Source organism: Leptodactylus fuscus, chromosome 2 (assembly GCF_031893055.1).
Source record: "Leptodactylus fuscus isolate aLepFus1 chromosome 2, aLepFus1.hap2, whole genome shotgun sequence".
Lineage (NCBI taxonomy): Eukaryota > Metazoa > Chordata > Amphibia > Anura > Leptodactylidae > Leptodactylus > Leptodactylus fuscus.
In genome coordinates, this window is record NC_134266.1 from 252,696,363 (window position 1) to 252,979,322 (window position 282,960).

General features: G+C 44.4%; 5 protein-coding genes across 5 annotated transcripts; 3 read left to right on the forward strand and 2 right to left on the reverse strand.

The window, feature by feature from the left end:
• Nucleotides 1–7,477: 7,477 nt before the first annotated feature.
• Nucleotides 7,478–90,545, forward strand: XPO4 (exportin 4). Its single transcript, XM_075266039.1, has 23 exons — nucleotides 7,478–7,559; nucleotides 28,908–29,013; nucleotides 29,705–29,846; nucleotides 34,398–34,536; nucleotides 52,688–52,804; nucleotides 57,559–57,712; nucleotides 63,335–63,447; nucleotides 71,826–71,983; nucleotides 72,103–72,277; nucleotides 75,653–75,829; nucleotides 78,912–79,054; nucleotides 79,445–79,590; nucleotides 81,297–81,474; nucleotides 81,685–81,844; nucleotides 81,949–82,118; nucleotides 83,834–84,008; nucleotides 84,162–84,455; nucleotides 85,829–86,009; nucleotides 86,892–87,010; nucleotides 87,300–87,430; nucleotides 87,747–87,864; nucleotides 87,957–88,049; nucleotides 89,909–90,545. Exons 1-23 carry the CDS (start codon nucleotides 7,494–7,496, stop codon nucleotides 90,104–90,106), a joined length of 3,453 nt encoding a protein of 1,150 aa, XP_075122140.1. The 5' UTR covers nucleotides 7,478–7,493; the 3' UTR covers nucleotides 90,107–90,545.
• A 5,518-nt stretch (nucleotides 90,546–96,063) lies between these two features.
• EEF1AKMT1 (EEF1A lysine methyltransferase 1) lies at nucleotides 96,064–99,757 on the forward strand. Its single transcript, XM_075262969.1, has 5 exons — nucleotides 96,064–96,115; nucleotides 97,938–98,108; nucleotides 98,511–98,593; nucleotides 98,991–99,271; nucleotides 99,384–99,757. The coding sequence occupies exons 2-5, from the start codon at nucleotides 97,953–97,955 to the stop codon at nucleotides 99,518–99,520; spliced, it is 657 nt and encodes a 218-aa protein (XP_075119070.1). The 5' UTR covers nucleotides 96,064–96,115; nucleotides 97,938–97,952; the 3' UTR covers nucleotides 99,521–99,757.
• Nucleotides 99,758–102,196: 2,439 nt separating this feature from the next.
• Nucleotides 102,197–118,447, reverse strand: IL17D (interleukin 17D). The gene is made up of 3 exons (XM_075262970.1): nucleotides 118,254–118,447; nucleotides 104,677–104,984; nucleotides 102,197–102,988 (listed from the first exon to the last, which is right to left on the reverse strand). Exons 1-3 carry the CDS (start codon nucleotides 118,269–118,271, stop codon nucleotides 102,664–102,666), a joined length of 651 nt encoding a protein of 216 aa, XP_075119071.1. The 5' UTR covers nucleotides 118,272–118,447; the 3' UTR covers nucleotides 102,197–102,663.
• A 6,557-nt stretch (nucleotides 118,448–125,004) lies between these two features.
• Nucleotides 125,005–186,566, reverse strand: IFT88 (intraflagellar transport 88). The gene is made up of 26 exons (XM_075266061.1): nucleotides 186,462–186,566; nucleotides 181,412–181,526; nucleotides 179,757–179,819; nucleotides 179,405–179,461; nucleotides 178,018–178,071; nucleotides 176,799–176,862; nucleotides 176,643–176,712; nucleotides 167,949–168,039; nucleotides 167,671–167,775; nucleotides 167,180–167,282; nucleotides 164,030–164,144; nucleotides 163,328–163,559; nucleotides 161,723–161,793; nucleotides 161,082–161,168; nucleotides 146,247–146,346; nucleotides 143,542–143,628; nucleotides 141,493–141,679; nucleotides 141,007–141,115; nucleotides 140,665–140,815; nucleotides 138,782–138,897; nucleotides 137,199–137,251; nucleotides 135,797–135,862; nucleotides 134,966–135,072; nucleotides 130,725–130,794; nucleotides 127,024–127,134; nucleotides 125,005–125,360 (listed from the first exon to the last, which is right to left on the reverse strand). The coding sequence occupies exons 2-26, from the start codon at nucleotides 181,496–181,498 to the stop codon at nucleotides 125,239–125,241; spliced, it is 2,478 nt and encodes an 825-aa protein (XP_075122162.1). The 5' UTR covers nucleotides 181,499–181,526; nucleotides 186,462–186,566; the 3' UTR covers nucleotides 125,005–125,238.
• Nucleotides 186,567–197,820: 11,254 nt separating this feature from the next.
• CRYL1 (crystallin lambda 1) lies at nucleotides 197,821–227,256 on the forward strand. The gene is made up of 8 exons (XM_075266072.1): nucleotides 197,821–197,951; nucleotides 208,317–208,424; nucleotides 210,506–210,632; nucleotides 220,570–220,731; nucleotides 221,711–221,905; nucleotides 223,992–224,097; nucleotides 225,375–225,481; nucleotides 226,939–227,256. Exons 1-8 carry the CDS (start codon nucleotides 197,911–197,913, stop codon nucleotides 227,050–227,052), a joined length of 960 nt encoding a protein of 319 aa, XP_075122173.1. The 5' UTR covers nucleotides 197,821–197,910; the 3' UTR covers nucleotides 227,053–227,256.
• The last annotated feature ends 55,704 nt before the right edge of the window (nucleotides 227,257–282,960 follow it).

Consider the following 282,960-nt stretch of genomic DNA (forward strand, 5'->3'; position numbering starts at 1 on the left):
CACACACACTAATGAGCCTCATTTTGACATGTTTTAAAGGGGTTGTCCCATCACAAGGATCCTATCTATACTGCTAGTTTATGTGGATTTAAGACTTTTCCTAAATGCATTGCTTTATTTGGCCGCTATCTTAATTTATTCACTTTATTGTTTACACTCTGTTCCTATGGCCCTTGGGATTATCTGCTCATTTGTCAAGTGAAGTAGCTGCCTGTGCTGGGGAGGGGCTGGGAGCAGCTCTGAGCTGTTTGTGTCTGATAAGTAGCTTCTCAGATAGGGGAGGTGAGAGCTCTGTGATTTCTGAGCTCTTATCAGTCGGTTTAATTGAATTTGGCTGATAAGGGCTAAGATAGGGAGTCGTTACCTCTGTATGTAATGCAAACTGACTCAAATCCAGCTCTGCTACATCAGCTTCACACTGTGGTAATTAACCGGTTAAGGACCGCCGTACGTAAATTTACGGCCTGCGGTCCAGGTACCTAAAGACCGGACTATTGTCAAAATACATCCTGTCTTTAGGTACCTTCTTGGCGGGGGGATGGGTGCGGGGAGGACGGGGGTTAGGTGTTACTAACACCTAACCCCTTCCTCAATAACGTCCAGTCGGAACTGAGTCCGACTGGACGTTTTAACCCTTTCGATCGCGCCGTGAAACATCACGGCGCGATCGAAAGGCATCCGCCAGCAATTGAATCAGATCGGCACCCCCCGCGGCGAGATCGGAGGGTGCCGATAGCAGTAAAAGGTAGTCTGGGGTCTGGCCAGTGACCCCAGACTGCCCGGAGCCCCCACATACCTGGTGATCCTGCCAGGACCTTCTGATGTCAGGCTGTGCGTCTACACAGCCTGACATCCTGCTACGGAATGCCATGTGGGACACCTGCAGGCTGTGTCTCACATGGCATTCTATATCAGCACAGTATTGCTGATTGAAGTGTCCTAAATGGACACATGAAAAAGTAAAAAAAAATAAAAAAAAAATAAAATGAAGTGTATGAAAAAAATTAATAAAGTAATAAAGCCCAAAAATCCCTTTTTCTCTATAGAAAATGAATTATATAAAAAAAGAACTAAAAAGTAATAAAAACAATGCATATTTGGTATTGTCGCGTCCGTAACAATCTGTACAATAAAACTGAAATAATATTTAATGTACACGGCGAACGCCGGAAAAAAACCCCGGAAAAAACTCGCCGGAAGTAATGATTTTTCGCCGTCTCACCTTACAAAATATACTATAAAAAGTGATCAAAAAGTCATATGCATCCGATAACAGTACCAATAAAAAGCGCAGGTTGTCCCGCAAAAAATAAGCCCTCAACCAACACTGTCAACCGAAAAATAAAAATGTTACGCCTCTCAGAAGATGCTATGCAAAAAACATTGATTTATGTCCCCAAATGTGTTTTTCCTCTGCAGAACTAGTAACACATAAAAAAATAACATAAATGAGGTATCGCCGTAACCGTACCGACCCGCAGAATAAAGGACACATGTTACTTATACTGTACGCTGCATGGCGCAAAACTAAAAAAGTAAAACTCAATGCCAGGATTGATTTTTTTTTTTTAAATCCAGCAAAAAAGGGTTAATAAAATGTATTCAATAAGATGTAGACACCCAAAAACGGTGTCATTACGAAATGCATCTCATCCCGCAAAAAACAAGTCCTTATATGGCCGCGTCACCAGAAAAATAAAGAAAATATAGCATCTAATAATGTGAAGACAAAAGTCCGCAAAAATCACCAAATTATTAGAACACAACTGGCTGCGGCAGGAAGAGAATATATAAGCTGTGCGAGCGGATATCAGGGGACACCCCATATTTACAGCTTATGAGGGAACGGACACCAGAAGTGACCCCTAAAGTGACCCCCAGAGTGACTCCCCCAATCATAGGAGCTACTGGGACATAGTACAGAATTTGGTGTCCCCAATGTCCTCCGCACCGCTTATATATTCCCTCTTCGCCATCCGCTGTGCAGTCACATCTGGCATACTAATCCTCACTACACCCCCTGATACATTCTTTGAGGGGTGCAGTTTTCAAAATGGGGTCACTCCTTTGGGGAATCCACTTTTCTGGTACCTTACAGGCTCTACAAACATGACATGGCGTCCAGATACCAAACATCTGAATCTGTGCTCCAAACGCCGCATCGCGCTCCTTCCCTTCTGCGCCCTGCTGTGCGCCCAAACTGCAGTTTATGACACATGTATGACACTGGTGTACCCGTTCTATCGGACGTAATGTCATATGTGGGTATAAACTGATATTGGGGCACAGCCGGACACAGAAGGGAAGAAGGGTTATTGGGTTTTTGGAGCGCAGACGGTTTGGTTTTTGGATGCCATGACACTTTTGCAGAGCTGAAACGCCAGTAACGTGGAATCCCCTGATATGAGATGTTATTTTGGAAACTACACCCCTGAAGGATTTATCCAGGGGTACAGAGAGCATTTTTAACCCCCAAGTGTTGCTATAACTTATTATCCATAAATGAATACGAAACTGATTGTGAAAGGTGAAAATGACCATTTTTCCAGGAATACGTCCTTTCAGTGCGTAATATGTTATGCCCGACTTGTATCAGAGATGAACGCTCTGAAAGCTGTTGTGCCCAGGATACCCGCTTAACAGTTTTTGGAGTGTCTCTGCTGACATAAGTCGGGCACAACATGTTGCACACTGAAATGGCAAATCAGTAAAATTTTCATTTTTAACTTCTCTATCAGTTGCGATTTCATTTCTGGAAACTAAATAAATGCAACACTCAAGGGTTAAAAAAATCTCGCTACACCACTTGATAAATCCCATCAGTGGGCTAGTGTCCAAAATGGGGTGACATGTCTGCAGATTCCACTTTATTGGCAATTCAGGGGCTTTGCAAAAGTGGAATGGTGTGCTCCAAAAACCAATATAGCGCTCCTTTCCTTCTGTCCCCAGCTGTGCCCAAACAGCCATTTATACCCACATATGGCATTAAGTCCGTTATCCGGGGTACACCAGTGTCATACATGTGGGCATACACTGCTATTTGGGTACCCAGCAGGGCGCAGATGTGAAGGAGCAATATGTGCTTTTGGAGTGCAGATTTAGATTCTTCGTTTTTGGACACCATGTCACATTTGCAGAGACCCTAAAATTGCCCCTACAAAATGGGGTCACTTCTTGGTGAATTCCAGTTTACTGGCACCTCCAGGGCTCTGCAAAAACAACATGGTGCCCAGAGGGTCCCTCTAAATCTCTACCCCAAAAGCTAAAACGCACAGTGGTCCTTCCCTTCTGAGCCCTGCTGTGTACCCAAGCAGCAGTTTACACCCACATATATAATTTTTTGCCCCTCGGGATGGCCCCTTAATAGTTTTAGGAGTGTAGGTCTCTGACAACACAAAGTGGGTGCAACGTATTGGGCACCGAAATGGCATATTTTTAAAAATTTCAATTTTCATTTTGTACATTAATTTTTGGGAAGCATTTTAGGCTCAAAATGATAATACCCCTTGATACATTCCTTGACAGGTGTAGTTTCTAAAATGGGGTCACTTTTGAGGGGTTTCCACTGTATTGGTACTTTAGGGGCTCAGCAAATGCGACATGGCACCTGAAAACTATTCCAGCAACATCTGCCCTCCAAAATCCAAATAGCGCTCTTTCCATTCTGAGCCCCAACATGTACCCATACAGCAGATTATGGCCACATATGGGGTATTGCCGTGTTCAGAAGAAATTGTGTAACAAACTTTGGGGGGATTTTAATTCTTAAACTATTTGCAAAATTAAAAATATGGCGCTAAATGGACGATTCATTGGGAAAAAAAGTAATATTTCATTTTCACGTCCCAATGTTAATAAAATCTGTGAAACACCTGTGAGGCCAAAATACTCACTCTACCCCTAGATAAATTCTATGAGGGGTGTAGTTTCCAAAATGGGGTCACTTTTAGGGGGTTTCCACTGTATTGATACTTTAGGGGCTCTGCAAATGCGACATGGGATCTGAAAAATATTCCAGCAAAATCTGCCCTTCAAAAGCCAAATAGCCCTCTTTCCATTCTGAGCCCCGCCATGTTCCCATACAGCAGATTATGGCCACATATGGGGCATTTCTGTGTTCAGGAGAAATTGTGTAACGAACTTTATGGAGCTTTTTCTCCTTTATCCTCTTGTGAAAATTAAAAATTTGGGGCTAAATTGACAGTTTGTTGGAAAAAAAGTAATTTTTCATTTTCAAGGCCCAATGTTAATAAAATCTGTGAAACAGCTGTAGGGTCAAAATGCTCACTCTACCCTTTGATATGTTCTGTGGGGGGTGTAGTTTCCAAAATGGGGTCACTTTTAGGGGGTTTCCACTGTATTGGTACTCTAGGGGCTCTGCAAATGAGACATGGCACCTAAAATTATTCCAGTAAAATCTGCCATCCAAAAGCCAAATAGCGCTCCTTCCATTCCAAGCCCCGCCATATTCCCATACAGCATACTATGGCCACATATGGGGTATTGCCGTGTTCAGGAGAAATTGTTTAACAAACTGTGGGGGGCTTTTACTCCTTTAACCCCTTGTGAAAATGAAAACTTTGGAGATAAAGTGACATTTTAGTAATTTTTCATTTACACATCCCAATGTTAGTAAAATCTGTGAAACAACTGTAGGGTCTAAATGCTGACTATACCCCTTGATGAATTCTGTGAGGGGTGTGGATTCTAAAATGGGGTCACTTTTGGGGGATTTCCATTGTTTTGGTACTCTAGGGTCTCTGCAAATAAGGCATGGCGCCTGAAAATTATTCCAGCAAAATCTGCTGTTCAAACACCCAGTGTCGCTCCTTCCCTTCCATGCACTGTCGTGTGCCCAAAAGTCAGTTTATACCCACATGTGGGGTATTTCTGTGCACAGGAGAAATTGCACAATAAACTATCAGATGCATTTTCTCCTTTAACCCTTTGTGAATGTGTTAATTTTAGGTCTAAATGAATGTATTAGTGAAAAAAAATGAAATGTCTAAATTTCACTGCCATATTATTTTTATTCTTATGAAATGCTTAAAGGGTTAACAAACATCCCAAATGCTGTTTTGAATAATTTGAGGGGTGCAGTTTTGAAAATGGGGTAATTTATGGGGGTTTCTATTATACAGGCCTTTATAATTACTTTCAGAACTGAAGTGGTCCCTAAAAAATTGGTTTGGAGAATTTTCTTGTAAATCTGGAAAATCGCTGTTACACTTTTAAGCCTTGTGACGTCCAAAATAAATTAAAAGACAATCAAAAGATGATGCCGATATAAAGCAGAGATATGGGAGATAATATTTATTCATGTATTTGGATGGTATGACTATCTGCTTGAAAAGTAGAGAATTTCACATTTTGAAAATTGCAATTTTTTTTCAAATTTCCATCAAATTTCCTAGTTTTTTTTATAAATAAATGCAAAAATATTGATTAGTGTTTACCACTAACATGAAGTATAATGTGTTACGAAAAAAACAATCTCAAAATCATTTTTGTAAGTTAAAGCGTCTCAAAGTTATTGCCATTTAAAGTGACACATGTCAGTTTTGAAAAAAGAGGCCTGGTCTTTAACATACTTTTGGGCCTGGTCCTTAACCGGTTAATTTACAACCAATCCCGTGCAAGTGAAACCCCGCCCACCTATGTGCCAAGAGAAGCAAGAAGTGAATAGAGCACAACAGCCTGCAGGTTAGTGAACAAGCGTCATGGGAATACCCCTTTAAGGACATTACATCATAGTTGGATCGGCCTATAGTGTGTTTTTCCACTTTAAAGTTGGAGGTGACTCCAAAGCCAGGCCTCCATTGGTTAATAAATTTGATTTCCATTGATGATTTTTGTGTGATTTTGTTGTCATCACATTCAACTTTGTACAGAACAAAGAATATTTCATTCATTCAGATCTAGGAGGTGTTTTTTGAGTGATCCCTTTATTTTTTTTTAGCAGATTAGATAGCTTTCTAGGAGCCCTAAGAGTCTTCTACACCATGTTGTGCGCCAAGTGAGGTTCATACTAAGATTTTCAAACCAAACCACCTAAACCTGAAACAGTTATAACCCAGATTACACCTAACAAAACTACACAAAATAATTCTTTAACTAGAGGGGGGATCCTCTCCTTGAAGTTTTAATCTTCTCTCCATGGTTGATGTCACTGAAATCCAGTGGTGCTTGACAGAGGTGAAATGAGAAGTTCCTGGGTCCCAATGTAAAATCTATAACAGGGCCCCTACCTACCTAGTGGTATATTTTATGGGGCAGAGGAACATTTGGTACCCCCTCAGGGTCTAGGGCTGGTAGCCACTGTTACCTCTGAGCCCTCTATAGCAGTGATGGCGAACCTTTTAGAGACCAAGTGCCCAAACTGCAACCCAAAACCCACTAATTTATCACAAAATGCCAATATGGCAATTTAACCTTAATAACGTGCAGGTCCACAATTGCAGATTTGCTAATATGGTCATACGAATGGGGCTTTATAGAAATTTCTGCTCCACTGTGACGCCCACACAGTCCAATCTGCTTCAGGGCCCCTTCACACGGCGTAAGCGCTCGGCTCATTCCGAACCGTACACGCAAGCGCTTCTAAACACTTTCCATTCACTTCAATGGGGCGCTCGTAAAGCCGGTTTTACGCGCGCTCCCATTGAAGTGAATGGGAAGTGTTTAGAAGCGCTCGCGTGTACGGTTCGGAATGAGCTGAGCGCTTACGCCGTGTGAAGGGGCCCTCACACAGTACAATTTGCTCCACTGTGACCCTCACACAGTCCAATCTGCTCCACTGTGACCCTCACACAGTCCAATCTGCTCCACAGTGGCCCCCACACAGTACAATCTGCTCCACAGTGGCCCCCACACAGTACAATTTGATCCATTGTGACCCTCACACATACAATCTGCTCCACAGTGGCCCCCACACAGTACAATCTGCTCCACGGACGGGCGCCCAAAGAGAGGGCTCTGAGTGCCACCTCTGGTACCCGTGCCATAGGTTCGCCATCACAGCTCTGTAGCTTTGACACCGGTGCGCGACCTTTTTGTGACTAGAAGTTGTATTGTCGCACCCTTGGACTCTCCATTCGCTTACATTGATGAAGTAATCTCAGGGTGACATGGCCATCTTTGCTGGCAGGACAGAAGTGGCAGCCATAGTCACCATGTGGACTTAGCCTTTGAGGGTCCCCTCAGGGTTTTGACTTATCTAACTGACTAGTCTAAACATGGCCCCTATAGTCTTTTCTGACGACTTTCCCCCTCATGACTCGATGTGGTCGCTCGTGTGGTGCCCAGCTCCGCCATACTGCCAGCTCGTCTCCACAAAACTTCTGGTCCCTTCTCCCTAAACTCTTCCTCCCCTCCGTGCGAGTCCGAGGACCCTCCTCTCACCCCTCTCCCCTCCCCTCCCCCAGGGCCGCCATTGGCTCTGCTCCCCGCTTTATCCCACACTGCACTGCGTGGCGCGTCATTGAACAGAGCCCATGATGGCGGCGCTGGGTGCGAGTGAAGTGATCGCCCAGCTGGAGAGCGCTGCCAAAGTTTTAATGGTGAGCATGGTCCGGCCGAGGAAGGAGAAGTGGCGGGAGGGCTGAGGCGGGCTGTCCCGGGCTGTGTGTGTGACTGGCACCTGAGGGCTATGCTGGGCATCGTGTGCGAGGGGCAGGTGCCCACACCGTGCTGGGGCAAGGGCTGCTGTCCGGTCCCTTCCTGTCTATCCCATCTGCTTCTTTCCCCTTGTGCTTATTGCAATGTCTTATACTCTGGATCACAGGATCTACACATGAGATCCCTCCATCTCCTCTCCAGATCCAGTTCTGTCCATACGTACAGGTGCTGGCACTGCCCAGCTGGTGTTGCCCCTAGCACTGGTTACCCCTGGAGGGGTATTTGGCTTTGCCTCGGTCACTATAATAATCTGGGTGTGATCGGCATTGTAGCTGCCCCACAATATGGTGATTGGTTCATCTATTGGGGGGTCCGATCCTTTGAGACCCCCACGATGGTGCTGAAACATGTTCCCAAATCATCTCCATGAAGTGATGTGACCCCCCCCCCCCTCCACTACAGATAGCAACGGACCTTTGCGTGTGTCGGTGGCTTTGACAAGTGGGGTGAGCCCCAATTTTGTTGGGGGATGCAATTATGCCCCCACTGACCCCTTCATTAGAAATGGATTTTGGGACTGATGTGATGAACGGGATAAATAGTGGGCATGCTTTATTGGCGTACGTCCGTACAGAATTGACTCTGGATTTTCCATCTCTGCATATTAATCCAAAATTTGCGCTGCCGAATTTTGCATCTTTTTTGTTGCGGATTTTACCTTATATGTTTGCAAAGAGTGAAATCCGTCTAATCCACCGCATTGACATGCTGGAGCTTTCGGGTCCCGCACCAAATGTAGTTGATTTCTGCTGCATTTTTTTTTTTTTTTGAAGTTTAGCAAAATCTCGTTAACTTTACCATTACTGTAAATGCTGAGGGTTTTCCGCTTGCATTTCTAGTACGGAAGATCTATGTCCCTATTCACAGACCTTGAGGCTTCATTGACATGACTGTGATGTAAATCGGTGAAATTACTTGTATTTCGCAGCCTGTTGGTAATTGTGGGACAGTCATTGTTACCGATCCCTCATAGACTGGAGTCTGTTCAGGGATTTGTGAAAATGGACAAAAGCAGGACCTGTCCTATTATGTAATGGACCATTCCCGCAGTCTAGTAAGAATACAGCAAAGCCCCGAGTCTCTTAAAGGGGTTGTCCAGGGACTGTTAATTTACCTGTCCCAGGTTATTGTAGCTGGTGGAGGAGGGGTGAAGCAGACTTGGAGACTGAAGGCCACCATCGATCACATGACTCCGGGATCGGATCGTGACATGGCCGGAACCCCCTGGGTCCATCAGCTTCAATATTCCACTAGAGATGAGCGAGTACTGTTCGGATCAGCCGATCCGAACAGCACGCTCCATAGAAATGAATAGATGCACCTGGTACTTCCGCTTTGACGGCGGCCGGCCGCTTAACCCCCTGCGTGCCGGCTACGTCCATTCATTTCTATGCGAGCGTGCTGTTCGGATCGGCTGATCCGAACAGTACTCGCTCATCTCTATATTCCACTACTGGTAAATGTGTAAATAAGGTCTCGGGGTCCATTTATGTGTTCACAATATGATACATTTTTCTTAACTGATTCGGCCCAAAAATTTGTGTATATTTCGATGACCTTCACCATTAAGAAAGGCTATTCGTCTCCTACCTTTAGATGTCTTCTCCAGGCCACCGCTCACTTAATATACTGTTTTTTTGCCGGTATGCAAATGAGTTCTCTCGCAGCAATAGGGGCGGGCCCCAGCACTCAAACAGCACTGGGGGGGGGGGGGGGGGCTTCCCTAATGCTGCCAGAGAACTCTCCAGCGCTGCCTCCATCTTCGTCAGGAACGTCATCTTCCTGTGTCTTCTTTCGGCGCAGGCTTTGAAACTTGTAGGCCTTGTGCAGAGCCGTCTGCGCATGCCCACAGGCCACAAGGAAATGGCCGCTTACTTACTGTGTAAGTGGCCATTTTTCTCGTGGCTGCAGGCATGTGCAGTAGGTTCTGCCCGAGGCCCAAAGCCGACAGGTTTCAAAGCCTGCGCCAGAAGAAGACACAGGAAGATGATGTTCCTGACGAAGATGGAGGCAGCGCTGGAGAGTTCTCTGGCAGCTTTGAGGATGCCTCCAGTGCTGTTTGAGTGCTGTGGCCCGCCTCCAATGCTGCGAGAGGACTCATTTGCATACCGTCGAAAACCGGTATTTCAACCGAACGGCGGCCTGGAGAAGACATCTAAAGGTTGGAGATGAATAGCCTTTCTTAAGGCTATTCCAATGTGGTTGGGAGAAAAAAATGTGTTTAAATGATAGAATCCCTTTAAGGCTGGGTGCACTTCTGTGCCGGAGACTCTGTTGCAGTGAGTGCCACAATTTTTTTTATTTTTTTTTGCTTTTTCCAGTGGTCTCAGATTAAAAAAAAGGACACCCAATGGATCCCCGTTATTGTCAATGGTGTCCATCGGATACCATTGGTGTCTTCTGTTTTAGCAGTCCGTTGTTCTGGTCCTTGTCATGTCGAAAGTTACTTCTGCAACAGAAGTGTTTTCCTATAGCAATCTGACACGTGTGAGCGAGGAGTGTCCCCTATTCCAGATATTCTAGGATTAGATTGAAGGCACTATACATCAAGTAAAGTTAGCCAAAGTGGTCAGTTTTGGCAGGAATGGATGAGAGACCCCCACAATGAATGTTCTGAAAAGTGGTGTGAACAGAGGCTTAGATTTGTAGCAGCTTCTTTTCTTATTGAAGTAAACGTGCACTGCACATGTTTATGGACAGTTTGAAGAGATACAATGGCGGCTAAAAAACCCCGCACCATTTCACAAAATGTAATGATTGATGTCTTGTCTTTTTCTATTTCTATCCTCTTGTCTACTGGATGACGAGTATTTGACAATTTTGTACATTTTTCAGTCGATTTTGTGGTAGGAGGTATACGTACCATCTGCAGGGACTCCATTTATACGTATCACATACATTTGACAAAATCCACTGGTGGTGCATTTTTTTGGCTGCCACTGTAGGTGTTGCCTGAACGGATATCTGGCTGGTCGGCCTGACATGTCAATAGTAGACGTTGTTACAGGAAAGCCATTGAGCCCGACGCTTTGTATACCATGTGACCACAATATTGCCCTGGACTAGCGGGAACACGGTGGCTCAGTGGTTAGCACTGTAGCCTTGCAGCGCTGAAGTCCTGGGTTCAAATCCCACCAGGTACAACATCTGCAAGGAGTTTGTATGTTCTCCCTGTGTTTGTGTGGGTTTTCTCCCATTCTACAAAGACATACTGATAGGGAAAAAAAAGTACATTGTGATCCCTATATGGGGCTGACAATCTACATTTAATAAATAAATAAATAAATAAATTATATATTGCCCTGGACCAAACTGTGGGTATACCTCTGCAAATGATGCTTCAAATTTTGTCTTCTGGAGAACAAGCAGGATGTCCTTCATTACACCACCAATTTGGACGTGTCCTTTCCTCTCTGCTTTTATACACAAAGGTATTTTGCTATGATGGAAAGTTTGTACATGAGGAATCATTATTGTTGAAAGGGAAAGAAAAAAAATATATTCTCCGCAGGAAGGAGGACTCTATCAAGAATATTGTCCAAGTGATGGGTCAGAACATTCATGTCAAGGTTGCCAGCTGGCTTCTGGGTATGGGCGTCTTGGATCCTGTAAGTCTTCATGTGCTCTTTACTCAGAGGCCCATGGCTGGAGTTGGTGCATATAAAGATGCCGTGTGGTGTGCTTGATAATAGCAGTGTCTGACCTAGTGCCCCTTACCCCTTGATTTGTCTTGCCAGGTAAGGGTAAGTCTAGCAGAGCTTTCTAGGTGAAAGGCCACACAGGTCACAGTGGACTTGCCTGCAACAAAAAGCAGCTGAAAAGCTAGTTTTTGCTGCGGCTGGGCTGGTTTTCAACCTCTGCATTGCAAAAGTGTAAAAAAAAAAAAAAAAAAAAAAAAGTGACCTTTTAACCTTTCTAATGTGCTTTTCTGTAAAACTCTTTGAAAAAAGTAAAAATAAATAAATACTGGCCTAACGTGGGCCAGGAGGGCATTCATTTTGGCCTTTGTCAAATGAGTGGAGTCCTACAAATGTCTCCTAGGTGTATATTTTAGACTTTGTTCACACATCAGTGAGTTCTGTCTGTGTTTTCCACATGGATCCTTTAAAGGGATTCTACCATTAAAAAAACTTTTTTTTTTCTGTGGCTAACTCGTCGGAATAGCCTTTAGAAAGGCTATTCGTCTCCTACCTTTAGATGGGATCTCCGCCGCGCCGTTCCTTAGTAATACCGTTTTTTACCGGTATGTAAATTAATTCTCTGGCAGCGATGGGGACGGGCCCCAGCGCTGAAAATGCGATGAGGGCGTCCCCACCGCTGCCCGAGAACAGGATCCTGCGCCGCCTCTATCTTCTGCTGGATCCTCCCCTTCTTCCTTCAGCAGCGTCACCTCTGTCGGCTCGTACACTAGTAGAGCCGACTGCGCATGCGCGGCCATAGTTCCGACCCTGCAATTGCGAGCATGTGCAGTCTGCTCTACTACTGTATGATCCGACAGAGGTGACTCTGCTGAAGAAATAAGCGGAGGATCCAGCAGAAGACAGAGGCGGTGCAGGATCCTGTTCTCGGGCAGCGGTGGGGACGCCCTCATCGCATTTTCAGCGCGGGGGCCCGCCCCCATCGCTGCCAGAGAACTAATTTACATACCGGTAAAAACCGGTATTACTAAGGAACGGCGCGACGGAGATCACAGCTAAAGGTAAGAGACGAATAGCCTTTCTAAAGGCTATTCCGACGTGTTAGCCACAGAAAAAAGATTTTTAATGGTAGAATCCCTTTAACTTCTACGGGTGGAAATTTATCAAGAGAAGAATTTTTAAAATCCGATCCATTTTACTGGAGTCTGCTTTGGTGTAAGTTGCAACAAACTTCTGAAAAGTCGCATGACATTTGGCGCATTTATAAGTCTTAACTCCACTGTCTGTTCTGCTCCCTCATTGGGGTGAGATTGTGACAACTTTTGTGACTTTTTAAAAAGTTGCATTTGGTAAATCCGGAGTACAGGCGGGTTCATTCAAGTCAGTGGGTCCTTGATATTCATGGACAGTACACAGGTATGGCGTCTGGTGTTTTTTGTGGACACGTGTTTGGAGTTCGTGTGGCCCTTTGGATGGATAACGTAAAGTTGTAAAGCGGTAGATAGAAAATAAAACGTACGTGTGAATAATGTCTGGAACTTCTATCTTCAAAACGGTCTGTCGAGAGGTTTTTTTTTTTTTTTTTAGATTAATTTCTATACTATAGTTGCCTCTAATTTTGGCCTTAGGTTGGGGTTGAGTCGATGATCATATGGTCTAGGGATGGGAAAGCTGCCATAAATTTTACTAGCTAAGCATCTCCGATCGTAATGGAAAATAGCCCAAAAACTTCTGGGCCTGCTGTATGTGTACATAAGTGGCTCTGGACTAGCCCTGAATCTGCACAGTTATTCTTTCCCACTGACCGGCAGGTACTTTTTTGTGTACTTTGAGCCCTTTTAGGCTGATTGTGACTACCTAAAGGAAGAAATTTTCTGCTTTTTGGATAATTTTACAGCGACGATACTGGATTTACGCGTTAGTGTTTCTTGTAACCCGTACCTTAGGGTTTCTCGGTTGGCTCTGACCCTGGGTCACATGGTCTGGACCAACATCTGGCCCTCGGTTTGCTTCTCTTTACTATTGTCTGCCAACCCTATAGCATGGGTAACTACCTCTGGACATGGGGAAAGGGAGGGAGGAGGCGTAGCCAGGTGCTGATTTCGATCACAAGACCCCAAGGTAAAAACCCTGGAGGACCCTTTTAAGCCTGGGACCGCACTGGTTCTACTTGAATGAGATTCGCATCCACTTGCTGCAATGTACAGTAGCGGCACAGTGAATGGGATTTCAGCTCTTCAGGAAATACAACACAGTGTGAGTGCTATTGCTATGCGATTAGGACTTGAATCAATATCTCGATTAGTTAAACACTTTACCTAGATTATGATGAATTAACGGTTGATCCTTTTTAGGGTATACAGCAAAAATCGAAATAATGGGGGCACTCACCCAAGGAGTCATTAAAACTTTTCAGGCTTTATTCCACTTCATTAACAACAAGAACTAGAGAGAGGCATGCAGAGATGGAAAAACAGCGACGATCGTTTTGCACTTCTCAGGTGCTTTTTCAAGCTTAGTATGAACCCTTCTTTAGGGTATGTTCACACGGCGGAAAATGGATTCCACGTGTGAACATACCACGCGGCTAGCCGCGACACAATGCCGATGCAGTGCACCAGCACCCCGTCACGGCATTCTGCTCCGGATTAGGCCCGAATGAATGGACTTAATCTGGAGGGAGTCTCGTGCCATGGCTGAGTCAGCCGCGGAATCCGCGGCAAGATATGGCATGTCGCTTCATTTATCCACTACTAGCTAGCGAAAAAAGTAGCGCGTGGCTCACGTCAAGTCAATGGGAGTTGTTTTTGGCAGCAGATTTTGAGACGGATTCCGCAAACTCTGTGTGAAGTAGCCCTTACATACCATGCTTCCTATTTCCGTGATATGTCATGCCACTAAATTTCGGTTCCAATTATTCACCTGGATAGTGTACAATGAGTGACATATCCTTTAGCCAATGACTGTGTGTGACAGTACGCCATGAATACACAATAGTTGGTGCGAGCATGGACATAATGGTTCACTGAGGTGATTTTTGATTATATTTCGATTAATTGCTCAGCCCCAGTATGCGCCTTGTCCGACCCCAGTCCTGGCGTCCCAGTGGTTAGTTATGTGACAGCCATACACTAATTCAATTTCGGAAACCCTACACAGTCCCCTGCAGCAGTCGCTTCATTACATTAGTTCCACCTGAAGATTAGTTCCAGATAGCAGGCAGCGATTACGGATAGCTGCGAATAAATCTCTTCAGGTCATGTACACGCAGCCGTTATCGCAATGTGATCAAATCCCGTGAATCATAGTGTAAAAACCCAGCCTACAGGTAAAAGCTTACCGATCTGACTGACTTTGTATACTTTGTGTGCTGTACACTTTAGTCCCAGTTTTCCTATTGACTATATATTACAAGTTCATATACAAACCTGATTTAAATTTTTATTATTTTCTATAATTTTTAGTGAATTTTTAATTTTTTTTTCTCTGCGTGGGTTTCCGTGTGGCATCGTAACACCTGTAGGTTTTATGTTCGGTGGTCATAGAAGTATGCAAATAAGCGTGGCCTTTCTTGTGTAGGCGCGGGTGACATGGCCCATTATACGGTTAGCAATGCTGGAACTGTAATGGCAGGCATCTGGAGAATTTGCTGTAACTGCACATCTGCAGGAGCTATGCTATATAACAAGGGCGAACATTATATACTGAAGGACACAGCTGTCAGTTGCTGTCATTTTTAGAAAAAAAAAACTTCTTTATACAGTTTGCAGATTTAATATTGATTTTTTTTTTTTTTTTTTTTTTTTTTTAGTATAAAGTCATTTCTGTCCGTTCCTTGGGTTTCCGGTGTAAATTTTTGACGGAGCCTCTCCATGGCCGAACCATATAAATACCCTTTTTGTTCTCTCTGTAGAGTCCAATGACTAGATAGGCACGGGCTCAGCCCATATTAAATATGCCTGTACAAGAAGGGGAGAAGGGTCCTCTGTAGTTCACCAAACAGAACAAGTGCACAGATGACATCACTTGCCCCAGCTGCCCTCCTACTCCGTTATCCCCCCCCCCCCAATACCTGTTACCCTCTCTGTGACTTTTTTTTGTTGTTGTCCCGTCAGACATATATGAAGAAGTCTGAGTCGGTGGTCTGGCCCATCGAATAGTTTCAGACCAGTTGTCCAGAACAAGCCCAGCCATTTCATAACACGTTGGCTTCACAGCAGTAGCAAACGGTTTTTAACCCCAAATAAGTAAATCAACCTGCGCCAAGTTGTAGAATTCTACGAGTCTCCAATATAATACACAGCAATACTAACACATTGCAATGTATTTTAACTATTGGCATAAACCCATACAGTCATCCTATTGGGTGCTGAAGTAGCACAATACTGTCACTACACAGTGTACAGAGCCATCTACTTCCTACTTTTTGCACTGTGCTGGTTTTAGTTGCAAAGTTTCTGCAGAAACTTTTTTTTCATGCTTCGTATACCAGGAAACTTGTGTATAGGGCATAACAACTCTGCCCTAGAGATCAGTAGGGTTGCAGCTCTTGCTGTGCCTTCTCGTTGCTGTTTGATGGGCCCGTGGTGCTATAGATCATCAGTATTCTAAACTTGGAAGCCTCCTTTAGGCTCCATGCACACGCCAATGGTTTCCGTTCGTAATTGTGAATGAAGGTACGGGGTTAAGGCAGGACACTTAATTGAAAAATTACCAAAACCAAACGTCCATCCAGATAACTGGTGCGGTTCAGTTATTACATACTATATATATATATATATATATATATATATATATATATATATATATATATATATATATATATATTTTAAAGTGTAGATTGTGAGCCCCCATATATAGGGTTCACAATGTACATTTTTATTTTCCCTTTCTCCTATCAGTATTTCTTTGTAGAATGGGAGGAAATCCACACAAACACGGAGAGAAAATACAAACTCCTTGCAGATGTTGTTCCTGGCAGGATTTGAACCGAGGACTCCAGCGCTGCAAGGCTGCATTGCTAACCAACCGAGCCACCGTGTTGCCCCGGTTATTTCAATATTTGTGAGGTTCCACCTGCAGTTTTAAACATGTCTCAACCAAAGCTGCTATTATACTCTGGTGTCTCTTCAGATTCCAGATTATAATAAGTGGAAGCCCAGGGGAGACTGACAAAAAATGTTACTCGCCTCTCCTGGCCTCAATGATTGGGTCTCAATGATCATGTGGCGCAACCGCTGGGCGAACCTTGAGGGATGAATCTCCAAGTGCATACTCTTATCACAGAGTACTCTTACAGAATTGCAAACATTTTCCCTATAGATTTAATAAGGGAACAAAAATCGGCAAAAACCTCAATGAAAAAAAGGCAGAAAAAAACTAATGCATTTTTAGTAGAGGCGAACGAATAGTAGTCGAAACTATAGTTTCGAATACCTCGCTCCCATAGGAATGCATGGAGGCGGCCAAACACTAAGGGGTTAAGCGCCGGTTGCTAACATGCATTCCTATGGAGCGAGGTATTCGAATCAACTCTAGTTTTTAGCTTTTTTTTTTTTTCCTGCGGGTTTTTTTTCTTTTTTTTTTTTTGCTATGTGGGGCCACAAAAACCATTGGGGTGCCCTGTAACACTAACAATCCAAGTCTTGGTTTTGAGTGATCTATGCATTCATTGCTAAGCGCGGTAAGGATTGCGCAAGATGTTCACACTTGGACTTGTGCCATAGCCTTATGTGTAGTTGTAGATCATGTAAGTCTCGTGATGTGTTTTACCTCAGATTGACATTAGATAGTATGTGACTTGAGTTGTCTGTCTGGAAATCTTCTATAGTGCATCTGTAATTCTAATATACAAACTGGACCAAAATATTACCGTGGTCTGTGAATGCCAAGGCATGCTGGGTACAACTGAATATAAGATTTGGAATACATCTTGGTAAAGAAAAATGCCACTGTCTATCTTTCTTAGGCTGAGCTTGTAACATAGAAGTCTACTGTGAGGTAGGAGGAGACCGCTGGGAAAGACTTACCGATAACGACAGCTGTTCACCTCTGATTCATGTGGTAATGATGATGGCTCCTTAGAGACTACTATATCCAATAAGATAATGGTCCACCGGAATGAAGCAATACATCAATGAACTGTGTAGCAAACTCCTTCTGCCCCTCCCCTCTCTATAGACTTCTGTGTGCAAGCCTGGATGCTGAAATACTGCTGCTATTAGAGGAAAGAATCTGAATGAAGGAGAAACGTCTTGAGAAGGACACCTTATTCTTCCACAAGAGATCTTACCTAGTTTCTTATATTCCTCTTTATTATTTATCAAATAATCCTTCTGGACAATACATTTATTTTTGTATTGAAAATATAACATTATCATTTTAAATTTTTTTTAATTTTTTTTTAATTTTTTGATGGGGTGATAAACAGACACTTACCACCTCAGCAATCTCGATGAGCTATTCTATAACGTCCCCACCTCTTCTGTGCCCTCACACATGGCCAGCCTTGGTTCCTGCCTTCCTTTGGATGCCGTACTCTGGTGCACTGTCAGCAGAATATATTGGAACATTCCAGAGGTGCAGACGCTTCTTCTGCTGTATAAAGAGCCCTGCCTGAGGAATGAAGGAAACATCCGTTTGCTTGAACAAGTTGACATTCACAAAGAGGTGCTTAAAAAGAATTTTTTTTCTACGTACAGCCGCGCTCGAAGCTTTGAACTTTTAGACTAAGGCCCCCACATTGCCGAAACGCAGCAAAAATACAAAAATGCTGCATGTTACAGTACCAGAAAAGCGAATGAGACTCCGGCTTTTCCCATCCGCACATTGCGGAAAAACACTGTAGAAAAGCGTGTCGGTTTCATCGTGCTGTCACGTCAACAAGTATTGTTTTTTCTGGTTTTCGCAACATGGGGCTTTAGCCTTAAGACTTTTCTGACGTCTATTATTTCAACTTTTAGTTTTTTTTCTGCATAAATCACAAGGAATTCCAAAACTGACACATTGTCACGTATGGTGGGGCGGCAAAGATCACAGGCGGATCCTAGGATGTCACAGATCTGCATGAGGATTAGTCCCTCTGCTATTTTTTTGGAGATAGTAATCCTTGGCTTTTCTATGTTCAATCCATAGGAAATAAATTCCATACTGCTTTCCCTTCATTACAATAACAGGCCTGTGGAAACCCCATTCACATGCATGAGATGGATTGTTTTTGCGGTTGAATTGGATTCCACTTGGACCCGGTGTAAAAATCATATTTGTGATGCTCCTGTAAGAGAAGACCCCTAGACCCCACTCAGCTAATTTGCTTGTGAATAAAATCCTGTTTTACACGAAAATGGAGCTGCAAAGTGGAATAAGAAAGACATCTTTGGAAAATGTAGAAGCCTCCGCGTTACTGTCATGAGCTGGAAATGGATTCTCCTGCTGGCAGACTCCCTTTACGCACTGTCTAAAAGATTGGACTTCAGCCTGTGAGCTGCCCCTTTGGAGCCAAGTGTATAGCGTTATTAGGGATATGGCCAATCACCAATTTGTACAGACTTATAATGGACAGCACGCATAAGAAAAATAGGATATTTGTTCGTGTTGCGTTCTGTATGAATTGTGCCATGTATTCTCAAATCCCACGCCACGCAGAGCACCATATGATGATTGCATTTCTTTCCTGGTAACTGCCGCACACCCATATTACATGTGAATGTGTAATACCGTATATACTCGAGTATAAGCCGACCCGAATATAAGCCGACCACAAAAAACTGGGAAAACTTATTCACTGGAGTATAAGCCGAGGGGGGGAAATGCAGCAGCTACTGGAAAATGTCAGTGATTCCGTGAGGCCGTCCCAGACACTTGTATTGGTCCATATGCAGGGTATAGGTACAATACATTGAGGAAAATATTCAGGCTTCACATTTTGATATGAATAAACAAAAAAAAATACCAATCAAATTAGCATCAATTTAATACCAATAATGAGAATGTAAAACAGAATTTTAGAAAACTTTCAAAATATTACAGAGGAAAATCTCCAATTTTGCATAGATAGAAGTGTACAGAGCCTTTTCTATGGCATTTATACTTGAGCTCTTTGGGCCTCCTATTTTGTCTTGACCATCTGAGGTCCGGATCACATCTGCGTTCTGGGATTCCATTCCCCTCTCCGCGTGAAAAATGCGGAGAGGAAACTCCTGCAAGCAGTACTGTTCTCTCAGATTTTTCTTGCAGAAACCACACGGACCTTGTTATAATCTTATAAGGCAGGGGTAGGCAACCTTTGGCTCTCCAGCTGTTCTAAAACTACAACTCCCAGCATGCATACTTGCTCTGCTGTTCTTGATAATCCCATGGAAGCAAATGGAGCATGTTGGGAGTTGTAGTTTCACAGCAGCTGGAGAGCCGAAGGTTGCTGACCCCTGATCTAAGGGATCCGAGCCATAAGATGAAAGAACTGCTTGTAGCGCTCAGACAGGATTGTGTGGAGGTGAGAGAAAAGATTCTGTTGCACTGAAAATCCTCAAAAGCACAATGGCCTCCATAGTTCTTACATGGAGGGAGTGTAGAACAGCCAGAACTGACTTCTCTGCCGAATTATGTAATTGGGAGAGAAGGGTCTTGGCAAAAGAGGTGACCAAGGACCCAATGGTCACTCTGGCTGAGCTCTGAAGATCCTGTGTGCCCATGTTGTGGTGGTATTTTTCAGTGGCTTGGGTGAGGAGACTGTTCAGGGTTGAGGGAAAGCTAAATTGAGTAAAATGGAGAGATTCCTATAATGAAAACCTAATCCAGAGGGTTTTGGATGTCAGACTGGACTGGACTTCTCCAACACAGGAGAAGACCGGCTTGGGGACAATTCTTACATGAACCCAATCAAACCTTTCTGGAGAGACCTGAAAATGACTGCCCACTGACTGTCCGCACCCAACCTGACAGAGCTTAAAAAGATCGACAGAAATCCAAATGCCTAATCCAGTTGTGCAAAATTTATGGCATCATACCCAAGACGACCAGAGGTTGTAATCCCTGCCCAGGGTCTGAATACTTATGGCAATGCAAGGTTTTAGTTTTTCCTTTCAATAAATTAGCTAAAATTTCTAACATTGTGTCTTCACTCTCAGCATGGGGTACTGAGTGAAGAACGGGGAGGAAGGATTCTCTTTTATTAAATTATTTTAGCCCCAAGTAAAAGGGTCTAAAGACGTCCCAAATGCAGCGTACATAGGACAATATGAAGACTGTTACTTGTAATGTGCGGTGCCCGTCCTACAGACGTGATTTACCTGCTGGCGGACGTAGACAGAAGATGGAACTGCAGAAACAAAGCAGATCTTATGTTGTACAATGTGTAATAGCAAAATCTCCAGCAGCATCTCAAAGGGTAGAGAAGACGAAGAGCAACACTATTGTTTAGTTTGACATTTTGAGGCCAAAAAATGAGCTGTAAAGTGGGTGGACATCTGCAGACCCGGGATTTCAGTCAGGAGGCATTGTTCTGGAGGCAGATCCCCGGCATGTCTTGTCTTTGTGCCGGGCTCTCTACATGGCAAATTACAGGTATTCATCCTGAGCAATGGAGACGTAGCTGTGGCTTGCGGGGTGTATTTGTAGACCTGACATGGACAAGCACTGTTCCCTGTGACACTTGTTCTAGTAGTTTTCCCAGCATGTTCGGTTGGTAGTATTCCACTAACTGATCCCACCACCGATGTTTTGGTACAATTTGCCTTCTATAATTGTATAATTCAGTGTTGTATCCACCCTGTATTTATAAGGTTAGGTAATTGGGTTATGGATTGGCGGTATTGGCATGTGTTTAAAGTGTGTGCTACAAAATGTCTATAGTCTGTATTGTTGTATATCTGTTTGAACCCCCACCCCCCCAAAAAAAAAAACTTTATGAAGCCACAGTCACATGGCAGTGAATCTGTCTGTCTGTTTGCCAAATTTACTAACCTGACTATCCTGCCAGAAGAGGCATTACTAGCCTTATAGTTACCTATGCTGCTAGAAGTCCCTGCCCCTACACTACATGCTGGCCTATAGTGCTTATAGTACAGGACATTGTCACTGGTAGGCAGGAACTCCTAGCAGCATAGGTAACTATAATGCTAAGAGCCCCTCTCCTGGAATGATGTTCGAGCTGCTAAGTCTGGTAAGCACATGGACAAAGTTTCACTTGGGATATGACTACAGTGTAATAGGTCCATATTAAAGGGATTCAATCATTAAAATGCTAATTTTTTGTCCCTAACACGTAGGAATAGCCTTAAGAAAGGCTATTCTTCTCCTACCTTTAGAAGTCTTCTCCGTGCCGCTGTTCGGTAGAAACCACGGTTTTCTCTGTATGCATAGGAGTTGTCTTGCAGCACTGGGGGCGTCCCCAATGCTGCGAGAGAACTCTCCAGCGCCGCCTCTGTTTTCGCCTGGAATGGCCTCTCCCTGCATCTTCTTTCAGCGCTGGCTTCAAACTTCTAGGCATGCGCAGTCGGCTCTGCTGTCGGGCTGAGCTGACTGTACATGCCCACGGAAATTTTCCTGTGGCCGCTTACACAGTAAACTAATGTAAGCGACCATTTTCACAGTAAGCTGGGGTAAGCGGCCACAAGAAAATGGCGACGGTCATGCGCAGTCTGCTCTGCCCGAGGCCCGACAGCAGAGCCTATAAGTTTGGAACCAGCACTGAAAGAAGACTCAGGAGAGTCCGTTCCAGGCGAAAATAGAGGCGGTGCTTGAGAGTTCTCTTGCAGCATTGGGGACGCCCCCAGTGCTGCAAGAGAACTAATTTGCATACAGAGAAAACCGGGATTTCTACCTAACAGCGGCGCGGAGAAGACTTCTAAAGGTAGGAGGAGAAGAATAGCCTTTCTTAAGGCTATTCCTACGTGTTAGGGACGAAAAAAATAGCATTTTAATGATTGAATCACTTTAAAGGTTTCCTCCACTTGTCTTTGGGTCTGTTCAGATGGTGGCATATAAAGAGGAATTGAGGCTGCCTTCCGGCTCAGGTTTCTCTTCATTTTCCAGCAGTCAAGCTCCTTATGGCTAAAGCCGATGTAGAGCGTTGGATTTCCGCCACAACTTTCACTCATTGATTAGTCCGAGCTGAATGAGTTGGATAAGCGGAGTGTCTTGTACTGCGGCCGTGTCCCTGCTTCAACCTGTCTCCCATTGAAAACAGGAGCTGTGCTTTTCTTCTCGCTGTGTACAGTGTACTGGCTTGGGTAGGGGAGGATCCCTTTACAAGGGTGTATATCAGACATGTTTGTGGTGGTGTATAGAAGAAGCGATACTTGTGTACAACCGCGGCTGCTACTGATCTCAACGGTGTCTTCAACCAGTGATATCTCTGGACATAATAGAGATAGTACTGCATATGGAAGATGAGCATCTCCTCCTTCATATGACACCAGGAGCAAGTTTCTACGTTTTGTCATTCCAGAGATAGAAGTGACCCTTCCCCAGCCTTATTTTCTCTGCTTTACCCCCACTAGCAAGGGCACAGCTCTAAATATAAAGCAAGGGAAAGAGTGAAAAAAATCACAGAAGGAAGCCAAAATTTGTTAAGAAAGTAAATTACGAAATATATGAATGACACAAATACTGGCAGAACATCAAATGTTGGAAAGTTTGGTTACTCTGAACCAGGTCCTCTGCAGTTTCTTGCCCAGCTGGGTGGCCGGAGTGATACTTGTAGTACATGTGAGTATATGACAAGTCGTATACGTAGTTCGCTGAGGTCTTCCCTGTCGTCCAGTTCTGTTCCCCTTTCCTCCTGTAACACTTGTGGCTTTGGCCTTCGAGGTATTATCTGTTTGTTTTTCTTTGCGGTCAAGAGACTGTCTGCTTGTTGGACTTGCATTCCTTGTAGCGTGAGGTTTCTAAGATAGAACCTGTTAGTTTAGGAAATTCTGTGTATTTCCCCTATGTAGGCTAAGGCTCCATGGGACGTCATTAGAGATGAGCGAACAGTGTTCTATCGAACACATGTTCGATCGGATATCAGGGTGTTTGCCATGTTCGAATCGAACACCACGTGGTAAAGTGCGCCAAAATTCGATTCCCCTCCCACCTTCCCTGGCGCCTTTTTTGCACCAATAACAGCGCAGGGGAGGTGGGACAGGAACTACGACACTGGGGGCATTGAAAAAAATTGGAAAAAGTCATTGGCTGCCGAAATCAGGTGACCTCCATTTTAGACGAATAGTGGATTTCAAATCCGGGTCATATGAGAATGTGAACTTTGTGACTATGAGACAGGGATAGCTGTACAGGCAGGGATAGCTAGGGATAACCTTTATTTAGGGGGGAATGTTATTAAAAATAACTTTTTGGGGCTCTATCGGGTGTGTAATTGTGATTTTTGTGAGATAAACTTTTTCCCATAGGGATGCATTGGCCAGCGCTGATTGGCCGAATTCCGTACTCTGGCCAATCAGTGCTGGCCAATGCATTCTATTAGCTTGATGAAGCAGAGTGTGCACAAGGGTTCAAGCGCACCCTCGGCTCTGATGTAGCAGAGCCGAGGCTGCACAAGGGTTCAAGCGCACCCTCGGCTCTGATGTAGGAGAGCCGAGGGTGCACTTGAACCCTTGTGCACCCTCAGCTCTGCTACATCAGAGCCGAGGGTGCGCTTGAACCCTTGTGCACACTCTGCTTCATCAAGCTAATAGAATGCATTGGCCAGCGCTGATTGGCCAATGTATTCTATTAGCCTGATGAAGTAGAGCTGAATGTGTGTGCTAAGCACACACATTCAGCTCTACTTCATCGGGCTAATAGAATGCATTGGCCAGCGCTGATTGGCCAGAGTACGGAACTCGACCAATCAGCGCTGGCTCTGCTGGAGGAGGCGGAGTCTAAGATCGCTCCACACCAGTCTCCATTCAGGTCCGACCTTAGACTCCGCCTCCTCCGGCAGAGCCAGCGCTGATTGGCCGAAGGCTGGCCAATGCATTCCTATGCGAATGCAGAGACTTAGCAGCGCTGAGTCAGTTTTGCTCAACTACACATCTGATGCACACTCGGCACTGCTACATCAGATGTAGCAATCTGATGTAGCAGAGCCGAGGGTGCACTAGAACCCCTGTGCAAACTCAGTTCACGCTAATAGAATGCATTGGCCAGCGCTGATTGGCCAATGCATTCTATTAGCCCGATGAAGTAGAGCTGAATGTGTGTGCTAAGCACACACATTCAGCACTGCTTCATCACGCCAATACAATGCATTAGCCAGTGCTGATTGGCCAGAGTACGGAATTCGGCCAATCAGCGCTGGCTCTGCTGGAGGAGGCGGAGTCTAAGGTCGGACCTGAATGGAGACTGGTGTGGAGCGATCTTAGACTCCGCCTCCTCCAGCAGAGCCAGCGCTGATTGGTCGAGTTCCGTACTCTGGCCAATCAGCGCTGGCCAATGCATTCTATTAGCCCGATGAAGTAGAGCTGAATGTGTGTGCTTAGCACACACATTCAGCTCTACTTCATCAGGCTAATAGAATACATTGGCCAATCAGCGCTGGCCAATGCATTCTATTAGCTTGATGAAGCAGAGTGTGCACAAGGGTTCAAGCGCACCCTCGGCTCTGATGTAGCAGAGCTGAGGGTGCACAAGGGTTCAAGTGCACCCTCGGCTCTCCTACATCAGAGCCGAGGGTGCGCTTGAACCCTTGTGCAGCCTCGGCTCTGCTACATCAGAGCCGAGGGTGCGCTTGAACCCTTGTGCACACTCTGCTTCATCAAGCTAATAGAATGCATTGGCCAGCACTGATTGGCCAGAGTACGGAATTCGGCCAATCAGCGCTGGCCAATGCATTCTATTAGCCCGATGAAGTAGAGCTGAATGTGTGTGCTAAGCACACACATTCAGCACTGCTTCATCACGCCAATACAATGCATTAGCCAGTGCTGATTGGCCAGAGTACGGAATTCGGCCAATCAGCGCTGGCTCTGCTGGAGGAGGCGGAGTCTAAGATCGCTCCACACCAGTCTCCATTCAGGTCCGACCTTAGACTCCGCCTCCTCCAGCAGAGCCAGCGCTGATTGGCCGAATTCCGTACTCTGGCCAATCAGCACTGGCTAATGCATTGTATTGGCGTGATGAAGCAGTGCTGAATGTGTGTGCTTAGCACACACATTCAGCTCTACTTCATCGGGCTAATAGAATGCATTGGCCAATCAGCGCTGGCCAATGCATTCTATTAGCGTGAACTGAGTTTGCACAGGGGTTCTAGTGCACCCTCGGCTCTGCTACATCAGATTGCTACATCTGATGTAGCAGTGCCGAGTGTGCATCAGATGTGTAGTTGAGCAAAACTGACTCAGCACTGCTAAGTCTGCATTCGCATAGGAATGCATTGGCCAGCCTTCGGCCAATCAGCGCTGGCTCTGCCGGAGGAGGCGGAGTCTAAGGTCGGACCTGAATGGAGACTGGTGTGGAGCGATCTTAGACTCCGCCTCCTCCAGCAGAGCCAGCGCTGATTGGTCGAGTTCCGTACTCTGGCCAATCAGCACTGGCCAATGCATTTCTATGGGGAAAAGTTAGCTTGCGAAAATCGCAAACTGACAGGGATTTCCATGAAATAAAGTGACTTTTATGCCCCCAGACATGCTTCCCCTGCTGTCCCAGTGTCATTCCAGGGTGTTGGTATCATTTCCTGGGGTGTCATAGTGGACTTGGTGACCCTCCAGACACGAATTTGGGTTTCCCCCTTAACGAGTTTATGTTCCCCATAGACTATAATGGGGTTCGAAACCCATTCGAACACTCGAACAGTGAGCGGCTGTTCGAATCGAATTTCGAACCTCGAACATTTTAGTGTTCGCTCATCTCTAGACGTCATGCAATAAAAAAACGCTGCCATAAAAGACCGTGGCGGCAACACATCGCGGTTCTTCCTGCAACGCTTTAGACAGACATAAGGTTTGCAGAGTTTTCCTCCGGACTTTGTTACAATTATACCTATGGGGAAACCACCCGCATTTCCGTAGGTATTATTGACATGCTGCGATCTCCAAAACCACGTCGCTCTGCGGTTTTCACTGCAAAGTGGGCTTAGGATTTGCTAGAATCCCGTCCACTTGCCCTTACTGTGAAACACCGCAATGTTTCCTGCAAGCGCTTGGAAGTCCCTCCTGTTAATCGCACTCCTACCTATGGCTCACAACAACACAGCAGAATCGGCAATCCAAAGCTTTTTGCAACGAGTGGTCTTAGCCTATATTCACATGATTTTTCTTTTTCCCACTGCTCCTGACTATGGCTGTCAGCCATTTATAAAGGCATCAGAGATGAGCGAACACTATTCGGAACAGCCGTTCCAAATAGCACGCTCCCATAGAAATGAATGCAAGCGGCCGGCATGCAGACTTTTGCCGGAGGTCGTTCACTTAACCCCCCGTGTGCCGGCTACGTCCATTCATTTCTATGGGAGCGTGCTATTCGGAACGGCTGTTCCGAACAGGGTTCGCTCATCTCTGAAAGGCATCAGAGCAGGAGTTGGTTAAGCTGTAAGGAAAAGCAATAATAATAATGGAGTGGGAGGTTTGGCCTACTTACTGTACATACCTGCTATATACATCCGGGGGGTTCATCCCAGGGACATTTTCTGACAATCCGGTGACTTTAAGTTTCGCCGCTTACGAAACGTTGCCAGTTCTTTTAGTTTATCCTTTAAAATTAAAAAGTAACACGAGGAAGAGGGGAAGACTTTTAAGTGCAAATATGAAAAAAAAGGCCTTTGTGTCATGGAATATATGATAATAAAATAATTTTTAACCCAAAAGAAAAAGTTATAGCCCTCAAAATCTCATGTATTCATGGAGGGGGACAGGACTGAAATGTGTCCTGTCCTGAACCTGGGAAAATAGACTAGCTGATCGCTCCACTATGAAGTCTAGCTGCAATAAGAAGCGACTCCCAACGTCTCAGATCACTGTTGCAAAAAGTCCTGTCTGCTGACAACGTTCAGATTGGGAAAATGGTTTATGTACTTCCCTGTGTGCATGGGGCCTTATACTGCTGGTGTTGGTTTAGTTATAGTTTGGTGTAATGACAGTATATGTCCTCAAGATGGCGCTCAATACATTGTTATAATAGGCTGGGATTAGAAGATATCCTACTTTATTATGGCTGTGTTAAAGGGTTTCTAATATTGATTGAGTGACCTAAGTATAAGCGATGTCAGATCTGTAGGTGCAACACTCGGGTCCCCCGCAGATCACCTGTACAGAGACACATCGCGGCTCTCCTTAATATTTACTCTATAGAACAGCGCTGCACACCCTATAGGACAGTATACAGTACCTACACTCGCCACTACAGCTGGTATGGTGAATGAGAAGCACAAATCACGGTCATCTGCGCGGTTCCAAATGTTCTGGGTCTCGTAAAATCTAATATTGATTACCTATCCTAAACTTTTGGGCTAATATATTTACAACTAGCTATACCCGCGACTTCGTCCGTGGCCCCCTCACCCCTTGCGTGCCCCACCTGCAGTGCCGCTCCGCCCCCCCCTCCCTGCCTTTGCCTTGTGAATGCAGCGGGCCCATCCAACACCAGTGCGCCCATGGACCTGCACCTTGCGCCCCGCCAGCCCACTTCCCCTCCTCTCACCTCAGGCCCCCCACTGTTTTTCTCTACCCGCTCCCCCATTCCCTCCTTCCTTCCCCAACCCCTGACCTCGGGCTCCTACCCCCCCTTCCCACCCTGTGCCCCATTTTTGCCCTCCAGAAACCAACCCCCCCACTCAAACCTGCAACCCCGGGCTCCCCATGTGCTGAGGTTACAGGGGTGCATAGGGTTGGCAGACTGTGCAGCTGCTGTGGCCATGCACGGTGCGCAGCGCAGGTAGACGGTGGTTTGCGGGAGCTTGGCACAGTTCAGTTTACCCCTTCTGACCCCTGGGGCCTCGGCGTACTTACCAGTCCACACCACGCTCCAGTGATGCCGGCATGTGTGGCTCTCGGCTGCCGGCATGCACGACCCATTTTCTTCATGTGAGTGTGTGGCTGGATTGTGGCTCTACAGCTCCGCCCCTGCAGTGGCCTGCTCCATTCGGAGCCCCGCTCCTGACGTAGTGACATCATCTCCGGTCTTTCAGCCTACACAGACCATGAATTCTGTGCTCGCAGACAGCAACCCGGCAATATACGGGGATTGTGAGGCGCTTATGTTCTTTTCTGGGTGCCATTCTAGGTATGTGCAAAATTTCATTGAAATCCGTTTGGGTGTGATAGCGGAACAAACATCCAAACACACAGACTTTCACATTTATAATATTAGTAAAGATGACTGACCGTTTAATGCCCGTAATCTTGCCGTAACCGGGGGTTTATTGACTTGCACTAGCAGCACCCTAGGGATAGCTTATGCTGCTGGTTCAGGTTACTGGACCTCCGCTTGGGATGGGTTTTGCAGCCGTAATACAGGCTGTATAACTGATACAATGGAGATTGTCTGACTCAGGCCCAAGATTTGCTTCTTTTCTCAAAAAATTTTGTACCATCAAGGAAGCAAATCCTCCAGGAAACAGAAGACGACATACTTGGACTTCTTGCCTGATGTGATGTTTCTTTTCTGCTCTTGCAGGCCCCGCCATCCATGGTCAACAATGAACAACGGCAGCATGCAGAACACATATTCCTCTCCTTTAGAAAATCAAAGTCCCCCTTTGCTATATGCAAACATATATTAGGTGAGTATGGATTGCATTAGTGGCGGATGTGATGGGTTTGCTGTCTTTTCTGGGGCATCAGTCTGATAGTTTTCCCTAGAGCCTTTAAGTTAAAGGGGTTTTGCAGGTAGTCTGTATAGTCTTACCTTCTCTGGATCTGGCTTTACTACAGTCTCACTAGTCCAAGTCGCTACCCAGGAGAGGAGGCAGAAGGTGTTGGGGGATTTGGGTTAGTGGTGATCACATGACCTGGGGTTTGGTACCAACCTGAAAATGATGCCGCAGATTTTGTGGCAGAATCACTACAGAAACCATGGCACAATACCTCATGCTTGAGCTCAATGGGATACAGGGCTAAACACGAGCAAAAGCCAAGGCTCAGCCCCGCTATCTGCATACTTTGCACCCTTGGGAACCTCATTGCACATTCTGTCAAAAGTAGCAGAAAAAATGGCACCATTTATATGACCGAAACCTGACCGATTCCAGTATAGTCGGCTGGTGCGATTATTATTAGACACGTGAAGGAGTTGGCGGTTTTATTGTTCCTAAACAGAACTGAAGCACCAAAATGCCAGCGCAGATATTAACCGTGCCGAACGCCGAAACTATAACTGGATGTTTTATACTGGGTACCTGCGGTCATTATTTTATCGACCGCCAACCTATCCGTTATAGCAACACTAACCCGTCTTTTTTTTACCCCTCACAGAAACTAGTAAAGTGGACTATGTACTTTTTCAAGCTGCCACGGCGATAATGGAAGCTGTCGTAAGAGAATGGATCCTGCTGGAGAAAAGTAGCATAGAGTCACTCCGAACATTCCTATTAACTTATGTCTTACAAAGGCCCAAGTAAGTGCCCCTTTACCAGTCTGCAGAGGCGGCTCGAAATCCGTAGATGCACACTTTTACTGTGTACCACTAGGGGGCGTTCAGTGCATTGGGTTTCACGGTTTTAGCAAACTTGTAAGAACATGTTGGTCACCGGAGGTGTGGACAGTAGGTAGAATTTCGGGTCAGAGAGCGATTTAGTTTCAAAGGTATTTATTGAATTACAGCACCAGAAGAAGCGTAGAAAATAACATGTCATACAGGGTAAGAGGTAAATTATCAAAGAGGAGGCATCAAATAACAAACAATATCTTACATCAAATGGTAGCTTACAAATGAAATAAGGGACAAGTAAGAGAAGAAAAATCAAGAGTCAAGGAAGAAAGAGAACAAGGGCAAGGGTAGCCAAAGTGTCAACTAAGAATCCTCGAGGGGGGGGCGTTAAATATGGAGGCTTGAACTGGGTAGGACAATCCAAAAAGCCATTGCGCAATCATGTGTGGTGGTCATGCCCAATGCCATTGGTTGACCATCCATAGAAGAGTAGTTCCCAAAGCATTACGACCCTGAAAGCAAAAGGGCAAAAGTGTAGGAAAAAATTGGTGGAGTCTACAGGGAACCACAAATGTCCTGTGTAGAACTTTTACAGAGGACTCCATGAGTGTGACCTGGCCACTGCCTTTGCTAATAGATGTGCAGCAATCGACCCATTGGGCTTAGGTCAGGGTAATTGTGAGGGCTCGCTCCCAGGCCACCATAAAGTCGAGCTTACTGTCAGGGGGGAGCAATGAGCAATCCATAGGTATAGGTAAGGGAACCCCTATCAGCTGCTCTAAACAAACATAACCTCTCGAAGCTAGTGTGAGACATCTCTGGGTTTAGTGGGATGAAGGAACGTAGAAGTCCGAAAGGTCCTCTGAAGGAAGCGGAGAATACGTGCTAGTAAATAGTCTTTGGTGAAGACCCACCAGTTACAGAGAATGTCGACTAATCCGTGCATATCTCCCACCAAATAAACACCCCGAGAGAGAGGACAGGGGGAAAGAGGGGGTTATAAAAGATTGGGATTAGAGGTGAAATTGGATTTTGCAATCCATACTGAAAAAGAACCGTCCGCTACAACTGCAACATAAGTCAGACACCTTTGCGCCAATCGGAAGGGTGCAGGCCTTAGACTGAGAGGCCCATAGAGGGGCCTGCAGGTAGGTTGGAGCCACCAGTGCATCTTCTGTTACCCAGTGGGGGCGGCCGTGGTCACTGTACATAGCAATAAGATGGGAAAGGCAGACGACTACATAATATCTGTAAAGGTGGAGAACCGATAGTCCACCCAGTCTCGTATGATAAAACATAACACTGCGACTTATAAGCAATCTTTTATAGGCCCAAATAAAATTTAAACAAAAAAAAATATAGAATGGGGGAGTAAGGTAACCATTATGACACGTCTAATCTAAGAAAGGGTGGGGCTTTTTAGTGACACCATTTTGGGGAATTGCTATTGCTTGGATCACTTGGTATTCAAATTTTTAGTAGAGGCAACACAGTGGGGGAAAAAGAAATGCACTTTGCTTTTTTTTTTTTTTTTTTTTTTTGTTGTAAATTTCCTCACTACGGCGTTTACCGTACAGGATAAAGACTTTTATAGATTTGTATACCAGGCGTTTTCGGACACAGAGATACCTAATGTATATGTGTTTCACAGTATTCAAGTACTTTTATGTGTTATAGGGAAAGGGGGAGAGTTTCATTTTTAATTTTATTTTCTTTTTTTTAAATCAGACCCCTAGGGGTCTTGAACCTCAGGGGGGGGGGGTCTGATCACTAATGCAATGCATTACAATGCTAATGCACTGCAAAAATCCAGCAGTTCTATTGCAGGTTACATAGAGTATCCTGTAATAAAACGTATTGAATGACAGGCCTGGGAGCCTTCACAAGGCTCCCAGCTATCATAACAACGGGATGCAGGCCCCGTAGCTTGCTCCAGGTGCCGGGGATCCCCGTGAAAATGACATCACCGGTAAAATGGCGCCTCGGTCAAAGCTGACCAAGGCGCCAGAGGGGTTAATGCTTGCGATTGGTGTGGGCATTAACGTTAGGTATCTGCTGTATATAACGGCAAACACCCTGCACTTATGGCGGCTGCCAGGCTCTCGAGCGATCACCATCTTTAAACACCCAGCATCCGTCATGTTAATACTGCATATGTCGGGAAGGGGTTAAGGAGTTTTGGTATTGATATGATGTAATTCCATTTAAAGTGTTCATCTAAGGTGTTACAGAGGTTAACGTCTAAATAAGGAAGAGATTTGACTAGTTTGAAAGCCAAAGATCAGGGAGATTAATGTAGGAGTAGCAGGTGGGTCCTTGCAGCGCACGGTCACTGACTTGGTTGTATTAAGCCTAAGGCCTGATAGTTTCCCAGTTTATTAAACTATGTTAATTAAATTTGAGAGAGAGACTTGAGGGTTAGTGATAATGAACAGCATATGGTCAGCGAAGAGGTTGGATTTATATTCACAATCTCCGATTCACACACACACAGTCAAGGGAGACTCCTTCAGTCGCCAGTTATGGCGTGTGGTAGTGGACGGCTGAAACGCAATGTCGATTGTAACCAAGTTATGGCCTGACCAGGCACAAGGGACATGGCTTGCTTAGGTGAGGGCAGAGAAGTGGAGATGTGCGAGCTACAGAACCTTTTCTTCATGGCAGGCCTTCCAGTCACTTCAGTCCCATGATATGATAGCTGTATTCCCTATGACAAAGCTAGACCGCCATAGCATGTGACAGGAACAGTTATCATAGGGACACTGGATCAGAGGCGCTTTAGATCTGAAATGTCAGTCAGTAATAGTCAGTAATAATGACTGGATCCATCTTGTCATACTTGCAGTTCTCCCTTATCTCTTCCAACCATGGGTCTGTTCACACATTGGAATTTGAAGTTGTTTTTTTTTTTTTTTTCCCTGCATGACCAAATTCCACATCAAATTTTGCCCCTGCCAGGCGGTATTTTTTGAGTCTCCCATTTACTTTAGGTGGATTCGGCCTAATAAATCCAACTGAAGAGCGATACCTTACATGTATCCAGCGTTTGCTAGTACCAGTGATCCCCTGTTTCTATATTAGGCTTATACTTACCTGCTACATGTTGGTTAGAGACCCTAGCACTAATTATCGGCCCAGGGGGATTTCTACCAACATTTTGATATTGGTTATCTAGCATATTTACTCCAGTATAAGCCGACCCGAATATAAGCCGACCCCCCCCCCTAATTTTACCACAAAAAACTGGGAAAACGTATTGACTCGAGTATAAGCCGAGGGGGGAAATGCAGCAGCTACTGGAAAATTTCAAAAATTAAAATGGTTGGAGTTTTTGGGTGCAGTAGATGCTGGGGAAGGGGAGGGGATGTTTTGGTTGTCTGTCTGCCCCTTCCCTGAGGACTGGTTTTTTTTCCCCCACTTGGAATTCAGCCTGGCTGAATATAGAGTATCTGCAGTGCTCCTATTAACCCCTTCCTGATGGAACAGGAGCACTGCAGATCCCCTATATTCAGTAGACCGGGCACTGTCAGACACAGGGATACCGAATGTGTTTGTGTCTCAGTCTCTACTTTTATATGTATTCTAGGGAAAGGAGGGATTTACAACTTTTTTTTTTTTAAACTTTCTTTTTTTCCTCACTATTTTATGGGAGATTCTATAGTATTAGTATAGTATTCTATGGTCATAGACACCCCCAACCCCCCGGAAAAAAAAAAAATATTTTTTTTTTTTCTCTCTACTCGAGTATAAGCCGAGGGGGGCTTCTTCAGCACAAAAACTGTGCTGAAAAATTCGCCTTATATTCGAGTATATACGGTAATTTGCCAGTGCAGCATGTTTTAGCTGTGTTTATCCGTTTATTGGGATCTATTTACAGCATGCTTGTGGTGCGGACCCCATTGACACTTATTGTTGCCACAGTATATACTTAATACTTCAGACTAGTTATCTCTCTGAAGATAAAATAAATTGAGGTATACTGGATTGCCTTTTTCACACGGCATTTTGAAGAGGTGTTCGTTTTAGTCCACACCTTTATCATGAAGTATCAACATATACATTTATATCTCTGTCCTGTGTAAGGTTCGGAGACTACTTCAGGGATTGTACTACATTGACCATCCCCCACACTGATCTCAGTGGGTCTCCTCTACACACAGACTTGATTTGGACTCGCTATTCACTAATAGGTCGATTTTTTTTTTTTTTTTTTTTTTTTTTTTTTTTTTTTTCCAGTGTCTAATTTAAGTTACGTTTTAATTGCTCACACAGTGATACACAACTGAAGAGTGAGCATGACTTTTATATCTCTTTCCTGCTAGCAGAAAAAAATAAAAAATTTGCGTTTGCCTCCCATTGAAATCAATAGGGGCTGGTTTAGAGGGAAGTTGCTGATTTTGAGGCCAAACTCTGCCATGTGAACATTACCCTATGACTTTTATATTTTTGATTTTTTTGTGTGTGTAAGTTTCTGAAACTAATTTTATTTACTTATATTTTTTCTTCTTCTGTTTTTAGCCTTCAGAAATACGTACGAGAACAGATCCTGCTGGCAGTAGCGGTCATAGTAAAGAGAGGATCTTTAGACAAATCCATTGACTGTAAAAGCATTTTCCACGAAGTCAACCAACTGATCAGCAGTGGTAACCCCACAGTGGTAAGTGACGGCTGACATCAGGAACTTTTTATGTGTAATTTTATCAAAAAATATATTAATCCATTTTGGACTTGGACTCGTCCTTATGTACCGTCGCCACATTGTGTAGGTCTATTTTATGTGTTCACGACATGGCACACACTCAGCACCCACACTCAGTTCCCCTTACCTTGTGTCTACAGTCATGGCCAAAAGTTTTGAGAATGACACAAATCTTATATTCTCACATGATCTGCTCCCTCTGGTTTTTCTGTGTGTTTGTCAGATGATTTTATCACATACAGAAATAGAATTGCAATCATATTCTGAGTAACAAAAGCTTATATTGACAGTTAGAATGAGTTAATGCAGCGTTGCAATATTTGCAGTGTTGACCCTTCTTCTTCAGGACCTCTGCAATTCTCCCTGGCATGCTCTCAATCAACTTCTGGACCAAATCCTGACTGATAGCCGTCCATTCTTGCACAATCAATGCTTGCATTTTGTCAGAATTTGTAGATTTTTGTTTGTCCACCCATCTCTTGATGCTTGACCACAAGTTCTCAATGGGATTAAGATCTGGGGAGTTTCCAGGCCATGGTCCCAAAATCTCTGTTTTGTTCCCTGAGCCATTTAGTTATCACCTTTGCTTTATGGCAAGGTGCTCCATCATGCTGGAAAAGGCATTGTTGATCGCCAAACTGCTCTTGGACGGTTGGGAGAAGTTGACCTTGGAGGACATTCTGGTACCATTCTTTATTCATGGCTGTGTTTTTAGGCAAAACTGTGAGAGAGCCGATTCCCTTGGCTGAGAAGCAACCCCACACATGAATGGTTTCAGGATGCTTTACAGTTGGCATGAGACAAGACTGGTGGTAGCGCTCACCTCGTCTTCTCCGAATAAGCTGTTTTCCAGATGTCCCAAACAATCAAAAAGGGGAATCATCAGAGAAAATGACTTTACCCCAGTCCTCAGCAGTCCACTCCCTGTACCTTTTGCAGAATATCAGTCTGTCCCTGATGTTTTTTTCTGGAGAGAAGTGGCTTCTTTGCTGCCCTCCTTGAGACCAGGCCTTGCTCCAAGAGTCTCTTACTTAATTAGTTACTTAATCATGACAGATTGATCTCCAGCCCTGTCCTCATCAACACCCACACCTGTGTTAATGGAGCAATCACTAAAACGATGTTAGCTGGTCCTTTCAAGGCAGGGCTGCAATGATGTTGAAATGTGTTTTGGGGGATAAAGTTCATTTTATAGGCAAATATTGACTTTGCAAGTAATTGCTGTTAACGCTGGGTTCACACCTGCGTCTGGGGTCTCCGTACTATGGTTTCCGTCTTCTGCATGGCAGAAGACGGAAACCATAGATCGGGTCCGGCCGTGCGCGGCGGTGAGCGTTTTAGGCTCTCCGCCGCAAAACCGGATTTTTTTATCCGGACACAGAGTACTGCATGTCCGACTCTGTGTCCGGATTATAAAACCCGGTTTCGCGGCGGAGAGCGCAAAACGCTCACTGCCGCGCACGGCCGGACAGCTTTCTCACCCATTCAAATGAATGGGTGAGAGAGTCTCCTGCAGGCTTCCGTCTCCTGCATCTGTTTTATGCAGGAAACGGAAACCTGCAATAAGGACCGACGACGCAGATGTGAACGAGCACTTAGCTGATCACTCTTTATAACATTCTGGAGTATATGCAAATTGCCATTAGGAAAACTGAAGCAGTAGACTTTGTAAAAATTAATATTTGTATCATCCTCTAAACTTTTGGCCATGACTGTATATACCCTAGGTGTCTTATTGGTAAAGCTCTGAATGGGATTCCCCAAGTCCATATAGAGAGGGTTGAAGGGGAGAAGGACATGGTCAAAACAATTCTTGTGACTTAAAATAAGTGACTGACCACAGTATAGTCCTGTAAGGTAAGTGAATATTTTTCCAGGCCATACACATGATTCCTATTCTCCAATGTGTAGTAATAGGCTGTGGTTCTTGTTTCCACCCCTCCAGCAGATTCTGGCTCTCGTTGGTCTCCCCAGTCCTCCATATTGTAGGGTAACGCTGTGTAATGTTTTGCTGGTGTCGTATAAGTGGCTCCTTCCAGGATCTGGCTTGTTTAAGGTCAGGCTTCATTACAGAGAGGTCAGGGAATAGGTTATGTCATCCCTGGTATGTACGTGGTTGAGGGGATTATTAACCCCGGGTGCCCTGTACTGTCTTTACAACCGACCAAGACTGCTGATCATCTTCAGAGTGGAATGCCTAGTTTGCAGCATTTTGGGATTTGTGACTTTTTCTTACATGGTTTCTTTACTATAGACTTAGTACGATTGTGCTGACAGTAATGCCAGGTGTCCGTGCAGCAGTTTATAGTATAGTAACTATTACTGCAGATTTTAGCGAAGGGTTTTCCCTTGTTCATAAATTTTTCAGGGGATTGGGAAAACTTTGACGGGAAAATCTGCAATGTGGTTCTGCCACGGTTCTTCCTGCAGTGCTTTTTAGCTGTGGCTAGCTACATGGGGCCAAAGCATCAAGGTGTATTCTGGGATTTACTTATTGATAACTTATCCTTAAGATTGGTTACTAATATGTGAAGGCTCGACACCTGGGACCTCTGCTAATCGGCAGCTCGAGTGTTGCGGTGTCTTCCCTGCGCCGTTCTGTCAGTCACATGGTGCAACAGCTGCTCAGGCTCGGTTCACATCTGCGTTCGGCAGTTCTGGTCTCTCCATTTACAAATCGATGACCTGTACTAAAGATGGGTTGATTGCTGTATAATTGCTGGAGCACCCCTTTAATTGAAATCTATAGAATTGATCATTTCTATGTTCTTTCCACATCACCCATAAGCTTAAAGGGACTCTCCTGTAGACAACCCCTGTCTGTATGCCTTGGTAGTAAGTAGTAACATCATTCGCCCTTCTTAAACCTTCTGCTACAGTAGCTACACCCATGATGGGTCTTGGGCTTTGCTTTTACTCTATATATGGGAGTTATTTGTTTTTTAGTATATATTAAGGTTATGTTACTGCCTTATTACCTGAATAAACCCTAAAGGAGTAGATGACAAACGGGAAGGAGAAATGGATAAGTAACATAATGTGACTCGTCGTAACAGCAGATCATACAAGGTGATTGAGGTGTTTGCACCCAATATAGACATGCTGCCTTTCTATGCAAAGGTAAATTCTGGGGTGACCACACTTAGGATGCAGATAGGGATTAAATATCTGATGGCGGGGGTCTGACCTCTGGGACCCCACAGTGATCGCAAGAATGTTGGTCAGACTTTTGCTATGATAGTAGGGTATACAGTATATACAGGGGTTCTAAAGTGGCTTCATAGTCTTCATGTTGTATTAGCCAAGGTGGTCTTGTGTCGTGAGTGAATCCATCTCTGGACTGAGAAGTGATGACATTGTCTCGTGACCATCAGAATGTCGCCACGAGGACTGACTAATGAATAAATTATGTCATGTCGGTCACATGTACATTCTGCAGGGCCTTGGTTTGTAGGGGTGGTTGCATTTATATGTTTATATATATATATTTATATGCGTAGAGTGTTCATTTCCAGCACATTGGAAGCTTTCATTGGTATAAGGCTCATATTTTAGGCGTGTCGTATGACCCCAGCATGCAATCCACATTCTTTCCGGTTGACATGCAAATACTATTCAAATAGTCCCCGAACAGGTTGAGAAGCCAGAATGATGATGTACAGAGCCAAGGATGTCACGGACTGAGGGCTGTGATAAAACTGCCATTTGTACTGGCAGCTGGGAACATCTGCACGGCCCCAGACACTGCGTCATCCTGCTCCAGCAGCTGGACCCAGGACGCCTCCTGGACATTGGGTTCCTCAATTTCATATATGGGGTTATGACTTGTTTGGCTGTTTCTGCAGCTCCCACAGACTTGAATGGTGTCAGCGCTGCACCTTCAGGACTACCTTACTATATACTAGGTATGACTGCAGCTGCTGCCTCACCCTGCAGACCCCCAGGGCTCCAGAGACAACTTTTTCCCTATAGATGGGGGTCCCAGCGATGGGATGGCACCTTATCCAGATTGTAAAAAATTAAAACCAAATACCAGTCCTGATGTTTGGTGCCATCTAGACCTCAATCAGCATAAAGGTGTATTCCTATTTTGGTTGTTTATGGCGTATTCACAGCGTATGTCATAAATAACGATGGACAACAGGGATTAGGATGATGGGGGCTGAAAGTCCCCCTAAGACCTCCCTATGAATGGAGTGCCAGTGCACGTGCGTGACCGGCGCTCTCTTCATTGCTATGGGGCTGCGGGCGCTCCCAGAGATTACAGTCCTGGCCGCCCCATAGAAGTGAATGGCGTGCTGACCACACAAACACACTGGCGCTCCATTCATAGGGGGCCTTTAGGTTCCCCGCTGTCCTGATCACTTGCGGAGCCGACGATCAGACATTGATTCCCGTTCTTTGAATTGGGGACAAGTGTCCATAACCCCTTTCACTGCATATTCTTTACAGTGAATGTCTAAAGCCTTATTCACACACGTCTTTCACAGCCCTGGGTCTGGCAATCTATTGGTATGACAAGCCTATTAAGGGGTTAATGATATTTCCTCAAATGGCTCGTGTTTTCTAATCCTCATATATGTAAGAGCCCGACCACAGCTCCGTGTGTAGAGACGCTGATGTGTGTGGGCAGCAATCTATCTCTTGTGTACGTAGTGATTGATGGCTCCCCTCTCGCTGATCTGTCCCTATACCGGAGCAGCTGAGCCGCCTTTGTTAGCGCTAACCTTTTGTGAAGTTTATTTTGGGGTATAATGCTACTGGGCTCGTGCCAGGAGATTATAGAAGACAATCCGTCCCGAGAACAAGAGGAGGCTGCCGAGCCGGAGAATGCGGCTATTGTAAGAGGTGCTTACATGGGTAAGATCTTCACTCCGCACACGAGAACCAATGGGGCTCTGATCACATCACATTTCAGTCTTCTGTCGGAGAAGGATTTCCTGACGTTTACCTTTTGCTGACATGTGCTACTGAAAGTATACAAGAGGAAATAAAAGGAACTTTTTTTTTTTTAATATAAAGCAAGATACACGCCAGCTCTCTTCTCAGGCACTTAGATTTATGCCATAGATTCGGCACATGAACCATCGAGTCAGAGGTGGTCGCATCTGAAAAAATACCTCATTATTTAGGGTCTGACTGCTGAGACCCCCACTGATCTGGAGAACAGGGAGTGTTCCCAGACTAAATGTTGGTGTGACCATGCAGGACCAGAGGCATCCACATTCCCAATCGCTTCAATGGGAGACATCCACTTTCCCCATTCTCCGGATCACTGGGGTCACCAATGTGCGGATCCCACCGAACAGCAATGTATCCTCTATGCTATGGGGTAGCCATACAGCCAGTGGTGAGCTCTTTGCCCTATGGGGATATCGTCAGTGGTCAGACCCCTACCCATCAGCTATTTATCCTATGGATAGAGTTGTGACATAAGACTGGGGTGCTGTACGTCAGTCTTGCCCAGCTGCTGCATTGGCATTAGGCGCAATGTTTCTTTAAAGGCACAGGTTACTCAGGCCTTATTCACACAAACATGACCTGTATACACACGCTTATGTGCATACACATTATTATATTAGATATTGATCTGTATACACGCACAGTGTATATATTGTTCATGGCATCAATTCGTACCTTTTAGATGCAGATGTTACTCCTGTCATTTTATGCCTCCTTAGTTTGTCACCTATTCCAGCCGCCAATGTTCTCCTAAATTGTCATTGAATTGACTCCTAACAATCTAGTCTGCAGCAATGCAGTGTTTTCGGCCTTGCCGGCGGCTAATCCTCCTCTGTCATAGTCCCTAATACCTCTTTAATGAGGGTACAAGCGCCCGCTGCATCTGCCGTGTGTGTTTGTTATCCCATTGACCTTTCATCCCATAACCCTAATGCTGTTCTTGTTTCACTTGCACTGTTGCCCGCTCCGGCTCCCCCGCTGATCTCTACATAGCCGCCTGTATAGAGGCAGCTGCTCCTTCGCTGTCCAGATTCTCCTCATTTAAAGTGAGTCCCTCTTAAGAGTTACAAGCATTTCTATGAAGTGACTTGTTCTTGGTGAATGAGCAGCAATGATGAAAGATCACTCAGTTGTGTTGGCGAAACATGTGTTAGCTACTGTAGGCTTGCTAGGGGACGGGGGGCTACCAAAGGGGCAAAAAGAATAAAAAAAATAAATGTAGACCACTCACATACTGACCATTTAAACAATCTCTATAGAAAAATATGTGGAAACTTCTGATTTAAGGCTGGGGGTGCACATGACTTGGTCGATAACCTGCTGCGGCATCAATCTGCAGGCTCCAAACTGCTGCAGGGGTTAAACACACAGTGAAAACCAGTTTGTTTTTACTGCAGACCGGTCTGCTGCGGGATGTCCCGCATGGGTGGCCGCTGTAACCTGCAATGCATGAGGCCCCACAGGCCAGCGGCCATTGGTGTCATCAAAGGAGTGACAGACCCAGAACTCAATGCAGCCTATGTCTTGCTATTAGGTGGGTGCGCTCTCATCCTATTCCTCCTGACTCCCCCATACGTGTATGATCCATTTGGCCAAGCGTACATTTGTTGAAAGTGGGGGGGGGGGGGGGGGAATGTTTTTGGGACACAACCCTGACCTCAGGTTATATACCCCTAAAATCCTACCCCTCCAATATTTTAACTGATAATTCTTGGGAGGGTCCCCATACATAGAAGGTAAAGGGCAGGCACCTCCAGGATCAACAGGTTTGGGTAACTTTTGTCTACATAGGCTGAGGCCCCACATTGCGGAAATGCAGCTTTTTTGTAGCAGATTTTGCAGCGGTTTTTAGCCAAAGCCAGGAGTGGATTGAGCAGGAGGAAGAAGTATAAGAACTTCCTATATATTCTCCATTCCTTCTGTAGTCTCTATTGGGCTTGGCTCAAAAGAATGCGCCGTGGGTTTGGGACACGTCAATTTCCGCAGCGGGTTTTAACCCTTTCAAAGCTTGAAAAACACTTTTGCCACCCACAGCAAAAGCAAACTTGTCTGCCATGGACATATTCACTGCAGGATATCTCACAGCTGGTCGCCACTTGTGGCCGTAGCCTAAGGCCCCGTTCCCACAGAGTAACGCGCCGCTCATTTAGACACGTGAACACGTATCAGAGTGAGGCGCTTCAAAACAGATCCCATTGACTTCAATGGTTTTCAGCTTACGCGCGCTACACATTGAAATCAATGGGTCACAAAGCCTCCCATTGATTTCAATGTGTAGCACGCGCAAGCGGGCACCCATTGAAGTCAATGGGATCTGTTTTGAAGTGCCTCACTCTGATACGTGTTCACGTGTCAGAATGAGCGGCGCGTTACTCCGTGGAAATGGAACCTAATGGTGAAAACTCCCAATTTGTCTCATTTTCCTTCTGCCTATTGAGCAATCTTTCTCCATAACTAGTAAGGCTACGTTCACATCTGTGCACAGCGCCTGCCTAAAAATTTGTAGAGAGAGAAAAAGTACTGCATAGAAGACTTTCCTCCACCAGTTTCGGTTTTAAAATTACGGACACGGACGAACCCCATTAGTCATTTTGTTCCACTATTTGACGCCTAGTTCACACTAGTGCCGGGCTCTGTCATTTGGGTTTGTGTGGGAACTCAAACGACACAGAGCCGGACCGGTACAACCGTTACCGCCGTTACACATGGAGATTGGCGGACCTCTCTATGCTACAGTGGTTCCTCAGGATAACCCGGGAGGAGTAGGGATTAAAGGGGCTCTATCAGCAAAATCCTGCAGATAGAGCCCTACATATGCGTGCATAGCCTTTAAAAAGGCTATTCAGGCACTGTAAAAGTTATATTAAACTACCCCCCCGTTTTAAAATAATAACTTAAAAAAGAATGTGCTCTACTTACGGAACGTGCACCCTGGGCGGGCATTCAGGGTGTGTCTTCATCTTCTTCCCCGCCTCTTCTTCCTCTGACGTCTTCGGGTCCCGTCCTCCTCCGGCGCTTGCTCGCGGACACTGATTAAAAAAAAATAGCCCGGGCGCATGCGCAGTAGCCGTAGTAGAAGCCGCGTGCTACTGCGCATGCGCCCGGGCTATTTTTTTTTTTTATCAGTGTCCGCGAGCAAGCGCCGGAGGAGGACGGGACCCGAAGACGTCAGAAGAAGAAGAGGCGGGAAAGAAGAAGACGGCGCACCCTGAATGCCCGCCCAGGGTGCAAGTTCCGTAAGTAGAGAACATTCTTTTTTAAGTTATTTTAAAACGGGGGGGGGGGGGGGGTAGTTTAATTTAACTTTTACAGTGCCTGAATAGCCTTTTTAAAGGCTATGCACGCATATGTAGGGCTCTATCTGCAGGATTTTGCTGATAGAGCCCCTTTAAGTGAGCACACCTAGAATTATCAACAGTTTATTAGACACGACGCGTTTAAGGCAAACACCCTTTCTCAAGTGCAATACAAACTGTATGACAGCTAATCCGATTGTGGCGGACCCCTCTGTCATTCATGCAGAACCTTTTTTTTCCCCCCTCCAATTTTTGCAGGTTTCTGTAGCAGAGTCTTCGATGCAGATGTGCACCCAGCCTTAGTGGTCCTCCGACGGACCAGAACAACGGAGAGGCAAGGCTAGATTCAGATGCTTACAAAATAGCGTCTTGCAACCATAATTCAGAGCCAAAAACTGGATCAGATTCCGTGATGAGCTTCTCTATAGGACTTGAGAAACCTCCGAAAAACACAGAGAGCGTGAGCGTAAACCTGTGACCCCCTCCCCCATTCTATCCCCCATGCATTGTAACACCCTGTGAAGTGCCCTTACGCTTGTAAATGTATTTCGTGCTTATTTGGAGGCCATGCTTTCAAGACGTTCTTTATGGGGTGGTGACAGAGCGGACACTTGACCCTGACTTGTCAGCTCTGAGAGCCGCAGGTAATTAGTGCCGTCATGTATCAGACACAATGCGCGCCCTGTTATCCCGCTTTCCCTCCCTGCACCGCAGCTTCTGCTGTTTACAGTTATTAACCTCTGAAAAGGTTGGCATAGCTGCCATTGTTGTGGACGGGCATTGTCGCTGCTACACACTCATACCATTCAAGTCTGATCTGTTTAGGTATTGGCCGGCCACAGGGATTAGGCCCGGCGCGTGCTAGCTAAGATAACAAGCGCCTGTAAGGTCAAGGTACTGACATGAGAGGCATTTATGTATAGGGATGCGCCAGTTGGTGGCACTGGGGCTTGACTCGCAGCTGTCGTATGAGCCTGCATAAATAGTATCAGTGCATCTTTAATCTTTGGCTGTGGGGAGGTATTGGATAGAGTTCTGTCTATTGACTTTGTACAAGCAGCGGCCCTTGGGGGATTTGTGCAACATTTCCTTGTGGACCTACAGACTTAATTCCTCCATAGTTAACTCGTCATTTTTTCCTTTGTGTTCAGTCCTACATATGTCTGTCACCGTGAAGGGATCTAGCACATGGGATAACTGGCTGATCCGTGTAGGACTGACTGCTGGGACCCCTGCCGATTACTGGGGTGATTTGCACCCAGAAGGTCAGAAATGCCCGTTGTCACTCTGTTCATTTCTCTGAGAATCGCCATCAGGTGTCAGGGCGTTGTACCTTGGCGATCTCTGGCGGTTCCTATTGAAATGAATGTGTTTATCAACTTGCCACTTCGTTCAGACTGGAGTAGATCACCTGACTATGGAGGTCCGACTGCTGGGACCCCCACCATGTCATTTCCTATCCTGAAGGTAATGAGTAACTATTTGTGATCGGAATACTACTGTAATTGAATAACTCAATCAAATAATGGGGTGATTTGTTTATTGACAGTTTTCTGCCATACGAGGCATTAATAGATAGGTAAAATATATTTTATTTTAATTTTTTTTTTCAATGCCAAACAAACATGGGGGGGTCTCACGCCTAACCAATTCACTTTCCTGTGATATCTGGCAGCCAAAGGTATAGATTTAAGCTCCTGGACCCCAGTGCTGAATCTGTAATGGGGTCCTCATCTACCTTGAGACATTTAGAATAATGGTATTCATGGCAGAGGGACCTTATGGGCCTCCTCTCGCTCCAGATCTGAGTAGTGGCTGCTACTTCTGCTCCCTTTTATAGCTATTCCCCACTAGAAGAGAATGGTGCAGTGTTCACATGTCACCACTGCTCCATACACTTCACTGGAAACCCCATAGCAGAGAATGGTGCAGTGTTCACACATGTCACCACTGCTCCATACACTTCACTGGAAGCTCCATACACTTCACTGGAAACCCCATAGCAGAAAATGGTGCAGTGGCAACACAGCCAAGTGCTCCAGTCCAGCCAAACCTCCATACACTTCTATGCTACTGTGATCTCTGGAAACCACAAAGAAGAGAATGTTGCAGTGGCCACATGTCACTACTGCTCCAGCCCGGCCAAAGCTCTATACACTTCTATTCAATGGCCAATACTGTGATATCTAGGAACCCCATAGAGATGGTGCAGTGTTCACACGTCACCACTACTCCATACACTTCTCACTCAAAACCCCATAGCAGAGAATGGTGCAGTGGCAACACAGCCCAGTTGCTCCAGCCCAGCCAAAGCTCCATACACTTCTATGCGACTGTGATCTGTGGAAACCCCATAGAAAAGAATGTTGCAGTGGCCACATGTCACTACTGCTCCAGCCCAGCCAAAGCTCCATACACTTCTATTCAACGCAAACACTGTGATATATTGGAACCCCATAGAAGAGGATGGTACAGTGTCCACACATGGCCTTCCTGGTGAGCACACAGGCTAACTTACTGGCCCTCATTCTCCTAATTGTTTGGGGTTCTAGCTGTCTGGAACCACAGTGATCAGAATCTTATGAATAGGGGACGTGTCTCATAAATCTCAGCTCCTGCCACCGAAAGGGCCACAGCAGACTCTACCTGCTCAGGGGGCTGAGGGCCTTCGGAGTCTGGGGGCCACTTCTTAGGGCCTTCTTCAACTCTGTGGTTGCTTCAGCCATCTTTTTCGGTGTGGCCTGCTGGGGAAGCAGTATATCAACCAGAGACAGAAATAGACTTGACAGGCTGATCAGGAGGGCCAGCTCTGTCCTGGGGAGCCCCCTGGACCCAGTACAGGTGGTGGGTGACAGAAGGACACTGTCTGTGGTGACCTCCATGCGGGAGAACAAATCCCACCCCATGTATGAGACCTTGATGGGACTTGGCAGCACTGTAAGTGACCGTCTGCTTCACCCCAAGTGTGAGAAGGAGCGCTATCGCAAGTCCTTCCTTCCAACCGCGACCAGACTGTATAATCTACATCAGACCAAGCGAAGATCACTCCGCACAGAGAACTAATGATTATGACGATGACCATGAGGTCTTCCTCTTTCTCTTCTTCTCTTCCTTAGCTGCCATGGACTCCTAGTATATCTTCTCTTCTCAGCTTATGTGTGTCTACGTCTGTAATATATGACTGTGTATTATCCTGTATCTGTATTACTATGCTGCTGTAACACGCTGAAATTTCCCCAATGTGGGACTATTAAAGGATTATCTTATCTTATCTTTTAGTGTTTGTGTCTCCTTTAATGCAATATCATGGTGACCTGGCTCTTTAGGCTGAAAAGTCACTTGCAAAATATCCTATAAAATGTGGTCTGAAAAAAGCCTAAAATAAATGTATAGCTGTCTGTGTAGGAGTTGTGCAGTAGTTTGGTGCAGTGCCCCCCTTGCATAGGGCTCTGGCTGTCAGAACACACACAGAGCTCTGCTGTACAGTAGCAGTGTGTGCCAACACTGTGCCAGGCGCTAATGACCCTGCCCGACGGCTCGCTTACACAGAGATTTATTGTTCAGGATTCCTCTGGAGGAGCGTGCTACTTCTGATAATGTGTAAATAAGAGAATTGCCCCATTATTCACCTTCCCACGGACATCTCTGCTAGAAATCACCACAAATCTGTCTCCGGTTTTACGCAATTACTTCTTCTGCCTGAAACCGCCAATTATTGGCCTTTATCTTGTATCGGCTCATTTATGGTTATTCTTGATTTATCTTTTATATTAAACCACCTACAAATCACGGCGGGGCCCCAGTAGTGTTATACAGTGTCTTATAGTCAATAGTTTTAATGGGTACTTTGTTTTATGGCCAATATATTTTTACAATTTACCATAAAGAACAATGTCCCAGTCTCTTGTATAAGAAGAAGAAGCCTCTGAACAATTGGCCGTCATGGCTGGTTGGTAAGGAACGCCCCCTCTGACAGTATAGCGCTACCCCCCCGGGCACATAACAGGAAAGCCGCTGAATTAAGCGCACTGTCGGCTTTCTAGCGGTATATAAAACCACAGGTGCCCGAGGACATGAAAGGTCTTCAAGTATAACTACTGTCTTCTTATCTGAATGACCGTACTCCATACACAAGCAGATTAGTTTACAATGATGGCTATGGAGAGGGGAGTAGGAGAGACGGAAATATGAGGACATCTATAGGATTAAATGAGGCATTTCTGAAAGGAGTAGGCTGGATAGTAACACCGGATAACCCAGCGACATTGTGGGGAAAAAAAATCTCTGTAGTGTAAAGGTCTCTCTGCTTTGAGAAGCTCTTCACTTCCTCCACCTCCCCTCTCCTTAGATTTCTATTGTATGAGCTGATCAGTGGTAGGAGACAAAAGCTGAAGCAGAGCTTTTATAGAATATAAAAATAGAACATAAAAAATAAAATATAATGTAATAAAGTACAATGAAACCTTTCCAGAAGACCACCTCCTTACCCAGACCACATCTTCTCTGACTGTTCCAGTTCTCCATACACACCATCTTCTTTACCTAACTCTAGATAACCACGGTTTCATTATTATTTTTTTGTTTATGGTCATTGTCACGGAGCGAAGGTATACGTCTTCCTCCGGATGGTCTTTTGAATCAACAGGGACGCAAGAGGTCGGGAGACAACAGCAATTTATTGTAATCCACAAAGTTAGTAGCCGGCGGCGGTCACATCAACCGTAACAACAATAAGTCCACAGAAGTCACAATCCAATGATAACTTTGGTTCCTTGGTCCTGTAACTAAATCCTGGCTCTCTACAGAGCTGTGCACAGGCCGGCTAACACATACTAACTGCTAGCTATATCTATATACTAAACTGTTACTTCCTATATCTGGGGGTGGGAAGGGCTGAGTCACAGATCCTTCCCCCCTCACCTATACCAAGGAGAGCAGACTCCCTGTCTACTATGGACAATGCACAGTCCAACATCTTCTTGGAGACACTGATCAGATTATCTCCACCCATTGTCCTCACTAGTTAGAGGTATTTGCATACAATGTGCTAACACACTAGACCCGAATCAGCCAACTACACACTGATGTTTACAACAGGTTAGAGAATACATTCCACATGAAATATATATTACACATTGCCTATAGTATAGACTCTAACCATCCCGTGACAGTCATTTTGAGTTTTCCCTGTTTACTGTATATACTCGAGTATAAGCCGACTTGAATATAAGCCGAGGCCCCTAATTTTACCACAGAAAACTGGGAAAACTTATTGACTCGAGTATAAGCCGAGGGGGGGGAAATGCAGCAGCTACTGGAAAATTTCAAAAATTAAAATGGTCGGAGTTTTTGGGTGCAGTAGTTGCTGGGGAAGGGGAGGGGGTGTTTTGGTTGTCTGTCTGCCCCTTCCCTGAGCTTGAGGACTGTTTTTTTTCTTCCCCCACTTGGAATTCAGCCTGGCTGAATATAGGGGATCTGCAGTATTAACCCCTTCCCGACGGAACAGGAGCACTGCAGATCCTATATTCATTAGCCTGTGCATTTTTAGACACAGGGATACCGAATGTGTTTGTGTGTCACAGTCATTTCCTACTTTTACTGTATTTTTCGGACTATAAGACGCACCTAGGTTTTAGAGGAGGAAAATAGGGAAAAAAAATTTTGAAGCAAAAACTGGTAAAATATTTAATATATGGGAGTTGTAGTTTTGCAACAGGTGCAAGGCCACATTGACAGGTGACCCTGCAGCTGTACGGGGATGCATAGAGTGTTTTTTTTTTTTGCGGGGCCAGAAGTACTGAACTACTGGAACTGAGGGGAGATTTAATAGCAGTCTACAAATATCTGAAAGGTAGTCACAGTGCAGAGGGATCTCCCCTATTCTCATTAGCACAAGGAAGTACAAGACGTAATGGGATGAAACTAAAGGGAAAGAGATACAGATTAGACATTAGGAAAAACTTTCTGACAGTGAGGGTAGTGAGAGAGTGGAATAGGCTGCCACGGGAGGTGGTGGGCGCTCCATCAATGGAAATCTTCAAGCGGAATCTGGATAAACATATAGCTGGGATGATTTAGGAAAACCTGCACTCGCAGGGGGTTGGACCCGATGGCCCTTGAGGTCCCTTCCAACTCTACTATAAGAATATAGTATGTTACTTTTTAGTTATACCATTTTGGGGAATATCTATTTCTTAGATCACCTTTTATTGAAAAAAAACCCCCGGTGGTTTATGATATATGATTTTCTACTTTTATATATATATATATTCTAGGGACAGGAGGTGATTTAGAACTTTTATTTATTTAATATTTTTATTATATATTTTTAAAGCTTATCCGGCATCCGCTGTACTAGAGAGGCGGATGCCGGGGAGGGATAGACGCCGGGGCCTGAGACATCGCTGCCCTGCCCTGCATGAAGCCAGCGGTGGGGGGGACGGAGGAGCGGAATAGCATCACTCCTCCCGCCGCTGCTGGCTTCATGCAGGGCAGAGGAGCGCAGCGATGTCGCAGGCCCCGGCACCTGTAATGGCGTCTATCACTTGCCGGCTTCCGCCTCTCTATTACAGCGGATGCCAGGCGCCACATTCGGCCTATAAGACGCACCCTTCTTTTTCCCCCCCAAATTTGGGGGAAAAAAAGTGCGTCTTATAGTCCGAAAAATACTATATGTATTCTAGGGAAAGGAGGGATTTACAACTTTTATTTATTTTATTTTTTTTATTATATTTTTTTAAAACTTTTTTTTTTTTTTTTCACTATGACATGGGAGATTCTGCACATTACTATTGCGGCTGGTCATAGACCCCCCCCCCCAAAAAAAATAAAAAATAAAAAATAAAAATAAATATATATATATATATATATATATATATATATATATATATATATATATATATATATATATATTAGCTTTTACCCGCGACTTCGTCTGCGGTGATTTGAGAATTGGGCGGACACAGACGTGTGAAATTTTAAAAGTGCTTTAAAAAGTTTGGTGGGATAGCAAATGTGTATGTAGTGATACAGACAATGTGATGTGTTATACAGCCTGTGTACAGGAGTATATATGTATCAGGTACTGTATATAGCAGTGATAGGTAATACATGTAATATATAGTATATACAGCCTGTGTACAGGAGTATATATGTATCAGGTACTGTATATAGCAGTGATAGGTAATACATGTAATATATAGTATATACAGCCTGTGTACAGGAGTATATATGTATCAGGTACTGTATATAGCAGTGATAGGTAATACATGTAATTATATAGCATATACAGCCTGTGTACAGGAGTATATATGTATCAGGTACTGTATATAGCAGTGATAGGAGATGCATGTAATTATATAGTATATACAGCCTGTATACAGGAGTATATATGTATCAGGCACTGTATATAGCAGTGATAGGAGATGCATGTAATTATATAGTATATACAGCCTGTGTACAGGAGTATATATGTATCAGGTACTGTATATAGCAGTGATAGGAGATACATGTAATTTATATAGTATATACAGCCTGTGTACAGGAGTATATATGTATCAGGTACTGTATATAGCAGTGATAGGTAATACATGTAATTATATAGCATATACAGCCTGTGTACAGGAGTATATATGTATCAGGTACTGTATATAGCAGTGATAGGAGATACATGTAATTATATAGTATATACAGCCTGTGTACAGGAGTATATATGTATCAGGCACTGTATATAGCAGTGATAGGAGATACATGTAATTATATAGTATATACAGCCTGTGTACAGGAGTATATAAGTATCAGGCACTGTATATAGCAGTGATAGGTAATACATGTAATATATAGTATATACGGCCTGTGTACAGGAGTATATATGTATCAGGTACTGTATATAGCAGTGATAGGTAATACATGTAATTATATAGCATATACAGCCTGTGTACAGGAGTATATATGTATCAGGTACTGTATATAGCAGTGATAGGAGATACATGTAATTATATAGTATATACAGCCTGTGTACAGGAGTATATATGTATCAGGTACTGTATATAGCAGTGATAGGTAATACATGTAATTATATAGCATATACAGCCTGTGTACAGGAGTATATATGTATCAGGTACTGTATATAGCAGTGATAGGAGATACATGTAATATATAGTATATACAGCCTGTGTACAGGAGTATATATGTATCAGGCACTGTATATAGCAGTGATAGGAGATACATGTAATTATATAGTATATACAGCCTGTGTACAGGAGTATATATGTATCAGGTACTGTATATAGCAGTGATAGGAGATGCATGTAATTATATAGTATATACAGCCTGTGTACAGGAGTATATATGTATCAGGCACTGTATATAGCAGTGATAGGAGATGCATGTAATTATATAGTATATACAGCCTGTGTACAGGAGTATATATGTATCAGGTACTGTATATAGCAGTGATAGGAGATACATGTAATTACAATGTGATGTGTTGTATTGTGTATGTAGTGATACAGACAATGTGATGTGTTATGTGAGTGAGTAGAGTGAGGGCTACTCCTGAGGTGACAGTAAGGAGTGTGCAGGCAGGTTGAGGCAGGAAATGCCAGGCAGTGTGTGTGAGTCTATAGCTGGGGCTAGGAGTCCTGCTTTTGTGAGTCTCCTGCTAGGAAGCCATGTTGTTTAGTGGCACCAAAAGTAGCCTGTGACTCAATCCTAAGGGAAAACTATGTTTGTGGAAAATTGCACGCAAATCCGTCCAGGCGTTTTAGCGTGATTGAGGAACAAACATCCAAACTCACAAACTTTCACATTTATAATATTAGTAGGATATATATATATATATATATATATATATATATATATATATATATATATATATATATATATATATATATATATATATATACATACACACACACACACACACACATATATATACATGCATGCATGCCGAGGGGGCTTTTTCAGCACAAAAACTGTGCTGAAAAATTCGGCTTATGATCGAGTATATACGGTACATTACAGTGTTTGTTCCCTTCACCTGCACTATGTATCAATGGGGGAAAATAAACTACCCATTATTGCGGCACCATGTCTTCAGCTCCAAGACAGGAGTCGCACAACTTCTCACGTAACACAAACCTAAGAATCAGAGGTATTGAGAAGAGAAAGTGAAACATTTCTCGTTTGACAGGTGCTCGTACAACGTAAAGATCGGAACGTTTTATATCCTATCGTGTGTGTTGCGACATGCAGCATAACGCGACTGCAACAAAGCTATTGCCACATCTTTATGCACCGGTTTCTCCGCACAGGTTTTTACCATCACAGTCTGCAGTGTGAGCGGTCTGGGATCTGGTTAGGTTTGACAGCCAAGTCACAACTCTAATATAATTATCTAGAACAGACAAATTGCTCCTTTTTTTTCTTGTGCGACTTGTTTGAGACTTGATGCCACATGACCAAAGTCGCCCTGAACGCCAATCTATTAAATTGGGTGGTTGCCTCTTAATCCTTGTGAAAATCGTGGATGGCAACGCTGTTTCCTTGCAAATTCCCATATCTTCTCACTGTGCGTATAGATAAGGATATTATCTATCTCTGTGCATAATCCTGTTTCACGCATGGTGAAGTATACTTGTGTGAACATGCTTCTAATGTGACCTTCTCATTCTAATTAATGAGCTGGACTGATTGGGTTTTGCAGCCCCATAAAACAGCTGCGAGCCTTGTATTGAATGTGTGTGTGTGTGTGTGTATCCTAAATTTCCAGCTATAAAGAATTAGTCTGTGAGTTTAACATATGCAGAGATGTTGGGAAACTTTCTGATATCTTATCTGTTTCTTTGCAGCAAACGTTGGCCTGCTCCATATTAACAGCGTTACTTATAGAATTCTCAAGCTCCAGCAAAACCAGCAACATCGGCCTCAGTATGGAATTTCACGGGAACTGTAAAAGGATATTTCAGGTAAGTGTCAAGGATCAGAAATATATAAATGAGATATACACTCACCGGCCACTTTATTAGGTACACCTGTCCAACTGCTCGTTAACACTTAATTTCAAATCAACCAATCACATGGCGGCAACTCAGTGCATTTAGGCATGTAGACATGGTCAAGACAATCTCCTGCAGTTCAAACCGAGCATCAGTATGGGGAAGAAAGGTGATTTGAGTGCCTTTGAACGTGGCATGGTTGTTGGTGCCAGAAGGGCTGGTCTGAGTATTTCAGAAACTGCTGATCTACTGGGATTTTCACGCACAACCATCTCTAGGGTTTACAGAGAATGGTCCGAAAAAGAAAAAACATCCAGTGAGCGGCAGTTCTGTGGGCGGAAATGCGTTGTTGATGCCAGAGGACAGAGGAGAATGGCCAGACTGGTTCGAGCTGATAGAAAGGCAACAGTGACTCAAATAGCCACCCGTTACAACCAAGGTAGCCAGAAGAGCATCTCTGAACGCACAGTACGTCGAACTTTGAGGCAGATGGGCTACAGCAGCAGAAGACCACACCGGGTGCCACTCCTTTCAGCTAAGAACAGGAAACTGAGGCTACAATTTGCACAAGCTCATCGAAATTGGACAATTGAAGATTGGAAAAACGTTGCCTGGTCTGATGAGTCTCGATTTCTGCTGCGACATTCGGATGGTAGGGTCAGAATTTGGCGTCAACAACATGAAAGCATGGATCCATCCTGCCTTGTATCAACCGTTCAGGCTGGTGGTGGTGGTGTCATGGTGTGGGGAATATTTTCTTGGCACTCTTTGGGCCCCTTGGTACCAATTGAGCATCGTTGCAACGCCAAAGCCTACCTGAGTATTGTTGCTGACCATGTCCATCCCTTTATGACCACAATGTACCCAACATCTGATGGCTACTTTCAGCAGGATAATGCACCATGTCATAAAGCTGGAATCATCTCAGACTGGTTTCTTGAACATGACAATGAGTTCACTGTACTCCAATGGCCTCCACAGTCACCAGATCTCAATCCAATAGAGCATCTTTGGGATGTGGTGGAACGGGAGATTCGCATCATGGATGTGCAGCCGACAAATCTGCGGCAACTGTGTGATGCCATCATGTCAATATGGACCAAAATCTCTGAGGAATGCTTCCAGCACCTTGTTGAATCTATGATACGAAGAATTGAGGCAGTTCTGAAGGCAAAAGGGGGTCCAACCTGTTACTAGCATGGTGTACCTAATAAAGTGGCCGGTGAGTGTATATACACATACACACACTCCTCCTCATCTGCCCTTGTTGTATGAGTGCTATTCGCTTCTGTGTATTCTATGAACCCATATATGAACATGACCTTAGTGTACTCGTGTATTAGTAGTAGATGTTGCGCAGTACCCCGGTGCCACCACTATACAATGGAACCTATTGAATAGGAGCAGACTCTATCTGCTCCCCATCCTCGGCCAGGCAGATCCGTGTGGGCTTCAGTATCTGATTTGTGGGAATCCGACACCCAATGACCTTTCCTTTAGGATAAGTCATCAGGATGGTCCGGAAAACCCCTTTGTAAAGGAGTTGTCTGAAAACTGCTCTGAAGGCTGTGAGGTAGCCGTGCTATTGGAGCTTATGTTCTATTCAAGTCATCCTTTTATATGGCATCTGTAGGCAATCAGCAATCTCCTAATATTGGTTAGGTTACCATTGTGCCACCAGAACAGCTGTGTCCTCCAATGGTGTCCTATGGGGTCTGACACAAAGATGAGCACATCCAGTGTGTCCTTTGTTATGCAGTGGGATCTCTGTGGATCATACTTGGGGGCAATCACACTTGCGCCCATGTCCGCCCACCGGGTCTCCGTCCTCTTCTCCAGAGAAACTGCATAGGAGACGGCTTCCCAGTGGTCAGTTTTAAAATCTGTTCATTTGATTGGGTTTTAAAAGCAAACCATCGGTGTCCATGTGCAGCCTCTCCGCAGGGGAACCATGCAGGGGCACAAAGTCCTGCATGTCCGATTGGGTTTTAAAACTGACCACATGGAAGCCTTCCCCTATGCAGTTTATTTGAGAAATAGGTTGGAGACCCGGCAGACGGACACAGGCACAAGTTTGAACGCCCCCTTATTTTTGTAGAACACGCACCCTGGTGTCCACATGGACTAGAAATTGTAATGTGAAATGTGACGTATCAGGCCAAACCATATTTTTACCATAGTCCAGTTTTTATGCTCGGGTACCCGTTGTGGGCCCTTGGAGCAGTAGACTCTTCCGGTATGGGCACTTGGCTCTGCAGCTATGTAATCCCATATGTTCTGACTCCTTTCTATCATTGCCAGAATTTTTTATTTTTTGTAGTAATTTGTGCTACAATAGTGGTCATGTGATTTGACAACATGGTCTAGACTCTGCTTCCCCCATGCATCACTGCGCCTCAGGCGTCGGTCATCAGTTTTTGCAGAGGAATTCCAACTCAAGGCCGAGGCCCCACGGGCCGGAAACGCCACGATTTGCCCACGGCGGAGATGCTGCAGAAAAAATCGCGGCGTTGTACAGTACTTGCAAAGTGGATGGTATTCATGCGAATCCCATCCCCACTTTGCGGAAGAAATTGCAGCGCGGACACGCTGCGATTTCCAAAACCGTTGCGGTTTTGAAAATCGCTGCATGTCAGTTATATCTACGGAAACGCTGGTGGCTTCCCCGTAGATATAATGGTGAGAGAAAGTCCGTGGAGGAAAACTCTGTGAACTTTCTCTTCAAAGCACTGCGGGAAGAACCGCAATGCATTCACGCAACGTTTTAGCGCTGCGTTTATGGCCTGTGGGGCCTTAGCCTAAGGGTAAGCACCCATGATGTTGCCGGTGCTGCGCCCAAAGCCCTGTCCACACACGGTGACCATTGACTACATGCTATTGCCTGCTGTGGTTGGGCAGGGCTTTATGCGACATCATCTATGCTCACCCTAATACCCATTATAGGGGGCATTGTCACAAGATGGGTCCCTTCGCCTGGTTTTAATGCTATGGCAGATTGTTGGATTAGCTCTGAATTCTAAGAAATGTGTCAGACTTTGTAGAATATTGTCGTCTTTTACACGGCACTTGCTGTTTGTTGTCAGGAGGCAGTTTTCATTGGTGTGATACTACTCCGCTACACACAGGACTAACACAATCTGTGTAACAATGACTGCCCTAAAATAACTTTGGCCATTGTCCAAAGTAATCTTTTTTCCCCTCTCTCCGGCGCGCAGATGGCCCGCTTGTCTCATATTCTGCTCCGCACTTGAAGCGCTTCACACCATAAAACTGTCTTTGTAGAACAAGGAGCTTTATGTGGGTCGAAATGCAAAAAATGCCATTGTTGTTAAAGGGATAGAGACGACAACCCGTGGAAGGAAGGTTATATATACGGGTCAGATATTAAACAGCCCATAAATTACATCTTATTACAATTGATGTTCCCATATAGTAGTGGTGGTTTTCTGGGTTTCATCAGGCTGGCTGTAGTGGAGGGAGAGAAACCCAAAATGTCTGGTAAAAAGGAAAACCTTAATGTTTGACTACTGGTGTTGGCAGTTTAGTCCATAGGGGGCAGTATTACAGGACTGCAATATGGAGCCCATAGCTTATAAACATTGTCTACCCCGGACATCATATTTGTTGCACAAGGGGAGAATATTCAGTATTAAGTGTATTCGCCGGCAGGACGAATGGACTGAAGTCTATGATCACTCGAAGTTGGCGCAGATTTTAGGCATCCTTTACGCCGGTAAACTTTTTAAGAAAGAAAAGCGTGTGGTGTGAGAGAGGTTGCTAAAATTTTCCTTCTTATTCTTCATTTGCCAGAAACTGGTGTAAAATGCATAAAAAAATGTGCCCCCTCTATAACGTGTTTTTTTTTTTTTTGTTTGTTTTTTTAAATATTGCAGAAATTTTTATTAAAAAAAAAAAGCACTTTTTATTTACTTTAAAGTAGGAAAACAAACATGTGAAACATCATACTTTTTATATAGCCTCAGTCATTGCGTTTGGATACGTACAATAAAGTTTATTCTCCATTTTGATGAATGCAAAAATTAAAAAATTGTGAGGTTTTTTTTTGTAAGAAAATAAAATAAAATTGTACTGCAATAAAGTTACACAAAAAATAAATGAAATGCATACATACACACAAATATACACGTGTGTGTGTGTGTATACACACACACACACACACACTGTAGCTATCTATGGGTATCTATGAGCAGCCGCAATAGTAATGTATAGAATCTCCCATAAAATAGTGAAATTTTGTGCTAAAAAAGCCCCCCTCAGCTTATACTCGAGTCAAGCAAAAAAAAAAACAAAAAAACAAACAAACTTACTCTTACCTCTTTCTCCCCATTCTCTAATATAGACCTTACCTGTGGCTGTAATAAGAATGAATAAATGAAATGAAAAGCAAAAAAACAAATCCCTTCTGAATGAGTGTATTATGATGACGGTGGGCTAGAAACTTGCTTGCCCTCGGACTCTGAGCATTCCTGGCATAGTCCTTTATCTCACCCCATGGTCCTGGTGTTTGGAGATACTGACAATATGTCTTTTTATGGTAGAGATTTGGTTGTAGGAGATGTTGTGTAGTGCCTCGATGACAGACTGACACGGGATCACTTTTATGAAGACAACCCCATAGATCCCCAGAGAGTCTCTCTTCCCATCATGCCTTGCAGTGGTTGGTGTGTTTTCTGGCTCTGTAATGCGTACTCTTCTCTTTTTAGGAAGAGGATTTACGGCGAATCTTCATGTTAACAATAGAAGTTCTGCAGGAGTTCAGCAGACGGGAGAACCTCAACGCTCAGATGTCTTCAGTTTTCCAACGCTATCTTGCACTAGCCAATCAGGTTTTAAGCTGGAACTTTTTGCCTCCAAACTATATCCTTTTATTGTAAGGTGGGAATGGTTTACTATCTCGTGGGTTTGAATCCAACCAGGGGATAGAACTGCATGAAGATTGTATTGCAGCAACTTTTTTTTTTGTTTTGTTTTATGTCTTGGTGAAATATTCTCGTGCCCTGAAAAATTATATTGGTAAGTTACTTGGTGTTGGTGTGTGATATGGGCGTTAGATTGTGAGTCTATTGGGAATAGGGATTGATGTAAGTGTAAGCAGTGCTGCACCGTACGCTGCTATTTAAATGGAAACGCAAAAACATTACATGTTACTTTGTGTCATGGATAAAAAAAAATAAAATGGAGGTAATGTAAAAAAAAAAAAAAAAAAAAAAAAGTACATCGGAGTTGGGACTGATTTTACAGCAGGTGATCTGAGCGACATCCAAGTGTGTTCTGCTATATGTTTACCTCTGTTGAGGTATCCAATCCGTTTCCATCAAACCTAGCAGGATAGGACCTGCTTCATTGTCCCCCGGAGTGGACCCTCAGACATCCCCTCGGATGGCACACTCAGGCCTTAGGCTACACAACTTGAAACTGCGTGAGATAACATGGCAATGTTCTTCTACTACATGTGAACTTGTTGCAACCTGGACGTATGGTGTAGTTCCGTGAATAGGTCAGTAAAAAGTATGGATGGCACAAAGAGGCCAATGTGTGTGCCATCTGGTCCATATTTATCCAAATCTGCTTTATTGTAGAGTAACCACACTTCTTATCATTAGTTACCATTTTAGTAGTGCGACATTGTACTGTAATATCCGCGCGGCCACAAGTCGTATAGCCCTAGCCAAAGGACTCCTGTCCGTAATATGCGTCTTGTAGGATGACGTCACCCATGCCCAGCTTCATCTATAATACCTGAATCTAACATTTGTTGCAAATGGGCTTTAAATAGGGAACAATCCCTTCAATAATTTACTTAAAGGAGTTATCCATTGAGCCGACCCTTCTGGCAGTGTATTCGCTGTACTAGAAGGTGAACTTACTAACGCTGCCTCTTTATTGTGCAAGTTTGGGGCTTTTAATAGGGCTGAGGTTTGGAAGTCTGATAGGTTGGCTCCTCCAACTCTAGATAATAGGACCAGCCCAGGTCTACTCTAAGGACAAGTAGGAGGAGTAAAGCCGTGTTTACCATGTCTAGAGTCAGAAGAGCTGAACTATAAGACGTCAGCCCTCCAAGCAGCTCTACACGGAGCACCGAATCGTCACCATATCTATATCGGTAAGTGTCACCTTCTGCTGCGGTGAAGAGACTACCAAAACGTTTGGTTCCCTGGATAACCCCTTTAAGTCAATATGACCCGATTGCTAACTATGTAGATGAATTGTCTTGTAAACCTGTTTTTCCCAATATGGTGGCATCGAGGGGGGGAGGTAGAAGAGGACGTGCTGTGAGAGTTGGTGATATTGGGTGGGGGGGGTCTCGGTGTAGAGGATAAAGGCTAGTTATCTCCTTCCAGATCTGTGACAGATGAGTGAGGGGATACATAACGGAGCAGGTTTCCGTAATCGATATGGGAAGGAATGAGGACCTGCCTTATTGTTCCGGCCATGTTATTACATAGAGCTGGCTTGCTCTGATGTTCCGTGTTTATAAGAGCCGTGACTTTCATACCTCCAGTATAAATAAGCCAGGGGTATTGGATTACCTTTGTCTCTCCAAAGCCCTTATGATATTATTGTGTTTCAACATCCTTTGGAGTCCTTTGGCAGACCTCATTGTAGTTGAGCAAAGTACAATGCACTATAGGAATTTTGCAGCCCGCAGATCGCTCCTTATAAAGTGAAGGTTGGTACATGTACATTACAGGGGCATTGTTACTGAGGAAGTGTCAGTCATTACACAGAGCTTCTCACCCACCACCTGCCCCAGAGCTTCACCAGAGGTCAGGAGAGACATCGGAGGAACAGAACAATAGGCAGTGTCAACTGGAAAGCCAATAGTGTGGAGCCAATGAAGATAGAGAAATCTATTTAGCACTAAATATGTATAATATCTTATATACAATATATATCTTGGTACATGAATTTTTTAAAGTTTTTTTTTTTTTTTTTTGATTGTGTGTATGTGTATACATATATATTGCTCACATTAGTCTTCACAGCCCCTCCACCGGCATAGGGGGTGCTGCTCACACCTCTCACCAGCACTCTCCACTGGTTTGTATGCTTGGGAAGGGGTGAAATGTATGTATGACTTGCCACATCCTTTACACCAGATTTCTGGTGCAAATTAGACTAGATTCGAACACCCTGCTCCATAGGAGTGCATGTTAGTGGCCGACGCTTAACCCCTTGGTGTTCGGCCGCTTCCATGCATTCCTATGGGAGCAAGGTATTCGAAACTATAGTTTCGAAAGCTATTTGATCATCTCTAGTGCAAATGATAAATCTGGTGCAGCCATTGGCCCCGCCCCTTGCCTGTCCTCACCACGCCCCCTTTTCACAGTAGTGAAGGCAGCATGGAAGCAAAAAAAAAAATAAAAATTAGATTATATATATATATCCTTTAATATTATAAATGTGAAAGTTTGTGAGTTTGTGTGTTTGGATGTTCGGATGTTTGTTCCTCAATCACGCAAAACCCGCTCCACCGATTTGGCTGAAAGTTTCCACAAACATAGTTAATACACCCGATTGTGCAATAGGCTACTTATCGTCACAATAGCGCACATACGTTTGTGCCAGGACCCCCACAAAACCCAAACTCACACCACCATCTCTGCAATCTCACACACTTTGGACCATAGCAAGCCACAAAATTCATATTGCCCTCTACAGCCTCGCCCCTAACCCCACACAATCTCAAATACATATACTTTACCTCTTTGCCCCTCACCTTAACGATACTCCAGGAGGCTCTCTTTAACACTCCGGAGCAGCCATGTTTGCCGACCCCCACCGCTCTGACAATCCGCGACACTGCCCACCCATGTCAATACCCCTAGGCGGTCTAATAAATGCAAAAACCAAAACAAAAAAAAATACAAAATAAAAAATATTACAAATTCAAATCCCCCCCCCCCCCCTTTCCCTAGAACACATATAAAAGTAGTTAAATACTGTGAAACATATACATGTTAGGTATCCCCGCATCCGAAATCGCCCGCTCTACAAAGCTACACAAATATTTTGCCTGGACGCTTAATGCTGTAGCCGCAAACATACTGAAAAGTCCAAAACCGCTGTTTTTTCACTATTTTCATTATCATACAAATATCAATCAAAAGTGATCAAACCAATAACATTTCCCTGAAAATGCAACAACTACAAACTACACCCGGCCCCGCAAAAAAACACATCCCCCGACACAGACAAATAAAAGTGACTGCTGTCAGAATATGGAAACACACTACTGGCAGAAAATAACAAAGCATACAATTTCGTATATCGAGGTATATTACCTTCAATTAACTCTGTCCCAAAGTCACTATGTACAGTTTCTCACAACACCGTATATCAGCTGAAATACAAATTACATTCAACACAAAAGTCTCACGTATTCTCAGAATTACAGCAAAAACAAGATACAAAGTTACATTTCATATCCCATACCTTATACACAGTACGAAAACCTTACCCGCGCCTGTATATACCCACTTCTACAATCACCGCAGACGAAGTCGCGGGTACCAGCTAGTGTGTGTGTGTGTGTGTGTGTGTGTGTGTGTGTGTGTATATATATATATAATATTTAAACATTTTTTCCGTTTTTTTTATGCTTTGTACATCAGAAAACTGGCATAATAAATATTCTCTGGGCTGTGTGTCTGCGGGAAGATGTACACCAGCACCAAAATTGTACCTCTTGTTGTGCCTTGTTTTCTACTGTACAAGGCATATGATCTGGAACACTGTGTGTGTAAGGCTATGATCGCACGTAGTTTCTGGCAGTTTTTGATGTATTTTTCAGAGACTAAGCTGGCAGTGGATACAAGTGTGAAGAATTGACAGTCTTTCTTTAATGCTTTTTTTTCCCCCCTCCTCGTAGCTTTGTCTTTATAAAACTGCACCAGAGAGTAGCCACAAACATTGCCGGTGTGATACCAGTCTGTGGTGTATGATTGCAGTTTTTATACTTCTTGATCTTCTGTTGTTTAGAACAGCAGCCGGCTGTTTAAAAGGTAAAAGCAAGGGGATAAAAAGAGAGGATACTACACTATATACACACTCCATAATATGTATTATATGCTATTTATTTAGAATGGCACTAGGTTCACACTAGCATTAGAGGATCTGAAAGATGAGCCTGTCCGCTTAAAAAGCGGTATCTGTGGACCCCAGACTGTAATGGGGGGGGCTCTGCTTGTTCTCCTCCGGTTTTATATGGAATCTGGGGGAGAGTATATTCCTCCTTGCAGGACTTTTCTCTCGGACGATTTTAGGCTGACTCTACGCAGGATCCTCCAGTCTTCATGTGAATCCACCCTGTGTGGCGGAGTTAACCCGAACGTCTGCAGTCTGATATTTTGTCACCGGAGACAACGAAACCCAATGAAGCCCCGGGCCCCTCGGGTCGGAAATTCCGCGATCTTCCCACAACAGAAACGCCACAAGAAAAATCGCTCTGTTTTACCGGCACTGCATAGTGGATGGGATTCTTGTGGACCCCATGCTCACTTTGCAGTAAAAACTGTAGCGTGGACACGCTGCGATTTCCAAAACAGCGCGGCTTTGGAAATTGTAGCATGTCAATTATATCTACGGAAACGCCAGCGGCTTTCCTGTAGATATAATTGTAACAGAGTTAGCACCATGGTTTTTGCTGCAGGTCATCCCGCAGGGCCTTAGCTGAAATGTCATCAGAGAAACTTTGTTTTTAATGACACTTTTTTTTTTGTTTTGTTTTTTATTTTGTGACCCAATTTCAGGCTGCAGTTTAATTGCAGAAGTTGGCGTTAACTTGCATCTATCTATCTGTATATCGTCTATCTATCTATCTATCTATCTATCTATCTATCTATCGTGTGTGTGTGTGTGTGTGTATTTATTTATTAGTTAATGCACAGATTTGTGTTGTCTTGGCGTTTTCCATCCGTATACATACCCTGGCTGTCATCCCCTTGTTACCACCACGGCTATAAATACACAAGTATAACTTCCTTTCTTATCATCCTTGCTCCATTGTCCTTCAGGACACAGTGACCCCATCCCCCCCTCTATACTCTCTGATATACTCTATAATATACTCTAATACACTTGTTTTCCTGATTGGAGATGAAGAGTAAAGTAATGGAGAGTGGATAAACCTCAGCAGTTTTGCCTGACCTGTCACCTGTCACGTGCGGGTGCTGCTCGCCCCCTGTCACATTAGCCCCCTGCTTATTACAGTGATTGCACCCTGGTGGCATTCGGCACGATAATGATCAATGTGTTATCTCGCATTCCTCCAGCTTTCCTTTAGATCACGGCCTAATACCTTTTATTCCTTGGCCTCATGCATGAATTATGCAGCGTATGTGAAGAGGCTTAAAGCCTGTTTCCATTGCATTCTTGTCTGCTGGATGCTGCTGGGCTGCAGACTCCTGGCTTTTTTTTTCTTCTTCCCGTCTTTAAAGGCTTGCAGGAATGTTATTGTTGACCTTGACACCAGATAACTGGGCAGACATTATATAGCGATGTTTGAGTCCTCCCAAAATGTGATGCTGAAGCCGACAGAGTCCTGGCGAGAAACCCTCCTGGACAGCAGAGTTATGGAGCTTTTCTTCACAGTAAGTTCTGGCTTTCATTGCTTTCTTTTCTTTCGTGAAATATTTATCACTTTTTTTTATTATTTTTTATTGCTCCTTTTTAATTGTTTTGTATCTTTTACTTTTTTGTGATGAAAATGCATTTGGCGATACCCTACAAAACAAGCTTTTTATTTATTTTTTACACTATTGTAGTGTTGCTTATAAGTTGGTGTACTAGTCTATACTAAAAGATTCAATGACGTTGAAATAAAAAAAGACAAAATGGCCTTTTCAATATAATAATCTTATTACAAATTGAAAATGTCTTTTATTTATATATATATATATATATATATATATATATATATATATATATATATATATATATGTATGTGTATGCATTTCTCTACATGTACTAATTGGTCGCTTCTGGGGGGGTTTTGTATGTGCTTTTGTAACTTTTATATACTATACATTACATCAATTTTGGATTGTCAAGTCGCTTAATGTGTCTACACATTTGGTCACTTATGGTGGTTTAAGTTTTTTTTTTTTTTTTTTTTTTTTTTAGTGTTAGACTATATTCACACTTTTTGAAAGTTTTTTTTTTTATCAATAATTTATTAATAATAAATATATTTTATTATTTAAATGTATTTATTTTTTGTGGGTGATGGTTACAATAGTTTGAAGCCCCTAGTGCAGCATAATATACACCAAAAGTATAACTGATTATTCTTTTTTTTCCCCATAAATGCCAATATAGTGTTTCCAATATGCCAAGATACAGGTATGAAATAGAACTAAATAAATTATAATAAAAAGCTACAGAAAACAGATAAATGTTATTTATTATTATTAAGATTTCAGTGTTTTTTGTGGCTTTTTATTATAATTTATTTAGTTCTATTTCGTACCTGTATCTTGGCATATTGGAAACTCTATAGTGGCATTTATGAGGAAAAAAAAACTAGTTATACTTTTGGTGTATATTATACTGCGCTAGGGGCTTCAAACTATTGTAACCACCACCCACAAAAAAAATAAAAATTAATATAATTTTATTATTATTATTATTATTATTATTATTATTATTATTATTATGTTATTTATACATTTTAAAACACCAGATAATAAGACTGTGTGAAAATGTCTTCGTTGTGATCTGTTGAGGAAATATACCTTTGGCTAGAAAGTTGTTGTTATTCTACTATCCAATATCCAAAGTCTTTTTTTTTTTTTTTTCTAGTGTTTTTAGTAATGTTCATTTTTTGTTTCGCTAGAGTCTTACTTGCAGGTGTCTGTGTGTGCTGGGTTGTTACGGAGCTTGAGCCTTTCAGGCAGAGGATTTGGAGCGTTATGCGTTGTTTTGCGTTGATCCTTACAGACATGGGTAGGCTAGAAGATCTCTCGATCCCTTATGTTACATCACAGATGGGAAGTAGATTGAGAGGCAAATGAGAAATCGGCTCTGGACAGATAGCCAGCATACTAGCCATCTCTACCTCCCTTCCTTGTACACGGTCTTTGTTCCTAGATACTTCTGTCGTCTACTGGAAACTCCATCATTTTAATGAATTGGGTAGTTGTATGTTTGGTTTTTGTTCATTTCTTAATCTCGCAGATATTGGTACCATACAATGTAATCTTCAACCTTATCTGTAAGCAGCTGAGTGTGGGATCACGTCCTAAATTTTAGGGGATTCAAGAAAACACAATGTTGGCAGACAGATGACTCAAGCAGCCATTTTTTTTTTTCTTTTCTTTTGACATAGCCAATTTTTTTTTTTTTTTTTTTTTTTTTTTTTTTTGTAGTAGTAGTACCGCATCTCCTGGCACATTAGCTCTCTGGCTCGTAGTATTTCTGCAGCCATATTGTAAGACTTACTTTAAAGAAGCGACGGCGACTTGGACAAGATTTGCTGTTTCACCAAAAGGAAATACCCGACTCTGTTCAATCTGTTTATTGTATGTTCATCGTACGGGGCAATAGGACAACTGCCTGGAACAGAGAAAGCCGTATGTTGTGTCTATGAGCTGCACAGCTTGGCTGCCGAGACTCACTAACCCAGTGTTTCTGGTCTGATGAGGTGTAAACCTCCATAGAAGAACAGTAACAGGCACCCCGAACAGCTGTCCGCTAGACTTCTAAACAACTGCTGCCGTCAGCTGCGACCACCTCCTGCAAATATCCCCGGGCTCAGCCGTTTAACCCTTCGTGTCCTCTCGTTGTTTTTTCGATTCCATGGCTCCTTTATAGGTCTCCATGGTGAATGAGTCGGAATATAAACACCTCGTAACCGTGCACCATATATTATCTATCTAATCGGAGATTTGCCTCAGCCACCGAGGAGCGTGTCCTCTTTATTGCCAGCTGGATTGACTTTGTCTTAATCCATCATCTTGTTTGATAGGGGAACTTTGATCATGGTTTCGGTGAGACACGGCGTAATTATTCCTCTGTTTATCTAACACCCGTCCTTTTTATATCCTCGTACTATTGTATTACAAAAAAAATAACATTCTGCCATGTACAGCCTTATGGGGTTACTCTACCTTTTTCAGCTGTCAGCCCCGTGAATGGATCAAAATTTTTGGGTCGAACCATAATTAAGATGTCAGTTTTGAAGTGGCTGGATTTATCGCCATGTCGTAAGGCGTGTAGCTTTTCATATGGATTGGTGCACACAGGACTCCGTCGTCAGTATGCCAAACTTCCCACTCTGATTCCAATTCCTCTATATTTCCACAATTCTGCTCTAACATTGACTCCTTAAGTGGTATTAAAAATAAATTTAAATTAAAATAAAATTCTACATTTTAAAGGGGCTCTATCAGTAGATGTTCCGTTTTTTAGATAAACCTATGCCTGAATAGCCTTTAAAAAGGCTATTCTGGTGCTGCTAATCGTTTTTGAAAACCCCCTCCCCGTTTATTTTCTAAATTACCATAAAAATGTATATGTAAATCAGTCCTACCATGCACCCACCGTGCACCCCCTGTGTCATAGCTTGTTCACGCCCTCCTCTCTTCTTTGACGTCCTCCTCCTTGCGATTCACCACCTCCAGCCCAGCGATTACACAAAAATGACAGCTACCGATGTTCTCTTCACAAAAATGACACGGGGGTGCTTCGCCCTGATGACAGACTTCACCGCCAGACTTGGCTACTGTGGAACATGTTCAATTACTCCTCAGATTTTCGTGCCCTTTTTCCCTCCTCACCCTTGTGAGCCTACCTACTTTATACATTCTTTCCTGCTACCCGCTTTTCTGGTTCTCGTATAGTTTTAACTAGTGCTTTAATATTGAAGATCACTGCTTTTTCTGTTTTGCTATTACAATTTGTTATGGCTTTTGTTACCCTTACTTCTTCAGTTACCTGATTAACTGTATTGCATTGTTCATTGTAACTCTGCTGCGTCAGAGTCCGCCTCCCCCTCTCCCTGTTCCTTTTCCCTGTTCCCCTATATATTTTTTCCCTTTTTCCTTCCCATTGTTTCCCCGACTTTTCCCTCCCTCTCCTCCCTCCCCTTCCCTTTTGTTCAACCCTTGGAAAAATCTTTAATAAAAATTTAATGTTAAAAATAAAAAAAAAATGGCACGGGGGAGGGAGTGCTACTGCACATGCGTGAGATTTCGATCGAAACCGCCGGGCTGGAGGCGGTGAATGGCAAACGGCTCCCAGAAAAAAAAGAAGGGACATGCTCATTCTTTCAGGCGGATTCGCCTCGAGACATCCGCCTGAAGACATACCCTCCTGACTAGGCCCATTCAATTGGGCCTAATCTGGAGCGGAGTGCGCGACTGGATGCCGGTGCAGTGCATCGGCATCCAGTTGCAGCTACCCGTGTTTTGATCCGAAACCTGAGGTGACCTCTGATCAGATTCCGGACCAAAAAATCCTGTGTGAACTTACCCTATGAGTTCCTAACAACCAACTCCACCCCAAACCGCCTCTGAGTCCACAGTCCTGGGTTCACACAGTTGCTGCCATGATATGGATCCATCTATTTTGGATATTGTGGCTGTATTTGTTTTTATGAAGACTATAAAATAGTTTTACCCAATAGTCACACTCCTCTCGTCCTGAATCGGGAAGTGATCTACCTTGTTGAAATTTGTGGGCATAAATAGTAACTACCATATAATGGCTTGTTCCATGAATAATTTCTTTAACTTTAGTTACCTTTTTTTGACAAGGCTGTGGAATCAGAAAAAAGTTAGACTCTGACTCTGGCTTCAAAATAATTTTAAATTTTTTTTTTTTTTGCAAAGTAGAGGAACTTTTACAGATTGACTAAGGCTGTCCACTATTTACGAAGAAGTTGGAGGATGAGTTATGGAAAAATGGAGCTGACGTTGGTGCCTTTGGCCTACGGATCCACTAGATCTCTGTTTTTAGAGAGGACTTTTAGGCCCCTTGCAGACGACCGTGGTGTGGGTCAGTGTGCTATCCATGTATTTCACAGCACACTAACCCATTCTTTTTTATGGGCCCGTACACAAAATCGAGAATTTCAAAGTACTGTGTGTGGGCTGACAGTCTTGGTGGCAAAATATAGAACAGGTCCTATTTTGCAGCCCGTGCATCCATGGCTCCTATTTAATGGGAATGTCCCCTGTGTGCCGCCCATGTTTTTAATTCCCAGCAGGCTGGTTGTATTACGGTCATCTGCAGCCAGCCTTAGACTGACCCTATAGAGCCATGAATACCACTGATAAGACTACACATCATTGTATCTCATATCATTGACTTGAGGCTCTCAGTAGATATAACCCTACCCGTCATGACTGAGATTCATTGTACTGAAGTATTGGGCCGGGCATTTTCACACCTTATTAGCCTGCGCCCCCCTGACTACTGACCAACAAGTGGTCAATAATTGTTTTGCATTGCAGTCACATCGGGGCAGAAGATTTCTGCTATAGTAAGCTGCTCCTCAGCCAGAGAGAAAGTTCATGGCAACTGAGGGGATGGGAAAATAGACTCTCCTAAAATACATATAACAGTGTATGGTGACAATGTTGATCATTACAATGATTACTCAGAAGCCTATATATCGTAAAAAAATAAAAATAAAAAATAAATTGCTAAATGTCTCCCAGTCTTTGTGACCCAGACAATAATGACGCCATCCTCTTTGTAACCTAATGTTGATGCCTCCTTAGTGCCCCTATAAAGTTTAATGCCTACTTATTGAACCTCATATAGTATAATGTCTTTGTGCCACCACATAGCATGATACCACACTTGTGCCCCCCATACACTCTATATGATGACATTTTGGTGCCCCCCACACAATTCCCCTATAATGCCTACATAGTACAAAGCTGGGCTGTATATAATGGCTCAGCTGTATAGGAAAGCCCGAAAAACACAGCAAAATCTGCAACAAAAAGCACAGCTTTTCCACAACGTGTAGGCCATAGGAAGCGAGTATACCATACAATACGCAATTGTTACTACCTGGCCGGTGGACAATGTGTTCTCCTATGTACTTAGTAGCATAGACCGATCCTTGTATCAGAGGTATACGTCAGGAAATCTTTACTGACGGCTCGAATGCAACGTGAACAGAGCTTTAAAAGCATGAAGAAACTGCGCTGCATCTGTCTAATGCTTGGCTCCTATAGTGAATCTGAGATGCAATACCATTCATAACCTGTCAACTGGTGTGGTGCTGTTTCTGGAATGTTTTTCTAACCCTTGAAAACCTTTTAAGGTCCTACTAATTCTTCTATAATCTTTACGTATACTTGGCAACCTATATCCAATGTCTTCAAGCAGCAAATTGATATACAAGTTGGGTAACAAACATATTGTTTCCAAAACTAATCCCTGGAGTGTCCTAGTCCCAGGTAGTGGCGGCCAAACACCACGCGTGTGTTAGTAATGGCGTGTCCTGCAGGTGTTGGTCATTTGTTGTGGTTTAGTCTAACAGACAGACCAGACTGTGAAGTTGTGATACTTGTAGAATTACACCGTGACGACGGCTCCCTCTGATAAATGGGCACAAGGGACACCGGGGTGTGTTGTAGCTCCTTGTCTTGTGGCGCTTTTTGTTTTCCCAATAACGCTGACCTTCTTGAAATCCGAGTAATTGTGAATTCGATGGTAACTTTCTCCGACGGCTGTGTGTGTCCAGCTGCATTCCACAGGACATAATACACATTGTGAGAACAGATCAGGTTTCTGCAGTATTTTCATTAGGTGAAAATTCTTGACTCTTCGTTCTCATTAGGAATGGAGAACTTGAGGAAGTCCATTGTGTGTAGACCATGGTGGTATACCGGAGCGTGTACTGATCCTGTAACTAGTATAATATATAGATAGTATAGACCTGTACAAAGGGGACTCTCTCCTCTCCCCGTTTCACACTTAAAGCATTGGCCACCCAATGGACTCCGCTATAGTCTATAAGGCCTGTCGGAATCCGTGTTTTACCACCATGCTAATCCGCCTCTCCGTTGTTCTAATCCCCTGGACCAGAACAGTGAAGGTGCAACACTAGTGTCAACCTTGCGTCAGTCATACACAGTGGACATTGCTTAAAGGGATCCGAAACCAACGACATGTCCTTATGATGTTTGGCTTTAGAGCCCCGAACTTAGTAAGGGAGGGGTTCACACCTGCGCTCGTCGTCCAGTTTGTGCAATCCGGACGGTTTCAGTCTTCTACCCCGCGAAACTGGACAGGAGACGGAAACCCGGAGGTCAGTTTTGAAACACATTAACTTGAATGGGTTTGTAGAGGTGACCGCCCGTGTGCGTCTTCTGCCATAGGGCATATGGAGTCAGCAGGCCAAAACTGAATCCTTTTTTTTTTTTTTTTTTTTATATTTTCAGAACCAGACTCCAATTCCTTCGTAAATAGCTGACGGCTATGATCTAACTCTAAAGTTCTCTACTTTCCCGGGGATTAACTTTTTCCTGAATGAAATGTGTATCAAACTATATATTACATTATACAATATTTACTTATTTTATTTTAAACTTATTTTATTTTGAAGCCAGAGTCAGTTGAACTTGTTTCTTGCACTGTGCCTGTGATTGTTCCAGCATCTCAGCACCCTGCTGAAACATCATATAATGAGCGGGTTGTTGGTGTTGATGATCCGCCTGCTCCAGCGTTTCTGCAGCTGTCAAGCTGGGATGCTGCTGAATGCGTTCCTCGCGCTGTGCCCGTGATTGTTCCAGCAACTCGCTGGGATGCCATATAATGCATATGTTGTTGGTGTCGATGATCCTCCTCAGCTGCGCTTGAGGAGAACTGTGTGACTTCTGGCTCCTTCATAGCTGTCGTTTGTGACAAATTAGATTCTCTCTTTCTAGGCATATTGAAAATTGGCAAATAGCCAATTTAGATTAAAGGTGTTTGCCCATGTCAGTGTGTCAGCACTGCCTGGAGCAGATCAGATAATATGCAAGTGCATGTACACTGAGGGTTAGTGTGTGTTTACACAGAGATAACAGCCCTGGCTCTCTCAGAAGGTGAGATAAGAGCAGTGTAATATAGTATGTGAACAAAAATTCAGTCATGGATCTGTGTCATCTACCAGGATAAAAAGTAGCCTATATCGAGGTTACAATCTATCTATGTGCCAAATTTCATTCAAATCCGTGCAAGGATTGGTGAAACGTGGCTGCTGAGGCGAGGCGCTCTCCCTTTTGGCCAGCCGAAAATTTCAAGCATCTAAATTTACTTGAAAAGCTCCTCTTGTTCTAAAAAGGGAAAAACCCTAAAAGCTTAAATTTTATTTTAATTTTATTTATTCATTTATCTGGAGAAAATTCCTCTAGGGACCGAGAACCGAAGGGTTTATGGTAGCCCTGTTTACTTGTCCTTATGTCTTGCAACCACATGGGGGCGCTATAAATCAGGAGTGTACAGTGGAAGTGGTTAATAAGGAGACGTGACAATGCCGTTGGCTAGGAGCTGGCCGTCGCTGGCAGCGCTGGTAACTCCGAGCCTTTCATATTAAGTGTTGTGAATGATTGACTGTTGTGTGAGTGGAAGGCACGGCCTGGGCTCGGACCCCTGATTAACCCCCTGTGGTGTTTACCTCCATCAAAGCTACGTCCGTATACACTTGATTTGAAACTGTCATCTAAGTTTAGCCAGACGCAGTAGCTCCGGCATAGCTGGCATAACCCAGATAACTGTCATGACTGCTGTTTTTAGAAGGAGCAGTGAGTCTCGGGCTGGCATCTGTTTTAGCTCGGCCTTCAAGATGAAGGTAGCACCCAGGAACTTTTTAGCTATTTTAAATTATGAGTGCAAGACCGGTGGAAAAGGGGACTGCTGCCGAACTTAGCGTCGATCAGATCCCTGCCCCTCGTTGTCCTGCCCCGCAGTCTAGTGAGACTTTTTACAAAGTGGCGTGCCTCTTGTGACCCTGCAGTTTTCCCTACAGGTTCATCGGAAAATCAGGGAAGACTCGGACATGGCCCAAGACTCTCTTCAGTGCTTGGCACAGCTGGCATCTCTCCACGGACCCATCTTTCCCGATGAGAGGTCGCAAGTAGATTACTTGGCACATTTCATTGAAGGATTACTGAATACGATTAATGGGTGCGTATGGTTCCTATTCGGAGACCTGCGGTTATTTCTAGCCCACGCTCTCATCCCGTGTGACATGTTCCGACGTTCTCTATATTCTCTCATCTTAATCTTGTTTCTTTTCTGTTCAGGATAGAAATAGAAGATTCGGAAGCGGTGGGAATTTCCAATATAATCAGTAACTTAATAACGGTTTTTCCACGCAATATTCTGACTGCCATTCCTAATGACCTGTTCTCGTCTTTCGTGAACTGCCTCACTCACCTTACATGTTCCTTTGGAAGAAGTGCCGCCCTGGAGGAAGTAGTAAGTAATGGCACCTTGGTTGGGGGGGCGAACCTTTTGCTGTGACTGTAAATCAGAGCTGTGTACATGGGGTATTACGGTGTGGGGGATGTGAAGGGTTAAGAGGACCATTTCTAATCCCAGTTATGGGAACACTGACCGTTTACATAAAATATTCCAAAGACGTAACATTGAGGTGGTAGTTTTTGTATTTGTTTATAACCAGCCCTCGAAGCTGACCCTTGTCACACGTATTGGTTAGTATATTGGGGCTAGGGTTAGCACTGTAGCCTGGCAGCGCTGAAGTCCTGGGTTCAAATCCCGCCAGGAACAACATCTGCAAGGAGCTTGTATGTTTTCCCCGTGTTTGTGTCGATTTCCTCCCATTCTACAAAAAAAAGACATACTGATAGGGAAAAAAAAGTACATTGTGATCCCTATATGGGGCTCACAATCTACATTTAAAAAAAATATATATATAATATATATAATATTGGATAGTGTATTGTGGCAATGATGGATTGGGCATGTTGGCTTTACCTCCCGTTTATTTTCCATATATTGTACAAGACTTGGAGATGATGATGATATAAATAATAATAGGAATAATGTTCTAAATAAAAAAATATTTATAATATTTGTAATAAGATTATTTATATTAAAAATAGAATTATATTTTAATACAAATTTTTATTCTGATTATTTTGTGTGAATATGATTTATTATATTTTAATAAAAATAATTTAAAATCCTGTATTTTTCTAGGTTTGCGTGTAGCTTATGGTTTAGTAGTCATGTAATACCCCTGCTATTGAGGCCTCCTCTAGCTTGTCCGGCCTGTGCCCGTTCTGGTGAGAAGGTGTTAGAGTGCTAAAGATCGGCGGCATTGACCAAGGTCCAAAAATAATTTTAGCGGCTCAGTGAGATGTCAGGGTGGTGCAATATTTTTATTTTTTTGCCGTCTCACTTTCCTTATTTACACGAGGTTGTTGCAGCGTTCGTTTTGTCAAGACCTTTTTTATTGTACGGTAACTTTACTCGCTATGCTTGTGGCAATCCTTGTTCTGTGTATATATAAGAACCTGGCTGGAGTCATTGGCTGTCCTCTGGGCATCTGCTGCCACGTCTCTTATTAATATTAGTACATCCCTTTAAAGGGATTGTACTGTTAAAATCAATTTTTCTGACTAACACGTAGGAATAGCCTTAAGAAAGGTTATTCTTCTCCTACCTTTAGATGTCTTCTCTGCGCCACCGTTCAGTAGAAATGCTGGTTTTCGTCTGTATGCAAATGAGTTTTCTCGCAGCACTGGGGGCGGTCCTCAGCGCTGAAACAGCACTAGGGGCGTCTCCAATGCTGCAAGAGAATTCTCCAGTGCCGCCTCTTCTTCAGGAACGGCCTCTTCACGTGTCTTCTTCCGGCGCTGGTGGTAAAACTTTTTGGCCTCGGGCAGAGACGACTGTCCGTGCCCACAGGCCACAAGAAAATGGCTGCTTACTATAATGGGAGAATCCCTTTGACTATTACAATATAACACGGTACATTATAGTACTTGTGCTTGTCACTTCTGAATTATCCGTTCCTAGCAAAACCACAGTAAGCCTAAGGCCACACGGCACGATACGCAGTCCTAAAGCGCTGCAGGAAATACCGTAACATGAACGCATCGTGGTTCTTCCCATAGCGCTTTGAAGAGAAAGCTCACAGAGTTTTCCTCTGCGGACTTTCCGTTACCATTATATCTATGGGGAAGCTGCTGGCGTCTCCGTTAGATATAATTGACATGCTGCAATTTCCAAAACCGCACTGGTTTCAGAAATCGCAGTGTGTCCACGCTGCGTTTTTACATGCAAAGTGGGAATGGGATTTGCATGAATCCTATCCACTTTGCAGTTACTGTTAAACACCACGATTTTCCCCACAAATTGCGGCGTTTCTGGCCACTTTACATCTTGGATTTCCTCGCTGCACCCCTGAAAAAAAGCAACAAGTCCTAAGGATGCAGATAATGTTGCATGACAGCAAGCAGTCCTCTTCCCAACCTGAGTATCGAGGCACCCTAGCAGGTTTCCAAGGCGCCCCTGGGTGCCTCCTCATCACTCCTGTTGGGAATTGCTGGGTTATGTGAGCAATATCTGGTTGGGTCCCTACCCCCAGCATCCCCACTAATCTGTTGTCTGAAGAGACTGTAGTGTTTACATGAGTGACGCGGCCTCTTCATTGCTTACCAAGCATAGCGCAGTACATAACATAGTGGCTATTCTTGGTATTGCAGTGCAGCCCCATTCAAAAAGGCCATGCGACTGATGATATGACATCACATGGCCTGAGAATCGGTGATGAATGGGGTGAGTACCTAATCTGTGGGGGTCCTGAGTGTCTGACCCTCCCCCCCCCCCCCATTTACTATTGATGACCTGTCCCAAGTATCTCATCCATATTTTATTCCCTGTTAAAGTTGGCGACTCTCCTGTAATAAAATGGACCCCTTTAATTTCTGTTCAGTAGACGGGTGACTATCTGTGTGCATGTAATTAGTATCCGTCTCTCTTCTGCCCAGCGACAAGGGCTATGTAATGGAGAGTTTCAGCTTGACATTTTCGGTGTCTGTAGTCCCCGGCCTTTGCTGCGACTCCCCATAGGGCTTTCATAGTTGTTTATGAAGCGCTCGGGCTCTGCCAGTCCTCTCCAGCTGCCGGCTCTCCAGCAATCCTGCTATATGATATGTTGACCGAGTCACAGCAGCTTTGAACTGCGGAGTCTAGACTGTGGAGATTATACGGCAAGCATAAAGGATTTAGAGGCTATGATACGACACCCGTATGTTTATATACACAGTCCACTATGTAAGGTTGCCGCAGCTTAGCAGGAGGGTATTCTCGTTTCTTTAGGTCTCCCCATTGATCCTGGATTGACCTGACCCGGGCTACGGTAACCTATAGTCCTCACATAAGGTTGCAGTGTCATGCTACTACATTGTACCTATTGACAGCGAATGCGGTCGTGTTGCAACCGGACAGTTGGCAAAAATCCAACCATATTGGATTTGCTGTATGACTGCATTCACTATCTTTAGTCGTGACTGACAGCAGGACACGTGTGATGGGGATGTCACACAGCCACAAGTAGCTAGGTTTTCTTAGAATTAGATCGTACCCCGTGCTGCGGATAACTTATTATAAAACTCGTCTCTTCTAAGCACTCGGTGATTCGCAAGGGTCCCAATAATGTGCTTGGTAATATCCCGTACAGGTGCAAGGCTATGCTCACATTGCATTTAGAGCATTGATGATTTTGCTTACGTATATGGCGCCATTATATTCTGCAGTGCTTTACAAACCTTGACAGTCAATGATCACATGACAGACCTTCATTGCGTGTTCTTTTGCTTGCAGCTTGACAAAGATGACATGGTATACATGGAAGCTTATGATAAGCTGCTTGAATCCTGGCTCACATTGGTGCAAGATGATAAACATTTCCATAAAGGCTTCTTTACCCAGCATGCCGTCCAGGTGTTCAACTCGTACATCCAGTGCCATCTAGCTGCTCCAGACGGCACACGGAATTTGGTAAGATTTAGACTGTTTTTGGTAGAGTATTTTGTTTTGTTACAGAAATTTCAGTTGCCAGCTGCTTACGGTTTGCAGAAATCTACATGCTTGCCATAAATAAATGGAGGAATAAAAATCTCAGATCCAACAAATTCGAGGACCTAAGTGGATTAGGGTTGTAGAAAGGGTAATATGTTACTGCAGTACAGTTGTATTCGCCATACTTGGTGCCGTAAAGCTGAGTTCACGCAGAGTTTTTTTTTACTGGATTTTGACGCGGATGCCGCCTCAGAATCCGTCTCCAAGAAAACGCTTCCCACGGCTAACCGAAACCTGATGCGGGTGCAGTCGTGGCACTCCGCTCCGGCTTAGGCCCAAGTGAATGGGCCTAGTCGGGAGGGAGTCTCGCACCGCGGCGGATTCAGCCGCGAAATCTGCATCAGGATAGTGCGGCTCGCTTCTTTTTTCCATGAGCGGTAAAAAGTGAACAGCTCTCATTGAAGTCAGTGGGAGGCGTTTTTTGGAGCCAGATTCTGCGTCAAAATCCGGTCCAAAAAACTCTGTGTGAACTCAACTGAAAAATGTCCCCATGTATGAGTATTCTCACTATATACACTTATCCACATGATAGGAGATAATTGTCATAGACCACCAATAAGTTTGCAGGTGCATGGATTCACGTTCAGTCCACACCCATTCATTTCAATGGAACTTCCAGGATGCCTGTCTTCAGCAGTCCCATAGAAATGAATGGAGCCCTATCTGTAAGTTGTATCCCTCCACCCCCCAGTTATCCTTCTGGTTGTGTATTCCTTTGAAGCCATTTTTTGTACTTTGCATGACATAATTTAGCTTTGTGGTGCTTCTGCAGCATCTATGTAACACACTACATTGCAGTCTGCGATCCAATAACAAATTCATCAGATTGCCTGATACCTCGTTTTCAAAACAGATCAGAAAATCTCTTCCAAGCTGTTTTTCTGACCAGTTCAAAGTCAGGCGAGATCACCAAGGTGGCCGATATTCTGCTAGATTCGCTATTGTATGGCCCTCTGCAGCTTGCAGTGTTGTGTATGACATGGCAATGGCAGAATCCATACAAGGCAACACGTTTTTCTATTAAAAACCTAGAACTAAATCTTTGCAGCCCAATTGTCTCCAGAAGTGGAGTCTGATTCTATTTAATATAACTGACATCGGTGTGTTCCGAGCGAATATCTCTTATTACTATGTCAGCCATTGCTTTATTGTGACGGGTGCACGGTGTCCTCTGATTCCTTTTCAACTATTCACCCCGACAGTAAAGCGGCTAATCTTCTGAAAACGCCGTACTTTGTTAGAGGCATGTAGCCTGGTTAATCCACATATATAGGATGCTAAGGGCAAAATGCTAATGCAATTGGAGTAACAAGTGTCCTGTATATGAAGGCGGGGAGCCCTCTATCAAATAAGTTATTTAGCTCAAAGTAACAAATTAAAGCACAGCTGACATTCCGCAGCGCGACTTGGTTTCAAAGCGGTAGTCAGGGCTTACAAATGGATAGGAAGCTCTCTGTAGTCGGCAGCTGCAGCTTTGAAGTCACCAAAAGAGATGTGTTTGGTGGTTTAGATTAAGGAGAGACAGGAATCCGGGAAGTGTGCGGCGAGAAGTGCTGAAGTGTGTAGCGGCTTTTCTCCAGGATGCCCGGCTAATTCTCCGCACCCACTTTAATTTTCGTATGCGCATAACCTAATACGCTCATTAATGATGGCTCATCGGCCTCGCCAGGAGACATGGGGATGGAATATCCTGACCTAAACTGGAAGGACGGCTGCATACCTGCTCCCTGTGTCATTTAATGTGCTGCCATCTTTGCGTGGCTCTTAAGCCATATAATAGCATTTATAATGTGACTGGCAACTGTGTTTGCTTTCTGTACCCATTAGAAAACACTTGAGAAGATTGTCGGCTGGACATAGTGTTTTATGGCTGAACCCAGCTGTCAGGGACTCGTCACTGTAGTGCCACCACAGGAGATGGCGAGCATTACGTGATGAGATCAATGGGATGCCCATGTAATGCCCACCTTGAGAATTTAATACGGGGACTTGAAACGTTAAAATGGACAGCTCCTTTGTAATGAGACGCCGGCGCATTGGGATTGTCAGCCACATTGGCAGAGGCAGTATATAGAAGCGGCTGCTAAAGGAAATGGACCGAATTAATGATTTCGGAAAGGGGTCACCTTTGTCATCTGTGTGTCCTGGTGTAACATGAAGACTATCCCTTTAAATGTGGGACTTCATATATAGATAACCTATCCTATGGATAGGTCATTAAAATTTATCAGTGGGGTTCTGACGCATAGGACCCTTGCTGATCAGCTGCTGGAATGGACCACATTGACATAATGTCAGCAGAGAGAACAGGCCATGATACTCATAAGCAATGAGTCACTTGGTAGTAGCTCAGCCCCATTTGCAATACTGTAAAGATACCACAATGCTCACTCAAATGCTGCAGTCTCTTCAGATTAGCTGATCCATGAGGTCCCCGGCAATCTGATATTGACCTAGCCTAAGGATAGTTCATTGATATTTTAGTCCCAAAAAAACACAATCCCATTTTAATAATTTCTCATTCAATAGACTTTTAATAGTACTTGCTTCATGATTGGATATTGTATTGTAAACACGCACTGTAGTGTGATCTACAGGCAAATAAGACACCTTTGTATATCATAAAAAAAAAAAAAATGTTTCCTTTTCCACTTTTCAGACTGGGTTACTGTCTACATATTAATCTACCAAGAGGAGAGAAGAGGCTGCTAGAAAAGACACTCAAATAATTGCTGCTGCTATGCTGTGTTTTAACACTGCAAAGTTGTAAATAAGAGGCTATCAGTGCAGAGTGAGCCAATGAATCAATCAATTAACCAGCAGTAGCCGCATCCACTCCACCCTTCTCCATAGTGTGTGGGGCTGGATACGGAATCTAATCTAATGTTAACAAGCAGTCATATGGAAGAGGAGGAGCAGGACAGCTGTTTTCATGTGTGTGAAATATTTACCTTTTGTTAGTTTCTTATGTATTTTTTTCCCCCCTTCTCTTTCTACCCAGACTGCTAATGGTGTTGCCTCCCGGGAGGAGGAAGAAATCAATGAAATTCAGGAAGATGACCGCGACTTATTCTCTGATCAGCTGGCCAGTGTGGGGATGCTGGGCAGGATAGCGGCGGACCACTGCATACCTCTGCTGACCAGGTACAAGAGCTTTTTATTAGCAGTGTTTCTTTCTAGATCATGTCTGTCATTGGTTAAAATTATCGCTTGATATTATGTGTTTCACCCAACACGTTTACTGTTGAAATTCTTTCATCCCTTTTAGTCATGTATGTATGTATGTATGTATGTATAGACCACACAGAGGACATCTATATGGAGTGTGTATGATCTCCTCGTGTTTTCATGGCACCTCCGAGTTGTCCTCAACATCAGATCAGTGCAGATCCATTAACCAGCACCCCCACCGATCTGCTGTATACAGCAGCCACCAGTGCTGTAACCGCACAGTGGATGGCGCTAAAGAGAGGTCCTCCGTCTATAAAGGATGGACAACCCCTTTAAATCAGGTTTGTAATTTGTGTCTTTCAGCTTGTTAGAGGATCGAGTGACGAGACTTCATGGGCAGCTACAAAGGCACCAGCAGCAGTTATTGGCCTCTCCGGGGACAGGGTCAATAGATAATAAAGTACTGGATGACCTGTATGAGGACATTCACTGGCTCATTTTAGTTACAGGTAAGTCATGCTTTCTCGTGTACTTGTGTGTTATCACACGTATACAGAGTAGGGTTCCTATTTCTTTGGGAGGGTTTTTTTTTTACAATTGTTAAATCGGGATGAAACTGTGGAATATTCCCTAAAATCTCTTAATGTCTTGCAAGAAGTAAACCTACAGTATGGGCCTGGATGGACTTGGAGTAGGGCTTGTGAGACATGTAGGGGAGTCACTGCAAACATTATTCTTGGGTGTTAAAATGTAGAAACCTGTTTTTGATGCTGTATGAAAGCGGAGATTCTCTTCTTTCATATGACACTAAGGCTGCCGTGCTATCTATTATTTCCAGAGATGTATTTGAACCCTACAAATTGTACTGTGCTGCGGAATATGTTGGCACAATAAAAATAAAATTCATTCATTCATTCATTCATTCATTCACTAGTTTAAAACAGATGGGATTAGGATATTTATATGCATTTGTGTAATATATATGATAGTAGAATTGATCATGACAAGAGATGAGTGAACACTATTCGGAACAGCCGTTTCGAATAGCACGCGGCCATTCATTTCTACGGGAGCGTGCTATTCGAAATGGCTGTTTCGAATAGTGTTCACTCATCTCTAATCATGACGAAAAAGGAGACATATGACACCAAAAACTGGGTTCTCTGTTTTATAACTCTTTGTAATGACCCTCCCCCTTCCCTCATTTCCTCTACTAGACAGCCCGTACTCCATACACTAACACTCAATGAGGCAGAAACTGCTCTCAATAGTGAAGGATGGAAAAAAATGCAGGATTTCACAGAAAGGAGGCAATAAAAGTATATTCCAAAATCTATCAAAGAGACAAATACTGCCAGAAAATCAAAAATTATACTTTCCGACAAAGACAAGACCTAGTTAAGACAGGGCTATTTTGGACACTAAACCACCGATCTATAAGGGACCTGTAGGTGGTTTAGTGTCCCAGATAGAGCGGACAGGTTCCCTTAAAGCCCTGGGGTTTCATCTGATCTATACTGCTATCTTAGGGTCCATTCACACAGAGTAACGTGCCGCGTGACCTGGCACGTATACGGCTGCAAAATAACGCGGCGTACACGACCCAGGCTCCCATTGAAATCAATGGGAGCTTTTATGGTGCTCAAAATCTCACACGGCGTATATGTGCCAGGTCACACGGCACGTTACTCTGTGAATGGACCCTCAAGGCTGCATGCTTTAAAAATAAAATAAAATTGGATCTGATCCAGTTGTGTAAAAGTATAGGAACCCTTCCTGGGTTTTTGGCACTAAATATGCAGCGCTAATACTAGGTAGTAGCATGGAGTGGTGACTAAGTCCTAGCATGACTTTGTTGAGCGTGCTCACATTCAAGGCTGTCCCAGATTAATCTGTGTGTTGCAATTGGCGCCCGCCCCTGGGGTCAATGGAGGTTGCAGGCAAGGTCAGTCTGGGATCTTCTAAGAAGAGTTCACGACTAAGGTCAGGTTAGTTTACTCCAGCTCTCCTTACATTACGAGAAGTGTCACTGCAGCAGTCTTGGTCTGCAGGTCTATAAAACACAGATCACACTTGTCGTGTGTAACCACAAGCCTTCATTCCTTGATTTAGCAATCACTTATCATGTATAATAGACAATTGGGAGTTACAGCTGAGATGGAGCGTGGTATAAAGTGCACGTATCCTTAACCTTGCCTTATATTTGCCATTGCAGGCTACCTCTTGGCTGATGATGCTCAGGGTGAGACTCCATTAATACCTCCAGAAGTAATGGAATATTCAATTAAACAATCAACCGAGGTAGATATCAATACAACACTGCAGATCCTGGGATCTCCTGGGGAGAAGGCGTCCTCCATACCTGGGTGTAACAGGACCGATTCCGTTATCAGGTCAGTATGGCAGATCATTAGTCACGCTGGTCTTATCAAATAAATGAGGTTTAGGGGCATGTACAAGTACCCCAAACACATACATATTTTCTTTAGAAGTTTTCTGTTCAAAACCAAGCCTGATCCTTATGATCCATCCATATAAGATATCAGCAGAGACCCCGTTATTATCAGACCTGTCACTGTATTCTCTCTATCTCTCCATTGCAGGTTACTCTCTGCGGTACTAAGAGCTTCAGAAGTAGAGTCTCGAGCCACAAGAGCAGATCTAACCCATCTTCTAAGCCCCCAGATGGGGAAAGACATTGTCTGGTTTCTCAAAAGGTGGGCGAAGACTTATCTCCTAGTGGATGAGAAATTGTATGACCAGGTTAGTATGAGAAGCCATCCGCTATGTCAGACCTACTACGGAACTCTTTGACTTGTGTTTGCAGCCATGAACGGTCTTGGTAAACTCCGGTCTGTCTCTTGCAGATCAGCTTGCCGTTAAATACAGCATTTGGTGCGGACACGGAAGGATCCCAGTGGATCATTGGTTATCTTCTAGAAAAAGTGATCAGCAACCTGTCTGTGTGGAGCTCTGAGCAGGAGCTGGCGAATGACACTGTACAACTACTAGTAGCCCTGGTGGAAAGGAGAGAGAGGTAAGAACCGGCGGCCATCACACAAGATCCTGTTTAGAGGATCTCTCAACTCTCTTGGCATGTCAGTAAAAGCTTGTAGTTCCCTAGAAATAAATCAATCTGGCACCCTGTGTTATGCTATCCATCTGTTTCTCCTGCAAAACAATGGATAAATTGACGTCTGGGCGTTGGCATTCCCCATGTCAATAGGGTGTCTCTACACTCGGTACTGATCGGACTGATCTGACTATGTAGAGAAATTTACATTCATATGCTTTCAGGAGGAATAACAGAGGAATAGCACAATGTAAATTTTTATATATTTATTGATGATGATGATTATTATTAAAATTATTTAATTTATACATTTTTTGTAATTTTTTTTTTTTTTATTACATCCTATTTATTAAAAATGTGTGTGGTTTAGTGTCCCTGAATAGATCTGACTGGTTCCCATGGGCTGTGACCCCACGTTGTGGAAATGCCAAAAATTGCTACAAAAGTAACGGGAAATACATACCGAGTTTCCCCGAAAATAAGACAGTGTCTTTTATATTAAATTGCCGTCCTAAATATAGGACCTGTGTTATTTTCGGGGGGACGTCTTATTACAACCAGCAGTCATGCCAGCACTTCCTTAGTGGAGCACCGGTATGACTGCCAGTTGGGTGTAGGGGAGGGGGGGAAGGTATCCTACTTACCTTTCCCACCTTCATAGTAGCGCTGGTGCTGCTGTTCGTGCCGGCAGTGGTGGGCGGGACTTAGCGAGCCTTTGGGGGGCTTAGCGGGCCTTTCGTGGGCGGGGCTTAGCGATCCTCACTTCACTGACACAGCAGCCGGCTGGATGCTGTACTCTGTGCCCTGTGTGCACAGGAAAGCCGGCTGCTGCCTCTTCTGTATGCCGGCTGCTGCCTCTTCTGTATGCCGGCTGCTGCCTCTTCTGTATGCCGGCTGCTGCCTCTTCTGTATGCCGGCTGCTGCCTCTTCTGTATGCCGGCTGCTGCCTCTTCTGTATGCCGGCTGCTGCCTCTTCTGTATGCCGGCTGCTGCCTCTTCTGTATGCCGGCTGCTGCCTCTTCTGTATGCCGGCTGCTGCCTCTTCTGTATGCCGGCTGCTGCCTCTGGGATGAGCTGGGAGAGCTCATCCTACAGCAGCAGGGACAGTGGACAGCAGAGGCAGCAGCCGGATTTCCTTTGCACACCGAGCACGTCACACAGTGTTCAGTCAGCTGCAAAGATTTTTAGGCATGCCTTATTTTCGGGGGATGCCTTATATTAGGCAATTCAACAGAAACCCCTTGCATGCCTTACTTTCGGGGGTGTCCTACTTTCGGGGAAACACGGTAGGAAGCTTCTCATACTTTTACTTTCTGCTCAATCCACTCCTGAATTTGGCTCAAACAAACGCAGAGAAATCTGCAACAAAAAAAAGCTTGCATTTCCGCAACGTGGGGCCTCAGCCTTGAAGTCCCATCTCTGATATTTTTTTTGACCTATCTAGAGGCTATACCTACTGATGGGAACAAACAGCCATTTATAGAACTTAAGCTTCTTAACTTCATCTTGCCGTATCCAGTTTTGCAAATGCGGTTTTCTTAAGTTTGGAACGTCCCCTGATCTGGAGATATGTGCGGCTCCTATAGATGGACCCGGCAGTAGATCGAGGAGTATTCTCATCTTTTATGCCTTAAGTGTTGTCACCCATCTTGGATTCTGATGCTGATCCTGTTTTCTAGGGCCAATTTAGTAATACAGTGTGAGAACTGGTGGAATCTTGCCAAACAATTTGCACGGAGGAGTCCTCCCCTAAACTACCTATCTAGTTCTGTACAGAGGACGCTCATGAAGGCTCTGGTGCTAGGAGGATTTGCTCACATGGACTCTGAAACAAAGCAGCAATACTGGACTGAGGTGAGATACCATCTGAGGTTCTTTTTTTGGACTGATTCGATCACATGTTGTCTAAGTTAACGTTTCCCGTCTCATGGATTTGCTTTATGTAATAGAATTAGCTTTGTCTATATCTTGTGCCTCCGCCTGACTTACTATCTGTCTATATTACAGGTTTTGCAGCCTCTACAACAAAGATTCTTGAATGTGATAAATCAAGAAAACTTCCAGCAAATTTGCCAAGAGGAGGAGGTGAAGCAGGAGATCACAGCCACGCTAGAAGCCTTGTGCGGGATTGCAGAAGCCACGCAGATAGACAACGTGGCCATCCTCTTCAACTTCCTTATGGACTTTTTAACTAACTGCATTGGGTTAATGGAAGTCTATAAAAATACTCCTGAGACTGTGAACCTTATCATAGAAGTTTTTGTAGAAGTTGCACATAAACAGATTTGTTACCTTGGAGAGGTAAGTACCGGCGCTGAGTAATGTGTGAACAAGCTGGTGGTGCGTCGTAGGTTGGCACATCACAATATGGTGGACTATGTTGTAAATGGTCATTGGGATATTCGTGTTCTCCTTAACCTTTTGGGAAAGGTGAATTCGTTAATCCTAACCTATTCTATTGACATGTTATGAAGCGGTGACCTAACCCACCAGGAAGCTATAGACCAGGGCTCAAGCTGTTGTCGTACTACAACTTCCAGCATGCTCTTGGAGCTCACACAGAAGTGAATGGAGCATGCTGGGAGTTGTAGTTTTACAGCAGCTGGAGAGCCATAGGTTGCGCACAGCGGCTGTAATCTGGTTTGTGTAAGTTGTAGCATGACGGGCCATGAATTCATTGCATTGACTGATGTGGCGCCATCTAATGGAGGGCAGCTCCCTATAAGTACATGTCTGACTTGCAAAAATAACAAAAAATTAATCTTGGCACTTGACTTGAAATGCGAGCCAAACCAGTAGTCAAGGAAAATACACAGTAGTCGGTGCAGAGCAGGGTACTGGTTGGCTCTCACATCAGTGCCCTCTCATCTCACCAATCTGTACCCCCTACTCAGCACTGGTAAGAGGGGAAAAAAGACCCTACAAAACAGTCTGAGGGGCAACTTTTTACCTTTTGGAAAAGACTTGGCGCTCTGACTTGGGCTACGTTTACTCTTACACTTGGCTGCTAAAACAGCAGTTACCTGTGGACCCCCACGGACCACAGAGACTATAATAAGGGCTGTTGGGTTTTCTGACATATACTGAAATCAACAGAGAAAAGTTCTTCGTGCAGGAATTTTCCCTCTGACAATTCTAAGGTGGGGATGTGAATGTAGCCTTGTAGGTTAGACATTTATATATAGGGTGCTACCTCCCTGTAGGTGGCGCTAGAGGTGTACATTTTCTTTCCCACCAAGGAGAAGGAGCTTGCGTTCCTTTTTGTTACTGCACAGTTGAGAAGGTTAAATGGGCCTTGGTAGCGCAAGCAACTACTCTACTCCATTCAATAGGAGCTGAGATGGCTGAGACCTGTACTTTGGCCAGCCCCAGTGGTTCCCATTGCAATGAATGGAGTGGGGGCATGCACCTCTGACTAGCCATTCCATTCAAACTGGGGTGCACAACACCTCCATTGTGACTGGTGGGGGGCCTGGTGGTTGAAGCCCCACTGATCAGAAATTCTGCCCTATCCTATGTGTATTCACAACTCCTAAATGATAAGGTTTAGAGTCCTGTCTATGGTATAGGCTGCGCTGGTGAATGATGTAACCCTTTGCTATACTGACGCGCAGGTTTAAGCCTACGATGACTTGAATGCTTGTTCTTAAAGTCTTCTCTCATTTTATTTCCAGTCTAAAGCCATGAATCTATATGAAGCCTGCCTAACCCTGCTTCAGGTCTATTCCAAAAACAACCTGGGAAGGAAACGTATAGACGTAACGGCAGAGGAGGATCAGTACCAGGACCTCCTGCTCATCATGGAGCTTCTCACAAATCTGCTCTCCAAGGAGTTCATCGACTTCAGTGACACAGGTATGACCCTCCAGACAGGGGGCGCTCTTCTTTTGAATTACCGGTAATCCACATTGATGGAAATGCCTCTCATTGCCCTGTATAAGCATTATACTGATGTCAGAATCTCAGGGTTTTACATAGATAAGCGGCACTTCATAGGCACCGCTTATCTCTCCCTGCAGAAAATATCTTTTTGCACAGTGCTGATCACTGTAGTCATGTGCATGTCACAGACCCCATTAATAGAAGAGACAATCCCGAGCCGGAAAAAATGGACAGGGGTAGGGCCTGCTCAAGGACCGCACAAGAATACAGTCATAAGCATGAGACTTAAGAGGTTTTTCAGAATTGTTTGCTTTCTCCATAAACTCTGCCACACTGGTTAAGGCTTGTGTTTGGTATTACAGCTCAGCTCTCTTGAAGAGAATAATCCTGAGCTTGCAGTACCACACATGACCTGTGGGCAGTTGTGGTGCTGTTGCTAGAAAAAAGCATCCATGTTTTCTAATCGCATACAACCCCTATAACAGACTTGTGTAGCTTCCTCTTTGAAGCTATACAAAGGTTCTTCAGGGGTTGCTGGAGAACATCTTACAGGCCTCAGATGCTGCAGCGCTTCTTTTTGAAAATAAGGGTGTGTCGAAAGCAGACACAAGTCTTATCTACTTCAAAGAAGTTCTGCAGCAGCTAGTGCATGTATTATAGGAAGTAATGTAGTCAATACTACAAAATTATGTTGCATTTGCTGTCGAGGGTCACGGTACATAGTTACACAGTAGATGAGGTTGGATGAAGACATCAGTCCATCATGTCCAACCTATAACCCTACAATCCCTACAGTGTTGATCCAGGGGAAGGCAAGAAAACCCTTTTTGTGAAACTCTTCCTTTATTATTTCAGATGAAGTTTTTCGCCCCCATGAGCAAGGACAAGCGACGAATAGGCCGGTGTCTGCGGCAGATGTGGTTTTATATGGTGTTAATATTGTGCTGCCGTTAATGTCACAAGACTTGCTAAAGGTTTGCATTTCCTATTTTTCACATTATTTTTACTTTTAATGTAGATTGTGAGCCCCATATAGGGATCACAATGTACATTTTTACATCAGTATGTCTTTGTATAATGGGAGGAAATCCATGCAAACACGGGGAGAACATACAAACTCCTTGCAGATGTTGTTCCTGGCGGGATTAAAACCCAGGACTCCAGTGCTAACCACTGAGCCACCGTGTTGCCCCTACATTATTTTTCCTTGTGATGCCCTCCTGAGGTCCGTGGTGTACATGATGCCTTTCTTGTCTCCCGCAGTTCCCATCATTATGTAACCAGTACTACAAGCTCATCACTTTTATATGTGAAATTTTCCCTGAGAAGATTCCGCAGCTCCCAGAAGATTTGTTCAAGAGCCTCATGTACTCGCTAGAATTGGGGATGACCTCGTATCCTTTCTGTAAAATATGTGAACCAATAATTGGGCAATTAATAGGAGGAGAGACCTGCCTATGTGGCCACAAAGCAATGCAGAGAGAATCCTCCTCTTTTTATGGTTATGCAAATCAGCCTTCAAGTGCATTAGGGGCGGGGCCTGATTTTACCAGATTTATCTACAGATAGCTGCAAGTGCTCTGACTCCGTATCCCACAAACCTGTGGGTTTGGTACAGTAACCATCGGGCCATTCAGGACCTGGTGCCCTGTATATCTAGTGTATATTCAATGTCCAGTGTGACTTGGGTTTCCTTAACTTGACTGTAAGTATGAGCTCTGAGGTTTCCCAGCTCTGTCTAGAAGCTTTAACCCCCCTAGCCGAGCAGTGTGCGAAAGCCCAGGACACGGACTCCCCTCTGCTGGCTGCAACAAGGCACTTTCTAAAGGTAGGTACTCGCCAATCCTTAGTAACGTGGGGACTGTCTTAAGTGATCAGTGATGGCTTCATGGCTTCTTGTATACCGTTTCTACCCCGCAGCTGGTCTTTGACATGCTTGTTTTACAAAAACACAACACGGAAATGACGACGGCCGCGGGTGAAGCATTTTACACGTTGGTCTGCTTAAACCAGGTGAGATCCTGATGTGTCTCGTGTGCAATACAGCCCCATGTTTAACCACTTGGTGACAGGGGTGGGTGTATAGTGCAGGCGCTAGAGCAAAAAACAAACTTATCAACCTATAGTATCTGGTGTAAACTAAATAATACAGCGTAATGAGCCCGGTGCGTACATCTATTATTGATGCCACCAGCCATGACTAAGCCTTTTCCCGATCCAGCAGTCATGTGATCTACTAGGTGCCAAGAACCGCTGGAGCTGCCAGGTCCTAGTGTGATCCAGATTAGCTCTAAAGTAAGTGTAAGGGAGCCTTCACACGGAGTAACCGCGCGTGTATTTTTGTCAAAATACACGTGTAATAATAAGACTCCCATTGACTTCAATGATATTTTTTACACGTATAAAAATAAGCCTGTAAAATGTCATTGAAGTCAATGGGAGTCTTATTTTTACACGTGTACTTTGCAAAAATACACGCGCGTTTACTCCGTGTGAAGGCTCCCTTAGGAGGCTGTATTCTTCTTGTAAGGGCTAGTTCACACTGAGTTTTTTTGGAGCCGATTTTGACGTGGAATCTGCCTCAAAAACAGCTTCCATTGACTTCAATGGGAGACGCTCGCTAGTAGCAGAAAAAAAGAAGTGAGCTGCCGTATCTTGCTGTGGATTCCGCAGCTGACTCCGCCATGGCCCGAGGCTCCCTCCCGATTAGGCCCATTTTTCGGGCCTAATTCGGAGCAGAATGCCATGACTGGATGCCCGTGCACTTCACCGGAATCCCGTCGCGGCTAGCTGCGCGGAAGTGTTCAGACGCACATCGCAAATTCTGCTGTGTGAACATACCCTAACTGGGGCTGATATATTCTACCCAGTTAGGATATGTTCATATAGTTTGGTTTCTTTTTTTAGGTAGATTTTGAGGTAGAATCTGCCAAAAAACAATTAAAAAAAGCTCTTGACTCAATCATTGGGCTTTGAGAGGCAGAATCTGCCTAAAGATTAGAGATGAGCGAACACTGTTCGGATCAGCCGATCCAAACAGCACGCTCCCATAGAAATGAATGGAAGCGGCCGGCACTGGGGGGGTGGGGGGGCTTAAGCGACCGGCCGCCGGCAAAGTGTACGTGCCAGGTGCTTCCATTCATTTCTATGGGAGCGTGCTGTTCACTCATCTCTACTAAAGATAGGCATCAAATTTTTTTTTTTTTGTGCCTTCTATCTGGAAAAAAAAAAAAATAGAGGAAAATAAAATCTGCCTAGCCCTGAGTCCTATTGAAGTAAATGGAAGACTTCTGCCTCAAGAACCTGTCTGCAAAATACTGTGAATGCACGCCCCAACAGGGGAAATCTGCCCCCCCCCCCAAAAAAAAAAATGTTAAAATTGCACCAAAGGTCTATATATGAGAACATTAGTGTCACAGGGAAAACTAGATTTAAAAATATTAGTATTTAATATATTTAGTATCACTCTATTAAAAAGGAAAAATGAGTTAATATGGGCGTTTCCTTATTTTGAAGAGGGTCTTTCACGTCCTCGGGCACATGGGGTTGTATATACTGCTAGAAAGCGGATGGTGCACTCAATTCCGCGCCCTGTCGGCTTTCCTGTTATGTAGCCCCGGGGCCGGAGACAATGGTAATGGTGCAGATGTCCAGCCCCGGGGCCACATAACGGATAAGCTGACAGGGCGCTGGATTCAGTGCGGTATATAACACGGAAATAACATAAAAATAAAGCCCTACATTCCCTATACACACATGTTATTTGAATAACCCGAAATTGGAAAAAAAAAAAAGTTGTCCAGTCATGAACCAGGGCAACGGCCTTGTCACGAAGTGGTTAAATGATGTCTTCTGGCGTTCTTCCATTCTAGGCAGAGTATGCAGAGTTGGTGGAGACCCTTCTATCCAGTCAACAAGACCCTCTCATTTACCAGCGTTTAGCAGATGCCTTCAACAAACTGACGGCGAGCAGCACACCCCCCACCCTGGACCGCAAGCAGAAAATGTCCTTCCTAAAAAGTCTGGAAGAATTCATGGCCAATGTCGGAGGGCTCCTCTGCGTTAAATGAGAGGCCAAAGGTCTAGGGACCCTCTCTGCAAAATGCACTGAAGCTGCTGATGGCTGTCTAACCTGTCCCCACCTCCTGCTCCCAGGCTTACACGTCGCATCTCTGGGCGCTTTTAAAGAACCTTTATTTAAGTTTAAAGAAAAGGGGGTCAGTAACACACATCAGCGGTCTGACTATTCACAGAGCACCGCGCCGTGCTTTTACGGATGAATGGGTAAAGGTATTTTTTTAAGATATTTCCATATGCCTGCAAACAGATGATGGGGCACGCCTGTTCTGTGCAGTGCCTTCCCCCTCCTTGTCGCAAGCGTGAAATGCCTAATGAATGGAATTTTTTTTTTTTTTATTCTATAGAATATTTTTTTGTTTAAGAATCTTAGACCGGATGTGCAAGAGACACGACTATGTAGAGGTGTCTACCCACAAATCAACTGTGCGTCCCCCCTCCCCCCACTATCCTCCTGAAGGATGTCTGTACACCAAATGATTTTTTTTTTTCTTCTGAAACACACACACAAAAATTTAGCGGGTTTATTTTTGAGTACGTGAACCATGGTTTTATGTTTTTTGATATATTTTCGTTGCCTTGCCCTACACGATGATCGGCCTAGAAGTATAAAAAAAAAAGAAAAGAAATATATATGAATATTTTTTTCTAATAGATTGAATTTGTCACCATTTCATTGCCTTACAAAAATATATTGTGTATATTTAATATGTATATGGGTTTGTCCGACCCTACGAGAATAGATTTTAGAAGTCCTCGAGCACCTACACAGGGCATGTAGCCCATAAGCCCACACTATGGTCTGGGGTCATCTGGATGAAAGCTTCATATGTGTGTATGTGGAAATGATTTGCACACCCAGGCTCTTGGTTTTTTTTTTTGTTTGTTTTTTTTGCCTTTTCTTTGTCTTTTTGCTTTTTTTGTTCCTCCCCCTCTTTTTATATCATTTTTATTCCCACCGGACTGTTAGTTTCAGCAATACAGATGAAAAGGGTGTAAGCTGGCCATGTCTACACGCTTTTTTAAGTTGGGGCATTAGGTGATGCAAATTATGCTGTTTTTGGTCAAATGTTTCCAGTGTGTGTCTTTTTATTTTTTTCCCTTTTCTTTTTTTAAATTTGTATAAAATGTACAGTATAAACCTTTCTGATTCTGCGGTGTGGTTTGTATCCTACAAGCAAAACCAGATCTCCGTCTATTCAACATATACAATATGGGGCAACACAGTGGCTCAGTGGTTATCACTGCAGCCTTGCAGCGCTGAAGTCCTGAGTTCGAATCCCGCCAGGAGCAACATCTGCAAGGAGTTTGTATGTTCTCCCCGTGTTTGTGTGGATTTCCTCCCATTCTACAAAGACATGCTAGGGAATAAAATGTACATTGATCCTTATATGGGGCACACAATCTACAAGGAAAAATATATATATATATATACAATACACTACACTAGAGGTCACAACTTTCAGCTCCAGCTGCTGTGAAACTACAACTCCCAGCATGCTCCATTCACTTCGATGGGAGGTCCAAGAGCAGCAAAGCAAGTATGGATGCTGGGAGTTGTGGTATGTGTATCACCTAAGAGCAAATAGTGAAAAAAATTTTTTTTTTATACACTAAAATATAACTTTTGTCTATTAAAAGAACCAATAGTAACAAACCGAACACAAAGTGTCAAAAAATAATAAACCCTCCCTAAGTGAGTGGGTGTGGGTGACATTAACTAGGAGCGGCAAGGAAGTCTGTCCATAGCAGGCAAACAACCTATTACCCCCCATCCGCAGAGGTGTCACTGATTGTAACTCCCTATGCTGTAGGTATACGGTCACTAAACCAGGTGAGGCACTAGCACAACCCCAATAATGCATATGGAGCTGCAGTGCAAATAAGGCTCATAGTAAATAGGTAGATGCGGAAGGAGGAAACCTGGTGAAAAATGCAGAATACAAGTTATATATTGGCCAGAGATAGTGTGTACATGTGGAGTATCCTGAAGTGTCCCCAGATCCAGGTATTGTGATAAGAATAGTTATGGGATGTTTTTCTTCTATATGACCCCTCTTTTGTTCTCATGAAGGGCAGCAGATATTACCTGACTGGGTCACTTTAACATGGGCACAAAATACTGAGCAAAACAAGACCTTATTCCGCCTCCACGGAGATACACGCTAGCTCTATAAATCCGCATGCAGCTAGCGCCACCTAGTGCTGACTGCATGCATCATGAAGGTTTTATCACATCAGGAGGAGACATCGCACGAATATGTTGTATAGCAGATGATGGGGACTGAATATTTGTAATAGACCTGCAATGAAATCGTCAGACATAAAAAACAAAATCCAACTTGCAGCGAGTTTGTCGCGTGTAGTCTCATATTAAGTTCCACCCTATGGACCTATATGTTAAGGTTTTTTTTTTTAGTGTTTTTTTTTTTTTTTTAGTAAATTTGCTCCACTGTTTATGTGCAATGTGGTTTATGTGCAAAGTGTCCAAGACGCAGAAAAAATTACCAGGCCAGGAGATTTTATTTTTTTGTGACGTTCCAAGAGAGTTGGTGACATGGTTCTTCTGTCTTGCACACTACTGTCTCGTGGCTGTCGTATGAAAATCCATCAGATGTGTTGGAGTGTATTCAGATGGTGCAGTCTGGCATGGTTTTGCGTTTAGAAGTGGTGCTAGTTTCATATGCAGGCTGGCTTTCCATTCTAGTACATCGGGGACCAGCACAAGGGATAGGCGGAGAACATTCACTGATGGAACCCGACAGACCGACCCTATTACCGATGATGGGATCTGTCAGGTGTTTGTGCTTTAAAACTGAAGCCGTACCACTCAGCTTTCCAAGGCCAGAAAGAGGGATAGAGTATACACCATGACAAATATACGGTAGCCCCACCAATGTCCGTTCTGCCCATTCCATTTCCCTTTGTGCGCCCCCCCCCCCATTAAAGTCTGGTGTCTCTACAATCGCCCTAACATGATATGCCCCCACATTATAATGTCCTGCTCCAACTGCCCCCAAAGTATAATTTTGCCCATCCAGCTCCTACAGTTTACTTTGCCCCCATTTGTCTATGCAGAGCCTTCAAGGATCTGCCGATGCAATGTAAGGGCTCGTTCACATCTGAGCCTGGTTTCATGGCTTTGAAAGATGTCTGGCCGTGTGCGCCAGTGAGCGTTTTATGGTCTCCGCCGCGAAACCAGTTTTTTTTAAATCAGACTCTGTGTCCGGTTTAAAAAGCTGGTTTCGTGGAAGAGAGCATAAAACGCTCACTGGCGCACACGGCCGGACCTGTTCTGACAGATTTCTGTCTTCTGCATGCAGAAGACGGAAACCACAGAACGGACTGCTGAATGCTAGTGTGAACCTAGCGTAAGAGATGAGGTTATAATGTTCTGTCACTCGGTTCTGTACATTTAGGTGCTCAGACAAGGTATCTCACCGCCATAGCAAAATAGAAAAGAATTCCTGGCGCTCTTAGTTATTTGTGAAGAATTGTGCTTTATTTGCATTTAAATAATAAACGTTTTGGTCTAGAATGACCTTCATCAGAAGAACTACAAATAAAATAATAAATCTAAATAATAGTCCATAAAAAGAAGAATAAATACAGCGTGTACATCGTCATGAAAGACAATAGACAAACAACAAGAATCATACGTCGAGGACATTAGGGGGAGTCTGTGTATACATTGTCGGAATTTTAAATAGGAGGGCATAGGAGTCGGAAGTACCTAGAACAGACTGGTATAGCTATCTATGGGACAGGAATAGCAGATATCAAAAACTATCCGACTTCGTGTCCGGTTAAAAAAAAATAAAAAATGCGGAGAGCCCCAAACACTCATAGCCGGACACTTTTCAAACCCATTCATTTAAATGGGTTTGAAAAATGCCTGCAGGTTTCCGTTTCCAGTCCAGTTTCAGGCAGGAAACTGAAACCTGCATAACGGAGAGCCCGGGCTCAGATGTGAACGAGCTCTTACTAATACAGCATGTAATGAGACTATAGACAATAATAACACAATCTTACCGCATGCATAGTGGTGCATTGGCGTCACTTCCGGTCTGACGGTTTCTTGGCGCCAAACACCTCCATATAACCCCCACCCATTCCTTATGGTGGTAGGGTGAGGAACACAAGAAAGGAAGGTGGTAGGTACATGAGGAATGTGTGGGGGTTATATGGAGGTGTTTGGCGCCAAGAAACCGTCAGACCGGAAGTGACGCCAATGCACCACCATGCATCCGGTAAGATTGTGCAGGTTATTATTGTCTATAGTCTCATTACATGCTGTATTTGTAAGCTGGGCACCAACCCTCTAGCCTTCAAGTCTGCAGAAGATGGAAACCTGAGAACGGAGACCGACCGCTGGTGTGAGCCCGGCTTAAGCTGGGCACCAACCCTCTATAGCAGGGGTAGGGAACGTACGGCTCTCCAGCTGTTGCAAAACTACAACTCCCAGCATGCATACTGGCTCTGCTGTTCTGGGAACTCCCATGGAAGTGAATGGAGCATGCTGGGAGTTGTAGTGTCACAGCAGCTGGAGAGATGAAGGTTCCCTACCCTTGCCCTATAGCCTTCAAGTGGTTATGTCGCATTTCTGTAATTTTGTCTCATTTTACACAGTGTGTGATATTATTCCTGTCCCATAGATAGCTATACCACTCTGTTTATTCTAGCTACTTCCGACTCTCATGCCCTCCTATTTAAAATTGCGTCAATGTATACACAGACTCCCTAATGTCCTCCACTTATTACGATTATTGTTGTTTGTCTGTTGTCTTTCATTACGATGTACACTCTGAAGAAAGGGCAGCTTAAAGGGATTCTACCATTAAAGAACTTTTTTCTGTGGCTAACACGTCGGAATAGCCTTTAGAAAGGCTATTCGTCTCCTACCTTTAGATGGGATCTCCGCCGCGCCGTTCCTTAGTAATACCGGTTTTACCGGTATGTAAATTAGTTCTCTGGCAGCGATGGGGGCGGGCCCCAGCGCTGAAAATGCGATGAGGGCGTCCCCACCGCTGCCTGAGAACAGGATACTGCGACGCCTCTATCTTCTGCTGGATCCCCCCCCTTCTTTCTTCGGCGGCTTCACCTCTGTCGGCTGTGACACTAGTAGAGCCGACTGCGCATGCGCGGCCATAGTTCCGAGGCCGCAATTGTGTGCATGCACAGTCAACTCTACTAGTGTCTCAGTGGCAGAGCCAACTGCGCAGGCGTCAGAAGAAAGACGAAGAAAGAAGGGGAGGATCCAGCAGAAGATAGAGGCGGCGCAGGATCCTGTTCTCGGGCAGCGGTGGGGACGCCCTTATCGCATTTTCAGCGCTGGGGCCCGCCCCCATCGCTGCCAGAGAACTAATTTACATACCGGTAGAAACCGGTATTACTAAGGAACGGTGCGGCGGAGATCCCATCTAAAGGTAGGAGACGAATAGCTATTCTAAAGGCTATTCCGACGTGTTAGCCACAGAAAAAAGATTTTTAATGGTAGAATCTAGAGATGAGCGAACACTGTTTGGATCAGCCGCTCCGAACAGCACGCTCTCATAGAAAGTCAGCGTCACAGCTTCTTCCATTCGTTTCTATGGGAGCGTGCTGTTCGGATCGGCTGATCCAAACAGTGTTCGCTCATCTCTAGTAGAATCCCTTTAAGAACTCTCTTTATATTTTCGTTCCTTTTCTAGCCATACTTGTCTTTGGCTTAAAAAACCGCAGCAAAATCCACAACAATTAAAAGCTGAGTTTCCGCAAAATAACTGCAAATGGCGGAGCACTTTGGATGCAGTTACCCAAGTACTACGTGTGAATAGACACCAATGTGCAGTGCTACATGCCCAGCGCCCCCTGGTGCCACACTCTGCAATCACAGCCGACTTTAAATAGAGCCGCAATGTATGCTGGGCCAGTGGGCGGGGCGCCGGAAGAGCAAAGCATGACGGGAAGTGTAGTTTTCTACTAGCCCTGTAGGATTTGATCGCCGGGCTGCAGTGTGTCAGGTGAGAGGTGGGTTGGTCGGTCGCTGATCGGTTGCCTGAGTTTATACAGATGATTACATGCTGGTAATATCTAGCAAGTTATCGGCTGAGCCTACAGCGGGGTGTGATGACGTCATCAGCATGCGGCCAGCAGCGGGCACACGTGTGTGAGACACCTGGGGTCTGGCTGAAGGTTCTGGTCCGACCCAGCAGCTGTTACCATGGTGCCCTGGCCTGTACTGAGTACTTAGCATAGAGGGCGCTCTAGGGCAGTGTTCACACGGCTGCTACATAAAGTATAACCCTAGAGACAAACACCCAGTAATCTGATGTAAAGCCTGGAGAGAAGGTGTCAAGGGCTCTGATACGAGTAGAACAACAGCAAAAACAGCGCCACTCTTGCCTTATGGGTTGTGTCTGGTATTACAATTTAGTGGAAGTGAATTGGTCTGACCTGCAGTACCACACACAACCTGCAGACAAGTGTGGTGCTGCATTGGTAGAAAGCAACCTTTTGTCAGCCCTTTAGGGCTAGTTCACACGTGAAAACCGCCTAGCTTATTTGTGCGAGGTTAAAAACCTCGAGTTTTTTCGACGTGTTTTTTTGCATTCCGCACGGTTTTTGACGCGGTTTTCGCTAGCAGTTTTCGCTAGTTTTTTTTTTTTTCCCTATATGTGCTATAGAAACCGCGGGCGAAAACCGTGCGGTTTTTTGCAAAAAACCGCGCGGTTTTGTGTGCAAAAAAACGCGCAGTTTTTTACCGCGCGGTTTTCGCCTCCCATTCACTTCTATGCATTTCTTCAGGCGTTTTCCGCCTGAACAAAGGTCATGTCGCTTCTTTTTTCCACTAGCGGTGATAAACCGCTAGGAGGAAAAAAAAAGCTAGTGGTCTACATAGACCACCATGTTAAAGGGGCGGTTTTTGAAGCGAATTCCGCTGTCAAAATCCGCCCCTTTGCCCACGTGTGAATTAGCCCTTAAAGTGGATTTCCAAGAGTCAAATATTCTTGATTTGTTCACATTTGTGCCGCAGTGTCCGTTGTTCTGGTCCATTGGTGAACTACAATGGGATCCGTCAGATGATGCGTGCCATGGGGATCTGTCCTAGTATCCGTCACTCTGATTGGAAGAATATCACTGCGTGCGCCACTGATGTGAACAGAGCCTTAGGCTGGTCTTACACAGCGGTAATGTAAGTCCGCAATTGAGGGTTTTCAATTGCGGACACTTATACTCAGTGCGGCCTCTTATACCACCGGATATTTTATCCGTGGTGTGCCGGGCCGCAACCGTGGTCCGCATTTTATAGAGCATGTCTGTAATGCCTGTGAATTGCGGCACTGCACGGACTCGCCCATAGAACTCTATGGGCGAGTGCGGCAAGACACGGACATCTGCGGAGTCTATGTTACCGATCAGCAACATGCAGACCGTAGAATCATTACAGTCGTGTAAGACCAGCCTTATAGCGGTGGCCTTTACGTCTATAAGAATGTATACACACAGTGCAGTTAGGGCCCCTTCACACGGAGTTTACTCTCCGTCTATTCTGTACATTTTACACGTGTAAAATGTAGTTAGCCATTGAGTTCAATGGCATGTTCGTATAACGTTCGTCTTTTGTCCAGTCCTGTTAAGTTGTTAAAAGTTCTGTCCAGTCTTTTGGTTTTTTTGTTGTTGTATCTATGTCTGGGAAAGCTGGGTGCCTGACAATACGCCACCATTAAAGTCTGTGACAACCACTGTAATAGCTGCAGTAGTGGCCATATTAGTTGTCAGCCAGCTTTTTCCTAAGCAGATAATGTCTGTGGACTACATTGACGTGATATTTGCACCTTCCAGACCATTGTCTGAGAGATGGAGATCAGTGATGATGATGACGACGTTCCTCAGCTCTCGGCGCACACGTTGGCAGCGTTGCAGGAGTTCTACACGGAGCAGGAGCAGCAGGAATCTCTGAAGTCAGGACCGAGCTATGATAAGTTTACAGTTGGAGCTGTAGAAGAAGACTGGGTAAGCGTGTTTTCATCCATGCGTGCGTTGGTTTCGTCCATTCTTCTGGTCCATCATAGGACTAAATAATAAAACCGATCCCAGAGACCCCATTGACTATAATAGAGTCCGTCAGGTATGTGTTGTTTGTCATGCTTGTAGGATTTTGTTAGAACCTCTGACGCTGATGTGAACAAACCCTGAGAGCAGTGGCGTAACTAGGAATGACGGTGCCCCGTGGCAACCTTTTGACACTCAGATACCCCCTGAGCTCTGCCCTCATGGGACATATGAGTGATAATTGACATCTGTCAGTAATGATATATTCTCATAGTGAAATATAAAGCTGTGTTTCTCATCCTTGGCCTCTAGGGGGTGCCCTTGCAGTGTAATAATATATATTTACCTACTTTTTGTTACCAGCAATTGAGCCAGTTTTGGTACAGCGATGAAACGGCGCTGAGCCTCGCTAAAGAAGCGATAGAGGCATCGGGGAAAAACGGAAGGTAAGTCCATCGCCTGCGGATGATCTCCCCGTGTCTGCCATTTAGATTTTGGGATGTAAATTTCAACCCCTTTAGGACATGATGAGTTGGTTTTTTTTTAATTTCATGCAATATAACTGTATGAGGGCTTGTTTTTTGAGGGATGAGTTATGTATTTCACTTACAACATTTTGGGGTACTTATACAGTAGTAAAGGGGTTATCCAGCTTAAAATAGATGTGCTATCCATAGCGCCTCGTGCAGAAGGCATGTCATGTGACGGGGTCACTTTAATGTGTATATACGTCTTAATGAGGGGAGGGATTTAATGTTGGCTCTATAAGCACATCCATGAACATACTCTGGGGCATTGATATGGTATTGTCTGACTTCAGCCCATTTTTGTGTCTCTCTCCAGGATTGCCTGTGTCAGCGCCCCCAGTGTCTATCAGAAGCTTAAAGGACTGGTCGGAGATGATGTGACGGTGTACTTGCTGGAATATGACAAGCGGTTTTCGGTGTACAGAGATGAATTTGTCTTCTATGACTATAATAACCCGGTAGATCTGCCAGAGAGGCTGCAGGAACATAGCTTTGATATGGTATTAGCGGACCCTCCATACCTGTCTGAAGAATGTCTGCAGAAAACAGCCAAGACCATTCAGTATTTGACCAAGGGGAAAATCCTGCTGTGCACAGGTATGTAATAATCCGGTCTGTATCCGCTGAATATACATAATATAGGCCGCACTGTCTGGTCCTGTCCTTACAGGGGTCATTTCACTCCACTTTCTATATTCTTCTGTTCCAGGTGCGGTGATGGAAGATTTAGCGACCCAGATACTCGGACTGAAGATGTGTAAATTTATTCCAAAGCACAACCGTTCACTTGCCAATGAGTTTAGATGTTTTGCCAACTATGAAATTGGTCTTGATGCTGCATCCTAAATACCGGACACCTCCGAGCTGGTTATCTTCCTTCAGAACTGGGACTGGTCTTGTGCCCACAGATCTAGAACAGCAGTAACACCTATGTCCAGGGTCCACAATGAGGGCTAGATGTCTTCTCTATAAGTGATGGTCTATACAGGCCGCAGGGATCAGTATGGCTGAGTATGTAAAGGTCAACTAGTTCCAAGCCAGGAAAGGGGGTGTATCCTCTGGATAGAGGGTATATTGCTGATCGGTGACGGTCTGACCACTGATCTGAGAATGCAGAGGGGCTTCGTGTCCATTGAGAATGTAGCCATGGTGGACTCACAAGCGCCCTCGTTCCATTCTTTTCAGTGCGGGCATCAGAAAAAGCCAAACGACAACTCTTGGCTATATTTGGCGCTCACATTGCACTCAATAGAGTGACAGCTTATCTGCATTCACCATGACTACATTCTCTATGTGAGTAACCCCTCCCCATTCTCAGGATCAGTGGACATCTCAGTGTTCGGACCCCCATGATCAGCAATCTATGTATAGAGGATACGTCTGTATGGCACCACCCCTTTAAGAATAGTCTTTGCCTCTATGTAGGTACGTTAAGCATGGCTGAGATACATCCCAATGGAGCTGACATATGCAACCCACTGCATTAGACTGCTGGAAACTGAATCCTGCTCTAGATATACAGTGAATATTTAACAACTAACTTCTGCTCCATCTGTCCTGTATGTTATTATGGATTAATAAAGTCTCATATACTTCTGATCTGTTTCTCCTTCCTTCACAGGTTTTATGAGATGAGAACATTTTTCCATAGGTCGTGTTTGGTGTTGCAGCTCAGCTTCATCCAAATGACTATGACTGTGTGCAGTACCAGACACATCCTATGAGTGGCGCTGTTTCTGGATTTAAAAATAAGACGTATTTATTAGCTCATACAATTAATGTTAGCTGTGCACATGTCTTATCCCTGTACTCATCTGTATGGGTTCACACCTGGCTGTTCTGCTACGCTCTTCCATAATCCACATAATATAGGTGCGACGTGATGATATAATAATAATAATAAAATAATTTTACAGTAAAAGTAATACATTTTAATGCTGGTGATTAATATGTAAATTAATGTCTTTTGACCAATAAAAATGTCTCCTTTATAACACAAAAACCTCACATTTATTCGGCCGAGTATGCATGTGTTTTCAATAAAGAGAAGGGAGTTGTTGGCTGCCAGATACTTGTCCACAAGGATACTCAGCATGCCCAATCCTTCTTTCCACTGACATAGGCCCCCATACACGTTAGATCCACGGTAGGGAACCTTCGGCTCTCCGGCTGCTGTGAAACTACAACTCCCAGCATGCTCCATTCACTTCCATGAGAGTTCCAAGAACAGCGGAGCGAGTATGCATGCTGGGAGTTGTAGTTTTGCAACAGCTGGAGAGCCGTACGTTCCCTACCCCTGCGTTAGATAGTCGTCTGGTCGTGCCAAAATTGGTGGGTGCAACTGAGTTTTCTGTAACGTGTTCAGGTATCCCAAGACCTTGTGCACACTGTAGAGCTTCATGCACCAAGGCGTCATGGTGTCTCTCCTGCTGTCCACAGTTCATGTATGGATGTGAGATGTACGGTACATCCCCACAAATATTTAAAGGTAATGTCCAGCTAAATAAAATGTTCTTTGGTTGTTCCAATGTAAATGAAAACATATTTCACTGTCGACCCAATTTCAGTCCCAGAAACTCCATTTCTGCTTTTCTTCCAACTTATGGCCAAGACCTAATAATTCCCCCTTCCTACATCATGTGACGTGATGTACAAATCGATAGTAGAAGCAAATATAATAAACTGTCTAATATATTGTATCAGAGAAAAATGCTCTTTTCCCCACTTGTCTTTACTTCCACCTCCAGCTACACTGACATTCACTCTGATATCTTTGCTGAACCTGAGGATGACAGAGATGTCAGATAACAGCTGACGATAGAGACTGAACCAATAACTCCAGTATACAGGTAATAAATGTAGATATGGAAAGATCATTCCCAAACCCCATCACATTATAACATATAAAGAAACCTTTCCCTTGGAGAATATCTATCAGAAGTGCCGACCACATGAACCCCATTAAGGCAGGTGATTATTATAATAAAGGCAGATAAATTGATCACAAAAAGTTGGGCTGTAACTCTTAGTGACCAGTAGGTGTCACTGTTCTCTCCTAACAATGGCCCCATGTAGTCAGCCATCTTCTGAGGTAAAGCAGCAGAACCAAAGCTGTAGCAAATGGCCAAATACAGATAAAATACTGGTAAACTGGACTTGGCCAAGGTTTTGGACTTGAAAGAGTCTCTATGGGGTCTGTGGGTAACTGCTATTTTTTTTGCGGATTGTCCATCTTTCAGGTCCCCAGATGAACATTAGGTCTGGTTCACATCTGCGTTCGGCATCCCGCTCAGGCACTCCACTTGGGGATACCGAACGCCTTGACAAGCGATGAGCAATGAAAGCACACAGACCCCATAGACTATAATGGGGTCCGTGTGTTTTCCGAGTCATACGGAGAGGAAACTAGTTCATGAAGTACTTTTATCTCTGCGTGTTGTGTGTGGAGAACACACAGACCCCATTATAGTCTATGGGGTCCATGTGTTTTCATAAGCTCACCGCTTGTCAATGCGTTCGGTATTCCATATTCCCCATACGGACTCCCTGAACGGAATACCAAACACAGATGTGAACCATAGCCTAAAATCTGCAACAATCCCCGCTCCATCTGCAGAGGTGACTGCCGTATTTGTTGGTTGTGGAGTTTATAGGTGTTTGTTACCAGTGATGTGGTGAATGGTTCCTTCATTACATTGAACCCAGACTGGACTACAGGGATGTATAGGTGACGTCACAGATGTTACCTATGGACACTTTCCATAGATCCCTGACTGGTCACTGAATACCGCGGTCCTTACAATGCTATGAGTAGACTGACATAATATTAATATACATTTCCTCTATATCCCTGCTTTACAGTGCATCGTAACTCTGGGCCCTCCTCGCCCATCAAGTGCTAATATTTCCTCTAGGACGTCCTACCCTACCTCCATTGTACCTGTAGAGCAATGATGAAGACCAACAGTGTCCACGCACAACTCCGCGGCTCAGTTGGACGAAGGTTTCTCACTTTTATTTATAGAAACTTTGAACTTTTCTTTCTCTAGACTCGAATTCGCACTGTCTGGTTCTGACTCCTTCTCCTGGTTTGGTACACAAGTGCAGCCCACTGGGATAGTGATGTAGTCCTCAACATAGACAGAGCGACCACCGGCACAGGAAGATGTACGACGGAGGATGACGGTAGGCATGTAGACTGGGGTAGAGCGAAAGTTCAGGTTCTCCTCTCCATAGGCTCCAGTCAGGCAACCCTTGCAGAGACAATAGGCTTCTGGGATATACTTGGGATACCTCATAGGGTTATATGTTATCCTAGAAGAAAGTCGGTACAGTGAGTCCAGTATGTGTGAACGTATCCTGGTACATTGGTAATTTATTCCTACACTTGACGTAAACACCTTTGAAAACATTTTGTAAATTGCTTAAAACTTCTATGATGATTTCTTAATATATCTATAGAATGGTTAGCGCTTTGCTTTCCTGATATTGAGCTCCAAATCTCCTGCACAGATGAATGTAAAAGATTACACACTACCTGCAGCCACCACTAGGGGGAGCTTAGGAACTTACTGCATACTGTTGTGTATAACATCAATTGATAGGACAGTATGCTCACAGGCTCCCTCTAGTGGTGACTGAAGGTAGTCAATTATCTTAAAAATGTTTTCATGAAAGCGATTTCATGAAAGTGGAGCCCTCGTGTTGTGAACAAGAAACCTGGACTACAGACTGGAACTATATCATATGTAATCCTGATTCTGTTTGGGATCCGACCACAGTTGGGTTGAGTGTAGAGGCCTCACGGTGAGCGCTTCAATGAGACACATTGCCGCAACTGCTGGTGCGATGATCTGGAGAACCATCACATACGACAGTCACTCCTAATAGTGATATGTGTCTTATATACAAGCGCTGAGTATACATCATGCCGTGTACGTATGACATGTCCGCTAAGGATTATATTATTCATTGGAGGGAGGAAGCCCAGACGAACTTCTTGCACAGGGGCCCTTTGCTATCAGTGTCTCCCCCTGTGCAAGATCTACAGGCCCAGCTACATCTGTGGGCCAGCGTCCTGCAGGATACTATACTGAAGCTGTACGGCAGCTCCCTGACCTCAGCAATCCTGAGATAGTGATAGGAGAGTCTTCACTCTCAAATACAACTTGGCACGAAATAAGGAGGATCCAGGTGACTGCTCAGTCTCATCTATTAAGATTTATGATATCTGGAAAATGTGTTGCAACATTTCTCTCCTTCCCGCTGAGTGCGGTTCGATAATAGCAGACGATATAACAGTACTTGGAAGGGATTCAGCTGATAAAGCCTCAGATATAGGCGAGAATTCATCTAATATTATCCTAAGTCACAGACATCCATGGTGAGATGCGGAGGACTCTTTTCAAGATTTGTTATGGAGGGCTGGGAATGTTATTGCCATATTCGGACCTTTAACGCTTATGGTGTATTTATAAGGTTTGTATGTGGGATCACAACCTATTGGGAGAATAGGGGTTCCATGACATAGCCATGTTCCTAAACTAAAAGTCTGATGGTGGTCAAGAAAGAGAGTCAAGACTGAGCTTTTATGAGAATAGTCAAGGCACCATGCTTGGCTGTTTCCGTAATTCATCAGTCGTCGTGCCCAATCTACCCAACTTTGCCTGCATTACGTACAACACCAGGGGTCACAGGACCCTCATCTCCGACCTGATGATGTTGCATAGGTACACCATAAATGTCAATGGTTGAGATACCCTTTAAGCATTCCCACAGTAAGATGCCCACCAGCCTAGGCCTGTGTATGGAGTCATCTTCCAACCACACAGGCTATAAGCAAAGCTTCCCATACAGATATTGTTCTTATAGGAGAACCCACTGGTTTGCATAACAATTCACCTAATCTAGTGTATTGTATGTTGGGCATCAAAATGTGGTAACATAGTGAGGGGCTCCATTATGACAAAAGATCACGATAATAAAAGCATTTTCATAGTCACCTGTATGCCCATGGCGATATGCTGTGGATATTGACTGGTAGCCGCTGCTTACCATCCACCGGCGCTCTACCTCGGGTGCCGGCTGGGCAGCTGATGTTCTCCTTTTCCAGCGGCTGAAGCTGCAATGTGTGGTGATAGGCGCTGAGCATGCCGGCGGCCAGGTGGCCATACATCTGCTCTAACACCTCTTCTTGCCGGTCCGCACAACCCTTGGCTTTTTGTGGTGCCCGCTTTATAGGTTTAGAGCCCTCGGAGTTGACAATAAGTAGTCCAAGGAACAACATCAAAATGGCTTGTGCCAAAATGACCTGCAGACAGACGTAATGTTATTAATGGGGTTTCATATAATGGTGTGCAGGGAAGTAGCCCCTATGCTTTGCCCTGACGATGCCTCCAAAATACGGACAGCAATGGTCATAAGTAGTGCATTGATGATATTATCTTAAGTATATGATGTATACACGAAAACAGCCTGCCTAAGGTAGTGTAGGCCCATTTAAGCCGATCTGACCCAATGTGGAATAGATTCAACAAGGCCTCTAAAAACGTCTGATGGTATCTGGTACCAAGATGTTACCAGAAGATCCTTTAAAGAGAACCTTGGATGTCTTCATCGATGTACAGTATTATATACCACTGCCGACTTACCTGGAAGAGTACAGTCGGGGTGTACAGCATTGACGTGGAGCTTTAAGGCTCTGCCCTTCTGACAGTGGGGAGATATTGGTGCTGAAATGAATGGCTCTGATATCTCCAGCATCGGGGCTTAAGTCCTATAAGTTGTAAAATGTGACCTCCATGGATGAGACTTGCTTTTCAGCACATCCCACAGACCCACAATTGAACTGAGATTTGGGAACTTTGCAAGGTAAGTCAACAATACCTTGAACTTTTTGTCATGTTCCTCAATCCATTCCTGAACAATTTTTGCATCTTGGTAGGGCCATTGTTATTAGAGCACACCACTGCTATGAAGGGTGTGCCAGTGTGTGGTAAGTGGATCCCAAAGTATATACAACAATCTGCACTGTGTGTTCTTACCCCTATTGTTTTTAGCAGTATCTCGTCTGTGGGATCGGACCGGACAGGGTAGCCTTTGCTCCTCACACATATCATTGTTCACTGGGCACCCATGGCACTCTCACGATTCACTGGTTGTCCTTGGATGACGTTCAGTAGGTCCTAACCGCTGCACACCCGACCATTGGAGAGGCTCTGGCCCAGTTGTCTCACATCACAATCTGGCCCCTGTCACGGTTTCTCAGGTCCTTACATTTTCTAACGTCCTTGCTTCTAATGCATCTTCTTTAAGTACGGACTATTCACATGCTGACTATATATCCCACCCCTTGATGGGTGTCCTTGTCACACTATTCACTTTTATTGTAACGGCCGAGCAGTGTGTACAGTATACAGGGATATTGTAGATGTTGTGTAGCTGTACTCTTATAAGAATTGTACACAATTAGCATTAGGTCAGATGGAAGTGTCTGAGACTCCCATTAATCTATATGGGGCTTTTAGGACAGCTGCACATGGCTTTGAGGGTCAAGATATTGGTCGTATCTTCTCAGACTGCTCTATGTCCAGCACTCCAGACTCATAGTATGATGTTGTGCGTCACTGCCTCACCGTGAGACAGAGACTAACAGCATCATAGCTAAAACCATACTATGAGTCTGGGGTCTACAGACGGAGCGCAGTCCAGGAGCTATGGACGATATATGGACTGTATTTTCATACTGTGAGTCTGGGGTCTACAGATGGAGCACAATCCAGGAGTTACAGCCAATACATGGACTGTATTTTCATACTGTTAGTCTGGGATCTACAGTCGGAGCACAGTCCAGGAGTTACAGCCAATACATGGACTGTATTTTCATGCTGTGAGTCTGGGGTCTACAGTCGGAGCGCAGTCCAGGAGTTACACCCAATACATGGACTGTATTTTCATACTGTGAGTCTGGGGTCTACAGTCGGAGCGCAGTCCAGGGGTTGCAGCCAATACATGGACTGTATTTTCATACTATGAGTCTGGGGTCTACAGACGGAGCACAGTCCAGGAGTTACAGCCAATACATGCACTGTATTTTCATACTGTGAGTCTGGGGTCTACAGTCGAAGCGCAGTCCAGGGGTTACAGCCAATACATGGACTGTATTTTCATACTGTGAGTCTGGGATCTACAGACGGAGCGCAGTCCAGGAGTTACAGCCAATACATGGACTGTATTTTCATACTGTGAGTCTGGGGTGTACAGACGGAGTGCAGTCCATAAGTTACGGCCAATACATGGACTGTATTTTCATAGTGTGAGTCTGGGGTCTACAGACGGAGCACAATCCAGGAGTTACAGCCAATACATGGACTGTATTTTCATACTGTGAGTCTGGGGTCTACAGTCGGAGAGCAGTCCAGGAGTTACAGCCAATACATGGACTGTATTTTCATACTGTGAGTCTGGGGTCTACAGATGGAGTGCAGTCCAGGAGTTACAGCCAATACATGGACTGTATTTTCATACTGTGAGTCTGGGGTCTACAGATGGAGTGTAGTCCAGGAGTTACAGCCAATACATGGACTGTATTTTCATACTGTGAGTCTGGGGTCTACAGACGGAGCGCAGTCCAGGGGTTGCAGCCAATACATGGACTGTATTTTCATACTATGAGTCTGGGGTCTACAGACGGAGCACAGTCCAGGAGTTACAGCCAATACATACACTGTATTTTCATACTGTGAGTCTGGGGTCTACAGTCGGAGCGCAGTCCAGGAGTTACACCCAATACATTGACTGTATTTTCATACTATGAGTCTGGGGTCTACAGACGGAGCACAGTCCAGGAGTTACAGCCAATACATGGACTGTATTTTCATACTGTGAGTCTGGGGTCTACAGTCGGAGCGCAGTCCAGGGGTTGCAGCCAATACATGGACTGTATTTTCATACTATGAGTCTGGGGTCTACAGACGGAGCACAGTCCAGGAGTTACAGCCAATACATGCACTGTATTTTCATACTGTGAGTCTGGGGTCTACAGACGGAGTGCAGTCCATAAGTTACGGCCAATACATGGACTGTATTTTCATACTGTGAGTCTGGGATCTACAGACGGAGCGCAGTACATAAGTTACAGCCAATAGATGGACTGTATTTTCATACTGTGAGTCCGGGATCTACAGACGGAGCACAGTCCAGCAGTTACAGCCAATACATGGACTGTATTTTCATACTGTGAGTCTGGGGTCTACAGACGGAGTGCAGTCCATAAGTTACGGCCAATACATGGACTGTATTTTCATACTGTGAGTCTGGGGTCTACAGACGGAGCGCAGTCCAGGAGTTACAGCCAATACATGGACTGTATTTTCATACTGTGAGTCTGGGGTGTACAGATGGAGCACAGTCCAGGAGTTACAGCCAATACATAGACTGTATTTTCATACTGTGAGTCTGGGGTCTACAGATGGAGCGCAGTCCAGGAGTTACAGCCAATACATGGACTGTATTTTCATACTGTGAGTCTGGGGTCTACAGACAGAGCGCAGTCCATAAGTTACAGCCAATACATGGACTGTATTTTCATACTGTAAGTCTGGGGTCTACAGACGGAGCACAGTCCAGAAGTTACGGCCAATACATGGACTGTATTTTCATACTGTGAGTCTGGGGTCTACAGACGGAGAGCAGTCCAGGAGTTACAGCCAATACATGGACTGTATTTTCATACTGTGAGTCTGGGGTCTACAGATGGAACGCAGTCCAGGAGTTACAGCCAATACATGGACTGTATTTTCATACTGTGAGTCTGGGGTCTACAGATGGAGCACAGTCCAGGAGTTACAGCCAATACATGGACTGTATTTTCATACTGTGAGTCTGGGGTCTACAGACAGAGCGCAGTCCATAAGTTACAGCCAATACATGGACTGTATTTTCATACTGTAAGTCTGGGGTCTACAGACGGAGCACAGTCCAGAAGTTATGGCCAATACATGGACTGTATTTTCATACTGTAAGTCTGGGGTCTACAGACGGAGCACAGTCCAGAAGTTACGGCCAATACATGGACTGTATTTTCATACTGTGAGTCTGGGGTCTACAGTCGGAGCGCAGTCCAGGAGTTACAGCCAATACATTGACTGTATTTTCATACTGTGAGTCTGGGGTCTACAGTCGGAGCGCAGTCCAGGAGTTACAGCCAATACATGGACTGTATTTTCATACTGTGAGTCTGGGGTCTACGGTCGGAGCGCAGTCCAGGAGTTACAGCAAATACATGGACTGTATTTTCATACTGTGAGTCTGGGGTCTACGGTAGGAGCGCAGTCCATAAGTTATGGCCAATACATGGACTGTATTTTCATACTGTGAGTCTGGGGTCTACAGTCGGAGTGCAGTCCAGGAGTTACAGCAAATACATGGACTGTATTTTCATACTGTGAGTCTGGGGTCTACAGACGGAGTGCAGTCCAGGAGTTACAGCCAATACATGGACTGTATTTTCATACTGTGAGTCTGGGGTCTACAGTTGGAGCGCAGTCCAGGAGTTACAGCCAATACATGGACTGTATTTTCATACTGTGAGTCTGGGGTCTACAGATGGAGTGCAGTCCAGGAGTTACAGCCAATACATGGACTGTATTTTCATACTGTGAGTCTGGGGTCTACAGTCGGAGCGCAGTCCAGGGGTTGCAGCCAATACATGGACTGTATTTTCATACTATGAGTCTGGGGTCTACAGACGGAGCACAGTCCAGGAGTTACAGCCAATACATGCACTGTATTTTCATACTGTGAGTCTGGGGTCTACAGTCAGAGTGCAGTCCAGGGGTTACAGCCAATACATGGACTGTATTTTCATACTGTGAGTCCGGGGTCTACAGACGGAGCGCAGTACATAAGTTACAGCCAATAGTTGGACTGTATTTTCATACTGTGAGTCCGGGGTCTACAGACGGAGCGCAGTCCAGCAGTTACAGCCAATACATGGACTGTATTTTCATACTGTGAGTCTGGGGTCTACAGACGGAGCGCAGTCCAGGAGTTACAGCCAATACATGGACTGTATTTTCATACTGTGAGTCCGGGGTCTACAGACGGAGCGCAGTACATAAGTTACAGCCAATAGTTGGACTGTATTTTCATACTGTGAGTCCGGGGTCTACAGACGGAGCGCAGTCCAGCAGTTACAGCCAATACATGGACTGTATTTTCATACTGTGAGTCTGGGGTCTACAGACGGAGCGCAGTCCAGGAGTTACAGCCAATACATGGACTGTATTTTCATACTGTGAGTCCGGGGTCTACAGACGGAGCGCAGTCCATAAGTTACGGCCAATACATGGACTGTATTTTCATACTGTGAGTCTGGGGTCTACAGACGGAGCGCAGTCCAGGAGTTACAGTCAATACATGGACTGTATTTTCATACTGTGAGTCTGGGGTCTACAGATGGAGCGCAGTCCAGGAGTTACAGCCAATACATGGACTGTATTTTCATACTGTGAGTCTGGGGTCTACAGATGGAGCGCAGTCCATAAGTTACAGCCAATACATGGACTGTATTTTCATACTGTAAGTCTGGGGTCTACAGACGGAGCACAGTCCAGAAGTTATGGCCAATACATGGACTGTATTTTCATACTGTAAGTCTGGGGTCCACAGACGGAGCACAGTCCAGAAGTTACGGCCAATACATGGACTGTATTTTCATACTGTGAGTCTGGGGTCTACAGTCGGAGCGCAGTCCAGGAGTTACAGCCAATACATGGACTGTATTTTCATACTGTGAGTCTGGGGTCTACAGACGGAGTGCAGTCCATAAGTTACGGCCAATACATGGACTGTATTTTCATACTGTGAGTCTGGGATCTACAGACGGAGCGCAGTACATAAGTTACAGCCAATAGATGGACTGTATTTTCATACTGTGAGTCCGGGATCTACAGACGGAGCACAGTCCAGCAGTTACAGCCAATACATGGACTGTATTTTCATACTGTGAGTCTGGGGTCTACAGACGGAGTGCAGTCCATAAGTTACGGCCAATACATGGACTGTATTTTCATACTGTGAGTCTGGGGTGTACAGATGGAGCACAGTCCAGGAGTTACAGCCAATACATAGACTGTATTTTCATACTGTGAGTCTGGGGTCTACAGATGGAGCGCAGTCCAGGAGTTACAGCCAATACATGGACTGTATTTTCATACTGTGAGTCTGGGGTCTACAGACAGAGCGCAGTCCATAAGTTACAGCCAATACATGGACTGTATTTTCATACTGTAAGTCTGGGGTCTACAGACGGAGCACAGTCCAGAAGTTACGGCCAATACATGGACTGTATTTTCATACTGTGAGTCTGGGGTCTACAGACGGAGAGCAGTCCAGGAGTTACAGCCAATACATGGACTGTATTTTCATACTGTGAGTCTGGGGTCTACAGATGGAACGCAGTCCAGGAGTTACAGCCAATACATGGACTGTATTTTCATACTGTGAGTCTGGGGTCTACAGATGGAGCACAGTCCAGGAGTTACAGCCAATACATGGACTGTATTTTCATACTGTGAGTCTGGGGTCTACAGACAGAGCGCAGTCCATAAGTTACAGCCAATACATGGACTGTATTTTCATACTGTAAGTCTGGGGTCTACAGACGGAGCACAGTCCAGAAGTTATGGCCAACACATGGACTGTATTTTCATACTGTAAGTCTGGGGTCTACAGACGGAGCGCAGTCCAGGAGTTACAGCCAATATATTGACTGTATTTTCATACTGTGAGTCTGGGGTCTACAGTCGGAGCGCAGTCCAGGAGTTACAGCCAATACATGGACTGTATTTTCATACTGTGAGTCCGGGGTCTACAGACGGAGCGCAGTACATAAGTTACAGCCAATAGTTGGACTGTATTTTCATACTGTGAGTCCGGGGTCTACAGACGGAGCGCAGTCCAGCAGTTACAGCCAATACATGGACTGTATTTTCATACTGTGAGTCTGGGGTCTACAGACGGAGCGCAGTCCAGGAGTTACAGCCAATACATGGACTGTATTTTCATACTGTGAGTCCGGGGTCTACAGACGGAGCGCAGTCCATAAGTTACGGCCAATACATGGACTGTATTTTCATACTGTGAGTCTGGGGTCTACAGATGGAGCGCAGTCCAGGAGTTACAGCCAATACATGGACTGTATTTTCATACTGTGAGTCTGGGGTCTACAGATGGAGCGCAGTCCAGGAGTTACAGCCAATACATGGACTGTATTTTCATACTGTGAGTCTGGGGTCTACAGATGGAGCGCAGTCCAGGAGTTACAGCCAATACATGGACTGTATTTTCATACTGTGAGTCTGGGGTCTACAGACAGAGCGCAGTCCATAAGTTACAGCCAATACATGGACTGTATTTTCATACTGTAAGTCTGGGGTCTACAGACGGAGCACAGTCCAGAAGTTATGGCCAATACATGGACTGTATTTTCATACTGTAAGTCTGGGGTCTACAGACGGAGCACAGTCCAGAAGTTACGGCCAATACATGGACTGTATTTTCATACTGTGAGTCTGGGGTCTACAGTCGGAGCGCAGTCCAGGAGTTACAGCCAATACATGGACTGTATTTTCATACTGTGAGTCTGGGGTCTACAGTCGGAGCGCAGTCCAGGAGTTACAGCCAATACATGGACTGTATTTTCATACTGTGAGTCTGGGGTCTACGGTCGGAGCGCAGTCCAGGAGTTACAGCAAATACATGGACTGTATTTTCATACTGTGAGTCTGGGGTCTACGGTAGGAGCGCAGTCCATAAGTTATGGCCAATACATGGACTGTATTTTCATACTGTGAGTCTGGGGTCTACAGTCGGAGTGCAGTCCAGGAGTTACAGCAAATACATGGACTGTATTTTCATACTGTGAGTCTGGGGTCTACAGACGGAGCGCAGTCCAGGAGTTACAGCCAATACATGGACTGTATTTTCATACTGTGAGTCTGGGGTCTACAGTCGGAGCGCAGTCCAGGAGTTACAGCCAATACATGGACTGTATTTTCATACTGTGAGTCTGGGGTCTACAGATGGAGTGCAGTCCAGGAGTTACAGCCAATACATGGACTGTATTTTCATACTGTGAGTCTGGGGTCTACAGTCGGAGCGCAGTCCAGGGGTTGCAGCCAATACATGGACTGTATTTTCATACTATGAGTCTGGGATCTACAGACGGAGCACAGTCCAGGAGTTACAGCCAATACATGCACTGTATTTTCATACTGTGAGTCTGGGGTCTACAGTCAGAGCGCAGTCCAGGGGTTACAGCCAATACATGGACTGTATTTTCATACTGTGAGTCCGGGGTCTACAGACGGAGCGCAGTACATAAGTTACAGCCAATAGTTGGACTGTATTTTCATACTGTGAGTCCGGGGTCTACAGACGGAGCGCAGTCCAGCAGTTACAGCCAATACATGGACTGTATTTTCATACTGTGAGTCTGGGGTCTACAGACGGAGCGCAGTCCAGGAGTTACAGCCAATACATGGACTGTATTTTCATACTGTGAGTCCGGGGTCTACAGACGGAGCGCAGTACATAAGTTACAGCCAATAGTTGGACTGTATTTTCATACTGTGAGTCCGGGGTCTACAGACGGAGCGCAGTCCAGCAGTTACAGCCAATACATGGACTGTATTTTCATACTGTGAGTCTGGGGTCTACAGACGGAGCGCAGTCCAGGAGTTACAGCCAATACATGAACTGTATTTTCATACTGTGAGTCCGGGGTCTACAGACGGAGCGCAGTCCATAAGTTACGGCCAATACATGGACTGTATTTTCATACTGTGAGTCTGGGGTCTACAGACGGAGCGCAGTCCAGGAGTTACAGCCAATACATGGACTGTATTTTCATACTGTGAGTCTGGGGTGTACAGATGGAGCACAGTCCAGGAGTTACAGCCAATACATGGACTGTATTTTCATACTGTGAGTCTGGGGTCTACAGATGGAGCGCAGTCCAGGAGTTACAGCCAATACATGGACTGTATTTTCATACTGTGAGTCTGGGGTCTACAGACGGAGCGCAGTCCATAATTTACAGCCAATACATGGACTGTATTTTCATACTGTGAGTCTGGGGTCTACAGTCGGAGCGCAGTCCAGGAGTTACAGCCAATACATGGACTGTATTTTCATACTGTGAGTCTGGGGTCTACAGACGGAGCGCAGTCCAGGAGTTACAGCCAATATATGGACTGTATTTTCATACTGTGAGTCTGGGGTCTACAGTCGGAGCGCAGTCCAGGAGTTACAGCCAATACATGGACTGTATTTTCATACTGTGAGTCTGGGGTCTACAGACGGAGTGCAGTCCAGGAGTTACAGCCAATACATGGACTGTATTTTCATACTGTGAGTCTGGGGTGTACAGATGGAGCACAGTCCAGCAGTTACAGCCAATACATGGACTGTATTTTCATACTGTGAGTCTGGGGTCTACAGATGGAGCGCAGTCCAGGAGTTACAGCCAATACATGGACTGTATTTTCATACTGTGAGTCTGGGGTCTACAGACGGAGCGCAGTCCATAAGTTACAGCCAATACATGGACTGTATTTTCATACTGTGAGTCTGGGGTCTACAGTCGGAGCGCAGTCCAGGAGTTACAGCCAATACATGGACTGTATTTTCATACTGTGAGTCTGGGGTCTACAGACGGAGCGCAGTCCAGGAGTTACAGCCAATATATGGACTGTATTTTCATACTGTGAGTCTGGGGTCTACAGTCGGAGCGCAGTCCAGGAGTTACAGCCAATACATGGACTGTATTTTCATACTGTGAGTCTGGTGTCTACAGACGGAGTGCAGTCCAGGAGTTACAGCCAATACATGGACTGTATTTTCATACTGTGAGTCTGGGGTCTACAGTCGGAGCGCAGTCCAGGAGTTACAGCCAATACATGGACTGTATTTTCATACTGTGAGTCTGGGGTCTACAGTCGGAGTGCAGTCCAGGAGTTACAGCCAATACATGGACTGTATTTTCATACTGTGAGTCTGGGGTCTACAGATGGAGTGCAGTCCATGAGTTACAACCAATACATGGACTGTATTTTCATACTGTGAGTCTGGGGTCTACAGATGGAGTGCAGTCCAGGAGTTACAGCCAATACATGGACTGTATTTTCATACTGTGAGTCTGGGGTCTACAACGGAGCGCAGTCCAGGAGTTACAGCCAATACATGGACTGTATTTTCATACTGTGAGTCTGGGGTCTACAACGGAGTGCAGTCCAGGAGTTACAGCCAATACATGGACTGTATTTTCATACTGTGAGTCTGGGGTCTACAACGGAGTGCAGTCCAGGAGTTACAACCAATACATGGACTGTATTTTCATACTGTGAGTCTGGGGTCTACAGTCGGAGCGCAGTCCAGGAGTTACAGCCAATACATGGACTGTATTTTCATACTGTGAGTCTGGGGTCTACAGATGGAGTGCAGTCCAGGAGTTACAGCCAATACATGGACTGTATTTTCATACTGTGAGTCTGGGGTCTACAGTCGGAGCGCAGTCCAGGGGTTGCAGCCAATACATGGACTGTATTTTCATACTATGAGTCTGGGGTCTACAGACGGAGCACAGTCCAGGAATTACAGCCAATACATGCACTGTATTTTCATACTGTGAGTCTGGGGTCTACAGTCAGAGCGCAGTCCAGGGGTTACAGCCAATACATGGACTGTATTTTCATACTGTGAGTCCGGGGTCTACAGACGGAGCGCAGTACATAAGTTACAGCCAATAGTTGGACTGTATTTTCATACTGTGAGTCCGGGGTCTACAGACGGAGCGCAGTCCAGCAGTTACAGCCAATACATGGACTGTATTTTCATACTGTGAGTCTGGGGTCTACAGACGGAGCGCAGTCCAGGAGTTACAGCCAATACATGGACTGTATTTTCATACTGTGAGTCCGGGGTCTACAGACGGAGCGCAGTACATAAGTTACAGCCAATAGTTGGACTGTATTTTCATACTGTGAGTCCGGGGTCTACAGACGGAGCGCAGTCCATAAGTTACGGCCAATACATGGACTGTATTTTCATACTGTGAGTCTGGGGTCTACAGACGGAGCGCAGTCCAGGAGTTACAGCCAATACATGGACTGTATTTTCATACTGTGAGTCTGGGGTGTACAGATGGAGCACAGTCCAGGAGTTACAGCCAATACATGGACTGTATTTTCATACTGTGAGTCTGGGGTCTACAGATGGAGCGCAGTCCAGGAGTTACAGCCAATACATGGACTGTATTTTCATACTGTGAGTCTGGGGTCTACAGACGGAGCGCAGTCCATAAGTTACAGCCAATACATGGACTGTATTTTCATACTGTGAGTCTGGGGTCTACAGTCGGAGCGCAGTCCAGGAGTTACAGCCAATACATGGACTGTATTTTCATACTGTGAGTCTGGGGTCTACAGACGGAGCGCAGTCCAGGAGTTACAGCCAATATATGGACTGTATTTTCATACTGTGAGTCTGGGGTCTACAGTCGGAGCGCAGTCCAGGAGTTACAGCCAATACATGGACTATATTTTCATACTGTGAGTCTGGGGTCTACAGACGGAGTGCAGTCCAGGAGTTACAGCCAATACATGGACTGTATTTTCATACTGTGAGTCTGGGGTGTACAGATGGAGCACAGTCCAGGAGTTACAGCCAATACATGGACTGTATTTTCATACTGTGAGTCTGGGGTCTACAGACGGAGCGCAGTCCATAAGTTACAGCCAATACATGGACTGTATTTTCATACTGTGAGTCTGGGGTCTACAGTCGGAGCGCAGTCCAGGAGTTACAGCCAATACATGGACTGTATTTTCATACTGTGAGTCTGGGGTCTACAGACGGAGCGCAGTCCAGGAGTTACAGCCAATATATGGACTGTATTTTCATACTGTGAGTCTGGGGTCTACAGTTGGAGCGCAGTCCAGGAGTTACAGCCAATACATGGACTATATTTTCATACTGTGAGTCTGGGGTCTACAGACGGAGTGCAGTCCAGGAGTTACAGCCAATACATGGACTGTATTTTCATACTGTGAGTCTGGGGTCTACAGATGGAGCGCAGTCCAGGAGTTACAGCCAATACATGGACTGTATTTTCATACTGTGAGTCTGGGGTCTACAGACGGAGCGCAGTCCATAAGTTACAGCCAATACATGGACTGTATTTTCATACTGTGAGTCTGGGGTCTACAGTCGGAGCGCAGTCCAGGAGTTACAGCCAATACATGGACTGTATTTTCATACTGTGAGTCTGGGGTCTACAGACGGAGCGCAGTCCAGGAGTTACAGCCAATATATGGACTGTATTTTCATACTGTGAGTCTGGGGTCTACAGTCGGAGCGCAGTCCAGGAGTTACAGCCAATACATGGACTGTATTTTCATACTGTGAGTCTGGGGTCTACAGACGGAGTGCAGTCCAGGAGTTACAGCCAATACATGGACTGTATTTTCATACTGTGAGTCTGGGGTCTACAGTCGGAGCGCAGTCCAGGAGTTACAGCCAATACATGGACTGTATTTTCATACTGTGAGTCTGGGGTCTACAGTCGGAGTGCAGTCCAGGAGTTACAGCCAATACATGGACTGTATTTTCATACTGTGAGTCTGGGGTCTACAGATGGAGTGCAGTCCATGAGTTACAACCAATACATGGACTGTATTTTCATACTGTGAGTCTGGGGTCTACAGATGGAGTGCAGTCCAGGAGTTACAGCCAATACATGGACTGTATTTTCATACTGTGAGTCTGGGGTCTACAACGGAGCGCAGTCCAGGAGTTACAGCCAATACATGGACTGTATTTTCATACTGTGAGTCTGGGGTCTACAACGGAGTGCAGTCCAGGAGTTACAACCAATACATGGACTGTATTTTCATACTGTGAGTCTGGGGTCTACAACGGAGTGCAGTCCAGGAGTTACAGCCAATACATGGACTGTATTTTCATACTGTGAGTCTGGGGTCTACAACGGAGTGCAGTCCAGGAGTTACAACCAATACATGGACTGTATTTTCATACTGTGAGTCTGGGGTCTACAACGGAGCGCAGTCCAGGAGTTACAGCCAATACATGGACTGTATTTTCCCTACATAAAAATCCAGAATACAGCCGACCCTAGATATCCGCTGCATGTGAATACAGTCTTATTGTCTATGGGCCAGGCACGTGATGCAACCAACTCGGTCTAAACAACCTTTCTAGAATACTGAAACGTTCTGAAATAAAATAAATAAATAAATAATCGCACCTCCCTACACTTTAAAACATATGTACACAAGTACTCTTAAACCCCCCCACCAAAATACAGGCATGAATGTTCTCCCTGTGACCAATTCGTCGTCATCACGAAGTACAAAGCAGCCCACTGTCTCCGGACAGACCCTCCTGCTTCATTAACCCCTTCACTCCTGACCGTACAATGAATAGGGGTACAGACCCTGCCCCCTCCTTCCCTTACTCTCACACCCCCATCTCCTCCTGCGCCCACCCCTCTCCTTACCTGGTTCCTTGGCTGCATCTTGAAGATCTGAAAACTCAGGTCTGAGGATAACAGAGGATACCAAAGAGGAGGAGGCAAGGTAGGGGGTGTAAGGGGGAATAATATGTTACTCGGTTGGACTGAGGTGAGGGAGGGGGAGACCGAATTCAGCTAGAGGGATATGAGGTTGTACAGAATGAGACAGCAGATGTGGGAGGGAGAAAACAAGTTATGCAATATAATGTATAATCGGGGGGGGGGGGGGGGGGTTAGAGATCCAGGGAGTGCAGGTTGGAGATGATGGGTGTAGAGGGGTTGCTATGGGCAGGGGGGGGAACAGCTGCAACTGGCAGCAGATGGACCCCGCAGATCTTCCACCCACTCCTGGCCTCACACTCTCACTGGAATAGGGCTGGAAAGATGCCCCAGACTACAGGCTACTTACACAAACACACAGGCGGGAGACTGGGACTGGTTCACACTCTGCTGGGGAGTCAGGCGTTCCAGGCAGCACGTTTCATCGCTACTCATAGCCCTTTTTCCCACTGAGTAGGGGACTGATCGGGAATAGACGTTCCTAGGATGCCAGCTGACCACCACTCATTCATCCCATACAGTTTGCATTAGTTACCAGCACATCTCTTGTTTAGGCAGTGCAGTGTCAACAAACTCCTGTGGTGGCGCTGTAGGCAAGTTGAAGACTTTCTGCTAGATTACAGCTGTTCAGCGAGGGTCCAAATAGTGGGGCATCCTATGATCAACTTGTCATTTGTGGACCCTTCCAATGTAAGAGGCAATATCCAAAGGACACATCCTTAGGAAAGGTCATTACAGTGAGAATAGAGGGGGTCTGACACCTGGCACCCTCGCTGATCAGTTTCTGCATTGTATACAGATCTTGAATGGAAGCTGAGCTGCAATAATATGGCATGTGTTCCCAAGGATTACCATTTTATAGGGTAATTTCATTCAATAAAAAATGGTAGTCACTAGAGATGAGCGAGTAGTGAAATATTCGAGATTCGATATTCGTTTCGCGTAGAGCCTCAATATTTGACTACTCGATCGAATATCGAATCCCATTATAGTCTATGGAAAAAAATGCTCATTTCAGGGGAAACCACTATTCGACTAAAGGAGAGTCACCAAATCCACGAGTAGGAGGAGCGCTGTGCAGTTAAAGTGCACGGACCCCATAGACTATAACGGGTCCGCGTGCTTGCAGCACACCTCCCACACGAATGATTTCTTTGAGGACAGGGTACAATTACATTTTTGCCGGAATTCAGACCCAAAGTCCCTTCATTGGCAAATCTAAATCAGTTTATATCTTTGCCAGTCTTGTTGCCTGTTCTCTCCTCACCTGAGGAGGTAAGTCTTGATTCATTTGATGTGGGTAGGTGCTTGCGCACCTACCTAGTATGCACGGAAGCTTTCAGGAGATCTGACAATCTCCTGATTAATTTAGCAGGGTAATCGAGGGGCCTGAAGGCTTCTAAATCTTCGATTTTGTGATGGGTCAGAGAGGCCATCAGGTTGGCTCTCTCATCCTAAGGTCTTTCTCCTCCAGGTTATCTAAGAGCTCACTCCACGAGGGCTGTCGCAACTACATGGGCGGAGAAGAAGGCAGTACCTCTGGAACAGATTTGCTCGGCAGCTTCATGGTCATCTCATAACACCTTCGTGAAGCACTATAGGCTGAGCTCACGTGCTTCGGACACGACGGCCTTTGGCTGTTCTGTCCTGAGCTCTGTAAGTTAAGTTGAGGAAACCCTCCCTAAGGGGATTACTTGACATCTCCCCACATTGTGCTGCTGTAGGACGACAAGGAATGGTGGTTTATGTAGATAATCTGTTTTCCTTTCTCTATTATTCATCTTATACTCTTGTATTAACATGTGAGAGGGAGGTCTCTGTGTCCTCTTGTAGGGCCTAGTCATGCATATTTAAATTAATTGCTGATTAAAATATTCCATCTGTCCTACCAGCACGCAGGGGCAGAAATACACCACATTGTGCTGCTGTTAGGACTAAGGGAAAACAGTTTATCTACATAAACCACCATTATTTCATATACTGGTTATGAACAGGAACTCCCAGCCAGCGCCGCACGTCCCATGAGGCCCTGGGGAGGGCGGCATTTTTGCTGACCTAAGCCAGTCCAAGACAAGCTGTCCTGGACTGGCTTAGGCTCACCGTCACTGAGCGGTGGATTGGGGAAGCCGCTGGAGCAGTGCTGCTCCAGCGGCCACCTCTCACGCTCAGGCAGAGAGCAGGTCCTCTCCCTGCCTGCTAAAGACGCTCACTCCGCTCAGCCCCGCCCCCTCCGCTCAGCCCCGCCCCATCTGTGCGGCCTCACCCCTTTCCTCTCTGCCCCATCCCCTCCTCCGGGGGGAGGGGGGGCGGCTTTCTTACGTCTGCCTCAGGCGGCAGAAACCCATGGTTCACCCCTGCTCCCAGCTATGTTTTAAAGAGAGGAGTGAAAAGAATTATCTGAAGAGTTGTCCAAGAGCGAAGGAGCACTTGTGGAGGGTGACGGAAATCCCTGGAATCAGCAGGTAGAAAACAATAAGTAATGCCCTCACCCTCCATGGCCGGTAGGCTCGCTCACCACACAAGACTCCAGTGCTGAACAAAAAGTATGTTCAAGACAAGGGAGGATATAGTCTGGTTATTTGAAACCAAAACTGAACTCTGGATGCCATTATACACGGAGTTTAGAGGTCAAAAGGCACGGCCTGTCATCCCAAAAAACACCAGGCCAACAGTGCCGTTTGGAGGTGGAAACATCATGGCGTGGGGCAGTTCTTCAGCACATGGCATCGGCAAACGTCATGTGACTGAAGGATGAATGGACAAATGTACTGAAACATTTTTGATAAAAATCTGCAGCAACTACCAGGATGATGAAGATGAAAGGAGGGCGGACATTTCAGCAAGACGATGATCCCAAACACACAGCCAAGGAGGAAAGGAGATAAAGCTGCTGGAACGGCCGTGCCAATCACCTGACATAAATCCAATGGAAGGAGACAACCAAATCTTCAGGATAAGAAGAACGGGACAAAATCACACCTGAACAACGCAAGACACTTCCCCACACAGGAGACGTCTTGAGGCTTCAACACCAACAAAGACTTCTGTACGTTTCAGTAATACTTCTCCCTGTTATTTCTCATTATTTCACATCATTCATGGACATCTTTGATTTATTTCTTTGCCTGCGTGGATTAGACGGGTTGTTACCAACATCTGGTGAGAATTTCATGTCAGTAGCACCGAAGCAGCAAGTGTTCAATTTCTCTGCAGCGCCTCCACAGGGAAAATGAAGCATTACATGTTGCCAACTGAAAAGCATGAAGATATGGAGTCCTCCAGCAAGAAACCCCCTTTATAGTCACTCTTCACTGCAGTTAATGGACAGGAGTCCTATACACAGCGGTCTGCTGTCTGTTTTAACAAATTACAATCATCTGGATTTCTAATACGTCCAAGATAACAAAAAATTCTATTCGCTTTAATAAACACGAATCGTGAGGCCGGGTGGTCGTGGTTTATAACCGTGATGTGAATAGAAATAAGCAGGTGTATAATGTCAGGATTTGGCTGTTTACACGACATGACCACATTTTATATTAGGGGAGGGGGTGTCCACTTTCCATATACTGCCGGCACTCGCAGAGTTTCCATTACATTTACAAGCATATGTAAAGCATTACCAAGCTGTAAACTGAAAACAGCGCGTGGTAAATTAATAGAAAGTTCTGGGTGTAATCCTCAGCCATGGAAAAGGTAAAAAATAACCCAATAAATTCCAGCCGGTAACTAATCATTTCCTGTACATAACGTTTCACAAGTAGGGTTTAACATTTATGGTGCACGTGGGGAGATGGATAGGATCCATTCAGGGGTACTTAAGATATAAGGCAACGCTTTGGGTGTCTTCTCGGAGGTTTTAGCTCTCCAAGTGGACTTTTCCCAGTAACTTTTATTCAGACTTCATTCCTGAATAGGACGGTAGAAATGAACCAGGACTGGTCAGTATAGACAGGAGATCACTTCTGAGTAGGGTTGAGCCGGTCTTGACTTTTCAGGATCGATTTTAAAATCCGACTTCCGATCATTTTTCATTCGAACCCGATCTCGATCCCAATGCAAGTCAATATGATTTTCTTATTAATCGGAGATCGGATTTTAAAAGCAATCCTATTCACTATACAGCATGGAATCTAACAAGTGAACGCTTTAATTGTTAGAATCCACGCTGTGTAGTGAATCACTAAGTAGCCAGAGGATTTTTTCTTTTTAATCCTCTGGCTACTTAGTCCCCCCTGGTGTCCACTTACCTGCAGAGATGGCTGCTCCGGTGTTCTTCTTTGCCTCACTGCCGCTCCACGCTGCTCTTCTCGCCTCGCTGCCCCCTGCCTCCCAGATTAGGAGAGAGTGGGCGGGTACTGAGTGGGGAGACGTCACATCTCACCGCCCTGTACCCGCCCACACTCTCCTAAGCCACAAGCCCCGCCTTTCTAGCTCTTTAAACATTAACCTGGGAGGCGGGGGCAGCGAGACGAGAAGAGCAGCGTGGAGCGGCAGCGAGGCGAAGAAGAAGGAGAACACCAGGCACCGGACCAGCCATCTCTGGAGGTAAGTAGCTACTAGAGATGTTAGTTTAGTCTCCCATTAGAATGAATGGAGGCAGCCGGCACGCAGGGGTTAAGGCTGTGTGCCGGCTGCTTCCATTCATTCCTATGGAACCGCAGCGGAGCCTTCACATTGAGTATACACTCCACTCCGAATGAGCGGAGCGTATACTCAGTGTGAAGGCTAAGCAAAGCATTGTGGGAAATAGTACTGATCTCGATCCCACCTAAAAAGATCGTGTTCGGAATTCTGATCGCGAAATTTTCTCGATCGCCGATCGGAATCCGATCTTTTCAGAACACGATCGCTCAACCCTACCTCTGAGGTCAAATGAAGAAGTTCACCCACCAAGTCTAACCTTCACTCTCTACCTACGTTTTTTAGGAAGGTCTCTCCTATACCCTTCCCGCAACAACCTGCCTGAGAACCTGTATAAAGAACGACCCAATCGATCTATAAGGACTAGAAATTCTTTATCCAGATTCCCAAGTGCAGCAAAACACAACACTGCCTAAATAAAAGAAGACATTATGGGGACAGGTGAGACTTTGGCGCATGCCGGTATACATATCATTGGTTTCCCATATAGTATATAACAACGATTTGGAGTCGGAGACAATTTTGGGTGGAGTCAGAAAGAAAATAAAAAAATAATTTGAAATGAGATGATACAATTATGAATATTGTATATTAATTACAAGTATAATTTGTTAGATTTTTTATCTTCATAGGAATCACTGGCTTTTTAATGCAATAGAAGATCTTTATTGTTTCTTACTGCCCCTGGCTGTAATCTATAAAGGAGTCAGAGTCAGGCTGTGCAAAGGTGGTTTGGCCTACCGACTCCACAGACCTGTTATATAATATATACACATACATACATTGCTTGGCCATAAATATATACACAGTCCTGTCACATTACTGTGACCACCTGTCAAAATCCAGAATAACCCCCTTTGGCAGAGCGGACCGCTGCGAGACGTGCAGGAAGAGAGGGGATGTTGTGATGATGACACTGGGATGTTGAGCCATGCCGACTCCAGTGCCGTGGCCAGCTGCGCTAGGTTATGTGGTTGAGCATCCATTGGATCGTGGTGGTCCCACAGATTCTCAATTGGGTTCAAGTCCAAGGAATTTGCTGGCCAAGGGAGTACGGTAAACTCATCCTGGTGCTCCTCCAACCACGCACATACAATGTGAGCTTTATAACACATCGCATTGTCCTGCTGGTAGATGCCACCATCATCCTGAGGAATAAACAATTCACATGTAGGGGTGAACATGGTCCGCAAGGATAGATGCATACTTGTTGATCCATCGTGCCTCCCACAATGATGAGTGCACCCAGATGGCTGATGACACGTGCCTTCTGCCATTGGTTATTTAACGTTGACGTCAAAAGTAGGCGGTGGTGACATTAATATGACTGGACGGTGTAGATACCTGGCCATTACACGGTATTAGGTTGTTGGACATCTAGGTACCCTTTACTCGCTATAACTAACTGCATTCTTCTGTGAAGACTTAGAATAGTAAGGCCCGACACTGATGTTGGATGAGAAGACATGGCTCACAAACACCTCTACAATTTATCCCAAAGATTTTGGATAGGGTTGAAGTTAGAGCTTTGGGCAGGCCACTCGAGTTCCTCCATATGAAACTCATTAAAAGTTGGACATCATTGTCCTTATGAAGGTAACCCTGCTTGGTAGAGCTGAATGAGTTTGGACACTGCCCGGTAACGTTCCCCATAGTTGGAGAAGACCTTGGTGGACTGACCTAGTCCGGTAACCTGATAATACAACAGTAGTCCTGGTATCATACACTGCTGACCTTGTACTTGAGGACCAGCAGATGATGTATCGTTGACCAAAAGCCGAGTCCGTTACTTCTCACCCTGCCAGGCATCACAAAATGGTGTTTAGTTTCCGCCTTCAGACCATGTAGCAGTATGTGCACCTCAGCCTCACAGACACTTCCATAAATCATTACATCATACATGAGGTGATGGAAATCTCAGCATTGCCATGAAAAGTGGACAGCTTACAAGTAGCTTACTGTCTCCTCTATGGAGGGACTACGGAAAGTGTTAGTGTTTCACACTTGTATACATGCACTGTGTATGGTCTTACTTTGTACATTATATGAACCCCTCACCCAACCCAAAAATGAATGTGTTTACCATAATGAGATGTTACTCCCTCCATGACCTAATCCTTTATACCATGAAATCATCAGCAGTCCTTACTCCATAGAAATATACTTTATGTATAAAACCTGTTCTGTAGATACAATGCGTCTATAGTCTTAGTCCACAATTACACACACGACACATAAATAACACAATGGAAATGGTTATAGTCTGTTATTCGGGGAGAAGGTCGTCCCCCAATTCTTCATCTGCAAATTCTTCCTCTTCCACTCTCTTCTTAGCTGCAGTTTTCGGTCTTTCCATCTGTGGACCAAGAGGGTCTACGTAGGAGACATCTGCATGACAAAGCATGAAAGATCACCGTCAGGGGCAGAGCTTTAGGAGGGGTGGGGGAAGAAGTCACACCTGGGCTCTGGGTCCCATAACCCTCCGTCACATAAGAAGACATCAGAACTATATATGTGGCTGTTTACGTGAAAAGGGCCCAGATCGTCGATACTAATTATAGAGAAAATAGTCCAAAACATATTTGGGTAAAAAAATCACAATTTTGTTTTATGCAAAAATTTTATTTAAAAATATGTCAAGTTTACAAATTTGTTGAGACTTTTAAGAATTTGTACACTGTTACACCATAACCGTTACAATGATACCAAGAACTCCATATCGACGTGTGGGCCCTTTTCACATAAACAGCCACATATGGTAGGTGGGGGGCCCTGTTACAGATTCTGCACTAGGACCCAGGAGCTTCACGTTACACCTGTGATTATTGTCTACTAAAATACAGGCTCAGAGGGGTTAAATGCTGCATTGGAAGAATCTATGAGGTTAGAAAAATTTAAAAAACGCAATTTTTAAAGTGATTCTACCATTAAAAATCTATTTTTTCTCGTTAAGACGTCGGAATAGCCTTAAGAAAGGCTATTCGTCTCCTACCTTTAAAAGTCGTCTCTGGACCGTCGTTCGATAGGAATACCGTTTTTTACCGGTATGCAAATTAGTTCTCTCACAGCACTGGGGACAGGCCCAAGCGCTCAAACAGCACTGGGGGCGTCCCCAATGCTGCCAGAGAACTCTCTCCAGCGACGCCTCTATCTTCAACAGCAACCACCTCTTCTGTCGATTTCTCAGTCTCAGTCACACTCAGTCGCCTGCACAGTCGGCTCTGCCATCGAGACGCAAGTAGAGCCAAGTGCGAATGCCGGCCGGCGGCCATTTTTTGGAGGCCGCTCTTGCGCGCATGCGCAGTAGGCTCCTGTAGTTCTACAGAGAGCTACAGGAGCGTACTGCGCATGCGTCGGAGTGTGACCCCCCAGCCGGAAGAAGATGACAGAAAAGGCGGTTGCTGTTGAAGATAGAGACGGCACTGGAGAGTTCTCTCGCAGCATTGGAGTCGCCCCCAGTGCTGTTTGAGCACAGGGGCCCGCCCCCAGTGCTGCGAGAGAACTCATTTGCATCCCAGTAAAAAACGGTATTTTTACCGAACGGCAGGCCGGAGACGACGTCTAAAGGTAAGAGACGAATAGCCTTTCTTAAGTCTATTCCGACATCAACAAGAAAAAAATGATTTTTAATGGTAGAATCCCTTTAAAATCTTGCAGGTTTCACACTGGCCAATGAGCCTAATAGTAGACTGACACTTCCTGTCCTGTAGAGATGACTTCATCACCATCTTCTTATTATAATCACAGACAATATTACAATGACAGATAACGCTGGATCACACCATTCCCTGTCGCTGATGTCCAATGACCCCTGCACAGGTCACAGAGCATGCCCACAACACTCAGAGAAGTCAATGGAATCACCTCCTGTCTATTGTATCCTATGGTCCATGTGACTGCTGTGAAGCTTCTCCCCTAGAGTTATTAAGAGCAGCTCAGACAAAATGTTTGCCCCCATAAACATGATCATTGGGGCCGCATGCACATGAATGAATTTCCCATGTGTCTACTGTAAGACCTCATGAATCCTTTATGGCTGGAAATGTCTCACCGATTTCTTGGTTGGGACTGGTATCATAAGGATCATTAGCTGTAGGGAGTGATCTTAGTTTCGCGCTAAGACGTTCTCCTTTAGCGCTGGTGCTGCTGCTCTGCCCGCTGTCTGGAATAACAGAAAACAGACCAAGCATGAGTATGGATGGCGCCGGATCTAACACCGCATGGACCTGGAGTTTCCATATAATCCACATGTCAGGGCGGGCTTCTTTCTAGGATTTCTACAGGTCCACAGAAGTCACACCAGCAGACAAAAGCAGAAAATTATGTTTCATTGTTTTACAGAAATATTGGCATTTTTCTGTTTTGATATGGTGGACATTTTTGCATAAGAAACAACAAGAAGTACATCCATATTGGCGGTGATCTTTCAATACTCTTCCTTGCAAGTAACAGCAATGGCTGTAGCTTTGGTTGTCTTATAGTGACATAGGATCACAACCCCAAACGACACGGTCCGATTAGTAGGTCCCAGTATTGGACACATGGCCCGCAGTGACAACACCCCAGATACACTATACATGTATAGAATACATGGAGCCAAAATCACCAGGGGCTTAACTATCCCTACTCCGGTCCACAACTGCATCCGCTTAGGGCTCCAGGGGGCGCCGCATATTACATCTAGGACATCGAGTCAGGATGTAATATGCAGGGCCACATAAAGGCCTAAGCGGAGGCGGCCATGGACAGGAGCAGGGATAGTAATCCAGTAGGTAGCAGCCTAGAGCACTATATTTTGAGAGGGCCCTTCCTGTAATGTAGATAGTTAGAGATGAGCAAACAGTGAAATATTCGAGATTCAATATTTGTTTCGAGTAGAGCCTCAATATTCGAATACTCGAGTGAATATCGAATACCATTATAGTCTATGGGAAAAAATGCTCGTTTCAGGAGAAACCACTATTCGACTAAAGGAGAGTCACCAAGTTCACGAGTAGCAGGAGGAGAGGGTTTAAGGAGGAGTGCTGTGCAGTTAAAGCGCATGGACCCCATTATAGTCTATGGGGTCCATGCGCTTTAACTGCACAGCGCTTGCAGTTGCACTGATAAAAAGTAAGCTCCCTTGTAACAGCAAGCTGCCAGCTCTCCCGACTAGCAATGACGAGCCTTCTGCAGAACCAGTGTTGATTTGCCGCAGGCTCGTCCTTGCTAGTCGGGAGAGCTGGCAGCTTGCTGTTACGAGGGAGCTTACTTTTTCTCATAGGAATGAATTGACTAGCGTTGATTGGCCAGTGTATAGCATTTGGCCAATCAACGCTGGTTCTGCCAGAGGTTCGTCTGTGAGGAGGCGGAGTCTGAGATCGGACCACAATGGAGACTGCTGTGGTCTGATCTTAGACTCCGCCTCTTCACAGATGAGCCTCCGGCAGAATCAGCGTTGATTCGCCGAATGCTGCACACTGGCCAATCAACGCTGGTCAATGCATTCCAATGAGAAAAAGTAAGCTACCTCGTAACAGCAAGCTGCCAGCTCTCTCGACTAGCAAAGACGAGCCTGCTGCAGAACCAATGTTGATTTGCCGAATGCTATACAGTGTATAGCATTCGGCCAATCAAAGCTGGCTCTGAATCGAATATTTACTGCGAATAGGAGTAGTATTCGATCGAGTACAAGTATTTCGAATACTGTAGAATTCTATCGAATACTACTTGTTCATCTCTATAGATGGTATAATGTAAGGGGCAGGCCAGTAAAGGAAGAAATATACCGTATAAAAGGCCAATAAAAAAAAAGCAATAAACCGTATGTGTGCGTGAGATCAGTACAGTGCACGTTATAATGTGTGGGGGCTATGGCGGCCGGTCAAAAGCTTTCTATGGGGCCCCAACTTTCCTCATTACACCCCTGAAAATCACTGAGGAGAACCTCATGTACACTCCAATACCATCCATATGGTTTCATTTACAGTTTCCGTCACGCCGTCCTAAACGCAACTGGCATGACTGGCAATGAACAGAAGACGGTCATTCAATATGAAAACATCTGGAGGAGTTTTAAGGTAGTGAAGAGGGTGAGGATCGGAAGCCGCCCATTCCCAGTCACTTTACATTACTGAACATTGAATAAGATTCTCCTGTCAGGTCTCAGGCGAGGTGATTCACTACAGATCTAGTGGGTTCCTCTCGCCATATCAACCATATAGGAGAGCGTATATCCACGTGCACTGATAAGCCATGGCATTGTGTTGTGTAGCCATTACTGTAGATTACTACATATGTTGCTGAGGATTGTCCGCTGTCAGTGATAGTCACTCCCCAGCATTTTGGGTGATCCCTTGGGCACAGCGTTATATAACGTACAGCATTGAGAGTCATTAGGCATTACATACTGGACAGGTCACCCATACATGACTAGTGGGGGTCTGGCATCCAGGACTCCAGGAGATCCGCTGTTAGACAAGGCTGGTCAGTGAGTGTTCCACTGCTGGGACCCCCACAGATTTGGTATGGTGGGGTATTTTGCACACCAGGATTGGATGAAGCCCGTCATTTGCAGAGACTGCCACATTACTACATTAGTACAACAAAGACCTCAATTCAGATTGATAGGACTTTTTTCTTTTATAAGCACTTGCCCTGTGGGCCTGGAGCGGAGCTGTACAGAGTTAAATGTGTATGAACACGGCCCTGAACTCCGAGGACGTAATTGCTTTCACGTGCTGCTTATTGGGTGAACATATCAGCAATTTCATAAGTACGTTCTCTGTCTTGTACACCATATTCTTGGACATGACCCTAGCTGCAGGCGGTCTAATTTCTAGGTAAATGTTTTTATACGTGCTGCTGTTTTTGGATTTCCCCACCCACCACACCTTACCCATCCCCTCCCCCCATAACCAGCTTATGTATAAACAATACGCACACTTTAACAAGCAATGCGAATTGGTCCAGCTCTGTAAGCCATTACCATCCATGCATTTTAGTGGTTGTGGAAATACAAGTCCCAGCAGACCCACAACCTGACATCAAGCAGAGCGGCTGCTGCGGACCTTTATGCACTGGCAGCTGTAGATACACCCCCTTGTGGCTGGAAAGTAATATAGCGTACACTGGCCAGGTTATAAATGGCATACTGAATGTAAGCCGTAGATATAAGCACAGTGCGTAGCACAGATGCACCCCAGAAGTTTTTACTACATGGTACCTCGGGGGCCCTGCTTGTGCTTATCTCTACAACTGGGCCGCGTTGTCCAGGATTTGGAACAAACTCAAGAGTGGCCAGGGTTAGTGTAAAACAACAAAATCTCTCTCACCAGTCCCAGTCACCTTTCCATCCCCACGCTGGCACTCGCCACACCAAAAGCGAAGAGGCTCACGTGACCGCTGAGACCAAGCCGTGGCCAAAGGAAAGGAACCGGTGATTTATGTCAGTAACGTCACCAGTTCCTCTCCAGCGAGTCTCAGCAGGGGGATGGTGCGAAGCTCTAATGTATAGGTATAACTAACAAAACATAAGACCCCTTAGTTTAACCTGTAAATGTGAAATATAAGGTGATCAAGTCACAGGCCAAAAGCTTGCAGCTGCACTACTGACACCTTCTCGATGCTGGAGGAAAACACAGGCGCAGCAGGACCGGACTGCAATGGGAGACTAATATAAAAAAAGATAGTTTATCCTGGACAACCCCTTTAACATCCAACCAGTGACTGCAGGCCCATGGAGAACAGTATCAGTATAATACAAACACTTACCGCTGCTTGCACTGCCCTCTCTGCCCTCCCTCCGACTGCGGGCACTGCCATCCCTGCCAGATTTCACGCGCTGCAAAGGAAATAAGAAGAGGTTGGTAAGACCAAGGTGAAGGCAATGTGGATGTAAGACCTGCCGCTCCGGGCTATGTATTCCTTCCAGACATGGCACTCATTTCCCAGGCACTATGACATGGGCATCTTATGTGTACGCCAGCTTTAGGGGGCATTCAGATGGTCAGGTAGGGTGTAGAAGAAAATGGCAGTGGAAAAAACGGCATGCGGTTTTGATGCAGATTTATTTAAAGGGGCTCTATCAGCAAAATTTGGCTGTATGAGCCCCACATAGGCGTGAATAGGCTTTAAAAAGGCCCTTCAGGCACCGCTAATCTTATTTTAAACCACAGCCTTGGTAGAGATCTGTAGCGTTAGGTGGGAACTTCAGCGACTAATATATACCAGGATATATATATGTATACTAGCAGTGTACAGTTATATCACGTATTCAACAAAATCCCCACTCTTCATGCAATGGTAGAAAGGAAAGGGTAAAGAAGCAGACATACTGGTAAGACAATGCCATCTGGAAGGGGATGAATCCTGGTTATATCTGAATATGAAGAAGATGTTAAAGAAATATGATGGGATTTTGCAGCGGAAATCCGTTTTGAATGGAAACCTGGCCTTAGTCCGATACTGTGAATAACAATCCGGATCGTACACAGACATGATGCTGGCTGAACAGGGACAGAATGGTTGGGATTGGGACAGTCGTGACCTTAAGGATGTCAATGATTGTTTGTTTTGACCTCTTTGCAGCCCATGGTCAGATTTTTTTTTTTATCTAGAGGTCACTGTTGTCTATGGACTATCTAGAGGAATATCTGTTGTCTATGGAATATCTAGAGGTCACTGTTGTCTATGGAATATCTAGGGGTCACTGTTGTCTATGGAATATCTAGAGGAATATCTGTTGTCTATGGAATATCTAGGGGTCACTGTTGTCTATGGAATATCTAGGGGTCACTGTTGTCTATGGAATATCTAGGGGTCACTGTTGTCTATGGAATATCTAGGGGTCACTGTTATCTATGGAATATCTAGGGGTCACTGTTATCTATGGAATATCTAGGGGTCACTGTTGTCTATGGAATATCTAGGGGTCACTGTTATCTATGGAATATCTAGGGGTCACTGTTATCTATGGAATATCTAGGGGTCACTGTTGTCTATGGAATATCTAGGGGTCACTCTTGTCTATGGAATATCTAGGGGTCACTGTTGTCTATGGAATATCTAGGGGTCACTGTTGTCTATGGAATATCTAGGGGTCACTATTTTCTATGGAATATCTAGGGGTCACTGCTGTCTATGGAATATCTAGGGTTCACTGTTGTCTATAGAATATCTAGGGGTCACTGTTGTCTATGGAATATCTAGGGGTCACTGTTGTCTATGGAATATCTAGGGGTCACTGTTATCTATGGAATATCTAGGGGTCACTGTTGTCTATAGAATATCTAGGGGTCACTGTTGTCTATGGAATATCTAGGGGTCACTGTTGTCTATGGAATATCTAGGGGTCACTGTTGTCTATAGAATATCTAGGGGTCACTGTTGTCTATGGAATATCTAGGGGTCACTGTTGTCTATAGAATATCTAGGGGTCACTGTTGTCTATGGAATATCTAGGGGTCACTGTTGTCTATGGAATATCTAGGGGTCACTGTTGTCTATGGAATATCTAGGGGTCACTGTTGTCTATGGAATATCTAGGGGTCACTGTTGTCTATGGAATATCTAGGGGTCACTGTTATCTATGGAATATCTAGGGGTCACTGTTATCTATGGAATATCTAGGGGTCACTGTTGTCTATGGAATATCTAGGGGTCACTGTTATCTATGGAATATCTAGGGGTCACTGTTATCTATGGAATATCTAGGGGTCACTGTTGTCTATGGAATATCTAGGGGTCACTCTTGTCTATGGAATATCTAGGGGTCACTGTTGTCTATGGAATATCTAGGGGTCACTGTTGTCTATGGAATATCTAGGGGTCACTATTTTCTATGGAATATCTAGGGGTCACTGCTGTCTATGGAATATCTAGGGTTCACTGTTGTCTATAGAATATCTAGGGGTCACTGTTGTCTATGGAATATCTAGGGGTCACTGATGTCTATGGAATATCTAGGGGTCACTGTTGTCTATGAAATATCTAGGAGTCACTCTTGTCTATGGAATATCTAGGGGTCACTGTTGTCTATGGAATATCTAGGGGTCACTGTTGTCTATGGAATATCTAGGGGTCACTGTTGTCTATGAAATATCTAGGGGTCACTCTTGTCTATGGAATATCTAGGGGTCACTGTTGTCTATGGAATATCTAGGGGTCACTGTTGTCTATGGAATATCTAGGGGTCACTGTTGTCTATGAAATGTTTATGTTGTACCAAGACACTATAAATTGGGTTACTACAACAACTAATTTTTCTTGCACATTAGCACATTCTCCTATATGGGGATAATTATTCATATGCAGAATTTTTCTATTCCTTGTATTACTCATTTGGGCGCAATGTATCAATTTCCTTGAAACGTTCGTAAATACTTCATGGTGCACGTGCATGACATACAGCGGTCTCTTATAATCTAATCCTGATGCTTGAAAAAATGTGTTTTCTTGGCTATTTTAGCAGTCTAAACATTAACCCTGTACACTCCCTTGTAGCATTATATAAGGCAGTGCCTGACAGTAGGGGGTGCTGTTAGGCTGCTAGGTCGATCCCCCATGGGTGCTGAGCTACCGTGGTTGTCATCGTCATGCAGCGCCACACCCAATACAGTAGGGACCCCCACTATACAGAGGTCACCAGGAAGTAGTTAGCAGGCTTAGAGACCTTGCTCTAAACGTACACTAAGAAGCTCATTTTTTGTTGATTTTGCCGAGAAGATACTAGATGTATAAGAGTGTGAGGTCCAGGTCTTTTTTTTTCTCCAAACGTCAGGAGCTTTCTTCTGGAGGAGATAAGAATCATCCAGATCCCTGCATTTTTCCCAAGCAACCAATGCCCAAAGCATTTTTCGAATGGCCTGTAGAATAGTATATAATAGTATATAATGTTCTGTTTGCTCAGCTATTATTTTTAATGTATTAAAGGGGTTATGCGATTTGTAAGACTGATGGCCTACCCTTGGATATTGCAGGACTGCCCCACTGACTGAATCGGTGCAGTGCTGCACTACCTGCACTCAATGCGACAGAAAGCCTCCCTTTCTTCAGTTTTTGAGCCCTAATAAGTTCTGGAAGAGAATAGAGATGGCCAGGGGCAGGGGCTAAGTCATCATTCTGACCTTAGAGCAGGACTCTAACCTAGGCAACCAGCTGTAAGGAGAGAGATTTAGCTGTATCTCACAAACAGAGCAAGCTAGATAAAGCAATGTATTAGGTAAAACACTTCTTTTAGCTTTAGCTATAAGTCTGACCATGATCCTTGAGATAAGAATACCCTTTTAAAGGGGTATTCCCATAACTCTTGTTCTGCAGCCTGCAGGCTCTGTGCTCTCTTCACTTCCTGGATTTCTCGGCACATTGGTGGGCAGGGTTTCACTTGCTCTGCTATCTGCTATGTTTGCAGTCAGTAATGAGGGATTGGTTGTAAATGCATTACCACAGTCTAAAGCTGATGTGGAAACTGATGTAGCAGAGCTGGATTTGAGTCACCTTGCATTACATACAGAGGTACCGGACTCCTTATCTCAGCCCTTATCAGCCAAATTCAATTAAACCGGCTGATTAGTGGAAAAACTGAAGATAGACAGCACAGTAATCCCGGAGCTCTCACCTCCCCCCTCCCCTATCTGAGGAGCTCCGTTGTTTGTCAGCCCCTCCCTCCCCCCTGAGAGCAGGCAGCTAGTCACTTGGGAAATGAGCAGATAAGCCCAGTGGCTATATAAACGCAGTGTCGATAATGAAGTGAATAAATTAAGATAGCGGCCAAACAAAGCAGTTTTGATAAAGCAATGTATTTAGGAAAAGTCTTAAATCCACATAAACTAGCAGTATAGATAGGATGCTTTTCATGGGACAACCCCTTTAAGGTTGGGAGCTCTCCTCATCTCAGACATATATAATGAAACCTTCATGGATAAGATAAATATCTAATGGTTATAAAATGTATTTATATACTTTAGGCTTTGCCATCATTTGCCATATATAACTTTCTTACAGATAAGAATTACCTGTTCCTTTAACTCCTTCATTTTCTCCGCCTTCTTCAACTTTGTTGTATATTCTTGAACTTCTTTTAACCCAATATCTGTGCAAAGTCGCACCAAGAAGCGCAAACCTGTGGATCATTAAAGAGGTGCAAAATATTTTAGAAATCAGAAATAGAAGATATGTTTCCATACTTGGGTGCTGCATTGTGGTTGCACTAGTGAGGCTATACTGATTATATTGTGCTATACCAGGGAAAAAGGGACACCTTCTGGACACATACTTTGGCAAAAGGGGACACGGTAGTATATGGGGGCAATATCGGTATTGTTAAATAGGACTTTTTATTGGCGTGTATTGGTGGTGTTACATACCGCTGGAAAGTTAAATGCAGCGGTATGTGCCCTGGTTGCAGAGATATCAGTACTGTTATTTTGGCCGGGCCCTCTGACAGTGGAGTGATATCAGTGCCAAAACGAATATCCATTTAAACTCTGTTGGGGCAAAAATGATGCATTATACTGTGCAAGGGAACCAATTGGGAATTATTCCAAGTAGCGGCTGCTGAAGGAGGTATTATAGTGTGTGGTGGGGGGCACTAAGGGGATTACATGTGCTGAGAAACTAAGGGTGCATTATACTGTGTGGGGGACATTAAGGAGGCTTCATTATTGTATGTTGCACAGAAGAGGCCGCTATTACTATATTGGGACAAAAAAGGAACTGAGTGAAGTAAGAGGACGCATGAACGGGACTGGGTGGGGATAGAACAGACCTTCGTCTGTTTGATATTCAGATGTTGATACTGGTTGAAGTATTAGCACACCACAGAGTAGAAGAAGAATATTCCTTACATTCAACATTGTCCGGAAACTTCTGATGAATTTCTTTATATTTATCTAGAGCTTTCTGATAGTTGCCTGAGAAAAAAGAAAAAACGTGAGAATTCAATGTAAGCAATATCTGAGTAACTAACGTAACATCTGCCACCGTGAGGAGTTAGACCACGATAGGGTTGGCTGGTCATGCCGAATTGGCTTGTTCAGTTCACAGTCACCCAATATGCATACATATATACGTTTCTGCACCTATATTCGCTGTTGTCATGCCAGCAGGGCTGTCTAAGGCTACTCTGAAAACTGTACTGAGTAGATCATCGCCATATGGTGGCCATTGGCTGCTCTGATGTAGAGCCGTATTTACCGTATTTTTCGGACTATAAGACGCACTTTTTTTCCCCAAAATTTTTGGGGAAAAGAAGGGTGCGTCTTATAGTCTGAAGGTGGCGCCTGGCATCCGCTGTAATAGAGAGGCGGAAGCCGGTAAGTGATAGACGCCATTACAGGTGCCGGGGCCTGAGACATCGCTGCGCTCCTCTGCCCCGCATGAAGCCAGCAGCGGCAGGGGCTCCTCCGTGCCCCCGCCGCTGGCTTCATGCAGGGGAGAGGATCGTAGCGATGTCTCAGGCCCCGGCGTCTATCCCTCCCCGGAATCCGCCTCTCTAGTACAGCGGATGCCGGGTCAGTATAAGCGGCCCCTTCTCCCCCGGGGCCGGTCCCCACCGGCCCCGTACCTGTAAAGTTGCAGGCCGGCTCCTGCGCGGCGATATCGCAGGAGCCGACCTGTTCGGGTGACAGCCGGGAGCCTAATGAGGCTCCGAGGTCTGTCACTGCTGTATATTAGTATTGCGGCTGGTCTCTATGACCAGCCGTAATACTAATAGACAGAATGTCCCATAGACGGCAATACAGTTGTATTGCCGTCTATGGGACTTGCGATCAAGTGACCGCAGGTTCAAGCCCCCGGGGGGGAATAAAATAGTATAAAAAAAAAAAAAAAAAAAAAAAAAAAAAAAAAAAAAGCTTTAAAAATATGAAATAAATAAAAGTTCTAAATCACCTCCTCTTTTTTTTTTCAATACAAGGTGATCTAAGCAATAGATATCCCCCAAAATGGTATAACTAAAAAGTACAGCTGGCCCCGCAAAAAAAAACGCTCTATGCATCCCCGTACAGCTGCAGGGTCACCTGTCAATGTGGCCTTGCAGCTGTTGCAAAACTACAACTCCCATATATTAAATATTTTACCAGTTTTTGCTTCAAAATTTTTTTTCCCTATTTTCCTCCTCTAAAACCTAGGTGCGTCTTATAGTCCGAAAAATACAGTAACTCCTTAACCTACAATTATTCATTTACAACTATAGTTACAGAAGCCTAACCCACAGTACAAGGGCGACCACTGAGATATGATACCTACCACTTCTTCTGTGACAGCTTGCCAGCATTAGTTGCCATTTCACTTGATTGGGTCTGTAGATAATAAATATACATTACTGACAATGAAACTCTATATGCAATGATCCATTATATGAACTATATACAGAAGGGGAATTGTCAAGATTATTCATCCTAAAATTCGGTGTGTGCTTTCCAAATGCTCACCATATTTATGTTTGTGAAAATGAAGCTTAAAGGGATCCTATCATTGGACACCCTTTTTTTCTCCCTAACACATAGGAATTGCCTTAAGAAAGGCTATTCTTCTCCTACCTTTAGATGTCTTTTCCGCACGGCCGTTCGGTAGAAATCCCGGTTTTCTTCAGTATGCAAATGAGTTCTCTTGCAGCACTGGGAGCGTCCACAATGCTGCGAGAGAAATCTCCAGCGACGCCTCCATCTTCTTCTGGAACGGCCTCTTCCTGTGTCTTCTTCCATCCTTGGTTTCATTCGTCTATGTATGCGCAGTCGGCTATACCATCGGGCCTGGAGCAGAGCCAACTGCGCATGCCCACGGCCACAGGAAAATGGCCGCTTACACCAGCTTATTGTGTAAGCGGCCACAAGAAAACGGCCACTTGCACAGGTTACTGTGTAGCGGCCATTTTTTTTGTGGCCACAGGCATGAGGCCCGATGGCAGAGCCGACTGCGCATGCCTAGAAGATTGAAACCTAGCACGGAAGAAGACACAGGGAGAGGGCGTACCAGAAGAATATCTAAGGGTCACTGTTGTCTATGGAATATCTAGGGGTCACTTTTGTCTACGGAATATCTAGAGGTCACTGTTGTTTATGGTATATCTAGAGGTCATTGTTGTCTATGGATTATCTAGGGGCCACTGTTGTCTATGGAATATCTAGGGGCCACTGTTGTCTATGGAATATCTAGGGGCCACTGTTGTCTATGGAATATCTAGAGGTCATTGATGTCTAAGGGCCACAGCGCTCAAACAGCACGGGGGGCGTCCCCAATGCTACAAGAGAAATCTCCAACGACGCCTCCATCTTCTTCTGGAATGCCCAATCTTCTAAGCTTCGGGCCTGTGTGAGCAGCCATTTTCTTGTGACCCGGGCATGCGCAGTCGGCTCTGCCCGAGGCCTAGAAGACTGAAACACAGGATGGAAGAAGACACAGAGAGAGACATTCCAGAAGAAGATGGAGGCGTCGCTGGAGAGTTTTCTGGCAGCATTGGGGACGCCCCCAGTGCTGCGAGAGAACTCAATTGCATACAGACGAAAAACGGATTTTTAACCGAACGGCAGGGCAAAGAAGACATCTGAAAGGTAGGAGTAGAATAGGACACTTAACTACTGGGAGAATGGTTACCCATTCAGCTATTCATGTTGACAGCACTGTACATAGAAGTCAATGGAGAGATGGTTACAAGTCTATATAAGGGCTGCAATATAATAAGCTTTACTCACAGCGCCAAAGTCACTCATTTCAGGATTGAATTGATAACTCAATTCAGAAGGAATTGAGTGCCATGCCGTAATTATTTAAGATGGGGATACCATTTCAATATAGGTAAAAAAAAAAATGTAACCACATCACATACTTACTGAATAAGCGCAGCTCTCTCAAAGTACTTAACAGCTTTTTCACAGAACTTCTTATCAATGTAGTAAGCTCCAAGCCATTCAATCACTTCAATGTTGGATGGAAAATAGCGATAGGACTGTAAAAAAAAAAAAACCCACACTGAAAAATGTAAGATAAATGCAATGTTAACAACAGTCATCAGATCACGACTATCCAAATAAAATCCATTCTATCCTATCCTATTTTTGTGTGTTTGGATGTTTGTTCCTCAATCACGCAAAAATAGCTGAATGGATTTGAATGAAATTCGGCACATAGATAGATTTTAACCTCGATTAACACATTGGCTACTTTTATCCCGGTAAATGACATGGTTTCACGACTGTTAAGAATTTATGTTCATATACTATATTACACTGCTCTTATCTCAGCTTCCGATAAAGCCAGGTCTGTTATCTCACTGTGTGAACTCCGCTAACCCTCAGTCCATTGTGTACAGGGATTAGCATATTATCTGATCTGCTCCAGGTAGTGCTGACACACTGGATGGGAAAACACCTTTAATCCAAATTGGCAGTTTGCTACTTTTACACATTCCGGGAAAAAGAAAATCTAATTTGTTGCAAAATTCTAAAACAACAAGAGCTATGAACCTAGCCAGAAGTCACAGAGTTCTCCTCAAGCGGAGCTGAGGGGGATCATTGGCGCCAACAACTCACTCATTATATGGCGTCTCAGAGAGCTGCTGAGATGCCGAAGCAATCAAGGGCGCAGCGCGAGGAACAAGTTCAGCGGCAGGCCAGCTTGACAGCTGCCGAAATGCTGGAGCAGGCGGATCATCAACGCCAACAACATGCTCATTATATGGATTCCCAGCAAATTGATGAACATAGGCGGATCATCGATGCCAACAACACGCAGACGAAGTCGCAAGCAGAGACTAGTGTAAATATAAAGCACCAAATGACAGCAAGTAGTCATGTACAATACGAAGAGAACTAATGTATTCTGCTAAATGGAGGTAAATCCTATTAGAATATCATGACTTGTAAAAGAAAAAAAAAAATCTTGTAAATTGTAATGCAAATTTGTAGCGAAATATTGATATAACTTTTTTTCCTAATTAATATACAATTAATACAAATTTAGCATAAACTATATACCGTATATACTCGAGTATAAGCCGACCCGAATATAAGCCGAGGGGGGGAATGCAGCAGCTACTGGAAAATTTCAGTCCTTCCCTGAGCTTGAGGAGTTTTTTTTTTTTTCCCCCACTTGGAATGCAGCCTGGCTGAATATAGGGTATCTGCAGTGCTCCTATTAACCCCTTCCCGACGGAACAGGAGCACTGCAGATCCCCTATATTCAGTAGACCGGGCACTGTCAGACACAGGGATACCTAATGTGTTTGTGTATCACAGTAATTTTCTACTTTTATATGTATTCTAGGGAAAGGAGGGATTTACAACTTATATTTAGATTTTTTAATATATCTTTTTAAAGCCTCTTTTTTCCTCTATCTTATGGGAGATTCTATACATTACTATTGCAGCTGGTCATAGACACCCCCTCCCCCAAAAAAAACTTGGCTTATACTCGAGTATATACGGTATATATATGGATGTTATTATTATTATATAGCAGCACGAGTGGTTAGTTCTGTAGCCTTGCAGCGCTGGAGTCCTGGGTTTGAATACAGAACAGGACATCATCTGCAAGGAGTTTGTATTGTGGGTTTCCTCCATGTACTCCGGTTTTCTCCCACACTTAAAAGACATACTGATAGGAAATTTAGACTGTGAGCTATATGGAACAGTGACTACAATGTCTGTAAAGTGCTGCGGAATATGTTGGCACTATACAAGTAAATATACGTATAAGTAGTATAGTGAACACAGACCTCACAGTAGAACTGGAACGCTTCTGACTTGTCACCCTGTGTATCGTACAACTCTCCGAGTTTAGCAAGTGCGTGTGAATCAGTCGGCACAATGTTTATTAGTTGTAAGAACCATTCGATTGCCTGGTTAGGATCGTCCAGCATTTCATACCTAAACAGACTTGGTTAAGGGAAACATATAATGAACTGTCAATGAGATTAACAATAAAGGTTCAGTTTGTCTTGGTTTCTTTTGCTCCTTTCTCCGCTTGACTTTTATGCTGTCAATGACAAACTCTGGCCCCAAGTATACAAACCTGATGGTCAAGACAACGCAGCAGTATATAGTCAGTGTAAGGATACAAGGTTGCTATCTGACTGACAACCTGTGCACTGTTCCTCAGGATGGCATGCAGCTTAAGAAAACAATCCAGAGCGTCCTCCAGTCGGTTTAGCTTATTGTATGTCAAACCTGGGAAAAAATATTCTTTTCTTAGATAAGCCTATGTGTAATATACTCTTACAGATCACAGCACAGAATCGGTTAATCTGCAGAGGTTTTCAGTATTCATATATCTTCATGATGCCAGCAATTCACCAACAACTTAGAGGCTGGTATGTTAGGAGAAGGCTACAAGGTGATTTTGGCTACCATAGACATGTCATCCACCCTACGTGTAAGTATCTTCTTTTACTATATGCAGGTTACATACCCTAATTTCTTATGATTAGACCCCTGTACACATATATCAAACTGGAACCTGTATTTCCTCAATCAAGGAAAACCATGAGTTGCAGTCATACACACACACACACACACACAAGTGAATCCCCATAGATCCCTCTTACCAAGGTTATAAAGGGACTCCGTGCAGGACGAGTCGTTCCGTAGAGCCTCTTTGTAATATTCAGCTGCTTTTTCATAGTCTCCGCTTACAAAAAGTGAATTGCCTTTATTAGTCAGAGCCGATGGATTGTAGCGATCAGAGGTCACAGCTAAGTCAGCATACAGATCTGCCTGGGGGTAATCTTTTTCCTGGAAGAAAAGAAAGACATTACAACAATGGATATTGGATTGAAACTGGTAAACCAAAAGTATAACTACCAAGATAATAGCTGTTACTCGAGATGGCTCCCTTACGGTTAAAGTGGTGTTAAAGAAAAGTATACTAAATTGCTGCTAATATGATTTTGGGAGGTACTCACTGCAGGGACGCACTTCTAATGAGGCGAGGTAAGGCGGCGGCTTCAGGCGGCGGCTTGGAGGGGGCGGCAGCCGCAGCAATTTTGATTTTTTTTTTACTTTTTTTTTTCTAAACTAGCAGTTTTTCTAAACAGGAGATGTTTTCAGAGTGGCCTCATCACACCGCCTGGGCTGAGACGCAGACGTCTTATTGCCGGGTGAAAGAAGGAGGCGGCAGCAGCAGCGGCAAGGTAGGTAGGTAACATTTTATTTTATTTTTTTTTATAATAGGCCACTACCTGCTGGAGTATCCCCGGCAGGTAAAGGCCTATTTACCTACCTCCATGGGCCTGATCATTGCCGCCCCCCACTTCCTCTTCTGCTATAGGATGCGGGGGGGGGGGGGACACGGCTGTGAGCAGGCCCGCGCCCAGGCCGCGTACCCACTACCGCTATTATTATGCTATTTATTATTAAAGATGAGCGAGTACTGTTCGGATCAGCCGATCCGAACAGCACGCACGCATTGAAATAAATGGACGTAGCTGGCACGCGGGGGGTTAAGCGGCCGGCCGGCGTCAAAGCGGAAGTACCAGGTGCTTCCATTCATTTCAATGCGTGCGTGCTGTTCGGATCGGCTGATCCGAACAGTACTCGCTCATCTCTATTTATTATGTTCCCTCACCTCCCCTGGGGCTCCGATTATTATACTCTGATGTCTGAAGAGACCCCCCAAGTATAATAATAGTTCATGGGTGGGCCACTGTGGGGCATAATAGTTGGGTGTGCAACTGTGGGGCATAATAGAGGACCACTGTGGTCCCTGCAACCTCTGTTATCCCCCCACAGCAATCCCCTGCAAACTCTAATATGCCCCACAGTCTATTGTGCCACTGTGGAGCATAATATAGGCTGCAGGGGCTGCTGTGGGACATAATCATATACAGTATATGGGGGTTGGGTGCGTGAAGAAGTGAGGAGTCAAAGATGTCTGTGTTGCAAACTTTGCAGAGTCAAGTCACAGCTGGAAGAAGTGGTCATGGCGGTCTAAAGGGAAGAGACGAGAAATGTGGGAAGACGTCTCTTGTGAGTATTACTGCACAAAATATTACTGCATTGTATTCACTGTAATGTTACCACTAGCAGCCTCCTCCCCCCACGCGGCTTGAGGTGGACGATCAAAAGATGAACACTCCCTCCACGGTATTCAGTCCGGGAAAAGGGGGGGGGGCGTCTTTTGACCGTCCGCCTCAGGCAGCAGAGAGGCTAGGTTCACAACTGACTGACTCTCCTCAAGGAGACCACATGGTATGGAGGCTTACTGGCAATGCTATCTCACTAGTGCCACCTATTGGGGGTAGTTGTAAACAGTAAACAAGTAACACATCCGACTTTCTTCCTACTCTGCACTGATATAAGGCAAACAGCTGTCTGCTGATGGATATGTACCATCCTTAGATAGCTTCCAAGGCTTGTAGAAAAGTTGGACATTACTTTAATGGGGGCTACCTCTAATGAGTGGCACGAACAACAGTGTTCTCTTTTCATGTGACAATGGTTTGCAAAAAGATGGAAATAGACTAGGAATGCAGGAGAGATACTGAAGGAATAAGCAGAGTACTGAGAAACTATGGGGAAACATGGCTTGTTCGCCTTGGGTCCCAGCCATTCCTAGGTACGTTACTGATGGTAAGAAAAGATGCACAAAAACTTACCAGGAGGTAAAGGAATGACAGGTTAGTTGCTGCGGCACTCTTTACTCTGCTGTCTTTTTTCTCAAACATTTTTAAAGTTTCTACAGCCTTAAAGGAAAAGAACAAACAAAAAATATAAGTGAATAGTATTCATGGACACAGTGTGGAGTAAATGGGAGGACGATATAACACATAACATTGTATCACCAGGTTATTGGATGCTTCAAAGGGCAGAGAACTGGTTTTTTGAGCACATACACCCCAATATCTACACACTAAATCTACATAATATTGATGTGAACAGACAGTGAAGTACATACCATATCATACTGAGAAGGACACGCAAAAAGTGGAAAATAAAAGCATGAGATTGTTGGAAAACACATTTAAGGAACATAAAATAAAATATTTTAATGGAGACTCTAACTACAGTCTAACTACAGAAGCTGGTGGGCACAGAGGCATGTAGAAGTGGTCATCAATGGATTCAGCAAGTATATGGTGTAAACAATGAAGGCGCTTCTACACTCGACCAGGTGCGGTCTTCCCTACAAATTTATTGACTCGAGTATAAGCCGAGGGGGAAAAATGCAGCAGCTAGTAGAAAATTTCAAAAATTAAAATGGTCGGAGTTCTTGGGTGCAGTAGATGCTGGGGAAGGGGAGGGGTGTTTTGGTTGTCTGTTCCCTGAGCTTGAGGACTTGGTTTTTTCCACCTAGTTGGAACTCAGCCTCACTGAATATAGGGTATCTGCAGTGCTCCTATTAACCCCTTCCTGATGGAACAAGAGCACTGCAGATATTCAGTAGACCGGGCCCTGTAAGACACAGGGATACCTAATGTGTATGTGTGTCACAGTAATTTTCTACTTTGAGGGTGGGTTCGCACCAGCGCCCGATCTCCGTTATACAGGCTTCCATTTCCTGTCTGAGAAACTGGGCAGGAGACGGAAATCGGCAGGCAGTTTTCAAACCTCATGGGTTTGAAAAGTGTCCGCCGGTTAGCGTCTTCTGCTCTCTGCGGCGAAACCGTTTTTGTTTTTTTTAACCGGACACAAAGTCGGACATGCAGGACTTTGTGTCCGGTAAAAGAAAGAACGGTTTCGCCACAGAGAGCAGAAGACGCTCACTGGCGGACAGTGTATGTCAGTTTTTGTCTTCTGCCAACAGAAAACGGAAACCTGCATAACAGAGATCGGGTGCTGGTGTAAACCCGCCCTTATATGTATTCAAGGGAAAGGAGTGATTTACAACTTTTATATATTTTTTAAAACTTTTTTTTTCACTATTTTATTAGCCCCCTAGGGGACTTGAACCTGCAGTCATTTGATTGCAAGTCCCATAGACAGCAATATAAGTGTATTGCTGTCTATGGGAGATTCTCTACATTACTATTACGGCTGGTCATAGACCAGCTGCAATAGTAATATAGCGATGACAGGCCTGGGAGCCTTCAATAGGGTCCTGGCTGTCATCAGAACATGTCGGCTCCTGCGAGCTGCAACTTTAAAAGTATGGGGCCAGTCCGGGGGGTAATTTTAAACTTGGAGGGGGGGGGGGGGGGGGGGAGGACATCTCCAGAGGGCACCTCTGCTGTAACCGGAGGTGCCGGTTTCTATGGCGACCGCTCTGTGGCGGCGCCATTACACTTTTATGCCCGTTTCACACATGCTGATGTGTTCCGTCCATAAGGGTCCGCATAAGGACCCCTACGGACGGAACACAAGCACAATTATAAGCGCTGTGCAGTTCAAGTGCACAGGCCCCATAGACTATAATGGGGTCCGTGGGCTTGCCGCGCACTGCCCGCACGAATCAGACACCGGAGCGGGTGCCGGGGCCGCAGCATCGCCATGCTTCTGCCAGGAGCATGGTGATGCTGTACATTTCAAACTGCAGAAGTACTTGCGGTACTTCTGCTAGCATGCCAGGAAGCAGACACACACCAGTGCGGGCCTGAGCTTACGTGGCCACGTCACCCGGCGTGTGATAGAGTAGTGGGGGGGCAGGGTCTGCGTTCCCGGCCTGCTAGCAGAAAATTACCGTAATGACTCTAGTATAAGCCGAGGAGCACTTTTTCAGCACAAAAACTGTGCTGAAAAACTCAGCTTATACTCGAGTATATACGGTATTTACTTTTATAGGAATTTATAACTAGTTTTTTTTATGAATTAGAGGATCTTTACTGCTCCTGACCAACTTATGAAGGGTCGGAGTAGAGCTTTAGAAAAATAGAGGAGTCCGAATCAGTGATTTAACCTACTGATTCCACAGGCCTACAAGAAAAGCCAATGCTTGCAGAAGGGTATATTCGTATACAGGGTGGAATTTTGAGAGGACTATGAGGTGGTCTTCCGCAGTAATATCCTCTGCTCTTCTGGAACCCACAGAAGAAAGCTGAAGCTGACCAAATGTTTCCATGGTTTCCACATTAAAAAAAAAGGAAAAAAAAAACTCCATAACTCTTCTACTAAAAACAATGGAAGGTATTTTGGGGGTGGTTTTTGGAAAAGATTTTGAGGTGGAAGCGAGTAAATTTTGTCACCCTAATACTTATGTCTCACTGTAGGATTTAAAACTATTTACCTGCAGAAATTTTGAGCTTTTTTTAATAAATAAATAAATAAATAGTTACAAGTGTTTACTGTGAATCCGACCTAATAGATGGGACTGAGTTATACTAGTAATTTATGTAAATTCCAGAAAAAAACAGAAGCATGAATATACCTGGGTAAAGTTCTTCTGTTTCAGGAAAGTGATCGCTTTGTTGATCTCCAAATCATTAGCCAGTTCCACATACTGGGACGTCTTCACGGCTTCCACACACCTAGGGAGTCCACATGACATCATATTAGCTTTATTAATACTATGCTTACTTATACAGCGCCATCATATTCCGCAGCGCTTTACAGATATTGTCAGTCGCTGTCCCATATAGGGCTTACAATCTACATTCCCTATCAGTATGTCTTTGGTGTGTGGGAGGAAAACGGAGTACCCGGAGGAAACCCACGCAAACACGGGGAGAACATACAAACTCCTTGCCGCTGTTGTCCTTGGCAGGATTCGAACCCAGGACTCCAGCACTGCAAGGCTACAGTGCTAACCACTGAGCCAGTATGCTGCCCTAGCTTTCACATCAAACGAAAAATATTGCATCGTTTGCTATCACTATCCCATACATGGCAAATCAGTACCCACTAAATGAGCACCACCATCGTTCAGCTGTCCCCAAAATATTCTTATCAAAGATCATTGAATTTGGAGTACTGACTACAAGGGCTATCGTATGAAACTCTATCAGGGGAACAGCAACTGGACATGCAGGGGAACAGTCATGACTCAGTCCTGATGTCAGAAGGGCTCAGACATTGGGGAATGAGAGATTTTGCATTGGGGTACATAAGCTTTAATTAACACTAGAGATGAGCGAACACTAAAATGTTCGAGGTTCGAAATTCGATTCGAACAGCCGCTCAATGTTCGTGTGTTCGAACGGGTTTCGAACCCCATTATAGTCTATGGGGAACAGATACTCGTTAAGGGGGAAACCCAAATCCGTGTCTGGAGGGTCACCAAGTCCACTATGACACCCCAGGAAATGATGCCAACACCTCTGGAATGACACTGGGACAGCAGGGGAAGCATGTCTGGGGGCATCTAACACACCAAAGACCCTCTATTACCCCAACATCACAGCCTAACAACTACACACTTTACACACTCAATACCACCTCTCTGACAGTAGGAAAACACCTTGAAACATGTGTATTTGGCACTTGCAGTGAGGAGAGCTTGTCACCAGCAGTGAATTTGGCCCTTGTAGTAAGTTGAGGTTGGCACCAACATTTGTTTTGAAAATCAGGGTGGATTGAGCCTCTAACCAGCAGAGTTTGGGCAAATTCATGGTGGAGGGAGCCTCTAAACACCCCAGTTTGGGCAAATTCATGGTGGAGGGAGCCTCTAAAAACCCCAGTTTGGACCAATTCATGGTGGAGGGAGCCTCTAACCAGCCCAGTTTGGGCAAATTCATGGTGGAGGGAGCCTCTAAAAAACCCAGTTTGGACCAATTCATGGTGGAGGGAGCCTCTAACCAGCCCAGTTTGGGCAAATTCATGGTGGAGGGAGCCTCTAACCAGCCCAGTTTGGACCAATTAATGGTGGAGGGAGCCTCTAACCAGCCCAGTTTGGACCAATTAATGGTGGAGGGAGCCTCTAACCAGCCCAGTTTGAACCAATTCATGGTGGAGGGAGCCTCTAAACAGCCCAGTTTGGGCAAATTCATGGTGGAGGGAGCCTCTAAAAAACCCAGTTTGGACCAATTCATGGTGGAGGGAGCCTCTAACCAGCCCAGTTTGGACCAATTAATGGTGGAGGGAGCCTCTAACCAGCCCAGTTTGGACCAATTCATGGTGGAGGGAGCCTCTAAACAGCCAAGTTTTGGGAAATTCATGGTGGAGGGAGCCTCTAACCAGCCCAGTTTGGACCAATTCATGGTGGAGGGAGCCTCTAAACAGCCAAGTTTTGGGAAATTCATGGTGGAGGGAGCCTCTAACCAGCCCAGTTTGGACCAATTCATGGTGGAGGGAGCCTCTAAAAAACCCAGTTTGGACCAATTCATGGTGGAGGGAGCCTCTAAACAGCCCAGTTTGGGCAAATTCATGGTGGAGGGAGCCTCTAACCAGCCCAGTTTGGACCAATTAATGGTGGAGGGAGCCTCTAAACAGCCCAGTTTGGGCAAATTCATGGTGGAGGGAGCCTCTAACCAGCCCAGTTTGGACCAATTCATGGTGGAGGGAGCCTCTAACCAGCCCAGTTTGGGCAAATTCATGGTGGAGGGAGCCTCTAAAAAACCCAGTTTGGACCAATTCATGGTGGAGGGAGCCTCTAACCAGCCCAGTTTGGGCAAATTCATGGTGGAGGGAGCCTCTAACCAGCCCAGTTTGGACCAATTAATGGTGGAGGGAGCCTCTAACCAGCCCAGTTTGGACCAATTCATGGTGGAGGGAGCCTCTAACCAGCCCAGTTTGGACCAATTAATGGTGGAGGGAGCCTCTAAACAGCCAAGTTTTGGGAAATTCATGGTGGAGGGAGCCTCTAACCAGCCCAGTTTGGACCAATTCATGGTGGAGGGAGCCTCTAAACAGCCCAGTTTGGGCAAATTCATGGTGGAGGGAGCCTCTAAAAAACCCAGTTTGGACCAATTCATGGTGGAGGGAGCCTCTAATTAGCCCAGTTTGGACCAATTAATTGTGGAGGGAGCCTCTAACCAGCCCAGTTTGGACCAATTAATGGTGGAGGGAGCCTCTAAACAGCCCAGTTTGGGCAAATTCATGGTGGAGGGAGCCTCTAACCAGCCCAGTTTGGACCAATTAATGGTGGAGGGAGCCTCTAACCAGCCCAGTTTGGACCAATTAATGGTGGAGGGAGCCTCTAACCACCCCAGTTTGGACCAATTCATGGTGGAGGGAGCCTCTAACCAGCCCAGTTTGGACCAATTCATGGTGGAGGGAGCCTCTAAAAAACCCAGTTTGGACCAATTCATGGTGGAGGGAGCCTCTAAACAGCCCAGTTTGGGCAAATTCATGGTGGAGGGAGCCTCTAAAAAACCCAGTTTGGACCAATTCATGGTGGAGGGAGCCTCTAACCAGCCCAGTTTGGACCAATTAATGGTGGAGGGAGCCTCTAAACAGCCAAGTTTGGACCAATTCATGGTGGAGGGAGCCTCTAAAAACCCCAGTTTGGACCAATTCATGGTGGAGGGAGCCTCTAACCAGCCCAGTTTGGACCAATTAATGGTGGAGGGAGCCTCTAACCAGCCCAGTTTGGACCAATTAATGGTGGAGGGAGCCTCTAACCACCCCAGTTTGGACCAATTCATGGTGGAGGGAGCCTCTAAACAGCCAAGTTTGGACCAATTCATGGTGAAGGGAGCCTCTAAAAACCCGTTTGGACCAATTCATGGTGGAGGGAGCCTCTAACCAGCCCAGTTTGGGCAAATTCATGGTGGAGGGAGCCTCTAAACAGCCCAGTTTGGGCAAATTCATGGTGGAGGGAGCCTCTAACCAGCCCAGTTTGGACCAATTAATGGTGGAGGGAGCCTCTAACCAGCCCAGTTTGGACCAATTAATGGTGGAGGGAGCCTCTAACCACCCCAGTTTGGACCAATTCATGGTGGAGGGAGCCTCTAAACAGCCAAGTTTGGACCAATTCATGGTGGAGGGAGCCTCTAAAAACCCCAGTTTGGACCAATTCATGGTGGAGGGAGCCTCTAACCAGCCCAGTTTGGACCAATTAATGGTGGAGGGAGCCTCTAAACAGCCAAGTTTTGGGAAATTCATGGTGGAGGGAGCCTCTAACCAGCCCAGTTTGGACCAATTCATGGTGGAGGGAGCCTCTAAAAAACCCAGTTTGGACCAATTCATGGTGGAGGGAGCCTCTAACCAGCCCAGTTTGGACCAATTCATGGTGGAGGGAGCCTCTAAACAGCCCAGTTTGGGCAAATTCATGGTGGAGGGAGCCTCTAAAAAACCCAGTTTGGACCAATTCATGGTGGAGGGAGCCTCTAATTAGCCCAGTTTGGACCAATTAATTGTGGAGGGAGCCTCTAACCAGCCCAGTTTGGACCAATTAATGGTGGAGGGAGCCTCTAAACAGCCCAGTTTGGGCAAATTCATGGTGGAGGGAGCCTCTAACCAGCCCAGTTTGGACCAATTAATGGTGGAGGGAGCCTCTAACCAGCCCAGTTTGGACCAATTAATGGTGGAGGGAGCCTCTAACCACCCCAGTTTGGACCAATTCATGGTGGAGGGAGCCTCTAACCAGCCCAGTTTGGACCAATTCATGGTGGAGGGAGCCTCTAAAAAACCCAGTTTGGACCAATTCATGGTGGAGGGAGCCTCTAAACAGCCCAGTTTGGGCAAATTCATGGTGGAGGGAGCCTCTAAAAAACCCAGTTTGGACCAATTCATGGTGGAGGGAGCCTCTAACCAGCCCAGTTTGGACCAATTAATGGTGGAGGGAGCCTCTAAACAGCCAAGTTTGGACCAATTCATGGTGGAGGGAGCCTCTAAAAACCCCAGTTTGGACCAATTCATGGTGGAGGGAGCCTCTAACCAGCCCAGTTTGGACCAATTAATGGTGGAGGGAGCCTCTAACCAGCCCAGTTTGGACCAATTAATGGTGGAGGGAGCCTCTAACCACCCCAGTTTGGACCAATTCATGGTGGAGGGAGCCTCTAAACAGCCAAGTTTGGACCAATTCATGGTGAAGGGAGCCTCTAAAAACCCGTTTGGACCAATTCATGGTGGAGGGAGCCTCTAACCAGCCCAGTTTGGGCAAATTCATGGTGGAGGGAGCCTCTAAACAGCCCAGTTTGGGCAAATTCATGGTGGAGGGAGCCTCTAACCAGCCCAGTTTGGACCAATTAATGGTGGAGGGAGCCTCTAACCAGCCCAGTTTGGACCAATTAATGGTGGAGGGAGCCTCTAACCACCCCAGTTTGGACCAATTCATGGTGGAGGGAGCCTCTAAACAGCCAAGTTTGGACCAATTCATGGTGGAGGGAGCCTCTAAAAACCCCAGTTTGGACCAATTCATGGTGGAGGGAGCCTCTAACCAGCCCAGTTTGGACCAATTAATGGTGGAGGGAGCCTCTAAACAGCCAAGTTTTGGGAAATTCATGGTGGAGGGAGCCTCTAACCAGCCCAGTTTGGACCAATTCATGGTGGAGGGAGCCTCTAAAAAACCCAGTTTGGACCAATTCATGGTGGAGGGAGCCTCTAAACAGCCCAGTTTGGGCAAATTCATGGTGGAGGGAGCCTCTAACCAGCCCAGTTTGGACCAATTAATGGTGGAGGGAGCCTCTAAACAGCCCAGTTTGGGCAAATTCATGGTGGAGGGAGCCTCTAACCAGCCCAGTTTGGACCAATTCATGGTGGAGGGAGCCTCTAACCAGCCCAGTTTGGGCAAATTCATGGTGGAGGGAGCCTCTAAAAAACCCAGTTTGGACCAATTCATGGTGGAGGGAGCCTCTAACCAGCCCAGTTTGGGCAAATTCATGGTGGAGGGAGCCTCTAACCAGCCCAGTTTGGACCAATTAATGGTGGAGGGAGCCTCTAACCAGCCCAGTTTGGACCAATTCATGGTGGAGGGAGCCTCTAACCAGCCCAGTTTGGACCAATTAATGGTGGAGGGAGCCTCTAAACAGCCAAGTTTTGGGAAATTCATGGTGGAGGGAGCCTCTAACCAGCCCAGTTTGGACCAATTCATGGTGGAGGGAGCCTCTAAACAGCCCAGTTTGGGCAAATTCATGGTGGAGGGAGCCTCTAAAAAACCCAGTTTGGACCAATTCATGGTGGAGGGAGCCTCTAATTAGCCCAGTTTGGACCAATTAATTGTGGAGGGAGCCTCTAACCAGCCCAGTTTGGACCAATTAATGGTGGAGGGAGCCTCTAAACAGCCCAGTTTGGGCAAATTCATGGTGGAGGGAGCCTCTAACCAGCCCAGTTTGGACCAATTAATGGTGGAGGGAGCCTCTAACCAGCCCAGTTTGGACCAATTAATGGTGGAGGGAGCCTCTAACCACCCCAGTTTGGACCAATTCATGGTGGAGGGAGCCTCTAACCAGCCCAGTTTGGACCAATTCATGGTGGAGGGAGCCTCTAAAAAACCCAGTTTGGACCAATTCATGGTGGAGGGAGCCTCTAAACAGCCCAGTTTGGGCAAATTCATGGTGGAGGGAGCCTCTAAAAAACCCAGTTTGGACCAATTCATGGTGGAGGGAGCCTCTAACCAGCCCAGTTTGGACCAATTAATGGTGGAGGGAGCCTCTAAACAGCCAAGTTTGGACCAATTCATGGTGGAGGGAGCCTCTAAAAACCCCAGTTTGGACCAATTCATGGTGGAGGGAGCCTCTAACCAGCCCAGTTTGGACCAATTAATGGTGGAGGGAGCCTCTAACCAGCCCAGTTTGGACCAATTAATGGTGGAGGGAGCCTCTAACCACCCCAGTTTGGACCAATTCATGGTGGAGGGAGCCTCTAAACAGCCAAGTTTGGACCAATTCATGGTGAAGGGAGCCTCTAAAAACCCGTTTGGACCAATTCATGGTGGAGGGAGCCTCTAACCAGCCCAGTTTGGGCAAATTCATGGTGGAGGGAGCCTCTAAACAGCCCAGTTTGGGCAAATTCATGGTGGAGGGAGCCTCTAACCAGCCCAGTTTGGACCAATTAATGGTGGAGGGAGCCTCTAACCAGCCCAGTTTGGACCAATTAATGGTGGAGGGAGCCTCTAACCACCCCAGTTTGGACCAATTCATGGTGGAGGGAGCCTCTAAACAGCCAAGTTTGGACCAATTCATGGTGGAGGGAGCCTCTAAAAACCCCAGTTTGGACCAATTCATGGTGGAGGGAGCCTCTAACCAGCCCAGTTTGGACCAATTAATGGTGGAGGGAGCCTCTAAACAGCCAAGTTTTGGGAAATTCATGGTGGAGGGAGCCTCTAACCAGCCCAGTTTGGACCAATTCATGGTGGAGGGAGCCTCTAAACAGCCCAGTTTGGGCAAATTCATGGTGGAGGGAGCCTCTAAAAAACCCAGTTTGGACCAATTCATGGTGGAGGGAGCCTCTAATTAGCCCAGTTTGGACCAATTAATTGTGGAGGGAGCCTCTAACCAGCCCAGTTTGGACCAATTAATGGTGGAGGGAGCCTCTAAACAGCCCAGTTTGGGCAAATTCATGGTGGAGGGAGCCTCTAACCAGCCCAGTTTGGACCAATTAATGGTGGAGGGAGCCTCTAACCAGCCCAGTTTGGACCAATTAATGGTGGAGGGAGCCTCTAACCACCCCAGTTTGGACCAATTCATGGTGGAGGGAGCCTCTAACCAGCCCAGTTTGGACCAATTCATGGTGGAGGGAGCCTCTAACCAGCCCAGTTTGGACCAATTAATGGTGGAGGGAGCCTCTAACCACCCCAGTTTGGACCAATTCATGGTGGAGGGAGCCTCTAAAAAACCCAGTTTGGACCAATTCATGGTGGAGGGAGCCTCTAAACAGCCCAGTTTGGGCAAATTCATGGTGGAGGGAGCCTCTAAACAGCCCAGTTTGGGCAAATTCATGGTGGAGGGAGCCTCTAACCAGCCCAGTTTGGACCAATTAATGGTGGAGGGAGCCTCTAACCAGCCCAGTTTGGACCAATTCATGGTGGAGGGAGCCTCTAAACAGCCCAGTTTGGGCAAATTCATGGTGGAAGGAGCCTCTAACCAGCAGAGTTGTGGGAAAGCAGGGTGGAGGGAGCCTCTAACCAGCAGAGTTGGTGGAAATCAGGGTGGAGGGAGCCTCTAACCAGCAGAGTTGGGGGAAATCATGTTGGAGGGAGCCTAGTATTAGCAGAATTGTGCAACGCTTATGGTGGATGAGTATGAGGATGCGGAGGAATTGGAGAGGTTGAGTACAGACATGGAGTTTCATGTTGGGGTGCTTTACACAGGTGGGCACAAAAATGAAGGCTCTATCCAGTGGTGGTTCATTTTTATCAAAGTGAGCCGGTCGGCACTCTCAGCTGACAGACGGGTGCGCTTGTCAGTGATGATGCCACCGGCTGCACTGAACACCCTCTCAGATAGGACGCTGGCGGCAGGACAGGACAGCACCTCCAAGGCATATAGGGCAAGTTCAAGCCACAGGTCCAACTTCGACACCCAATACGTGTAGGGCGCAGAGGGGTCGGAGAGGACAGGGCTGTGGTCGGAAAGGTATTCCCGCAACATGCGCCTATACTTCTCACGCCTGGTGACACTAGGACCCTCCGTGGCGGCACTTTGGCGAGGGGGTGCCATCAAGGTGTCCCAGACCTTAGACAGTGTGCCCCTCGTTTGTGTGGACCGGTGAGAACTTGGTTGCCTACTGGAGGAACTGCCCTCCCTGCCGCCACTGTCACATGCTGGAAACATCTCCATCATATTCTGCACCAATTGCCTGTGGCAAGCATTGATGCGATTGGCCCTCCCCTCTACCGGAATAAAAGACGAGATGTTGTTTTTATACCGGGGGTCAAGGATAGCAAAGATCCAGTACTGGTTGTCCTCCATGATTTTGACAATACGCTTGTCGGTTGTAAAGCACCCCAACATGAACTCAGCCATGTCTGCCACAGTGTTAGTTGGCATGACTCCTCTGGCCCCACCGGAAAGTTCAATCTCCATTTCCTCCTCATCCTCCATGTCTACCCATCCGCGCTGCAACAATGGGACGATTCGAAGTTGCCCGGAAGCCTCCTGTATCACCATCACATCATCGGACAACTCTTCTTCCTCCTCCTCCTCCTCCTCCTCCTCCTCCATTAAACGCAGTGAAGCGGACAGATGTGTGGACCTACTCTCCAGCTGTGACGGATCGGATGCTATCCCTAACTCCTCTGTGTGATCTGAGTTATCCCTGATGTCAATCAGGGATTCTCTCAGAACACACAAGAGCGGGATTGTAAGGCTCACCATCGCATCCTCAGAGCTCACCCTCCTTGTGGACTCCTCAAAGACCCGTAGGATGTCACAAAGGTCTCTCATCCATGGCCACTCATGGATGTGAAACTGAGGCAGCTGACTTTGTGGCACCCTAGGGTTTTGTAGCTGGTATTCCATCAAAGGTCTCTGCTGCTCAACCACTCTATTCAACATCTGAAACGTTGAGTTCCAGCGTGTGGGGACGTCGCACAAAAGCCGGTGTTGTGGCACATGCAGGCGTTGCTGGAGAGATTTTAAGCTAGCAGCGGCTACTGTCGACTTGCGAAAGTGGGCGCACATGCGCCGCACTTTCACCAGTAGCTCTGGAACATTGGGGTAGCTCTTTAGGAAACGTTGCACCACTAGGTTGAAGACGTGGGCCAGGCATGGAACATGTTGGAGTCCGGCAAGCTCCAGAGCTGCTACCAGGTTCCGGCCGTTATCACAAACGACCATGCCTGGGCCCAGGTGCAGCGGCTCAAACCATATTGCCGTCTCATCGAGGAGGGCATCCCTCACCTCGGAGGCAGTGTGCTGTCTGTCCCCCAAGCTGATCAGCTTCAGCACAGCCTGCTGACGTCTACCAACGCCAGTGCTGCAACGTTTCCAACTCGTAGCTGGGGTCAATCTAACAGCGGAGGAGGAGGCGGTGGCGGAGGAGGAGGCGGAGGAGGAGGCGGTAGAGGAGGAGGAGGAGGGGGGTGTTCTTCTCGTGTCCCTGCCAGGAATGTTAGGCGGGGAGACGAGGTACACCGGGCCAGTTTGGGAAGCAGTCCCAGCCTCAACTACATTTACCCAGTGTGCCGTCAGTGAAATGTAGCGTCCCTGTCCGCATGCACTTGTCCACGCGTCGGTGGTCAAGTGGACCTTTGTGCAAAGCGCGGAACTAAGGGCCCGCCTGATGTTGAGTGACACGTGCTGGTGCAAGGCGGGGACGGCACACCGGGAGAAGTAGTGACGGCTAGGGACGGCATAGCGAGGTGCCGCAGTTGCCATCAGGTCCAGGAAGGCGGGAGTTTCAACAAGCCGGAACGCCAACATCTCCTGGGCCAGCAGTTTAGCGATGTTGGCGTTCAAGGCTTGCGCGTGTGGGTGGTTAGCAGTGTATTTCTGCCGCCGCTCCAATGTCTGAGAGATGGTGGGTTGTTGTAAAGAAACGCCTGATGGTGCCTTTGATGGTGCAGGAGAAGGAGATAAGACAGGACCAGGGGAGGATGAGGTAGAAGTCAACAAAGTGGCGGAGGCAGATGAAGTGGTGTCCTGGCTCGTCCTCTGGAGTGCATCGCCAGCACAGTCAGCAGTGGCAGTGGCAGAGGCAGAGGCAGAGGCAGTGGCAGTGGCGTGAACGGCAGGCGGCCTTTGTCCTGCCGTTGCTGCCTGCCACTGATTCCAGTGCTTGGATTCCAAATGACGGCGCATTGAAGTGGTGGACAGGTTGCTCTTCTCAGAGCCCCTAATCAATTTCGAGAGGCAAATTGTGCAGACAACACTATATCTGTCCTCGGCGCATTCCTTGAAAAAACTCCACACCTTCGAGAAACGTGCCCTCGAGGTGGGAGTTTTTCGGGGCTGGGTACGAACTGGAACATCTTGGGAGATTCCGGGTGTGGCCTGGCTTCGCCTAAGCTGCTGACCTCTGCCTCTGCCTCTAGCTACCCTTTTTGGTGCTGCACCTGCCTCAACATCCACACTACTTTCCCCGCTTGACATCCCCCCTGTCCAGGTCGGGTCAGTGTCCTCATCATCCACCACTTCCTCTTCCAACTCCTGTCTCATCTCCTCCTCCCGCACAATGCGCCAGTCAACTGGATGCCCTGACGGCAACTGCGTCACATCATCGTCGATGAGGGTGGGTTGCTGGTCATCCACCACCAAATCGAACGGAGATGGAGGAGACTCTAGTGTTTGAGCATCTGGACACAGATGCTCCTCTGTTAGGTTCGTGGAATCGTGACGTGGAGAGGCAGGTTGAGGGACAATGAAAGGAGCGGAGAACAGCTCTGGGGAGCAGGGACAGTTTGGGTTATTGTTCTGTAAAGCTTCGGAATTTTGGGAGGAAGGAAGACAAGACTGTTGGGTAATAGGAGGAGAGGAGGCAGAGTCTGACTGGCTGCTGGACAATGTGCTGTAAGCGTTCTCTGACAGCCATTGCAAGACCTGTTCCTGGTTCTCGGGCCTACTAAGGTTTGTACCCTGCAGTTTAGTTAATGTGGCAAGCAACCCTGGCACTGTGGAGTGGCGCAATGCTTGCTGCCCCACAGGAGTAGGCACGGGACGCCCTGTGGCTTCACTGCTACCTTGCTCCCCAGAACCATTCCCCCGACCTCGCCCACGGCCTCGTCCACGTCCCTTTCCGGGAGCCTTGCGCATTTTGAATTCCTAGTTAGAAATTGGCACTGTATACCAGTAGTAAAAATTGTGGGTGCACGTAACCCCAATATATTCTTTGAATTCCCAGTCAGACACTGGCACTATATGGCAGTAGCAAGAAATGAGGGTATTTGTATTCCCAATATACTCTTTGAATTCCCAGTCAGACAATGGCACTGTATACCAGTAGTAAAAATTGTGGGTGCACGTAACCCCAATATATTCTTTGAATTCCCAGTCAGACACTGGCACTATATGGCAGTAGCAAGAAATGAGGGTATTTGTATTCCCAATATACTCTTTGAATTCCCAGTCAGACAATGGCACTGTATACCAGTAGTAAAAATTGTGGGTGCACGTAACCCCAATATATTCTTTGAATTACCAGTCAGAAACTGGCACTATATGGCAGTAGCAAGAAATGAGGGTATTTATAACCCCAATATATTCTTTGAATTCCCAGTCAGACAATGGCACTGTATACCAGTAGTAAAAATTGTGGGTGCACGTAACCCCAATATATTCTTTGAATTACCAGTCAGAAACTGGCACTATATGGCAGTAGCAAGAAATGAGGGTATTTGTATTCCCAATATACTCTTTGAATTCCCAGTCAGACAATGGCACTGTATACCAGTAGTAAAAATTGTGGGTGCACGTAACCCCAATATATTCTTTGAATTACCAGTCAGAAACTGGCACTATATGGCAGTAGCAAGAAATGAGGGTATTTATAACCCCAATATATTCTTTGAATTCCCAGTCAGACAATGGCACTGTATACCAGTAGTAAAAATTGTGGGTGCACGTAACCCCAATATATTCTTTGAATTCCCAGTCAGAAACTGGCACTATATGGCAGTAGCAAGAAATGAGGGTATTTGTATTCCCAATATACTCTTTGAATTCCCAGTCAGACAATGGCACTGTATACCAGTAGTAAAAATTGTGGGTGCACGTAACCCCAATATATTCTTTGAATTACCAGTCAGAAACTGGCACTATATGGCAGTAGCAAGAAATGAGGGTATTTATAACCCCAATATATTCTTTGAATTCCCAGTCAGACAATGGCACTGTATACCAGTAGTAAAAATTGTGGGTGCACGTAACCCCAATATATTCTTTGAATTCCCAGTCAGAAACTGGCACTATATGGCAGTAGCAAGAAATGAGGGTATTTGTATTCCCAATATATTCTTTGAATTCCCAGTCAGACAATGGCACTGTATACCAGTAGTAAAAATTGTGGGTGCACGTAACCCCAATATATTCTTTGAATTACCAGTCAGAAACTGGCACTATATGGCAGTAGCAAGAAATGAGGGTATTTATAACCCCAATATATTCTTTGAATTCCCAGTCAGACAATGGCACTGTATACCAGTAGTAAAAATTGTGGGTGCACGTAACCCCAATATATTCTTTGAATTCCCAGTCAGACACTGGCACTATATGGCAGTAGCAAGAAATGAGGGTATTTGTATTCCCAATATACTCTTTGAATTCCCAGTCAGACAATGGCACTGTATACCAGTAGTAAAAATTGTGGGTGCACGTAACCCCAATATATTCTTTGAATTACCAGTCAGAAACTGGCACTATATGGCAGTAGCAAGAAATGAGGGTATTTATAACCCCAATATATTCTTTGAATTCCCAGTCAGACAATGGCACTGTATACCAGTAGTAAAAATTGTGGGTGCACGTAACCCCAATATATTCTTTGAATTCCCAGTCAGAAACTGGCACTATATGGCAGTAGCAAGAAATGAGGGTATTTGTATTCCCAATATACTCTTTGAATTCCCAGTCAGACAATGGCACTGTATACCAGTAGTAAAAATTGTGGGTGCACGTAACCCCAATATATTCTTTGAATTACCAGTCAGAAACTGGCACTATATGGCAGTAGCAAGAAATGAGGGTATTTATAACCCCAATATATTCTTTGAATTCCCAGTCAGACAATGGCACTGTATACCAGTAGTAAAAATTGTGGGTGCACGTAACCCCAATATATTCTTTGAATTCCCAGTCAGAAACTGGCACTATATGGCAGTAGCAAGAAATGAGGGTATTTGTATTCCCAATATACTCTTTGAATTCCCAGTCAGACAATGGCACTGTATACCAGTAGTAAAAATTGTGGGTGCACGTAACCCCAATATATTCTTTGAATTACCAGTCAGAAACTGGCACTATATGGCAGTAGCAAGAAATGAGGGTATTTATAACCCCAATATATTCTTTGAATTCCCAGTCAGACAATGGCACTGTATACCAGTAGTAAAAATTGTGGGTGCACGTAACCCCAATATATTCTTTGAATTCCCAGTCAGAAACTGGCACTATATGGCAGTAGCAAGAAATGAGGGTATTTGTATTCCCAATATATTCTTTGAATTCCCAGTCAGACAATGGCACTGTATACCAGTAGTAAAAATTGTGGGTGCACGTAACCCCAATATATTCTTTGAATTACCAGTCAGAAACTGGCACTATATGGCAGTAGCAAGAAATGAGGGTATTTATAACCCCAATATATTCTTTGAATTCCCAGTCAGACAATGGCACTGTATACCAGTAGTAAAAATTGTGGGTGCACGTAACCCCAATATATTCTTTGAATTACCAGTCAGAAACTGGCACTATATGGCAGTAGCAAGAAATGAGGGTATTTGTATTCCCAATATATTCTTTGAATTCCCAGTCAGACAATGGCACTGTATACCAGTAGTAAAAATTGTGGGTGTATATAGCCCCAATTCTATTGCTAGGGGACTTGCAGGGTATTTCTGGGGTGAAGGTGGGGGGGCACACCGTTGGAACGGGTATCGGGGTATATATCGGGTATACGGGAATACACTGACAGTGTATTCCATTCAGGATCCTGGGAAAGCTGGGTTGCGGCGATTGAGCCCGTCAGTGCCACGTTACACTGACAAGCTTCTCCCTGGAATTTAGCTCTTACAAGAGCTGTTGGTTGTCTTCTCCTTCCTATCCTAGCCTGTCCCTGCCTACCCAGAATCTAAGCCCTAGCTAGCTGGACGGAAACCTCCGTCCTCGGTGAATTGCAAGCTCAGAATGACGCGAAGCTGGGCGGCGCTGTTCTTTTAAATTAGAGGTCACATGTTTTCGGCAGCCAATGTGTTTTGCCTACTTTTTTCAACGTCACCGGTGTCGTAGTTCCTGTCCCACCTACCCTGCGCTGTTATTGGAGCAAAAAAGGCGCCAGGGAAGGTGGGAGGGGAATCGAGTAATGGCGCACTTTACCACGCGGTGTTCGATTCGATTCGAACATGCCGAACAGCCTAATATCCGATCGAACATGAGTTCGATAGAACACTGTTCGCTCATCTCTAATTAACACCTCCGACCTCTGTTATAGTAGTAATTATATATATATATATATATATATATATATATATATATATATATGTATATATTCAATGCTACATTACTGCCTTACCGAGGCCTTATACACAATAGCTTCTTTATAAGACAGTCCGTCTCTTGCTGAAGATGCAACCCATCTTTTCCCCAATCAAATCAACAATATCAAATTGTTGGACAGTCCCCTCGAGATCTGCGGGTTCAGCCAACATTTTACTAATGCATATGGACACTAGAATGGGAATTTCCTCTGACGTATCATACTACAGCAGATGAGATAGAAGGTTACATCTTACCAGTCATAGCCAATGTCAAAAGAGGTTTCAATAACCGGAGCGATCAGTTTTGCCGCTGTCATGATATATTTTTCAGCCAATTCTTTCCTAATAGGTGGGAAACACAAGAGAGGAAATAGTGGTCAAGCAATAGCATAGGGTCATTTATTAACCCATCTATGCCAGTTTTCTGGTGTAGATGGGAGCGATTGTAGTGTATTACCAATTTTTGCACCAAGAATATACGACATGATTTATTCTGTGTCTTGCGGTTTTATATACCGCTAGCTTTCCCATTATATAAGGGCTTTAATGTGCCCTGGGGCTGGAAATTTCGGTGCTGTTACCAATCTCTGCCCACTGTCAGAAGGGTGTTCCTGACAGTCTAGCTGGGCTGTGAAGACCCCCCCAGTACTCGTCCATAGCCCTGTACTGTCAGAGGGGGCGTTCCTTACCACCCAGCCATGACTCAAAGCTGTGAAGAACGCCCCCCTGACTGTACTCGTCCACAGACTGGGGGGGAGGGGGTGTTCCCGTCTGTCTGAAAATCACTAAACGGAGTCTGTACATACCTGTAATAGCAGCTGCCTATAAAAGGAGAAGATGGGAAATAAGAAATCCTAACCTACATGGCGTAAGACAATCGGAATAGGATTGGTTACCTTTCTCGTTCCATTTGATGGAGACTGTCATTTTTAATAGCTTCTATCAATAAATTTGTATGAGGATCATCCTATTAAAAAAAACAAAAGAAAAAACGTATTACTTACTCATTGAGTTTGTAATGGTAATTATAGGGATCATACTTAAAGGGGTTGTCCGGGATTAACTTCAAAACTAAACCCCCTTCCCCCGCCTAATTTCTAATTTACTTTTATTTAAAAAAATGTATAATCACCCATGAATACATAGCAGGAAGCTAAACCAAGTAAACAAATGCAGAAGATGCCAGGAGCTCCTTCAAATCCCTTAAAACACTGGTAAAAAGAATATGGATGTACTTTTTTAACCCATTAATAGCACTGAGAGACTTAAAAAGATTGTTTGCCCAGAAAACCCTTTTATGGCTAGTTCACACTGAGTTTTTTGACAGCAGATTTTGACGCGGAATCCGCCTCAAAATTCGCCTCCAAAAACTGCTCCCATTGCTAGCTAGTAGCGGAAAAAAGAAGCGACATGCCCTATCTTGTCACGGATTCTGCGGCTGATTCAGCCACAGCGTCTGTGGCTCGAGACACGCTCCTGTTTAGGCCCATTTGGCATATGGCTAGCCGCGCAAAAGTTTGCACGGCGGAAACCATTTTCCGCAGTGTGAACATACCCTTAAGGGCTCATTCTCTACACATGAATCCGTTATAACATGTCACCACAAGTCAGTTTGTGAAATTTCTGTAAGATCTGCCCTGCTAAAATGAAAGTTCTATTCTTGTAACACGGAAGCATCTAGGAACAAGGGATCAGACACTCATTGCCAGACCACGTAACCTTATAGAGAGGTATACAACACATGCTACAGTATGTGAAGCATAAAAATTGCCTGTTCCCTGCCTCTGGAAGTGACACCAGCACATGCACTGCTTGTCAGGTGTTTCATGAAATGGGTTTCCATGATCAAGCAGCTGTACACAGGATCACCATGCATAATGCCGAGCTTTCACTGAAGCATTGTAAAGATGGCTGACTCTGCAGCAGTGGAAACTACTTCCTTGGAGTGATGCATTTCACTTTTTTTTTCAACTGCTGGATGAATGTAGAATCATGGGAAGAATATGTAAATCTGTCTCCCATGATGTTAATATAGGGAGACAGTGCCTCAGTCATGCGGCCCACTAGGGGGCGCTCCCTTTAACATCAAGCCCGACCTTCCCAGAGGCCTTTGCTGCAATGATATGGGATTTTACCAAGTCAAAGAAGACTACCTACTGGAATGGGTGACGCAATGGTAGGGGTGGGATAATGATCTGAAGCAAGGACCATAAAGACACATGATAAATCTGGAGTGCAGGAATTGTGCGGCTAGCCACAGCACTGACCTCTTCTGGGATAAACCAGACCCTCTCATCCAGCATCACAGCCTGACCCCATAAACACGCCTTTGTGTGGAATGAACCCAAATTCCAGTCATACCAGGTTAAAGAATGATAAATAAAGTCCTGACAACGCCATGCTGCCCTGTGCACAAGTAGTGCACTGTCATACAGGATTCCTGTGGTATTTGGCAGTAAAGGGAAACTGCACTATGGCGCAAGGCATACGACACAACTTACACTAGGTGAAATATACTTGTCTTCATCATCAATTCCCAGGGGAGCCGCTATTAATTTCTGAAAAGCCTTTTTCATTTTGTCTCGGTCGCCGACAGCAAAGTAACAAAGGATTAAATTGAATCCAGCTTTCAGATTGGGAGACTCGCTCATGATGTGCTCAAAGGAGTTGTTGGCGTCGGCGTACTGACCGGTCTTGATAAATGTCACTCCGATATTCTGCATTATCTTTATCCTGTATGAACCAGTGTGACAGACATATTATTGTTTTCCTATAACACCCGGGAATATTTTATCAGGTGTATTACTTATGGCTGATGGATCTCAAGTTTTTCTTTACATATAATCTCTAGAGATGAGCAAACACTGTTCGGAACAGCTGTTCCGAACAGCATGCTCCCATAGAAATGAATGGAATAGACCGGCACGCGGGGGGTTAAGCGGCCGGCCGCCGGCAAAGTCTGCGTGCCAGGTGCTTCCATTCATTTCTATGGGTGCGTGCTGTTCGGATTGGCTGATCCGAACAGTGTTCGCTCATCTCTAATAATCTCCACTTCATGAGTTATGGAAATGTACCTAGCACAGCATAGCTGCAAATAATAGAAACTCAGCCATGAAGGAGCATGGAGATTTATTCCATCTATCTATCTATCTATCTATCTATCTATCTATCTATCTATCTATCTATCTCTCTCTCTCACTAACCTCATTTCCTTGTGGGCACCTGGGATTTGATCCAAAGCCATACGATAAAATTTGATGGCTTTGGAGTAGTTCTTCTGTTTTAGATAAATGTTTGCCATGTTCACTTTTAAGCGACCTGAAAGAAGGGAAAAAAAAAATCATATTTAGCCTTTATATTATGTTTTCTATCATTCACTGTATGATATTTTAAAGGGGTCTGCTACTTTCAGACGAATATTGACAAACAAATGTACAATAAAAAGATATACAATGTTGCAATATACTTTCTGTATCAATTCCTCACAGTTTCCTAGATCTCTGCTTGCTGTCATTCATTCTGTTACTTCTAGAGGATAAAACTCTGACTATGGTCATGTGATTTACGGTCCATTGTCATGTGATGTACACAGATGCCGCTCATTATAGTCACAGCACAGTAATCAGATATCTGCCTGGTAATCAGTTGTGCACTCATCACATGACATTCCCTCCCAACTAGGCCCATTCATTTGGGCCTAATCCGGAGCGGAATGCCGCGACTAGATGCTGATGCACTGCACCGGCATCCAGCCAATTTTTTGGACCGGATTCTGAGGTGGCCTCCACGTCAAAATCCGGTCCAAAAAACCCTTAGTTTTGCCAAATGTTTAGATACAGTATAAAGCAGGCAAGGATGTATAAGGGAACCAGCTTTCTTTTCTGCTTTTCCTCCTTCCTGTCCACGCCCCGGCCTTTGGCTCACAATACTGCATGTGTGCACCCAGCTTTATAGAGGGAAGCCATTTTTATTTCTTGCCTACCCAATATAAAAATATAACTTCCTGTGGCTTCTTATCATTGCAAATAAGTGTTATCCATATTAAGAAACATATTTACTGAAAATATAGAGCTTAGTCAGCTTTACCTCATCCTGTAACCTACAATCCAAGTGTCCTTCAGTTTGGGCAGTATCGACCTTCGCATGCAAAACAGGCCGTACCCTGTATCAAGCACATTCCTGTGGCTGAAACACCTAGTGGTTCCAAGCCGAGCAAACACTACTAACTGTGTCTTTTCCTGGCGTGAAGACCCAATTTGGCCCTGCAGCCCCCTTATTTACACAGTCTGCAATTCTGAGAAATATCTTTCTGCAACGTACAGAGTTAGCAAAGCTGAAGCTTATGTGGGGCACGGAAGCATAAAGATAATGCAGTAAGTTTATCTACAGTTCTATGGAAAGTCAGATATAAAGTAAGGATGTAGAACAAGATAAGATGTCACTGAATGCCAGATGACAAACATAGTTCTGCTACATCTCCGAAACACCTTTCAGTAATATATACATTTACCAAGTGAAGGAGTCGTAGTGACACTCAAGTTATTTCACATGCTGTAATGTCAAGGAGCTTTATGACTTAGATTGGTACATCATAGTTATGACTGATTCTGGCCTGGTCCTGTCAGGTTTCTGGGCTACCTCATACTCAGTGTTACATTACTGGGTAACACAGCATTTGGGTTGATCCGTTTTCCCCCAACTCTCCCGTGTTTACAGGTATTACCTTCACTATGGGCGATGACTTTGCCATTACAATGATCTACCTGCTCAGGAGGCTGAGGGCCTTCGGAGTCCAGGGGCCACTTCTTAGGGCCTTCTTCAACTCTGTGGTTGCCTCAGCCATCTTTTTCGGTGTGGCCTGCTGGGGGAGCAGTATATCAACCAGGGACAGAAATATACTTGACAGGCTGATCAGGAGGGCCAGCTCTGTCCTGGGGAGCCCCTTGGACCCAGTACAGGTGGTGGGTGACAGAAGGATACTGTCTGTGGTGACCTCCATGCAGGAGAACAAATCCCACCCCATGTATGGGACCTTGATAGGACTTGGCAGCACTGTAAGTGACCGTCTGCTTCACCCCAAGTGTGAGAAGGAGCTATCACAGGTCCTTCCTTCCTACCACAATCAGGCTGTATAATCTACATCAGACCAAGCGAAGATCACTCCGCAAAGAGAACTAAGTGACCCTGAAGTCTTCCTTCTTTCTTTCCTCTCTTCCTTAGCTGCTATGGACTCCTAGTATATCTTCTCTTCTCAGCTTATGTGTGTCCTGTAATATACTACTGTGTATTATCCTGTATCTGTATTACTATGCTGCTGTAACATACTGAAATTTCCCCACTGTGGGACTATTAAAGGACTATCTTATTTTATCTTATCTTATTTTATCTAGTCTGCCAGCCCACATAATACAGGAAATAGCTCCTTTAAAAGGAACCTGTCACGTTTACCATATTGCCTTCAGATCACGCTGGGTATGGAGTAGGAGCAGCTGAGCAGATTGATATATAGTGTTAAGGGAAAAAAATTGATATAACTCATTCTGAACTTCAGTCACGTGGGCGGAGCCTACGTCAGTATTCATGCTCACTCAGGAAAGGCTACTATTGAGTAGGACCTACCTCTAAATATGTCTGTCCTTAATGTTTCTCTGCACATGTCCATATATGTGGGTCAATAGATGACCAGCTTTTCAAACCAACATGGTTTTGTGATACTCTGCAACAAGACATCTAACCTATATGACTGTATGTAAGGCTTGCAGTCTATCAAGGGGTTTGCAATCATGCCATGATATTGTAATGGATATTCAAGCCCAGGAAACATTGGACACATCTTTATATGCTCAGCTACTTCTGTTCTATAACAAACATTTGTAATGCGCTTTTCTCAAACAAGGGAGTTAAAGCACAGGGAAGGTTCCAGAGTAGGGGGGGTCAGATGCTGCCGTACCTCCCCAACACCCACAAGAGTCAGAATCCAATTTACCCATCAATACATTTTCTTCATGTGGGAGGAAAGAGCAGTGCCAGGGTAAAACACACAAACACGGGGAGAACATACAAACTCCATGGAGATATTGTCTTTGGTCGGACTAGCCCAGGAGCCAAGTGATTTAAGGCAACAGTGCTAACCACTGCGCCACCATCCAATCCATAGCATAGACAGAGCAGCTGTCGCAAAGTGAACCTGTTGTCACCATCCAGTTTATAACATGGTGCGTGTGGGACTGGACTGCATGTTCAAGACCACAAGTTCGCTTTGCAACAGCTGCTCTAACTGTACGAATTCTGCTTCTCACCACAATGCCAAAAACTGTGCGTCATCTTCAGGCAACAGGAAGAATGGCACATACCTGCGTGACTGAACATCTTATTCTTCACAATCACTTGGTAAGTGTTGAGGGCTTCTGCATACATCTCATTGGCGGAATACTGAGTTGCCAGGTTAAGCAGCACCTGTAATCCATAGCAGATAGAAAGTTCTTAAAGAGAACATGTCAGCAGGTTAGGGGGATCCTAAACTATTAGTATATCCTTAAGTGGCTGGGGTTAACGGCCCCAATCCACCTGACCATGACGCCTCCCACTGCTTTGTGGCCCATTTTCATATGTTAATTCTTCTGGAGAAGAGTCAGAACTCATCTCTGGCCGCTCGTGCCAATTTTGAAGCTGGTGACTGCACACATAGCTTTACTGTGGATGTGCTTTACTGTACTGTACCGAGCTTTACTGTGACTGTGCTTTACTGTACTGTACTGAGCTTTACTGTGACTGTGCACATGCGACAGGGAGGAACCTAGCGGAGATCAGTGCATCAGTGATACTTCTGACACAATATACTTACAGAATATGTGAGATCCAGGTTAATATTCTCCGGGGATAGAATCTGTTCTCGCTGTCTGACCAATACTCTCTCCTTTCTCCCGGCTTCTTTAGCCTTCTCCAGGGCCTACAGTAAAATATTCTATCCATTACTATACAGTGCAACAGAAGGATAACATATAAATATATATATATATATATATATATATACACACACATATATATTATACATACATTATATATATATATATACACACACACATGCAGAGTTTATAAATTCAGTTTAACCCTTGAGCTCACCAGCTTTAAATCTCCATTACTGTTGGCAATGCAACTTTCTTCTATTAATTCATTGACCTTCTTCTCCAGTTGTCTTATCTTTTCTTCTGGCCTACAGGAGAGAAACGAGGAAGTGTAAGATTCTGAATTTATTCAGATTCAATTATCTACTTACACCAGTTTACTGTAAAAACATGAGCTGCACCTAGAAAATGGCCCAAAATGCACCTCAACTTGGCACACTAAGGGCTCGTTCACACGGGGGGGGGGGGGGGAATTTTGGCACCGATAGTGACGCAGGGAGCCGCGTCACTCTCGGGTCAAAACCCGCCTGCCACGACCATCGCGGTCACGGCTTCCCCCTCCGGAGTCGGCTCAAATGAATGGGCCAACTCCGGAGGTTACTGCCGCCAGGTGGAAGCTGCAGCTCAGCGAGCCGCGGAATCCACCTGAGGAAAGGGCAGCATGCTTCTTTTTTTTCACTATCAGCAACATGCCGCTATGGCAGATAGATTGTATGGAGGCGGATTTTGAGGCGAAATCCGCTGTTCAAATCCGCCTCCTTGCCCCCATGTGAACTAGCCCTTGGACACTAAGCAGAGTTAGACGGGAATCTAGACAGGCTAGGGTGGGGATGCCACGTCAGATTTACTATAAATTACACCAGAAAATTGGTCCGAGTTATACCAGAAATCTGCACCAGTTCCAGGTTGGAACAGACTTGAGTCAGAAACAACTACATGGACGGGATATATTATGAGGCTGGAGCCACTTTGTAATTCTGCCACATCAGGCTCATTTGGGAAATAAAATTAAGATTGGTGTAAGGGAGGGGCGTGGCTAGCCGACGAGGCAGCAGGACGTGCAGCTGAGAGTTCCTCTGCCTTTACCACCGTATCTGCCGGCATTTCTGAACTATTTGGGCCGTTACGACCGGGACACAGCCTCAGGGGTCTCCCCCGGACCCCAGTCAGCTACCTTGAGGTGTTCCCCACCCTCCCCGTGGTGTCTAGCCCGGGGATTCTGTCTGCGGCCTACCTCTTCAGCGGCGTGGAGCCGCCATCTTGGACGCGCGGCCTCTTCTTTTACCGCCGCGGCTTCTCACCCGGACCTCCTGTCCCTCCTGCGGCCTGTTCCGAGTAGCTGTCGGCAAATCTCCTCTGTCCTGCGGTGCGACCGGAGCGGGCATCCCGGATCTCCTGTCTTCCTGCGGCCGCCTGCCATCTTTACATGCGGCCTCTCCAGCGTTGCGGCCTGTTCAGCTCTCCGCGCCGCCACCGGGTCTTCTCAGCAGCTCCCTCCACAGCCATCCTCCCTCCACCTCCGGAGACGCCTGGGACCGCTTAGGCCTGCACAGTGGTCAGTCACACCTGAGGCCTGTATTGGAAGTGGCGGGCCTCCTGAGACACCAGGCAGCAGAGGACCCCTGGATCTCCTTCCTGGACTATGCCTGCTGCATATTGCTCCCGGTGAGTCTCTCCCTGTGTGTGATTTAACTCCTTGGGCACTACTGAACCGCCCCTACTGGCCCTTACACCTCTCCGGGCAGACTCTCCGGCCGGGACACCCGTTGGAGTGGCAATTAGTAGTCCCTGGACTCCCCCTCCTGCACTATAGCAGAGTGAAGTTTTAACCCACTAGCCTGCGGCTGCCTGTTCCGCTGGGCCTGTATGCTGCTTCTATGACCCTGCCTGTCAGAGTGTCTCCTCCTAGCTTCTTGGACAATTCCTCCTCGCAGTTGGCCCTCACTCCTCACTGATCCCGCACCTCTCACAGAGTTTACAGATGGCTATGTGTAATTGCTTTATGTGAGTCCAGGAAGTTCCGCGAGTGTACCCTTACTATATCTTTTAGTCTGGCATTCCCGTGCCATGTCCAAGAGACGTCCTAACAAATCTTCTGCTCCTCACCGCACACCGAGCCGATCGCTGACACGCTCCCCAACTATTTCTAGCTATCTTTCTCGGACTGTTGCTTCTGCCACTTCCTCAGATACTGCAGATCTAGCATCTCAGTCCTCTACACTGCCCCTGTCACGGCCCATGCTCTCCTATTCAACGATGGATCCTGGTCTGTGTATTCCACCTCTGGTCCAGCCCACTCTCTCGCCTCAATGTTCAGCCGCTCCGGTTGTCTCAGCGGACTTTCAGATGCTCAAGGACCTTATCCAGGCTCTCCCTACTAAACAAGACTTGGATGATGTGGTCTCTCGCCTGGAGCAGTCACACGCTCAAGCTCTGGCGCCTGTCAGGGCAGACGTCTCCCACCTTACTACCAGAGCTGATACAACTGACCAATCATTGTCCGCTTTGGCACAACGTTTATCCGCTGTTGAGAATAACCAATCCCGTTCCGAAGCCCACTTGCAAAACATTGCTCTCCTCCTCGACGATCAGGAGAATCGTGGTCGCAGAAACAACATCCGCCTGCGTGGCATTCCGGAGAGAGGCCCACGTGATGATCTACATGACAGAGTGTCCACCATCTTTAACATTGTCACACAGCGCCCCGTGGATGCCTCCTATATGTTTGACAGGGTGCATCGGGTACAGCGCTCTGGCCCGGTTGTCCCGGATAATCCCAAAGATGTCCTTTGTAGGCTTCATTATTACTCCGAGAAGGAGCATATCCTCAGATGCGCTTGGTCTATGGGACCCCTGCAGTTCGAAGACGTCGCGGTCAAGCTTCTCCCGGATGTGTCATCCCGCACTCTGGCCATGCGGCGCTCTCTCCAGCCTATCTTGGCCCTTGTTAAAGACAGTGGAGGTTCCTACCGTTGGGGTCACCCGTTCCACCTTATTGCCCGTAAAGGCTCCTCTTCAGTCTTGGTCCGCTCCCCAGCTGACTTACCGGATCTGTTTGCTCTTCTGGATGTGGCTCCTGTATCTGTTCCGAACTGGCTTGCCTTGGATGTTTCTCGACCCCCGTCTACCCGTCGTAGGAGGGGATCCAGACGCACTTCACCGGCTTCTACTCTAGAGAGACCTCGGAGAAGCCTCTCCCCTCTACGTCTCTCTGTGGTTGATCTACCTGCACCTCCGTTGAGCCAGCCTGATTTGTCCCGTCAACTCCCTAATGAGGCGTGACGTCCTGTGTCGGTGCTCTGTTTGACTGTTTACTTGTTGGGCAGGCCTGCCGCTTTACTTCAGCGCAGTGGTCTCACCCTAAGCCGTGGGGGACTGTTCCGGATGTTTGCCGTTTATTTTGTCAGTTACTCTCCCGTCAGCTTTTGGTGTTTTTTCTTTTTTCTTTTGGGGTCTGTTGCAGAGTTCCTTTGAATCTGTTTATACTGACAGCCCCCACTGTTTTCTATTACTGCTGTAGCTAGTGATGTTGGGTTCCTGCTCTATTTTGGTGGGTGGTTTTGATTTGGCGTTATATGGGTTACTTGCACTGTACTCGTTGTTTAATTTGCCTATGCCCTTGTTCTGTCTTTTGCACCCGCTTTCTACTTATTCTTTGCATATTCTCTTTCTCCCCTCCCCTCGGGTTTCTGGGGGGTGGGGCACGGGTTCTCATTTCTGGTACACTCGTGGAGCCCATGGGCTCATTTCCCGGTTTCTGTTGTTCCTTTTTCCCTCTTTTCTGCTCTCCTTCCTGTGCCCTCTGTTAAATGCTGTGCCCCCCCCCGTTTTTTGTTTTTCTCTAGGGATATCTAGATTTGCTCTACTTTTCCCTTCCATTTCTTGAATTCCTTTTCGCCTCCTCCTTCTCTTTCTCGTTCTTTCCCTCTCTTCTCTTCCCTCGTACCTACCTCCCCCTCTTCTTCCTCCTCTCACCTTCACCCCCCTTCCCCCCCCTTTTTTTTTTTTTTTTTTTTTTTCTTCTTTTTCCCATCCCCTTTAGGGAGCGAGCGGAGGAGGACCCTCCCCCCTGTTTCCATTATGCCGCCTGATCAGCTGTCCTCCATTTCGGTGGGCTCTCTCAATGTGCGGGGCCTCCACAGCCCGGAGAAGCGTTCCGTTCTCTTCAACTTGCTCAAAGGTAAGCGCCTTCATGTGGTGTTCCTGCAGGAAACCCATTATTGCTCTAGTAGACCGTTTAATCTGACAAATGCATGGTTTCCTCATGCTTATCATAGCTCCTCGCCTGACCCTAGATCCAGAGGGACTAGTATTTTGATTTCTCGCTCCCTTTCGTGGGAACACCTGGAGACTCGCACGGACTCTGAGGGGAGACTCGTTATGCTCAAGGGCCGTATTTCCTCTCAACTCTTTACTTTTGCTTCATTGTATCTGCCTAACTCTGGGCAGGGTAGGGCCCTCAGCTCCTACCTTGAGCTGTTGGATGACTTCGCAGAGGGTTTCCTGGTAGCGGGGGGTGACCTTAACCTGGTCCTTGATCCTTCGGTAGATTCCTCCACGGGCCTCTCCTCTCATTCTTACTCGCTTCTTCGGGGAATTAAGAGGGACATTCATGCCCATCAGCTTGTTGACTCCTGGAGACTGCTTCATCCCACAGACAGAGATTACTCTTATTTCTCCCCCATGCATAACCGCTACTCTCGCATCGACTACCTTTTTATCCGGCACCAACACCTTCACTCTCTGTTGTCAGCATCAATTGACAACATCACATTCTCAGACCATGCGTTGATCACGCTCTCGGTCTCTTTATCCTCCCCTATTCCATTTCAGCGGCAGTGGAAGCTTAATGTTTCGTTACTTGAGGATGTGGCGGTTCTGACTGACGTTAAAACCCAGTTGGAGGAATACTTTGTGAGGGAAGAGTCATCAGGGGTTGATCCGTCAGTTGTGTGGGAGGCGCACAAATGTTTGGTCCGTGGAATTCTGATACAGCACGGTTCCCGTCTGAAAAGAGAGCGTCGAGCTCAGGTTGACTCTCTGCTTCAAAGGATCCGCACTCTGGAGCTTCTGCACAAGCGACAGCACACTGCCGATGTATATGCTCAGCTGGCTAGCACCAGGGAGGAGTTGCGCACGTTGGTTCTTGATAAGGCTAAGGGGACTTTGGCCAAGTGTAGACGGCACTTTTATGAACACGGCAATAAGTGCGGGCGCTCACTTGCCAGGGCCCTGCGAGCTCAGAGGTCTTCCACGTATGTTCCATGTGTGCGTTCCACTCAGGGGCCCCGGGTGCATCTGCCTCTGGAAGTGGCAGCGGCGTTTCGAGATTACTATGCCTCCTTATACTCTGTTGATCCTGATTCCTCTTCGGCCCCTGACTCTGAGTTTCGTGATAACATCCGTGCCTACCTCTCTTCTTCGGGCCTTCCTTCGCTGTCCCCAGAGGATCTGGAGTCCCTGGAATCCCCCATCGGGGAGGAAGAGATCTCCCAGGCGATTTCTAATATGGCTTCGGGCAAAGCTCCGGGTCCTGATGGCCTCCCTCTTGTCTATTATAAAAAGCTTGGCCCTGAACTTAAGCCTCAATTGCTCCAACTCTTTAACTCCGTTGCCGGTGGTTCGGCCTTATGTCGTGATTCCCTACGGGCGCACATTACAGTCATTCCCAAACCGGGCAAGGATCCCCTCCTTTGCCCGAGCTATCGCCCCATTTCCTTGATCAATGTGGATCTGAAAATTTTGGCCAAGATCCTTTCTTCACGCCTGTCCCCTCTTTTGGGTGACATCATCCATCCGGACCAGGCTGGTTTCATGCCCGGCCGTGAGGCTCGAGACAATACCATGAAGGCCATTAACCTCATCCATGGGGCCAGGTTATCGAACTCTCCTCTTGTGCTTCTTTCCACGGACGCCGAGAAGGCCTTCGATAGGGTCAACTGGGGCTTTATGGAGGAAACCTTGCTCCATATCGGCCTTCGGGATCGTATGATGAAGTGGATCCTGGCCTTGTACTCTTCCCCTTCGGCCATGGTCAGAGTGAATGGGTTACTTTCCGAACCTTTTCCCATACTTAATGGCACCAGGCAGGGCTGCCCCGTCGCCCCTTATTTTTGTTCTGACTCTAGAACCCTTCCTTCGGCAGGTCAGGGCTAACCCGCAGATTTCAGGTGTTGCTCATTCCTCACTGATCTATAAGGTGGCAGCTTATGCGGACGATTTATTGTTCTTTCTTTCCTCTCCTCTTCTCTCTTTGCCGGCCTTAATGTCTGCTTTCCAGGAGTACTCGGTGCTGTCCAATTTCAAAATAAACTTCTCAAAGTCTGAGATTCTCAACGTCTCTCTCCCCACCCATCAGGTTGATTCCTTGAGTCGCTCTCTTCCTTTCCGTTGGGCGCCTTCCTCCCTTAAATACTTGGGGATCTACCTTACTCCAGACCCAAAAGATTTGTTTAGTTGCAATTTTCCCCCATTACTTACCTCCATCCGGGCTGATTGTTCCAGGTGGTCTCTGAATGCTTTTACTTGGTTCGGGAGATGCGCCATTTTTAAGATGAATATTCTCCCGCGTCTTCTCTACCTCATGCAGGCTTTGCCCATCCATGTCCCCACTTCTTTTCTCCGGTCCCTAACATCTATTCAACTGAACTTCATTTGGTCAGGTAGACCGGCCAGAGTGGGCAAGGCCCTCCTTTTTCGCCCCAAGGACTGTGGCGGTTTGTCTCTCCCAGACATGCATTCGTATTATTTGGCCACTCACCTGACGCGAGTTGTTGATTGGTGCAGACACGGTTCGTCCAAACCCTGGGTGTATATCGAACAGGCGTTTTCCACGGTCCCTTTGCAGGCGGCTCCCTGGTTGTCTTCTTCCTTTCTCTCTTCCGTTTCCTCTCATCCCACTATTGGTCCGACTCTTCGGGTCTGCTCCAGAGGTCTCATCCGGTCCACCTTCCTTCCCGGAAATTCATCCTTTTTCCCTGTATTGGGTAACCCTGGCTTCTCTCCGGGACTTGTTGATCGTGTTTTCCGCAACTGGCGTCGCCTAGGGATCCACCGCGTGTGCCACTTCCGCAGTGATACGGGCTGGCGTACTTCGTCGGGTCCCCGAGCCCCTCCTGACTTGCCCCCTTTGGATGCGTGGCGGGAGATGCAACTCCGTCACTTCCTGGCTTCTCTTCCCGACCCCTCGGAGTTCCATTCTGAACCTACGTCCTTGGAGAGGATTTTGGTTGGGGATGGCCCCCTTCGTCATTCTCTCTCGCTCACATATCGACTCTTAATTGAGCCTCCGGATGACTTTGTGCCCCCATTTCTGTTGAAATGGGAAGGTGACTTGTCTCTTTCCCGGGAACAGAGGCGTCGAATTTTCCGCCTTTCCCACTCCACCTCGATCAGCTCCCGCTACCAGGAGGCTAGTTATAAACTTTTGTCACGGTGGTACAGGGTCCCTACGAGGTTACACGCTATTTTCCCTCAGGTGTCTCCTTTGTGTTGGAGATGTGGTCAAGAAGACGGTGACATGCTTCATATCTTCTGGTCCTGTCCTGCTCTGTCCTCTTTTTGGGATGGAGTCAAACGTGTCACCTTGCAACTCATCAATACCCCCCACCACTTGGGTCCGGCCCTGTTTCTTCTCAATCATTGCGAGTCCTCGGTGAAAGTTTATAAACGTTCTCTGCTTCGCTTCTTGGTCATCGCTGCCCGTGCGTGTATCCCGCTCTTCTGGAAGCGTGTAGAAGCCCCTCCTCTATCCCTCTGGATTTCCAAGGTCAATGAGATTATGCGGATGGAAGAACTTACCTCTTTCCTGCAGGACTCGACTGATGCTTACATCAAGACCTGGTATCCTTGGTTCCAGTTTCAGGGTACCGGAGAGTATCGGACGCTCCTGGGTTCTGGTCCTCTCTCTTAGAACTGACGACCTTCACTATATCTGCAGGTCTCGCTGGTACGTGGGTTTTCGGGTTTGTCTTCTGCTCGCTCCCCCTCCCCCCCTTCCCATTCTCCCTCCCCCCCTTTTTTTTTTTTTTCTCTCTCTCCCTCTCTCTCTTTTTCTCTTCTCCTCCTCTCTTTTCTATCCCCTCTTTCTTTCCTACTCTCCTGCCATGGTTTGTTACTTTTTTCTTTTTCTTTTCCCCCTTTTCATCCCTTAATTTGCCTTACTTGGTTTGTCCAGGGATTCTCCCTGATGATTCCGTTTTGTTCGGTGCTTTCTCTTTTTTAATTGTTATTTGTCATTTTGCTTTTGTATATTGTCTTTGTACATCTCTGGGCGCTGGTTGGCCCTGATGTTCACTGTTTTTGTGTGTTATAAAAATTTGCAATAAAAACTTTGAATTCAAAAAAAAAAAAAAAAGATTGGTGTAAGGAATACCAGTCTTAAATCCTTCCCCCATGGTGTTTTTAACATATGTCATATGGCCAGGCAGGGTTACTGTAGATCAGCTCCCATTAAATGATAGGTCATCAATACATTCAAAAAAAGGGTGCCCATACACATAAGAGGACGCAAGCTGGACAGGTAATTCATCTTATGCTTAGGGTATAGTCAAATAAATCTAAAAATCTCTGTAAAAAGCTTTACAGTACCTAAAAAATAGTCTGTTCTTTCTAATACGGCAGAATACGATGGCGCCCCCTAGTGTACACTACTAACCTAAACATATGGCAGGATTTTGTCTATGCAAGCGACTTATGCAGAAAGAATATTCCTGAGAGAATGAGAGCTTTGTGAATGTCTTAGCCACATCTGAAATTATATATATATTTTTTTAATATAGATTATGAGCCCCATATAGAGCTCACAATGTACATTTTATCCTATCAGTATGTCTTTCGAGTATGGGGGAGAAAAACATTCATGTATCCAGCTATATTATTTATTGCAAATGCAGAAGAAACAATGACTCACGTGTCTTCATTCTTGGCCTCCAGAGGTGGAGCAGGACCTCGAGACTGGCCCAGGGGATCAAAAGAAGGACCTGCATATAAGAGTGTGAATGAGTCCTGTGTAAATAATCTACTTGTCCAAATCTGCCCCCCTATTATCCACAGAATACAAATGTACCTCGGAAAGCAGCTTTAGTGTAGCCAGCGGCTCGAACAGCTGTCATAGGTCGAGCTGCTCCATCCTGCAACGCATATACAGTATATAAATATAAGAAATAAGCAAGAGTCTGCACCAAATGATCATGGTTCCTTCCTACCTAGAGGAATAATAAACCTCCGAGCAACCAAATGACATTATCACTAATAACATGGTATGGGGAACATTTTGTAAATATAGTTAAACCTATTGGTGTCAACTCATCAGATGTCCAATGACTCCTGAATGACAAGTCTGACTAGATACAGTATACAGTGATACAACTGCATTTGTACTATATGGGCAATCAATATCAAGCCAGTCACAGTGAATTGCATTGTCCACAATGGTGATTATCATCATACCTTGCAAAATTCCAACCACACATAAAAGCCAAAGGCATATTTGAAATTGGCCCAAAACTTCTATCTGCTAATGCGTCCTGCCACTTTACCTCCATTCACTAGAAGTCAGACAGTGAGCGACTCTCCTGTCAAAGATGCCAACCCTCTACCATGGAAATACAGACATATGACCATATCCCGAGGAAGGGGGATAGCGGCGGGGCAGCCACAACTAGTGTCTTTATATAAATAGAGCAGGGAAGGTCCAATCTCACCACGGGGACCCCGCTCACCACTTAGCCCTCCTGGAAAACTGGGACACCTAGAAGGCTTTACGAGGAAAATTTTGACCTGGTTTCCATCATCTCCAAGAAATAGGAAACAACTGAAGCAGTTATGAGGAGGGGCCTTGTTATTATCAGCTTCTGCTGGTATGGTGCTCTGGGATACCCCATCGCAGTCTCATTTCCATATGTAGGGTGCATTTACGCTAGGTTCACACCTGCGTTCAGGGTCTCCGTTCTATGGTTTCTGTCTTCTGCATGCCAGAAGACGGAAACCATAGACCAGGTCTGGCCGTGAGCGTTTTATGCTCTCCGCCGCGAAACCGTTTTTTTAAAATCCGGACACAGAGTACTGTATGTCCGACTCTGTGTCCGGATTATAAAACCCGGTTTCGCGGCGGAGAGCATAAAACGCTCACTGCCGGACATCTCTCTCACCCATTCAAATGAATTAGATATTGGAATATCTAAAGGTCTAATGAATGTTACTGTAATAAACGTTATTGCACTCTATTTTTCTACCTCAATTAGCTGCGTCATTTTGCATCATTATAAGTATCCTACATACAATACCTGGACGGCCCCTGTCATAGGCCTTCCCATGGATGAAGAAAGGTTCACTCTAGGCTGTAAAAAGAACATAACGCAGGTAGTAAATATATAGAAGACAATCCATATCATGGGTCTGTAAAGGTTTACTCCATCATTGAAGCGTTTAGCATTCAGTTGCTACTTAAAAGGGTTATCCAGCTTCTAGTTTCTTTAGGATAGGCTGTCTATATTTGACCTGTGTGGGTCTGACACCCAGGGCTCCCGCAGATCAGCTGCCCCAGGACAGTGTGGCTCCTTACTATTCCTGCAAACTATAGCAGCAAATGTAGGTACCATACATATTAAGTGGCATAGTACCAAAACCCTCTGCTATAATTTGTATGGCAAGTGAGTAGGAACGCAAATATTACTGAAGCCATGTCGTCCTGGTACAACTGATCCTAAGGATGGGCCATCAACAGCAGAAACAGGATAAACCTTTTACTTTACTTCAGCAGAAAACAAGTTCTAAAGTTCTCCATAGCAATGTCCTAAGTGGGAGACTGGTCCAGAATTCACCCTACAGATACTGCAAAGCCATGCCAAAGGTGGAATCACAAGTGGCTATATCTCTGGTTTTATACTACCTAGATACGTCATCTGATATAGTTTAAAAGCTGAGAGTCTCAGTTTCCACAGGTTTTTAATACCGCAGAATATAAAGAAATCAGGAGCACATGAGAAGCTATTTGTAGTGATTCCCCCTTTGGCATTTGCTATATCTATATACACTGACAATACAGAGTGCATAAGGGACCAATCTCTCTTACAACATTTAGTTATTGCTTTGCTAGGGAGAACTTTAGAACATGTACAATAGGTTAATAAATACATCACAATAATGTACAGCAACCCCACCATGTGCAATAGCAAAAACAAAAGTGAAATGACCTTTATACTTTAAAGAAGTTCTCTACTATAAAGGAACTGTGACAAAGAATTTGAAACAAAGCAAAAAAAATACCCACAAAAATAACACACCTCAATAAAAAGTAAGGCCTCGTTCACATCTGCATTGGTATTCCGTCTGGAGGAGTCCGCATGAGGATCCCCCCGAATGGAATACCAAAAGCAATTGCAAGCGTTGTGCCAGTGAAAGCACAGGGACTATAATGGGGTCCGTGTGCTTGCCACTAGATCTCCGCAGGGAACATGCCAACAGGAAAATAGTTCACAATCTACTTTCCTGTTCGCATGATTCGTGCAGGCAGTGCGTGGCAAGAACACAGACTCCATTATAGTCTTTGGGGTCCGTGTGCTTTCACTGCACATCCCTTGCAGTTGTGTTCAGTATTCCGTTCGGTGGGGTCCTCATGCAGACTCCTCCGGACGGAATACCAATGCAGATGTGAACGAGACAGATACTTACACCAAATCCAGTTCCCAGAGGGCGCATTGCAGCAGTTCCTGGGACTTTGGCCGTAATCTTAAAATCAAATAAAACAGTATTATGTGACAATAATGCACAAAGCCGCTCAAATTACACACCGTGAAAAAAAAGGAGCTTGTCTTCATTATACAACCCCTTTAAGTGTTTTGCCCACAAAATGCCCAGTGGTCATCTAGGGGACCCAGCAATCAGACCTCCACAGAGGAGAGTTCATGGGCAAACCCCACTTAGTACATGTGAACTACTGAAGCTTTGAGTTGCCCATAAACATTTCTTCCTATAATATGGTATGATAAAAAAAATGAGATGGCTACCAGAACACATAACATACCGGGGGTCTCCGACCATGACTAGTCTTCACGGCCTGCTGAAAAGCCACATCATTGTCTAAATCCTTGAAAGACAGAAAGAAATAGAAATAATCGACTTTGATGTGCAGAAAATGGAGATTTTGGGGGATTTCAAGTCTTCTGTTGTAATTTATGGTTATTTTTACCTTTTTCACAATCCCCACGGACCTTTATATGCTCACCAAACTGTGACAAACAAGTTACTTAATGGGATTATTCACCCCTACAAATTATCTAAAAATACAACCACAGCAGTGCTATATGCTCCCTTACCCACTGTTAGCTTTGTAAACCCTTTGCTTGGGTTTATTTTAAGTGCTGCTCCTTGTGTCACAGTTATATACATGCAATGATTCAGTGGACAAACTACATTTGCCAGGATTCATCTGCCTACTCTCACTCTTTGTGTACCCCTCCCTTCTCCACTCTCACCAATGTGCAAATTCCCTCCTTGCTACAGGGTCTGTCCTGTGTCTTAGGGTCCGTTCACACGGGCACAGAGGGGGCGGATTATGGCATGTAATCCACCTCATAATCCGCCCCATCACAATGGTGGTCTATGGAGACCGCCAGGCTGCTTTTTTCCGTGAGCAGCATGCTGCCGCTCACGGAAAGAAGAAGCGGGCTGCCCTTTTCTCCAGGCGGATTCGGTGCGTTCTTTTGCACTCTGTGCCCTTCCTTCCCTGTCCGCTTGTAAAGATGTCCGACTTTTCAAGCGGACAGAAAAAAGCTATATGTCGGGCTTTTCTGTCCGCTTGAAAAGTCGGACATCTTTACAAGCGGACAGTGAAGGAAGGGCACGGACTGTAAAAGAACGCACCCGATCGCCATTTAAATAAATGACAAGTGTCACGGACACAGCTAGTGTCCGCTCCTAATGTCCGTGCCAGATTTTGAACGGACACTAGGAGCGGACACTACCTGTCGGACACAGACGGTAGTGTGAACGCCCCCTAAGTAATCTTCTTAAAGAGCTTTATTCCCTAAATATTATGTTGTGTTCCATTTCTCAGCAATACTGGCAGCTCGCCTGTTGTCCTATGGGATCTACAGTAGAAGAATCATGGATGACAACAAAGAAATCCCATCCACATGCTGTGGGTTTTAAGCCTGCAGAATGTCAACTATTGCTGCAGGTCTTGTCTACAGTTTTTAACCATTGCAATGCAAAGGTTACAAGCTGTGGTGGCCTGCAGTGATTCCTGCGTTGGTTTTTCCCCCAGTGTTGTTCTGGCCTAAAGGGGCTTTTTCCACCTTAGACACCAAATTTATCATTTAGGCACAGACAATGATGTTAACAATAAATTACTGTCATCAAAAACCTGTACTATATCAGGCTCGGTTCACATCTGCGTTTGGGGATTCTGTTCTCCTCTCCGCATGAAAAATGCAAGCAAGCAGCACTTTTCTCTCTCCGTACTTTTTGCGCAGAAACCACACGGACCCCACTATAGCCTATGGGATCCGCAGCTTTCCTAAGGTAACCTCTTTTTTATGCAGATTAGGTTTTCATACCCAAGAGGATCCCTCGAACGGAAACCTGAATGCAAATGTGAACCTAGCCTCAGAAGGAATGAAAAATACAAAGAAATATAATTCTAATGACACATAATCCTAATAATAAATCGATTCTAACCTCAGTGTCAAAAGTGGGGTTGTAATCATTGTAACCAGAATATAAATCCTCATCCTCCTCCTCAGTTGCCAGATGAACGTGTCGCATTGTGACTGCAATAACTGGTGCTGGAAGCCTAATAACAAGATAGGAAAGGTAAAATACATGTAAGAGAACCATCGTCCATTCAGTGCTGAGGGTATCACAGTGTAGAGGGGTGCCATATTGACAAGGGGAATGAAAATATAGGTGTTATCTGATTTCTCTGATTGATGACTTATCCATAGACTTCTATGGGGCAGTGCTACAGTACCTATACTCGGTGCTGCAGTACCTATACCCCGTGCTGCAGTACCTATACTCGGTGCTGCAGTACCTATACTCGGTGCTACAGTACCTATACTCGGTGCTACAGTACCTATACTCGGTACCTATACTCGGTGCTACAGTACCTATACTCAGTGCTACAGTACTTATACTCAGTGCTGCGGTACCTATACTCGGTGCTACGGTACCTATACTCGGTGCTGCAGTACCTATACTCAGTCCTACAGTACCTATACTCGGTGCTGCAGTACCTATACTCGGTGCTGCAGTACCTATACTCGGTGATGCAGTACCTATACTCGGTGCTACGGTACCTATACTCGGTGCTGCAGTACCTATACTCGGTGCTACAGTACCTATACTCGGTGCTGCAGTACCTATACTCGGTGCTACAGTACCTATACTCGGTGCTACAGTACCTATACTCGGTGCTGCAGTACCTATACTCGGTGCTACAGTACCTATACTCAGTGCTACAGTACTTATACTCAGTGCTGCGGTACCTATACTCGGTGCTACGGTACCTATACTCGGTGCTGCAGTACCTATACTCAGTCCTACAGTACCTATACTCGGTGCTGCAGTACCTATACTCGGTGCTACAGTACCTATACTCAGTGCTACAGTACTTATACTCAGTCCTACAGTACCTATACTCGGTGCTACAGTACCTATACTCAGTGCTACAATACTTATACTCAGTGCTGCGGTACCTATACTCGGTGCTACGGTACCTATACTCGGTGCTGCAGTACCTATACTCAGTCCTACAGTACCTATACTCGGTGCTGCAGTACCTATACTCGGTGCTGCAGTACCTATACTCGGTGATGCAGTACCTATACTCGGTGATGCAGTACCTATACTCGGTGCTGCAGTACCTATACTCGGTGCTACAGTACCTATACTCAGTGCTACAGTACTTATACTCAGTGCTGCGGTACCTATACTCGGTGCTGCGGTACCTATACTCGGTGCTACGGTACCTATACTCGGTGCTGCAGTACTTATACTCAGTCCTACAGTACCTATACTCGGTGCTGCAGTACCTATACTCGGTGCTACAGTACCTATACTCGGTGCTACAGTACCTATACTCGGTGCTGCAGTACCTATACTCGGTGCTACAGTACCTATACTCGGTGCTGCAGTACCTATACTCGGTGCTGCAGTACCTATACTCGGTGCTACAGTATCTATACTCGGTGCTACAGTACCTATACTCGGTGCTGCAGTACTTATACTCGGTGATGCAGTACCTATACTCGGTGCTACGGTACCTATACTCGGTGCTGCAGTACCTATACTCGGTGATGCAGTACCTATACTCGGTGATGCAGTACCTATACTCGGTGCTGCAGTACCTATACTCGGTGCTGCAGTACCTATACTCGGTGCTACAGTACTTATACTCAGTGCTGCGGTACCTATACTCGGTGCTGCGGTACCTATACTCGGTGCTACGGTACCTATACTCGGTGCTGCAGTACCTATACTCAGTCCTACAGTACCTATACTCGGTGCTGCAGTACCTATACTCGGTGCTGCAGTACCTATACTCGGTGCTGCAGTACCTATACTCAGTCCTACAGTACCTATACTCGGTGCTGCAGTACCTATACTCGGTGATGCAGTACCTATACTCGGTGCTGCAGTACCTATACTCGGTGCTGCAGTACCTATACTCGGTGCTGCAGTACCTATACTCGGTGCTGCAGTACCTATACTCGGTGATGCAGTACCTATTCTCGGTGATGCAGTACCTATTCTCGGTGCTACAGTACCTATACTCAGTGCTGCAGTACCTCTACTCAGTGCTGCAGTACCTCTACTCGGTGCTACAGTTTTTGTATGGCAACACGTCTGTACTGTGCTGTCTCGGTATCAGTAATCTGTAAGAGTCCTGGGTGTTGGCTCCCGCAGATCTAATGGCCCATCCTAAGAACAGGTCAACAAGCATAGAACGCAGATAACACCTTCTAGTCAGGCATTTCCAGAAAGAGTAAAAGAGGAACGGCACAACCCAGAGATTTAAGAAAAGATGCACCAGAATTGCTATATAAAATGGGAAATAAAATGGTGCACTAAAATAAAGTCAGAAGAGGGGGGGAACATGGTGGCTCAGTGGTTAGCACTGCAGCCTTGCCACGCTGGAATCCTGGGTTCGAATCCCACCAGGAACAACATCTGCAAGGAGTTTGTATGTTCTCCCCGTGTTTGCGTGGATTTCCTCCCATTCTACAAAGACATACTGATAGGGAAAAAAATGTACATTGTGATCCCTATATGGGGCTCACAATCTACATTTAAAAAAACTAAAAAATAAAGTCAGAAAAGCTGAGGGTTCTCTTTACATGCTGCAGGTAGATCGTGCGACTCTAGCCAAAACAGAAACCAGTGTTGAATCTAGGTCACAGCCAGGCATGGAGACAGATAAAGCAGCTCAAGAGATTCCCCATCACACCGATCAATAGCACAAATCTCAACTTCCTGCACCCCTCAGAAGAACGGGGGATTCTTGTCCCCTGTTGTAAATGAGGCAGTGGTTGGATGGCGGTCAGCAACACGTGCACCAATGAAATCATTTCAATGGAAGTGCCGGAGATAGCCGAAGTATGGGGCACAACCATCTACAGCACTTCCAATGCTGACAGTAATACAGGGTGTGATCACAAAGGCCACCGACTGTTTACACCAGCCACATGGGGCGCACCTGTACACAAAGGCTGGTCAAATGCTGAAGCTGCTGTGCGCAGCTGGTACAAGACGTATTCACACAACTATGTGCTAAACTGACGACAGCATTCACATTCCAGTCGTATGTATATGGTCACCTATAGGTTATATCCACACAGGGATCTGTAGCTCATCTGCAACAGCAAAAACAACAACAATTTTTGCTGCAGATTTCCCCCTATGCACTTAACATCCGCACCGCAGATCAATTTCGTTTGGTGTTTCTGCAGCGTGAGGAGGATGTTTAGTAAAATTTCATCTTCTTTGCTGCTGCAACAAATTACAGATTTCCTTCCTGCAGATCTGCAATGGTTATCCTTAGAGGGGTTGGCTTTTAGGATTCCAGATCAATAATGAGAGACAAATGTTAATGTTATTCTGACCATGGACCGTAAATCACATGACCATGAACTGTATATCACATGACCCAGTACCAGGCCCACGGGGCATGTTGCACCGGTCCGCGTACCGGCGGCGAGGAGTCAGCAGCTGCTGTGGAGCCGACGAGTGCCCGGGATTGAGCCAGGACCCGCCACAACACTGATGCTTGGTTGTTGCTCATCAGGATAAGGTGAGCAAAGTGCGAGGTTGAGCCGGGACCCGCTGTATGTCCAGGATTCTAGTACTAAGCAGGACATGCAGCGGGTCTTGGCTCCACCCCGCACTCGCCTACCAAACTTTGGGCAACTACATTACACGTCACTTGTCCCTGTGACGTGTAATGTAGCTGTAGTGAAGTTAATAGCAGCATTAGGAGTGATATCCGTCATCAGTAGCCATCTTCATAATAGTGTCCGTCATCAGTAGCCATCTTCATACTCTGTAGTGTCCATCATCAGTAGCCATCTTCATAATAGTGTCCGTCATCAGTGTAGTGTCCATCATCAGTAGCCCTCTTCATATCAGTGTCCGTCATCTGTAGCCATCTTCATACTCTGTAGTGTCCATCATCAGTAGCCCTCTTAGGCGTTTGTCACTGTCTCCCATCACTCCTAGATAGGAACCATCTCGTCGCAGGCAAACAAGCTCAGGCTCCCACTAATTCTGCCTTATGGTGACTTGTGTCACATTAAATATAATAAAAATTATATAGTTTGCACTTTCTCTTGTGTTTTCATATGTACATGATTCCAATCTACACCCCCATGCTTAACCCCGCCCCCAACCACACCCCTTCCCACCCCCACCGGGCCATAGAAAAATTGTCTTGCTGAAACTGGTCCCTGGTGGATAAAAGGTTGTGGACCACTGGTCTAGGAGGTGGAAAAATAAAAGTTAAACAATCTGTACAAAAATGCCCGTCCTGGGAATATAACAGTTACCCGATAAGAACGCCATAGTGGGAACAATGTATGCCGCGCAAAAAAAATGATGTACTTAGAAATATATATTTAAAAAAAGTTATGAAAAACCAATATTTTTTAAATTTTTTCAAAGTTTTGGATCTTTGACAAAAATCTCCCACGTGCGGTATTGCTGTGCCGGCCCCGACCTGCACAATACAGAAGTCATTGCTGTCACAAATGTTTTTTTTTCTACTTTCACCCCCTTCTGAATTGTTTTATTTGACAGCTTTGCTGCAGATGACGCAGAAGATGAATCGGTGCAATTCTGTATAAATTCTATAGAAAGTACAAGGAGTATAAGATATAATATAAGTATAATAAGACCTTATGTGGCCACATGGATGGGAAAATACTTCTAATGCTGAAGATCTGCTGCATGCAAAACTGCAATGCATCTGTCCTGTGTGAACATACCCCAAGGGATTAATGACGTGCGGTATTGGGGAGACGATTGCCAATGGCTAATAGATCTTTATTCTATTGTATCTGATTGCCTAACATGTTGCAGTATGGATGACTGCCGACCATAGGGATCTACAATGGAGGGAACCAGCCGGGGACATGATGTAGAACATGAGGCCATCTATGTGTTGTAGGACTACAAGCCCCAGCAAGCCCTGTCAGAGACCGAGGCTGCACCAGGTCTCCCCCGCAGCAATTACCTGCTTACTGCGTCACCGCCTCCTCACAATCCGCAGCCGGTACCGCACACACAAGACGTCAGGTTTTGTTGATGCCAACCAAAGCTCCAAGGGGATGACTCCCAGCATCCACCGCGCTCCGCCTCGCCGCACTCTGATTGGTCAGCGCCGCCTCATGTGACGGAAATCTCAGAGACGCTGCAAACACCACTCTCGTTGCTGGGCAACCGGGTGGCAAACCGAAAGAACCAATGAAATGAGAGGGGCGGGGATGGCTGGAAACACGTGAGTAGAAGTGGGCGGGTTCATAGGAGGCTGTCGATGTTGAAGAAGAAATGGGCGGGAAGTTCTTGGTTTTCCCGCCTTCTTTGGTTTTAACTCTTGTGAGGTAATGGGTAGGTGTGTTATTACACGTGACTAGGACCGCTCTCCTAGTGTATGAGGCAGTGGCCAGGTGTTATTGCACCCCCCCCCCCAACTATCACGGGGCAAAATATGTGGCGCACATAGCATGCTGGGGCAAAGTTAGCGCCACCCACTTCTAAATTGACTCTGCCCACTCCGATCCATTTCTCTATACAATACCCCTAATATTATATGATCCTACATTACAATGTTCTCCTCAATTTGACCCCACAGTATAAAGTACCCACAGTTTAATGCCCCCCTCTAGCTACCCCATTTTAAACTGAGGGCAACTAGAGAGGGACATTAAAGCGTGGATGCAGCTGGAGGGGGCATTAAATGGTGAGGTAACTGGAGAGGATAGTAAACTGGGGGCAACTAGAAGGGGGCATTAATATCCCTCTCCAGCTACCTCCAGTTTAATGTCCTCCTCCATTTGCCCTTAGTTTAATGTCCCCCTCTAATTGCCCACAGTTTAATGTCCCCTCCATCTGCCCCAAGTTTAATGTCCTCCTCCAGTTGCCCCCAGTTTAATGTTCCTTTCCAGTTGCCCCCAATTTAATGTCCTCTCAAGTTGCCCCCAGTTTAATGTTCCTCTGCAGTTGCCCCCACAGTTTAATGTCCCCCTCCATCTGCCCCAAGTTTAATGTCCCCCTCCAGTTGCCCCAGTTTAATGTCCTCTCCAGTTGCCCCCAATTTAATGTCCTCTCCAGTTGCCCCCAGTTTAATGTTCCTCTCCAGTTGCCCCCAGTTTAATGTCCCCTCCATCTGCCCCCAGTTTAATGTCCCCACCAGCTAACCTCACAGTTGTTTTTTTTTTATTATTTATTTAAGAAGTTGTTAACAATAAAAAGAACAACAGATTGGATAACCAATATCATTCCAAAAAAAAAAGAGGACCAAAAAGAACTGACCGTCAAAATTACAATGTAAACCCGGTAAGTAAAACGGCATAGGTTATCAAACAGACATAGATATATTGCACAACCAAAAGGACAAAAAAGACAGTAGAAGACAAAGACAAGACAGGAAACAAGGGGAGAACATGGCTAAGGAAAGACCGGAGGAATGCAGTGAGATACTGTGTCCTATAAGCTGGGTTGCCCAGAATGTGTCCCATAAGTTCCAAATGGCGTGAAATCGCTCCTCCTCATTATTAAGGATGGCAGTCAGGTACTCCAGAGAATGCGCACTCCTGAAGCTACAGTATAGTTCCTCCAGGGCTGGGGGCGCCAATGTTTAGCTATCAAACATCGAGCAGGCGTCAAAAGAAATAAAAAGAGGCGAAGAGCGGGCTTGCGAAACTTGACAGGCGGGAGATGAAGGAAAAATGTCCTATTGGAGAGAGAGGAAAACGGACCCCCAACACCCGCTCTAATAGATCCTGAACTTGGCACCAGAAAGGGATAAGGGAAGGGCAGGACCAAAACAGGTGAAAGATATGTGTGGGCCAAGCGCCACAAAGCCAGCAACAATCTGGAATGGACCTGTCAAAGGAGTGAAAAAACAAAGAGAGGACACCGAGCGCACTAACTGCAGTACTGGGAGTGGTAAATGAATTTAATATTGGCATAGACCAGATGACCTCTCACCTTACGGGGTTGTGAACCAACACAACACTTGTGGAGTGTATTAAGGTGAGAGTAGCAGCAGTTCAATCCATCACCGGAGGAGCAGTGGACAGGAAAAAAGGACCAGGGGTCCATTGTGGAAGAACCACGCTCTCTGGTATACAGAAGAGGATGGTAGACCAAGATCCGAACTCAAGATATTTATTGAATTATGCACAGCACACAGCATGACGCGTTTCGGGCCTTACAATGGCCCTTTCTCAAGTGCAACAACAAAGGTAATAAAAAGGAGTAACTATCAACGTACCGTCAGATTATGAATATAAACAGGAGCGTCTGACCCAATAAAAATCAATGTCTTACATGCGAGTATGAGTAAATAAATCCATTGGATGAAAATATGAATGAAACAAGGCGCTCTGTAAAGATTGCGTAATACACATCGGAATAAGCTAAAATCTTTGTTTAGTAAGAGATTAAAAATAGGGAACTAAAATCAAGCAAACAGCATTATATATATATATATATATATATATATATATATATATATATATATTATATAATAATCATCCGACTTGTACAAAGCCACATAGTGCACCAGATGTAGTGTGTCATTCACCTGGTCAATTCAATGTCCTTTGACTATGGATAGCAATAGCAGACAGAATTGTGACTCTGATAGAGATTGAGCCCTAATTATATAACAACTAGCTGGTACCCGCGACTTCGTCTGCGGTGATTGTAGAAGTGGGTATATACAGGTGTGGGTAAGGTTTTCGTACTGTGTATAAGGTATGGGATATGAAATGTAAGGGAGCGTTCACACTACCGTCGGTGTCCGACATGTAGTGTCCGCTCCTAGTGTCCGCTCAAAATCTGTCACGGACACTAGGAGCGGACACTAGATGTGTCCGTGACACCTGTCATTCACTTGAATGGGCATCGGGCGCGTTCTTTTGCACTCCGTGCCCGTCCTTTCCTGTCCGCAAGAGAAGATGTCCGACTTCTCAAGCGGACAGAAGAACCCTGCATGCAGGGTTTGTATCTTGTTTTTGCTGTAATTCAGAGAATACGTGAGACTTTTGTGTTGGATGTAATTTGTATTTGAGCTGCTATACGGTGTTGTGAGAAACGTTACATAGTGACTTTGGGACAGAAGTATTTGAAGTTAACCCCTTCCCGTCGATGGCATTTTTTGATTTTGGTTTTTCATTTTTGACTCCCCTCCTTCTAAACCCCATAACTTTTTTATTTCTCCACTCCCAGAGCCATATGAGGTCTTAATTTTTCTTGGGACAAATTTTTCTTCCTGATGCCACCATTAATTATTCTATATAATGTACTGGGAAGCAGGGAAAAAATTCTGAATGGGGTGGATTTGACAAAAAAAATGCATTTCTGCGACTTTCTTAGGGGCTTTGGTTTTACGGCGTTCACTGTGCAACCAAAATGACATGTCCCCTGTATTCTGTGTTTCGTTACGATTCCGGGGATACCAAATTTATATGGTTTTATTTACATTTTGACCCCTTAAAAAAATCCAAAACTGTGTTCAAACATTTTTTTTTTGAAAAGTCGTCATATTCCGACAGCCGTAATTTTTTTATATGTCCGTGTACGGGGATGTATAGGGCGTCTTTTTTTGCGGGGTTGGGTGTACTTTTTAGTTCTACCATTTTCGGGAAATGTTATTGCTTTGATCACTTTTTATTCAAATTTTTATCAGAATCAAAAGAGTGAAAAAACGGCGGTTTGGCACTTTTGACCATTTTTCCCGCTATGGCGTTTACCGAACAGGAAAAATATTTGTATAGCTTTGTAGAGTGGGCGATTTTGGACGCGGGGATACCTAACATGTATGTGTTTCACAGTTTTTAACTACTTTTATATGTGTTCTAGGGAAAGGGGGGTGATTTGAATTTTTAATCCTTTTTATTTGTTTTTATATTTTTTTTACTTTTTTTTAAACTTTTTTTTTGCATTTATTAGACCTCCTAGGGGTATTGACATGGGTGGGCGGTGTCGCGGATTGTCAGAGCGGTGGGGGTCGGCAAACATGGCTGCTCCGGAGCGTTAAAGAGAGCCTCCTGGAGTATCATTAAGGGGAGGGGCAAAGTGGTAAAGTATATGTATATGAGATTGTGTGGGGTTAGGGGCGAGGCTGTAGAGGGCAATATGAATTTTGTGGCTTGCTATGGTCCAAAGTGTGTGAGATTGCAGAGATGGTGGTGTGAGTTTGGGTTTTGTGGGGGTCCTGGCACAAACGTATGTGCGCTATTGTGACGAAAAGTAGCCTATTGCGCAATCGAGTGTAGTGACTATGTTTGTGGAAAATTTCAGCCAAATCGGTCGAGCGGGTTTTGCGTGATTGAGGAACAAACATCCAAACTCACAAACTTTCACATTTATAATATTAATAGGATGTAACACAAACTCACCTCCCTGATAGTAAGCTGCCTGTGTAGCAAAGGAGAGGGATTGGTCTGCTTATGAGCAAATGAATAAATAAATCTTACAAACCGAAAAATGGGCATACATATAAAAAAAAAAATTCTGTACATTTGTTAAAAAATATTCATGAATCACAATTACTGGGGGGGGGGGGTTTGTCCACCCGACGGCAACCTGAGTATTTAGACCATTGGTGGGCGTGGAGAGGGGCTGGTGTTTACATTGGGGACGCCCCCAGTGCTGCGAGAGAACTCATTTGCATACCGAAGAAGACCCGGATTTCTACCGAACGGCGGCGCTGAGAAGATATCTAAAGGTAGGAGAAGAATAGTCTTTCTTAAGGCTATTCCTACGTGTGAGGCAGAAAAAAAAGGGTATCCAATGATAGGATCCCTTTAAAGATGCTGCCATTTTTCGCCTTAAAGGAGTGTCCCATAAAGTGAAGCCTACAGGACCTAATTGCAGTCATGCATGAAGTGCCGGGGAAACGGAAAGTCACTGAGTAATGAGAAAATTTGCTTTGGGCACTCATAAGACCAATCTCCAAACTATTCATTTACAGACTTCAAATCAGATGTTCCTAAAGGCTGCAAATCTAATCAAGTGGTGCACGTGGCATGAGAAAATTGTCACAACTTTCTAAAGGGGTTGTCTACTTTTTGGCATAATGTCTACTTCCACATTCCTTTTGGTTTACCTAAGCCTACCCCAAAAAAGCCCCTCTGTGGTATCTATGGACACCAAGATATATGTAAATATTGTGACATCCATAGATTCCTTAGATGGCTACTCTACTGCACATACAGGTTACCTATAGATATCCTGTCTCCACAGACTTTTTACAGTTCTGCTCCCAACTTTTCCAAAAAAATGGGTGGGGTGCGATAAATGTACTAAAATTCATCACTTCCTAGATATGACTTTCTTGTGCACCAAGGGCCTGATTTAAGGGAAATACCATCTTATCTCACAGACACAAATGGAATGAAGACTGGTATGAGAAACACCAGTCTTTATAAAAATAGAATAGTAAAATAAGATAGATGCTGAGACTGAAGAAAGTGTTAATACACTTGAACTTTTGTCCTTACAGGACTTGACCTAGAGTGACTGTGTATTACCATGTAGATGTTACGTCTGGGTGTCCTTTGTGCCACTATGTTGTGGGTGAGCTATAAAAAGTCAATGCTAAGCAAAGTTATGTGCTCTAGTCCAGTACGTCCAGCCTGTGCTGGGTCTTTTTGCAGTGGGGAAATTTGTAACTAAAGTGTAGCGTGGTCCCGGTATGTAATATATCACAGGTTATTACTATAACTGCCCTTTGTGTTCTTTATCACTTCATTAATTCTGTTAATCTGTGAAAACCAGTTCATAGTTGGTGACTTTGTGACATTTCTGTCTGATTTACTTTTAGTTGATTAACTATGGGAAATTACTGGCAACAAAAACAAAGCACAAAAACGAAACTTGGGGCTTATTGACACAATTTCTTGTCAAGTGCAGTAATTTTTTATGGACAGAATATGCAAATAAATCCTCTTCATCCTCGTTAAGCAATGTTGGGGGTTGGGGACGTACCTCACAATCCAGCGATGACGCTGATCTGGAAGGCTGACCTCTCTGACAGTGCAGTAGTATTGGTGCCGAAACCAATGACATCGATATCTCTGACACCTTTTCCCTTTATTTTTCAGCCTTCAACTGGTTGATGTTTTTGTTTTCCATTGACCATTGGTATGTCATTTTATTTTTAATGAATTATACAATTTTGTATCAGTAATAATTTCCCGTTATATTTCGTTCATCGAGATCTAATTTGTTTGATCTCAGTTCTGTGAGAAGACTAATTTGCATACTGAAGAAAACTGGGATTTCTACCGAACGGCGGTGTGGATAAGACATAGCCTTTCTTAAGGCTATTAGACGTGTAATCGACAAAAATTTCGATTATAATGGTAGAATCCCTTTAAGGAGCTTTGAGGCAAAGAGTAGTGAGACTACTTAAAAGGAACATCTGTTTGTTTGGGATGCTAAATAGAGATGAGCGAACACTGTTCAATCGAATAGGTGTTGGATCGAATATCAGGCCGATCAAGGTATTCGATTACAATAGAATACCACGAGGCAAATGCACAAAAAATTGACAACGGAGGCATAAAAAAAAATTGGATAAAGTAATTGGCTGGCTAAATCAGGTGACCTCCAATTTATACGAATGGTGGATTTAACATTCGGTTCATATAAGACTGTGAACTATGTGACTGTAAGACAGGGATAGATATACTGGCAGGGTTAGCTAGGGATTACCTTTATTTAGGTGGGAATGTCACTCACCCAGCTCTTTCGGGCTCTATCTGGTCGGGATCCCTGTCAGCTTGCGATATGCGGGAGCTGACTTTTTCCCATAGGAATGCATTGACCAGCGTTGATTAGCCGAATGCCATACAGAGGACAGCATTCGGACAATCAACGCTGGTTCTGCCGGAGGAGGCGGAGTCTAAGATCGGTCCACAGCAGTTTCCATTGTGGTCCGATCTCAGATGTAGCAGAGCTGATACAGCTCTGCTACACCGGAGAAGCAGCAGAGCTCAGCACACACACCAAAGATGCAGCAGAGCTGAGTGTGCGCTGAACTCTGCTGCATCTCAGATGCAGCAGAGCTGAGTGTGCAGCAGGGTTCAACGCACACTCAGCTCTGCTACATTTCAGGTGTAGCAGAGCTCAGCGCAGACTCAGCTCTGCTACATTTCGGGTGTAGCAGAGCTCAGTGCACACTCAGCTCTGCTACATCTCGGGTGTAGCAGAGCTCAGCGCACACTCATTTCTGCTACATCTCCGGTGTAGCCGAGCTCAGCGCACGGCCAGCTCTGCTTCATCTCTGATGTAGCAGCGCTGGCCGTTTGCTGAGCTCAGCTGCATCTCCGGTGTAGTCGAGCTGAGCGCATGGTCAACTCTGCAACATCTCGGCATAGGAATGCATTGACCAGCGTTGAGCTTGGTGCATCTCCGGTGTAGCCGAACTGAGCGCATGGCCAGCTCTGCTTCATCTCTGATGTAGCAGTGCTGGCCGTGCGCTGAGCTCGGTGCATCTCCGGTGTAGTCAAGCTGAGCTCTCAGCCAGCTCTGCTTTATCTCTGATGTAGCAGCGCTACCCGTTCGCTGAGCTCGGTGCATCTCCGGTGTAGTCGAGCTGAGCACTCGGCCAGCTCTGCTTCATCTCTGATGTAGTAGCGCTGGCCGTGCGCTGAGCTCAGCTGCATCTCCGGTGTAGTCGAGCTGAGCACACGGCCAGCTCTGCTACATCTCAGCATAGGAATGCATTAACCAGCGTTGATTGGCCGAATGCCATACAGAGTACAGCATTCGGCCAATCAACGCTGGTTCTGCCGGAGGCTCGTCTGTGAAGAGGCGGAACCAGAATTGATTGGCCGAATGCTGTACTCTGTATGGCATTCGGCCAATCAACGCTGCTCAATGCATTCCTATGGGAAAAAGTCAGCTCCCGCATATCACAAGCTGACAGGGATCCCGACGTAATACAGTGACTTGGGCGTGTTAGATGCCCCCAGACATGCTTCCCCTGCTGTCCCAGTTGCATTCCAGGGTGTTGGCATCATTTCCTGGGGTGCATAGTGGACTTGGAGACTCTCCTGAGTCAAAGAATGGGATCTCCTGAAACAAGCATTTTTTCCCCCATAGACTATAATGGGGTTCGATATTCGTTCGAATAGTCGAATATTGAGGGGCTATTCGAAACGAATATCAAATCTCGAATATTTGACTGTTCGCTCATCTCTAATGCTAAACCATCCACAATTTCTTGTGGACCAGCGGTATTGTAACCCTGCCCATGCCCGCAGTGAAAGAAAAACTTTATCCTTACCTGGCTCCTTTGCCAGCGCAGTTCTTCACTGAAGTGGGAGCAGTACACCTTGTCTTCGGTTCATATGTGCTGGACCTGGGCTGCATATACTATGAAGATGATGGTAGGTTCACACTAGTGTTGTGATCTCCTTTGTTTGGGTCTGCCAGGGGACCCAAACAACGGAGTTCCAGACTGCTAAGAAAACAGCGGTCAAGCACGAAAACTGGCAGACCCCATTGACTATAATGGGTCCACTGGGTGTCTGCTGTTTTCAATCTGAAAGTGGCGGAGAAAAAAAGTCCACCATGTAAATTTTTTTGAGTTTTCTGCGATGGAGTCTCCATCAGAGACTATGACACAGATGTGAACCCAGCCTTAGGTGTACTTCCACGGCTTCACCAAACAACTGTACTGGTGCCAGGAGAACTAAAGATGAGTCCTGTGATACTCATTGGATTCATACAGGGAGGACACAGACAGTGTTACTGTATGGGATCACTAAGGCTTGATTCACATCTGTGTTTGGGATTCTGTTCGGGGGGGTCTGTTTGGGGACCCCAGAATGGAAACCTAATCTACATATAAAAGCAGTTACCTTAGGAAACCCACACAGACCCCATAGACTATAATGGGCTTCGCATGGTTTCTGCCCGAAAAATGCAGAGAGAAATGCGCTGATTGCAGGACTTTTCTTTCCGCATTTTTTCATGTGGAGAGGGGAACGGATTAGCCCGAACGCAGATGTGAACCGGACCTTAGCCACTGGCCCATAAGGATCTGTGGGTGGTATATGGGCATCAAATAGCGGTTAGTGATAGACTGAAAAAATCCCCATTTAAAAGTCTCATAGTCTCTTTTATCCTGTTTTATTTATGGTAGATTCACTATGGTATTGGATGTTTGTTAGAACATTTGGCAAGCTTTATTGTTATTAGGTAACCAATCTGTCATTATAATTCCACTTGTAAGCGGATCAGGCCGAGGAGACCACAATATGTTACACTTTTAGGTGTTAGTTTTATTTGTAACTACAATTTATGATTGACTAAGTGTGTTAATTATAGAAGGTGATCTGTGTATAGTAAGGGCCTGGATTTACTGGAAATAGTAGAATTGTATACATTGGACATCACATGTCTATTTACTCAGTAGGAGGTTTTAACGATCAGAAATTAATAAGCTTTTTCAGGACTGTTGGCATCATTTAATCCCTAAGGCCTCGTTCACATCTGCATTGGTAATCCGTTCAGGGGAGTCTGCATGGGGACCTCCCCGAGTGGAGTATCAAACACGCTGGCCAGCGGTGTGCCAGTGAAAGCACACGGATCCCATAGGCTGTATTGCTGCGAGATCGCCGCAGGGAACATGCGGGCAGGAAAGTACTTCATATTCTACTTTCCTGTTTGCATGATTTGTGTGGGCAGTGTGCGGCAAGCACACGGACCCCATTATAGGCTAATGGGATTCATGTGCTTTCTCTGCACACCGCTTGCAAATGTGTTCGGTAGTCCATTCGGGGGGGCCCCATGCGGACTCCCCGAACAGATTAACAAATGCAGATGTGAACCAAGGGTAAAGGCCTAGTAGCAAACAATAGATTAACTGGAGGAGCACATGTATGTATATAACTGTAGCATTGGGGCGACCATACAAGAGCCCATCCCCAACACCCACTAGGGTCAGTAGTTTTACAGGAAGCCAGGGGTGGTCTTTTGGATCGGTTTCACGGTATTAGAGGGCTGGAGGGTGACTATTGGAAGTGTTGCAGTTGTCACACCTTGCTGTATACATTGTGACCACAATCACTACTTTTAGGTGTAGTGCAGCAGCATGGTTATATATGGTTGTATCCTATTTGTTTATTTCGCTTATTTGTATAGCACGATCATATTCTGCAGCATTTTTATAGACATTGTGGTCATTGGCCCATATAGGTCTCACAATCTACATTCCCTATCAGTATGTCTTTGGAGTGTGGGAGGAAACTGGAGTACCTGGAGGAAACCCACACAAACATACAAACTCCTTGCTGATGTTGTCCTTGACAGGATTCAAACCCAGGATTCCAGCACTGCAAGGCTACAGTGCTAGCCTAGCCTTATAGAGACAGATTCAGCACATGGAAGGTATACTTTAGGGTAAGCTCACATAGGGTTTTTTGGTCAGGATTTTGAGGCCGTATCCGCCTTAAAATCCTGACCAAAAAGACGGCTCCCTTTGAAATCAATGGGAGCCGGTCAGTTCTTTTTTCCGGCTCCCGGAAATATAAGTAACATGCTCATTCTTTTAGGCGGATTCGCCTTGCGATATCCGCCTGCAGACACTGCATTCATTTGGGCCTAATCCGGAGCGGAGTGAGCAACTGGATGCCGATGCACTGAACCGGCATCCAGTCGCAGCTACTCGAATTTGGGCTGGAAACTGAACTTACCCTTAAAGGGTTTTGCCCACAAATGTAACTTATCACCTGTGCATGGGATATAGGATAAGGTGTCGATCAGTGGGGCTTTAACTCCTGGGTTCCCCCATCTGAATGAGACAGTCCCATAGTGCAGTTCCATATAAATGAATGAAGTGGTTGCACGGTTGTGCGACAGTCATTCCATTCAGACAGGGTACAATGGATTCCTGTTTTTGTGATCGGTGAGGGCCCTAGTGGTTGCAATCCCACTGATCTACAACTTATCCTCTATCCTATATAAAATGTATTCATTGACAGACTCCTTTAAGGAATTGCTATTTATGCAGTACAGAAAAACAGATTTATGCAGATTTATGATAAAGAGATCTGCTATAGCCACAAAACTGGAACAGTCCCCAGGCCACAAAGGGGTTAACTGACTGACTTGGCCAGTTTATTTTCTACGCTACGATAGTTTGCCCCTTCAACCACTGCACATAATAACAATAAACCTTAGCAGCCCTGCCCAATGGAGTATGCCATAACAGATTTGTATGATATGAAGGCGGGGCACAGGACTGGGTATGAGTAGCCAATCCCTGTGTAGCTGACATGTTTCAGGCTGGAGCCTCTCAGGACAGCCAATCAGAGCACAGATTGTATGAGACATCGTTCAGGCACCACGTATATAGTCTGGGTTGTGAAACTCTGCTGCTAGTCTAGCACAGGCTGGATCCTTCCTGCAAGCTGCACTTGTAGTCAAACCAAACGGTGACCATGACTGAGCCAAAGGAAGGGAGTATTGTGATTATTGGAAGGTAATTTATGCCAAGCATACTGCTACAGCTGCAAATCCTCTCTGTATATACATCATGTTTATAGTGTATGTTTTATAACAAAAGTAGCCAATTTTAGGGGTTTTTTTTTTACGAGCTGCTGTATAAATGCAAGCTCCAAACTCACATGCTGGGATTTGCAGTGCTACATTGTTTCAAGCACATGAGCCTTGTCCGTACCCAGTGCAGGATAATCTGATTTTGTAGCAACCTGGAGAAAAAAAATAACTTAAAGACCTTTTAAAGTATAGATTTTATAGAGGTGTTTTAAGTTTTTTGTTGTATAGATGAATATATTAATCTGAATATGTGTAAATTTTTTTTTATTTTTTTTTTTTTTTTTTTTTGCCTTTGTGTGTAGCTTATTAGGTCAGAAACACAAAGTTTCTAAACTTTCCATCCCCCTCAAAAAAAAACAAAAAAAAAAAAACAGGAAGCAAAGAGCTGATCCTGGCTAACTCTTTGTAGGTTGTATGTCTGACTCTTTCCATACAGCTGTATTGCGGAAACACTTCCTCAGATTTCATGCTATTCAGCACATTGCAAAAAAAACAGCAATTTGTAAATGTGACCAGTCTCACAGCAAGACTACAGGACTTGTTGCACGTGACTATAACGTTTTTGATGGATCTAAAAGCTGACATTAAGGCTGGACCCCACCTGGTGTAAACTATGGCAGAAACCACAGTACCCATCCATCAAAAACAGTCCCTGCAAAGTTGATAAGATTATAGTGAATTCTGTTCACACTGTGGAGAAAAAAATACGTGCAGCGGAAATGCTGCAGTTTCCAAAGCTATTGCGGTTTTGTAAATTGCATCATGTCACCTATGGAAATGCCGGCTGCTTCCCTATAGGAGTAATTGAAGCAGAAAGACCGCAGAGGAAATCTCTGGACTTTCTATGGAAAGTGCTACTGGAAAAAGTGAGGTCTTTCCATTGTGGTTTTTCCAGCAGGTTTTTTTTTTTTTTTTTTTTTTTTTTTTTTTTTTCTTCTCCCCCCCTCTACAGCATGCTACATTGGGCCTTATCCAGCTTTCAAAAATTATCTGCAGATACAGCCACAGCAGCTGTAAATCTTCACTCTTCCCTTGTGCAACCTTTTCTTGCTTTATTTTACTTGCTGCTCTTTGTATCGCTGCTATTTCCATGCAGTGAATCTGTGGAGCAAACTACATTTCCTATGATGCATCTCCCTGCTCTCACTCTGTTTGCTGCAGAAGCACAAAACTCGTAGCAGGACTACTTTTCAGGAAGAATATCTCCACAGTAGCTCGCTGTTCAGAGACCCCACATAGCAATGCGTGAAGGGACTCTGCCTCTATAGTAAGTAGCTGCTGGGTCTGCCTTCATCTGTGATGCCATGTGTATGGAGCTTAAGCCATATTGGGAGGGGTGGAAATGGATGAAAGTCAATCCTTGCCACATGGAGTGTTTGGTGTGATACTATTTGCATTTTGCATGACATGTCCCATGTGAAGCGGCAATAGCCAAAACACAAGTTGGGTGGCAATGGATTTGTGGCTTCTGGTTGTAGGATCCCCTTGAGGGATAGTGTGAAGCATCAACTAAGGGCGGGTTTACAACTGCACCCCAGTCTCCGCTTTGCAGGTTTCCGTCTTCTGCCCGAGAAACTGGACAGGAGATGGAAACCGGCAGTCAATTTTCAAACCCATTCATTTGAATGGGTTTGCAAAGTGAGCGTCTTCTGCCTCTCCGTGACAAACGTGTTTTGTTTTGTTTTTAACCGAACATGCAGGACTTTGTCTGGTTAAAAAAAAAAAAAAAAAAACACTTTTGCCACGGAGACCAGAAGACTCTCACAGGCGGACACTGACTGCCAGGTTTTCGTCTCCTGTCAGCAGAAGACGGAAACCCACAAAGCGGAGACCGGGGTGCAGGTGTGACCCTGCCCTAACTGTGGAATTGAAGGAGTGCAGTATAGAGTATCCTAGTCGGGTTCCTCACATGAACCCATATAAGATGTTGGCCTTTCCTTAAACTGGAATTTAATACTCAAAAATCTGCCAAATGAAGATCTGTGAAAGAAGTATCTCCAAGTGTTGTAAGTGGGGAAACGCCCCCCCCCCCCTCCAGTATTGCTACAAAAAGTGGACCAAAAGGTATTAGTGGCATAGGTTATAGGCTTAGTAAAAATCATGCACTGCACGTTTCCATAGGATGTAAACACATGGACAAAATTGTTGGTCCCCTCGTTTAATGGAAGAAAAGCTCACAATGGTCACAGAAATAACTTGAATCTGTCAAAAGTAGTAATAAATAAAAAATTCTGTGACAATGAATAAATGACTGTCAGACATTGCTTTTTGCTTCAACAGAATTAAAAAAACAAAAAAAAAAAAACAAAAACAAAACTGGACAAATAATGGTTCCCGTAACTTAATATTGTTTCACAACCTTTTGAGGCAATCGCTGCAATCAAACGATTCCTGTAACTGTCAACCAGACGGGATGTGTCAGCTCCTCCCAAAGATGCTCAATAGGATTTAGGTCAGGGATCATAGAAGGCCACTTCAGAATAGTCCAATGTTTTCCTCTTGGCCATTCTTGGGTGTGTTCTCCTTCCCCCTGTGTTTTGGGTCATTATCCTGTTGAGACCTGTGACTGAGACCAAGCTTTCTGACACTGGGCAGCACATTTCTCTCTAGAATCCCTTGATAGTCTTGAGATTTCATTGTACCCTGCACAGATTCAAGACACCCTGTGCCAAATGGAGCAAAGTGCCCCAGAACATAACAGAGCCTCCTCCATAGGTGGAGTTAAGTTACAATGCCACCAATAATCTATGTACTCCCTCCCCTTATTTTTTTTTTTTTTTTTTCACATGGGAGATATTAGATAACTTTCCTTCAGTATGATTATATTAGTGTGTGTGTGATTATATTTGTGGCAAACCTCTAGCTTTGAAAAGGAGTCAAACTAAAAAGTTAAACTGCTCACCACTTGTATCAAACCTTAATTAAAGTCCATGTTTGCATTACAGCTGGTGCATGAAACAATAAGCCCTGGACTTAGGACTTGAACTGCAGTAACCTCCACAGAAGAAAAGTTCTGCACCAACTACAAATGAAGTTTAGTAAAACATAACTTTTAATCTCTCAACGGGAAAAAAAATAATAATCCATAGGTGAATAGGAAATTGGCTTTTTTTAAATGGATCAGTTAAAAAAAATTTAAACATTTGCATCACTCAGTATAGAAGTGTAGGTTTTGGTCCCTCCCCCTCCCCTTTCTACTCAAGCTGACTGAGGCACCACTTTCCCAGCTGCACCCATAGCAAGCTTTGGGTCTGGGATCCCATTGCCATGACAGCGGAGAGCCTTGTGAAGGCTCCCCAGCCTGTCATTCACTGGACTCTATTGCAAGCTACTCTATGTAGCCTGCAATAGAAAAGCTGTTTTGGTTTACAATACATTAGCATTGTAATGCATCGCATTAGTTATCAGACCCCCTGGGGTTCAAGACCCCAAGGTGGTCTAACAAATGCATAAAAATTAAAAAAAAAAAAATTCAAATCGCCCCCCCCTTTTCCCTTGAACACATATAAAAGTACCTAAATACTGTGAAACGCCTACACCTTGGGTATCCCTGTGCCTGAAACTGCCCGCTCTACATATCTATAAAAATACTTTTCCTGTACGGTAAATGCTGTAGCAGGAAAAAAAATCAAACTGTTTTGAGAAAAATTTGCTATAACTAAAAATTACACTTGATCCTGCAAAAAAGACGCCCTGTGCATCCCCGTACACAGAAGTATAGAAGTTATGGGTGTCAAAATATTGCAACTATTAGAAAAATTGGCACAGTTTTGGATTTTTAAGGGGTAAAAATGTAAATAAAACCATATAAACTTGGTATCCCCAGATGTCATTTTGGTAAACTACGAACACTAAATACTGGGTATCTGTAAAGTAAAAAGATGAATCAACTTTTGACTCTTCTATAATATTTAGCCTCGTCCTAATAATCTTCACATAAGGGGCTTTACGTTATAGTAAATTTTCCATCAGTGTATACACAAAGGTTGATAAACAGTAACTATCTGGTTGTTGGTGCTCATGCCTTAGGTTGCGTAAGAACTTTGATCTACCACTAAAGTCCAATTTGTAATATAAAGGCTTTACTGAAGTGCTGGACACTTACTGAACAAACAGAGCGAGTTCACTTGAAATATGTGACTGAGTTCTGTCAGTCATGACCAAAGGGTTACTTGAGATTGGTTAAAGGGTAGCCAGCAAAATGATAGAAAGAGAAAAAATACTTTTGGTTCTGAACCGTAGACTCTACAAATGCATGGGATCAGTCACTCTGTACAGGTATTTGTGCAATGTACATATGGTGGCTGCCATGGGCATCCTCTCATTGTTTTCTGGTTTGACTGATCAAGGGGACACTGTCTCCATATTGTAGGACATGTAAAGCTGTTCTGGAAAAGGTAGGAATTAGCTCTCTTCTCAAAATAAAAGCTCTACCTTTGTCACTACATGTCTTAACCTATAAGATTCCTTATATTTGATGAGGTTTCTGGAGGGGGGGGGGGGGTTTCCAGGACATTACTAATATCATCCTACTTGGCTTTTTGTTGTAAGGCCTTCAATTCCCTCGTCCAGTACTGATCATCTTGATCTGTGGAATGACAGGTCCCACTACCAACCTACCTGCCATTCTTAAAAATCCAGCCCAATGTTGAGCATTTACCAAAATGCTCAGCAGACGAAAGTTGTCTGCTGAAAACAAACACTCCTGGAGTTTTCTTGATCTGTGGAGATCGCTGCCCAATACGTGTCCAGCTGTCACCAACTAAGAGGAAGATGAGACTCCACAGACTGTTATACCCCAAATCAGCCACACACACACTTTACTAGCTTTGGCAATACCAAATAACCATTTGGACGTGCTAATAAAGCCGATTTGATTACGTCAAATATCTGTAATCTGAGAATCTAAGTATTGTCAGGGTCTGGGGTTGCTAGGTGGGGCGGCATAGACACACAAGTCCAGTTTCTTTATTCAAAAACAAAGGTAGAGTTTTATTTTCACTCAAAGTAGCGCAGCAACAAAAGGAAACAATACAAAAATAAATCCCTGCCCGGCTAGGCTCTAACTAAACATAGAATAGGTTACCTCACTTAGAATAACAGAAATCCAAAAGCCAGTAGAGTCATTCAGGACACAGCCCCAAAAATATGACCTCTCTTTCACTCTCCAGCCAAGCTCTGCCCAAGTGTTGCTGCTGAAGCAACTTCTTAAGCCTACCTTAATGAGTAGACTCTCTGCTGCTGAGTTGCTTTCAGAACATCCCCAAAGTGTGGACTGGAGGGGGGTGGAATGACAGGTGCCACTACCTGCCATTCCTAAAAATCCAGCCCGGTACTGAGCATTTACCAAAATGCTCACAGATGAAAGTTGTCTGCTGAAAACAAACATTCCTGGAGTTTTCTCATCTCCACCCACCTTAGTAGTCTGGGGGAGATGTACATCCCCTCCATTAACTGACTAGCCATCGGCTTACAGTATTTGATGGCTAGTATGAACCATTTGGTTTCTGCCTTCCATTAGATTTGGCACCCCTTGGGATACATATTGTACTCTGTGTGGTCTCGGATCTCCCTTTCCACCTTGTTTTCCTCTGTGCCCCCCCCCCCCCCCCAATGCCTCCTGGTCACACTTATTATGCACTGTTTATTCTTGTCCCATCTTTGCACTCTTAAACAATGGTACTAAACAGCGCATAGAATGGATTTGGTTTTATTTACACTTTAATAAATTAGGTGTTTTTTTTTTTTTTTTTGTTGCATCTACCTGGGACTGTCCGTTAGGAAAAAACAACCACTCTAATTCTCATCAAAAGCCTCTCAACAAGCCAAACCAATACCAGTATTATCTTGCTCCAATAATTATTTTCACCATTTTGACTTATGCCATGTTCACATCTGTGCCCATGTGTCTGCTCTGGTCCTCTGTGTCTGGACTTCTAAAATGGTGCCATACATACTCACTCCACTGGCGTGCATGATGATACCATAAGCCAAATCTGGTGATGGCTTATGAAATATAGTGTGTGTGTGTGTCTGAGCCATGAGGAATCCTGACCGCAAGGGGAAGAAACAGAACCCACAAATAATACACTGAAAGATAAGGGGTGTCCTTGAGGTAGACTGAGAAGAGCATAGTGAGGAGAAATGCTGCTGAGAGATCCTGAAGAATAAGAGAAGTCGCCATTAAATTTAGCACTTGGAAGATCATTGTGCACATCAATGTCCAAAGGACCCCATGGACTAAAATATGATCGCCCCCCAAGTATCCGTTTTTCTAAGTTGAAGCTGCTGAACTAAAGTCGGACTTGAAGCCCTTCTTAGGCCGACTATTTGCAATAGTCACTGTAATGGATGTGATCCCGGCCTTACCTGGTAGTGCCTTTAGGACATCCTATGTAGCTGAAACATATCTAACGTTATATATTACTACACTCGACAGATGAATCAGTTTACTTCTTATTTACTAGCAGTGACCTGCAGACTCTAGTTTAGAATATCATAAGAGATTGTGAGAGCATACCTGTTATACAACTGACAGCAAAACTAACTCTCGCTGATTCTGGTTTGCTCTGTTTTACAGGCTTTTTCCAAACCCTTTAGAACAGTTTCCTGAAAGTTGCCACAAACGCTATTCACAACTACCACTCCATCTATTCCTCCAGGGTCCTTGTCACTTGTGTGTGTGATTTATTTACAATTACCAACTTCTGGCAGCAGCCCCTGGGACTTATTACCATAATTCCCTAGTTTCAGGATGATGTATTTCATTTAAAAGCTTCTACTTGGTGACACACTTTTATGGCCATGATCAGTGCGGGGACTGATTGTGGGCATTGCTGCTGTCCCTATGCTGTATAATATAATGCAGCAGAGACCTGAGGCTTTGGCAGGCACTCCTCTACTGAGCATCTGCTATGTTTAGATCCCAGACATCCACCATACTATTATGGTAGATTTCAGGAAAGGGTTAAGGACCATAGCCAAGGCTCCTATAATGTTAGTTTGACTACCTTTGCTCTATTAAGGAGGATGGAGATGAAGAAATGGGCTCAGATACACAGCTGTTTTTTAGTCAATGACTTTATTAAAGAGGACCTTTCATCGGATCGGGCACATGCAGTTCTATATACTGCTGGAAAGCTGACAGTGCGCTGAATTCAGCGCACTCAGCTTTCCCGATCTGTGCCCGGTGTAAAGCGCTATCGGTCCCGGTACCGTAGCGCTTTACAGTCAGAAGGGCGTTTCTGACACTTAGCCAGGAACGTCCTTCTGCCCAGCAGTGCCTATCGCGCTGTACTGTGGAGCGGAGAGGAACTCCCCCCTCCCGCTCCTGATAATGCTCGTCTATGGACGAGCTGTGTGAGCAGAGGGAGGGGGCGTTCCTCCCCGCTCCACAGTACATGTAAAACTGCATGTGGCCGATCTGATGAAAGGTCCTCTTTAACTTCATTTAACCCTTTCACTGCCAGGGGTCTCTGGAAATTTTGCACCTCCAGTACCCAGAGCAATTTTCAGTTTTGAGATGGACAAATCAAACCTAAATTGCAACATTAAAAAAGCATCCAACCCCCCCCCCCCCCCATACTTATATATTAAAGTAGACACCTACAGCATTGTCTCAATGCCACTTGGTACTGTATGCAAACAGGCACCTTCATGCAATTTGGATTTAAAGTGAATGTTTTATGAAAAAATGCAAATAAATGTATATTAGTTGCTAAAAGCGGAAACAAAATTAAATGCACCAAACCTCCTAAAAATAAGAGTTCAACATGTGCAGAGTTCATTCATATCACTATGGCCTGCACCCACATGCACGTGTCTTCAGAAAATCACCAGAACTGGAAGGAACAAAAATCTGCTTAGAAGCTGGAAATGCACCTAAAACTCATGTTCAATCTCATTCATATACAAAATATATTTAAAATAATAGCTTAAGGTGTGTGTCTACAACAAGAGTTCAGACTCCCAAATACAGAAGACAAGCAGGATTTTGCTAATATTCACGAATGTTAAATCTATACTGCATCTTGCAAGCTGTTACTGTGATACCGAAATCTAACTTTTTCCGGATTACATACCGTATATAAAAACAATTTAATAGTTCATATATACAACCACCTTCATGCAACATTGCGGCAAACAGATTGCTAGCAAAAATTGCACAAAAACTCAAATTTGCCACTAAAGTGTGACTCAAGCAATCCTTTTCTGCAAACCAAATGTACTGTCCAAAAAACTGCAAGATATGAGGAGTTCATACATACCACACGAGAATATTTACAGGGGTGGGTGGTAAAGAAACGCCAAAATAGGACTTCACATAATGTTTTCCATTCCCCCCTATAAATTTTTTTTTAGCAACCTATACGTTCATCTCTAGTGATAATCGTTATTACTATTTTAGTGTGTAACAGGTATCACTAGACTTATTTTACTGTAAAAAGCTCAGGTATAGACAGGACAGGGATTGGGTGAAATGTAAACTTTATTCATGACTTTGTATATGTTGTGTAAATGTTTGGTGCGACTTTATTTTGGTGCTGGACAATGGTAAACGTCTGGGTCACAACGCCAATAAACTTCCTGGTTATGTTCAGGGGGTATTACATAAGAATACCCCACTAGTAAAGCTCAGGGGGGAATTATATTATATCTGTATGTGACAGACAGCAAAAGTATGAGAATCTCATCTTTAAAATGATACCAAGAACTTGATGATACAACTTATAGTTTTGGAGCAATTCACTGTTGAAATGCTGTTAGGAATTGAGATCAATGATGCAATTGGATCTCAATGCCAAATAGCATTTTCAACAGTGAATTGCTCCAACTGTAAGTTGTATCATCAAGTTGGTATCATTTTAAAGATGAGATTCTCCTCTTTAAAATGCATTTTAAAGCATCAAGATATGTTGATGCAGTCCAGAGATATTGGCATTAGTATGGAGGACGTAGTAGCTACATCCTCGGCTACTGATGTGCCACCTTAGAAGGATGTAGAACTACGTGCTTGGCAGTGAAAGGGTTAAGGTGTGAAAAGTAGAAGTCTGCAAATCTTAAATGTGGCCCTGGTGACAATGGACCCTTGATACTAGTAGAGGAACGTTTTGGCCATTGATGAAGAACAGAGACCGTTTGGAATCTCTCACGATGCAGCAGGAAACTCACATGTTTGTGAGTACGTCTCCAAAAAACTGGCCATTGCAGTAATTTGAGGAAAGTCCAGTAAATGTCTTGGCCATTAGTTAAGGACCGAGACCAAGCCTGGAATTTTGCCCATTCATGTAGCAGGAAACTCATGTATTTCGAGTACTTCATACTGCGGAAACTGGCCATTACTTGAGGCCTTTGTCTGCCTCTTTTTAAAGTCTGGAGAGTAGATGTAGAGGAATCAGATGTTCATACAAGAAAAGGAAATCTTGGTCTGATGCTTATATCATCAAAAGGCTCTTATGGATCTTCATCCACTGACCTACTGGGACATGTGAGTATAGAGTAGAGCTGTTCACTTCCAGCAGCATATTCTCCTCCAGAGCCTGTGCAAGGTCTCCCTCACCATTCTGCCAAATGTTCTGGAGAAATTATACAATATATTAGATATCATTCCTATATGTAAACGGGGCACATGCAGTGGGATTGTCTTGATTAGAACAGCTTTAGATTTGCCCTGTAGACCCATCAGCAGACTATGATGGCAGCCACTGAATAGACTCCGCACTACACTTTGCTGACAGTTTCACAGGACAACGGAGAGAACGTTAAAAAGCCCCTGCCCCCCCCCCCCCTCAGTTACACTGACTTACCTGCGATGTCGTATTGCTTTTTATTTATTTTGTAAAATGACTTGGGTGCTACGATCAGCATATAAGGGTGCATTCACACAATGTAACGCCTCGCTGATTCTTGCATGATAACTCGTGTAAGGATCAGCGCTGCAAAACAGAAACCCATCGACTTCACTGGGTTCTGTTTGGCGCGCGTAACACATTGAAATCAATGGGAGGCTTTTTAACTCATTGATTTCAATGTATTACGTGCGTTAAATGGAACCCATTGAAGTTGCTGGGTTTCTGTTTTGCAGCGCTGATCTTTACAAGAGTTATCATGCAAGAATCAGCGATGCGTTACATTGTGTGAATGCACCCTTGGGAGTTAAATGGCAAGGATGATTTAGCTTGATAATGAGGGGTTGATGTTATGCACAAAAACCCATTTTAAAGAAGCCATAGTCAGGATTTATGGAATATATATGGACATGCTATACACTATATACTTTCTCTTTCAGTGGTCTCATCGGTCGCAGCTGGGCCATGGTGTTCGCAAGTGGGGGCTTTAAAGTCAGACTGTACGATATTGTGAAAGAACAAGTCACTACTGCTCTGGAGGATATAAGGTATGATACCCAAATATTACCAACAGGAAACTGGACTGCTAGATCTTGAAGAGAGATTTTTTTTTTTTTTTTTCTTTGCCCTTTACCGAAAATGCTATGCTCACCATTAGATGTTCAGCCATACTTTACAACAGCATATACTGTAAGTGATATAGAAGAGATTTTGGTGGTGGCAGACTTGACTATCGTGTGCATCTATGGATAGGTCCCATTACGGCAAGTGAATATGGCAAAATGTTGCTCAAATCTTGCGTTTTCTAATGCATTCCCCAGTATCTAGCTTGGGGACTTTTTGTTGCCAGGGCATACGTCTGTGCAGGTGCCAGGACATGTCGGGCACACCTTACTGGAGCTAAACATGTGTCATGAATTTCTGCCTCCTACGTAACATCACAGCACGTGAGGTGTAGAAATATTCCCTCAAGGGATCACTTTTTCCTGTGTTGGTATCAATATTCATTAGGATCCCTAAAGTTTTAGCTCTTTAGGACTGTGGCAGTTCACATCATGTTTAACACTTACCCTCAGAAAAACGATCTCAGTGCTAAAGTAAGAGACTTGATTTAAAAAAATCTGACAATTGGAAAACCCAAGTTTAACCACAAGAAACACACTGGGGAAGTCATCAAGACTGCACAAGGCCACTAGGGGGACTCATCCCAACTTACTGCAAAGATACACCAGTGCTGGGGCTTTCATATATATATATATATATATATATATATATATATATATATATATATATATATATATATATATATATATAAAAAATTTTCCTGCATTTAAATCAGTCTTGTTGTGACTATGGTATGGACATCACTCTTTGCACACACGACACTTCCGACTATTTTAATCGAAAGTGGTGGTAGAGGATGTTTCATGTTCTCTGGCACCAACAGTATGTCGGCTTTGATGGTATGTGCACAGTTGCTGGAGATATTTCTGCACTGATATATCTCCACTGTCACAAGGGTGAGTCGGGTCTATATATATATATATATATATATATTTGTGTGTTATTTGCTGTGTACAGCATATCCGATAGCTGTGACTTGTATACAAAGCTTGGCTAACATTCAGGCAGGATTAAAGAATCTAGGTGTGTGTGGTTTTTTTTTTTTTTTTTTTTTTTTTTTTTTTTTCTCCTCTTCTCATGCCTCTTCATATATGATGCAGACCCTCTCCATCGGTGTATGCCCTGGGAACAGTGTGGCAAAAACAACACATAACTAAACAAAATTGCAAAAAAAATAAATAAATTTGAAGTGGCCTGCAAAAGACAATAAACTTGTCCCTTGTTTACTGTACAGCTTGTCATACATGTTCTTGTTCACTAGATGGCAGCAGAGTAAAATACAAAAAACTGTCCAGCTGCCTGTGCACTACATGTCAGGGGCTGTGACTTGATGTCTTGGGTATTGCTTAGGAGCATGGTGCAGGGATTACGAGGTTGTTGGTAAGTCTGTAATTACAGACCTGCCCCGGGGTACTTAAAGTGTTCCAAATGTACATGAGCCAGAAAGCTTAGAAAGTGCAATAATGTGAATATTTGATAGAATTATTTACACTTGGAGGATCCAGAAATGCCGTTCATATATCAATTTCAGTCTAGAAAATGGCAGCGCAATCAAGACATGTATGTCCCATCTATGTATAATCTACACCGTATGCTCTCATCACTGAGCGTACAGGCAAATCCTGTATGTTAACCCCATCACATTAAAACTTCAAAAACCGTTCTAAAGTCACAATCATATTTTTATTAGATTTAGAATTTATGGTTTGTTTAAATATAGCTGGCACAAAACGTTAGCGTCTTGGTGCTTTTTAACCCTTTAGTAATCTATGGTGGTCTACCCTGCAAACCAACCCCTATGTAGCCTGAGGGAGGTGTAAAATAAAAAAATAACTTTCTTTTCCCTGGCGCTCTGTCCATGGCCCCCTGTGACAGTGGTGGAGTACAGAACTATGATGTAATAGTCACATATGGCCACAAACTCATTGTTGCTGGAAGCTGATCTCTTAATAAAATAAGTATTGTCTGGATGAGAATCTTATTTTTTTTTTTTTTTACCTTCCAGGAAGCAGATGGAAGAACTGCAAAAATCAGGAATGTTGAGAGGAAGCCTGAGCTGCGAGGAGCAAATATCTCTGATAAGTGGCTTCAATGATTTAAAGTCGGCATTAGAGGGCGCCACATTCATTCAAGTAAGATACTAGGGGTTTTCTTGCCATTTTACAGCTTTGGATATTTTAGTAGGAAGTTGTTGGGCCAAAGGTTTTATGTACAGGAATGTTTGACTATATGACAATGCAATGACTTTTATTACATATAAAGCTATTGTTGACTACCCTGTACTATGTCAGAATTTACACCTGCAGTGGCAGAACTGTGAAAAATGCAAAAACTCTAAACCAGAAATATGGTCTAAACTGTTCACACTGTTTCATGGTGCATATGTCAAAATTGCACTATAGTCTTCTGACATCTGGTATAGTTTTGCCTCTGCAATAGGCACATACACTTGCATATCCTGCCCACTGACAACCATTGGGGGGGGGGGGGGGGGAGATTGGATTATCTCCATGTTCCGGTGACTAGTTTATCATATTATAAGAGTCGTAGATTGGCCTCTATGCTCTGCTATTCCTTATTTTGGTGGTTTGCTAACTCTATGGGTACATCAGGTCAGTAAACTTGATATGGATTTGGCTCTGTGCACACAGGCTTATTACAGCTCTATGCAGGAGCTGTATATGTTGTGCCAAGCAAGGAATCCAATCTTGTACTGCAAGTTCAGGAAAGTCTTTCCCAATACTTGTCCTTAAATAGTCCAGTTCATTTTACGGAGTATTCTGCAAGTCTACAGTATCTGATAGTCTGGTCTCTTACATTCAGCCACTGATGCAGCACATAACTAGTCTGTTTATCTGAAAATAACCAGCCGGTGATGGCAGGGACAAATAGAAATTCTAATTTAGGAGCCAAGAAGACCCTGTAAGACCAAACCCCCTGAACTCTCTGCACCTCCATCTCCTTAAACGTGTTCATATTGTTGTAGTGTTCTGGATTTTCAGTGCAGATCTGCAGCAGAAGTTCAGAAGAATTTACAGTATAATGCTTGTGTGTGGCGTTATCTAAACCTGTAAGGGAAAGAGTAATAAGGCCATGCTGCAGATTCTGTTGCAGATTTTTACCGCAGGGTTTCTCTCTTTGGAATTCAATGTCTTACTTTTGGATTTGTTGCACTTTGCTATTTATTCACAGTGGAAAACTTCTAGCCTTAACCTTGAACAAATCTTTAAATCCGACACTCTCTAAAGAACTGGGCAGATATGAGATGAGGGGTCACTTCAATTCTGTATTAAAATTCTTTAGGCAAAAATGTGGAATCAGGAGATCAAACTATTTACATTGGTTGGGTACGGTGTAATGTAAAGAGCGACTTGCAACACCTTATTTAACCTCCTCAAACGTCCTTGATGTCTCACATAGACAAGTAGGGGCAGGTGCCATGTTTTGGATTTTGTAATGTGCCAGCTTGTGCAATTTCATTGCACTGGAGATGTTTATTCTTCCTCTTTATTAGTTTGTGCCAATTCCTGTTTGCTCTGCTTGTTGGGATAGTGGATTGTGCTACTGAAGGAGCAATGGCTACCATCACGTCTGGCTGTAAGGGCAGATTCACACAAGGGAATCTTTGGTCAGAATCCACCACAAAAAATTCTGCCTTCCATTCATTTCAATGTGAGGCAGAAACTTCATATTCCACTAGATGAGAAAAATCAGCTAGTGCCCTATGCTGTAGTTTCTTCAAACAGCTGATCGGTGGAGATCCCAGGTGTCGGACACTTGCTGATCAGATATTGGTGACCTCTCAAGTGTTATCTCCTTAAGAGAATAGTTCTACAATTCTAAGTTGATCCTTAGAATAGGCGATAAAAATGACTTTCGGGACTCTTACCAATCATCAAACAAAGGGACGGTAGCATTCTCTATAGTACCACACACTTCACTAATGTACTCTGCACAGTGACATCATATGTTCGTGGCCATGTGTGGTATTGCAGCTTAACCTGATCAAATAAATGAGGCTGAAGTGTAGTATGCTGCAAAGGTAGATTTATAAAGAGGTTGTTGTGTTGAGTTCTGCCCTTTTTTCTGGATGTCCGACCCCCCCCCCCCCTTCCCATTATAAATTGACGATCTGCCTTAGCAATGGGTGGTCAGTTCAACAACTTGGAAGTCTGCAGGAACGTTTGTTGACTACTTTCTATGCAGTGCTTGCCAGGAGGACTCCCTATGATGTCCATATACTAAGCTTTATGAATGATTTCTTCCCTGCAGCGTATATGATAATAGACACGATTATGGTGTATTAAGGGAAGGTAATGGATTCAGGAGCTGTAGCTATAAAAGCCGGGAGAAGTGATGACGCAGGCTCCTCTAAATACTTTCCTGCCCTGTTGCTGAGGCGTGGTGCAAGTAGCAGAAATTGCAGCGCTTCTTAGAAGTTTGCTTTTATGTTTTAATATGACTTGCTCAAGTAATAACAGGTTTCATCCAGGGAAAGAAAAATGGCAGCCAGGCTAAGCAACACAAGCAAATTCATAGGAATGGGATGAGTCCCTGGACCAGATAGTGATGGCACTTATTGCATAATGATATTGAGTAGTCTCTCTGAGAGATTTATATCGGGCATTTATAGGCTAATGAATTAATAATTAGTCTTAAGAAATGAAGCTTTGTTAGGGTTATCTAAAATGTACATGCCTATAGAATACAAGCCCTGTTCCAAAAAAGTTGGAAATCTGTAAAGAAATCAAGAATGTAATTTTTAAGAAAACTCCTATCCATATTTTATTAACAATAGAACATCTATCAGTAGGTGACAGTGAGGTTACATGCATACGACCATAGTGTTTTGTACAACCTGCAAATACTGATCCACAAAATACATGTCAGTATGTCCTCTGCCATCACGCATCAGTAAAAAGACTTGTCTGATCCCCTACACTTGTGAGAGGTGGAGAAATCCATAAGGACAATGCTGACTGTCAATATTGGAAGCTCATGATCTACAAATCCTCAGGCGGCACTGCAATAAAACCAGGCATGAATCGATTATTGAATATCCACTACATGGCCTCAAATACCTCCAGAAATCATTCTCTGTGAACCCCGTTCTCTGCAATCCACAAATGCAAGTTCAAGTGGTTTTTGTGGATCAGCATTTGCCAACTTTAAAAAACACTACGTTTGTATGATGTAGCCTGTGCTTCACCTTCTGATGTTCTGATTTGCAAAAAAAGGGAAATGGCAGTTAATTAACTGCCCTTAGGATATGTCATCAATATGAGATCAGATGGCATCTAACACCCAGCACCTCCACGACCAGCTGTTTGTAGAGACAACAGCATTTAGAGAAGTTCTGCAGCCTTTTTGCTACTTGCCAAGCACAGTGCCATACATTGCATAGTGGCTGTCCTTGGTATTACAGCTCAGTCCCTTTCACTTGAAGGACTAAGTTGCAAAAAGACCATATGACCAATGAATTTGACATCACTTGCCCTGTGAAGCAGAAGAGGCGCATACAGAAGCATTATTGCAGCTTTGACCACCTGACGAGTGAGTCACTGAGGGTGGGATCACACTAGCGCCTGCTCTCCGCTTTAGCCAATACAGCAGGTTTCCGTTTTCTGCCCTGAGAAACTGGACAGGGGAAAGAAACCCAGCAGTCAGTTTTCAGGACTTTTCAATTGAATGGGCTTGCAAAGTGACCGCCTGTGTGCGTCTTCTGCCTCTCTCGCAAAACTTTTTTTTTTTTTTTTTTACCAGACACAAATTTGGACATGCAGGACTGTGTCCAGTTAAAAATAAACAAAAAACTGTTTTGCTGCAGAGAGGCAGAAGACAGACACGGGCGGTAACTTTGCAAATCCATTCAAGTGAATGGGTTTGAAAACTGACCACCGGGTTTCCATCGCCTGTCCAGTTTCTCAGGGACGAAGATGGAAACCTGCCAGATTGGCTAAAGCCAGTGGGTGCAGGTGTGAACCCGCCCTGATTCAGACATGTGTTGGAAAGACTTGAGGTTAATGGCTGCTTACCAAGTAATATCTAAATGCAAAATTTGCTTAGCATAAAACTCTGGCGCTCCTTTTCTCTGTAATAATCCAGTTTTAAAATTCAAGCGAATGGGAGCCAAGCTGCAGTAACCAACCTAGTTTGGCCATTAGAGTGGAGCTGTTTCTGCCTTAGTTCCCTGTTTGTTCCAGCAACTGCCATTATCAGCTGAACAGTGGAGGTGTCGGGTATTTGACCCTCTTCAATCTAATTCTGATGAACCGAAAACCTCTTTAAGATTGCAGCACCATGTTGCTGACTCTGTTGCAGTTTTTGGAGTGGATTGACCAGAAACTAGAAAAATAATCCTTTCCTATTCCTTTTTGTAGCCATTCTTGACTTTGCCTCTAACCACAACAAAATCTACATAAAAAAAGCTGCGTTTCTGCAACACAAGGATTCAAGTTCAAAAAGATTCTTTATTAGTAGAGAATCCGAACAGCACGCTCACATAGAAATGGATGTAGTCGGCACGCGGAGGGTTAAGCGGCTGGCCGCCGTCAAAGCGGAAGTACCAGGTGCATCCATTCATTTCTATGGAGCGTGCTGTTCGGATCGGCTGATCCGAACAGTGTTCGCTCATCTCTATTTATTAGCTGAATTCTCGCACGGAAGAGCTCCTTCTGATATCCGTTTGTGTTTAGAACTGATAAAGGTCTTGAGTAAGGACCATGCATCTTGGTACAATAAACAAGATGCCTTGGCAGTACAAAACAAACTCTGCCAGGGTGGGTGCCGCTTGTATGTTGATGCCTTACTGCGTCAGTAAGTTTATTGTCACATTGGCCAAGGTGACTACATAATGAGATTAAAAAAATTCATGTCTATACATTGTTACAATAATCTCCTGAAATTATCTAATTTAGGCGACTATATAATACTCAACAATTTTATTCCCTGTTAAGAGAATACTGTGTTTTCTAAGAATCTATCTGCGCTAAGTACTGCAATTACCAGATTAGGACAGTTTAACACTCATTAAAATTTGGGATTTAGCAAGGCTTCCTCCTCTTGCATTATTTTAATTCTAGACATTTTATTAATCCTTAAATTTAGTACCGTATGGGAAGCTCACTAGTCCAGAATATTCCCAAATCAGAATGCAGGCTAGTATGGTGGTAGAACTGTAAAGTCTTAAACTCTGCATAAATCATTAGTACAGTGTTGTGGGGAAGGTAGCTCAGTAGAGGCAATGGTGTGGACCCAAACACTCAAGACAGGGACACAATGTGCAGCAAACTGGTTTATTTAGAAAAAAAATGGAAAATAAATGAACCTTGACGTCAGGCACAAATTGAGCAAATTAAAATACAGCCGTAACTTCAGGCAAAAACTGAATAAAAATCTGAGCAACTAAACAGAACTGATAACCATGTGGCTTACTTCCAGCCACACGAGCAATATTACACCGGACTCAGGGTTTTAGGACAGAACCATCCACCTCCTTTCACCCCATGGAACTGCACTAGAAGCAGGAACTGCAGCTTTTTTTTTTTTTTTTTCTGGCCCAGGATCTACAACTGAGGCCTACTCCAGATCCACCCTGAACCACACATGTCAAACCTGAAGGAGGTTAGTACAGGCTGGTAGGGAATATTGTAGCTGCAGATGGGTTTTACTCTTGTCTCACTTATGTATCAGATTTCCTGGTCTTGGTTTAAGTTGTACCAGAGGCCTTTTTAATGGGTTTAGCTGTAACTGCATGCAGTCGTAGTCTACACAAGTTCTTCAGTATAAGCAATTTTTTTTTTTTTTTTTTATAAATATAATGTATATCTCTGTAACGACTTAGAATGAGTCTAGGCTTGGTCTTTTGGCTAAGATCAAGTGTGGTATCTGTTCCTGTCACTGGTTAGTAACTGCCTCCTCCAGTGGGAGTGGCAACCCATTCTAGTGGGGTAATATAATGCCGGTGAAGGAGGGCAGAGCACCACATGGTGGGTTGCAAGCCATGGACTCAAAGCCATCAGGCTTTTGAGCATGAAAGCTTGAGGTGCTGAAGTGTCCCAGGGATGGTGACTCCTGAAGTGGCTAAACTCACTGGGGGTCCCACTTCCAGCTTTCATAGTTTGTGAGCACTTGCCCTTTTATGCTCAGTTCCTACCTTGCTTCAGGAATTTTTATAGATCCAATGGGTAGACCGGCCCGTGTTACAGCAACCTGCTCATTTCTTTGTGTTCATATTTATTTTTTTTGTCACTGGATGATGGGTATGCAGACGCTCTTATGGGACCCTCCTGAAGTCTATGGGAAGTAGTGGCCTTTAGGTTCCCTCCTTTCCTGACGCCAAGCCCACCTCTGCTTCTATGGAGGTGGGTAAGTTGTTGGCTCCTGATAGAAAACTGGGGTGAGAGGCTGTGGAGGATAGGCGCAAGAGGTCTCTTTTTGGACGGGGAGACCATTGGTGCCCTGACCCTTCTGGTGCCTCTTGGGTTTGATCGGGGACCCTTCTCTCTTCGGAGCAATAAGTAATAATGGAAAATGTTGGGGGCAATCACAGGCACCACATCATGTTCACGGTGTGCCCCCATCAGAAATTACTAAGCAGGGATCTGATGGACAATGACAATGCTATTTGTCACAGTCTGCGAGACCCTGCTGCAATGACTGTAAAGACACAAGCACATGAATATGACCTGCTCATATGTTTATTGGAAAGGAGTGGTTTGGTAACAATCCTATTAGGTTTCAGAGTCCATGAACATTGGAGCAGGAAGATAAAGGCTTCCTGCTCCCAATTGTATTCAACTACTTTGGCTTCTTAAGGATACTGATCTAGTTGAATGATGAGATGCCGCCATCTTTCCACCAGTGTCACAGCACCCGGTTGGGAATGGCTGAATTATAGTATCAAAATCCATCATGGACTTTATTTTACTTTTTAATCATCTGGATTAACTTGCTCTTTAAATTAAGCCCAAATAGTTCTATAAGTTTCTGCTTCAACTTGTATTGCTTTATATCGTGTTAGCAGACAGCGCACTCCCTTGGGGTGAAACTATTTTGTTTGCCAATTCAATAGCCAATGAATAAACAAGATGGAATGGGAAACGTCATTGCACAAGCTCAGCCTTACTGGAAAAAGGCTTTCTTCCATCTGCACCCTCATGATGACTTTACAGCAATGACGCCTCTGTTTGCAGCACAGGCCTCTTTGGCTCCTCACTTTTCCAGGCACTCTACTCACGTTTTTTCCACTTGCACAAACAGCTGCTACCCTGAATTATTATACTGTATATACTATAAACATCTACTGGAAATGAAGAATAAGTTCATATCTTTAATATTGTTCCTGTATGCCACCTTAAGTTAGTAAACCCCATGTGTGCTCTCTTAAATAGTGCCCAATATTAATTCCCCGTGTTTGCCTAATAAAAAGGTTTTATCATAACATAACTATATTTAGGCTTGTAGACAATTAAAGAGGTTGTCCCATCACAAGGATCCTATCTATACTGCTTGTTAATGTGGATGTAAGATTTTTCCTAAATACACTGCTTCAGCAAAACTGCTTTGTTTGTCCACTCTTATTTATTCACTTCATTGTTGACACTGCATTTCTATGGCCCTTGGGATTCCTGTGTCCTAGCTTCCTGCTCTCAGATAAAGGAGGGGGGGAATGAGTGCTGCTTTCTTATATAAAGCAGTCTAAATCCCAGTGGGACCTGGTTCCTTAGCTCACTAGGATTTAGCAGACTCTATATAGAACAAGCTAAATCCAAGTGTTTTATAGGACCTTTGACATCACAGGCCCTTCAGTCGTTCCATAGGATCATGCTATGTGGTGGGCAGAGCTACACAATTTGGGGGTGGAGCTAAGCTGGAGATAGTCACAGTATGGCTTTGCATATGAAACCCCGCCCACCAATTGACATCAAAAACCAGGGAGAAAAGTCTTTGCAGCGGTGAAGACTGGTGAGCAAGGGACATGGGAATACCCCTTTAAGTTTAACATTTTTGCAAATATAAGTAACTAAAAAATTTTCAGTATTTTAAAGACTTTGCTCTAACTTCTTATTGGTGACATCTTGTCTCAATCAGTTGACCATGAATGCAGGAACTGTTTATGGTCTGGGACTTGGCTGGGTTTTTGACATGGTTTCCTTATTGTGGGAAGGTTATCGGGTCACTATATGTATGTGAAGATAATCTGGCCACTAAGACAAATGACTGTATAGTCTGACATCTGTCAGAAACCCAAAGTTCCTGTATTCATGGTTGCCTCTAGAGATGAGGGAAACTATTTACCAGCTGAGTTTGACCAGATTTTCTATCTCTAAGTCTTGTGTTTTTTTTTTTTTGTTTTGTTTTTTTTTAAATGATACTGAACAAATGACAATTTGTCTCAGACAAATGAAAATGGCCACAGCAACTTGTAATGCAGAAGAGACATGTCTTGTGAGTCGTCATGTTTGGCAGCCAATAGACAGTAGCAGGTGGACACCTTACAGTGCTGATGTCACATACGCTATATAAGGTGCTGTAAGCTTGTTCACGAAGCATTACTGTGATGGTGGATGTAGTGAAGGATCTGTGATTCAGTTCATTATAGAGAGCAGTTCTGAAAAAATTACTTTTGACAAAATTAATCGGGCATCGAGGAGGACTCCCTCACCTCAGGCTGATGCCTCCAAATAGTGGTGACTCTCCCCATCTTCATTTTCCATTTACTGTACTGCTGTTGCTACCTGATATTTCTAAACAGCTGCCACCACCTAGGCAGACATGTCCTGCAATCAGTATAGAGTGAGATGGCACTACTTAGTGCATGCAAACTGTTCAATAGCTAAGGGGTAAACTCAATACAATGCACTGGTGGTGCTCACAGTAAGTGAAAGTCCATATACAATCCAAAAATAGAAAAAAAACTGGGCACTCACTATTAGCGTACGATAAAAAATTTGACTCTTTATTTCAGAAATCCATGTTAATACATACGGGAGGAGGCGCGCCTGTGGAGGAAGAGCGACAGCCGTTTCAGGCAGTGCTTTTTTTTTTTTTTTTTTTGCTGAGCTTGAAATAGTGCTATCTGCCTGAAACGGCTGTCGCTCTTCCTCCTCAGGCGTGCCTCCTCCCGTATGTATTTTAACATGGATTTCTGAAATAAAGATTAAAATTTTTATCATGCTCTTCTAACGGTGAGTGCCCAGTTTGTTTGTTTTTTTTCTATTTTTTTTTTTTTATTTTTTTTTTGGAGACCTGTCCTGCAACCTGGTCCATCATATCATTCCACACCGCTCATGCTGCCACAGTTTATTTACACTGGAGTGAATGGACAACCAACAGAGGGGGCTCCTTCTGCCTATGTCATTTATAGGGGTTGTCCAGGGAGGTGTAACTTGCTTACCTGATCCCAAGATTGCTGATGGACACAATTGAACATCCCTCTCCCTTACAGACTTTACGTTTCTGATCCTGCTGCTAAAGGAGACTTCCAGTAGAGCTATGTAGGACCATTCAATATATATCTATAGTATGGAACACTCCATCAGGCTTCAAAATATTTTCAAGCACCAATAGTCAATGCCACCCCTATGTTTAGACACAGAGGCGACCAATTATTTACTTCTGCCAAGTTTAACATCTCAGGTTCTGATGACTCTTCATGAGAATAAGTGGGTAGGAATGTGAACAGAAGATTCTAAATGTGTTGCTTTTCTAAAACTGTAACTGCATTCAATTTGTAATTCCAAATTTTCAGACTTGCACTAGGGTCACATCTGCATCGGTTGGGACAAGTCCTACTTGGAGGACTGTTCTCTCTGCCGGTTTTGCTATAAAAACCTTGGAATCCCATCAGATACTAGATGGACCCCAATATGGTCTAGTGTCTGTGGGTAACTGCGGTTTTCGTGGACAGGTTCTCCGTCATTGGGATCCTCCAGGGCAAGTGTGAACCTAGCCCACTAATTTCTAGAAATATCCATGCCAGGGCTTGAAGATTCATCTAATAAAAATGACTGTAGTTCTAACTATTTATTGTTTTTTTTTTTTTTGTTTTTTTTTTTGTTTTTTTAGGAATGTGTCCCAGAGAATCTGGATTTAAAGCTGAAGATATTTTCTGACATAGACAGTCATGTGAACGATTCAGCCATAATAAGCAGTTCAACCTCTTGCCTCTCGCCAACAAAGATGTTTCATGGACTTCGACATGTCAAGAATTGCATAGTAGCGCATCCTGTGAGTCCTAAACAGCTTGGCAGATAATCCCTGTGACTTTACATATAATAGTGTAATTGTTTGAGCTGGTTACATGATCTTGATGTAGCTGGTAGAGATTCTTGGTTATTGCTGACCCATATTTGGTTTAGTGTAAGGTAATAATCCCTACTGCCGGGTGTTCGACGTTGGCATCAAGAGGAAGCTCTACCAGATACCTCTGAGAGCAGCTTAATCTTCCTTGAGAACTAAGGATGGACATGCTTATGTTGGATTTAAACACTACTTTTCCCAACAGTAGATGGAGTTGGAGTACCATGATATACATCAGATACTCAGCCAACAATAGTTCTGCTAAAGATAGTTGAGTGAGGTTTTTATCCACCACAGATGTTAAAGACATCAGTTTATGACAAACTTTAGAATTTTATGTACTTCAAATCTATTACTACCACCCGTTAGACAAAATTGCCCTTGTCTCCCATATCCATTTACAGGTTTGTATTCTCAATGGCCATCTTGGGATTTTTCTTTCAGCAACATGTATTTAGCACTGTTCTGCTAAACCAGTTTTCTGGGATAAGTGGCACATTTTTAGCTCACAGCCTTTGGAGTCTGTTTGAGTCTGTTTTGCAGCATAGCCTTAGTTAACTTTGAAATCTGAAGTGAAGATGTGTTGCATTAATGTTCCTCAAATTCCCCAAGGAAATTATTCTGAGGACCCACTTTCCATATCCAGCTATATAGAGCATAGGCACATCTGTTTCATCATAGTCAGCTGTGTGGTTATCACTGTACATATAGGATATATCTTCAGTAAAAGGCAGCAGATAAGAAATAGACCCTGGTGGCAAATGATTCCAAAGCCACATCCATAAACCTTTTGGGGCTCATTATCGTGATAATTTAGAGATTGGTTTTGTTGTCTGACCATCTGCAAACATGGATCATATTCATTGACTTTGGAATTTAATAACTGGTCTCTTGTTCTGCTTAACAGGTGAATCCACCATATTATGTTCCCTTGGTTGAATTGGTTCCCCACCCAGAGACAGAACCAGACACTGTGGAGAGAACGTATGCTCTCATGAAGAAGATTGGTCAGTCACCTGTAAAACTTATGAAGGAGACCGATGGCTTTGTGTTGAACAGACTCCAGTATGCAGTGATAAGTGAGGCCTGGAGACTTGTCCAGGTACTGTATGTGCACAGCTTCCAGTATGTTGCAGATGGTGATGGAATTTTTTGTTTTGCTCTTTTATGGAAAACTATAGGATATAATCTGTAACGTGAGGAGACCAAAATGGGGGTTGTAGACCATTTGTATCGGGGCACATTCTTGATGGGTTATATAGGGCAGTGTTTCTCAACCTTTTCAAGCTAAGGGTGCATGCACACTACGTAACGCCAGGCGTGTATGAGAGCCGTACACGCCGGCGTTACAGCAGGGCTGCCGAACACTTCCCATTCACTTCAATGGGAGCGCTCGTAAACGCCGCTGTTACGAGCGCTCCCATTGAAGTGAATGGGAAGTGTTCGGCAGTCTGCTGTAATGCCGGCGTGTACGGCTCTCATACACGCCCGGCGTTACTCAGTGTGCATGCACCCTAAGTAAACCCTTGTGGAATTTTTTTTTTTTTTTTTTTTCCCAATAGAGTATCCTCAGTGTACACTGTGGTGTTTGTCATGTGGCAGATGTTACCCCCAATCTCAAGTGGGGAAGAGAGCACTTTTTGCTTGTAGAGACTCCTCAAGCAGAACCCCCTACTAATTTCTGAGTCTTTTTGCTTCTGACCAGCTTATCAGGTCGTGGCTCAGAAGCGATCTGACTATTCGGCGCAGACTACTCCCTCCACCCCTGATTTAGAAGAGACCCGTCCCCTTAAAACTGACCCAACATCTTCTGATCTCTGCCTTGCACCCCCTGTGCCTCAGTATTTGAAGATGGTGGGTGTTGCTATCCCCCAGGAGCCTGGAACCTGAGCATGCTCTAAATTGGCCATATCTAGAGCAGTGGTTCTCAACTATGCCACATACCACCTGAGACGGCTCGGTTACCCATACCACAGGTTAAAAATCACTAATATGGAGCAATGTATATGGGGGAACTTTATACTTGTTAGTTGACCCTATCTTTGGTTGTCGCTGTAAGTGAAACAAAGATACAAGTGGTACTCGATAGTTTGTGAACCTTTCAGAACTTTTAATATTTCTGCATCAGTTAGACCTAAATGTAGATATAGAGGACCAAATCAAACAAGAGTCATGAGTATCAGACGTGGTTTTGTTATCCATTATGGAAAATAATCCAATATCACAATCTGTGAGTGGTAAAATTATGTGAACCTTTGCTTTGTGTCTGGTGTGACCTTCTTTAGCAGGAATAACTCCATCTAAATGCTTCCAGTAATTGCTTGGTCCTGCCCATCAGCTTGGAGGGACTCTTAGCCTGTTCCTCCCTACAAAACTGCTTCAACTCTGATATGTTGGTGTCTTTCCTCCCATGGACTTCTCGCTTTAGGTTCCTCCTCAAAAATCTTATTGCGCAAAGTTCAGAACTTGTACTTGGCCATTCCCAAACATCTTTATTGTTCTTTAACCATTCTGTCCACTTAGACAAGTTTTATTAATGACAGATTTCATTGTGGTTTATCGATGGCTTATACATGCAGACAACGGTTATGCAACATTAAATTCACAAAAGAGACAGAAAACAGGAATCTACCTCAGTATTTTGTGCATTCATTGTTGAAAGTGGGGAAAACCTGTAGTTGTAGAAACCGGTTTTTGAGCCAAATACAGAATTGACTTGGGCACGTTCGAGAAATCCATTGCTTTCCATTCCCATTAAATCTACTCCTGGCTTTGTCCTGAAATATCTCTGCTTCAGATGTAGACTTGAGACTCGGTAACTTCATAGCATTGATTCCATAGGTTTTATTCCCAAGTGACACTGAAGTTATAGATTGTAAGCTCTTATGAGCAGGGCCCTCAGTCCCATTGTGTGAAATGACTTTCTCTGTAATGTATCTTTCTATCTGTATTGTACAGCGCTGTGGAATATGTTGGCGCTATATAAATAAAATTTATTTATGATGTGGTTTTTAAAGGGATTCTCCTAAAATATACATAGAAAGAAATCCATTTACAGAACCACCAAATATATTAGTGTCTTAATGATAAAAAAATAAGAGAACTACATAATCTATACTGTACAAAATACTGACTTTCCAAAGTGCTAACATTCCCTTTTTTAATATTACTATGGACTTTTTAACTAGGATGGAGTTATCTCCCCCAGGGATGTGGACACCGTCATGTCTGAAGGGCTTGGAATGAGATACGCTTTTATTGGTCCTCTGGAAACTGCACATCTCAATGCAGAAGGTAGGATGATGCCGTCTATCTGAGGCTACATAACATGCATCATCTATGAATACAGTGTCATTGTTACTGCCCAGGTATAAAGCAAGGCATTGTTTTATTGTATGGGGCAAGTTTGGTGGGGGTTCTTCAGCAAATGGGTTTGAAAGAGTCCTGCAGGTTTCCGTCTCCTGTCTCTGTTTTGTGCAGGAAACTGAAACCTGCAGAACAGAGACTGGGAGCAGATGTGAACAAGCCCTTAGTAGTATCTTTACCTTTCTGTCACTGTCACCACTACAGGCTGCTCTTATCCTTAGTTGATAATGGTGACCTAGTGAGAAAATCCTTTACATCCTACAGGACCTCTTAGGATAAAAAGTAAATTGGAGCAAATCCTAAAGACAGAATAAATAGGACAAAGAGCAGCAGACTCTGGTGAGACAGAAACCGGAGTGCTGAATAGACTATAATGCTGTAGCTCCGAGAGAGAAGAATCTGTCCTTTATTTTATCAGGAGTCGCAGCAGAATAGCATCTAATAGTAGAACATGATAGTAGTGTGAACTGATCCCACTGCTGATGTTGTCTCCGATCCATGTACAAGGTCCAGAGCTTTTCATTCATGTAATTAAGAATTACTGATCAGAATATTGTTAATTACACCAAGTCCCTGTGCACATCTGCATTGTAAATCCGTCCCCCCCCCCCCCCAAATAAAAACCTAACTCAAAAAAAGTGGTTACCTTAGGAAACCCGGTGACCCCATAAAGTATAATGGAATCGTGTGGCTTCCGCCTGAAAAGGGAGAAAAATGCAAAGGGGGAACTGAATCCCCGAACTTAGTGCAAGTGCTGGTGTGAACCTAAGGGAAAGTTATCTTCTCAAAGGCTAAAAAAAAGCAATTTTGTGCATACTCTTTAAATGAAAATATTTTATGGTTACATCTTCCTACACAGATGTGTTGCTATGGTAACAGACTACTAACAAACCCTGTGACCCAGGAGTCTTACCCCATTCCATAGATCACCTACTTATGGAAAAGATAAAGGGACCCCTCTTATCTGCCAAATGTAAGCTAGCAAGTAATGGATATAAAAGGGAATATGACTGTAGGATTACATGCTGTTCTCTGTATCCATAAGGTGTGTGTGTGTGTGTGTGTCCCTATCTTGCTGTGGATAGTACGGTTGACTCGGGCATGGTGCGAGGATTCCTCCCAATTAGGCACATTCTTCGCCCTAACTATTGTAGCAGATCCTTGTTTTCAGTTACTAATAAATATTATCAATATGTCTATTACAGGCTTTAAAAGTTATTGTGAACGCTACGGAGAAAGTATAACACGAGTCTTGGCAACTTTTGGACCAGTTCCAACTTTATCAGGTGAAGTTGCAGAGAAAATTGACCAGGTATGTATAAAGTCCCGAATATCACTGGTTTTGTTTCAAATTTCTATAGTAAACCCTTTTATAATAGCTTTACAAGTTCACCGCAATGTTTAGATGTCCTCAGAATAAAAATATTGATTGGTCTCCATGCACAGTTGTCCATCCCAACCATACAATCAATCAGTATTTTAAAACAAAACTAAGGGGGCGTTCACACTACCGTCAGTGTCCGACAGGTAGTGTCCGCTCCTAGTGTCCGTTCAAAATCTGGCACGGACATTAGGAGCGGACACTGGCTGTGTCTGTGACTTGTCATTCATTTAAATGGCGATCGGGTGCGTTCTTTTGCACTCCGTGCCTGTCCTTCACTGTCCGCTTGTAAAGATGTCCGACTTTTCAAGCAGACAGAAACCTACATGTCATACTGATTTTGCTATGGACGGTATGGTGGTTCTCTTTTTGCATCGATGTGGTCAGAAACTCTGTATACTTTGCAGAGGTCATTTCCATACCTTCAGGGACTCTAAAGGGTCCTACCAGATTTCTTCTCATGATTCCAGCCCAAAATATGACTCCACCACACCCTTGTCGACATCGCAGCCTTGTTGAGACATAGAGGTCCTCAACCAACCATCCACTACTCCAGCCATCTGAACCATGCAGAGTTGCACGACACTTATCAGTAAACAAGACTGTTTCACAATGAGTCATGTATGTCTGGGCCCACTGCAACAGTTTCTGCTTGTGAACACTTTCTATGGGTGGCTGAATAGTAGGGTTATACACAACTGCAAGTCCCTGGAGGATCCTACACCTTGAGGTTCGTTGGACTCCAGAGGCACCAGCAGCTTCCCTGCTTTGGCGTTTTTAGCAGCTGCTCTCTTAATCTAATGAATTTGTCTGACATAAACCTTCAATCTTCCTTTATCTGCACAAACCCATCTGTGCTCTGAATCCGACACGAATCTCTTCATAGTACGTTGATCATGCTTACATTTTTGTGAAATATCCAATGTTTTCATACCTTGTCCAAGGCATTTGATGCTTTTTGGCAGCAGAGAGATCCTGTGTGGGGTGTGTGTGTGTGTTTTTTTTTTGTTTTTTTTTTTTTTTTTTTTTCCTTCCCATATTGTTTGAAACCTGTGGCCTGCGTAATAATGTGGTACATCCTTAAAGTGCTTTCCTTTAATTGGGCTCACCTAGCAAATCAATTATCAGAGGTGTTTGAGACTGAAATCTATAATCCAACAAGACCTGAAGCAAGACCAGAAAAATTACATCTTTCGCACTTAAATCCAATTTGCATAATATCTTGGAACATCATGTGAAAATGTAAATTTGTATGGCGTTAATGGTGCCCTAAAAATAATTTTGTATAAGCACATATATACTATATTGTCGGATGGAGTCAATTGTCTGGTTACATCCATGTAAAACAACCTTACAAATGATTCAATCCATATGTCTTGTATTTGCAGGCATTGTGGGATGAACAGACTGATAAATCTGATCAGCTTAGGGCACGGAGAGAATGGAGAGACACATGCCTGAGTCACCTGGCCAAGCTGAAAAGAGAAATGAAAAAGAATTAATTCCTGTTCTCTTCCAGTGATTCAGTGTGCGGTTTGTTGTTCGTGTCCTTTGACAATACATATATTTGCCCTAAAAAAAAAAAAAAAAGCAAAGCACCTGTACTTTTTGTCTTCTGTCTTGTAATATGCCTATGTATAGTAGATTTCTATGTAATAGTAGCCTATACTCAGGGACCAATTAAACAAAAAAAATTTCACAGAAAATGTAACTGACTTTGCATTTCTTTTACTAGAACACTCCTGTATTAAAGGGATTCTACCATTAAAATTTTTATATATTTTTTTTTTTTTCTAGTTGACACTTAGGAATAGCCTTAAAGGCTATTCTCCTACCTTTAGATGCTTTTCTGCACGGCCAATCTGTAGAAATTCCGTTTTTTGTCAGTAAGCAAATGAGTTCTCTCGCAGCACTGGGGGCGTCCCCAATGCTGTGAGAGGACACTCCAACGACGCCTCATATTCTTCAGGAACGTCCTCCACGCGTCTTCTGGGAGTGAAACTTGTAGGCCTCGGGCAGAGCCGACTGTGCATGCCCCATCCACAAGAAAAATGGCTGCTTAAACAGTAAGTTCTGTCGCAGCATTGGGGACTCCCCCAGTGCTGTAAGAACTCGCTTGCATACCGACAAACTGATTTCTGCAGAAAGAAGAAGACCTTTAAAGGTAGGAGAAGAATAGTCTTTCTAAAGGCTATTCCTACATGTCAATCAGTGTTTTAATGGTAGAATCCCTTAAGTCTTTTACAAGAACAAAGTTTATCTATCCAGCCCCACAGATGGGTTAGGGCAGGGGTCAGCAACCTTTGGCATGCCAGCTGCTGTGAAACTACAACTCCCAACATGCCAGTCACTTCCATGGGAGTTCTAAGAACTGCAGAGCAAGTGTGCATGCTGGGAGTTGTAGTTTGACAACAGCTGGAGTGCCAAAGGTTGCCTACCCCTGTGTTAGTCACCTAAATCAGTGTTTGCCCTTGTGAGTTGATGCCTCAATTTTATTTTTTTCAATATGCAAATTGGCTATTTGGAACAGTAAGGGTATTGCTATTGCTTCTCTGGAGCAATAAGGCCATTGCTGTTGCTACAAAGACCCGATATGCATATTGACAAAAATGGGCAGGTCAAGTGACCTATGAATAAGGCTGGGTGGATACACTGGGTTCTCGAGACAGACTGCCTTTCATAGCTGCTAGGTTGATAACCCCTACCCTGACTACAAGGTGCTGTAAGTCCACACACGAGACAGGATTTAGGTTTTAGTGTTTTCCTCACTAATCCTTGCCATTTTAATATATAGATCATTAAAAGTTACCATAATACTAAAGCACAGCATATTCCAGAGTCTTTTGCTGTTTGGATGAGTGAGAAATCCATTTCTCATTAGAGATGGTATTATTCATCCCACCGTCAATATACACATCATAAATCCCCCTTCTGAAATTGGTCCTTACTTTTGCCCCTGCATAGTAGAACACCAGTCTTGAGGGTGGTTGGTTATGGAGACTCCGGATAGCATACCCAGGCTATCAGTGATGACCTTAAGTTCTAGCCCTGAATTCTCCAGTGACTTTTATATCCCTGCTGCACAGACTGGATCCCCTGAGGAGTCAGACCTACCACTGATGGGGACATAGCTGTGGACTTCCCTTGTCAGGGCAGGAGCTCTCTGGGGCCTGCCCATAGAGTGGTGAAAGGGAATTCACAACTGCTCTTAGCACATTTCTGGATGTTTTCAAGACCCCCTCACAAAGGAAGGTATGGTGACGCAGAACATCGACTATATTCTGTGTATCTTGGAAAGTTTCTCTCCCATTTGCTCCTGTTATCTGTTTCTACACTGCTCCAAAGTCCTCTCTATTTTCTCATGAGTGCAAGGAGGGGGGTTACTATTACGACTGTGTATTGATACCAGTGCACCCTCTCTTTACTGAACCTGTTTCTGTTGGACATTGGCTAAAGACCCTTGTCTCTCACCTTGTCTTACAATTGAGTTCATAACTGTATGATAGAACCAAGGGTATTACTACAGATCTACATACTGTATGTCATTGGAATGCCTATGATACACAATGTCTTCTGGTATGAAGAACCCTTCTCAAGTGTCAAGAAGTTTACAACACATGAGAATAAACAAATGCTATACCAACCGAGTGGGCAAAGCAGAGTCTGCATCTGTCCATTCCCATTGTACATGTGGCAAAGGTTATGTTCGCATGTGTGCAATGGGGCTGCTCAGATAGGAGTGGCTGTGGTAGAAAGTGCCCTCTTGTTACAAATGCACATATACGGTTGCTTTGATCACATGTTGGGCCAGTTCACATCTGCACAGGGGTTTCCGTTTGGAGAGTCTGCTTGGGGACCCACTGAATGAAAACCTAAGCCACATAAAAAAAAAGTGGTTACCTTTGGAAACCTGCGAACCACATAGACTATAATGGGGTCCATGTGGTTTCTGCACAAAAGGTGCAGAAAGAAAAGTGCTGCTTTCAGGACTTCTCTCCGCTTCCCTCCCCAATTCAGAGAAGGAAACTGGTTTGCTGAACGCAGATGTGCACTGGGCCTCAGACTTTGCCAGTGACAGGAGCTACCTGAAATTTTCTCCTGCTGATGTGATAATAAAAGGGGAAATTTTTTTAAAATTCTGCAACGTGGGTCATCAGCCTTTGTGTTTGACTGAAAAATAACCCTTTAGTGTAATTTATCTCCCAACTTGCTGGGTACCAGAAATTCTTGTCTGTAGTGATACAATTACAACCATAATTTGTTATATTTATCTAACATTTACTAGACATATGGGCTGTGAGTCTACCTGTATATATATATGGCTTATATGATGACGCTTGAGTCATGTTTTCCTTGAAGCACTACACAAGGTCCTTACCCTGAGCAGCAACATCACTTTTTAGTTCAGTACCTAATAATTCTGTGCACATTTTTATCAGAGGCAAATAATGGCTATTTGGTACTCACTCTAATTGGACCCCCTGGGGGTCTGATCACTAACACAATGCATTCATTGCAAAATATTGGCATTTGGATGACAGGCTTCATAAAGCAACCTGCCAGCCAAATGAATGGCAGACAAACCTGGGAGCCTTCAATAGGCTCCCAGCTGTTATGCCAATGGGACACGTGACCTGGATCTCGTGCTGGGTGATGGCAATCTCTGGGGAAAATGGCAGCTCACATATGCTGCTGGCAAAATAGTGCCTTGACCTCTAATGAACCAGAACAATGGAGGTTCTCATGTGGGATGTTACTGTACCATGATATAACCTCTACGGCTGCCCATCTGTAAGTTGGTTTCCATTGTTACTGGAAAAAGCTACTCAAGCAAGTTGGCTGAATCCTTGACATACAGTGGGGCAAAAAAGTATTTAGTTAGTCACCAATAGTGCAAGTTCCACCACTTAAAAAGATGAGAGGCGTCTGTAATTTACATCATAGGTAGACCTCAACTATGAGAGACAAAATGAGAAAACAAATCCAGAAAATCACATTGTCTGATTTTGTAAGAATTTATTTGCAAATTATGGTGGAAAATAAGCATTTGGTCACCTACAAACAATCAAGATTTCTGGCTCTCACAGACCTGTAACTTCAAGAGTCTCCTCTTTCCTCCACTCATTACCTGTAGTAATGGCACCTGTTTAAACTTATCAGTATGAAAAGACACCTGTGCACACCCTCAAACAGTCAGACTCCAAACTCCACTATGGTGAAGACCAAAGAGCTATCAAAGGACACCAGAAACAAAATTGTAGCCCTGCACCAGGCTGGGAAGACTGAATCTGCAATAGGCAACCAGCTTGGATTGAAGAAATCAACTGTGGGAGCAATAATTAGAAAATGGAAGACATACAAGACCACTGATAATCTCCTTCGATCTGGGACTCCACGCAAAATCTCACCCCGTGGGGTCAAAATGATCACAAGAACGGTGAGCAAAAATCCCAGAACCACGCGGGGGGACCTAGTGAATGAACTGCAGAGAGCTGGGACCAATGTAACAAAGCCTACCATTAGAGATGAGCGAACACTAAAATGTTCGAGGTTCGAAATTCGATTCGAACAGCCGCTCAATGTTCGTGTGTTCAAACGGGTTTCGAACCCCATTATAGTCTATGGGGAACAGATACTCGTTAAGGGGGAAACCCAAATCCGTGTCTGGAGGGTCACCAAGTCCACTATGACACCCCAGGAAATGATGCCAACACCTCTGGAATGACACTGGGACAGCAGGGGAAGCATGTCTGGGGGCATCTAACACACCAAAGACCCTCTATTACCCCAACATCACAGCCTAACAACTACACACTTTACACACTCAATACCACCTCTCTGACAGTAGGAAAACACCTTGAAACATGTGTATTTGGCACTTGGAGTGAGGAGAGCTTGTCACCAGCAGTGAATTTGGCCCTTGTAGTAAGTTGAGGTTGGCACCAACATTTGTTTTGAAAATCAGGGTGGATTGAGCCTCTAACCAGCAGAGTTTGGGCAAATTCATGGTGGAGGGAGCCTCTAAAAACCCCAGTTTGGACCAATTCATGGTGGAGGGAGCCTCTAAAAACCCCAGTTTGGACCAATTCATGATGGAGGGAGCCTCTAAACAGCCCAGTTTGGGCAAATTCATGGTGGAGGGAGCCTCTAAAAACCCCCAGTTTGGACCAATTCATGGTGGAGGGAGCCTCTAAAAACCCCAGTTTGGACCAATTCATGGTGGAGGGAGCCTCTAAACAGCCCAGTTTGGGCAAATTCATGGTGGAGGGAGCCTCTAAACAGCCCAGTTTGGGCAAATTCATGGTGGAGGGAGCCTCTAAACAGCCCAGTTTGGGCAAATTCATGGTGGAGGGAGCCTCTAACCAGCCCAGTTTGGACCAATTCATGGTGGAGGGAGCCTCTAAAAACCCCAGTTTGGACCAATTCATGGTGGAGGGAGCCTCTAAACAGCCCAGTTTAGACCAATTCATGGTGGAGGGAGCCTCTAACCAGCAGAGTTGGTGGAAATCAGGGTGGAGGGAGCCTCTAACCAGCAGAGTTGTGGGAAAGCAGGGTGGAGGGAGCCTCTAACCAGCAGAGTTGGTGGAAATCAGGGTGGAGGGAGCCTCTAACCAGCAGAGTTGTGGGAAAGCAGGGTGGAGGGAGCCTCTAACCAGCAGAGTTGGTGGAAATCAGGGTGGAGGGAGCCTCTAACCAGCAGAGTTGGGGGAAATCAGGGTGGAGGGAGCCTAGTATTAGCAGAATTGTGCAACGCTTATGGTGGATGAGTATGAGGATGCGGAGGAATTGGGGAGGTTGAGTACAGACATGGAGTTTCATGTTGGGGTGCTTTACACAGGCGGGCACAAAAATGAAGGCTCTATCCAGTGGTGGTTCATTTTTATCAAAGTGAGCCGGTCGGCACTCTCAGCTGACAGACGGGTGCGCTTGTCAGTGATGATGCCACCGGCTGCACTGAACACCCTCTCAGATAGGACGCTGGCGGCAGGACAGGACAGCACCTCCAAGGCATATAGGGCAAGTTCAAGCCACAGGTCCAACTTCGACACCCAATACGTGTAGGGCGCAGAGGGGTCGGAGAGGACAGGGCTGTGGTCGGAAAGGTATTCCCGCAACATGCGCCTATACTTCTCACGTCTGGTGACACTAGGACCCTCCGTGGCGGCACTTTGGCGAGGGGGTGCCATCAAGGTGTCCCAGACCTTAGACAGTGTGCCCCTCGTTTGTGTGGACCGGTGAGAACTTGGTTGCCTACTGGAGGAACTGCCCTCCCTGCCGCCAACGTCACATGCTGGAAACATCTCCATCATATTCTGCACCAATTGCCTGTGGCAAGCATTGATGCGATTGGCCCTCCCCTCTACCGGAATAAAAGACGAGATGTTGTTTTTATACCGGGGGTCAAGGATAGCAAAGATCCAGTACTGGTTGTCCTCCATGATTTTGACAATACGCTTGTCGGTTGTAAAGCACCCCAACATGAACTCAGCCATGTCTGCCACAGTGTTAGTTGGCATGACTCCTCTGGCCCCACCGGAAAGTTCAATCTCCATTTCCTCCTCATCCTCCATGTCTACCCATCCGCGCTGCAACAATGGGACGATTCGAAGTTGCCCGGAAGCCTCCTGTATCACCATCACATCATCGGACAACTCTTCTTCCTCCTCCTCCTCCTCCTCCTCCATTAAACGCAGTGAAGCGGACAGATGTGTGGACCTACTCTCCAGCTGTGACGGATCGGATGCTATCCCTAACTCCTCTGTGTGATCTGAGTTATCCCTGATGTCAATCAGGGATTCTCTCAGAACACACAAGAGCGGGATTGTAAGGCTCACCATCGCATCCTCAGAGCTTACCCTCCTTGTGGACTCCTCAAAGACCCGTAGGATGTCACAAAGGTCTCTCATCCATGGCCACTCATGGATGTGAAACTGAGGCAGCTGACTTTGTGGCACCCTAGGGTTTTGTAGCTGGTATTCCATCAAAGGTCTCTGCTGCTCAACCACTCTATTCAACATCTGAAACGTTGAGTTCCAGCGTGTGGGGACGTCGCACAAAAGGCCGGTGTTGTGGCACATGCAGGCGTTGCTGGAGAGATTTTAAGCTAGCAGCGGCTACTGTCGACTTGCGAAAGTGGGCGCACATGCGCCGCACTTTCACCAGTAGCTCTGGAACATTGGGGTAGCTCTTTAGGAAACGTTGCACCACTAGGTTGAAGACGTGGGCCAGGCATGGAACATGTTGGAGTCCGGCAAGCTCCAGAGCTGCTACCAGGTTCCGGCCGTTATCACAAACGACCATGCCTGGGCCCAGGTGCAGCGGCTCAAACCATATTGCCGTCTCATCGAGGAGGGCATCCCTCACCTCGGAGGCAGTGTGCTGTCTGTCCCCCAAGCTGATCAGCTTCAGCACAGCCTGCTGACGTCTACCAACGCCAGTGCTGCAACGTTTCCAACTCGTAGCTGGGGTCAATCTAACAGCGGAGGAGGAGGAGGAGGCGGTGGCGGAGGAGGAGGCGGTGGCGGAGGAGGAGGCGGTAGAGGAGGAGGAGGAGGGGGGTGTTCTTCTCGTGTCCCTGCCAGGAATGTTAGGCGGGGAGACGAGGTACACCGGGCCAGTTTGGGAAGCAGTCCCAGCCTCAACTACATTCACCCAGTGTGCCGTCAGTGAAATGTAGCGTCCCTGTCCGCATGCACTTGTCCACGCGTCGGTGGTCAAGTGGACCTTTGTGCAAAGCGCGGAACTAAGGGCCCGCCTGATGTTGAGTGACACGTGCTGGTGCAAGGCGGGGACGGCACACCGGGAGAAGTAGTGACGGCTAGGGACGGCATAGCGAGGTGCAGCAGTTGCCATCAGGTCCAGGAAGGCGGGAGTTTCAACAAGCTGGAACGCCAACATCTCCTGGGCCAGCAGTTTAGCGATGTTGGCGTTCAAGGCTTGCGCGTGTGGGTGGTTAGCAGTGTATTTCTGCCGCCGCTCCAATGTCTGAGAGATGGTGGGTTGTTGTAAAGAAGCGCCTGATGGTGCCTTTGATGGTGCAGGAGAAGGAGATAAGACAGGAACAGGGGAGGATGAGGGAGAAGTCAACAAAGTGGCGGAGGCAGATGAAGTGGTGTCCTGGCTCGTCCTCTGGAGTGCATCGCCAGCACAGTCAGCAGTGGCAGTGGCAGAGGCAGAGGCAGTGGCAGAGGCAGTGGCAGTGGCGTGAACGGCAGGCGGCCTTTGTCCTGCCGTTGCTGCCTGCCACTGATTCCAGTGCTTGGATTCCAAATGACGGCGCATTGAAGTGGTGGACAGGTTGCTCTTCTCAGAGCCCCTAATCAATTTCGAGAGGCAAATTGTGCAGACAACACTATATCTGTCCTCGGCGCATTCCTTGAAAAAACTCCACACCTTCGAGAAACGTGCCCTCGAGGTGGGAGTTTTTCGGGGCTGGGTACAAACTGGAACATCTTGGGAGATTCCGGGTGTGGCCTGGCTTCGCCTAAGCTGCTGACCTCTGCCTCTGCCTCTAGCTACCCTTTTTGGTGCTGCACCTGCCTCAACATCCACACTACTTTCCCCGCTTGACATCCCCCCTGTCCAGGTCGGGTCAGTGTCCTCATCATCCACCACTTCCTCTTCCAACTCCTGTCTCATCTCCTCCTCCCGCACAATGCGCCGGTCAACTGGATGCCCTGACGGCAACTGCGTCACATCATCGTCGATGAGGGTGGGTTGCTGGTCATCCACCACCAAATCGAACGGAGATGGAGGAGACTCTAGTGTTTGAGCATCTGGACACAGATGCTCCTCTGTTAGGTTCGTGGAATCGTGACGTGGAGAGGCAGGTTGAGGGACAATGAAAGGAGCGGAGAACAGCTCTGGGGAGCAGGGACAGTTGGGGTTATTGTTCTGTGAAGCTTGGGAATTTTGGGAGGAAGGAGGACAAGACTGTTGGGTAATAGGAGGAGAGCAGGCAGAGTCTGACTGGCTGCTGGACAATGTGCTGTAAGCGTTCTCTGACAGCCATTGCAAGACCTGTTCCTGGTTCTCGGGCCTACTAAGGTTTGTACCCTGCAGTTTAGTTAATGTGGCAAGCAACCCTGGCACTGTGGAGTGGCGCAATGCTTGCTGCCCCACAGGAGTAGGCACGGGACGCCCTGTGGCTTCACTGCTACCTTGCTCCCCAGAACCATTCCCCCGACCTCGCCCACGGCCTCGTCCACGTCCCTTTCCGGGAGCCTTGCGCATTTTGAATTCCCAGTTAGAAATTGGCACTATATACCAGTAGCAAAAATTGTGGGTGCACGTAACCCCAATATATTCTTTGAATTCCCAGTCAGACAATGGCACTATATACCAGTAGCAAGAAATGAGGGTATTTATAACCCCAATATATTCTTTGAATTCCCAGTCAGACAATGGCACTATATACCAGTAGCAAGAAATGAGGGTATTTATAACCCCAATATATTCTTTGAATTACCAGTCAGAAACTGGCACTATATGGCAGTAGCAAGAAATGAGGGTATTTATAACCCCAATATATTCTTTGAATTCCCAGTCAGACAATGGCACTATATACCAGTAGCAAGAAATGAGGGTATTTGTAACCCCAATATATTCTTTGAATTCCCAGTCAGACAATGGCACTATATACCAGTAGCAAGAAATGAGGGTATTTGTAACCCCAATATATTCTTTGAATTCCCAGTCAGACAATGGCACTATATACCAGTAGCAAGAAATGAGGGTATTTGTAACCCCAATATATTCTTTGAATTCCCAGTCAGACAATGGCACTATATGGCAGTAGCAAAAATAGTGGGTGTATATAGCCCCAATTCTATTGCTAGGGGACTTGCAGTGTATTTCTGGGGTGAAGGTGGGGGGGGGCACACCGTTGGAACGGGTATCGGGGGTATATATCGGGTATACGGGAATACACTGTCAGTGTATTCCATTCAGGATCCTGGGAAAGCTGGGTTGCGGCGATTGAGCCCGTCAGTGCCACGTTACACTGACAAGCTTCTCCCTGGAATTGAAGTTATATGTAAGCCCAATATATTCTTTGAATTCCCAGTGAGACAATGGCACTATATGGCAGTAGCAAAAATAGTGGGTGTATATAGCCCCAATTCTATTGCTAGGGGACTTGCAGGGTATTTCTGGGGTGAAGGTGGGGGGGCACACCGTTGGAACGGGTATCGGGGGTATATATCGGGTATACGGGAATACACTGACAGTGTATTCCATTCAGGATCCTGGGAAAGCTGGGTTGCAGCGATTGAGCCCGTCAGTGCCACGTTACACTGACAAGCTTCTCCCTGGAATTTAGCTCTTACAAGAGCTGTTGTGGTTGTCTTCTCCTTCCTATCCTAGCCTGTCCCTGCCTACCCAGAATCTAAGCCCTAGCTAACTGGACGGAAACCTCCGTCCCCGGTGAATTGCAAGCTCAGAATGACGCGAAGCTGGGCGGCGCTGTTCTTTTAAATTAGAGGTCACATGTTTTCGGCAGCCAATGGGTTTTGCCTACTTTTTTCAACGTCACCGGTGTCGTAGTTCCTGTCCCACCTACCCTGCGCTGTTATTGGAGCAAAAAAGGCGCCAGGGAAGGTGGGAGGGGAATCGAGTAATGGCGCACTTTACCACGCGGTGTTCGATTCGATTCGAACATGCCGAACAGCCTAATATCCGATCGAACATGAGTTCGATAGAACACTGTTCGCTCATCTCTACCTACCATCAGTAACACACTAAGCCGCCAGGGACTCAGAACCTGCATTGCCAGACGTGTCCCAGTGCTTAAGCCAGTACATGTCCGGGCCCGTCTGAAGTTTGCTAGAGAGCATTTGGATGATCCAGAAGAGTATTGGGAGAATGTCCTGTGGTCTGATGAAACCAAACTGGAACTGTTTGGTAGAAACACAACTTTTCGTGTTTGGAGGAAAAAGAATACTGAGTTGCATCCATCAAACACCATACCTACTGTAAAGCATGGGGGTGGAAACATCATGCTTTGGGGCTGTTTCTCTGCAAAGGGGCCAGGACGACTGATGCGGGTACATGAAAGAATGAATGGGGCCATGTATCGTGAGATTTTGAGTGCAAACCTCCTTCCATCAGCAAGGGCATTGAAGATGAAACGTGGCTGGGTCTTTCAACATGACAATGATCCAAAGCACACCGCCAGGGCAACGAAGGAGTGGCTTTGTAAGAAGCATTTCAAGGTCCTGGAGTGGCCTAGCCAGTCTCCAGATCTCAACCCTATAGAAAACCTTTGGAGGGAGTTGAAAGTCCATGTTGCCAAGCGACAGCCCCAAAACATCACTGCTCTAGAGGAGATCTGCATGGAGGAATGGGCCAACATACCAACAACAGTGTGTGCCAACCTTGTGAAGACTTACAGAAAACATTTGACCTCTGTCATTGCCAACAAAGGATATATAACAAAGTATTGAGATGAAATTTTGTTACTGACCAAATACTTATTTTCCACCATAATTTGCAAATAAATTCTTACAAAATCTGACAATGTGATTTTCTGGATTTGTTTTCTCATTTTGTCTCTCATAGTTGAGGTCTACCTATGATGTCAATTACAGACGCCTCTCATCTTTTTAAGTGGTGGAACTTGCACTATTGGTGACTGACTTTTTTGCCCCACTGTATGATTTGAGCTCCACTACATATCTGACATCAGTAAATACTATTGAAGCATCTTGGCTAGGTGCCACAACTATGTTGTACTGCAGCAAGTAGGTTTCTACTAAAAAGAATCCTCTGGTGGGCCAGTCTGACACTGACTAAGCAAATTCCCTTTTTTTGAGATGTAGATTTTTTTTTTTGAGATATGGCACTCGCCATATAGACCTTGCAACATTCTCAGTTCAAGCGAAACATGCACATGCATCACTACACATCATGTACGTTTCCTCCATATATAAGGCAGCATGCCAGTTTATTTTGTATTCAGATGTCTTTATCACAAAACACTTCCCTGTATATTGTGATTAGTCACTGACTCATTTTACTGACACAACAGAATTGTGACTGGTTTGTATGTGTTAAGTGGTGTATCAGACAAATGTTCTCAGGCACTCAGTGTTTACACAATAGTCAATTGTTGCTTCCATTTAAAAAAACAAAAACATTGTCTCTTTTGGTGAATGGGGTGTCATTCAGGACCTTCACCAATTAGGATACCAGGCAGCAGCTACAAAGCATGTCTTTCTTTTTCTAGCCGCACGGAATGTTCCGCATGTGAACATTCCGCGTGGCTAGCTGCGACTGGATGCCGATGCCGGTGTGGCATTCCGCCCTGGCTTAGACGCAAATGAATGGGCCTAATCCAGAGGGACACACAAAATATATAAACATAGGGTAGACTAATGATAAACTGATTGTTCTTTTGCCAACAAAAAGGCAAGACTACCAAAGTAATAAAAAAAATTTATCCAAACTTTAACAAAAATGTTAAAACACGATGTCCAATAGAAAAAAAGAGAAGGAAACCACACATGCAAATGGAGCAGCATACAGGTAAGTATGGTATATAGTGACACAATTCACACCCACTGAAGAAGCCAGTCCAGGTGAAACGTACGTCGGGGCTCTTCCCATACATTACATGGTAAAGTTATGGCATTTCAAATTCTTGTTGTTTTGTCTCTATAGGGTGTCAATTTGCATCTTTATTACTTTGCAATATTACTTCCTATAGTCCAGCCATGTTCATGGCACCATTATGGTAGTAGGCTTTCTACATTTAAAATACCAGTCATTGCATTTATATTGCCCCTATTGTTGTGAATGGTGTCATTATAGACCACACTTGCCTGTATGCTGCTCCATTGTATGTGTTGTTTCCTCCTTCTCTTTTTTTCTATTGGATGTCTGTGTTTTTAACATTTTTGTTAATAAAGTTTGGATGGATTTTTAATATTTATTGTGGTAGTCTTGCCTAATCCAGAGGGAGTCTTGCGCCGTGGATGCCATGGTTGAGTCAGCCGCGGAATTGCTTCTTTTTTTGGCCAGTGGGCCACTCCGATGCTGACTAGGAGAGTTCCCTTTTTTTTTTTTTTGAGATCTGCTGCCAAAAAACTTCCTAAGGCTGGAGCCCCACGGGACGTAAACGCCGCGGTTTGTCCGCAGTGGAGACTCTGTGAGAAAAATCACAGCGTTGTACAGTGCAGGCAAAGTGGATGGGATTCATGTGAATCCCATCCCCATTTTGCGGAAGAAATCGCAGCGCAGACACGCTGCGATTTACAAAGCCGTTGCGGCTTTGCAAATTTCAGCATGTCAATTATATCTATGGAAACGTTGGTGGCTTTCCCGTAGAGGAAAACTCTGTGAACTTTCTCTTAAAAATCATGGCAATGCGTTCAGGCAGCGGTTCTTTCCGCAGCGCTTTAGCGCTGCGATTATAGCCCGTGGGGCCTTAGCCTAAAAGATCCAGCATGTTCATAAATATATCAATAGTCTAAAAGGCACAAGGTAAGTAAGGGGTCTTAATTGAAAGAACCCTGCTGATCAGCTGCTCTCAGCAAGCTGCTAAATAGAAAGCAGAGACAGATTTAGAGAACTGTATTTAGGAGCGTAGCCATAGGAGCTGCAGCAGTCGCTATTGAGCCCAGACCCTGAGCGAGCCCCAGAGATCCCTCTGCCACATAAGAGATGCCACTATTCTAAATGACACACAGTAAGTAGATTGCAGATTTTGTAGTGCAGCCCAGGAGCCATGGTGACTGCTGAGTTACTGCCGCTCAGCTCCTATACAAGTGAATGGGAGTTGAGCTGCAGTAATTCAGCACAGCCACTATACAGAGAATCTATCTGCTTCTGGTGCTGTTCTCTCTATAGCAGCTGCTGAGAACCACTGAATAACGCATTGCCAGGTGTCTGAAATTGGTGACCTATTCTAAGGATAGGTAATCAATATTGTTTAACTTTAACTCCAGCAACTATAAAAGACCATTCTGTAATGTTTAATCCGTAACAATTAATAAAGCTTCCTAAGGGTACAGACGGGGTATTTATTTAGCAGAGCTCTGAGATAAATATTGGCAATTCTTATATACAAGTATAAGGAGAAAAAAAAGTCATTCTATGAAACCAGTGGCAAAGATGCAAACACAGTTCTTAGAATTAATAGTTCATTTCAGTTTCCTAACATTGCCAGTACAGAAATTTTCCATAAGATGGCAGTATAAATCCAATACTTAATAGCTCATAGGGCCCTTTCAAATACTCAATCTCAGCACAGAGCAACCAAAGTAAGTAACAAATTCATTGATAACACCTTATATATCCAAATATATAAAATTCCTAGCATAATTCCTTATCCATAAGTCTTACGAATTTGTGAAGTTTCCTGTGCAGACAATAAAGAGGCAAGTGGTTCATTAAAACCAGTGAATGGCAATAAATCATCATGGTAATAACTTATTGTATATCCTTAGGGGAGAGGCAGTGGTCATAAATAAGATGCAATTCATGAGAATTTATAAAGTATCCAGGAAGGATACAATAACATAACTTAGTTCTTAAACCTTATCCTCAGTCCAGGGTCTTAAATGGGTTTTCTCAGTTCCCTCTCTTGGAAGCTTTCCCTGCTCTCTTCTTTTCACTTCCTGTATTCTTCAGAAAGCTGGTGGGTGGATTTTCCATGAAAGATTATTTATTATTATTAGTAATCATAATAAACAATATGTACAGTAAATGTATATTACATTACACAGGTTTGGAGAGAAAAAAAACCTTATATGCTGTAGAGAATGTATTTGCAGTAAACTCAATGTTACCCTTCTGTTTACATAGAGAGATGCAGATATTGTGCTGAAAGTAACCGCAAAGATTGCTCAGGAATGGTAGAGACCAGAGAAAAGATTTGGAGTAGAGGTGGTGAAAGGTCCTCTTTAAATTAAGATTTTTATTTTTCCTATGGAAATACTTTTCATGATATTTTCATTATTATTATAGCCCCATAATGACCTGTGTTCACACTAATGGTTACTGCCTTATTTCTCCATTTCCTTGTATTTGGCTCAACTTTTAATACAGTGTTTGATGCAACTCGGGTGTGGTTGTGTCTGCCAAAGGACCCATTTTTGCCTGTAGTCTTATCACAATGGAACTTGTCAATTGTTAGCTTGAGGGCAGCACCTGGTCCAGTGTCCGGTGTTAGTTTGGGATTATACATTGTACATACAAACACCCAGGATACTGCTAAACCCAGGGATCTGATGAGTGTAATTGAAGGCCATGTGGTACAAGAGGTGGACTTCATTGTGCCAGAGCAGCAGGCTCCCTCACTATCCTGGGAGTAGGCATGCACAACACACATTATGTCACTGCCCTCTTGCTCATAGGAAGACTAGTTACCGCCATGCATGTATTCATAGGGACTTCTACTGTCACCGCAGACCACGTGGCATACACTTGTTAAAGTTGGTGAAATATCTGGCCAGCCATGAGCCCCATGGGCATCTTTGGCACTAGGCAGTTATCCAAGTGGGCCATAATATAATCCACCACTAAATTTTCTCAATAAGATTATGGTTTTACATAATGAAGGTATATTCACGGTACTACTAACTGCCCCTACAGCAGCACATACTATAAGTGGTTGAGGAGGGATTTTAGTGGTGTAGACGTGACCTTATTCACGGTTAGTAGTGATCTTGTATTCACTCTATTAATCATCTTGCTACATATCTATGTCTGTGATCTAGCTATGAATTTCAATTGTTGCTTTGGGTTCTGGGTCTGAATCCAACCAAGAGCAACATCTACATGGACTTAGTTCTCTAACTGGTTACACTGGAATCCTCCCATGCTCCAAAAACATATTGATCGGTTACTTGGCTTCCTTGGAAATTTACTTTTGTTTCTTGGCTTGTGATGCCCATGATCTATGACACAACAGGACATGCTCAATTTTTTCACGGATTGGCCTTTGAACAGATACATATAGCTAAAACAATTCCAATGTTTGTTTTTCCCTTTGTTTGCCAATAAAACGGTTGTCTGGATTAGAGGGCACCAATATAGTGCCCACATGATATAGTGCCCACATAACATACAGTAGTGCCCACATAATATAGTGACCATATAATATAGTTCCCTTATAATATTGTAGCGACATAATATAGTGACCATATAATATAGTGCCCATATAACATAGTGCCCACATGATATAGTGAGCACATAATATAGTGCCCATATAACATAGTGCCCACATAACATAGTGCCCATATAACATAGTGCTGACATTATATAGTATAGGGTCTGAATCCAACCAAGAGCAACATCTACATGGAATTAATTCTCTAACTGGTTACACTGGAATCCTCCCACGCTCCAAAAACATATTGATCAGTTACTTGGCTTCCTTGGAAATGTACTTTTGTTTCTTGGCTTGTGATGCCCATGATCTATGACACAACAGGACATGCTCGATTTTTTTCATGGATTGGCCTTTGAACAGATACATATAACTAAAACAATTCCAATGTTTGTTTTTCCCTTTGTTTGCCAATAAAACGGTTGTCTGGATTAGAGGTCAACAAATATAGTGCCCACATGATATAATGCCCACATAACATAGTGCCCACATAATATAGTGACCATATAATATAGTTCCCTAATAATATTTTGGCGACATAATATAGTGCCCATATAATATAGAGCCCACATAACATAGTGCCCACATGATATAGTGCCCACATAATATAGTGCCCATATAACATAGTGCCCACATAATATAGTGCCCACATGATATAGTGCCCACATAACATAGTGCCCACATAACATAGTGTCCATATAACATAGTGTCCATATAACATAGTGCCCACATAATATTGTGTCCATATAACATAGTGCTCACATAATATAGTGGCCACATAATATAGTGCCCACATAACATAGTGCCCATATAATATCGTTGCCACATAATATAGTGCCCTTATAATATAAAGCTCATATAACATAGTGTCCATATAACATAGTGCTCACATAATATAGTGCCCATATAACATAGTTCCCACATTATATAGTATAGGGTCTGAATCCAACCAAGAGCAACATCTACATGGAATTAATTCTCTAACTGGTTACACTGGAATCCTCCCATGCTCCAAAAACATATTGATCGGTTACTTGGCTTTCTTGGAAATTTACTTTTGTTTCTTGGCTTGTGATGCCCATGATCTATGACACAACAGGACATGCTCGATTTTTTTCATGGATTGGCCTTTGAATGTTTGTTTTTCCCTTTGTTTGCCAAAAAAAACGGTTGTCTGGATTAGAGGGCACCAATATAGTGCCCACATGATATAGTGAGCACATAATATAGTGCCCATATAACATAGTGCCCACATAACATAGTGTCCATATAACATAGTGCCCATATAACATAGTGCTCACATAATATAGTGCCGACATTATATAGTACCCACATAACATAGTACCCACATAATATAGTGCCCACATAACAGTGCCCACATAATATAGTGCCCACACTATATAGTACCAACATAACATAGTACCCACATAATATAGTGCCCACATAACAATGCCCACATAACATAGTGCTCCCATAATATAGTGCCCATATAATATAGTGCTCACATAATATAGTGCCCATATAACATAGTGCCCACATACAATAGTGTCCATATAACGTAGTGCCCACATAATATAGTGCCCACATAACATAGTGCCGACATAATATAGTGTCCATATAACATAGTGTCCACATAACATAGTGTCCATATAACATAGTGCCCACATAACATAGTGTCCATATAACATAGTGCCCACATAACATAGTGTCCATATAACATAGTGCCCACATAACATAGTGTCCATATAACATAGTGCCCACATAACATAGTGTCCATATAACATAGTGCCCACATAACATAGTGTCCATATAACATAGTGCCCACATAACATAGTGTCCATATAACATAGTGCTCACATAACATAGTGCCCACATAACATAGTGTCCATATAACATAGTGCCCACATAACATAGTGTCCACATAACATAGTGTCCATATAACATAGTGCCCACATAACATAGTGTCCATATAACATAGTGCCCACATAACATAGTGTCCATATAACATAGTGCCCACATAACATAGTGTCCATATAACATAGTGCTCACATAACATAGTGTCCACATAATATAGTGTCCATATAACATAGTGCTCACATAATATAGTGCCCATATAATATAGCGCTCATATAACATAGTGCCTAATGCCTGGTGGAGATCTGAAGGTATTGTCACTCTTGCTCATGGCCCTGATTTAGGATATTGGTAGACGGATCATGTGATCATTTTTTCAGAGGAGAAATGTGCTAAAATGAACACTGATGGGTATTGCTAGATGCCATACATAGACTGGTATCACTGAACGTAGATGTGAACTGGGCCGTAGGGGCTCCATTTGTCTCCATCATTCTATTGCCTATGATGGATGAGAGTAACGGAAGTTCACAATGGCAGTGTGATTGTCCCCCAAAGAGTACTAAATGATCTTCTGTTAACTCTAGGCTCACATCTGCACTTACGTTTCCATTCCTAAGGCCTGCTTAGGGACCCAAAAACGGAAACCCAATCCGCTTAAGCATCATTTTTTTAGCCTGACATCCCCTTTAAGGAGGAGGAGAGGTGCTTGATAAATGGAAATGAAACAAATTTCCTTAATAAGATATATTGCAAAGTTTTTACAAAGGGTTGTTTGATACGAGGAGCCCTTGCAATAGAAATATATAGGAGTATATAGTATAGTAGTATATAGTATAGTATATAGTAATGTATAGTAGTATATAGTTGTTTTTGCTTGTTATCCATGTGACTATACAGATGCAGTAAGTGAAGCAGACTCTGCGTACAGACTTAGTCACGTATCTATACACATTTTATTGTATGTACCTGTATTGAATGGAGGTGGCTGAGAACCTTCACCTCATAAGTCTATGTGTCCACTCGGCTCATCTGAGTCTTATTAGACAATACAAATTAAACCTTACTTCTTTCTTGAAGTATTTGAGTTTTTGTCTTCTATCTTGAGCAAATATTAGACTTTGGTTTGATAAATCTGTCACTTTTCCTGACATGATAACTCCCTTGCTAAAATCCCAGCTTCTGGTGCCCAATCTAATCTTCCTGGCAGCCATGATAAGCCTTATGTCATCTCCCAGGGTGTTAATAAAACTAAACTGAGTTTCACCTATTGTAAACTCTCCCTTAACGGGGTTGTCCAGTATCAGACAAATATTGAGAAACAAATGTTATTGTCTGTATAATGAAAGTTGTACAATTCTCCTATATACTTCCATTATCAGTTCCTTGCAGATTTCTAGATCTCTGCTTGTGTCATTGTTTGTTTACTTCCAATGGATAAAAAAATCAGTCCATGGTCATGTGATGGACAGTCATCTTCATAAGTAAGCAGAAAGCATGACAGCATCCAGAAAACCAGGAGAAACTAATACAGAAAGTACCGTATTTTTCGGACTATAAGAGGTTTTAGAGGAGGAAAATAGGGAAAAAAAATTTTGAAGCAAAAAATGGTAAAATATTTAATATATGGGAGTTGTAGTTTTGCAACAGCTGCAAGGCCACATTGACAGGTGACCCTGCAGCTGTACGGGGATGTATAGAGTGTTTTTTTTTTGCGGGGCCAGCTGTACTTTTTAGTTATACCATTTTGGGGAATATCTATTGCTTAGATCACCTTGTATTGAAAAAAAACCTGGTGGTTTATGATATATGATTATATATATATTAATGTATATATATATATATATATATATATATATTTTATTTTTATTTTTTCTAGGGACAGGAGGTGATTTAGAACTTTTATTTATATTTTTAAAGCTATTTTTTATTTTATTCCCCCCCGGGGGCTTGAACCTGCGGTCTTTTGATTGCAAGTCCCATAGACGGCAATACAACTGTATTGCCGTCTATGGGACATTCTGTGTATTAGTATTACGGCTGGTCATAGAGACCAGCCACAATACTAATACAGCAGTGACAGGCCTGGGAGCCTCATTAGGCTCCCGGCTGTCACCCGAACAGGTCGGCTCCTGCGATATCGCCGCGCAGGAGCCGGCCTGTAACTTCACAGGTACGGGGCCGGTGGGGACCGGCCCCGGGGGAGAAGGGGCCACCGATACTGACCCGGCATCCGCTGTACTAGAGAGGAGGGTGCCGGGAAGAGATAGACGCTGGCACAGGTGCCGGGGCCTGAGACATCGCTGCGCTCCACTGTCCTGCATGAAGCCAGCGGCGGGGAGGAGCGGAATAGCATCACTCCTTCCACTGCTGGCTTCATGCAGGGCAGAGGAGCGCAGCGATGTCTCAGGCCCCGGCATCTATCCCTTGCCGGCATCCGTCTCTCTAGTACAGCGGATGCCAGGCGCCACCTTCGGACTATAAGACGCACCCTTCTTTTCCCCCCAAATTTGGGGGGAAAAAAGTGCGTCTTATAGTCCGAAAAATACGGTATATAGGAAAAGTGTGTTCGAACAACAACACTTGGCTCTCAATAGTTATGTTAAAGTGGCCAACCCCTATTAAGGCAATGGCTCCACCGTGATATAATGATTCATGGTATTGCCAGGGGTGCATCAAGTAACCATGAGGTCCCATAGCAAAATTTTATGGAGTTCCAGTCCACATTGACCACCTTGAACAGCATATTCAGGACCTGAAAAGTATTATTTTTATCTTCTTTATGAATAGGGATAATGTATCTAATAAATTTACAGTACAGAAAATGCACACAGTGATGTCACAGTACTGGGATAATACACACAGTGATGTCACACTACAGAAAATACACACAATGATGTCACAGTACTGGGATAATACACACAGTGATGTTACAGTACAGGGATAATACACACAGTGATGTTACAGTACAGGGATAATACACACAGTGATTTCACAGTACAGAGATAATACACACAGTGATGTCACAGTACAGGGATAATACATACAGTGATGTCACAGTACAGGGATAATACACACAGTGATGTCACACTACAGAAAATACACACAATGATGTCACAGTACTGGGATAATACACACAGTGATGTCACAGTACAGGGATAATATACACAGTGATGTCACAGTACTGGGATAATACACACAGTGATGTCACAGTACTGGGATAATACACACAGTGATGTCACAGTACAGGGATAATATACACAGTGATGTCACAGTACTGGGATAATACACACAGTGATGTCACAGTACAGGGATAATACACACAGTGATGTCACACTACAGGGATAATACACACAGTGATGTCACACTACAGAAAATACACACAATGATGTCACAGTACTGGGATAATACACACAGTGATGTTACAGTACAGGGATAATACACACAGTGATGTTACAGTACAGGGATAATACACACAGTGATGTTACAGTACAGGGATAATACACACAGTGATGTCACAGTACAGGGATAATACACACAGTGATGTCACAGTACAGGGAAAATACACACAGTGATGTCACAGTACAGGATAATACACACAGTGATGTCACAGTATTATTATTTATTTATATATATATATAGCACCATTAATTCCATGGTGCTTTACATTTGGGGGTTACATACAGTACACAGAATATACAGGTAGATATAAAACTAACAATGACCGACTGGCACAGTGGGGTAGAGGGCCCTGCCCGCGAGGGCTTACAATCTATGAGGGATACAGGGATAATACACACACTGATGTTACAGTACAGAGAAAAGTCCTGCAAGCACCACTTTTCTCTCCGCATGTTTTGTGCAGAAACTGAGCGGAAACCACACATACCCCATTATAGTCTATGGGATCTGCGGGTTTCCTTAGGTAACCGCTTTTTAATGCATATAGGGTTCCGTTCAGGGGTTCCCCAACTGGACTCCCCAAATGGAAACCCTAACAAAGATGTGAACCGGGTTTAAGGCTCAAAAAAACAGCAGCAAAATCTACAACAAAGGAAGTTGCTTTTCCACAACATTAGGCCTCAACCTTAAGGGGTTTTACTAATCTGAACGTGGCAGAGTTCTGGCCCTGGTTTTGTAAAAATAAACCCGGTGTACATGTTTTGTATCACATTTACTATGTACTTTAGACCCTTTTCGCATCTTGCTAGACAAGTGATGTGACTTAGTGGCAAAGGGCATGGCCAACAATGAACCAAAGGAGCGAAAAAAGCCAAAAAGCGATATGGGGAAAACTGCGGCGGAAGCAACTTGCTGTTTTCCTGCAGACTTTCTGTAAAAAGATCTTTTCCTCTATGGACTTTCTGCTTCATCTATACCTATCCGGAAAACCCCAGCGTTTCTGTAGGTATAATTCACATGCCGTGATTTCCAAATACATGGCGGCTATGAAATCACAGCATGTCTGCTGCAGATAGTTTTCTGCTGTACTATGTGGATGGGATTAGCCAGAATCCTACCCACTTTGCAGGTACTGTAAACAGCTGCAGCAAAATTGTGGCAATTACCCTAAGTGAGGCCCCAGCCTAAATTTGCACCAAATGTATCCCATTGTAATAAAGTTGGTGCATTCTTACACTGGTAACTGTAGACTGTGCACGTATTATACAGGGTTAGTAAATCTGCACCAGTTTGCATTCACGTAGAATCTCTTTACAATTCCCATTCAGAAAACAAAATGCAAGGTATTGAGAAAGAGTCATGAGACAATACTAACTTCTGTATCTTATCTGCCATCCCATCATCATATCTGTCCACATTCCCAAATATAAAACTAATACATGAGGCTGCACCTCCACTAACCAAAAACCACACTGTATTAAACAGACTATTGCCAGATAAGATCTTAGTACATTATGTATGTGACCAAGGCCTCATACGAAATACACATGGTGCCTATGAACAGAGGAAATTGTGCAATTGTATCCTCCTATGCCTTGTGTATAAGTGAGAAAAAAAATGAAACTCCAAGGATGTTCTCACTATAGCACTTTTCTAGAAGGTTGGGCATTCCCACGGATCCATCCTAGTTTACCTTGGCATTTACTGCTCTCGCGTGAACTACAGGCTTTAGCCAGTGGCACGCAGGTGGTCTAATGGCAGTAAAATGGCCAAACAGACATGCTTTGCCCGAAGCCCAATGGCAGAGCCGAGTGTGCATGCGCTGGATTTATATGCTGAGGACAGAGTTGCTGGCAGAAGACAACGAGCAGGATGCGGTGGAGAGGCGTGGCTGTAGAAGATGGAGGCGGTGCTGGAGAGGTTTCAAGCAGCACCGGGGACGCCCCCACTGCTGTCTGGAGACTCATTAGCATACCGATCAAAACCGAGATATCTACGGAACGGCTGCGCGGAGACGAACTCTAAAGGTAGGAGAAAAATAGCCTTTCTAAAGGCTATAACGACGTGGTATTACCATAGTTAAAAGAGGGATTCTAATGATAGAATCCCTTTACGTGTGATAAGTTATACTGTACGTGTGATGATCACTATAAAGGGCAAGGTTCACATTGTCAATAAGCGCTCCCTGCCCCTGAATTTGAGCCCCACAAAAACATTATTGGACATTATCCAAAAGAACATGACAATTCTCCCAGTGTCAATGAGCCTTTCAGCAAACAGCCCATTCATACATCCCGGATAACCGGAGCTGGTTGGGTTTCTAGTAACCTTGAGTTTTCTTACTTTTAGTTTTTGTATAATCTAAGGTCAAAGGCATTGACTTTTGTGATTTGCTGACACAATGGCCTTATTATCGGAGTGTTTTTATGGCTTTGCATAGAAAGTTAAACATTTTACTCTTGCCTAGTGCACACTTTGGCTTTGCTGAAATGCAAACTATGTTTAATGGAGAACTATTAGTTGAGGAAAATAGTAGAGAAGAAAATCCTTAATTTTCTTGTATTACATAATTTAATTTACAGCAATTTCCTTATATAAACTGCAGCCTTTTTACTTCAGCTCAGGTTAGGTTAGTTGTAGCCTTTGGCTGAAGGCTTGTTTGGCTCCAATTCTTGACACTCATGTCCCGTACACGTCAGCTCGGCTGAATTTGTACGCCTTCTCAATTGTATGCCACTTACATATAGCTCTGATGGCAACTTATCTACTGTGAGATCCAACAAAGGATTGAATATGTTGAAAACCATCCTACATCTTCCATCAAGGGGAAAGAGACTCTTCCATAAACATTTCATGGATGGTTACTCTCTGCCAGATATGGCCAACATTCGTCATAAGTGTATGGGCCCATTTAGGGTAGAAAGAGTGAGATGTGAGGACTGGTGGAGCCAGAAGGACAAGTCTAGATGCCAGTGGCTCCGTTGGCCTTGATGTGGTCAAGATATGGTACCTGATACCATTACCAGTAATCTCCTTCTGTACCTGTTGGCACATCAAGGATTTTCAGAATGTCTAAAAGAGGTAAAAGATATGGTGAAATATTTGGAAAAAGTTTCTAGTATAGTCCCATAGGAAAAAAATAATAAAAAGTTGTGGAAGCTAAGGGACATTACCAATAAAGAGATCTAGAAGAATCCAATATGTGAATTGTCTACTATAGGGAATAACATCAAACGTCAAGGTTCTACATAGTGTTGAGATAATAATAGCAGCCTCGGGTAAGAGACACAATGGATCGGTCATTTAATATTGCCAGGTCTTGTACTACAGATGAAGCTGGTTTGAAGACTACTTCTGATCATCAGTGGTAAGGTACAAGTATAAGAAACCATTACATATGGGGGAAACATGGTGACTCAGTAGTTAGCACTGGAGTCCTGGGTTCAAATCCTGCCAAGGACAACATCTGCGAGGAGTTTGTATGTTCGCCCCGTGTTTGTGTGAATTTTCTCCCATACTCCAAAGACATACTGATAGGGAAAAATATAGATTGTGATCCCTATATGGAGCTCACAATCTACAAAAAAAAGAAACCATTGCATATGAGTAGATTCAAAATTTGATGCTTCTCCAAAATTGTATTTGCATTGCTTTCAATTTGTCTCTCTTTGGAAATCTAAATTTCACCTTTATCAAGTTCATATTGGGAAACTAGAAAACTAAGACTAACACAAAGAAATATCCATGGCAGGGCCTGAAGGGTCACGTAATATACATAATTGCGCTTCTGACGATTATTTTATTAGGACTGCATTTCGGAGAATCTGGAAGTAAAGCTGAAGATATTGTATGACAGATTGTTACAGAAACGATTCAGATGTAATAAGCAGCTCAACGTCTTCACCAACAAAGATCTTTAATGGACTCCGACATGTCAAGAACTGCACAGTAGCGCATCCCGTAAGTCCCAAACATTTTGACTAGTTTAGCAGATAATCCCAGTGAATTTTTTATATATCTATTTAATGGTATAATTGTGTTTAATAGACTGTCTAGGAGTCGGAGAGTTACATGATCTTGGAGTATTTAGTAGAGCTTTGTAGCTTCTTATCTCCTGCTGGCCCATATTGGGTAGAAGGTAAGGATTAGAGATGAGCAAACACTAAAATGTCCAAGGTTCGAAATCCGATTTGAACAGCCGCACACTGTTCGACTGTTCGAACAGATTTCGAACCCCATTATAGTCTATGGGGGGAAATGCTTCATGGGGTACGCAAAATTCGATAAAATTATACTTACCAAGTCCACGAGTGACGGTCAGGCTGGATTCTCCTTGAAGTCTTCTCCCGACGCAGCGTCCCCGCGTCTTCTTCCGGCTGGAATTCACTCTGACTAGGCATCGGGGCCTAGGCAGAGCCGACAGCGCATGTGTGGTCATGCGCGGACATGCACAGTTGGCTCTGCCCGGCCCGATGCCTGAGCAGAGCCGACTGCGCATGCGAGGGCACGCCCGCGCATGTGCAGTCGGCTCTGCCTAGGCCGGATGCCTAGGCAGAGTGAATTCCAGCCGGAAGACGCCGCGGGGCGCTGCATGGTAAGAGAAGAACCAGTGTTGATTGGCAATGTATAGCATTCTGCCAATCAACGCTGGTTCTGCATCGAACCTTAAACTTCGAACAGCTAGTAGTGTTCGATCGAGTACGAGTATTTCGAATACCATAGTATTTGATCGAACACCTACTCGATCGAACTTTACTCGCTCATCTCTAGTAAGGATCTAAAGTTGCCATCAAGCGGTGGCCCATGTTTGTGTTCTCAAAAGAGTAGCGTTTCCAGATACCTCTGGCAGCAACTTTATCTTTCTTGGGAACAGAGGTTTGGGTATGTTGAAATCCAACATGCTTGACCGTCTTTCCCCCAGCGGTGCATGTAATATACCATAAAAATTAGGTGTCTAAAGTGGTAAAACTGGCCAAAAATGTGTGTCATATACCATAGCTTTAGAATCTCCTGTAACTATGCACACAAGTATTATCTGATGGGTAAGCCATTGATCACCAATGAAATATTAGTGTCACTGTATAATCCTGACATATAAGGCTATTTCATCTGGAATTTTTAGTTGCACATAATTATTCCTCACCAATCTATAATATGTGTATTATATTCCAAGACGTCTACCAAAACTCCACACTGTCAAACATGCATGTTAAAGGGGTTTTCTGGGACTTATATGTTGATTGTCTATCCTACCCATCAATATTCTATAGTTGGAGTTCCAGCACCTACGACTACCACTAACTAGCTGGCTGCAGAGTTCTGGTGAGTATGAAATAAATTACTGTATATATTATAGGGGCTGTGCTTGGGACAATGTTGAATGTGACATCATCTGCATAGGATGCAGTATTATTTTTACAAAGCTGAACAAATCAACATTTGTCATGGCTGACACATTATACTCTTTGTTTTATAGGTGGTGAAAAATAAGCAAAAACATTCATACTCACCTTCCCTTACATCTTTTGGACCTCCTTGTGGCGTCCAGCGCTTTTGTGTGATGTCATCAACCTAGGGTTACTGCTGAGACCTGAGATTGGGCCACCAGCGGTGACATGGGCATGCAGAGCATCATGGTATCTTGATGCTCATGACGAAAAAGGGGGTCATATGCTGTGTGGTGGGCCAGAAAAAGGGAGTCATATATTATGTGGTAGACTATAAAAAGGGATCATATTCTGTATGGACTGCTAGAAAACGGGGGTCATAGATTGTGTGGGGGAAGAAAAAGGGGGTTGTATACCATGTGGGGGCCCAAAAATGGAATGCATACCATGTGGGAACCAAAGAGAGGGAGTCGTATACCAATTAATGGCCAAATAAGTGGATTTTTTAATCTGAAAATGGGGAGTGTGTCCTACAATTTTAATTACAGGGTCCCCATCAAACAACCAAAAACTGTCAGGATGGGTTCAGGATCTTTTCTTTGTGGGAGGCACCTTTCTGTAAATCGCCTCAGGTAGTGGGGGACCCAAGGAACCTCAGTCCTACCCTGCTTCTAAAGTTACAACCCTGGGTAGGGTCATCGTGTCTGACATTACCAAGCATCAGCCATCTGCCAGCCATCTGCCAAGCCAAAACCCCCAACATGCCCTGAACAAGGCTCAAATAAAAGGAGTCATTGAATGAGACAAAGAGCGGTACATTGAGGAATGGAGAAGCGCAATAAATAACTCCAAGAAACTCACCGTGTACCAGTCATTGCAAAGGGACTACACCATGGCCACCTACCTGGAGAGAATACCCCAAACACAGACAGACCCTGAGCCGGTACAGACTGAGCGCCCAAAACCTGGAGATGGAGACGAGGCGACACAGGCAGACGTACAAGCCACGGGAGAACAGACTGTGCCAGCACTGTGACCAGGGGGCCCTAGAAGACGAGACCCACTTCCTGCTACACTACACCAAATACTCAGCTGTGAGGGCCGTCTACTACCAAAGACTCTCTGCCCACATCCCAGACTTCACATCTGCAGACGAGAAGTGGAAACTCTACATCCTACTGGGAGAAGAAGTGGCCACTGTGGAGATCGCTGCCCAATACGTGTCCAGCTGTCACCAAAGAAGAGGAAGATGAGACTCCACGGACTGTTATACCTTACCCCACCCCACCTCCCCATATAGCGGTCACCAACTAAGAGTAGGATGAGACTCTACGGACTGTTATACCCCAAACCACCTGCCCCACCCCACCTCCCCATATAGCAGTCACCAACTAAGAGGAAGTTGAGACTCCATGGACTTTTATACTCTCACACACATACTCTCCCCTCGACTCCAATTTCCCCCCCTCCCTCCCACTTTACTAGCATTGGAAATGCCAAATATCCATTCGGATGTGCCAATAAAGCCGATTTGATTTGATTTGACGTGAAGAGATGGAAGGATTGGAACAAGTCCACATCCACAGAAGATCTGTGCTTAGTTCGAACAAACAAATTCCATCTATGCAATGCACAAAATACCCCCAGGGGAGAATGTTTTTGTCATTTGTTGCTCCAATTTGCTTTGGGTTCAGTCATGGGTTTCAGCCTTTACAATGCAAAGTCCTGCCCCATGTGTAGTTGTGTACCTGAATTTATATAGAGAAGTCTGTCCTAGTCTCAGATCTTTTTAGACATGATGTTCACATGCTATAAAGCTCCAGATAACCTAAATGGGATTTGGTGAGAACTATGAAGGTAGTTTCAGGCAGGCATTGTTTATGGGGATTATTGTTGTTGACAGCATTCGGTGTAAGGGACTGGTATATGAATGAAGGCACTATCAGACACTATGTATGTGGGTACAATATGGCTGACATACAGAGGCATTGTCCAACTGGCAATGTTTATTGGGACACATTCAAATCAAATCAAACAGGCTTTATTGGCACGTCCGAATAGATATTTGGCATTGCCAAAGCTAGTAAAGTGTGGGGGGGAGTTGGAGTCTGGGGGGGAGTGGTGGGTATGGGGGGTGGGGTGGTTGATTTGGGGTATAACAGTCCATGGAGTCTCATCTTCCTCTTAGTTGGTGGCCACTATATGGGGAGGTGGGGTGGGGTGGGGCAGGTGGTTTGGGGTATAACAGTCCGTGGAGTCTCATCTTCCTCTTGTTTGGTGACAGCTGGGCACGTATTGGGCAGCGATCTCCACAGTGGCCTCTTCTTCTCCCAGTAGAATGTAGAGTTTCCTCTTCTCATCTGAAGATATGAAGTCTGGGATGTGGGCAGAGAGTCTTTGGTAGTAGACGGCCCTCACAGCTGAGTATTTGGTGCAGTGTAGCAGGAAGTGGGTCTCGTCTTCTAGGGCCCCCTGGTCACAGTGCTGGCACAGTCTGTTCTCCCATGGCTTGTACATCTGCCTGTGTCGCCCCGTCTCCATCTCCAGGTTGTGGGCGCTCAGTCTGTACCGGCTCGGTCTGTCTGTGTTTGGGGTGGCGTATTCTCATTCTGTTTATGGGGGCCGCTTTCTGCTTGTCTCTGCCTGGTACTGCAACGTTCCATCAAAACAAGATGTAATTTTCTGCACAAGAATCTCCACCATTGAGTTTCACGTGACGCAAAATGTGGCCTTGTATCACGGGCAGAATTGCTACAGAATTAGGTTCAGATTTGCCACAGAATTTATTTTATGCACTGGAAAAAGTGAAATTTGGAATGAAAATCTGCAACATAAATTGACATGCTACAGATTGAAATCTGTTCCAGATGTCAATTTCTGTCTACATAGACAACTTTTATTGATGACACAGATTTCATTGTGATTTATTGGCAGCGTATACTTGCAGACCACAGTTATGTAACACTGGATATTCCAAGGAAAAAGATACAAAAACAGGAAATCACACCCAGTTTTGTTTTGTGTATTCATTATTGAAATTGGAAAAACACATGTAGTTGTAGGGTTTGCTTTTTCAGCTAAATCCAAAAGGCGAATCCCGGAAAGGAGAGGTATTAAAGGGGTTGTCCACTTTCAGACCAATATTGAAAGACTAATGTTGGTGTTGTAAAAGTTGTACAGTTTTTCAATATAAATTTTTCCTTTCTGTATCAATTCCTCACAGTTTTCTAGATCTCTGCTTGTTGTCTTGTCATTTATTTTGCTTACTTCTAGTGGAGAAAAATCAGTCCAAGGTCATGTAATATACAGTCCATGGTCATGTGCAGGATGCAGGACTTGTTACCAGGCAGATGTCTGATTACTGGAACCGGGGTGAGTTGATGTCATATCACAGGAACAGGAGTAGGGTGAGTATCCCTTCTTTTCATATTTCACCTCATCCCCGTCCCCCCCAGGGTTTCTAGTATGACTAGAAAACCTCTTTAAGGCCAGGGCCCCACATTGTGGAAATGCAACTTTTTTTTGCAGATTTTGCTGTGTTTTTTGGAGCCAAACACAGGAGTGGTTACCAAAGGAATGGGAAATATATAGGGAGCTCTTATACTTCTTCCTTCTGCTCAATCCACTCCTGATTTTGGCTCTAAAAAACGCAACAAATTCTGCAACAAAAAAGCTCAATTTTTGCAATGTGTGACCTCAGCCTAAACAGATTGTCCTGAAATATACATGGATATAAGTCTGTCTCCTGGACCTCCGAATACATTGGTGTTTTGATTGTAAAAGAGAATAACACTGAACTACATAAAAATATATACAGTCATAAAATACCGACTTTCCAAAGTGTTTGACAGTGTCTTCTTCTTTATGCTTCTCTTGCTGTGGATGGTGTGATCTCACCAAGGGAAGTGGACAACGTCATGTCTGAAATCCTTGGAATGACATATGCCTTTCTTGGTCCTTTGGAAATGGTGTACGTCAGTGCAGAAGGCAGGAGTTTTATCTGAAAGTAAAACATTTAAGGCCTGGTTCACATCTGTGTTTGGTAAACCATTTGGTGAATTCGCATGGGGACCCCCCCGAACGGAATATGGAGCACATTGGCAAGCGGTGTGCAGTGAAAGCACACGGACCCCATAGACTATAATGGGATCTGTGTGTTTTCCGTGCTTTTGTCTCCGCATGTTCCGTGTGGACACTGCGCGGAAAGCACACGGACCCCATTGTCCATGTGCTTTCATAAGCTCTCCACTTGCCAATGTGTTCGGTATTTTATTCGGGGGGTCCCCATGCGGACCCCCCAAATGGATTATTGAACGCAGATGTGTACCAGGTCTAAGACATAACTATAATTTCTGAAACCCACACCATGCTTAGATCAGTTGTTCTGGCAGCCTCCTAATACTGGATGCTGCTGCAGAAGACAGGGAACGTGTACAGGCTCCACTCCTATTTATTGAACATAAGCAGCCTGTGCATGCTCCCTGTCCAGTGCACCAGATTCTGGAACAACTGATCTGTGCAGGGTCTGAATGTCAGACCCTCACAGTTCACAAATTGATGACCCACCCTGTGAATAGGTCATCAATATAAAAACACTATTTGGGTCCGGATAATTTAATACTTTAATACTTTACTTTACACCCGGGCACTATATCCTATTGTACAGACTTTTATTACAGCAACACGTCATAATGCCCAGAAATTAAGATTTATTTGCTTACCTCCACCCACAGTAAAATACAGGGTATTACAGAACTAATTTACAATGTATGATTGCAGGTATAGTTTCCTGACCCTTTTAGTGTCTTCCTTTCCATAAAAAATATGAGTAAGCTTTATTATCCTATGTATTGTAGTGAATAGATGTTTATATCCTTACTTATAGCATATATATATGTATAATGGCTACAACCAAAAATGGAATCTTGTCTGAGTTGTGAAGCTTCCGATTGTCTTTTATTTATTCATTTATATATATATATATATATATATATATATATATATATATATATATACAAAAAAAGCAGGTGCAACACCAAGAAGTATGTGGTAAAAAAAAGAAGAAGTTTTATTGCCTCATGCTGCGACGTTTCAGTTCCAAGAGCCTGTTTGACATAGATTCTTGGAGCCAAAACGTCGCAGCATGAGGCAATAAACCTCCTTCGCTTTTTTTACCGCTTATATTTAGCCAATTGCTGTTGTGGATGATCCGCCTGCTCCCGCGTCTCAGCTCTGCTACATCGCAGCATATGCACAGCATACTCAGTTGTATGTACATCTCTGCATATGGAGAGCGTACTGAGCTGTGCTACAGCGCCGCTTAAGCTCTGCTACATCTGGCAATTTGGATTATAGGGGTGTTCTTATGTCAGTGTGTGAGCAGCTTCTGTGTTAAAAAGGGCTGATTGGATGTTGCTGAAATGTGCCAAAGTTCGATAAGCCTGCTCCTGCGTCTCGGCTCTGCTACATAGCTGCATATGCGTAAGATACCCAGCTGTATGTACATGTTTGCATATGGAGAGCCTACAGAGGTGTGCTACAGCGCTGCCTACACTCTGCTACATCGAGCAATTGTGATTACAGGGGTTTTGTTATGTGACTGTCTGAGCAGCTTCTGTGTTACAAAGGGCTGAACGGATGTTGCTGAAATGTGCCAAAGTTCTCACCCCCCCCATCAGAGGCAGAACAACACATTCCCCATCGTACTCACTGAAACTCTACACCCGATATACTCCTCTTGCCCACACACATCCTGCATGTTCTGTAGTCTCCTGATCTTCCATAAGACTCCATTTTCTTCTGCTTTCACACTGTCCAGCTTCATCCTATGCAGCTCCGCCCACAAAATAGTGTGTAGCTCCACCCACTGCCTAGCATGATCCTATCCTAGAATGGCTGAAGGACCCCCTATAGATACACACCTGGTTACATGAAGCTACACATGGACACTCTTTCACTTACGCATGAGTTTTCCACTTTGCTTAGTAACTAAAAAGCAAGTAGTAACGTGCCAGTGAGTGAGCTAAGTTCATAAACTGCCCATCACGGATACACTGGAAAAATCCAACTAAAACACCTGAAAACACAGAATCAGCAAATTTTCTGAAAACCCAAACCCAGTCTCAAAACTTTTGGCCGCAATGATACACATTTGAAACAGTCCCACTAAAAGTGACATGAATCTGGGACTGGATTAGTCATGGAGGATTGTCACACGTGAGCTCTTAGTATTCTGTACTAGGATGGTAGTTCCTATCTGGATCACATATGGAGATGTCAGTAATATGGGATCATCATGTCCCGGTCGTCACTCTTATCCTTGGTTGAAAAGGTGACCTAGTGAGAAAATCTCTGACATCTTAGGGGACCTTTGGGCTAAAAGGTAAATTGGACCGAATCCTAAAGACAGAATAAATAGGACAATGAGAGCAGCAGACTCTGGTGAGACAGAAACCTGAGTGCTGAATAGACTATAATGCTGTAGCTCCGAGAAAGAAGAATCTGTCCTTTATTTTATCAGGAGTCGCAACAGAATAGCATCTAATAGTAGAACATGATAGTAGTGTGAACTGATCCCACTGCTGATGTTGTCTCCGGTCCATGTACAAGGTCCAGAGCTTTTCATTCATGTAACTAAGAATTACTGATGATCGGAACAGTCTGTTACACTTATTAGTAGTTGTACCGTAAGATTTATTTCTCAAAGGCTAGGTCAACCATTTTTGCACTTCAGTGTATCGCCCAGTTTCAATCCAAAAACAACATTATTTATCCCATACGGTAAAAAAACTATACAGTGTGCAAATTAATGTGTCTTGGTCTCCCAAAAATAGCAACAAAAAGTGATCAAAAAGTTGTACATAACAATTGTTGCCAACCCCCCACAACTTGCCCTGCAAAAAAGGAGCCCTCACGGAGCTTCATAACAAAACAGTAAAAACAAAGTTAGGGTGCATTCACACTGAGTAAACGCTAGCTTATTCTGAACGTAAAACACGTTCAGAATAAGCGGCGTCTAAAGCAGCTCCATTCATTTCTATGGGAGCGGGGATACGAGCGCTCCCCATAGAAATGAATGGGCTGCTTCTTTCACTCCGTGCAGTCCCATTGAAGTGAATGGGGAGTGCCGGCGTGTACGCTCCGGCATGAGCAGAGCTTGCCGTATACGCCGGCACTCCCCATTCACTTCAATGGGACTGCACGGAGTGAAAGAAGCAGCCCATTCATTTCTATGGGGAGCGCTCGTATCCCCACTCCCATAGAAATGAATGGAGCTGCTTTAGACGCCGCTTATTCTGAACGTGTTTTACGTTCAGAATAAGCTAGCGTTTACTCAGTGTGAATGCACCCTTATAGATAGCAAATCATTTATTTTCTATTACCAGTCTCTTAAAAATATCAGGGATCTGCTTGTGTGCCAGAATGGACATCTACAATAGTCAGGAACTGGCGTAAATTTCCTGCATAACTCACACCAGAATACTTTTTTGGGCCAAGGCTTTCTGTCCCCGGCCTTAACTGCTCCAACCACATTCATAGAAAGTGGAGAGCAAGACACAGAATGGGGAAATTAGTGCTTCTGTGGCTCAAGAAAAGACTTTGCGTCAAAGACGCCCCATATTATCACCCGTCTATGGCACAAAACTGATATTGGTGGGTTGATAAATTCCTCCAAAAGGTGTTTACAATCAAGTGTCTAAGAACTTTTAGCCAGTGCTGTATACTGGCTAGTTTGTATGCCTGTCTTTATAAAGGTTAACAAACGTGACGGAAGATAGCATCCATCATACGAAAGATAGCATCCATCATACGGAAGATAGCATCCATCATACGGAAGATAGCATCCATCATGTTGCTTACATTAGTGTCAATGGCAACGGACACAGAATCAGTCGGACAGTTTAATGTCCGTTGCTGTTATCCTATGACAGAAGACAGCAACGGACATTAGCAATGGTAGTATGAATGCCCTCTGCTATAAGGCTGCTATAAGTCCTCTCCTCTACCTTCATTTGCCTGTAGTGCACCAATGACCTCTTTACAAAGGTTTGCTTCTCTAGTAGTATTACTTCTAATGGAGAATATCCCTGTACATATAGCATCCAACCAGGGGCGGATCCAGGGCCGGGCGAGCCGGGCAACCGCCTGGGGCCCCGCGGTGCGGCCCGGACCAAACAAAAAGCAGCTCGGGTCGGTCGGTTAGAAGTGCCAGGCCCTTAAAGGGGTATTCCCATGTCCCTTACTCACCAGTCTTCGCTGCTGTAAATTCTTCTTTCTTCCTGGTTTTCTTGCGTCAATTGGTGGGCAGGGTTTCATATGCAAAGCCAGCGGTGCGATGATGTCACTTCTATGCCGCTGTGCGCTCCCGATGCAGCTAGGCATTGGACATACAGCTCTATAAGTAGATGGTGAGATGAGTCCCCCAGCCTTCTCATACCTCACTCATTTCTCCCTCCTCTATCTGAGAGCAGGAAGCTAGGTCACATGTGTGGTGCAGACACCGGAACTAGTTAAAAAAACGCCTCAAAAACATATTTTTAGGGCTAAGTTTTTACCCCCCAGACCCGCCGGTAAGTAGGGCCCCGCCAAAGTCAATTGCCCAGGGCCCCGCAAAGCCTGGATCCGCCACTGCATCCAACTGAGCCATCTGTGCGGCACCAAATTGGCTGCCAATGTAACCCAGTCAATATGGCAATATCTTGTAAGTATGATCATGACTTTTGGTTTTCTCATAGTTGTCCAACCAGTTTCGGTGGGATTCACCAGATCTTTGCACTATGTGTTCATGTGTGTACTTAGTAGTAGCTTATACATTTAGTAGACATTTTCCTTGCCCGTCTTCTTCTACTGATTTCCTAATATGCAGGTGAAATACAGACCTGCACCTTGCATCATTCTCCTGGACGGGAAGCTTTTTATGCATCATTACCATATTGCAGGATGGCGTTACATCCATGTGACACAATTTAACAAGAAATGATTCAATCCATATGTCTTGTATTTGCAGGCATTGTGGGAGGACCAGACTGATAAACCTGATCATCTTAGGACCTGGAGAGAATGGAGAGACACATGCCTGAGTCACCTGAAGGGAGAAATTAAATAGAATCCATTCCTCTTTGCCTCCAGATGATTCAGCGTGTTATTCAGTGTGCGGCTTCTTATTTGTGTCATTTGACTTCAATACACATATTTGCCCCCGTAAAAATGTGTTAGGAGAGCAACAACACCATGTAAGTGCTTCAATTCATTTGTTTTCACAGCTGTGCTGTATACAAGGACCGCAAATTATGAAGCAAGTCCCATTTTTTCCCATTTTTGCCCGCTTTGGCAGCACAGACAAGGGCAGGGTATCATACAAATTCCCCGGTGTCGTCCACTACTTGTTCAGTTTCTCTCTTTTCTGTGACACAGGACAAGGGTAATACTGTCAATCAAGAGCAGAGGGAGAAGGCTTTGCCATTTTCTTTTTTTGCATTAAGCTACTGCTGTAAACAAAGGTGTCATGAAAGTAACTAAATATACATGACCTATCTGGTGGTGTATGTATTATGGTAAGGTAGAGTGTACTCATTTTTTTGTGGTTTCACTGATTTAGTAATTCAACCACATTTAAGGCAGATAGGTTAGGGTCACCTGAATCAAATTTGGCTCCGTTGTTGAGATACCACCTTTTTTGTCAATATACAATACAGCTCTTTGGAGCAATGAGGGTATTGCCATTGCTCCAAAGAGGTAAACGGCAACACGCTTCAAACAACTCAGTTGCATATTAACCAAAACAGCAATATTTCGACAAAAGAGGCAGCGATTCACAAGAGGCAAAACACAATCTGATTCTGGTGACCCTAACCTATCTATCTGCAGGGCTGGGTTGATATACTGGGTTCCGGTGAGCCTAACCTATCTATCTGCAGGATTGGGTTGATATACTGGGTTCCGGTGAGCCTAACCTATCTATCTGCAGGATTGGGTTGATATACTGGGTTCCGGTGAGCCTAACCTATCTATCTGCAGGATTGGGTTGATATACTGGGTTCCGGTGAGCCTAACCTATCTATCTGCAGGATTGGGTTAATACACTGGGTTTTGCTGACCCTAACCTATCTATCTGCAGGATTGGGTTGATATGCTGGGTTCCGGTGACCCTACCATATCTATCTACAGGATTGGGTTGATACACTGGGTTCTGGTGACCCTACCATATCTATCTACAGGACTGGGTTGATATGCTGGAATCTGACAGACTCACAATGATGTAGTTACACTGGAAGGTAAAACTTGAGCTAGTCAAAAAACTAGATATTTTAATAATCTAGTTGAATAGTTAATATCTCTCAGCACCTTCAAATGCAATTTATACTGCACATTCTGACCAGTGGGATGACAACAATATACTGTATATAAAATAGTTGTCACTGGCTTAAGATGAGATGAATAGTTCTCCAAGTGGTAGGCACAAATGACTATAAGAATTATTAATGCAATAAAGAATCGCAGTTTGAATCAGTCTTTATCATGTAGGTTTTGCGAAATGTCATTGTTTCTATCCTAAACGTCACTCCCATCATGCCTCAGGATTTACAACAGTTTCCTAATTCTGCTGTACTCACTGTTGTCCTCTGTTAAGTAAGAACATATTAGGGGCAACACGGTAAATGTTTCCTTGTACTGAGATGACAGGACTTGTAAGAGAAATAGGGGCAAGAGAAATGACAACTGTTCTTAACACATTTCTGGAGCTTTTCACTTCTTTTACATTTGACCTTAGAACATTTACTATAGTTTGTGTATTTTGTAAAGTCCCCCCCCCCCCCACTAAGGATGTGATTTTGCTCCCGTCTTATCTAATGTTTCTACGCCACCCACGATTATTTGTGTTTTCTGTTGTATGTGTTTGTTCTTAAGGATGACAAGTTTGCAATATTTGTTGCACATCATGTGATCAGGTGGATCCTAACAACAAGGTCAGACCAGAAGACCTGATTAACCAGAACAGGAGGCGGATGGAATAACTCATGACTACAAGATCTGACTACACAGTGGTTACTTGTTGTCTGGAACAAATGTCCAGATTTGGTGTTTTTCACTGGAAATGTTTTTGTCTGTTTCCTGTTTTCAATGATGGCTTCAGACAGCTACTTATTTTAGATATATACCGTGGAGATGTCCTCAAACCTGAAAATGGACAGGAATACTTGTGAATCTTTTAATGTCTAAAGTAGGGCTTTAAACTTCTTGATGACACTGTGCACGGTAGACACAGGAACATTCAGATCTTTGGAGATGGACTTGTAGCCTTGAGATTGCTCATGCTTCCTCACAATTTTGCTTCTGAAGTCCTCAGACAGTTCTTTGGACTACTTTCTTTTCTCCATGCTCAATGTGGTACACACAAGGACACAGGGCAGAGGTTGAGTCAACTTTAATCCATTTCAACTGGCTGCAAGTGTGATTTAGTTATTGCCACCACCTGTTAGGTGCCTCAGGTAAGTAACAGGTGCTGTTAATTACACAAATTAGAGAAGCATCACATGATTTTTCAAACAGTGCCAATACTTTTGTCCACCCCCTTTTTATGTTTGAGGTGGAATTATATCCAATTTGGCTTTTTGACAATTCTTTTTGTGGTTTTCCATTGAAGACAAATTAAATGAAGATAATAATACCAAAGAATTTGTGATTGCAATCATTTTCTGGAAGAAACTGAGTATTATCTGACAGAATTGCAGGGGTGCCAATACTTTTAGCCAACTGTATACCTGAAGAAGAAGCCCAGAGCTTCGAAACATTGTAATCTGTCATCACTATGAGTTAGCCATTAAAAAAGGTATCACCTACTGAAGACTCTCAAGTTTTTAGTTTTTTTATACTTCCTACCCACTGGCTAACACGGTACAAGAACAAACATTTTCCCTAAACCCGCTAGGAGAGATCCCTTTTTGTGTGAGTCCTCACTATGAGATCCACAATATAGTCCTTGCAACAGCTTTGGTTGTAGTTAAACGTATTGACCTTATACATAATTTACATTTCCAGTATATACCAGGCGGGGAACCTACTTACTTTGCATTGAAATGTCATTATCACAAGACACTTTCCTTTATATTGTGGTTAGTCAATGACTAATATTACTGGCACAACAGAATTACGACAGGGTTGTATATATTAAAAGTGGTGAACCAGATAAACTTTCATAGAGTTAGTCATTGTTCACATGATGGGCTCTCAAGTAAAAAATGTTGTCTTTGTGGGGGACGCGGGAGGGGGGGGGAATTCTCTCATTCAGGATCTCCATCATAGAGATTAGCAGTTAGATTCTCTCTTTATCTTTAGAACATCCAGTATATGCATGCAATACGCTGACAACCCATTCATTTCAATAGGCGCTATAATGTCCCCAGATAGTATAATGCCAACTCCGTGGCATCTCCACAAAGTACAGTATAATGCTCCTTTATGCCATTTAACAAGGCTGTCCACCTGGAGCAGATCTCCTCTGCTGTCAAGGACTTGGACCTGCAGATATGATTATGTCACTGCCTTGTGCTAGAGATTAGGATTCTGTGCTTCTTCATTGTATTCAACTCTATGTGCATTCTTACGAGCTAAAGGGGTTGTCCCATCTCAAGTATCATATCTATACTGGTAACTTATGTAAATTGAAGAGTTTTCCTAAATATATTGTTTTAGAAATGCTGCTTTGTTTGCCTGCTATGTGAACTTATTCCTCCAATTGTTTATGTAGCATTACCATAACCACAGACTTGTGAGATAAGACAACTGAAATCACTCAGAGTCTGTTATCTCTTCATGTAAACACACAGATATCACTGAGTCTGTTGTCTGCAAGCATCTGCATATTATCTGATCTGCAGAAGTATTCAGTGTCCTGTTCAGCAAGGGGGGAGGAATACGGTAAGGGAGAAGAAGGGACAACAGGCAAATTGCAGGGACATCAGGGCAACACCCTACTGAATCTGGGACAGTTGGGAGGTATGCATTAATGGTCATGTGATCAAAGTGTCACCTCAGGTCCTTCATGCCTTCTACCTAAGGAGACTAAACTGATAATGCAAGGCCGGCATTACCACTGCCATTTCTGTTTTGGGCTTCTTACTTTGTGCCAATAACTTTCACCCTTTAAAAAAACATTGCTCACAGGGGTTATCCACATTTTAAAAGTTGAGGGTCTATCCTTGACAAAGACTATAAATTTTAGATTGGCAGGGGTCTGGGGTAAGGACCCAGGCAGATTAGATGTTTCCTGGCAAATTCATCTCCCGCCATTGCTTATGGCTGCACATTGAAATATTCCTCAGCCATAACTCAGAGATCTGTGGCAGGAGTCTGTGTACAACCCTGATATAGGCTCTTAATGTGAAGAGAAACTTGGGCCCATTTCATGGACAAACCCTTGAACTCCCAGGTGTAGATTGTAGGGTTGCTCTTTCTTGAATTGCGGTACTTAAAGACCTTTCACACCACCTAAGTCCAGCTTTCTGCATCACTCCTATGATCCTGGCACAGTTGGATTTTTTTTCTAGCCCCCATCATTCCCAAGCAATAAGTGCTGGTAGTTTTGGTGCCTGATATACTATTTATGCTCTGTACAGTCAGTAGGGCGGTGTCAGACAGGAGCAGACAAGGGTGTGATTATGAGCTCTGACATTGGCTGCCTCTGACTGGAGCTCTGTACTCGTCCCCCCCCAACACCCCCCCCCCCCCCGACAGTACAGATCCTAAATAGCACATCGGGCATCAAAACTACCAGCACTTATTGCTTGGGAATGGTGGGGGTGAAAAAAAAATCCAATTATGCTGAAGTCAGTGGCGCGGCACCTATTTACAGATGTTAAAAACTGGTCTTGGTGGAGGTGGCGAAAGGCCCTCATTAGGAATAGTACTTATGCAACAAGGGGGCAGTTTTTACCTTAGTGAGTAGTCCAAGTTACTCTGTATTTTATCTGTATGTTAATGGACATTAAGATGGAAAGCTCTGTTTTCTGGCATAGTGTAAATATGTTATTTGTAACTGCAAATAAAATACACATACAGTTCTTAAGTAACAAAGCATTGTGTAAACCCAGCCCTATCCATTTACACCCTATTGTATCGTGGTCTAACTTTAACCACTTCAGTTCCGGGCCAATTTGTTGTCCAGGACCAGGCACATTTTAGGTTTATTTTGTATGTGCGGTTTAGAGGTCTGTAACATTTTTCTCATACATCTCATTAAACTAATTTTTGTGTCTTTTTTCGGGGACACATAGGGCTTTATTTTTATGTTGTTTTTATTTTCGAATTTGTTTTAATCTTTTTCTTATATCCGGGAAAATATAAACAAAATAGGAGGGAAATTATGTCTGGTTTTCACTTTTAAATTTTTTTTTTTTAATTTAATAACACACAGTGCCACTGAAAAACTTTCTAAAATTGTTTTTCCTCTCCATTACGGTAAGTTTTATTTTATATGGTGTTGTCGGGGCTGGGGCTATAACCTTTAATAACGGCAGTTTATTGGCACATTATTTTACTTATTACTTTACTTATTTTATTTTTTTAATTATTTTAAGTAAAAAAATGTTTTAACTTTTTTATTAATTCTCATATATATATTCAGACGGTGTCCCCATAAGGTCATAAGAGACCTTTGGGGACATCTGATCACTTTTTTCTTTGTTAGGGAGCTGATTTCCCTTGCAACTGGGGCTGATACATTTAGCCCCAGTTGTAGGAGGAATACAGCCTCCTACATGTTGTATATACAGTATACAGAGCTGATCTGGGTCCTGTAGGACCCAGCAGCTCTTGCAAGACATTGAGCCCGGCGGATCACGTGACCACCGGGTCAGAGGGTGGCTGTATCATGGCGGCGCCCATACCTGTGTATACAACACTCATTGAGTGCTGTATACACAGCGATCGAGTAGGCAGGGATGGGAATAAACCTTCCCTGTCTTCTCTTTAGGAGCTCTGGCTGAAATTACAGCCGGCTCCCAGCTTCAGCAATTGCATGATCTCATGCAATAGCTGTGTTCTGACAGGATGTACCGGCACATCCTATCAGAACAAGGCAACCACTATCCAGACGTATATAGTCTATGGGTGGTTAAAGGGGTTGGCCACTTTCAGACCAATATTGACAAACAAATGTACAATAAAAAGATATACAATGTTGCAATATACTTTCTGTATCAATTCCTCACAGTTTTCTAGATCTCTGCTTGTTGTCATTCATTCTGTTAGGGCTAGTTCACACGTGGGCAAAGGGGCGGATTTTGACAGCGGATTTCGCTTCAAAATCCGCCCCTTACAATGGTGGTCTATGCAGACCGCCAGGCTTCTTTTTTCTAGCTAGCGGAGAAAAGAAGCGACCTGCCCTATCTTCAGGCGGAAGCCGCGCGGGCTCAGGGCCCCGGCAGCACCCTCCTATGTCGGCTCATTCATTTGAGCCGACAGCGGAAGGGAAAGCCGCAACCGTGATGGTCGCGGCAGGTGGGTTTTGACCAGAGAGAGACACGGCTCGTCGCGTCTCTCTTGGTGTCAAAACCCGCGCGGGCAGTTCACGTGTGAACTAGCCCTTACTTCTAATAGAGGATAAAACTCTGACCATGGTCATGTGATTTACGGTCCATGGTCATGTGATGTACACAGATGCCGCTTGTTACAGTCACAGCACAATAATCAGATATCTGCCTGGTAATCAGCTGTGCACCTGTGTGTCATCACATGACCATGGACTGTAAATCACATGACCATGGACCGTACATCACATGACCATGGTCAGAGTTTTATCCTCTATTAGAAGTAACAGAATGAATGACAACAAGCAGAGATCTAGAAAACCATGAGGAATTGATATAGAAAGTATATTGCAACATTGTATATCTTTTTATTGTGCATTTGTTTGTCAATATTGGTCTGAAAGTGGCCAACCCCTTTAAATTACTTAGTGTTCATCCAACACAGCTCAGTAAACCCTGTGAAGGTAATACACAAGCCATATGAGCCTTGTAATCTGCCCCAGGCCTTTCTATTCACTTCCATTGTCTTTCTCTGATACCCCATACATACACAGGGCTATTGCATCCCTGGATTCTCTGTCACTCATTTGCGGCCTGTTTACCTACTGATGCATTTAGATGCCTGAAACTTAATTTCCTGCAAACATGTAGAGAAGTGCTATTGTGGATGAGAGAAGTTATCACTATCTGTAGTTATTTGATGACTGAGCTCCATAAAACAGGACTTTTTAACTGCAAGACATTATGAAACAATGACACCTGACCCGACCATAAATGCTTAAGTATCCAAGACCCTTTAAGGTTGTGTGTTCTGCTCCATTGTTAATGGGATTACTTTGTATTCTCAAACACCATTGCCATGAGGTCCATAAACAGATGTCAGACATTCCTTGGGATGAATGGTATTGTTAGAAACCTACCTCCAAATATATGAAGTTTCCTTTAGCACAAATACAATGAATTGACTAATATGGCACATACATAGGCTGGAGGGGAGGCTTGTGCAGATTACGCAGTGTAGGAATCATCACTAGTTTTCTACCATAGGTTGGTGATAATGTGGTACATATTTACCATGGCCCATATCTATTATAACTCATGCCAGTTCCTACCTGGTATAGATTTCCATTCTAGTGCACGGGTGTGTGTCTGATTTATGAAGAGGCTGGTGCGGCTATTGGGCACTTTACTAATCCTGGCATACAAAACGCTAGTCTTAATAAATCTGCTCCATTGTGTATGGTCTCCTATTAGTGTATCAGAATGAAATACAATGGACTTATTGAGCATTCAGCAGTGACTACTATATGTATATTTAATCTAGTGTGCAGGGAATTATATTATGTCTACCACTGGGACTAACAAAGTTGTATATGTGCTCACTGCTTACAGGTCTACTACATCTTAGATAAAAAGCCACCTATGTGAATAAAGCAGGGGCCCTGACAATTGTGTCTTTATTACTTTTGTTACCTTAATTATCATTTTATAGGGACCGTCCATATTATTGACTCAAATGTCTATTTGTTACTGTTAGAATTCACTACTGTACCCACATTAATAATTTTACTACCGTGTTTTCCCAAAAATAAGACAGTGTCTTATATTAAATTGTTGTCCTAAATATAGGACCTGTCTTATTTTCAGGGGACGTCTTATGACAACCGACAGTCATGCCTGCACTTCCTTAGCGGAGTGGTTGTAGGTAGTGTAGGGGGGGAGGTATCCTACTTACCTTTCTCATCTTTATTGCAGCATTGGTGCTGCTGTTCGTCCCGGCAGCGGAAGTGGTGGGCGGGGCTTAGCAAGGCTTCCGGCGGTTGCGCAGGAGAGCCTCACTTCACTGGCATTGCAGCCGGCTGGATGCTGTGCACTGTGTTCTGTGTGCGCAGGAAAGCCGGCTGCTGCCTCTGGGATGAGCTGGGAGAGCGGACTGCCCGCAGCATATGCACAGCGGGAATCTCCCAGCTCATCCTACAGCAGGGACAGTGGATACAACAGCAGAGGCAACAGCCGGCTTTCCTGTGCACACTGAGCACATCGCACAATGTTCAGCCGACTGCTATGATTTTTGGGGATGACTTTTTTTTTTTTTTTTTTTTGGGGGGGGGGGGTGCCTTATATTAGGCAATTCAACAGAAACCCCTCGCATGCCTTACTTTCGGGGGGGGGGGGGGGGTGTCCTACTTTCAGGGAAACACGGCATATTGCTTTAAAGTGTCTATCGGGCTCCTAACAATATATTAGCCCCAATTCTATTATTGTATGACTTAGGACACATAGGTGCCTGAGGCTTCTACTGTACATCATATGACTGTGTTTTATATGGAGGTCTGAGAATAAATAAGGCTACGGGGTCTGTTACTGGGCTATAGTTGCCTAATACTAGTCTAGAAGCAACTCTCAGTGGTGTCAGTTTATGTGGAGCTAATTATGCAATTACTTAACGTACCACTAATTGGTGAATTTAGGAATACAGAATTGTGGTTGTGCTGTTGATAATCTTGGCACAGTATCATGGATTACGGTATGAGCTCTGCTCACAGAAACACACAATGTTTATATTGTTTGCAGGTCATTCGCTCCAAGCCAATGACTATCTGCCATAGTGACTAGAGATGAGCGAGTAGTATTCCTACGGTATTCAAAATACTTGTACTTGTTCGAGTACCACTCGCTATTCGAATGTAAACGTTCGATGCAGAACCAGCATTGATTGGCTGAATGCTATACAGTCGGCCAATCAACGCTGGTTCTTCTCCTACCTTTAGAAGTCTTCTCCGTGCAGCTTCCTCGCGGCGTCTTCCGGCTCTGAATTCACTCTGCCAGGCATCGGGCCTGTGCAGAGCCAACTGCGCATGTCCGCTTGTAGTGCATACATGTGTAGTCGGCTCTGCCCAGGCCCGATGCCTGGCAGAGTGAATTCAGAGCCGGAAGACGCCGCGGGGACGCTGCACGGAGAAGACTTCTCGGAGGATCCAGCCCGACCCTTCACTCGTGGACTTGGTAAGTATAATTTGATTGAACGTTGCCTACTCCTGAAACGAGCATTTTACCCCCATAGACTATAATAGGGTTCGATATTCGATTCGAGTAGTCAAAGATTGAGGGGCTACTCGAAACGAATATCGAATCTGGAACATTTTACTGTTCGCTCATCTCTAATAATGACAACAACAGTGCAGAATAGTAGTCAAAGACAGATGGGACTGTACAATTGCCACTATACTTACCAGATGCATGCTTTGTATACCTAAAAGAAGTATATACTGTAGATGTATTAGTTAGGTTACAATCCGAACAAGGACTGTATGGAGTCTGTATGTTCTCCTTGTGTTTCCTCCCACACTCCAAAGACATACTGATAGAGACTGTAGATTGTGAACCCTATATGGGACAGTGACTGTAAAGCATTTTCGGAATATGATGGCACTATATAAGTGAGATAACTAAATAATTGTTATATATCTAGGCTTCTGTAGTGAAGTTATATAATACAAGAGCCTCCTCTTGCTGTACATATTTCCGATTTATATATGGATATATTTTTACAGTGCTGTAAGGGAATGTTCACACACTTTTTATATCCACCTCAAAATCTACTGAAGAATCTCCTCCCAACTCACCCATTCATTTCAATGGGAATCAGCAGCAGATTCTTTTGCTCTGGCTGATTCTTGAGCCGTAGAAAAAAAGAAGAGCCATGACCGATTGTTGCAAAACCTGCAAAAAAAGTGATTTTTTTTTTTAAAAAGTAAGAAACATGGCCACCTAATGTCAGACTGCAGAGGTTGGAAAGCTACAGAGAATCCGCTGAAAATGCGATATCATCAGAAGGCCAGTAAAGCACTAACAAGACAGGGAATGTGTTACAGTCATTATTACGTAATCACAAAACTGGGGGGCGCTCTTGTGTGGAAGGAAAAGGCGAACTAAACTGACTGTGATGCATAAAATACTCTTTATACTGCCAAGAAATTTAGAATTTCATCCACATATGGCAGAGACGTCTTGAGGCAATAAGTAAGCTAGTACAAGAAAAGCTTGCTAATAGTATTATAGTTGATTAATGTAGTCATGCAATGTATTGCAAGCTGATCAGTGTTGTCAAATTAAGCATTGTGGTGTTTTGTTTATCCAAATCCATTCAGTTATTCCAAAGATATAAGTCCTTGTAATGCTGATGCAAACTAGAGCATACTAACTAAATGGGTAGTGAGACTGTGGCTTCTCTGAGGGGTTGGGTCTCTGTGTCTGGTATGTCATGCAATGTCACTGCCAATTTGGCAACACTAAAAGGACTTATATCTTTGGAGTAGCTGAATGGACTTGGATAAACAAAACACCAGGGTGCTCAGGGTGACAGCACCGATCAGATGATGTATGTCATTGGGCTTTTTAAGATCTGTGGATATTGTGAGGGAGGATGTGGCACCTGGGGGATCACTTCACCCCATCCCCTTCCCTCCTCTAAATGTGATTACAAGTGGTCCCTACTAGGACCTTATTTTCAATTCCCCATATATTCAGTCACCCATATTTTATTATCTATGCATGTGGCTATGAATTTCCTCGCCTTCCATTTCCCTCTGTCATTGACCCTTCATCAACAACTGGGTTGTGGGAAATTTCAATCTTCAACTTTTTTTGTATCTGGTGAACACCAATGTCATTTGTATCAATTTGTATCCATTCAGAGCACAATCTGCTACTGTGTTACACTAAAGTTTTATATTTATTTATTTTCTATTCATTCATAATACTGACTGTGGGTGCGCGCTATCCACCAGTTGGATCACTATTTTGATCATTACAAGATATGGCACACTTGTAGTTATATCTATATTGCTGTTTGCAATATAATTTTTAATCTATACTATATACCTAATGTCACACCTATTATAGTTACATCTTTCGAGCTTGACACTTGTCATCTAATTAATATTTTACAGAATGTCAAAACCAATTTTTGTTTTCTTTTAAATGTATACACACGTATCTTTCAATATATGTTAATGCATTCTAATGGGTCAGACGCCCTCTTGTTCGTTTGTTTGATTATACCTTGATGGTCCCCTTATATTATTTTATGTTTTTATTTAGTATGTTTTATCGTATCATCCTACAGCTCTCGTTTTTTGCACTTGAGAAAGGGCCAGTGTAAGGCCCGAAGCGCGTTGTGCTATATGCTGTATTTTTAACTATCCAATAAACCCTATGTGATTGGACCCTGGTTTATCATCTTCCTAAACATACCAGTGTGCGTGGTTCTCCTTCAATGGACCTTTGGTCCCCTTTTTCCTCTTCATTGGGCTTTTCTGACCTGGTGACAGGTTCTCTTTAACCCCCCCCCCAAGGTATGTTATCCTTGTTCTCAACCTTGTACTGACCAGTAAAATGACTGCTGCCGTTTTTTTGGAATTTTAACTTTTTGGAACTTTGAAACAAATCTGGTTCGTGCCAAAACAATTTACTTATCTCTAAAGACAACCAAGGTTGTATTAAACTAAAAAGCAGTGAAAAGATCAACGCAAAGTCAAAGTACCATTGTAGATTGTAGTGTATGGTTGGGAGGGTCCTCTATGTCACTGCACAAGTTCAGCCATCTTGTTCGCGTTCTGCTTGTTGTACTTGTACTATGTATGCAAACCCCTACTCCAAATATACAGTACCATGGATCATGTGCTAATATATAATACAAGTATAAGACGGGGGCGTGGCGGAGCGGCGTTAGCAGGCAGAGAGCAGGCACGGAGAGGACCTGGTCTCTGCCTGAGCGTGAGGGGAGGCCGCTGGAGCAGCGCTGCGTCCACAGGGCCTCCCCAATCCACCGCTCAGTGACGGTGACGCTAAGCCAATCCAGGACAGCTTGTCCTGGACTGGCTTAGGTAAGCAAAAATGCCGCCCTCCCCGGGGCCCTGGCATAGCGCCGCCTGAAGCGGTCGCTTCAGGTCGCCTCATGGGAGGTACAGCGCTGCTGTGCATACCCCCATATTGGAGTCAATGGACCAACACCACAACAGATAGGACATATGGTAGTTTTACATACAGCAAGCTTTTAAAAAAAATTCTGATGGGTTATAGGTAATATCTGGACATTTTGCCAAACCAATTCAGCTGGTAACCATGTTGCTCTGATGGAGACGGCGCTGCAGGAACCGCCAGAAATCGATAGAGAAAAAAGTCTTGCATGGAGAACAGTATAAAAACGGCAGATAGCTGATGGACACCTGGCGAATCCCATTATAGTCTATGGAGTCTATGGAGTATGCCAGTGTCCGCGCTCCGTTTCTCCATCGTTCGAAATGAGGGAGAACCAGATGCAGATGTGAATGCTAAAGTAAACATCATTAAGAACCTCTAAAACAGTATTTGGTCTCTAGCTGCCATTCTATTCCCTATCCCTGATATTTCATCCTCATAACAAGTAGTCAATATCCGTGTCCTGAAAACTCCTTGGCGCACAAAAGTAAGAATAAAAAAAAATATGAAGAAGCGGAACAAATGGTCTTTGTGTCCATTACTGTGGAAAGAGCAGATAATTGTGAGCATTCACGGATTCTGGCCGGGGTATAATAACCTGGATGCACAGGAAGAGACATCTGATCGCTCGCCTACAAAACAGATGACTGAGATTCCCTGACGCAAAGACAAATGGTGGATTGAACTGATGGGCAGAGTCCGGAAAGTCCTTCACTATTGTAACGCACAGTCAGGTCAAGGCATCTCAGGTCATGGCAACAACACCTCATAGATGATGGGCATGTCTCCAGAATTATTATAATTATGTTTAAATTAATTTTTAATTTTTTTTTTTTTTTTTTAAAAGTCAACACCCTGCAATTCCAACTCTTGCCACTTTTTGACTAACTCCTAGAGATGGACTATGGGCCATAAATACAATGGTCTGGAGCAGACCGTATTCATTTCTATAGAAGAGGTTTTTTTGCATCCCAGAATAATTTTATCAAATAAAACATATGACTACATTGCTGGAAAATATGAAAAGTTCTGGCTTTTGCTAAACAGCGACATAAAAATATATATTTTTTTCACTATACAATGTGCTTCATTGCGCAAAAGTAGTTGAAAGAGTCAACGACGATGGTTCACTCCCAGGTCATCAACACTAGATCCATGGGGGTCAGCAATGAGACAGCGCGGCTCGCGGCACCGTGCACACCCCATATTCCACATAAACCGCAACACCGCTGCACGGATTCCAATGGAACAGCGACGTGCAGAAAACACCATAAAACGTGCCGCACCGACACTGGCGACCCACTGGGATCTATCTAAGGCTGACTTCACACAGGTTATTTTGGTCAGGATTTTGAGGCGGAATCGGCCTCAACATCCTGACCAAAAAAAATGGCTCCCATTGAAATCAATAGGAGCCAATCAGTTTTATTTTCCAGGAGCGGTTTGTTCCGGCTCCCGGAAAAAAAGAAGCAACATGCTCATTCTTCAGGTTCTGGCCGGTTCAGCTGTGGACGTCGACCTGAAGACACTGCCTCCCGATTAGGCCCAGCCCATTTGGGCCTAATCTGGAGTGGAGTACCGCGACTGGATGCCGGTGCGCTGCATTGTCATCCAGTCGTGGCCACCTGTTTTTTGGACCATAATCTGATGCGGCCTCTGCGTCAAATTCCGCTACAAAATACCCCGTGTGAACTCAGCCTAATAGATCGAGCATTGAAGATCCAATCTAAGGACAGGCCATCAATGTCAGAAACCTGGACTATCCCCCCCACCCCCAACTTTAAAAAAAACAAAATTATACATATTTGATACAGACATCATCAAACTAACCCATAGAATAACAACAATGTGTTACTGAAAACAAAATGTGCAAAACTGAAAACACAAAAATCTATGAAGAAATACTGAATAAATATGGATCCTAAATATCCCAAATCCCATATGTGTCTATAGGAGACTGTTTCTATGTATACATGCTAGCTGTGATTATCAGTGTACCAAAAAGAGAGATAACTGCTGCAAAGAAATCTCTTACAGAAAAAAAGGAAGTGTCAGCATATTATTTGGCTCGGTGGCCAGAGTTAGAACTGCAGGATTTTCAGGATTTTTTTTTGTAAATAAAAATAATAACATGGAACATTTTTAAAAACCTAATCAAAAATTCCTTAAAAAGGAAAAACTTGGTTAAAAAATAGGTCACATTCTGATGATACAACCCCTCCCAAACCCTAACAATTCGCACCAAAGAAGGAATTGGCCCCTGTATTTTGGCATAAAAGTTAATTTCACAGTATAAAGACGCATGTTTACTACAAAGGTTGAAAACTTTGCTTTTTTTGGACATCAGAATTTATGGTGTCCACAGATTAATCCTATTAATATTATAAATGTGAAAGTTTGTGGGTTTGTGTGTTTGGATGTTTGTTCCTCAATCACGGAAAAACCGCTCCACCGATTTGGCTGAAATTTTCCACAAACATAGTTAATACACCCGATTAAACAATAGGCTACTTTTCGTCACAATAGCGCACATACGTTTGTGCCAAGACCCCCACAAAACCCAAACTCACACCACCATCTCTGCAATCTCACACACTTTGGACCATAGCAAGCCCCAAAATTCATATTGCCCTCTGCAGCCTCGCCCCTAACCCCACACAATCACATATACATAGACTTTACCACTTTGCCCCTCACCTTACCGATACTCCAGGTGGCTCTCTTTAACACTCCGGAGCAGCCATATTTGCCAACCCCCACCGCTCTGACAATCCGCGACACCGCCCACCCATGTCAATACCCCTAGGCGGTCTAATAAATGCAAAAAAAAAAAAGTTTAAAAAAAGTAAAAAAATATAAAAAAAATAAATAAAAAGGATTAAAAATTCAAATCACCCCCCTTTCCCTAGAACACATATAAAAGTAGTTAAAAACTGTGAAACACATACATGTTATGTATCACCACGTCCAAAATCGCCCGCTCTACAAAGATATACAAATATGTTTCCTGTTTGGTAAACGCCGTAGTCGGAAAAATGGTCAAAAGTGCCAAACCGCCATTTTTTCACTGTTTTGATTCTGATAAAAATTTGAATAAAAAGTGATCAAAGCAATAACATTTCCCGAAAATGGTAGAACTACAAAGTACACCCAGTCCCGCAAAAAAAGACGCCCTATACATCCCCGTACACGCACGTATAAAAAAGTTACGGCTGTCGGAATATGGCGACTTTTCAAAAAATAATTTTTTAACACAGTTTTGGATTTTTTTTAAGGGGTCAAAATGTAAATAAAACCATATAAATTTGGTATCCCCGGAATCGTAACGAAACACAGAATACAGGGGACATGTCATTTTGGTTGCACAGTGAACGCCGTAAAACCAAAGCCCGTAAGAAAGTCGCAGAAATGCATTTTTTCTTCAAATCCACCCCATTCAGAATTTTTTCCCTGCTTCCCAGTACATTATATAGAATAATTAATGGTGGCATCATGAAGAAAAATTTGTCCCAGGAAAAATTAAGACCTCATATGACTCTGGGAGCGGAGAAATAAAAAAGTTATGGGGTTTAGAAGGAGGGGAGTCAAAAACAAAAATCAAAAAATGCCATCGGCGGGAAAGGGTTAACTTCAAATACTTCTGTCCCAAAGTCACTATGTAAAGTTTCTCACAACACCGTATATATAGCAGCTCAAATACAAAGTAACTTCAACACAAAAGTCTCACGTATTCTCTGAATTACAGCAAAAACAAGATACAAAGTTACATTTTATATCCCAAACCTTATACACAGTACAAAAACTTACCCACGCCTGTATATACCCACTGCTACAATCACCGCAGACCAAGTCGCGGGTAACAGCTAGTTTTCTATAATCCCATTAATAAGACTGAGCTGCAGTACCAGACACAGCCTATGGGACGCGCATTTGTCCATTATGATATGTCCAGTGCAGAAGGAAATAATTTTTGGGTGTGGATAAACATATACTGTATAATACTGATATATTACTGTCTCTGTTAGTAGAATGTAAGTAGTGTTATTGCTTTGCACGTTGTCATGAATTTTTGCATGTACAGAACATCAACGCGACTATATTACGACAATTGTACACTACATAAAATCCTGATGTTTTTGAAGAGTAGATAAGTCTTGTACATATATAAAAGTACATGTTTGTATGTGAAATTCTTATTACTTTAATGACTGTAATGTCATCGAGACGTTATAATATAATGGCATGGAGAGGGGTGTGATGGGATCTGAAAAATCCCTCATTTCTCAAAGTAAATACGCTTGTTGTGTCTCAGTTTAGGACAATAAAACATTCTGTCTTTTTAGTAATCCTCACTATCTGTGTTGGGTGTTGTCTAATGGACAGAGGATGATATTCTTGTAATATATCCAAGCTGTAATATCACTCTACTTACTGATGTATCACAGTGGGAAAGCCTATCTAGGTGAATTCTATTTAATATACACAGTGGCGTAACTAGGAATGGCGGGGCCCCGTGGCGAATTTTTGACATGCCCCCCCCGACCGGCACCGAAGACCTCGACCGACCCCCTCCTACGCATTCCTGCGTGTTCTATTATCCCCCATAGTGGCCCCTGCACACAGTATTATCCCCCATAGTGGCCCCTGCACACAGTATTATCCCCCATAGTGGCCCCTTCACACAGTATTATCCTCCATAGTGGCTCCTGCACACAATATTATGTCCCATAGTGGCTCCTGCACACAGTATTATGTCCCATAGTAGCTCCTGCACACAGTATTATACCCCATAGTGGCTCCTGCACACAGTATTATACCCCATAGTGGCCCCTGCACACAGTATTATCCCCCATAGTGGCCCCTTCACACAGTATTATCCTCCATAGTGGCCCCTGCACACAGTATTATGTCCCATAGTAGCTCCTGCACACAGTATTATGTCCCACTGTGGACACCCATAAACAATTATTATACTCTGGGGTCTTTTCAGACTCCAGAGTATAATAATCGGAGACCCAGGGGAATAAAAACATAAAAAACTACTGTTACTTACCTGTCCCCGGCTCCTACGCTGTCTTCTCCGCTGCCGTCCTTGTTCAATGATGTCGGACGTCACTTGACCCAGGACGCAGGCCGGGTTCATGTGACGTTAGAGACGTCAGAATGGACGTCAGGAAGGAGGCCTGGCAGGACCGTGGAGAGGTAAGTAACAGTGTTTTTTATGTTTCTTACCTCTCCCGGTCCGCCAATCATTATGCTCGTGGGTCCAAAAAGAGGGGGTCCTAATGTCCCGGGCCCTGTGGCAGCTGCCTCTGCTGCTGTGGCGGTAGTTACGCCACTGAATATACACAATATACTTGGAAGCCAAGTGAATAATGGAAGGCCAAATCTAACCAGCGGTGTCCAGGTGTAAGGTGCTCATACACATTGGATGAATGTTCAGCTACCCCAAGACTTAGGATCCATTCACACGGAGGAAGTTGGCACTGATCTTGGGGAGGAATCCGCGTCAGAGCCAGCACTGAAAAAAAAGACCCCCATTGACTTCAATGGATACCGCTTTCTGTGCAGAACCCATTGCACTCAATAGGAGGCTTTTTTCCCATTGTTTTCAATGGGTTCCACGCGGAAAACGGAATCCATTGAAGTCAGTGGGAGGCTTATTTTTCAGCGCTGATTCTGACGCAAGTTTCGCACCAGAATCAGCACCAACTTCTCCCGCGTGAATGGAGTCTTAGGTTGGATCAGGCCTTCTCAGGTCTCTCAACTCTTTCATGACAGCAAATGCAAGGAGAAAGAGGAATCGGTAATGGTGAATTTCGAAATGCTGGATCCTTTGTTCCTAGGGAAGACAAGACGCTACCAAAGGTGTCTACAGTCTGCTAGTGGCTTATGGTCCTTTCACATGGGCAGATAAATTATGCTAAAGCAAATTGATAAGCGCTTGTGCCAGACCTACGTTCGGGGTTTCCGTCCCCGAAGTCCTGCAAGCAAGACCTGGCATAGATTGCATGTACAACTCATGCCAGGTTTTGTTAGGGCAAGGCCTGCCATTCTCTCTGATCCTTTTACAAGTAGCGAGTAAACGCTCTTGCACAACTTTGGCCAAGAACGAGCTGTGTGCCAAAGAGAAGGAGGATGAGGAGCCATTACAGGATGACATAGATGGCTTAGTAAATACCACCTAATGTTTTTATATCATTATAAAAGATAAAATAAACAGCAAAGGATTTTATGTGAATGTTACGAGGGAGAAGGATTGGGTAGAACGATCGGCAACCAATTATTGCCCCATGTAAAAGGCCCATTATTCTCTATTCCCAATAAACATGCTCATTCAGACTGGGCTTGTTTGTATGTGGGGGAGCTCAGAGAAGAAGCTGTTTGCAAATCTGCTATCTCACGTTTTATAGCACTTCATAGATAAATATTCCATTCTGACGTTAATGGACCAGGGAGATGATAAACAAAACAGGCAGACAATGGAAGAAACCCTTGCCTTGTGTAAGGTCATTGCATGTGTCCATACAAAAAAACCCGGTTTCCCCGCGGAGAGACGTCATATGGACACCGGCGGTTTGCTTTAAAAACCCATTCAAATGGCCGTCCCCAATGCAGTTTTTCTGGGGATTAAGACGGAAATCCAAAGGGTGGACAGGGGTGCAAGTGTGAACACCTCCTAACTACCCTGTACCCACCAGCAGCTCGTGGCCAACGGTGTCCCACTTCTCCTGGTGATCACAGCCATTAGGCTTCTTGCAGGCCTTGCTGGGCTCTGTCTTCTCTTCCCCATTGCAATTAGTGTCCTCCTAACTCCTTTGTTCCTGCTTTCCGTATCCCTAGGGTGCTCATGCTTGCCCTTTCTTCACCTTAACCCCTCAGGGATCAGGCTAAATTTTCATTTTTGTATTTATGTTTTTCTCCCCCTATTTCAAGAACCTTAAATATTTTATTTTTTGGATTAGCAAAGTCATAGGAGGACTTATTGTGTGCAGAACAGATTGTAGCTAGTTAGAGATGAGCCAATCGAAGCTGAAGAAGTGGAACTTGTTCCGAATTTCAGGAAAAAATTTGATTCACATCGCATCCGGATTTCCTCACACTTCGTGGTAATGAATCGCACAGCTCCGATCAGGGTTTTTTAACCCCTTGGATGCCACGGTCAAGCATGACTGCGGTATCCAAGGGGTTCCGCCATGCTACTATGATAGCAGTCGGGGACAGCCTGGTTCCCTGACTGCTATACATACAATAATACGCTAATATAGAGGGGCCTGGTGATCGATGAGCCATTAGGTGTCAGGCCAGCGGAGGTGATTAAAAATATAAAAATTCTGATACTCACCTGTCCTGAACTCAGCATCCCATTCGGAGCTCTTCCGGACAGTGACTGAGGTCCTGCTCCCCAGGCCTCACTGCTGGGGCTTGTAATTGAACCCCCAGTGTTTGCGTGCAGTGTGCTGGTGTAATGACATCATCACGCATCCCCGTGACCGCTGAGGCCCAATCAAAGGCCTCAGTGACGTCTTTTTTTTATTTTTAATCACCTTTAAGACTGGGTTGCCAAGTAAGAGCAGCGGCATCCTCTGTTGCGGGGTGCCAATCTGGACCCCAACATAATAACATAATAAAACCCATGTCAGGGGTTAACACCTGCGATCGGAGCTCATCTCAAACTGGGAATGTTAGAGGACACTGTTACATACCGTAACATACGACTGACACCTACAATGCAGGGTGCACGCACAGTTTCTGTCATGTTTCCGCCGTGATTTGCGGGAAGTCCTTCCTGGCAGTGCCGTACTATTAGGGCGGATTTAGCGAAGGGGTTAACGTGATTCGCTGCAAATTAATTCAGATTGAATCTTTATGGAAAATTCAGAGAATCGGCCGAATCAAATTTTTGAAAAATATGCTCATCTCTAATTGTAGTCCATGCGGCACCATTTAATATTCAGTACTATGTATGGCAAGGATAGAAAGAAATTCAGAATGGGGTGGAATTACAACATTTTATTAGTGTTTTTATGGCTTTCACTGTACAAATGATGAATCTGATACAGTGTTGGCCAAAAGTATTGGCCCCCCTGCAATTCTGTCAGATAATACTCAGTTTCTTCCAGATAATGATTGCAAGCACAAACTCTT

Bases quoted from the DNA above. Each gene is read 5' to 3' on its own strand.
- IFT88 (XM_075266061.1), bottom strand. From the start codon at position 181,498: ATGCGACACGTTCATCTGGCAACTGAGGAGGAGGATGAGGATTTATAT. The intron at 179,820-181,411 runs GTTAGAATCGAT...CTGTCTTTCAAG, and splicing joins ACCCCACTTTTGACACTGAG to GATTTAGACAATGATGTGGC. The intron at 141,116-141,492 runs GTAAGAGGGATC...ATTTTTTCCCAG, and splicing joins GGAGTCCCTTTATAACCTTG to GTTTGACATACAATAAGCTA.
- EEF1AKMT1 (XM_075262969.1), top strand. From the start codon at position 97,953: ATGGAGATCAGTGATGATGATGACGACGTTCCTCAGCTCTCGGCGCAC. The intron at 98,109-98,510 runs GTAAGCGTGTTT...TTTTGTTACCAG, and splicing joins GAGCTGTAGAAGAAGACTGG to CAATTGAGCCAGTTTTGGTA. The intron at 98,594-98,990 runs GTAAGTCCATCG...GTCTCTCTCCAG, and splicing joins GCATCGGGGAAAAACGGAAG to GATTGCCTGTGTCAGCGCCC.
- CRYL1 (XM_075266072.1), top strand. From the start codon at position 197,911: ATGACTGAGCCAAAGGAAGGGAGTATTGTGATTATTGGAAG. The intron at 197,952-208,316 runs GTAATTTATGCC...TTTCTCTTTCAG, and splicing joins AGTATTGTGATTATTGGAAG to TGGTCTCATCGGTCGCAGCT. The intron at 224,098-225,374 runs GTAGGATGATGC...TGTCTATTACAG, and splicing joins TGCACATCTCAATGCAGAAG to GCTTTAAAAGTTATTGTGAA.
- IL17D (XM_075262970.1), bottom strand. The intron at 102,989-104,676 runs GTGACTATGAAA...ACTTTCTTCTAG, and splicing joins ATATCGCCATGGGCATACAG to GATAACATATAACCCTATGA.
- XPO4 (XM_075266039.1), top strand. From the start codon at position 7,494: ATGATGGCGGCGCTGGGTGCGAGTGAAGTGATCGCCCAGCTGGAGAGC. The intron at 29,014-29,704 runs GTGAGTATGGAT...TACCCCTCACAG, and splicing joins TATATGCAAACATATATTAG to AAACTAGTAAAGTGGACTAT. The intron at 87,011-87,299 runs GTTTGCATTTCC...TGTCTCCCGCAG, and splicing joins TGTCACAAGACTTGCTAAAG to TTCCCATCATTATGTAACCA.